This window comes from Ochotona princeps, chromosome 6, assembly GCF_030435755.1.
Source record: "Ochotona princeps isolate mOchPri1 chromosome 6, mOchPri1.hap1, whole genome shotgun sequence".
In the NCBI taxonomy this organism is placed as follows: domain Eukaryota; kingdom Metazoa; phylum Chordata; class Mammalia; order Lagomorpha; family Ochotonidae; genus Ochotona; species Ochotona princeps.
In genome coordinates this window covers 1,965,491-2,210,446 of record NC_080837.1, presented here as the reverse complement: position 1 = coordinate 2,210,446, position 244,956 = coordinate 1,965,491, and the positions used below count along the sequence as shown (strand labels likewise).

Genomic DNA, 244,956 nt, shown 5'->3' with positions numbered 1-244,956 from the left:
CACGCCCGGCGCTCCGTCACGGGCACGCCGTGCCGCTCTGCGCACGCGCGTGTGGCGCCGCCGCGGCCACGTGGTCGGCTGCCGACCAATCGCCCTGCGGCCTGTGCCTGCGGCGCCTGCGCCTGTCCTCGCTGGTGAGGAGGGGTGATGAGCTGGGGCGACGCCTGCGCTGTGGGGACCATCCGAGGGAGAATATTGGCATTTGGCGCCCCGCGTGGCGGGGAGGAGTGAGCAGGAATGGCCCAGCCCTGCGTACTTTTAGGAGTGGAAGTCAGACACACCAACCAGAGCGTCTTGTTTCTCCCGTTTACTTGAGAGGAGGTGAGGCAGACAGCTCTCCCTTCCGTGGATTCACTCAACGGACCCGTAATAGATGGGGCTCGCTCAAGCCAAAGCCAGGAGCTACGAACAAAGTCCAGGTCTTGCACGTGGGTGCCTAGCACCCAAGTGCTTGTGCCTCTCAGAGTGCAGGTGGGCAGGGAGCTGGACAGTCGAACCCGGGCACTACCGTAATGAAAGCAAGGATCTTATCTTGTGGCCAAATGCCTGCTCTTCCGGGGCTTAGAATCCCACAGGTTGCTGCCTAGCACCCAGGTACTTGTGCCTGCTGGACAGCACCTTGGGCTCCAGTTCAGGCTTAGCAATTAACTGATGGCTCAGCCTTAAAGGAGCACTTTCCCGATCTTAATCTCTCTCTGGGAGACCATAAACTCTTTTTCTTGGAACTGATGTGATGAGGATAAAGTGGCACCTTTCTTTTCCTAGTCTCATGAGCAAAAACAAATGGCCGAGGCTGTGACTGAGTTCAGACATGCTGGCTGTGAATTCTGACTGGCTTTGAAAAGAGCCAGCTGAAGTTGCCAGGTAATCTGGCCCGAGCCAGCGCAGTCAGTCTAACTTGAGGTTTGAATGTGTTGGAACAGGTAAGTTGTTTTTTTTTTTTAAAGATTTATTTTTATTTTTTTATTACAAAGTCAGATATACTGAGAGGAGGAGAGATAGAGAGGAAGTGGAGCTGCTGGGATTAGAACCAGCGGCCATATGGGATGAAGACGAGGACTTTAGCCACTAGGCCACACTGCTGAGCACGGAATAGGTAAGTTCTAGGCTCTAGACTGAGTGGGCTTGCTCCTGATGAACAACACGTGCAATCTTAAGGCACTGCTTTACCTCTTGCAAATACCAGCCGATAGCTACTTAGTTGTATCGTGTCTTGTTTTATTTACCTCAGCCACCCAGCAAGCTTCCCAGAGAACTCATTTATTCTTTCCTTTCCTTTGTCTTCAAATTTTGTCCTTGTTCTTCTGACTCAGCACTGAGGGCTGGAGCCAAGCTTTCAGGAATGGTAGCAATGGCTTGAAACTTGAGAAAAAGTGGCTTTTTTGGTAAGATATATTTACTTTTTTATTGGAAAGGCAGATATACAGAGAGAAGGTAATATATAGAGAAAGATATTATGTCCGCTGGTTCACTCCCCAAGTGACCACAACAGCCACAACTAAGCTGATGAGAAGCCAGGAGCTTCTTCTGGGTCTCCCACACAGGTGCAGGGTCCCAAGGCTTGGGCCGTCCTTGACTGCTTTCCCAGGCCACAAGCAGGGAGCTGGAAGGGAAGCAGGGCCACTAGGATTAGAACTGGCGACCACATGGGATCCCAGTGTGTGGAAGGCAAGGACTTTAACCACTACGCTATTGCGCTGGGACCCAGCCCTGAGTTTTTAAAATCCAGGTTTAGTATCTTATGCTCCTGGTTTATCTTGCCTTTGAGAATTAGTCCACACCCTCCCTCTCTACCGCTCATCTTCAGTGTGTTCCTTGAATCTGAAGCCATCCAGTTTCTCTCTGGAAGTGCTACAGAAAACCCCCCCTCACTAGAATGACAAGTATATTGCAGATTTGCAGGCCCACTGGAAGTCTTCCCTTGTGACTCAGGTGATGGCTTAATGGTGTCAGGTACCCCTGTGACACTTCCCTCTGCTTGGGCTGCTCTTCCTGCTGCACCCTCATGGCATCCTTAACAGACTTCTTTTTTTTTTTAATTTTTACTTTTGATGATTTTTACGTAGATGATTAGAGGACAAATGGTCAAGGGTTACGGGAAAGTGGGTTAGATCACAATTTTCACATTTTCTTTTTTATTCCCTCCTGCACCTGGAGGGAAGGGGAATACAAGGGGAGAAGCCACACCCAGCCTCCCAAACACCTCTGCACCCTGGAATGGAGGGAAGCCACCCGACACCATCCCAGGGTCACTGATGTCAGGCGAACTCCAAGGGTCCTGCTCAAGGGGTGTTGATAGTTCATTGGTTCTGAGTTACTACTGGTCTTGCCACTCCACGCACAACGACATTTTCCAGACTCTGTTGGTTGACATTGTTCACCTTAGAGTCTCCGTTTACCCAGATTTTCACTGCCAACACTTGGCTGGGGTAGTTGAGCAATTTGTTCTGTCCTCCATCCTCTGTTGTGGTACCCTGTGACCTCTACAGGATCCGTATCCTCCATGTGCACCTGAATTTACTGTCCACTGCTCCATCTAAGCCACTGAGGAGGCCCAGCTCTGACACATGCACTCCACGGTCAGACCATGGAACCTGCAATTCTCTCCATGGTTGGGGTTCTGAGTCCAGTGATTCAGTTGGGGGAATTCCCAAAGAAACTTCATCTGAGGTGTTCCCAGACCTGACTCTTGTGTGTGCTTGCCAGTGTTGGTTCTGGCATAGTCTGTCGCACACACTGGTAGTTGCAATTGCTGGGCTCATTCTTTTTTTTTTTTTTAAGATTTTTTTTTTTTATTGGAAAGTCAGATATACAAAGAGGAGGAGAGACAGAGAGAAAGATCTTCCATCCATTGATTCACTCCCCAAGCAGCTGCAATGGCTGGAGCTGTGCCTATTCAAAGCCAGGTGCCCAGAGTCTCTTCTGGGTTTCCCACATGGGTACAGGGACCCAAAGCTTTGGGCCATCCTGGACAGCTTTCCCAGGCAACAAGCAGGGAGCTGAATGGGAAGCAGAGCTGCTGGGATTAGAACTGGTGACTGTGTCAGTTCTGTCTCTAGCCCTGTCTTCTATGCACACCAATGAGTGTTGGGGCTCAGCCTGATCCTGCCCACTGCATATTTAGCCCCCACACAAATCAGTGGGAGCTGCAGCCTAGTTGGAGCAACCAGCAATAACCCCCACCAGGCCCGTGCCCTGCCCTGGTTCCTGTACTTACCAGTATGTACAGCAGACAGGTCCAGTCTGTCCCACATCCCATTCAACTCACATACATGTCAATAGGCACTGAAGCCCAGTTCAACCCAACCAACCCCACTATCCAACCCACACATGTGCTGGTAGGTGCCATTCTCTGTCTAGCCATGCCTGTCCCAGTCCTGATTCTCATGCTCACCAGTGGGAGTGGCAACCCAAGAGGGAGGTGCCCACTGTTTCCCTAATGGGCCCACTCCCACTCCTGGACCTTGCACTCTCCAGGGGTTTCTGCAGTTTAGCTTGACAGAATTAGGCCCCTGTGCCAGCCTCTGTCTGCTGCTGCTGCAGCAAAGCCCAACCTACCCACACCCACTCTGGCTTAAGCATGCACCAGTAGGAACAGTCAACTCAGCCTGGCCAACAGGTGTTGTAGCCCTGCCCGGCCTGGTCTGCCCCTGTCCCAGCACTCACACTCTCCAGTGGGAGTGGTGGTCCAGCAGGGGAGCCCCACACAGCCCTCCTGTCAGGTTCACTCACTTCTCCCCACGTCTCACATGTGCTGGTTGGATGCTATGGTCCAGTCTAGCATGGCCTGCCTCACTTCAGCATGCCAGTGGGTTCTGTAGCCTGGCCAGACCCAGCCCACCCTAATTCCAGCTCATGCTGGTGGGGGCTACAGCCCAGCCGGTCCTCATGTGAACTGGCTTGTGTTGCGGCCCGACCCTGCTCGACCATTCTGATGCTCAGATTCACCAGTGGGTGATATGAACTGGCCCAGCCTGGTTCGCCCCCTATCTGAGCCAAATGTATATCAGTGGGTATCATTCCATGGCCTGGTTTCAGCTGCTCCTTATTGTGGTTCTTGCCTGCAGGGACTGTGTCTTGACAGAGGAGTTCCCCAAGTTTCCCCATCAGAACCTCTCCCAGTGCCAGATATCGCGCACACCAGTGGCTCCAAGGGCCAGCCCTACTTATTCTACCTCCTGTCCTACCAGGAATAGTGGCCTTTTCTGAATGGCCCTCACCCATTCTGGTTTTTACTGTTGGGTGTTACAGCCCAGCCTAGCCTGGCCCACACTTAGACACAGCTCACACATGGCTCAGCAGGGGCAGAGACCTAGTCTAGGCTGTCCTACACCCAGCCTGGTTCTCACGGGTACCAGTGGGTGCTGTAGTCTGACCCAGTCTGGCGTACCCAAGACCCAGTCCACACTTATGCCAAGGGACACTGCAGCCATGTCCAGACTCAATATCATCCCCCATTCCGGCTCTCGCACTCACCCAGTGGGAACCACAACCCAGCCAGGGTGTCCCTTTAATTCCCCAACCAGACCTGTTCCCAGACACAGATCTCGTGCATGCCAATGGTTGCTCTGACCCAGCTTGGCATAGTTCCTTACCTGTCTTGGCCTTTGCCTTTGGATGCTATAGCCTGACCTGACCTGGCCTGCCTTCAGTGCCAACTCTCACTGGCAGGTGCTGGCACCTGGCCCTACTCAGTCTACTCCCACCCATGGCTTATGCAAACTGGTAAGCTCAGGTTAGGCTCATGTCTAGCCTGGCATGACCTGCACTCCAGCCTGGTTTCTGCACTTGCTGGTGAGCTAAGGTTTGCTTGGCTCTGCCCGGCTCGCCCCCTTCCAAAAACCAACCCACACATTGTCCAACATTTGGAGCTACCTTGCCCCACTTGCCCAATCCCCAGGTCTGGACCACGTGCTCACCAGTGGGAGTTATGATCCCATAGAGGAGTTTCCCAGGTTCCCCACTCAGCCCACTCCCAGACCCAAATCTCATGCATTGCTGTAGGTGCTAGACCCTTGCCCGGAATAACCTGCCCCTCCATCCTGGCCTTTGTATGAGCTGGTGAATGTTGCAGCCCGGCCCACCCTACACCCTGTTTAGGATGCACATGCAGGTGGTGCAGCCTGGACCTGTCCAAACTTTTTTCAGTCCCTGTACCTGTGAGTATGGCAGGTTCCCTGTTCACACATAGCTCAGCCCATCACCACTCAAACTCTTAAGCTAACTAGTGGGACTTGTATTTCCACAGGGTTTGGCCCATTTATCCCCCACATAATCTACCCGTGGACCTAGTTCTCTCATATGCTGGTTAGTGTCATGACCCAGCATAATGTGACCTGTCCTCTGTTACAACACTCAGTCAGGTACTGGGATCTAGCTCTGCTAGACATGCCCTCACTCCTAGCCTTCATGTGGAGTGGCATGTGGCAGTCAGTAATATTCTGTACTAACAATCCCATCTCAGGACTCCCATGTGGGCTGATGAATCAGTCTGACCCATACAGGTCTTCCAGTCTCTCCCCTCCAAACCACCAGGTCTCAGTCCCCTTGCTTAACTGCAAGTACAGTGGCCCTGTTGTTGGGAGTTCTTCAGGATTCATTCCTCACCTACACGTAAGGTGGCCTTATCTCTGAATGTCCCTAGGCAGTAATTCCTCATCCTCGAGTCCCCAAAGCTCGTCAGCAGGTGGCCAGTGGGCAAAGCCCAGTACTGATAGGCGCTCTGGCTACCTGAGCCAAGATGGTGCCAGCTGCCTTTTCCTGCTTTGTTCAAATATGTATATTTGAGAAGCAGAAGGACAAAGAGAGGGAGAAACAGAAACGGAAAGAGATCTCCCATCTGCCACCACAACCAGATCTGGGTCTGGCCAAAACCTGGAACAGGGCCCCAAGTACTAAGCCATCATCTGCTGCCTCCCAGGCCTATTAGCAGGAAGTTGGATGGGAAGCAGAAACAACATTCAAACTCAGGCAATTTGATGTGCAACACAGGCACCCCAGACCGTAACTCCTCTCTTAAAAACCCTCCTATAGTTCCTTTATGCCCCAAAAGAAGGCTTACACCCTTACGGTGTGATAGGATGAATTGTCCTCATGTGTCTCCACGCCACAGAGATGGGTGCATGACTCCATCACCCTGATCCATGTGATCGGTTCAAACGAGGCTGTGGGAGGCAGCCCAAGTCTACCGCTGCCTTCCCCTCAGTGCTCCGAAGCTGCTGCCTCCGCCCCCGCCATCTGAAGTGTATGTGATGAATAAAAGTGGAGCAAGGTAGCAGCGGTGGAGACGATGCAAAGGCAATTACGTGAGGCCCTGAAGTGCCCTGGCCCCTGGGCTCAGTGTCATTATTCCTTTCTCAGTGCCCCTTCTTGCTGTCACTGGCTTGCATTGGGCCCTTCCCTTGCAAGTGCCCCGGAACTGCTGCAGCCCAGGAGCAGAGTGAGCTCACAGCAGAGGCCCCAGGATCTGGAACTCATGAAATGGTGCGAAATGAAGGCTGTGATTCCTTCATGACCTGATCACCCTGGGCCAGGAAATGGAAATTTCCTGTTCTGCGATATCGAGTCAGCAGGCTAAAGGATTGCCTGTTTTACCCTAAGGTTTAGCTCGTGCACCCCACAAAAGCTGCTGCTGGCCGGGGTGCACTGCAGAAAATGCCTAGCTTTTCAGTAAGGCCCGGGGTCAGCCTCACTCTCTGGTGGCAGAATCAGAACCAGACACATCCTTGTTCCAGACTGCTTTTGCCAGAGATCCAGACGGCCACAGGTCAGGCAGTCCTGCATGTTGTAGATGATGAAAAGGCCCGCAGACCACACCAGAATGCCTGAGTTCCATGCCTGACTCCAGCTGCCTGCTCAGGCAGATTCTGGGAGGCAGCAGGCAACGGCTCAAGCACTTGTACCTCTGCCCACTTGCATGGGAGACCCAGATGGAGTTCCTGCTTTCTGAGTTCAATCTGACACAGTTCTGGCTGTTCCAGGGGATGGAATCAGCAGATGAGAGCTCTTTCTGTCTCAAATAATTGATAGATGTTAAATATAAATTTTTTTTCCTTAGTAAGAATAAAAGCCAAAATCATTCCCGTCAAGCTAGAAGGTCAAGTGAAAGGCAGAGGTAGCAGATACTGGTTCTAGAAAGTTCAAGAAGGAATGGGGTCTCCTAAACTTTTTTTTAAAGATTTATTTATGTTTATTGGAAAGGCGAATATACAGAGAAGAGGAGAGACAGAGGGAAGATCTTCTGTCCTATGGTTCCCTCCCCAAGCAGCTGCAGTGGCAGGAGCTGAGCCAATCCGAAGACAGGAACCAGGAGCTTCTTCTGGATCTCCCACATGGGTGCAGGGTCCCAAAGCCTTGGGCTCTCCTCGACTGCTTTCCCAGGCCACAAGTAGGGAGAGGGATGGGAAGCTGGGCCACTGGGATTAGAACCAGCGCCCGTATGGGATCCTGGCACATTCAAGGAGAGGAATTTAACTATTAGGCCACCTAATCTTTCAAGTTAAAACGGGTGCTTCTTTCTACTAGCAGACTGAGAGATTTAGGGGTTGGCATTGTGGTACATGGGGCTAAGCTGCCACTTGCAACACAGGCATCCAATGTGCGTGCAATTTTGTGTTCCAGCTGTTCCTCCTGTACAACTCCCTGCAAATCCACCTATGGAAACAGTGGAAGATGGCCCAGGTGCTTGGGGTTCTGGTAACCATGTGACAGACCTGGATGGAGTTCCTTGCTCCTGGCTTCCACCTGAACCAATTGTGGTCAGTTATTTGGGGGGAGTGGAATCGAAGAGTGGAATGTCTCCCTTTCTTTCTTTCTTTCTTTCTTTTTTTTAAGATTTATTTTTATTACAAAGTCAGATATACAGAGAGGAGGAGAGACAGAGAGGAAGATCTTCCATCCGATGATTCACTCCCCAAGTGAGCCGCAACAGGCCAATGCGCGCCGATCTGAAGCCAGGAACCTGGAACCTCTTCTGGGTCTCCCACGCGGGTGCAGTGTCCCAATGTATTGGTCCTTCCTCTCCTGCTTTCCCAGGCCACAAGCAGGGAGCTGGATGGGAAGTGGAGCTGCTGGGACTAGACCGGCGCCCATATAGGATCCCGGTGCGTTCAAGGCGAGGACTTTAGCCGCTAGGCCACGCCGCCGGGCCCTCCCTTTCTTTTTTTTACACTTGATCTTAGCCAAAAGGCCGAGAAGCAATCCTCCTCTCCCTCTCTCTTTTTTTGTAATGCTGCCTTTCAAATAAATAAATATATATATATTTTAAAAGATTTTATTATTATTGGAAAGCCGGATATATAGAGAGGAGGAGAGACAGAGAGGAAGATCTTCCATCCGATGTTTCACTCCCCAAGTGAGCCGCAACAGGCCGGTACGCGCCGATCTGATGCCGGGACCTGGAACCTCTTCCGGGTCTCCCACATGGGTGCAGGGTCCCAAAGCTTTGGGCCGTCCTTGACTGCTTTCCCAGGCCACAAGCAGGGAGCTGGATGGGAAGTGGAGCTGCTGGGATTAGAACCGGCGTCCATATGGGATCCCGGTGCGTTCAAGGAGAGGACTTTAGCCGCTAGGCCACGCCGCCGGGTCCAGGATCAGCTCTCTAAGAGATGCTCTTTAGCCAATGGAAACACCAGAGAGGGGACAAAGCTGTGGGTGGGTTCCCTCTCAGCCTCCCACTCCACCCAACTATGCTCTGAGATGTGTTGTTGCTTGTACTCAGCCAAGCCAGCGTGTGGCTTGTCCACGGCTCTTTAGATACCTTCTGCTCAGTGTGTGACCTGAGGATGCGTCTTTGCTATCTCCATGTCTCCTCCCTTCAGGTCCTGAGCCCCCACCTCCAACAAAGTGCCAGCAGCTTACCCTGTGTCTCTGAAGTTGCCTTCAGGAGTGCCTGGCTTTGGACTCAAAGAAACAGTCAAGCCCCAATCCTGACCCTCATTTTTAGTGGATAGAAAAGTGTCTTGGGCCCAGCACAATGGCTCAATTGGCTAATCTTTCCTCTGCAAGCACCAACATCCCACATGGCCGCCGGTTCCATGTGTTCCAGCTGTTTCACTTCACCTGCAGTTCCCTGCTTATGGCCTGAACAAGCAGCAGAGGATGGCCCAAAGCCTTGGGGCCCTGCAAACCACATGGGAGACCTGAAGAAACTCCTGGTTCCTGGCTTTGGATCAGCTCAGACCTCACTGTTGTGGCCATCTGGGGAGTGAATGAGAAGATGGATGATATCTGTCTTTGTTTCTCTTCTCTATAAATCTATTTTTCCAATAAAAATGAATAAATCATTTTTTTAAGATTTATTATTTTTACTTGAAAGATTTACAGAGCAGGAGAGACAGAAAGATCTCCTGTCTGCTGGTTCACTCCCCAAGTGGCCACAATGACCAGAGCTGAGCTAATCTGAAGGCAGGAACCAGGAGCTTCTTTCAGATCTCCCACGTGGGTGCGGCATCACAAGGCTTTGGACCATCCTTGACTGCTTTCCCAGGTCAAAAGCAGGGAGCCAGAAAGGAAACGGAGCAGCCAGGATAGAAACCGGTGCTGATAAGGGATCCCAGCACATGCAAGGTGAGGAATTCAGCCACTAGGCTACCATGCCAAGCCCAAATGAATAAATCTTTAAAAAAAAAATAAAAGAGAAAGGTTTTGAGGACAGATGGTTTTTCTCATCCAAATGTACAGAATTTGACCCCGCTCACTGCTTTCCAGTTCCAGTGCCAAGGCTAAGCTATTTCTGGACCCCTCTCCAAGAGGCAGAAGCTCACTCTACAACACTTATCCACCATACCCCACATTTTCTACTGAGTCCCTAAGATGAACCCTTGCAGCCTGGCTGCCTTTATGGTATCTAGGCTCTTAGGCAGCTACAGCGTAGAAGGCCAGAGCATGGGAGTGCCAAGTCCCTTGTCCAGTTGGCCAAAGGCTTTGGCCAGCCTTGGCTGCTGATGGGCAGCAGATGCTGCAATAGATGTGTCCCAAGCTAGGACACAGAGACTGGGAAAGAGAGGGTATGGCCCTTGACTTCTGCATGGCCACCCCTTTGGGCAGGCTGCAGCCTGGACTGGCTGTGAGCTCCCTGATTCCTAGGGGCAGAGGGTGGGGAGTGGTTCTGGCTTCCTGGTCTCTCCCAGAGAGCATAGGGCTGTGCAACAAGAGTGAGTACATCTGGCAGTGGGGTCCAGGGACAGCCTCGGAGTTTCTGCTGAGTGTGGCTATCTTGTGACAGAGGTGTGGTCAGTGCGAGTGTGGTTGTGGCAAAGGATGCTGAGAGATCGCAGCTGAAGCAGGGGAGGGGGAGGAGCCTACAGTCTGCACCTCCATAGCAGTTCCTTTTGCAGGGGACCAGCAGGGTCAAGGTTACTTCCAAGGCCAGAAATCATCAGGACCATCCCAGACCAGAGGTTTTTCCTCCTTGCATCCAGGGAAACTCAGGTTGTATTCTGGAAAGTTTATCCCAGGGGCCCTGCTGGAGACTGAAGAGTCTGACAATAGTCCCTAGGCCTCAGGTGTTTTCAGAGGGCTATCTCACTCTGTTCTGGGAAGGACAGACACAACCGTGGGGCTCCTTTGGTGATGTAGCCTAACTGTTAGGAGGGGCCGTGGCCGGAGGGGCAGGAGTGGAACAAGCTGCCCCAGGTTTGTCCTAAGCACCTCCCGGGGTTGAGGTCTAACAGCTGGTATGCCCAGGGATTCTGACCACCTCTTCCCCTCCCCCACCCGCCCCAGTGTGGCCAAGGGCATTGGAGCAGGAGCCAGCTGAGCTTGGAGCAGATGGAGGTTGGCTCTGGACAAAGATCTTGCCCAGTGGAAAGAACCAATAACCAAGGAGTCACTTCTGCTAACCAGGACATGTTGTGTTCTGTGGAAAAGCATGTGCTGCACTTGTCCATTTGGCAGCCACTGACGTCTGCCCTTCTCTGGTCTAAATGGAATTTTATAAATTTACCCTGTTTCATATTGGTTTCAATCACACACTGCAAAAAAAAAATTTTCTTAAGTCAGAATCTGACATGATTGGAAGGCGCATGTCCCCAAGGAATCTTTGGTAGTGTGTGTGTTTTGTCTCCCATTTGAGATAGGTGTTTTGGGTTGGGTCTAGGATTAAGGAAAATATAGACACAAGCAACAAAGGGTACATTCAAGGGTAATGTGGTGCAATGGCTTAAGCTACTGCTTGTGATGCCACAGGCGTCCCTTCTGGAAGCGCTAGTTTAACTCCTGGTTATTCCACTACGATCTGGCTCCCTGCTAATGTGTCTGGGTAGGTAGCCAAGATGAAGCCAAGTACTTGGGCCCCTTCCACTCATGTGGGAGACCTGGATAGAGTCTCTGGCTCCTGACTTCAGCCTGGTCGTCTTAGCTGATACAGCCTCTTAGAGAGTGAACTAGCAGGTGGAGGCTCTCTGCTTTTCTCTCTGTCACTTTTTCAAATAAGTTTTTTTTTTCCCTCAGGGTATAATCTGAGGATGCATATTGATAATCTGCCCATCATTCCCCAGTGGAGAGCCCTTTTCTCTCCTTCCTGCCCCCAGTTTGTTGGTGTTACTATGGTGGCCCACTCTCTGACCTGTAAGCCCATGTCCAAAGCTGACTGATGCTCTCTGTGGCATGTTAGGGCTGACTAGTACAGCCAACACAGGGAGGCAAGCAGAGCCTCAAGGTGGCAACATCACTCCTTTAACCCCTACTAGGGAACCAGCTGTGCCTGATTCACCAATGATGTTAAATTTCCTATTGACTCAAACATGTTTTGAGTTGGGATTCTGGTACCTGCAGCTAGAAAATTCCATATGACTACACAAACATACAGACACACAAAACACCACGTTGTAGGAGCTCATCAGATATCTCCCATATTCTGAGAGCTCACTGTGGGTCAGTCAACACTTTGTTTAAAGGGTGGGCTTAGTGACTTCCGTAGGGCCTCTGTCTCATTCCCTTTTTTTGCTTCAAACACCATTTAAAGATAAAAAAGCACACGGAAAAAAATTAAAAAGCTATTCTTGCTGCGTTTTGTTTTGTTTGTAGGTCAGACACACGCAGGCCCTCAGTCCTGATCCTGACCTCACCAAACCCAGCCCTGCACAGTCTTTGCAGTCCCACGGGGTGCTGGAGAGTTCCCATCCAAAACCCTAAAGAATGAAGCAAACCAAAAACAAAAAACCCCACAACACTATGAGTGCCATTTTAGGCCTTGACAAGCAGAGGTTCAGAAGGTAGGAAGGAATGAATGGAAAAAGAATCACGCCCATTGTCTATCCCAGAGTAAATGGCAATGATAACTTGTTGGTGATTAAGGTAATTTCTTCGAGTGACTGAATGCGCAGATGTCCTGGTGCATCCTAGCAGACCCTTCCCCTCTTCATGTTCCTTCAAGAAACCTTTCTCTGCCTTCCCCCACCAGGGAGGTCTGAGCCAGAGCCTTCTCTTGCTGCCAGCACAGAGCTGTGCGCCCCTCTGTGTTCATGCAACACTGGCTAGCCTTTGCCCTCAAGACATGCCCAGCGCCCCAGCCCCCAGTGCGGTGGAGTGGCAGCCTCCAGGGGAGTATCTGGTGCAAGGTCTCTCTTTGGTGTCCGGGCAGTGAGTCTCTGGGACAGTGCTGGGGTTCCGGCTCTCAGCTGGAAATGACTTGAGTTGGATGCTGCACCCTACCTGGTCATGGTGTTGCCATGAGCTATGGTTTCACAGTACCCATTCCAGCCAAAAATGAGTCAAAGACAGAGCAGGTGGCAACAGATTTTCTTAAGAAACTGTCATGAGGGAGAGCCCCCTTCTGCCCCCCACCCCTGCCCCGTCTGACACAGGGTCAGATCAGAGGCTGCTAGCCTTAGCTGGGGTTCATGCTAAGTTGACTCCATGTCTTTTGGGGAGGGGAAAGTATGCATGAGGCTCCTCAGGCCCAGGACAGGGTGACCAAGGCAGGGTGGGTGACGGCGCTCTGAGCTGAGTCTCCAGCCCATCTCACAGAAGCAGGGAGCAAGCACCACCACTGACCAGCTTTATATGGCACCCACTGTATACAGCAGACAAAGACGGACAGACAGCACACACCACTTCTAAGCTGAACACGGCTCACCGTCTAGAAGCACCTTGGAGGAGCACATGAGACACTCTTGCATAGGAAAGGCGTATTTTCTAAAGGAATGAAGAAGTATTTTGGCAATCGTCTACTTCCCTCCAGGTCCCAGGGAAAGAAGACCTCCAGTTTTGCAGCTCCTGCACCAGGACTCGCCCCTGCTAGCAGCGGCAGAACTTCCACATCTGCAGCAGCCGCCTGAACCCACTTCACAGGGTGAGCAAACTGAGATGAAGAGACAGAAGGTGGCCTGGGGCAAGGGGACACTGGAGCTGGCTGGAGGTTGAGGGGACAAGAGGTGTCTCAGCTCAGCCAAAGGCTGCGCCTCTTGTCCATCCACACTGGGCAGCAGGGGTGGGAGCTTGTGGGGATCCCAGCTCTCCCTTCCTTTGCCTGGGCCAGCAGTGGCTGCAAGGGAGAAGCCACCAGGAGGGCAAGGCAGGTTCCTGCAGGCCAGGCCTCAGTGCCTTCTGAGACGGCCTCGGAGTTTGGGGTCACTGCCTCCCAAACTCTATCCTGATGTGCATCTGAGCCCAGCCCCCAAGTCCTCAGTTAACATGAAAGGACAGGATGGGGAGCAGCTTAAGAGGGAACGGAGTGCCCTCCCCACAGCCTCCCCCTCTGCCTGGCCAGGCTCCTGGGGGTCGTTCACCCTGTCTCCTAGAGATACTTAAAGGCAGCTTTTACCAGACGCTATAATGTCTTTGTTTCTCTTGTGTTTTTTTTCTTTGTTTTAATTTATATAGATATACTTTTTTTTCTTAAAAAAAAAAAAGAAAAAAAGATAGTCCTTTGGTCCCTAAACTCTAAGGAATGATATGGTTTTGAGAGAAGTAAAGTGTGGGCTTCCTTTGCAGAGAAGCCCTTGGCACCCCCATGGCCTCCACTGGTCCCAGTGCCCTGCCAGCCTGGGTGCCAACACCCTGTGTAGAGCAACCCACTGATGCCAACGGGGCCCAAGCCCTCAGGATGGCCCGGGGTCCCAGCCTCCTCAGTCGACCCGCTTCCACCCACAGCTGCTTCTCCGGGAAGCGCGGCTTCAGCATTTCTTGTTTTTCCTTCTTTTTCTCTCATTCTTCGTTTCTGTATTAATCAATAAAGATGGAGGGAGGGAGAAAAGCAAATATCATCTTGGAGGTATGACAGGCAAGGGCTGCTTGCCCCTTGGGCATATTCTGAGGGTGTATGAACCTCTCTCCAAGCAGCAGCAGGGCCAAAGCAGTGGCCCTGTCGCCCTATCCTGCAAGGTCAGAGGGTTCCAGCCCGGTGCTCTTCCACAGGGCTCCTGGGCAGCTCCCCATGAGCTGCAGCAGCTCCTTGGACCTGTGATCCTTTCCAAAGCCTACAAATTGTCATCTCTCTGAGCACCAGCCACAACCCATGTCCCAGCAAAGTTCTAGAGACTGCTTGCTTCTCTCCCAGTCTACAGGTGTGGCCATCGTCTCAGGCCCTAGAGTTCCAGTTCTCTGCCACCCTCAGCCTCTCCGGCCCTAACGGGTGGACCCCATTTTCCAGTCCCCCAGCTCCAGCACAGAGGGGCTCTGTCTCCCGTGATCCCCAGATGATCTCTAGTGCAGGACTGGCTGTGCTGGGCTGTGCCAGGCCCTTCTATACCACAGAGGCCAGGCCAGGCCAGGCTGCCTGGGTCTTCTCAGGCCTGAGGCTGAAGGGGAAATTGCAAGTTGTCTTCCAGGGATTCCTTCCACTCCTGGCTCCCTGCCATCCCTTCCTTCTCAGCAGAGCCTATAGGGCCGAGGAAGCCCAGAAGACCACCACTTGGGGCCTTACCTCTCTGTGCTGGTCAGTGAGGTCAGTAAGGCCGGCTGGCATCCTTGGGCCTCTTCAACTGCACCTTGAGCCTCTTCATGCCAATCTGGAAGCCATTCATGGCTTGGATGGCGGTCTGGGCGCTGGCTGGGTTGTCGAAACTCACAAAGCCTGGGGAGGCCAACAGAGAAGTGAGCTGGGAACCCTGCCTGGCAGACCTGTCTCTCTCTGACAAGCCTGTCTTTTCCCAAGCCACAGACACAATCACACACAAATGGACATTCACTCAGACCCATTCTCACACACACACACACACACACACACACACACAGTACTACTTGGGTAAATGGCCCAAGTATCCTACAGGTATGATTCTGGAAGGCAGTAGGGTAGGGGATGGTGGCTCCCATTTGGTCCCTGGCACTGCACCAGCAGCTGGAAGGGTCTCTGGTCCAACGCCCTGCCCGAGCCAATGTCTTATATGCATGTGACCTTTCCAGGTGAGCCTACAGCAATGCTTGCTCTTGATCTAGGAGCAGCTCCATTGCCAGTGCAGCTGGGAACACCAGCGCCTCAAGGGGGGCAGCCTGAGGATCCACGGGGAGAGCCCTGGTGCAGGGCGGGCTCACCGAAACACTTGCTCTGGTTGGTGGCTCGGTCCACAAAAACTTTGGCAGAGACCACGGCTCCGAAGGGCAGGAAGGTCTGGATGAGCTCTGCATCACCAAACTCCTGAGGCAGGTGATAGATGAAGAGGTTACAGCCTTCGGGGCCTGCAGGGACAGTCGCAGGCTGGTTCAGGGTGGACCCTGAGTCCAGCCCCAGCGGGCCCTGGTCTTTGGCCCCAGCCCCTCACCTTCTCTTTGCTGCTGGGGCAGGGCTGCAGGCTGCTGGAAGGCCGTGCTCACTGCTGCAGCGTACGATGCCGGATAAGCTGCTGGAGACAGAATCCACCCTAGCTGGGCCCCAGCGGCTGGGCTGGCCACTTCATACTGGTCCAACCCTGTCAGCCCTAACCCTTGCCCCTGGGGTGGGAAAGAAAGGCTTCTCCACAAACAAGAATCCACTCCTCCCCCCTCCAAATTCCCCAGCACTGCCCCCTAGTCACCCCTGCGGCCCCTCAGTGGAACCTGCGTAGTGGTGCATTCCTGCGTAGGCCTGCTGCACCGGGTCTGTGCCTGGGCTCGGGGCTGGGGAGAAAGCGCGAGAGGCCTGGTGAGGCAGGCACGGGTGAGGCGGGCCCTGGGAGTGCAGGGCCGTGGGACAGTGGGGGGAAGGCATTGGAGGTGTGAACCCTTCCCCGGGGAAGTAGTGCTCCGGCTCCCCACCCCATAGCAGTTGGATATGGGTGGAGCCAGGGCGAGAGGCGCCCACCTGGGTAAGGGGAGAGCCCGTTATTGTAGAGCGTGTCGGAGCCTGGCTGCCCGTTCGTCGGGGGGCTCAGGGGGCCGAATCCATTGACCCCGATGGGTGCTGGAAGACCAGCCAGCGTGCCAGGACCACCACCTGGTGGGGAGCTGGCGGCTGGCGGCAGGGGGTGCCAGAGGATCAGGCCACCGCTCTGGCCTGCCCCAGTCCTGTCCCACCCAGTCCACCCTACCCGGTTCCATCTCACCCAATCCACCCCTTCCACTCCTCTGCGGGCCCAGTCCCTGGTCAGTCTCACTAGCCTCACCCTTGCCCCCTACCTGCCGCAGGCAAGAGTGGTGCGGCCACCAGGCTGAAGGCTGCCACGTGCTGCATCTGGGCCGCCACTGCAGCCACTGGGCCCAGGCCTGGTCCCTGGGCTGCCGCCAGCAGGGCTGCCTGGTGCTGCAGGATCTTTGGGAGAGAAAAAGGATGGGCGTGCAGGGCCCAGAAGCGGGCCCCAGCCAGCCTCCCGCCCCCCACCGGTGGGCAGCACCCACCGCTGTGGTGTAGGCGCCGCAGGCCCCGAGCGGCAGGGGTGCAGTGTGGAGGGCGCCCAGCTGCCCGGCCATCTGCTGCATGCGCCGTAGCGCGCGCTCGCGGTCCGTGTCTGCCAGCTTCACCACAAGGCTGGATGATGCACCCTGGGCAGGTGCAGGGGCAACGGGTGGTGAGCACTGACCCCATGGGTCCCACCCAGGCACCATGTGGTGTACCCCTGGCCCCGCCCTCACCGCCATGGTCCGACTGCCGTGCAGGCCCTGGATGGCTGCCTGTGCTTCCCCTTGACTCCCGAACTTGACAAAGGCACAGCCTGGGGAGGAACAAAAGGGGTCGGGTTGGTGGCTCAGGACACAGCGGCCAAAGGTTCCAGGGGCCCAGAGTAGCTAGGAAGTCTCAGTGGGGTGCAAGTCACCTTTACTGGTACCGTCGGGGCTCCGCAGGACTGTGCACTCCTCAATGTGGCCGAAGGGCTGGAACAGGCGCCTGACGTCCTCCTCGCCCTGCTGCTTGCCCAGCATCCCCACAAACAGCTTTCGATCCTCTGGGGACAAAGCTAGGAATGATGCCTCCCCACCCACAAGTCTTCTTCCCAGATGAACCAGAGGAAAACTTAAAAAGACCCAAAGGGCCACCAATGCTCTGGTCGGGAGTAGCAGGGTGGCTATTTGTGGAAATAGTTTTCTCATCCTCCTGCCTCACCCCCAGCACCAAATCCAACCTGCATGCCTTTCCCAAAGGTACACTGGGGTCAGGAAGTGCGGGTTCCAGAGCCTGCAATAAGATGAGCATTGCCACAGGACACTGGCCTTGCCTCTGGCTCCTAAGTCTCGCTTACACCAGCTCATCCCCACACCCACCTTTCCAGGCCCTCACTGCCTCCTTGCTGACCTGCCCCACTCCTTACCCTGATCCCTCCCCAAGGATTCTTGCTGGGGGAAGGAGGACAAATTTTGCCCATAGCCTTGCATGGACCATTAACCCCAAGCAAGGGGCTGTGAGCTGGGCCTGCGGTCCCTGCAGAAAGGAGGGGTGCTGGGGAAGGGAGGCAGGGCTCAGCAAGCAGCTCAGCAAAGCAAGCCTTGGGAGCCCGACCCTGGCAGAGAGGGGTCCAGCCCCCTGTGGCTGCTGTGAGACTGCTGATGTCTGTGCTGAGGTAACCTTGGAACTTGGGCTGGGACTTGATCATGAAAAAAGAGACTAAATCCTCTATTTCAAACTTGTTACAAAAATACAGTAACTGCCACAACTTGGAACTGGCATAAAGACTCACGTACAGAAACAGGGACAGAAGTGGGAGCCGGACACCTTGTAATGGGGTTAAACACTTTTTGACAAATGAGCCAAAAACCTCTGCTGGAGAAAGGACAATCTTTCCACTAAATGGGGTTGGAAAAACTGAATATCAACATGCGAATGAATGAAGCTACATGCACTTTACCCTGAAATGAGCGGAAAGTGGCTAAATCCTAAATGTAAAAGCTCCCAGAGATCTAAGAAGAGAATAAACATTGAATTTGGCAATGATTTCCTGGATACAATCAGAAAGTACAGGTAGCAAAAGTAAGAACGGATAAAAATCAAACTACAATGAACTGAAAGGCTTCAGTACATCAAAGGACTCTATTAATAATAAAAAGATATGGGCATTGGGGAGGGGATAAGGGAATATGGAGCTATATCATAAAATGATATCAATAATAATAAAATGTAAAATAAAAATAAAAATAAATTAAAAAAACAAACAAAAAAAAACATCCTAAAAAAAAAAGATACCATGGGCTCAGCATGGTAGCCTAGTGGCTAAAGTCCTCGCCTTGTATGTGCTGGGATCCCAGATGGGTGCCGGTTCTAATTCCAGCAGCCCCACTTCCCATCCAGCTCCCTGCTTGTGGCCTGGGAAAGCAGTTGAGGATGGCTTAAAGACTTGGGACCCTGCACCTGTGTGGGAGACCTGGAAAAAGCTCCAGGCTCCTGGCTTCAGATCAGTGCAGCTCCAGCCATTGTGGCCACTTGGGGAGTGAATCATTGGATGAAAGATCTTCCCCTGTCTCTCCTCCTCTCTGTATATCTGACTTTCTAATAAAAATAAAATAAATCTTTAAAAAAAAATAAGAGAAAGATATCAATAGGATGACAGAAAGCATTTGCAAATAGCATAACTGATAAGGGATATTAACCAGAATAAGTAAAATTCTCCTACAATTCAACAATAAAAACTAACAATTGGGCAAATGATTGGAACAGATGGTTCTGTAAGCAATAAGAAAATGAGAAGATCCTTTCAGAGGAACACCAATCACTTGAGGAGGTGTTGCCCCAGCTTCTTCACAGGAGTGGCTGCTGGGGGGAATGCAAAATGGTTCAGCTACTACAGCAAACAGCATGGTGCCCACAAACAATAACAGTAGAGGACACAGTGTTAAGATTATAGCATAGCGAGTGAAGCTGCCACCTATGATTGTAGCACCTCACACGGATGTCAGCTTGAGTCTTGGATGCTCCACTTTATTTTTAAAGATTTATTTATTTTTATTGAAAAGGCATATTTATAGAGAGAAGGTGAGACAGATTTTCCATCTGCTGTTTCAATCCCCAAGTGGCCGCAACAGCTAGAGCTGAACCAATCCAAAGCCAGGAGCCTCTTCTGGGTCTCCCACGTAGGTACAGGGACCCAAGGCTTTGGGCCTTCCCTCTGCTGCTTTCTCAGGCCACAAGCAGGGAGCTGGAAAGGAAGTGTAGCAGGCAGGCCATGAACTGGTGCCCATGAAGGATGCTGGTGCGTGAAGGGGAGGATTTGTGGACTGAGATATTATTCTTTTTTTTTTTTTTTTTAAAGATTTTTATTATTATTGGAAAGCCAGATATACAGAGAGGAGGAGAGACAGAGAGGAAGATCTTCCATCCGATGATTCACTCCCCAAGTGAGCCGCAACGGGCCGGTGCACGCCAATCCGAAGCCGGGAACCAGGAACCTCTTTCGGGTCTCCCACACGGGTGCAGGGTCCCAATGCACTGGGCCGTCCTCAACTGCTTTCCCAGGCCACAAGCAGAGAGCTGGATGGGAAGTGGAGCTGCCGGGATTAGAACCGGCGCCCATATGGGATCCCGGGGCTTTCAAGGCGAGGACTTTAGCCGCTAGGCCACGCCGCCGGGCCCGAGATATTATTCTTTTTTTTTTTTTTTTTTTTTTTTTAAGATTTATTTTATTTTTATTACAAAGTCGGATATACTGAGAGGAGGAGAGATAGAGAGGAAGTGGAGCTGCTGGGATTAGAACCAGCAGCCATATGGGATCAAGGCGAGGACCTTAGCCACTAGGCCACGCTGCCAAGCCCCCGAGATATTATTCTTAACCCTGATGCTTCACTTCTGGTCCAGCTTCTTGCTAATATGCCTAGGAAGCAGTGGAAGATGACCAAGTACTTGGGTCCCTGTACCCTCGTCACAGACCTGGGAGAAGCTCCAGGCTTCACCCTGGCCCAGTCTCGGCCATTGTGGCCATCTGGTGAGTGAACCAACAGGAGGATCTCTTTTTGTCTCCCCTTCTCTGGTCAGAAGTGGAGTTGCTGGGACTTGAATCGGCATTTACATGAGCTGGCAGCCACAGGCAGAAGCTTAAAATACCTTGATGCCAGCCCCACAAGTCAACATTTTGAAGTACATGAAGGGGTATTTTCACACCAAATATTTAATGTTCATAACCAAGCACAGCCAAGTGCTTAGGAAAAGGTTCTGGCCTTAAGTAAGCTTAATGCAGAAGCAAGTGCCTTGAGTGTGGCAGGAGACAGCCTCAACTTGGAAAATGAGATGCATTTTGTCTCCTAGGAACTGTGTCATAGCCACAGATGCAGAATGTGGGTGTGGCCTGTGGAGCTGTAAACAGCCTGCAACTGGCTGGGAAATGTGAAAATGTTGTTCTGGGAGTCCAGGCAGGCCCCCGGTGCACAGCTGGGGTTGTGTGGCTGCAAGGAAGAAGAGGGTCCTGGCTTCTGGTCTGGAGGCAGGGCCAAGAGAGGGGTGAGGCTGTCCTGTTGCAGTGTCCTTAGGGCAGACCAGGGGACACTGACCTCATGCTCAGTGCTGTGACAGACACAGTGTGTGTACTGGCTACCCACCCACAAGCCACGGGTTTACTGATGAAAAGCAGGAAGGCTATCCTACTCTGATATGCTGGCCTCCAACTTCAAGATCCAGAACAGGAAGTCACTCTTTGTATTAAGGAGCTTGTGTGTGCGTGATGGACAGGTACTCAGTGGCAGGTGGCAAAACATGGCAGTCTCTGAGGGAGTTGATCGGGCCTTCACGGGGCTGGTCTGCTTTAAACAACTGGGGGCTGGAGTTGTGGCATAAAGGGTTAAATCACCACCTATAATATCAGCATCCCACAGGAGCACCAAGTCCTGGCTGCTCCATTTCCTATCCAGCTCCCTGCTAATGAGACTGAGAGGGCTGCAGAAGATGGACCACATACTTGGGTCCCTGACACCCAAATGGGAGTCGTGGATAGAGTTCTTGGCTCTCTTCTGGCTTCAGCTTGGATCAACTCTGGCTGTTGCAGCCAGCTGAGGAAATGAGCCAGGGAATGTAAGGTCCTTCTTTCTCTTACTCTGCTTTTCAAATAAATAAATAAACTATTAAGTCTCCCAAAAAGTTAACGGAATGATATTTAATAAAATCAATGTTTTACTTTTCATACTAAATCAAGGCAGTCTTGGTCATTTAGGGCTGCATGCCTGGACTTATACCACTTACTTATACTATTTGAATTGGTAATTACTGTGTTGTAGTGAAAGAGCAGACCACAAGTCCTGCCAGAGAAAACAGCAGAGTTCTGGGGCTAGCATGATGGCTCAATTAGTTGATCCTCCACCTCCAAGCACTGGCATTCCATGTGGGTGCCAGTTCCTGTCCTGGCTGTTCCATTTCCCATCCAGCTCCCTGCTTGTGGCCTGGAAAAGCAGCAGTGGACGGCCCAAAACCTTGGGACCCTGTACCTATGTGGGAAACCCAGAAGAGGCTCCTGGCTTTGGACTGGCTCAACTTTGGCCATTGTGGCCATGTGGAAAGCAAACCAGCGGATGAAAGAGCTTTCTCTCTGTAAGTCTACCTTTCCAATAAAAATAAATAAATCTTTTTTTTTTTTTAAATCAACAGAGGGTTGGGCCCGGCAGCGTGGCCTAGCGGCTAAAGTCCTCGCCTTGAACGCCCCGGGATCCCATATGGGCGCCAGTTCTAATCCCGGCAGCTCCACTTCCCATCCAGCTCCCTGCTTGTGGCCTGGGAAAGCAGTCGAGGATGGCCCAAGGCTTTGGGACCCTGCACCTGTATGGGAGACCCGAAAGAGGTTCCTGGTTCCCGGCTTCGGATCGGCACACTGGCCCGTTGCAGCTCACTTGGGGAGTGAAACAACGGATGGAAGATCTTCCTCTCTGTCTCTCCTCCTCTCTGTGTATCCGGCTTTCCAATAATAATAAAATCTTAAAAAAAAAAAATCAACAGAGGGTTGAACTCACCTTAGAAGAGATATGCGTTAGCGCTGATTAGCAATAAGATTGTTTAACAGATCAACAAGAATTAAAATACTGGTACACTTTCAGGAGGAAAGTGTAAGCCTTCCTTCCCCTGCAAGCCTTCCTTCCCCCCATTTGGCTCTTCTCTCCCAAAAACACAGACAGCAGGGAGAACAGAAAAAATCTCCTCACCCAAACCTGCAGGGATTCTTTGCAGCACATTCAGAGGCTCCACTCAATCATTCCACCAAGAAATTCCTTTGCACCCTCGGGCTTTTAAACTTGGGAATTCAGGGGCCCACGTGGTGACTCAGTGGATAGAGCCTCACCTGACACACACCAGAATCCTATCCGAGTGCTGGTCTGTGTTTCAGCTGCTCCACTTCCCATCCAGCTCCCTGTTTGTGGCCTGGGAAAGCAGTGGAGGATGGCCCAGAGCATTGGGACCCTGCACCTGCATGACCCAGAAGCAGCTCCTGACTCCTGCATTCGAATCTGCTCAGCTTGGCCACTGAGGCCATTCTGGGGTTGAACCAGCGGATGGAGGATCTTTGTCTCTCCTTCTCTCTGTAAGTATGCCTTTCCAATAAGAATAAATGAATCTTTTTTCAAGAAACACAACAATCTGGGAATTCAGGTGTTAGGCTTGTCCAGAGTTGAGTTGCTTTTCATTCTCTAGTGAATTTTCCTGCTCTGAACCTGGACAGGTGTACAGGTGGGATGCCCCAGATGGTATCTGCCAACTTGTACAGGAGAGAGGAGAAAAGTTGGAAAACTCATACTGAAGCCAGGAAGCCAGGGAGAAGCCTGGTGGACACCCAGGCATCCTTCGTGTAGCTACCTAAAGACTGACTAGGTGTGCTGGACTCCACATCACGGGAGCACGCCAGCACTGTGGAGTTTGCTTTTTCATTTTTCATTTAGTTTTTTTTTTGGAAAGATCTGTTCGCTTATTTGAAAGGTGGAATGGCACAGACAAAGGGAGAGGGAGAGATCTTCTACCTTCGGGTTTACTCCCTACAGTGGCTGCAACAGCCAGGCCGAAGCCATGTACCAGCAGCTTTATCAGGTCTCCCATGTGAGTGCAGAGACCAAGTATTTCAGCAATCTTCTGCCTTCCCAGGCACATTAGCAGGGAGCTGGATTGAAAATAGAGTATCTGGGACTCGAACCAGCACACATATGAGATGATGGCATTGCAGGGGGTGACTTGATCTGCTATGCCACAATGCTGGCCCCTGTGGGGTGAGTTTGTGAGCTAAGACCTTCAGCTGTATGCTGCTGTGCTGAGCTCTGGAGCTGTGGAACACTCTGTCCCCTCTGCCTGAGAAACCTGCTCCTGCTTTCTCCCATTCTTGATCTGACTACTTCCTATTTACCCTTGAGATCGCAGCTTGAATATTATTCCCCCTGGGAGCTCATCTGCAGTTTCCAGACTAAGTTGGGTGTACTTTGCTGGTGTCTGCTCAGTGTCCCTGGGTTTTTCCCTTTGAAAGTGCTGACCATACTGAATTGTGACTCCCTCCCTGCCCCTGTTTACTTGTCCAGGTCTGTCAAGTTCATATTTGTGCAGTAAGTTTTCCAAAAACGTTGGCTGAATGGCTGAAGAGATAATAGCTGTGTGTGGGAGGGTCCCGTGTTTGTGTGCAAGGCCTGGAAGAAAGCTAGCAATGGCCCTGGTGTCCAGCAGAGTTTCCCAAGAAGCACAAGTTCTTGGGACATGTGGACCCGGGGTTTTGCACGTGGCCTGGACCATCTCAAAACCATGCCTGCACAGAATGAGATCGTAAAGGAGGATGTGGGTGTGTAGAGGAGGGGGAACCTGGAAATTTCTTTCCCAGACAAGGAGGGGATGATGGCATGTTGATTGCAGAGCAAGAACCAGCATCCAACAGGATGCCAAGAGTGTTTCTCAGAAGAATCAGCAGCATGACAGAACCAGGAGCCCTCCTGTCCACTTGGGCACTGAACAGGACCTCCGAGATGTAGAATCAGGTAGGACCGGGGTATGTGCACACCAACCAGGTATCATTTTCTCTCTGACCTTCAACACCTGCTTTTGCTTAACAAAACCCCTGGGGTGATCCTGGGTGAGCCAAGGAGGTGACTGACCAGAGAGAGTGAGTTAGCAGCAACATGGAGGCCTGCACACAAGTATCGTGCAGTAGTGAAGACCCACATGTGAGATGGGCAGCAAAAGCCGACACTGGCAGCCAGCACTGCCTTTCCAGCATGGAGTCAGCCGGCACTCAGCTGGCTGTCAGGATGGTCAGGTTCCCTCTCTGTTCTCCCACTACTAGGATGATGATGGGGCTCGAACATTTTTAAAGCCTTCTCATGGTCCCCAGAGCTCTGTTCCTCAGGCTGGCTTATCAAGCCTGCTGTGTCTGCCTTATCTCGTACCATGAGTAACCAGGCAATGAATGGATCAACCCAGAACAAAAGGAAAACACACACAGACAAACACACACACACAAATGAAAGAACCCAGCCTGATTCTTTCAACAAATCTACAAGCTTCACCTGGAAACACAGCAGCTGCCACTGTCCAGGGAGAGGTGGCACAGTTCCTGTCCCCTGTTCCCTCCTCTGAGTCTGGGCCACAGGACCCTGGCCTCTCCTTGGCATGAGCTGTGCCTGTGGCAGCTCTGGACCCTCTGTGTCCCCTCCCTCTGACCCAAGAGGACTTTAGAGGGTCCACATGGTCCCAGGTTGGAGACAGCCATAGATTTGTAGGACAAGGATGTTACCTCCTCGGCCTTCGCTGGCAGCCGGCTTCACTTGGATTGGACGGTTCATCTGAAAGACATCAGATCAATACTTTGGTCAACACCAAAGCCTGACCCTGACCCCACCTGCTACCCTCAGCCAGCTCCTGGGATCTAAGCTCCTACACTAATTTCCTTTAAGATTCCTTCTTTCGCCCCAGGCATACAGAAGCTGCTGGCGTCTAAAGAGATGGACAACAGGACACTCACTGGCAAGGCAGGGTGGGGTGGGGTGAGGCAACCCAAGGGGTCCCCTTGCCTGCACTCTGGGCAGGGATCCCTTGAGGCCTGTTTCCTCTAGCCTCTGGGCTGACTCAAAAGCTTTCGGGGAAAAGAGTTTAGACAGGAGGGCAGCCTCGAAATTAGTGTATTGAGGGCAAGCTAGTGTTTGTTGTCTGAAACTGAAGACAGAGCTCTGGGGTGTGGATGAAAAACCTGGGGATGAGGCTCAGGGCCGTCACCATCCCTGCTGCCACTTGCCAGGTGTGTGACTGCAACCCAGCCCATACCCAGGCTTCTGGTCCTGCCCAGGCTCTCCCACATGAGGATGCTCTGCCCACTTGGCCTGGATGGCAGCACCCACATGCACAGCCCCAGCCGTGTCGGCACAGGGATGACTCAGCGCTGTGTCTCCGGCCATGTCCTCTCCCTCCTGGCCTTCACACTCAGGTGCTCAGCTCCCTGCTGAACATCTTGGCTGGAAACCCTAGTCAACATATCCAACACACAACACAACACACTAGAACCACAGCTCAATCTTCTACCTGACTCCGGTCCTTCTGGTCACCCCAGCCGGCCCTGGGCAGCAACTCCACTTCTTTCTGCTCCATTCCCAACCCGATTCACCCTTTAGTTCAGGGTTTCCCCGCTCAAAACTGGTGAGAACCGCCTGGGTATGACGGGGAAACTGTATCAGCCACATACAGTAGGGCTATCTTGACTTGGGGACAATCCTAGGTGACTGGCACAGACCCCAACTGCCACACCCCCAACCCTGGGAAAATTCAGGATGAATCCCATCTCACCTTCCAATCATGGGTGTGGTGTGGCTCACATGAGGTTATGGGGAAGGCAAAAGTCTTTGTGAACTGCCGGGAGCTGAGTGCGTGGGGAGTGAAGAGCTACTGTTGGGGGCAGACAGTGGAGTGCTGGGAGGGCAGCCTGCTGGACCACAGAGGAAGGGGCACTGGTGCTCACCTGGCCTGAGCAGCTGACAAGGTGATCCCCGCCCCTCAATAAACGTACAGCTACTGCACCAATCAGGGGCCACTCCATCCCTGAACAGTGTGCTCGTTGCCGGGACAACAGGCAGCTTTGTGTTACCATAGCCACAAGTGCTACCCAGTAACCATGGTAACACACTGGCAGTCACAATTGAGCAGTTTCCTCTGGATCAGATTTGGGGGTAGGAGGGTGGGGAGGAAATATTAACAAAAAAAAAAAAAAGAGAGAGAGAGAGAGAGAGAAGCAGAAGGGGGAGGAAAACAAGCCAAGCTTGAACCAGCACAACGCCACTCCCACCCAGGCTTGGACAGCCACTGGTGAGGGTGGGGGCTGTGGTGTGACGGCTATGGGTCGGGCCCAGGGCACTATAGGAGTCTGGAGAGGAGAGGTCACTGATGATCAGAGTGAGCTGGACAGGTCTGGGACAGCCAGGGTTGGGGACCAGGACAGATCCTGTTCCTGGGCATGGCTACCTGTGACCAAGGAACAAAGCTGCAGGAAGTGGAGACTTGGGGAGTGGTGGAGAAACACAGAGAGGCAGGAGTGATGGGAGAACACAAGAAACAGAAAGGTGCTGAAAAGAGGGCAGGGATGGAGGGCAGTCGGTACAGGAGAGGCCAGGGGGCAAGGCTGGGTGAGTGCCAGGCAGGGAGCAGCGAGGTGAGCGAGACCATCATTATTTTATTAATTCTTAAATAGATCCTGAGAATGTCTCTCTGGAGCCTGGACAGGCACATCTGACAGTAGCTGTTTCCATGGCAGCGGCCTCCTGCTGGGTCTCCTGGAAGCCTGTGCTCCTGGTGTGGACGACCCCTCCCACCTCCCACCCAATTTACCAATGTCCTTTGATGGACAGAGGCACCAGAGAGTCCACACAGTGCCCTGGGCCAGACAGAATCTGAGCCTCCTGGACTCTAACAATCCTGGGAAGCTGGACAGGCCCCAGCCTCCCCTCTAGTGGGCCCATGATGAGAGCCCTTCGCATCACGGGTGTATTCGGTCACTTGACATTCAGCGTCTCTATGTCCTTTTAATAACAAGATCATTCTTTTGGGCCATTTTATAGAAGGAGAAGTAGCAGCTGAGGTCAGTGGCGTTTGAACACAGATAAAGAGGCAGGAATGGGTCAGAGCCTCAGGGTGGTGGACAGGTGGATGGGTTGACTCAGGAAGCTTCATGAAGGGGGGTGCTGTTGCGCCTGCACCTGAGGTGGGGCTGTGGGCTGTGGGCAGGGAGCTGCAATCCCGACCCTACCCCAGGGAACTCCTGGTAAGGTCTTGGAGTCTCAGCACCTATATCACTAAAAGAAGCATTCATAATCCTAACTTTCAGGGTTGTGGGGAAAACAACAATGGCTCGTTCTGAACAGGTGCACCAGAGAGAAATGGCATTGCTGTTTTGTTGTTGTTTTGTTTTATGGAAGGATGCAAACTTTAAAAAGGTTGCAGGCTGTGCAAGCCGTAGCACAGAGTATCAGCTTTGTTTTGTTTGCAGTGGGGAAACGAACCCAGTCAGTCCTATTGGATGAGAGATCCCATAAGCCATGGAGAAAAGATTGAAGAGCCCAACACAGGCCAAGTGGTGAGCGCAGCGTGGTCTAGGACAGAAGGGAGTGGAAATGAACTGCAGAGCAGAGTCCCCAGCACTTAGGCCCTCGGGTCACCGAGAAGGACTTCCAGGATTGGAGAATGCCTGTGCGTGGCTGCCCACATAAGCCACTGAGGTACTGCCCTGTTACAGCTGTGGGACGGATGCGAGTATGCAAGGGGTCTGAGATCCAGGCCTGTCGGTACTTTAGGTGAGTTTGCTCTCTGGATGAGTACCTGATTCTCTTGAGTTTCTCAGGTAGAGTCCAGCTCCAGAGGACAGGCAAGGACCACTTGCTCCAGGTCATGTGGAGGGAAACGGGTACGTCTGGAAGCAGTCCCGGACCATCCAACCCAGCTGGCAGAAGGGCAAGCAGACGCCCATACAAACTTCTGTTTGGCTCATCTAAAACACTCATCATCAGGCCTAACATTGCTTTCGTCACTACTCTGTCCTGATACCAACTGGTCCTCCATGGGAGGAAACTTCACCATAATATCCTCAAAGAAGGAAATGTTGGGCCCAACATGGTAGCCTAGTCGCTAAAGTCCTTGCCTCGCATGCACCCGGATCCCATACGGGTACCGGTTTATGTCCTAGCTGCTCCACTTTCCATCCAGCTCCCTGCTTTTGGCCTGGGAAAGCCATAGAAGACGGCCCAAAGCTTTGGGATCCTGCACCTACATGGGAGACCCGGAAAAGGCTCCTAGCTTCAGATTAGCTCAGTTCTAGATGCTGTGGCCACTTGGGGAGTGCACCAGTGGACAGATCTTGTTCTCTGTCTCTCTTCTCTGTAAATCTGCCTTTCCAATAAAAATAAATCCTTAAAAAAACCACAAGGGGCCTGACGTGGTGGCCTAGTAGCTAAAGTCCTTGCCTTGCAAGCCCCGGGATCCCATATGGGCGCCAGTTCTAATCCCGGCAGCTCCACTTCCCATCCAGCTCCCTGCTTGTGGCCTGGGAAAGCAGTTGAGGATGGCCCAGAGCATTGGGTTCCTGAACCTGTGTGGGAGACCTGGAAGAGGTTTCTGGCTCCTGGCTTCAGATCGGCGCAGCACCGGCCATTGTGGCCGTTTGGGGAGTGAATCATCAGGCGGAAGATCTTCCTTTCTGTTTCTCCTCCTCTCTGTATATCTGACTTTGCAATAAAAATAAAATAAATCTTTAAAAAATAATAAGAGACTGTGGGAAAGGAGGCATGAGGGGTTAGAAAGACGACAGCATTATCAGAAGCTGGCACTGTGACACAGTGGGTTAACCCACTGCCTGTGACACTGGCATGCCATACAAGCATTGATTTGAACTCTGGCTGCTCCACTTCCAATCCAGCTTCCTAGTAATGCATTTGAGAAAACAGTGAAGTGTTATCCAAGTGCCTGGGCCCCTCCCATCCATTATGGGAGACCTGATGGAACCTCCAGACTCCCGGCTTCGGTTTGGTCCAGCTTGGGTCATGCGGCCACTGGGAGAATGAACCAATGGATAGGCAATGTATCTTTATTTTTCTGTAACTCCGCCTTTCAAATAAATGAAGGAGGAAGAGGAGGAGGAAAGGGAGAGGAATGAGGAAGCGGAGGAAGCAGCACCATCATCCTGTATCTGTTGTTATAATTCAATCCAATACCAAGTTCAGTGGCTTCTGGGATCTGCACAGACATCCCAAGTATACCACTCTCATCCTCCCTGTCCTGGCCAGCTCTGGCCAGCACTATCATTGGTCTGTATGCAAGCAGCACAGTCTTGAGGGGTCACTCTTCTGACCCTGACCCTACACAGGGTCATCTCTTAAAGGCATTTGATGGATCCTTCTGCTTACTTGTGCCCCTGCCTCCCCTACTATAAGCTGCCAACATGGTAGGAACTCCTGGGCTCTCACCACCTAAGCTGCCTAGCACACATGACCCATTCCCCCCAGAAGCCCCAGTCTTGTGTGCACATGCCTTTCCTGTGCTCTCCCACACCCAGAATGTCACCAATGGTCTCAGACCCTCCGGTGTCCTGCTCCCCGTGCTCTTTCAAGTCCCCCCACGTAAACCCCAACAAGGTGGCGGTGTGGTAAGCGACTTCTAGGATCGGGCTCTTGCTGATCAGAATGCACAGTGCCTCCACTGCAGCATGCCCTTTTTCTGGACTGCCTCCACCCCACCGCAGTGTCCTCGGGTGAGTCCGGAGAGCAACTCGATGTCAGTGGCCGTTTGCACTCTGCCCGTATGCTGTATGAGCAAGTGCCGCCTGTCCCTCAGAACTGTCTGACTGGATGGGCTTCTCAAGGAATTAGGGTTGTGAGCAGGGAGACAAGCTCAAGGCATTGTGCCTCACCCTCTCCAGGTAGATTCTAGAACCTGCAGCGGAGATGAAAGAAGATGCCATAGCTTCACGGGACAGAGACTGGAGGGAGTGGCATACAGGTTCATGGGAGCCGGGTGTGTGTGTGTGTGTGTGTATGTGTTGGGAGGACAGAAGCTGAGGCTAGGAGAAGTCCCTGATAGCGACCCAAATGTTGAAGTGTGATGGGGGGACAACATGAGGACCCCAGGAAATGTCCCCTGATTTCCTGACTGTGCCTTTGGGGCCTAAGCTTGCCTTTCTTGGTCGGCACAGTGACAATTTTGGCAGCCTCAAGGGGTTGAAATCTTGTCTCTGCTTCTCCAGCAGGGGGCAGCTGTGCCCAGTGTCCAGGGTATTCTGGGTTAGGTGTGGGTGGGTGGGGTCTCGCCCATGCTGAGGGCTGGGGAAGGGCTTTGAGGTCAGCTACCACGCAGGAGGGGAGGGAAGTCTATGGGCACACACACTGCTGGAGCTGGACAACATGGCCATCGATTTTTCATTTAGGAGAATAATTAAATATTAATTCTTCACTTGGTTAAGTTGGAGACAAGACAAAGATAGTCATGGTCATGCCACACCAAGGAAGCCAGGTCTCACTGGGGCCTGCAGAGGAAGGGTGGGAGGGAGTGAGGTCCTCTTTGGAATTGAAGATCCCTGGACGCCCCCAGGTTGGTTTGGGCAATGGAGCAGTATGTGCATGGAGGGCTCTGTGGTCAGGCCAACAGGGCCCAGAGTTGTGGGGCTCAGTTTTCTTGTCTGAGAAGTGGACGCCTGCTTTGCAGCCTGGAATGGCTCAGCATCAGTGGTGCTGGGGCCACAGGGACAAGCATTGCTTAGTTGTGACCTTGTCCTCCTGGAGGAATTTCTCCAAGTACTCCAGGTCTGCTCAGGCCTCGTCTCCGGTACCCTCATGTCGGCGAGCCCCCAAGAAACCCGCATCTGGGTGGTCCTGTGGCTTGTGGAGGGAAGTTTTTCCTTGGTAGTGTTGAGTGTCTCCCCAGGATAAGGCACGCCCCTCTCTCAGCCTTGCATTCCAAGTCCCCTCTATGGACCCTCTCCTTGGAGCCTCCAGTCCTGCCCCATCTCACCTGTCGTGCCTCTCCCATGCTGTTCCCTGCCTCTGTGTTCTGGTTCCCTGGGACACTGACCCAGCAATCCCGCCACCCTGCCTGAGCTTTCCACCATCACTGGCACCACCACTGAGCACGTGCGTTCTGCCAGAAATGTGTGCTACGCACCTGGCATGATCCTCAGGCCACAGAGCTGGGAACTGGAAGGGCCTGAATGCTCACTCTCAGCTGTGTGACTCCACGGCCGTGCATTCATGGCACTTGGCACTGAGCCTCTGGTCAGGGGCAGGAGGAAAGCCCAAGCTTCTTTAGTTTCTAGGACTGAATCTAGGATTGGATCCACTCAATCAGCTCCCAGCTGTCTGCTCCATTGCTGGCCAGCTCCAGTTCAGAGGCGTTAGTTGAGTGCCTTTTACCAAGTGGAATGGGTATCTCCTTCCAAACCTGCCTTGCAGGGACACCCAGGGGAAACCAAGCCCCTCTCCGGGATACAGAGGTGGCAGTTCAGCCAGCAGTGATATTTACTGAGGTCTTACTCTGCACCAAATCCCTCCTCCCACCCACACCCCCAGCTTAGGGAACTGGGTGCTGGCTTAGCCCATCATTTAGGGACAAGACACAGAGCTGGCAGATGGTGGAGCTGGGGTTCAAATTCAAGTCTGAGGGTCCAACACCAGAATCCATGAACAATCACGTTCTGATGCCTCCTGGTGAATTCTCACTAAAACCATCTTCTCCAGCCAGATACCCCCAATCCACGTAAATCACAACCCCCAACATATTCTGCCTCCAGTCCATCCTGGAGTCTTTCCTGCAAGCTAACGATCCCCTCACCTCTGAGGCTTACAACTGCACACAGCCCTATACTTGGTCTGTCTCCCCCATTCCCACTAAAGGGCATTTGAATAGCACCCTTGTTCTAAGATACATTCTTCCTTGGACAAGAAAAGGAGGCTGTGTAGCTCAACTCTCTTGATCAGCTCGTGCCGGCTCTAGCAACTGCCTCTTTTCACTTCATTGTCAGGAAACAGAGGTCACCTGTCAGCCAAAACCAAACCTAGCCCGCTAGCACCTCCAAGCCCACAGAATCGGGTCTCCTGAGCTTCAGCCGGGTTTCTGGAGTTCAAGGGCAGACCATTTTGGTGAGTCACACCCTCCCACCTCCCCTCCCCTCATCAAGGAAAACCACCGCAGGAAGTGAACAGAAGGAAGCATGCCACCCAGGACCCTTGGGCTGGGAAGGCAGGATAGCTGAGCAGCAGGGCCCCAGCCAAGGTGAGCAACAGTATGCTCAGCCCACAGCACTGCCATCTCTCCTCCAGGATGGTTTGGCTCCTTGAGCCAGGAGACAGAGGGTAACAAAGAGCTTGCAGCTGCTCTTGGTGTCAATGGCTCCTGTCCTACGGGGACGGCTTTGCTTCTCATTCTGGGTCCACCCAGCCCCTTGCTGCCGTGGCATGCATTCAGGGCCCCAGCCTTATACACTTACCCCTGGTAGGGTCTTCTGTTCGTGCAGTGCACTCTGGGCTTTGAGAGCAGAGTCCCGGGCGCAGTACGTGAGGAAGGCACAGCCTGAGGAGGAAGAGGCTTGTTCAGAGACAGGGGTTCTGGAAACCCCCCAAACACTCTTCTAGGTGAGACTTGATTCAAGTTGATAAATTACGGGCTACTGCCTCCAAGGAACCTTCTCTGCTGGCCATGCACTCTGTGGGAAGATCTACATGTGCCTGGAGACCTGTCCCTGGCTCCTGGGGCCTCCTGCCCGGGGGATACATGTGGCCATGCCCAGGCAAACACTCCTACAATCCCACACCTACCTTCCCACACCAGCCATTGGTTCTGCTGTGGTTCAACCTGTTTGAAGGGCTTTGCCTCGCTTGTTGACACAGACCACCCCCACCCCTCAGCCTTTCTCACAGTCTCCCAGGATCAGCCTTGATTCTTCCTCAACTCAGTTTCAGAGAAGAGGGTTGGGGAGCCATGATCAGGATGTCACACACAGCTCCCTCCTTCCACTTCCCTGCCCTGAATCTCAAACTGGGGAGTAGCCTGATGACAGGCTTACTGGAGGACACTGGTTTAAGAGCTTCCTGTTGGTGCCACCTCTAGGGCCCCCCAATCCCATCAGCTCTCTCAGGGCTTCACTATAGGACCTCAAATATTAATGACTGGGCTGTTGAGTCCCCCCAGAACAGGCCAGCAGACATACAGCAGAGACAGGGTCTGTGGTAAGCCAAAGGGCTCGGGCCCAACTCTGTTCAGCTCCAAGGCAGGGCCCTCTGCCTTTCTGGGTGTTCACTCACACCAAAAATGCTTGAATACTCAATAGGACAGGCATTTGTGATCCTGGGAGGGCTGGATCCCAGGGACTGACCTGAGTGGAAAGGATTGGGGAATGACCAAGAAGAAACCACAGCCTCTAGAACAAGACCAGGCTGACAAGAAAGATGGTAACCGTGTTAGGCAAGGTGACTGCATATGGGAAAACTGTGTCAAGGCAGGGGGCTGGCACGGCTGCAGCCTGGTGGGCAGCCAGAGAGACTGAAAGGATGCAGGACTCTGGGCATTAGTTGCCACGATGGTCCTGGCTGGATTCGAACCTCTTCCTACGGAATTCGGAGAACCACTGGAGGATTTGGAGCAGGACAGTCGCTCCGTCAGAGCAGGCAGGGTGGAGAAGGCTCTGAGGTGGAGAGAGCAGCTGTGGGTGTCCAGCGGGCACAGCCTCAATGAGCCCGCTGCAGACCAGAAAGGCTGTGGCAGGCGCTTCTGGTGTCTTCATTGCGTCTGTCCTCTGAAGATGAGGGTTGGGGGGAAGGAGTCTGCTCTCTGTTGAGCTTTGGGGGCGAAATTCTCCTCACATCCATGGGGAAAGGGACACTGGATAGTGAGCCGTGGATGGTGCTGTAGGACTCCTCACCCCTAGTCAGGGTGGTTTTCAGAGCAAGACAGCTGCCTCCTCCTGTGCCAGCCGTCACAAGGAAAACACATCATCCGAGCTTCGGACGTCACTGCCACCAGGGAGGGGTTGTGGAATGGGAGACCCTCCGTGGCTGGCTGGCAAGGCAACCTGGCCTTGGTGAACGGCTGGCTCATCTGGACACCAACCAGCAAACACCTGACTGCTCACGTCCTGGCTTACCAAGTCATCTCGTCTGACGTCAGAACCGGGTGGGGGCCTGTCTCCCCTAGCCTACCCCAGGGGGCCACTGGCCCCCTCCTCCTGCACTCCCTAAAGGAGCCCTTTGCTGACCTTCCAGGACAGACAGACGGCTTGAGGGAGAGGTGGATGTGAAAACAGGAGGAGGACAGGGGTGGAGAATGAGAGAACAGTTAAAGTGTTCCAGCTAGAGGGTTTCTAACACTTCTCCACCTAGACTTAGCTGTGTAATCCTGACTGCGTGTGCACACAGGGAGAAAGTAAGCTATTACAGATGGAAAGATGAGAGGCTGAACAGAGAGCCTGAAGGAGCCTCCCTCCTGCCCTTTGAAGTCCACTTTAACAACAGCCCCACCCCGGAAGGTCCCAGTCCCTTGCAAATGGGGTGGGGGTCAGTGAGGTTCCTTGTGCCAGTCCCCAAGAATACACCTTGGGGGAGATCATGGAGGATGCGTGAGCATGGTCCACGCCAAAGAAACCCCCAAGCACAGCGCGGCAGGGGGTCAGATCAGGGTCCTCACCCTTCCCTGCCCACACTGCACACGTGACCCCAGCTTACTCCAGCCCAGCGCTCCTGTAAACAAGCCCCTGCCGGCTCCGTCCACAGCAGGAAAGGGGTGTGGCCCGCGCCCGCCCCACCCCGGGGGGCTCCTCTCCCTGCAAGCCTGCCACGGGCCTGGGGAGGGGGAGGCACAGGAGGCGCGGAGGGGGTCAGGAAGAAGGAGGTGGGTGGAAGGGGGCACGGGGGACGGCAGCCGGAGGTCGGGGCCCGCTGAGGAGACAGCCGAGTGGGGAGATGCCGGGGGGCCGAGACTCCTGGGAGAGGGCAAAGTGGGGCGGCTCAGGCGGGCCTGGGTCCCGGAGGGGGTGGGCAGCCGGCACGTGGGGCGGGGAAGGCGGGGAAAGGCGAGGGGCGCACCTTTGTGGAGGCCAGTGAGTCGGTCCTTGAGCACCGTGAGCTCGTAGATGCGGCCGAACTCCTCGAACAGCGGCTTCAGGTCCTGCTCGTCCAGGCCGCGGGGGATCTGCCCCACGAACAGCTTGATGGCGTCGTGGTCCTTCATGGGCACGGCGGGAGCCGGGCTCCGCGAGCCCGCGCCGCTGTCCGCGGTGCTGAAGCCCAAGCGCGGGCCGGGGCCGGCGGACGGCGCAGAGCCCCCTGGCGCCGCGGCCATGTCCCCGTCCCGCCCGCCGCCCGCGCCCCGCGCCCCGCCCTGGACCCGTGTGAGGCCGGGCCAGGGGGCGGGGCCGCGGCGCGACCGGGGCTGCAGGGGGCGGGGCCGCGCCGCGGAGGGGGCGGGGCCTGCAGGGGCGGCGGCCGGCACGCCGGGGTGCCGCCCTGCCCGAGGAGCCCGCGCCGCCGAGCCGCTGCCCGGGGCGGCCGCCCGAGTGCTGCCCCTGCCCGCGCCCCTGGATCCCCGGCCGCCCGGAGCCCCGTGCTCGGTGACGTCAGGCAGCCGACCGCGAGTCTACGCAAGCGATTTGCATAATGAGAGAGCAGTGACCAATCAGAGGGGGTGTTGCCCGGGCTCGGCCGCGGAGGGAGGGGCGGCGAGGCTCACGCGCTCCCGGTCGCCATGGCAACCGCTGGGTTGCCCGCGTCGGGTGTGAGGCGCGGGATGCTGCGGGGAGAGACGCGTGTGAGGCGTCCTGGCTCCGGGCGTGGCGGAGTCTGAGGGGCCGAGCGGGCCCGACACACCGGCGCCCGCAGCTCCGCCCGTCCGTCGGCGCGGACCTTGTCCGCCTGGTTTCCTCAGGCGTTTGCTCACCCTCAGCGCCCTGAGAAAGAGGCGCCCCTTCCGCCCTCTGGCCATCGACCGCACCTCAGAAAGCGAGGATTTCTTTGCATTGGTTTTCACGCTGCAAATGGTTGCCGCGCCCTGGACATCGCACGTGCGGGCGTCGGGGTCTGGGGTCCGTAGCGCCTCTGGGTGCGGGGCTGGCGGGAGGGACCGGCTAGCGGCCCCCCGTGTGACTGGGGTCAGGAACTTCATCCATACCCGTGTTCGCCTCATGTGCTGTCCACGCACGCTCGTAACGGCCAACGTGAAAAGCACATGCAAGGGTGTGTTTTGAATATGCTTGGAACTTGGCAGATGTCAGATCTGTTTCTCTTGGCACTTGTCCCTGAGCTTTTAGGAGGGCCCAGTGATGTCTGGACACAGTAGTAGTAAAGAGAATTTATAAATTACGTAGTACGTATAGGTTGGCTATTGTTTATAATTGGAGATTCTAGCACGACCCGTGACCATTGGCTGGCTGTTCCAACAAACTCCTCAGTAATATATATATATATATATATATATATATATATATATATATATATATATATATATATATATATTTTTTTTTTTTTTTTTTTGGTTTTGTACCTGACAAAGCCTTTTTTTTTTTTTAAAGATTTATTTATTTCCACTGGAAAGTCAGATATACACAGAGGAGGAGAGACAGAGAGAAAGATCTTCCTTCCGATGTTTCACTCCCCAAGTGAGCTGCAATGGGCCGGTGCGCGCCGATCCGAAGCCGGGAACCAGGAACCTCTTCCAGGTCTCCCACACGGGTGCAGGGTCCCAAAGCTTTGGGCCATCCAAAGCTTTTGGGCCACAAGCAGGGAGCTGGATGGGAAGTGGAGCTGCCGGGACTAGAACCGGCGCCCATATGGGATCCGGGGCGTTCAAGGGGAGAACTTTAGCCGCTAGGCCACGCCGCCGGGCTCTCCTCAGTAATATTTAAGTTTAAAAGCAAGTCTTTTTCTCTTAAAAAAAAAAAAAAAAAAACTTCCTTAGTGAAAAGTTATTCCTTGAGATTAGTTAATTGCTTACTTAATGGTTTGGGAAGATTTCACTTTGTATGGGTGCTCTGTGTGTGTGTGTGTTTCCTCCAGCTTCCTCTTTGACCCATACCGGTTTACTCACAACCATATTGAGCTGTCCTTCCTGGCTCTGTGTTACTTGGAGGCCACTGTAGTCAGAACACACTACACAACTCAGTTCTTTTATATTCCTTGAAGTTCTGGCAACCTCAAACCTTGGTCTATCTGTCTTGATTAATGCTTTGGAAGATTTTTTAAAAGATGTATTTATTTGGGGACCCAGCACGGTAGCCTAGTGGCTAAAGTCCTCACCTTGCAGGCACTGGAATCTCATGGGCACCGGTTTTTATCCAGTAGGTCCCGCTTTCCATCCTGCTCCCTGTTTGTGGCCTGGGAAAGCAGTTGAGGACAGCCCAAAGCCTTGGGACCCTGCACCCACGTGGGAAATCAGGAAGAAACTCCTGGCTCTTGACTTTGGGGCGGCTCAGCATTGACACAACTCGGGGAGTGAACCAGCAGATGGAAGATCTTTTCTCTGTATCTCCTCTCTGTATATCTGACTTTCCAATAAAAGATAAGTCTTTTTTTAAAAAAAAAAAAAAAAGATTTATTTATTTGAAAGGTGGAGTGACAATGAAGCCAGTGAGTAGGGGAGAGGGAGCGACGGTTCACTCCTGAGATGCGCACAGCAGCCAGGGCTGGGTGAGGCTGAAGCGAGGAGCTAGAAACCCCACCTGGGTCTCCCTTCCTGGCCGCAAGGAACCAAGCACTGGAGCTTGTTTTCCAGGATGTTAGCAGCTAGGTGGCTTCTGCCAAGTAGCTGGCACTCTGACAGGCTCTCTGATGTGCAATGGGGCCATTCTGAACAGCAGGGTAACACACTGCCTCTCTGCCAGCCTGGGAAATGCCTCGTTTTTGTAGTTTTGGTAGCGTCTGTGTTCTACTGTGGTTGAATGGAGCGTTCTGTCAGCATCACGTGCCTGCTGTTGGCTGTTGATGATGTGGGGTTCTTCTTTGTTTCATCAGTTGCTGAGGGAGGAGTGTTGAAGTTTTCAACTGCTATTGTAAATTTGTTTCTCTTTCCAGCCGTAGTACATTTTTGTAGCTCTGCTGTTGGAGGCATGTACACTTACCACTGTAAAACTTTCTGCATGGATTCCTTCTGGACGGGCATACCATTATTTATGCAATGCCAATCTCTTTTCTTGGTAAGCTTTTTGGATGATTTCACCCGATACTCACATAGCCCCTTATTGCAGGTTGCATCTTTTTGTACCCTTTTGTTTTCAACCTGCCTGGTCATATTGAAAGTGCATTTCTCTTAGCCAGTATATGGTTGGCCTTAAAAAAAAAAATCCACTCTAGGGGTACCTGTTGTGGTATGGTGGGTAGAGCCAACACTTGTGGTGCTAGCATCACATGTGGATGTTGGTTTGTATAATGGCTGGCCCACTTCCAATCCAGTTCCCTGCTCATGAGCCTGGGAAAAGTAGCAGAAGTTGGTCCAAGTGTTAGAGCATCTGTGATGCATTTGGGAAACCTAGATGAAGCTACTGGCTCTTGGCTTCAGCCTGGCCCAGCACTGTCCAATGTGGCCTTATGGAGATTGATTCAGATGAAATAGCTCTTTCTAAGTGTGTGTATATGTATGTGTTCACTTCCAATGTAATTTGGACTTTCAAAGTAATATTTTTAAAAAAAGTTCACAGGGCGCGGCAGCGTGGCCTAGTGGCTAAAGTCCTCGCCTTGAATGCCCCGGGATCCCATATGGGCGCCGGTTCTAATCCTGGCAGCTCCACTTCCCATCCAGCTCCCTGCTTGTGGCCTGGGAAAGCAGTTGAGGATGACCCAATACTTTGGGACCCTGCACCCGTGTGGGAGACCCGGAAGAGGTTTGGATCGGCACAGAACTAGCTGTTGCACTCACTTGGGGAGTGAATCATCGGACGGAAGATCTTCCTCTCTGTCTCTCCTCCTCTCTGTATATCTGACTTTGTAATAAAAATAAATAAATCTTAAAAAAAAAGTTCACAAATTGTACCAACATTTGTCTTGGTTGGTGTAATTATTGATATACTGATCACTTAAGCTTTTTTGTTGTTCTTTTGTTCAGTTCTGTTTTCATTTTTCTGCCTTCCTGTGGATAACTCGGTCCTTACTCTAGGTATATTATACATATGTGACACAGTCTGTTGGTATCAGCATCATCAATTACATGGAGGTGTAGAAACTTTATCTGCCTATAAATCTCTTTTGTCCGCACCACCTAGAATATAATTGCATTAAGTATTAATCTATACTTTGCAAATATATTAGGCAATGCTATTCAAACACTATTTAGAAAGCTGCAGAACAACAGGAAAGTCTATTGTATTTATCTGTATATTTTTCTTTCCATTGTTCTTTCCTACTTCCTGGTAGTTTAGGATACCTTTTGTCATTTCTTTTAGGTTTGAAGAACTCCCTTTGGAAGGTTCCCCTCCACACACACTAGGCTCATCCTTTTTTTTTTTCTTTAAAAAAAGAATTATTTTAATTGGAAAATCTGACATACAGACAGAAGGAGAGACAGAGAGGAAGATCTTCTGCCCACTGATTCACTCCCCAAGTGGCTTGCAATGGCTGGAACTGAACTGATCTGAAGCCAGGAACCCAGAGCTTCTTCTGGGTCTCCCATGCGGGTAGAGGGTCCCAAGGCTTTGGGCCATCCTCTACTGCCTTCCCAGGCCACAAACAAGGAACTGAAAGGGAAGCAGGGCAGCTGGGACACGAACCGGTGCCCATATGGGATCCCAGCATATCCAAGGTGAGGTCTTTAGCCACGAGGCTACCGCACTGGGCTCTCCCCTAGGCTTATTCTATTCTTGACAGGTTTGTTTTTAAGTTTTCCTTCATCTGAAAATATTGTAATTTTCCTCAATTCTTAAAGGATTATTTGGCTGGATACTGAGCTTTGGCGTGGCAATTAAGTTTCTTTCTGCACCTGAAAATTTTTTCACTGCTGCCTCTGGAGTATGCATGAGAAGTTGTGGAATTGGGAGAACTGAGTCAAACTCAGGCACTCAGATTCTGACACACGCACCCAAACGCTGGTGACACATTTCAGGGTTGCCAACCAGAAGATACAAGGGCACACAATAGATTTTGCCTGGGTGGCTCAGGGAGATTTGTCTGAAGGCAGAGAAGAGTCGGTTCACAGCAGAAACCTTCCCAGGAGGAAGGCAGTGGAGGTGCCGGTAGTGGAGGTGATGGGGAGCTGTGATCCAGGTGACATGGCTGAGCATTGTGATGGAGGTTTTGGGGCTGGAAAAGCCCAGGGCAGTAGAGACCTGGACGATCTCTCTCCCTGAGGTTCATCTTGTCCATGGTTCGGTCTCGTGGATCGCACCAAGCAGGCAGGCTGTGAGTGCTCAAAATCTATTTGGGCTACATTGAAAATGGGTCAAAATTTGAATCGGGTACAAGTGAACGTTTGTGCTCCCAGGCTCCAGCCTGCTCTGATGAAGCGAAGAAGAGGGGGGCACTCCGAGGCTGGCTGGCAGCTGAGGCACCGTCTGCTGTTGGGCTGATCTCCCCCTGGTACGCGTGGGTCTTACTTCGCAACAGGATCTTGGTGAAGGTTCAGTGTCCTGACGGTTGCTTTGGTTTTGCTCTGCTTACACGCACATTACCTCTTCTTCACCTGCTTTCCTCGCTACTTTATCTTTTTGAGAACATCCTTAAAAATAACTCCCATTTACTTTTGTTTAAAATGTTAGCCATTATTGTTTTTGTCCTGTTCCTCTCACATGTCATGTCCAACATAATCTTTTTATTTCTTCTAATTCCTTTCTGAGTTTATTTTTGATTTTTTAAGATTTAATTACTGGAAAGGCAGCACTACAAAAAGACAAGAATAGAGAGCTCTTTCATCTGTGGTACACTCCCCAAATTGCCACAATGATCAGGACTGTGGCAGACGAAAGCCAAGACCCAGGAACTTCACCCCGGTCTCCCACATGGGTAGCAGGGGCCCAAATACCTGGGGACTCTCATGCTGCTTTCCCAGGTGTGTGAGCAAGGAGCTGGATCAGAAGTGGGAAAGCATCACTGGCGGCAGCTTAACTGGTTGCAATATGTCAACCAGTTTACTTTCTTCTTTAAAAAATATTTCTTTTTATTGGAAAGTCAGATATAGATAGGAGACAGAGAGGAAGATCTTCCATCCGTTGATTCACTGCAATGGCCGGAGCTGCGCTGATCTGAAGCCAGGATCCTAGAGTCTCTTCTGGGTCTCCCACGTGGGTGCAGGTCCCCAAGGTCTTGGGCCGTCCTCGATTGCCTTTCCAGCCCACAAGCAGGGGGCTGGATGGGAAGCAGGGCCACTGGGATTAGAACCAGTGCCCATATTGGATCCCAGCACATTCAAGTAGAGGACTTTAGTTACTAGGCTACTGTGCTGGGCCCAACCAGCTTATTTTTTTATTTGAAAGCGAAAGCAACAGGGAGATCATTCATCTGCTGGTTCATTTCCTAAAATACCTGGAACTCAATCTCCTGCATGGGTGGCAGAAAATTCAAGTATGGGCCAGAACTGTGGAATAGTTAAATTTCCATACGGGCGCTGATTTGAAGTCTCACTGTTCTATCTCCAACCCAGCTCCCTGGTAATGGCCTGAAAAAGCAATGCAGGATGGCCCAAGTGCATGGGTACCCACAGGAGAGACCTGGAAGAAGTTCCTGGCTCTAGATCAGCTCAGCTCTGGCCACTGCGGTCATTTGGGGAGTGAACCAGTGGATGAAGATCTTTCCCTTTCTTTCTCCTCTCTAAACGCTTTCAAATAAAGATACATAAACTTCTTTTTTTTTTTTTTTAAATCCCGAGTACTTGGGCCATCACCAGCTGCCTCCCAGCAGTATTAATAGAAATTGAATGGAAAGCATAATACGGCTCTCTTGCAGCGGGATGCAGGTGTCCCAAGCCGTGGGTTAACCTGCCTCAACACCTGACAACACCACTAGCCTCCCCCAAACTGAAGTCTTCTACATCTGCTTCTCTATTGATATTGATACCCGCTACACTAGAGGGGAGGAGAACTAACCAGGATGACACTACAGCCTTATCTGTTCCTCGGCATACACATTTCCACTGTCATCTCTGGCTTCGGAGTCCAGAAAAACCACGGCCAGCACTCTTGCGTTTTCTTCCTTCAGGTCTCCCCCTCACTTTGAATGCACAATCTAGACGCCCACTCTGTCAGGTCTGCTGGCGGCTCTGCTTCCTCTCACCCACATTCCGTGCCTGCTAAAAACGTGAGCCATGAAGAACTTCACAATGTGCAGAAGTTAACAGCCACGCATCAGATTCCAGAAGAAATGAGATTGCGGATGGATTCTAAAAAGAAGCTATTGTGGCAGGAGGGACGGAGGGAGGGGTCAGGACTTGGGGGAGGGCCATGTACAGGCTTCGCGTCTTCCACTCCACAGAACAGAAGCAGGAAAGCTACTGCCCATGAGCTCATTCTCTGCATTTATCTGTGGGTTTGAAACATTTGAAATTGCATTGAGAGCATTTATGGAGGTGAGGAGGACATAACATGGATGCCATCCGAGTGCGGTAATTACTCTGAAAAAACAAAAAAGCCAAGTTCATGGACATTTTAAACATCTAACTCAAGAAACAGACTGCTTCAAAGGTTCCCCGCCCCCCACAACATCAGCGAGTGAACAGAGATGGAAACTTTAGCAAATAAACATTCCAAAGTGTCATCTGAAAGAGAGAGACCATCTTCAGTCCACTGGTTCACTCACCAAATGCCCACAAGAGCTGAGACAGGGACAGGCCATGTGGGTGGCAGAGACCCTGTACTCCCCATAGTCCCAGCTCCATCACTGGCATCATGGTAGCACTCCAACCTCTCAGTACCCAGGGGGCTCCGAAGACAGCAGAGGGCCCCTGGCATGAATGGTTTCCCAGCCTCCATCTGCTCTCCTGTGCCCATTGGGCTTGCTGTGCACCCAGGTGAATAGGTGATAGCAGAGGTGGGCAGGGTTTTTCCCCCTTCCTTGTGGTATAGAGAACACAGGCCTAGGCTAAGCACAGTAGCTGCCCAAGGGGACGGCAGGGGCATGACAGGTGCCAGCTGCTGCCTCTGCCTGTCAGCAGCCCAGGGTCTGAAGCTGGTGTGCAGGTGAACGCCCTCAGATCAACGATGCCGCCAGATACAGCACATCCTGACATGGAAGGTCTTGAGGTGGTTAACTTTTTTTTTTTTTTTAAGATTTGTTTATTTTATTGGAAAGGCAGGTGCACAGAGAGGAGGAGAGACAGAGAGGAAGATCCGTCCGATGATTCACTCCCCATGTGGCTGCAATGGCTGGTGCTGTGCCGATCCGAAGCCAGGAGCCAGGAGTCAGGAACTTCCTCCAGGTCTCCCACACGGGTGCAGGGTCTCTAGGCTTTGGGCCATCCTTGACTGCTTTCCCAGGCCACAAGCAGGGAGCTGGATGGGAAGTGGAGCTGCTGGGATTAGAACTGGCACCCATATGGGATCCCAGTGCGTTCAAGGCGAGGACCTTAACCATTACACTCTTGGGCCGGGTCTGAGGTGGCTAACTTAAAAAAAAAAAAAAAAAAAAAAACGTTTTCAACAGTAACAAGAAATCACAGATTTGCTATTAATGCAAGTGTTTTCCTGGATTTTTCAACTTAGTGTCTGCTTTTAGTTTAACTGCAAAGAGCAACCAAGGTCTAAGACTCAATCAGGAGAAGCCCTTCAGTAGGCTACCCCCACCGCACCCCAGGATTCTGATAGAGGGCACTCTCCTTGGTGGGTTCAATTTAGGGGTCCTTAGCTCCTCTGTTGACTGGTCAGAGCCCTGGGCTAACCTGAGAAGAAACCCGAAAAGAATTCTGCTGGAGGAGAAATCCACCCCACCCCGGGAGGCAGCCAGGCTGCAGAGCATGACCAGCCCCTCAAGGGCACCAGCCGCATGCTGAAGGACCATGTCTGGGGATCCTTCTCAGCTTTGCCTCCCTTGCACCGGGGACTTCTCTGGGGGGGTCTTCCTACTTAGAGCCAGGCAAGAAGGTGTCAAACTGAACTGAAGGACTGTGCCTACTGCACAGTCACTCCCACAAAGGACCCACTGTGAGATGTTTCTTCTCCGACAAAACTTGTCCCCTATTTCAGGGCCATAGCTGCAGTCCTTCCTTGTCCCCAAGGGTTCTGCTGTCCTTGAAAATGGTGTTGGGGTGGGCTGGGTGGAGAAGGAGGATGAGCATGGCTTTCTAGGAACGTGGTCTTCAGTTCAACACGGCATCCACCGTCTGGTGTCCAAGACGGATGGAGCCAGCATTGGTGTGAGACACAGGCAGCCAGACCGAAACTTGGCAGATCCCTACTAACCCTTTGGTCTCCAGGCTGTCTCCTTCTTAGATGGACCTTGAATGTGCACATGGGAGTGCAGGGAGCAGGCAGAGCATGGGTGTGGTCCCCCAAGGAGCCAGATTACTCAGCCCTCAAGTCATGATATGCACCCCCGACTCCCAGGGGACAGATCTCAACCTCATTGACCCACAGGACTCTGGTCAGCCAAAGTCACAGCTTTGACAACACAGGTGATACAGGTGCATGACAGAAAAATGCCATGTCCCTCTTTATTAAACGCCAGCATAAAGACTGGCCCCCTTCTTTCCAGGCACTGGGACTCGTGGGCAGGGGGCTCCATGCCCGGCCGGGGTGCAGTGGAAGCTCCTAAGGCCAGCACCCTCCTTGGTGCCGGTGCTGCTGGCTCAGGTCAGCTCAAATTCTTGTTCACAGTAGCCTACGTTGAGGGGCTGGGCCTGGACTCCTCGCCTGCAAGAGGACATGAAGAGACGGCAGATAAGCCTCGAGGGAGCAGCGAGTCATGGGCCCCAGCTGCTAGTGGCTGCGCATCAGTTTACCTGGGGAGTTCACCTCCAGCCTACCTGGGGCTGGCACAGGGAGACCCAGGGACTTGGGGGAAGGCCTCCCTGTTTCTCTCCTGCAGGCCTGTGCCCCTGCCAGCTGGGTGCCACTGCTCTTGGCTCTAGAGGGCTGCATACTGGTGAGTGGTAGGGGTTATGTTGCAGGCCAGTGTGTGGGCTGGGCACGGAACAATCTTGTCTTGCATCTCAAAACCCCAAGTTCTTAGACCTAGTCAGTTTCCTAGTGGGGGCCTCCAGGTATCCTTCCTTTGTTATGAAACAAGCAATATGCATTTTTCAAGTATAGAGGGGACTGTGCCCGCCAGGTGGGCTAAGCTGTATACCCAATAGGTCAGGCCCACCGTGTCTACTCCAAAGCTGGCCTCTTGTAACCTAGGTTGTCACTGTGACTCCCTCCCCAGGGGCATACCTGGGCCTGATCTCTACCCTGAGGGCCCTCCAGCCTGCTTACCTCAGCAGCTCACAGCGGAAGTGTGACAACCGGTCAAAGGCAAATTCTGTGTCTGTCGTCCACTCATTGCTCCACAGCCTCTCGGCAACAGCCCCAGCTCTGGGCCTGGAGGAACGCACGGGAGGGCCAGCCTGTAAGGCCCTGTGTTGCCAAGCAGCTGCCCACACACAGATCACTGCCTCCTTGGGTTCTACCCATGCCCAGAGCTGAGGCAGGTAACCAACGCCTTGCTCAGGGCCACAGCCTGGAGAGGGGCTTGTATGGAGTCCAGCACTTGGCTTTGTCTTCATTCAAAGGTGGCATGGGACATCCCCCTCCACCCCTTCCTGTCACATGGGAGCAAGAATAACTGTGACCACTGATTACTCCAGCTGTGGGACCCAGGCTGAGAGGGGCTGCTGCAGGACACTGCATGGGAACTGCCAATTCCCAGGAGCAGATCTGCAGCCAGGCAGTCACAATGCCCAGGCCTCATTGTGTCCGCTGTGGTACCAGGCCCAGAGATCCCTGCCCTAAACACCTATTGGCTGTGGAGAGTCACGTGGGAAGTGTGCATTTCTGGCAGAGCTCCTTTTCCCAGGCAGCAGAGGATGGGGACGTTATGAAGAAAGGAGCCCTGTTCTCAGCCCAGCCCCTCTTACCAGAGCCTGGGGACAAGGTTTGTGCTGTCCACGTACTCTCCCCACATGCAGGCCTCTCCGCCGATCACCAGGGCCTTCTGCTCGGGCGTACCTGTGGGCTCAGGTAACGTGGGCTCCCCTTCAGCCCTCCTCCCAATACGGTCCCCACTCCTCAGTGTCTGACCCCGACCCCCACTGCCCACCAGCCCAGTCAGGAACTTCCTCCTTTACCTGCGAAGGCCAGGGGCTCCACCGTGTAGAAGTCCTTCCAGTCGGGGCCGTACGCGATGCGGTTCAGATACCAGGGGGCGGAGAGCAGGGCCCGGAAGCCGGCCTTGGTGATCAACTCTAACTCTTTCATGTAGCCCACAGGGTTCTCTTCCCGCCATACCTGGACGATGGTGTCTGGCCGAATCTGCCGCCAGAGCACAGAGCAAGGGGACTGTTGGGCCCGGTTCTTACGCAGCAGTCCCGAGGGCTGTGTCTCCTATCTCCCCAGCTGCTGAGTGTGTCTGTGATACCTCATGATGAGCTCACGCCCCAGCGCAGAGGCCACAGGCCCTGGTCCTCCCACACTTCCCTGTTTCCTGGCTGGGAGCCATGCTTTAGACCTGGATCCTGCAGGAACCCAGCATGTGACAGGAGGCAGAGATCTGACTGGCACCACTACAAGAGAAGGGGCGCTACTCTCACGCAGCTGCAAGGCCCTTGACGGTGATCCAGGAAGGAAAACACAGCCTACGTGAGTCTGAGGAACCCCCAGATACCCTGGCAGTGTACTAACTCTAGATAGGTTTGTAGCGAGAGAAGACAGAAGCTGTGACCCCACACCCAGGGCTCAGTCTCCGCAGCCTTTCCGGAGGAGATGGCAGACTGCTCCAAGTACTCTGACTGGGAAAGCCTGGCCCTAACCAGAGGCTCTGCTCCTGAGGAGGTGTGGAAGGGCCAGGGAGGGCGCAGGGGGTCCCGGGTGAAGCTCACCTTCACTTTGTTGTCAAACACTTCCTGCCACACCACGTAGCCTCTGCCGTAATCAGAGATGATGTCCAGAAGGCTGCCAGGAGGGGTGCAAAGGGAGTGTGCTGGGCTCAGCCTGGCCGGGGTTGCAAATGGATACCCTGCAAGCCCAAGAGGGCGTGAGGAACCCCACAATCCCTGCCCTTTTCCTCACGTCTGGATGTAGAAGGACTCAAGCTGCTTGAAGTCACTGCCGAAGCCCTTCTTCTGCATGAAGTCCTGGATATCCGGGTTGGACTTCCTGCATTGTAGCAGAAGGCACTGTCACCCTTGCAGGGTCCTGTGTGTTAGTCACCTGCCTCTCTACCCCTACCTATCTTTTCCAATGGAAACATTGATGAGAAGGTGTGGTATGGGGGTGGTGAGATGGGGGAAAAGCCACGTGCAGGAGCTGTAGGTGTAAGCTGGACCACAGTGTGTGGCCTCTCCCTGCATAGCTCCAGCAGGTGAGCAGCCTGACTGCCCACCACTGCTGATGACCCCACCCCACCATGTCTGTCTTCTTTCCTCCTTGTGCCTCCAGAAAGCAAAACTGGCATCTACCTTAGGCAGCCCCTTGCCCCTCTGTGCTCATGAGAGCTGAGTTTGGGCTTTCTGGTGGACGCCAGGGAAACCTGGCATGAAGGAGTCTCTGGTACTTGTGTCGCTCTTCACACGGAGGACTATCCTTTCTCTACAACCGCGTGCCCAGAGCTTGTTTCTCTATAAACAGCCGGAGAATGCCAAGGAGGAGGAAGGGAGAGGTCACCAAGTGAAAATCACAAGGGCGTCTCTCAGAGCAGACACAAGAAAGCCAAGGTGTGAGACCATGGTCCCAGGTGAGCATCCGGGGCGCCTGTCCCTGCTGTGCTGGCGGTGGGTGGGTCAAAGAGCTCGTACCAGCAGGTGAAGTCAACTTCATCTCCACCAAGGTGCAGATAGAAATCTGGGAAGACAGAGCTGACTTCCAGGAAGAACATGCTCATGAACTCATACGTATTGTTGAGGATGGGATTCACTGGCCCGAAGGTGCCTGAGGGCTGGGAGCCCGAGTAGCAGGGAGTCAGCAATCCAGGGATACCTAGGTCAACAGAGAACCACATGAGGCCAAATGTGTGCGCATGCAGGCAGGCACACATACAAGAGTGATGCAATCTTGTTCACCAATATTACAGGAATACAGGGCTCACACATGCTGTGTCCATCACAGCCATTTATCCACAATGGCCTGGGCTTCCAGCAGGGGCCGCCCTTGCTTCCAAAGCTGCTCTCCCCATGCTGCCTGGAGGCAGAAAAGCAGAGGGGGAGCCCCATCTGTGTTCCGTGACTCCTCCTGTGTGCCAGGGTCCACAGTTCCCAAGGGACCACTCCCTCGGCCCAGGATCTGCTAAAGCTCATGTCACACGAAAGGCCTGAACGTTCCCCCCCTCCCAAGGCCTACTGCCTGTTTTGACTCTCCGAACCAGCCTGTGCAGGTTCTGTGTGTGGGGTGGGCATATCTCAGATCCCTGAGCTTGCACAGGCGCCCTTGAGGAGCACACTGAGCTGAGTGCAGAGGGCGTCTTCCCAACCTCGTTCTGCTAGCTGGGGGAAGCTGATGGCAGAGCAGATCCTCTTCAGGACCACACCTAAGAGCCACCGACTGGAAGCCCATGCGTCAGTGGAGGGGCCCTCACCCTACCCCACCTGGTCAGCTGCCTCACCTGGTCCCCAGGACTGGGTGTGGCCAGGAGTGTCAAACTCTGCCAACACACGGATACCCCGGAGACGTGCGTACTCGATGACCACCTTCACGTCCTGTGCTGTGTAGATGTGAGTGACAGGATTGTAGGACCCCTGCAAGGAACGAGACACCCACCTTCAGGCTCTCTTCTCCCTAAGACTTGGCAGGAAGACACCCAAAACACCACAGTCCCATGGTGGCCTCTAAGACTTCACCACAACGGCTGTTCTATCTGAGCGTCCCAAGCCTCAGTGAGGTACATGAGGTGGGCACTGCGCCCACTGAACAGAACATAAGTACTGAGGAAGGCAGGCCTGGGGGAGATGGGTCACACAGCAGACTAATGACAAAGTCTGCACTGAAGGGCAGGTGTCAGTTCCAAGCCCTCATTTCCAAGCCCACTATCTGACCCCTGGATCAGTACATCTGCCCAGATCTGACTGGCCGGGTGATGGCCACTGTCCTTGCTGGCCAATGTCAGGCTCACACAGGGACCCACCAATGTGGACAAGAATGCATACCAACCTTTCTTGTGAGTTCGGGGAAAGTGGCGCTCTCGTACGGGAAGGACGAGTCATCTACCAAGTGCCAGTGGAAGACATTGAATTTGTTGTACGCCATGACATCCTGTGGGCCAGAGTAAACAGAATCTTTGGGAATCCACGCCTCAACATAGGAGCGTGGCGGCCACGACAGTGTCCTGCAGTCTCTTCATCCACGCAAATAACCTGAGAGCAACACTGCCCTATGCACCACTTCCTGTGTCGCTTGTCTGACCCTGCTGGTCCAGGCTGTGAGGCCTGCTGGGAGCGCAAGGCACTGTGAGGCGCAGAGCTGAAGCCCAGGCTCATGGATGCCAAGTTCCAGGCTCCGCTGCAACTGGACACTAAATTCAGCTGAACCTCTAAAGGCTCTCCCTTCTGATCTGGTCCTAACTAACCAGGGCACCCTGGTTCACCACAGCCACACAGACTTGTTACTTCCCTCTTGTTACTTCCTGTGTCCTGCAGGAGGCAACCTATAATTCCCCAGGAGCCCCCCAAGAGTTGCATGTTTATTTCTCACTCTTTGGGAACAGGGATCCCATTCTTCCACCACCCAGAACTCCCTGCTGGCCTAAGGGTCTGGGTACCAGAGTGTCCAGGATGCTAGAGAGCGGCAGGTAGTGGCGAGATGTGTCCAACAGCAAGCCCCGGTGTGGGAAGCGGGGGAAGTCGTCAATCTCCGTCTTGTTGATGTAGAACTGTGTGTAGCAAACACGACAGCCTGTGACTGTCCTACAAGGGTGCTGAGCTCCTAAGAAAACACAGCCTCATGCCCATGGCCACCAGCAGTCACCTGCCAGCAGCTGCCCCGTGCATTTGTGCCCTTCAAAGTAGTGGGGTCTCTGCATAGAAATGCATCTCCCAAACCGTTTTCCATCCTTTTTTTGCCCCTTACATGCTGGGACTATTGTAAGCCCCTGGGACCCCATCCAAGGGTTTCGGGTCGGGGGGGGGGAACCCAGAGATGACACAGGGAAGGTCCCTCCTGACTCACTGTGCCCTCAGCAGATCTCCAAACAAGCTGGCTGAAGGTCTCCAGGCCTGGGGAGAAGCAGAGAGAAGACAGAGTGGAAGGCTGTGGGTGGGCAGGTGCCAGGAAGCGGCAGCCACTGTCTACTTGAGAAGGTGGTGATGTCTCAGTGCCTACCGATAAGTGTTGAAGCCCATGCACCTCTCTGTATTCCCTAAGTCTTGAACCCTTCTAGGTCTATGTTATGAGGACGGGGCAGGGACGAGGTGGCTTAGGGGAGTTGTGGCTCCACAGACTAACTCGTCAGGGGCTACGAAGCCACACAAAGCAGTTCCCCTGGCTCATGGACCCTCTACCACCTCTCCGACTTGGCCGTGACAAGGCAACCGGAAGCTTGAATTTCCAAGGATCCTGGTTTGAAGGAGGCAGCTCAATAATGAGTCACAATCATGCTCTTCTGAGCTGGAGGAGGGACTGGGCTGTGGTGAGCTGAGGTGAGGGTGTGGGCAGAGGTGGCCAGAGGGCCCATGCGGGAGCTCCCGTGGACAAGCAGGCCAAGTTTAGAGCACAGCGTGTTTCCAGCAGATGAGCTCTGCCTGTGGAATCCCTGAATACCGAGGGGGGAATGGCAGGGTCACGGGGATATACCCGGGTGCCAGTGGCCCGAAGGACTCCAGTGGCCTACCTGTCCAACTCTGACTCAGCCAGCCAGTCTCTCTAAGGCCTGGCTGGTTCCGGGCCCATCAGAGACAGAGGCGGTCAGCCGTTGGAGACAGGTAAGGGCAAGCAGAGGCCTTGTCCCAACGGCAGGGTCTCGCCCCAGCTTCAGGGCCTCCAGTTCTTTTGCTTTTAAGACCCTTTCTCCCACCCAAGTATTAACCAGACCCGATCCTGCTTAGCTTCCGAGATCACACGAGATCGGGCGTGTTCAGGGTGGTATGGCCATAGACTTAAGACCTTTTCTAATGACATGCTTCTCCCTGCTGGCTCCCAGGAGCATCAGCTGAGTCGGGGGGTGGAGGAATGGAGGTGGAGGAAATGTTCATCTGGTCTCAGGAAGCTTTCCCTAGGTTGGTCTCGCAGCCGCCTGCCCCGTTCGGTACCTCGGAGAGCTCCCCAGATGCTCTCAGAGATGAGTAAACACTGGTCGTCGTTGATTGTCAGGGTGTCTGAAACGGCAGAAACGACCCAGGGAGGTGAAGCTTCTCCATCCTCAGCCAACAGACCCAATGCTCTATCTAAATCCCGGGACTAAAACCAAAACACAGCAAGAGTGCAACTTTGAAGAAATCTCTCCAGGAGGAGACATGCGCAGTGCAGGACAGCTTGGGGAGGGGGTAGGGGAAGAGGCCTGTGGCCCAGGAAGAACCTGCCTGAGGGAGTTGGGCAACATCAGCAACTTTGCACAACAGTAGACTTCCCCTGCGCAAACACGAGACCCCTGCAGCATTGGGCTCAAAGTGCCAGGCCTGCCATCAGACAAGGGCTCAGTGCACCCGGAGGGGTGAGGCCAGGGGCACAAGCAACTGCACACCCCCACCCACTTCATCCACAAGTGGGGAGAAGCCGCCAAGGCTGAACGCCCCTGCTGGGAACTGAGAGGCCCTGAGCATGGCTGCTCAGGGTGGCAGAAAGCAGCCTTAGGACTCAGGATTCAGCACACAAGCTCAGCGTCCAGTCCCTAAGCACAGGCTCTTAAAACCAGTGATGAGCACATGTGGCTGGGATATATAGATGCACCAGTTGCCCCAGTGAGATGCACTGGTTAGTGTCCTGCAAACACTTCTCTGTGGCTGCCAGGTCCCCGCAGGCATGAGGGACGCGGGTGCAGCTCTATGCAAGTACTGGCTCCCAGGGAAGACAGGGCACGGTGGTACTTACAGTTCTCCACTGACTCCAAGGTAGGAAACTGCTCACATCCTGGGTTGACCACAGAGACAATCAAGACGTTCTTCTCGGACACGAGCCATTCTTCTGCAAGGACAGGGGAAGCTCACTGTGGCTGAGATGCCACCACCTGGTCCCTCGACTCATGCCTGTGGTAAAAGGGTACAAAGTGGGCCCAGCACGGTAGCCTAGCGGGTAGAGTCCTCACCTTGCATGCACCAGGATCCTATATGGGTGCCAGTTCTTATCCTGGAGACCCCATTTCCCATCCTGCTCCCCGTTTGTGGCCTGGGGAAGCAATTGAGGACAGCCCAAAGCCTTCGGACCCTGTGCCTGCGTGGGAGACCCAGAAGAGGCTCTGGGTTCCTGGCTTCAGATCAGTGTAGCTCCAGCCATTGCAGCTGCTTGGGGAGTGCATTAATGGATGGAAGATCTTCCTCTGTCTCTCCTCCTCTCTGTATATCTGACTTTCCAATAAAAAAAAATTTAAAGTTTTTTTAAATGATGCGAACAATACAGTGTCCACCCTGTGCTCAGGCCAGCAGCACGTGGCCCTGTCCTGCCCCACCCAGGCAGGAGCCCTCTGGGCAGTGGCTTGTCTTCATCATGGCACTGTTTCCGTTCACTGCAGAGCCCAGCCAGTTTTAACATCTCTTCTTGAATGAGGCTTCTTGGTGAAGCAATAGTTCTGCACTCCGGGGACTGCACAGGGAGCTGTTTGCCAGGGCTCTGGGTACAGGCCTTCCACAGGTCAAAGAGCTGTGACAGGAGACAGAGCTGGCATAGCTGTGGCCTCAGCAAAGGCACTGAGCCCCAGCCCAACCCACTTCCTTCCCTCATCTTCCCTCGCAGGCCCTTCACACAGGCACCAAAATGTGTCTGACACCGTCTGGAGACCCCAGCTGATTGCTGCTTTCCGGCCAGCTCTGCTCTACGGCCACCTGAGTGGTGCTCTACTGCCCATGTTTCTGCTCTTCTCTGGAGCCATGACGCAGCCCGCAGACCGGGGTAAGAGGCTTCCCATGGAACCATAAGGCTGGGAATGGGACAGAAGGCATGGCCAGGAGAGAGAATTCAGAGTCAACTGGAATTGCAATGCCTCTCGGCCACAGGAGTACCCCATGCTGTGTGCTTTCATCCTCCCCACCATGAACAGGCCTCTTGGTCCATCCAGGGAACACCTGCACCCACAGCACACCCATTGAAACCTGCAGGGAATGGGAGGCCCACCCCCAGGCAGGTCAACTCAAAATGTGGCCTCACAACACAAAGGACCCACCCCCCCAGACTGCAGGGGCTAGGGCCACCATCAAGGCACACTCCGTAGGGCTATCTCGAGTTTCTCAAGCAGGCAAGTGCACAGGGGCAGATTGAAAGCTATGTCCACCCCGCCTTGCTGGTCCCACCCTCAGGTTATGCCATGGAGCCTCTGAGCACTTCCCCACACTGTCCCTGGGAGGGAACGAGTCCCGAGTGTCTGCAAAACAAGGAGAGATCACACAATAGCCTCGCCCCAGTCCTGGTCCTAATGGCAATGTGGCAGAGGCGGGACCAACATCAGGCAAAGCTGAACCACAAATGGAGCTGGGAAAATACCAGGCTGCTCTTCTGCAGTTTCATTATCATCATTATGTGTGCCTGCCACTCCCCAAGTATGCGGCCTTGGTAGGGCAGGGCAGGCACAGACTCCCCTGAAGAGCCAAGAGCACTCTTCCAGAACAGTGCCCCTAACAATGCCCCTGACATAAGGGCTTGCCATTCCCACCCTGCCACCTCCGATCCAGTGCTCTATGGGACGTGCTGGGGTACGCTGCCATGTCCTCGAGTGCCGAGAGGCAGGACTGGGAGATACCGAAATAGGAGGAAGGTCAGCCATCCCTGCATTCATTTACTTTCAAATGTATTCGAGAGGATGGCGTGATGACACAGCAAACTAGTTCTCGGCTTGTGGTGTCTGCGTTCCATAAAGGCACCAGTTTGCGTCCCGCTTGCTCCACTTTTGACCTAGTTCCCTACTGGTGTCCTGGGAAAGCAGCAGAGGATGTCCCAGTCCTTGGGCTCCTGCACCCATGTGGGAGACCTGGAAGACGCTCCTGACTCCCTGCGTTGTTCTAGCCTAGCTCTTGTTGTGGCAGCCATTTAAGGAGTGAATCAGAGCATGGAAGATCTCTGTCGCTCTGGCTTATCCTCTCCCTCAGTAATTACAGTTTATAAGTAAAAGAAATAAATCATTTTTTTTAAAGAAACTTATCTGAAAGGCAGAAACAGAGATAGAAAGATCTTCCATCTGCTGACTCACTTGCCAAACGCCTGCAGCAGCTGCACTTGTCAGTGTGAGTCTCCCCTGTGGGCAGCAGGGACCCAGCTGCTGGCACCCACACCAACTGTCTTCCAGGGTGTTCACTGGCAGGAAGCTGGAACTGAGACCTGAGACTCAAACCCAAGTGTTTTCTTCCATTGAGGGATGCCAGTGTTCCAAGTAGCCCCTGCTGTTGCCCAAACCTCTACCCCTGGGTTATTTCACAACTGTTCAGAGTGTGGCCTCTGAGATACTCTGTGCAGGTGGATCCAGCACAGCTGCCTTGAGCCACAGAATGCCCACACACCCCCCCACTCCAGGCTCCGGAAACCGGGTGTGTTCTGGGTGCCTGCTGGCTGGCAGCAAATTCCAAATCCTCAGGTCCTGGGTGGCATCAGTGGGCTGGAAAGCAGAAAAGGCAAGTTTTGCTGCTGCTGACATCGTTTCCACATAGCATGATCTTGGCTGTCTCACACACCCAGGCCTTCCTGACCTGTAGATGGAAGCCAAGCCCCACATGATCTTGGCTGTCTCACACACCCAGGCCTTCCTGACCTGTAGATGGAAGCCAAGCCCCAGGGACCCTTCTGTGACCCCCGCCTCCTGCCGACGCTCACCTCCCTGCTCTCATACAAACCTGTGTACTGTATCTTTAAATTTTTTTTTTTTTTTTTTTTTAATTTCGGCACAGTCAGGGAAGCTCTCTTCACCAAGTGCCATGGCTACACTTCCTCCATGCTCCCATCCTCTGTCTCCAGGCCTCTCACCCTGGCCTGGGAGCCTCACGGGGAAGCATCACCTGCACAGCTTGTCTCTTTTCCCCCTCCTCACTAGAGCCATTGTCCCTGACCCCGGCTGGATGCAGGAGCCTCAGTGTGTAGCGCTTCCCTCTGGAAAGGGGGACTCACTGCTGCCCGGGAGGAACCTGGAAACTGCGAGTCCTTCCTCGGGGCCACTAACTGCTCTCTTCACTGTCCTGCTGCCTCCTGACCCAAGACATTCCCATCACACCAAGGTGCTCCACTCACAGTAGTGGTCCCAGAGTGGAGCAAACAAATGGCTTCTGGCTAAGGCTATGGACTGAAGATCAGGAAGGTCAGGCTGTCTCTGCTGCCCTCCGCAGCCCTGGGCAGTGAGTTCCCATACCCACAGTGCTCCGCCTTCTACCTCCATACCTGGGAGCACGATTACACCTCTTCTCCTCAGATCCAGCCTAATGAAGCCCTTGAATGTATTTCTGCACTCTAGTCAAGATGTGCTGAGCACTTACGGGACATAAGGAGCTGTGCTAGGGAATGGCAGAGTGACACAGAAAACAAGGGGCCAGCATTGTGTTGAAGAGGGTTCAGCCATACATCTTCAGGCTGGCATCCAATACTAGAGCACTGGTTTAAGTCTTGGCTGCTGCAAATCTGATCCAGCTCCCTGCTTATACTACATCTGGCAAAATAGCATGAGATGACCCAAGATGAGTTCCTGGCTCTTAACTTCAGCCTGGGTGAGCCTTGGCTGTTGTGGCAGACAGCCTCTCTCCACCACCACTTTGCCTTTCAAATAACTAACTAAGCTCTTTAGAAAAAAACAGAATCATGAGACTGGCGTAATGGCACAGCAGGCTGATCTGCTGAGGTGCAGCTATCCCATATGGGCACCAGTTTTTGTCCTGGCTCCTTCACTTCTAATTCAGCTCCCTATTTATGGCCTGGGAAAGCAGTAGAGGAAGGCTGAAGTCCTTGGGCCTCTGTTCCCACACAGGAGTCTCCGAAGAAGCTCCTGGATCCCAGCTTCACACCAGCCCACCTCTAGCTGTGGAGGCTATCTGGGAAGTGAAACAGAATATGGAAGATATCTCTGTCTCTTCCACGCTGCAAAACTCTCTTTCAAATAAAAATAAATAAATAAATAAAAATCGGCCTTGCTCCCTGCCCTGGTAGTACTGCCTTTCATTTAAAAAACTATTTTTAAAAAAACATTTATTTTTATTGAAAAGACAGATCTACAGAGAGGAGGAGAAACAGAGAGAACGATCTTCCATCCACTGATTCACTCCCCAAGTATCCACAATGGCTGGAGCTAAGCCGATCAGAAACCAAGTGCTAGGATTTTTCCAGGTCTCCCATGCAGGTGCAGGATTCCAACGCTTTCCCAGGTCACAAGCAGGGAACTAGATGGAAAGTGGAGCAGCCAGGGCACAAACCAGCACCCATATGGGATACCAGCACATGCAAGGTGAGGAGTTCAGCCACTAGACTACTGCTCTGGGCCCCCCAAATTACTTATTTTTATAAAGGCCGTGTGTATGTTTGTGTGTGTTAGAGAGAAAACATATATGATACAGAGACAGAGATACTCTATCTGCTGTTTCATTCCCAAATGCCCATAACAGCCAGAACTGCATCAGCAGAAGCCAAGACTCAAGAATTCCATCTGGGAGGGATCCGGAGAGACTCAGGTCACCTAGCCTGGGGTCCTGGGGCCAGCCTGGGACGTGGGTCCAGGGTTCGTTAGCCCCAGAGGTGGGTGATCCAGGAAGGCTTGGGACGCCTGGCCCACGTCCTTGGGCTCACCTGCAAGAACACGCCCTACTTTATGAAAAAGGGAGAGCGGTTGACACAGGCCCTGTTATAAAGGAGAATATGGCAGCTCATTTGACACCATAGTGGAAGAAGGAGAACAGAACAAACTGGACAACTACCCCAGTCAAACGATGACAGCAAAAACTTTTTGTCAGGACCCGGCGCCGTGGCCTAGCGGCTAAAGTCCTCGCCTTGAAAGCCCCGGGATCCCATATGGGCGCCAGTTCTAATCCCGGCAGCTCCACTTTCCATCCAGCTCCCAGCTTGTGGCCTGGGAAAGCAGTCAAGGACAACCCAAGGATTTGGGACCCTGCACCCGCGTGGGAGACCTGGAAGAGGTTCCTGGTTTCCGGCATCGGATTGGTGCAGCACCGGCGACTGCGCTCACTTGGGGAGTGAATCATCGGATGGAAGATCTTCCTCTCTGTCTCTCCTCCTCTCTGTGTATCTGACTTTGTAATAAAATACATAAATCTTTAAAAATGTTGTCAGCCAATGGACATTGGGAGGTTGACATCATCCTTGAATTGGTAAAATCGACAGCATTTTAGAACTATCCAAATCACTTGAGTAAAACCCTCGGAGTATGTACACATTGAGACTCTGGGTTGATATGAGGTGGCAGTTCGTCATCCCTGGGACGTTTGGAGTCATGAGTGGCTTCCCCCTTTGTTTCTCCCCTTACCCCCAAAACAACAAGAAGAAACAGCAAATTTGGAAACAATGAGTTCACCCACTTTTCCCTAAATCTCAATTCTTCCCACCCTGATCAACCATGTAATCATTATAAAAGATAAAATTAAATAAAAAAAAAAATCCATCCAGGTAATCAACACGGGCAGCAGGGACTCAAGCACTTGGGCCATCACCTGTTGCCTCCCAGGGTGTGCACCAGCAGGAAGCTGGGATGCACCTGTGAGGTAGCAGTCTGAAGTGGCCATGTAACCGTCTGTACCAGAATACCTACAACTATAAACTATAAATCTACTCGGGTGGCTCAACACGCTAGTCCTGCACCCGTAAGTGACGGCATTCGATATGGGCACTGGTTTGTGTCCCTGTTGCTCTACTTCCCATCCAGCTCCCTAACGGCCTGGGAAGGCAGTGGAGAATGGCCCGAGGTTTTGGGCCCCTGCATCCACTTGGGAGGCCTGGAAGAAGCTCCTGGTTCCCAGCTTCGGATCAGCTTAGCCCTAGTTGTTGCAGTCACTTGTGGAATGAACCAGCAGATAGAAGAGTTATCTCTGTAAAACAAAAGAAAACAAAACAACAACAAAAATCTGCCTTTCAAATAAAAATATGTAAAGCAAGGGCTTGGCGAGGTGGCCTAGCGGCTAAAGTCCTCACTTTGCACATGCTGGGATCCCATATGGGCGCCGGTTCATATCCCAGTGGTCCTGCTTCCCATCCAGCTCCCTGCTCATGGCCTGGGAAAGCAGTTGAGGACGGCCCAAGTCCTTGGAACCCTGCACCTGTGTGGGAGACCCAGAAGAAGCTCCTGACTCCTGGCTTCAGATTGGCTTAGCTCCAGCTGCTCTGGCCACTTGGGGAGTAAATCAACAGATTGTAGATCTTTCTCTCTGCATCTCCTTCTCTCTGTATATCTGACTCTCCAATAAAAATAAATACACCTTTTAAAAAATCTTTTAAGTATATACATATGAATATATTAAAACATTTTATTCGGGAATTCAAAAGAGTGAGAGAGAGGAGAGAACACTTTCCCCTTCACCGGTTCATTTTCCAAAAGTCCAGGAGACAGGAATTTAACCTAGGTTTCCCAGGTGGTTGGCCGGGGTTTCAGCCATTGCCTGATGCCTAGCAGAGTATGAATTACCTGGAAGCTGGAACTGAGAACGAAGCACGAGCCCGGGTAGCTCTATATGGGATGCAGGGGTCACAGGCAGCATCTTCACCACTGTACAAATGCTGGCTTCACTGCAGCCAGTTATACCCAAGCCACGAACATAAACCTCTCTAATACTATACCCTCTCAGCTGGTTTTTTTTTTTTTGCCAGCCTATTAGAACATAAAGTTTTAATTTGTATTTTTTAAGGATTATTTTTACTTGAAAGGCAGATTTATAGAGAAAGGAGGAGAGATAGAATTGTGTATCTACTACTTCACTCCCCAAGTAGTCACAATGGCTGGAGCTGGAGAGGTCAGAAGCCAGGAGCTCAGAGCTTCCTCCAGGTCTCCCCAGGTTGGACGAGGAGCCTAAGCACCTGACCCATCTGTTTTCCCAGGCACATTAGTAGGGAGCTAGGAACACAAGCAGAGCATCTGGGACTTGAACTGGCACCCCCATGGTAATCTGCAACTACAGGCAGAGGCATTACTTAACACCACTCCTCTGATGCCCACATCTGTATTTATTTATTTATGAAATGTATTTAAAAAGCAGAGTTACAGAGAGAGGAGGCACTTTGGCCATCTTTGCCAACCTTCCCACGCCATTAGCAGATTGCCGAATGGGAGGTGGGCCAGCTGGGTCTCCAACTGACTTACACATGTGTCATTAACGTTGAATTCCACAATGTTGCCCCCTTAATTTGCATGGTTTTTAAAAAAGATTTACTTTTATTACAAAGTCAGATATACAGAGAGGAGGAGAGACAGAGAGGAAGATCTTCCGTCCGATGATTCACTCCCCAAGTGAGCCGCAACGGGCCGGTGCGCGCCGATCCGATGCCGGGAACCAGGAACCTCTCCCAGGTCTCCCACGCGGGTGCAGGGTCCCAAAGCATTGGGCCATCCTCGACTGCTTTCCCAGGCCACAAGCAGGGAGCTGGATGGGAAGTGGAGCTGCCGGGATTAGAACCGGCGCCCATATGGGATCCCGGGGTGTTCAAGGCGAGGACTTTAGCCACTAGGCCACGCCGCCGGGCCCCTTAATTTGCATGTTTTCAATAATGACTTTAAGCATTTATATTTACTAGCCATAACTTATGTTTGTTTTGTTTGTTTATGTATTCAAAAGGCAGAGTGACAAAGATCTTTCATCTTCTGGTTCACTCCACAAATGTTTGCAGCAGCTGGGGCTTGGCCAGGCAAAGGCTGGAGCCAGGCTCTCCGTCTGGAGTACTCATGCAGATGGCAGGGGCCCAGGTACCCAAGTCACCTTGTACTGCCTCCCAGGCACGGCTCCTCAGGAAGCTGGCTAGTAGACCTGCAGTAGCCAAGACTTGAATGAGACATTTTGACCTGAGATGCAGGAGTCTTAAGCAGTGGTTTAACATGTGGTGCCATAAAGCCCACCCCTTAATTTTCTTTTCTTTTTTTTTTTTTTTAAAGATTTTATTATTACTGAAAAGCCGGATATACAGAGAGGAGGAGAGACAGAGAGGAAGATCTTCCATCCGATGTTTCACTCCCCAAGTGAGCCGCAACGGGCCGGTACGCGCCAAACCGATGCCGGGACCAGGAACCTCTTCCAGGTCTCCCACGCGGGTGCAGGGTCCCAAAGCTTTGGGTCGTCCTCTCCTGCTTTCCCAGGCCACAAGCAGGGAGCTGGATGGGAAGTGGAGCTGCCGGGATTAGAACTGGCGCCCATATGGGATCCCGGGGCTTTCAAGGCGAGGACTTTAGCCGCTAGACCACGCCGCCGGGCCCAATTTTCAATCTTTATACTCATCATATTCATCTCTCTGTTGAAATTCTCCTCCGAGAAGATGATGAGACTTCATCCCCATTTCCTTGTTCCCCACAGAAATGCCCGAAATGCACGACACTGCAAAACAAGCAGCAGCAACGCTCGGAAATCAGGCCAACTGTGAGAGCACATGGATAAAGCAAGGACAAACATTCTCTGGCTCACTCTCCAACAGTCACATTGGAGCCTCTGACTCCTCCAGGGCATATGACCTTGCAAGGGAAATATTCAAGGCAAGGGCGCAACAGTAGCTCAAGGAAGTAAGGTTTGAATTTTCCACAAACCACACCCAGACTCCAATATGCAGAAGCTTCCTGGGTTAGGTGCTACTCTGGGCTCCTAGAAAAGGATGGCGCTGCAGGTAAACAAAGGAAGAAAAATAGCAGCGATGAGAAGAGAAGCTGGCCGAGAACTGCAGGCTAAGCTGAACGAGGCGCTAAAGTGCCCCAGTTATTTTGCCCCCAGCCAAGAACTCTGCTCCTTGGGTCCGGCGGCGTGGCCTAGAGGCTAAAGTCTGCCTTGAATGCGCCGGGATCCCATATGGGCACGTTTTTTTTATGATTTATTTATTTCTATTGGAAAGTCAGATATACAGAGAGGAGGAGAGACAGAGAGGAAGATCTTCCATCTGATGATTCACTCCCCATGTGAGCGCAACGGCCGATGCTATGCCGATCCAAAGCCAGGAGCCAGGAGCCTCCTCCAGGTCTCCCACGCGAGTACAGAGTCCCAAGGCTTTGGGCCTTCCTTGACTGCTTTCCCAGGCCACAAGCAGAGAGCTGGATGGGAAGTGGAGCTGCCGGGATCAGAACCGGCACCCATATGGGATCCCAGCGTGTTCAAGGCGAGGACTTAAGCCACTAGGCCACACCACCGGGCCCCGGCACCAGTTTTAATGCCGGCAGCTCCACTTCCCATCCAGTTCCCTGCTTGTGGCCTGGGAAAGCAGTCGAAGATGGTTCAATGCTTTGGGATCCTGCACCCGTGTGGGAGACCTGGAGGAGGTTCCTGGCTTCCCTGGTCACTTGGGGAGTGAATCATCAGATGTAAGATCTTCCTCTCCATCTCTCCTCCTCTCTGTATATCTAACTTTGTAATAAAAAATAATCTTAAAAAAAAAAAAACTCTGCTCCTTATCACATGTTGCAGAAACAAAGTATTCTCCTCTATTTCCTCTTTCCATTCCCCAGCTACTTATTCACAAGAAAAATAACACAACCACAAAGCCATCTTGCTGAATTTTCTTCCTCTTTGCTTTTAAAACCACACATCTGCTAGCAACCAAGTCTTGCACAGAGCATGCCTTAGTGGCCAGAGGAAAGGCTCAGTGGACTCAGCCAGAGCAGAAAGTTAACCGGTGCTGACCCCTCCTCCCCAGCCAGCTACCCGCCTCACATCTCGTTCTCATGGGCCCTGCTTGCAGTCTTACACTACAAAGAGTTAAGAGTCACATGATTGTGGTCTTACTGGAGACTACAAAGTCCTCCTTCCCCTGGGATCATGTGTATCTTCCAAACGTAAAACTTACAAAATAACTAAAACCAATGATCTGCAAATCATTCATTGTGTCTTAGATGGTGTCAGAAATAAACGAAATCCAGCAAGCCGTCTTACAAACTTAACACAAAGCAGTCCTTTAATCTTAACACATGCAACAAGTAATTGCTGAATATTTACTATGTTCCAGTCACACTCACAGTAACAGTGGCCAATGGAGGCATGTTCAGCAGACTGACAAACTTGGCCACCTATTAACCTAGTCACCTGTTTCATATTGGAAGGTAAGCAAATACAGTATGGGTCAGGGTTGCATGTTGATATTCACATAATAATCTTCCACTGTTCAACAGAACAACTGGGGGAAAAGTTGGTGGCAGTAGTACTGGTTTGAGGTAACTCAGAGGGCAGACCACGGCAATGGTGTTAACTTGGCCGGCACCATCAGAACATACCTGGAAAGCCCTCCTTCCAAGGCTGGCCAACCAAACACCACCTCATTTTAACTTAGGGACTGGAAAGTCATTTCTTCATGGAGCTGACTTATGACTTCTCACACGAATCCCGAATTGACTGCCCATCCTGCGTGCCAGCTCTGGTTATGTAGCTTTGCACAGGTCCCTGTGTCTCAACAACCGTGAGGGTCACCTATATATCCAGCCTTGGTCCCGTTTTCAAAAGGACCTGGTCAGCATCAAGCGTCTTGGCTGTTGGCTAAGGCCACACAACGGGTCAATAAGCTTTCATCCTGACCCCCCACCCCCGCCCTCCCTGAGCCCTGTAGCAGCAGGCATTTGGGGATGAATGCCTAATACAGCCCAAGATCCCAGGTTAGTGCGACCCCACTGTGGGTTCAGGGAAGTAGTGAGCGGTGGAGGGGATTGGACCCTGGGAAGGTTGAGTCGGCAGTTGGAGAGAAAGGCGGGAGGCGGCAGAGTGTGTGGGACCTGACGTCCGGCGGATGCCCGGGTGGGTGTCAAGGTGTCTGCGGGTGGGGAGACGGGCAGTGCTGCAGGGCCGTCCAGCTCTCGGAGAAACGACTCACCAGAGAGGTTGGGATGCGGCCAGGACCCGGCCCCGAAGAGCAGTTCCCGGTAACGCTGGAAAGCCTGGTCCAGGACGGAGCAGCCCGGCTGCACGGCCGAGCTCGCATGGTAGCTGAACTGGAAGCTGTTCGGGTACAGGGTGTAGTGTCGGCTGGAGGTGTGGATGTACTGCGGCCAGGGCCACAGGGCCGCCGCCCGGCCAGCGAATGCTGCCGCCAGCAGCAGCCACAGCCACCGCCCGGAGCCGGCCATGGCCCGCCGGTGACCGCCCCAGCGGGCCGAGCTGCGCGAGCCCAGGTCAGGTGGACGGCGCCCACGTGAGGGACCAGCGCAGGGTCACGTGGCCGGGACACATCACGTGACTGGGCTCGCGTGTCGAGGGCCGCCGGCCACACTTCCGTGATCAGTTTGCTGCATTTTCGCTTCCTCGCTAGGCGCCAAGCGGGGGAACACTGGGTCCTAGCACCTCACGACCCTTCCCCGCGGGAGCCTGCCCTGCGTCCGGGTTAGCAGACATCGCCCTCTTGGGGATGCGTGAGGGGTGTCGAGCGGAGGGGAAGTTGCCCCGCTGAGGACACCTGGCAAGTCCCAGGACAAAGGTGCAAGCAGCGTGTCACTTTGACCACAGATGCCGTAGGGCAAGGAGGGAGGGCAGTGGACCCCGAGGCTGAACTGTAGGCTTGGAGAGGGGTCGTTGGGTCACAGTCCCGGGACCCGTCTGTGCCTAGGAAACGTGTCTTCCCAGGGCCAGCCTCAGATGTCAGCTCTTCCCTCCCAACGGTTGGCTGCAGGTGGTCCTCTGATTTCCGAGGTGCCAGGTGGAGGATGAAAGTGGGGTTGCCCCTCAGGAGCTTCGTTCTCTGGGCTACAGAAATTTGATGGGTCAGAAGCTACTTGGCTAGGGGGTGAGAGTTAAACATGGAAGGTGAAAGATAATGAACTGCAAATCTGTAAGTCTTGATCATGCCTACGAGGTTAGCAGCCCCAGAACCTGTCTGTTAATGGCCAGGCTATGAGAGCGTGCATAGTTAAGTCCTGGCCTGCAAAAGGAGATAAAATCAGTACTGATGCACAATTTGCTTGGCTAGTAGGTATTTTTCTAAAATTGTGACCTTGCATTTCAGTATGAAAACAACTGTGAGGATCAGGAAAAGAGCCTTGAGAATAAAAGGGCTTTTAAACGCACAATCTTATGTATTTAGGTTTTAGGTCCCTGAGTTAGTAAGGTAGGTCCATAAACGTAGAATGTAGTAGAGGAAGCAGAATTTCCATCTGAGTCACAAGTTCATTTCTCCAGTGCTTATATCTCAACTTTTATTGTGTGTGTTTGTGCGCGTCTGGGTCTCTGTTGGCCATTGGAGAATTTAGCCAGGTTCCCAAGGCAGAGGCTGCTCTGGGAATTATTACAGAGGAGCTGAGTTCATGGTCAATAGTTCGAAGGTGAGAGTCCAAAATGAAGTGGAGTTTCAGGCACCCTCTCCTGGGAGTGGCAGCAGGGGAAAGGTGGACCCATATAAAAAGGATCACCTGGAAATGTTGGTAGAGGCACTCTTCCAAGCGTGCTATTCCAGGCCTCCTCTCTTGCCCGTGTATCAGATAACCAGCAAGTTAATGAGTGACAGTTTGCATAATCCAAATCCAAATATTCAGAGCCTGGAATTAAAAAAAAAAAAAAGGTAATGGTGATTTAAATGAATAAAGGGTTATTGAGCCATATAAATTCTTTGGATGTCTATAACCTTGGCACCAACGTTGGCGGAAGATGACACAAATGACGAGTGGTAATTGCTTGCTTGCTCACTTATTCCATTCAGCTTGATAAATGAATAAAAGCATTCTATTCTCCAAACTTTTACTAAAAAGGAACTTAGCTATCTGAAAGAGAGTTCGCTGTTGGACTGTGTTTCAAGTTTTCATCTGATAAAGGAGTCATCACTACAGGAGCAGAGAGTCGGGGTGACTCAGTTCCCCTACTCCCTGAGGGAAGTCCTCAACACCATGTGTTCCAACAGTGACCTTTGACATGGCTCCGCCAATAAGAAACGGCCGAGGCTAGTAGGAGACGCATGAGCAAAGCACCAAAATGTGAGAGAAGATGGCAGAGAGCTGGGATTTATGAGGACAGTAAAAGAGCAGGTGCCCCGGGCCCCTCACGGTCTGATCCTCTACAAGGCTCCTTTCTTCCCTGAAATGCCTTTTCCTGCCTCCCAGTTCCACCACCTACGGAAAGGTCTAAATTCATAATTTGCCATCCAGGATGTCTCTGGAGTTGTCAGAGCTGGGTAATCACATAGTTGTCAAAACTTATCTCCATTCAGTGGCCTATCTCAAGGGTATTGTAATTGCTTGTTTGCTTGCCTGCCTTCAGTTGCTAGAGGCAAATCCCCTAAAGTCAGGGGCAGTGGCCACTCTTGTGTCTGGCACAACAGTGAATGCCTGATAAAACTAAATGACTGTGAAGGGTTCCAAATACCTTTTCTTCTATTGAACTGTGGACTTTAGCCGTTAGAGCTAAGCCTAGGCCAGACCAACAGGAATCTTATGAGTGGAGTCCAAGTTGCTGAGTCAGCTTCAGTGGAGAGCAGCAATCTGTGCCGTGATTGGAGAGACTAAGCTCTTGTGAAGGACACCCTCCCAAGTGAGCCTCCCTGTTAGTCCTTGCTCCCTGCGGGGCAACATGATGAAATGAGTGCCATCTTGCTTTACCACTGTGCCTGACTGCCTAGCCCAGACCCCTCTGCACACAGTGTCATCGGCCAAGTCTTTGTTTAATGAATACCTGGCATGAGGATGTATTTGTGCTGAATTTTTAAGAGGGGATTGTGACGTGTGGAGGAAAAGCAGAGCGATATAGAGAAGGACTACAGTCTGGGTGGAGAGCCCCGACTTCTCCATGGCAGAGTGCCACGTTCTGAAAGAGTGCCTGGCACATGGCAGCCCTGGAGCCTATGTTCCAGCGAAGCTTTCTGGATGAAGAGAATGAAATGGCAAGTGAACCAAGACAGAGCTCTCTGTAGAAACTAGGAAGAGAACACCGATGCAAGCAGTAGCAGAAAGTGGGTTGAGCTAAGCTATCAAAGAGAAGAGAATGTTCGGAGGGAGGCACTGGCAAGCATAGGTCATTGCATTTTTCTCCCTAACAATGGATTTCACAGCTGAGGAAACTGGCTTGAGAATGAAAAATTTCTTGGGGTGGGCCATTTGTGATATTATCATCCATATCTTTTTTTTTTTTTTTTTTAAGATTTAGTGGCTGCTATTGTGTTGCATTTGGTTTTGGTCCCAGCTGGTCTATTTCTTTCTTTTTTTTTTTTTTTTAAGATTTATTTACTTTATTACAAAGTCAGATATACAGAGAGGAGGAGAGACAGAGAGGAAGATCTTCCGTCCGATGATTCACTCCCCAAGTAAGCCGCAACGGGCCGGTGCGCGCCGATCCGAAGCCAGGATCCAGGAGCCTCTTCCAGGTCTCCCACGCGGGTGCAGGGTCCCAAGGCTTTGGGCCGTCCTCGACTGCTTTCCCAGGCCACAAGCAGGGAGCTGGATGGGAAGTGGAGCTGCCGGGATTAGAGCCGGTGCCAATATGCGATCCCGGGGCTTTCAAGGCGAGGACTTTAGCTGCTATGCTACCACGCCGGGCCCCAGCTGGTCTTATTTCCAACTCAGCTCCCTGCCGATATACCTGATGAAAACATTGGAAGGTGGTCCAACTGCTTGGAACCCTACCACCTGTGTGTGGAATAGTCAGCTCCAGCCTGGACCAGCCCCAAAGCTTGAGGAGTAAACCAGCAGATGGAAGATCTCTCTCTCTCTCTCTCTGTTTCTTTTTGTTTCTGTAACTGCTTTTCCAATAATTTTTTCACAAGATCTACTTGTCTTGGGTTCACAAATTTTAGCTTCAGTCTGTCACAGCTCCAACTGTTGCAGGCACTTGAGGAGTGAACAACTAGATGGGAACGCCCCTCTCGTGAATCTATCTCCGTCTCATCCTCTCTCTTTCTACCTTTCAAACAGAGGGAAAAATTAATCAGATCGTCATAATTGACCAAGGCTCCCCCGACACTTGCAGGGAACGATGTATGGACCCAGATCTTCTGCTTCCTTGAGCACGGGCTGCTCACAGGAAGCCAGTGAGATTCCTCTAGTTAGACAATGACAAGGCCACAGTTGAGATTTCCCAAGACACATATGTTAATAAAACACAGACAAGATCCATGGACCCAGCCACATGTATGGAGAATGAACTCTGAGGCTGCTGACTCAGAGCTCTCTGGTTTTTCTTCATGTAAAAAATGATCTATTTGGGGGCCCGGCGGCGTGGCCTAGCGGCTAAAGTCCTCGCCTTGAAAGCCCCGGGATCCCATATGGGCGCCGGTTCTAACCCCGGCAGCTCCACTTCCCATCCAGCTCCCTGCTTGTGGCCTGGGAAAGCAGGAGAGGACGGCCCAATGCATTGGGACCCTGCACCCGCGTGGGAGACCTAGAAGAGGTTCCTGGCTCCTGGCTTAGGATTGGCGCACCAGCTGTTGTGGTTACTTGGGGAGTGAATCATCAGACGGAAGATCTTCCTCTCTGTCTCTCCTTCTCTGTGTATATCTGGCTGTAATAAAATGAATAAATCATTAAAAAAAAATGATCTATTTGGGGGCCCAGCGCAACAGCGTAGTGGTTAAGGTCCTCACCTTGCACACGCCTGGGATCCCATATGGTTGCCGGTTCTAATCCTGGCAGCCCTACTTCCCATCCAGCTCGCTGCTTGTGGCCTGGGAAAGCAGTCGAGGACGGCCCAAAGCCATGGGATCCTGCACCCACGTGGGAGACCTGGAGGAGGCTCCTGGCTCCTGGCTTTGGATTGGCTCAGCTTCAGCTGTTGCGGCTCACTTGGGGAGTGAACCATCGGATGGAAGATCTTCCACTCTGTCGCTTCTCTGTATATCTGGCTTTCCAATAAAAATAAATAAATCTTAAAAAATGATCTATTTGGGCCCAGCGGCGTGGCCTAGCAGCTAAAATCCTCGCCTTGAAAGCCCCGGGATCCCATATGGGTGCCGGTTCTAATCCCGACAGCTCCACTTTCCATCCAGCTCCCTGCTTGTGGCCTGGGAAAGCAGTCGAGGACTGCCCAAAGCCTTGGGACCCTGCATCCATGTGGGAGACCCGGAAGAGGCTCTTGGCTCCTGGCTTCGGATCGGCGTAGCACTGGCCGTTGTGCTCACTTGGGGAGTGAATCATCGGACGGAAGAGCATCTTCTCTGTCTCTCCTCCTCTCTGTATATCTGACCTTGTAATAAAAATAAATAAATATTTTTTTTAAAATGATCTATTTGAAAGAGATCATTTCTCAGCCTTTTGGCTAAGATCAAGAGTAAGAGTTGAGAGTAGAGAGAGAAGCAGAAGACTTCCATCCACTGGTTCATTCCTCAGACGGCCTTAGTGGCCAGCACTGTGCCAGGCCAGAACTAAGAGCTTTTTCCAAACCTCCCATGTGGGGAGCAGGAACACAAACACTCAAACCCTACATTTCCCAAGTGGATTAGTAGGGACCTGAATTGGAAGAGGAGCAGCCAGTGTTCAAACCCTTGCTGAAATGCTGGTATTGTGGGTGGTAGTTTAACAAACTGTGACACAGTAGCAGTTTCAACCTGGCCTTCATTTGATCCACCCAGAGTAATTAAGCTGCTTCTAGTACCCTGAGAACATCACACTATCCACTGCTTCCTGTTTTGGGACACTCTCCTTCACCCAGGCTATCGGAGAAAGTGCTTTTAAAAGTCCATCAATGGGCCCGGCGGCATGGCCTAGCAGCTGAAGTCCTCGCCTTGAACGCCCCGGGATCCCATATGGGCGCCGGTTCTAATCCCAGCAGCTCCACTTCCCATCCAGCTCCCTCCCTGCTTGTGGCCTGGGAAAGCAGTTGAGGATGACCCAAAGCCTTGGGACCCCGCACCCGCGTGGGAGACCCGGAAGAGGTTCCAGGTTCCCGGCTTCGGATCGGCGCGCATTGGCCCATTGCGGCTCACTTGGGGAGTGAATCATCGGAAGGAAGATCTTCCTCTCTGTCTCTCCTCCTCTCTGTATATCCGACTTTCCAATAAAAATGAATAAATCTTTTAAAAAAAGTCCATCAAGCCACCTTTGTCATCAATTCTTCCTCCCTAATTTTCTTCTGATAATATTAAACATTCTGTCCTCTCTACCTTGGCGTGAAAATGAGTGATCAGTCAATTATTCCAGATCAAACACTGTGTTCTTGGCATGGGGGCTAAAGCTAGGAGGCAAAGTCAACTGCCACCCTCTAGGGCAGGGCTAGTTCCCTCTCAGCAAGTTACATGTTTGGGAAGAGCAGAGTGTCAGGGTGCCTAGAGTCAGCTTGCACTTTGGAATCCGGGTTTCTTTCTGGATGGTAATGTGGCAGAATGGACGTGAGAGCCAGTTCTCAAGCAGAACAGGATGACACCTGGATTGCATCTTGCATTGATTATGGGCCACATGGAGAGAGCACTTAGGTTATGCTGGCTGTAGGACACAGCCCTGGAATGTCAGCTTTCAGATCACTTAGCTTCCCAGGTTGGGTATCCCCAGTACTAGGAATCCTGACATTCCCACAGCAACCAGTCGGTAGCAGCTTCATCTGTGATGTCATTTCCTTTGATTGGCTCCATGAGCCTAAGACATTGAGGGAGCTAAAACAGGAAGTGAAGGGCAGGGATGGGTGCTGTGAATAGGAAAGACTAGCAATCTGGTCCATTAGGCTGTGGAAACGCTCCTGGGCCTTCAACCAAAAGCAGGGACAAGAGTAGGATCTGGGCCCAGCGGCGTGGCCTAGCGGCTGAAGTCCTCACCTTGAATGCACCCGGGATCCCATATGAGCGCTGGTTCTAATCTTGGCAGCTCCACTTCCCATCCAGCTCCCTCCCTGCTTGTGGCCTGGGAAAGCAGTCAAGGATGGCCCAAAACCTTGGGACCCTGCACCCGTGTGGGAGACCTGGAGGAAGTTCCTATTTCCTGGCTTCGGATCGGCACAGCACCAGCTGTTGTGGCCCACTTGGAGAGTGAATCATCGGACAGAAGATTTTGCTTTCTGTCTCTTCTCCTCTCTGTATATCTGACTTTGTAATAAAATAAATAAATCTTAAAAAAAAAAAGAGTAGAATCTGCAGTCTGCCAATAAGGATCTCCTAGAGACGTCTGAGTTACACCCGTCTTGGGACACACTTTTTTTTTTGTTTGTTTGTTTTTGGTCCCAGTACTTGCCTCAAAGCCTCATAGTAACTGCTCACAAAATACTGTGAGAAAAAAAATCTATGGTGCATTTTCAGTTAAGAACAAAAGAGAAACTTCACCGGAATGCACCCATGATACTAGGCGTTAGTGGTGCCATGTAGGGTAAAGGATTGCAAATAAATCCAAAGTAGGTCAGCTGCCGAGTCTGCACGGTAAACCCCGGGCCAACTGTTCATCTTTGTAACCTTCAGCACTTTTACAATCTGTAAGTATCAGATGCCTGATACACAGCATCATCAGGTCCTGGAATCCTTACTGTTATCCCAGCACCATCCCCCTCCTGCCCTGTCCTAGATCCACCCAACAACTCTCTTCTCCATTCTCCCATTTTAGACAATGATGCTGAGTTTAGATCATACCTCCCAAGTTTCTCAGCCAAAGAGGAGCTTGGAGAAAGGGACCTTGGCATGGCAGGGATCAAAAGGAACCAAGTGTCTGTGAGAGATGCCTGTCTCCACCTGCTGGCCACTACTCTTGAGTCCAGATAGCAATAAATGCCTCTTCATGCTTCCAAGTCTATCCTTTGGCAGGTAGGTGGTCTCAAGTGGGCATATTTCCAACAATATCATGGAAGTCAGTAGAGGTGTCAAGGCAATAGCACTTATATGTGCACATGCTTCACATGGGTTAATCTCTTTCTAGTATGGCAGAGGAACCACAAAGGGGTACTATGTTGTGTAGTACCCCGAACCCTCAGGTTCCAGCAGTATGTACAAGGAAGCACCCAGACAAATTCCGTGGCAGTTAGGACAGTGAACTGGCCACCAAGATGGAGAGCAATGAGAATTTAGTCCTGACTTTTTATAACCCTAAGGTTCCCAAAGTCAAGGGGAACAGGAAGTACCAAAGGGTGAGCAGGCTCCTAAGTGGAGGCCAGGTGGGAGGATGAGGACTTAGACAAAGGCAGGGCTGGACAGAGCATCCTAAAGGCAGAGAAAGTTGCACCCCCTCCCCCTGACACTCTGTAGGAAAAGATGTGCACAGATGAACCCCACACGGGGACACTTGAGGTGGAGAAGAGGAGAAGGCCCTGGGATTTAGGGGCTATCTTCCCAAGTGGGCAACATCTCCCTCCTCCTTGTAGCCTACTCTCCCCACCAACAAACACCCGAGTGCCTCAATGCCTCTCCGGAGGCGACAGCAGCACGTGAGTCAGACACACACCTACATCCGGATGTTCTGTGGCAGCCTCTCGGGCTTTGGCCTCTTCATGACCCTCTGCATGAGCCCCCTGAGCTGGGTGCAGTTGCTGGTGACCAAAGATGGTACGGAGCTCTACGCGGGACTCTGGACCCTGTGCAGCCACGAGTTGTGCTGGACTCACACACCCAAGCCGCCCTGTGAGTGCCACAAAATGACATGCTGACACATGCACCAGTCTCCTTTCTTCCTCCGGGGTCTCTCGGCCTTCACCTCTGCAGGTCCAGGAATGGGGCTCAGCTGAGGGTGAACAGAGCCGTGTTGTCTTTAGTATTCTCTTGCTCCATCCTGTCCCAGGGTATTTCGTGGTACAGCCCGTGGTTTGATAGCTATTTTTGTGCTACGTGTCAAAGGAGGTATTACTGTGCAGTTGGGGTGTTAAGATGCTTTGTAGAAAAGCCAGGTGTCCAGCCCTTCACCAGATCTGTTCTTCTGGGTTCACGTGTTCTAGCAGTAGTTGGGGATCTGGTGTTCCATGGCCTCAGCCCTACTGAGTCAATTGTGTCAAGTTTCGTGTGACTTTAAATAAGTCTGTGGGTACAATGCAAAACATTTTAGAAAATGTTTTGACATTTTTAAGAAGATTTATTTATTTTTATTGCAAAGGCAGATTTACATGCAGAAGGACAGAGAGAAAGATCTTCTATCCCCTGGTTCACTTCCCAAATGGCCACAATGGTCAGAGCTGAACCAAAGCTGGGAACCAGGAGCTTCCTCCAGGTCTCACATGCAGGTGCAGGCACCCAAGGCTTTGGGCCGTCCTCAACTGCTTTCCCAGGCCACAAGCAGGGGGCTGGAAGGGAAGCGGAGAAAATGGGACATGAACCGGTGCCCATATGGGATCTTGGCGCATGCAAGGCAAGGACTTTAGCCAATAGGCTAGCATGCTTGGCCCCCACATTTTTATCTTTGAACATTTGTTTATATTTGAAAGACACATACACGGAGAGTGAGAGAGAGAGAGAGAGAGAGAGAGAGAGAGAGAGAGAGAGAGAGAGAGAGAAAGAGAAAGAGGAGAGATCTTTCCATCAATTGATTGATTCCTCAAATGGCCTCAATGGTCAGGGCTGGGCCAGGCTGAAGCTAGGAGCTTGGACCTCCATTTGGATTTTCCACGTGGACAGTTGGGAACCTAAGCACTTTTTCCATGTTCTGTTGCCTTCCCAGGTGTGTTAGCAGGGAGCAGGCTTGGAAGTGGAACAGCAGGATGAAAATGGGCACTCATGCAGAATGCTGGCAGCACAGGTGGTAACTGTATCACATCACTGAACCCAGAATACTTTCTGGGGGCCAGAAGATTTCCTAGTAAAGACTTGGAAGACATATCTGTACCAATAGTATTCCAATCACCTGCAAGATAAACAGGTGTAGTGGAAGAAAACTTCAGGAGCAAAGCATTTTCTGCCTTTCTCAGAAGAGCAGGAATCAGCTTTCCAGGTCCCATAGTAACACATTGCTGTTGCATTTACCATTAAAGCAGGATCTTTTGAAGCAGCCTGCTGGGGGAGAGCCCAGACCAAAGGCAGGCAGATGGTCCAAATGCATTGTCAAGCACCCAGAAAAAGCAGGGCTTGTGTTTGTACCAGTTATAAAAGATAAAGACTGATAAAGATAAAGGCTGATAAAATTTCAGCTATCAAACAGATTTCAAAATGGTAGGTTTTGTTTATACAAGCATCCTGGGGGCTACCACAATGACTCATTGGCTAATTTTCTGACTGCAAGTACTGGCATCCCATCCAGTTAATGTCCCACATGTTCCACTTCTCAACCAGCAGGAAAAGCAGTAGAGAATGGCTCAAAGTCCTTGGGCACCCGTGTGGAAGACCTGAAAGAAGCCCCTGCTCCCAGCTCCGGATACACTCTGCTCTAGGCATTGTGGCCATTTGATGAACAAATTAACAGACGGAAGATCTTTCTCTCTGTTTCTGCTCTCTCTAAAAATCTGCCTTTATAAACAAAAATAAACAAATCTTTTTTTTAAAAGAGTAGTCTTATTATACAGGACCAGAAATTTAAGAATGTTCATCTCTACTTTTTGTAACAAAATACTAATTTATTTATGAAAGGTAAAATTACAAAGAGTAAGAGATCCCCCATCCATTGGTTCACTCTCAAATGACTGCAATGATCAGGGTTGGGCCAGGCTAAAGCCAGGAGGTTCAAATCCATCTGGATTTCCTGCATGGCTGGCAAGAGTCCAAGCACTTGGGTCATCTTTTGCTGTCTTCTTATCCACATTAACAAGGGACTTGGTCACAAGCAGAACACCTGTGGGTTGACCATGTCACGAGTAGCAGCTAAGCCCACTGTGCCACAGTGCCAGCCCCTTTTCAGATCTTTGGACTCAGTATTTCTACATGTAGAAATTAATGTTAAGGAAATAACTACAGATGGCATCCACAGATTATGCTGCAGTTACATTTAAACAACTGGGTTTCCAGACTAAAACTCAAGCTTTAAGATTATTGTTTAATAGATTCACATCTTGAAATGTTGTCACAGATCTAAACATTGATTTCTTAAAGGCCTGAATTTATTTTTAAACTGGATTGCTCATCGTTAACAGAATGGTCACTAAGCATCCCTTCAGGTACACAGTTATAAGAACCTGTTCTGGGGCCCGGCGCGATAGTGTAGCAGTTAAAGTCCTTGCCTTGAATGCGCCGAGATTCCATATGCTCGCCAGTTGGGATTAGAATAATCCCGGTGGCCCCATTTCCCATCCAGCTCCCTCTTGTGGCCTGGGAAAGCCATAGAGATCAGCCCAAAGCCTTGGAACCCTGCACCTGCGTGGGAGACCTGGAAGAGGCTCCAGGCTCCTGGCTTTGGATTGGCTCAGCTCCAGATGTGGCGGCCACTTGGGGAGTAAATCTTCCATCGGATGGAAGATCTTTCTCACTGTCTCTCCTCCTCTCTGGCTAATCGGTAGTTAAGATAGCAATGAAGCCACTGGTTGTGACACTTGCAACCTCTACCAAGGTGGCTGGGGGGATGTATCAGCTCTGCTTCCATTTCCAGCATCCTGTTAATTCATTTCCTGGGGGCAGGGGTATCAAGGGATGGCTCAAGTAGTTGAGAACCTGTGCCACTCACATGGGAGACCCAGATGGAGGTCCAGGCTCCTTAGCTTCAGCCTGGCTCAGTTTTGGCCATTGCAGGTATTTGGGGACATGAAAAAGGTAATGAGTACTTTGTTTCTCTTCCTGTGAAATTAAATAAATAAATAGATAGATAAATAGATAAATAAATAAACAATAAATAAAATGGGTAGATTCCATGTATTTTTGTTTTTAAATTTTTTTGATGATGATTATGTAGTTGAGAAGGGTGCGTGGCCATGCGGACCACTGATTAGGGTTGGCAAGGATTGAGGAATAGGGGAAGGTGGATGAGAATTTTGTTTTCGATTTTCTTTGTTATTTTTTTAAAAAGATTTTTTTTCCCTAGAAAGTCAGACTTACAGAGAGAAAGATTTTCCATCCACTGGTTCACTCCCCAAGTGGTCACAATGGCAGGAGCTAAGCTGATCTGAAGCCAGGAGCTAGGAGCTTCTTCTGGGTCTCCCATGCAGATGCAGGGTCCCAAGGCTTTGGGCTGACCTCTATGGCTTTCCCAAGCCAAAAGCAGGGAGCTGGATGGGAAATGGGAACACTGGGATTAGAACCAGCACCCATATGGAAACCTGGCACAAGGCGAGGACTTTGGCCACTAGGCTACCATGCAGGGCCCTCCAATTTTCTTTTTCTTCTTCCTGTATTTGGGAGATGGGGGAAGAAAAAGGAAGAAGTCACACCCAGTCTCCCACCTGCATCAGTACCCAGGAATGGGGGATGGCCACCTAATGCCAAACCAGGGTCTCCGATGTGGAGCATGCTCCCAGGGTACTGCTCTCAAGTGGTTTCAATAGATCTGAAATGCTGTCCATGTCGCCGATCCAAGGATTAGGAAATCCTTCCAAGGTCCATTGGCTGGGACATAGTCCACCTTAGAGTCTCCATTTGCCCAGATACTTACTGTCAATGCTTGGCTGAGGGAGTTGTCCAAATTGTCTACCCTCCATCCCCTGCTATGTTACCAGATGCCCTCTTCGATTCATTTTGATCCTATAGGAAACTGTACTACTCAGATTCTGATTTGGGAACGTTTGTATTTGGCTTCCTTTTAGTTGCATGAAAAAAAAACTCTGAAATTAACCAAATACGAGGTGTTTTTAGAGTCTGAAGTTAGGTGTCTCATTTGGTGAGGTAATTTGTTGTGTGTGGTTATACGGGTCTGTGCCTCTGTCTTAATTTGTGGCTGTGCACCTGTGAACCTCTTGCCCAGGTAGTTCTCAGGAGGTGCAGAGTGAAGAAAAAGAAGATTCAGGGAGTGCCAACACGAGGGTCTCCTGCTCAGAAGGAAGAAGAGAGGGGACTTGATGTTGTAGACCAGAGTTGGGCAGACAGTGTCTTAGCTAGGGCTCCTTCAGCTTTCAAATACTAGAACTGTTTCAGGATTTGGGGTAATCCCTTCAGCTCCTGACGATGAGCAGTCTCCACCGGGCTCCCAGATGGGCACAATCAGGTCCACAACCTCAGCCGTGGAGCAGCTCTCTCTCTCTCTCTCTCTCTCTCTCTCTCTCTCTCAACCGCTCAGAGTTCCCTGTGGATGAGCGTATGGGCTCCCCCATGGTGGAATCTGTCTAGCTTTCCATTGTCTCAGTTCCAGCAGGCATTAAAGGAAAGCCGGATTTCCAAGTGTATGAACCACATTGGTGCAACCAGGGTCACGCTCCCTTTCAGGAGATGGGCTGCCCTGGCTTTCTTCTGTTCTGACACTGTTCGCCTGTTGGGGCCACAGGGCATCTTATCCCTTAGTGCAGCTGTGCAGGTTCCCTGGACAGGGATTACTATTACTGATCGTATTGGTATTTGGCAGGTCATGGAGAATGACATGGAATGAAGGAGGCTGATCTTGGATTGGAATCAGCTAGATGCCTGGTGTCTTCTCTCTGGGTCTCCTAGAAACTGGATTTGGATTCTTAGGCTCTGCTGTGCTTAAGGCGCTTACAGAGGTGGAAATGAGCTGATCCGTGTTAACACTGAGAGGGATGGAATGTGAGACAGAGAGGAACCCCACAAGGGATGCTGAAGACCCTGCTGGGTCTGTGGTATCTCAGACAAGCTACATCCACTTGCAATTTTAAGCTCCTGTCCATTCCTTTAATCATCAGTAAAATATTTTTAAAGATTTCTTTATTTATTTGAAAGACGGTGTTACAGAGACATGAGAGAGAGAGCACAAGAGAGGTCTTCCATTTTCTGGTTTATTCCCCACATGACCACAAGAGCTAAAGCTGGGTCCCATGGGAGCCTGGGACTCCATCTGATCCTTCCACATGGGCAGCAGGGGCCTAAACCCCTCGGTCCTCTTTCCACTGCCTGCCAAAGCAACTTAAGCAGGGAACTGGATCTGTAGGGGAGCAGACAGGAACTCAAACTTGCACTTCAGTGTGGATTGCCAGCATCACAACTTGGGAAGCTTAAACAATGGTGCCACAACAGCAGCCCTAACTTCAGTAAAATATTGAAGGGAGGTTAAGGGAAGGACCCATTCTATGACAGGAATGTAGCAGCAAGAATTATGCCACCATTGCTTCCCCCACTGCTTCATCACCACTCAGCAGCAGCTGAGCCAAAGAAAACAGAGTCCTGGCGTCAAGAAGCAAGGGTGGACCGAGCAATGCAGAACTCCAGTGAGAGTTGGGGAGCTAGAATTGGGGATGTTTTAAACACAAATGTGAGCTGGACCTGGGCGACTCTCTGGAGGGCAGGGAGGGAGAGAGATGGAGGGGGAGGTAATGAGAGATCTTTTTGGAGCGTTCTGTTACTACAATGTGGCCAACAGGGGCTGGAAACCAGTGCACTGTAGCAGCTGAAGTAAAGATGATATCATTTGTTCGGTCACAGTGATTGAATCCTGTGCATGCGAGATACTTCTCTGCAAGGCAAAACACAAATAGAAACAAGTCCAAGTGCAACCATGAGTAAATGATTAAGGAAAATAATTAATATGAGAGACTATGATTTTTTTTACAAGTGTCTGAGGAATTTCAAGGGGCAAAAAAATCCACATGCCATCTAGCATTATGTTCACTATGTTTAGAAGGGTAAAAAATTATGAGAAATAAACAAGAGAATGCCAGTGATACGCGCCTTGAAGTAGTGGGGTTGTAGCTAGTGTCTTTCCACCTCTTTGTATGTTTTACTTCTAGAATTAGAAGCAATAGTTAAAAAAAAGAAAAAAAGAAAAGATTGACAGGGGTCAGTGCAGTGACTCAACAGGCTAATCTCCCCTTGCAAATGCCAACACCCCCATATGGGTGTCGTTTCATGCCCTGGCCACTCCACTTTTGATCCAGCTCCCTGCTTATGGCCTTGGAAAGCAGTAGAGGATGGCCCAAAGTCTAGGGAGCCTGCAACCATGTGGGAGATCCGGAAGAAGCTCCTGGCTCCTGGCTTTGGATCAGCTCAGCTCCAGACACTGCGGCTGCTTGGCAAGTGAGCCAGCGGATGAAAGATCTTCCTCTTTGTCTCTTCTTCTCTCTGTAAATCTACCTTTCCAATAAAAATAAAATAAATCTCAAATCAAAATATAAATAAATATTTAAAAATCTATACATTTATTTGAAAGTCAGAGTTACAGAGAGAGGGAGAAAGTGAAAGATAAATCTTTTTTTAAAGATTTATTTATTTTTATTGGAAAGTTAGATATACAGAGAGGAGGAGAGACAGAGAGGAAGAACTTCGGTCCAATGATTCACTCCTTAACAGCTGAAATGCCTGGAGCTGAGCCAATCCGAACCCAGGAGCCTGGAGCCTCTTCTGGGTCTCCCACATGGTTGCAGGGTCCCAAAGCTTTGGGCCGACCTCGACTGCTTTCCCAGGCCACAAGCAGGGAGCTGAATGGGAAGTCAGGCCGCCAGGATTAGAATTTCGGTGCTCATATGGGATCCCAGTGCATGCAAGGCTAGGACTTTAGCCGTAAAGCTACCATACCAGCCCCAAGAGAGATAAATCTTATAAACCCTGGTTCACCTCCAGATGATCGCAACAGCTGGAACTACATTCCTCCAAAGCCAGGAACCAGGAGCTTCTTCCAGGTCTCCCATGTGGGTACGAGGATCCAAGGATTTGGTCCATCTTTGTTATTTCCCAGGATCATTATCGTGGAACTGGACTGGAAGTAGAGCAGCCGGAATACAAACCAATGCCCATACAGGATGCTGGCATTCCAGGTGGTGGCTTACTTGTCCCCTCAAATAGTTTTATGTTGGCCATTCCTCTGATAAGCTGGTTCACACCTAAGTTAGAGGCCAGGAATATGTTTTGAGGGCCTTGAGTTTAACAATGAAGAATTTGCCGGGTTCTTGTTTGTGCCCGGATGCTGTGTGGCCAGCTGGGCTTTCTCCTTCTCTGACACCGTGTAACTTCGTTAAGGGAGGCTCCTGCCTGAGTGAAAGGAGCCTCTGCTTTCCTCCTTCTGCAGATTTCCTCCAGTTTTCCAGGGCTGCCTTCATCCTCTCCATCCTCACCATACTTGTTGGCCTTGGTTGGCTCTTATTCTCTTGCCTGCCCAGAAGAGGAAGTGTGGTCGCCAACTTGGATCTGAAGGTATCCATGCTCAGCTTCACCTCAGGTACAGATCTAGACCGGCGGGATGACACCAGGTAAAATAGCCAAGGTGATGGGGCTTCCTCTGAGGAGCTTCCAAGATCTCCTCCTTGCCTCTGCTTTTTCACCCCCGACTCACATTGTCAGCTGTGACTGTATACAACACACCTTAGCTGAATCACATAGTACCGGAGCCCCCGACACACATGCTTCCTGTCCTTCATCTGGATGAATCCCCAAATTCTCCTTTTATTCCGGCCGCATTCATGGGTTCTGTGGGTTTCCTCAGAGCTAGGGGCAGTGGTCAAGCCAGACCTGAGCCATGAATGGTTACTGACTGCTTTCCCTCTCATCCCAGCTTCCTGCTTGCTCATATGCCTCAGCCTGTTTCTGGAACATGTGAACTGGCATTGCAAGGATGTCATGGAGCCAGATCTCCTGTGGACTTATTATCTGAACTGGTGGAGTGACTTCTTATACACATTTGCTGGTGAGTTGGTCCCTTGCCCTATGCTAGGAGGATGGGAGGGAAAATGGCTTCTGAAAAGGGAGATGGAATCCGGGAGACTTGGAAGTTCTGGCTGCCCCTTAAGAACATTTGTACCTGGAGAAATGCTATGGCATGGACGAGGAGACATGGGTTTTATGTCCTAGAGTTAGTAACCTGTTTTACCACCCAAATGAGGTGTGAGAAGATCGAATAACAGAGAAAATAGTAGTACCTTGCTTGAATGCAGTAGGTCCAAATGTTATTTTTAAAAATATTTATTTTATTTTACTTGAAAATTGGAGTTACAGAGAGGGAGTTACAGAGAGCAATATCTTCCATCTGCTGGTTCACTCCTCAGTTGGTCACAACAGCCAGAGCTGGGCCAGTACAAAGAGGGGAACCAGAAACATCTTCTTGGTTTCCCACAGGAATTCAGAAGCCCAGGCACGTGGCCTATGCTCTGCTGCTTTCCTAGGCCATAAACAGGGAGCTGGATCGGAAATGAAGCAGCTGTGACTAGAACCAGAACCTGTATGGGTTGTTGGTGCTGCAGGCTGAGGATTAACTATGCCACTGCACCAGCTCCTCAAATGTTATTCTAAACAGCCAGGGAAATTTGAAGACTCAAGAAGAACACTGTAAGTTAACTTGGCTCTGCTGGTGTGAAAGTACATTCATTGGTACGAGGCCTTCGGCCTTGGTATGAAATGATGACAAAGCTGGTGTGGCATAGGGGTTATACCACTGCCTGTGACACTGGCCTGCCATATGAGCACTGGTTTGGTTTGAGTCCTGGCTGCCCCTCTTCCCATCCAGCTCCCTGCTAAAGCGCCTGAGAAAGCAGCAGGAGATGGCCCAAGAGCTTGAAGCACTGCCACCCAGAAAGAGTTCTAGGACCTGGGTCTTGATTTATCCCAGCTGCAGCCACTGGGGCCATTGGGAGAGAAAACCAACAGAACTCTCTGTTTATCCCTCTCCCATCCCTGTAACTGCCTTGAAAATGACTTTTTTTTAATCCTAAAATAAGGGGGGGGGAGGGGAATGAGTAAGAATGGAAAAAGCCAGACAATCATCTGTATGTTGGTATTTCTCCTCTCCTAGGCATCATCAGTTTCCTCAACTACATATCTGTCATGTCTATTCCCTCGGACGAAAAGGCTTCCATGCCTCACCCAATGGAGAAGTCTCGCCTGGGGATTGGTCCCGCAATGACAGAGGTGCCTGATGATGCCAAGGAGTCAGGATCTTCCACAGAAGCTACACATGAAACTTAAGCCAGTGACGAAGCACAGGATGGTGGGCAACCACAGCAACACCTCTCTGCTGACCGTCTCACAAAAAGCAGGAGTCGCAGACTCCAGTATGGTGCAAGTTCTGGAAAACCTTCCCAACATCATGTCCACATCATTAAAGCTGGTGAAATGTCTTTTGTGGTGTGTTCAAACCTAAAATGTGTATGATGGTCATCAGGAAACTTGTGAACACTCACTGAAGAAAAACATTCCTGGAAGAAGTTAAGGTCGCGAGTAAGACTGTAGGAATAGAAGCAGTGATGTATGGAGCTGAGGGGTGCCAGGGGCGACAGGGGGTAGAAAGTCATTGATGTGGTTAGGATGCAAGGCACGAGGACTCTCTGCTGAATCTGTATGGGAGAAATTCCCAGAAATAAGATAAATGGCAATGGACATAATCTCTCCTGCCCACAGAGAGTTGTGGACTCTAGGGTATCCATGAGACCCTGTTTCCTGGAAACACTTATAGTCTATTAGTCTCCCTGTATGCCATTCTTTTTTTTTTTTAAGACTTATTTATTTTTATTTGAATGGCAGATTTTACAAAGAAAGAGCAAGATCTTCCATCCTTTGGTTCACTTCCCAAATGGCCACAATGGCTAGAGCTGAGATGATCCTAAGCTGGCAGTTGGGAGCTTCTTCCCAGTTTTCTACATGGGTGCAGGGGTCCGAGGAGTTGGGCCATCCTCTGTCGCTTTTCCAGGCCCTAAGTAGGGAGCTGGATCAGAAGTGGAGCAGCCAGGACCCAAACTGGCATCCATACAGGATGCTGGCACTACAGGCGGAAGACCAGCTTTCTCTACCACTGAGTCAGCACCCCCTCCACCCTTCAGATGCCATATTTAAATATTCATTTTTGGGGCTTAGCGTAATAGCTCAGTAGCTAAATCCTCATCTTGCATTTTCAGGATACTATGTGGATACTCATTCATGTCCTAGCTGCTTCACTTCCCATTCAGCTCCCTGCTTGTGGCCTGGGATATCACTGGAAGATGACCCAAAGCCTTGGAACCCTGTACCCACATGGGGGATCCAGGGGAGGCTCCTGGCTCCTGGCTTTGGATTGGCTCAGTTCCGGCCATGGCAGCCACTTGGGGAGTGAACCAGTGAACATAAGATCTTTCTGTCTCTGCTTCTCTCTGTAAATCTGACTTTCTAAGAAAAATTAAATCTTCATAAAATACATATTTTTTTTTAGCGACTGAGAAATGGAAAGGCAGTGCCCACAGCAGCCTGAGCTGGATGCAGACTGAACTCCATCTGAGTCTCCCACGTGGATGGCAGGGGCCCTGCCACTCAAGACTTCCCTGCTGAGTCTCCCACGTGGATGGCAGGGGCCCTGCCACTCAAGGCTTCCCTGCTGAGTCTCCCACATGGACGGCAGGGGCCCCGTCACTCAAGGTTTCCCTGCTTTCTGCCAGGAAGTGCATTAGAGGGAAGCTGGGGTCAGGAGCTGGAGTGGAGACTGGAACATTGTCTTTTGATGAGGGATGCCAGCATCCCTACTATCAGGCCAAACTCGTATTGTGACTCTTGATTCCTTAAGCATTAGTTATGTTTTACTGAGCCAGAGGGGACGAAAGGCCTTCTTAAGCATATGTAAGAACTTGAGAAATATCATCAACTTTTTGGTGTGTGCAGGTGTGTGCACCTGTTTGTGAATACACACACACACACACTCACACTTGCATCTTGTTTTGTCCTGCCTTAGAAAATTCATCTCTTGGGGCAGGCATTCGGCACAGCTGATAAGGTATCACTTGGATATGCCCACAGTCCGTATCCAGCATATCCTGGGTTTGGTTCCCATCTCTGATTCTGATCCAACTTACCTTGGAGGAGTGGGGCAGCAAGTGCTGGCTGCGGTACTGGAATCCCGGCCATCCCCGTTGGAGATTCAGATTGACTTCCAGGGTACAGATTTTGTGCATTTTGGGGATAAACCAGCAGGTGGGAGTTCTCTCTCTCCTTATTTCCCTGCTTCTCTTTCAAGTAATATAAAAATCAATCAAGAAAAAAAGGAGAAAAAGCCATCTTTTATGCACTGGCAGGTGATTTGCAAAGTCTTGCTTCACCTCCTTGCAGATGTTGCTCTGCCACTAATAGGCCTGTCTCCAGGGCCCACTGCCCCTCGTTGAGGCCTCTCTGCACCAAACTCCATTCTAGACGTTGGCTAGCAAAGCACTTACTGGTTTCACAATCAGGACACTTTGGTTTGCACACTTCAATCACATGACTCAAGTGATAAGTTGCCAAACACTGGTGACCTAAGAGGGATCTTTTTTTTTTTTTAATTTATTTTTATTGGAAAGTCAGATATACAAAGAGGAGAAGAGACAGAAAGGAAGCTCTTCCGTCCAATGGTTCACTCCCCAGGTGACTGCAACGGCTGGTGCTACGCCGATCCAAAGCCAGAAGCCAGGAACTTCTTCCACGTCTTCTGCATGGGTGCAGGGTCCCAAGGCTTTGGGCCATACTCAACTGCTTTCCCAGGCCACAAGCAAGGAGCTGGATGGGAAGTGGGGTCACTGGGATTAGAACTGGTGCCCATATGGGATCCTGGGGCACGTTCAAGGTGAGGACTTTAACTGTTAGGCCACCGTGCCGGGGCCCTACCTAAGAGGGATCTTAAGTGCAGGGAGAAGGTAGCAGGTCTGAGGTCCAGAAGCTGGAAAACATGAAGGCAGGAGATGCTATTGGGGCAGAAGAGGCTGCAGTGTTACAGATGTAGCTGTACACAGAGACAACCTCTTTTAACCCTCTGCATGTAGCCACCCCCATGAACATGAAATGGTACTGCAGGATGGATTTAATTTACATTTCTTTGATGACTAATGCTCTGAAACCCCCTTTTCACAACCCTTTGCATATCTTCCATTGTAAGTGTCTCATTTTGATCATGATGTCATCTTCTTATTATTAGTTGTAGCAGTTCTTTTTATATTTTGCAGACAAGTTGTTAGGCATGTTTTGCATTTATGGTTTGTGTATTCATGTTCTTTATGGTGCCTCTTGATGACCAGGAATATTAAACATTAACCACTTAAGTTTCTAGTTGTATTATTCACTACTGTAGATCTGCCTGGTGGGGCCAGTTCATCCTGGAAAATTTGTCATAGCTCTGGTCACAGGAATCTACTGGGAGCCATTGGCAGCTTCGCTCTCTTTCATGAACTCTGGGGTCTGGGGACGCACACTGGGGGTTGTCAGAGTGCACCTGAGATTGTGCATGTGTTCAGTCCCAAGGGCAGGTGGGGAGCAGGAAGGGAAAGGCCCCAGGCTCGTGTGGTGTGCCCGTGGGCCATGCTTGGGGTCTGGTGCATGCACTTGTGTCCCAGGCAAGCAGCGAGCTAAGGTCCCAGACCTGCACTCATGCCAGAGGACCAGGTTTGGGAACCCGTCTATGATGTTGGATCTCTGGTGGGCAGGCAGAGCTTCAGCCCAGCGTGCCACCCCACCAGAAGGCTGAGCTTGGGAAGACTGGCCTGGGAACCATAGATGGATCACAGGGATTATATATTGAACAGGGTAGAGGGTATGGGGATGTGTGGGAGGACCAGTGAGGAAGTATGTTGCAGGTGAGGAATGACTTCTGGGGAATTTCCACCAATAAGGCCATTATACTTGCAGGTAAGTGAGGGGGCTGAGACCAAGTGGTTTAGAAGGGGAAAGCTGGAAGATCTTTCTGGACCAAACTAATGTACCTGCCCTAGTGGGAGACCTGAGTTGGGCTCCTTAGCATCAACCACCGCTGACCACCAACCACCAGTGCACACAAAAGCTAGGGCTGGGAGCCTACCTGGCAGAGCCGGATCACAGTACCCACAGTGAGTATTGGAACAGGGTACTGGTCACGTTAGGCTGGGTCATGACGCTAAGCATCACATGAGAGAATCAGGTCTGGAGGTGAATTCTGTGGGGGGAGGAATGTGTGGTCCAACTACTATGGAATTTAAGAGCTGGCAATATTGACAGACTGAACAAGGCATGACCATGGAACCCTCTGGTGCTCATGAGAGCCAGGGAGGATGTAGGACGGGCTGGGCTAGGTCTCAGTTCCCGCCGATTCATGTGAAAGCTGTGTCTGAGCATGGACCACGTGTGACTGGGCTGTATCACTCAACAGAAAGAACTGGAATGGGCGCGGGTCACAACACCAGCCAATTTACATTAGGGCTGGGACTGGGGGTTGGCTGGGCTGGGCTAGGTTGCAGCACCCACCAGCATGAACTGGAACTAGGGGCAGACCTGGCTGGATCAGTCTACAGCACTTGCCAGCAAGCGCTGAGGTGAGACAGGCCATGCAACATTGGGCTGCAGACTGGGACTGGGGGCAGACCAGGCATGGCAGGGATACAATACCTGTTGGACTGCATATAATCTGGGTTAGGGGGAGAGCCAGGCTGGGCTAACCGACTATACCCATTATTGCATGCATAAATCAGAGTAAGAGCAGGCTGATTGGGTTTTGCTGCAGCATCAGCTGGAAAGTGCTAGGACTGCGGGCAAATCCAATGAAGCTAGACTGCAGAACCACCTGGAGAGTGTAAGATCTGAGACTGAGAGTGGGTCCAGTATGGAAACTGTGGGCACCTCTCTGATGGATTGCAACTCACACTTATGAGCATGACAACCAGAGCTGGAGGCAGGCCTGGCTAGTTAGGTGGTGGCACCTGCCGGCGTGAGTATGGGCTGGATAGTGGGGTTGGTTGGGTTGAGCTAGGTTTCAACGCCCACTGGCTTATACGAGAGCTGAATGGGATCTGGGATAGACTGGATTGGTCTTCTGCGCACACTGTCAAGCACAGGAACTAAAGCTGGGACTGAGCCTAGTGGAGGTTATTGGGTGTTTCTCTGGTTAGGCTGCAGCTCCCACTGGTGTACGTGAAGGTTGAGTGTGTGGCGGGAAGGGTTGGGCAGGGCTGCAGCACCCTTTGGTTTGCATAGGAGACAGGGCTGGAAAAAGAACTGACCTAGCAACCGCCACTACCAGTGTATGCGCAGCCTGATCTGGTTGATGGACCGAGCCGTACCCTGTACTGGCAAACACATACAAGAATCAGATCTGGGCCTGGCGGCGTGGCCTAGCAGCTAAAGTCCTCTCCTTGAATGTGCCAGGATCCCTAATGGGCACCGGTTCTAATCCCAGCAGCTCCACTTCCCATCCAGCTCCCTGCCTGTGGCCTGGGAAAGCAGTCAAGGACAGCCCAAGGATTTGGGACCCTGCACCCGTGTGGGAGACCCGGAAGAGGTTCCTGGTTCCCGACTTCGGACACACTGGCAGTTGCGCTCACTTGGGGAGTGAATCATCGGACGGAAGATCTTCCTCTCTGTCTCTCCTCCTCTCTGCATATCTGACTTTGTAATAACAATAAATAAATCTTTAAAAAAAAAAAAAAAAAGAATCAGATCTATTATCACTTCAGACAAGGGTTCTTAAGGAATCTCCCTAGCTGAACCATGATGAAAATCACAGGACTGTGGAGTGTATGTGTCAGGACTGTGGAGTGTATGTGTCAGAACCAGGTCTCCTCAGTGACTTATATGGAACAGTGGACAGCATGTCCAAATGCACATGGAGGATATGATTATCCTTTGGAGCCTACAGAGGACATCTGGTACAGTAACAGAAGGAGGGCAGAACAGATTGATCAACTACCCCAGCCAAGCATTGACAGCAAATATCTGGGTGAATGGAGACTCTAAGGTGGACTATCTCAGCCAATGTACCTTGGAAGGATTTCCTTATCCTTGGATCAGTGAGATCAACAGCACTGAATTATCGAAACCAACTTAAGCAAAACCCTTGGAGCATGCTCCTCATTGGGGACCCTGGGATGACACCAGGTGGCTGTTCCCCATCCCTGGGAGGCTGGGTGTGGCTTCTCTTCTCTTTCCCCTTCCCCTACTTGCAGGGAGAAGAAAAATAAAATTTGGTAACAATGATCTCACCTAATTTCCCCTAATCCTCAACCTTCTCACCCTATTCAACTATGTAAACATCATTAAAAATAACATTTTAAAATGCTCCTCTTTAACTTTGTGTTTAGCAGCTTTCTTTTAATATGTTTGTATTCATCCTGCTATTGATTCTTTGAAATATTTGGCTCTAGATGTCCATGTCTCATGTTGAATTTGCTAAGTGTAAAAAAAAAACACTAAATGTTTAAAGATTAAGTACTCTTTATGTCTCAGTTCCACTCATTCTGGGAGTCTTGCTTTCTTGAATCTATTTTTTAAAGATTTATTTAATTTTATTGGGTTTTTTTCGCAAATTTTTTTTATTACATTGCATTATGTGACACAGTTTTTTTTTTAAAGATTTATTTTTTTTTTTATTGCGAAGTCAGATATACAGAGAGGAGGAGAGACAGAGAAGAAGCTCTTCTGTCCGTTGATTCAATCCCCAAGCAGTCACAACAGTTGGAGCCGTGCTGATCTGAAGCCAGGAGCCAGGAGCTTCTTCTGTGTCTCCCACACAGGTGCAGGGTCCCAAGGCTTTGGGTCGTCCTTGACTGCTTTCCCAGGCCACAAGCAGGGAGCTGGATAGGAAGTGGAGCTGCCGGGATTAGAACCGGCACCCATATGGGATCCCAGGGCGTTCAAGGTGAGGACTTTAGCCACTAGGCCACGCCGCCGGGCCCGTGACACAGCTTTATAGATACTGGGATTCCCCCCACCCCTCCCCAAACCCGCCCCCCCCATGGTGGATTCCTCCACCTATTTAATTTTATTGTAAAGTCAGATATACAGAGAGAGGAGGAGAGACATAGAGGAAGATCTTCCATCTGATGATTCACTCCCCAAGTGGCTTCAGTGGCTGAAGCTGAGTCAATCTGAAGCCAGGAGTCCAGAGTCTCTTCCAGGTCTCCCATGCGGGTGCAGGGCCATCCTCAACTGCTTTCCCAGGCCACAAGCAGGGAGCTGGATGAAAAGTGGGGCTGCTGCAATTAAAACCGGTGCCCATATGGGATCCCGCAGCATTCAAGGCGAGAACTTTAGCTGCTAAGCTACCACACCAGGCCCATCAAATCTATTTTCAGTTTCTTTCTCTGGAAATTTGCTTTTCCATAAAAATATATAAATCTTTGTTACGGTTTGAGTGTTGTGAATGTGAATAAGGGACTGGTTATGAGACACGAGGGTCACACCTTCTGGACCAAACGCCAGCTCTGAACACTCTATCCTTTCTGTTGAAGTGCTCCATAGTGTGGTCAGGGAGAGCTGGGAAGACTAGGTGACCAGGCACCCCCACATTCAAGACACAAAACATGGGGAATAAAGCAATCAGAATAAAGGGTGGCATACAAGTTTGAGTAAAGTGATGCTTGAAATAGAAAGCAAATCCAGATCTGGCAAAGGACTAAGAAAAAGCTGCTTCACATTGGTAAACACACAAGAGATTACTTTTGGACAAGTAGCTACATCAAAGCTTCGTAGGAAAACAAAGTCACCCAACAAATCTTTAGAATAGGAGCCTGCGTGGCACAGTGAGCTAAGCTACAGTCTACAACACCTGCGTCCCATATAGACAACTTGAATTTCCTGAAATTGAGTGGCTGCTCCACTTCAAATCCAGCTTCCTGATAATGTTCCTGGTAAAGCAACAGAGAATGGTTCAAACTCTTAGGCCCCTGCCAACCATGTGGAAGATCCAGGTGGAGTTTGAGGTTCCTAGCTTTAGCTCATTACAGCCAGATGGAAGGTCTCTGTCTCTCTGGCTCTCTGCCTTTCAGATATATCTTTTTAAAAATGTGATTCTTAAATAAACCCGTTCTTAAAAAGGAAAAATAGGGGAGGATTTTTTGGTGTAACAGATGAGACGCTGCTTGGGGACGCCAGCATCCTCTATTGGACTCCTTGAGTTTGAGTTTGAGTCCCAGTTCAATCGAGTGTCCTGCCTTGGAAGGCAGCAGGCGATGATTCAAAGACTTGAGTCCCTGCCACCCATGTGGGAAATCCGGATGGAGTTCCCAGGTCCTGGCTTTGGCCTGGCTGAGCCCTGGCTCTTCCAGGCCTGTGGGAGTGACTCAGTAGATGGGAATTCTCTCTTTCTCATTCTCTGGCCCTCTCCTTCTCCCTTTCAAATGAACAAAACAAACAAACAAACAAACAAAAATAGTTATCCTTACTCTTTAGACTCATATTGTGAAAAATAATTGCACATAGTTTTGTTTTTATGGTATGTGTTGTTTATGACTGTGATGTCCTAGATTTATCACCAACAGAAAGAGAAACAGATGTGCATATTAACATATCCATGGAGAAGAATGGTTGTAGCAATCTCAGTCATAATAGCCCTAAACCAAAACCAACCCAAAGGTCCATAAAGAGGAGAATGAATGTTTATATCATGGTGTATTCAAATCGAATAACACAATGAAAAGTACCACTGGAGCATGCAGTAACTTGGATGAGTGGCACAGGCATTATACTGGACACACCTGGGGTAATCGCAGCGTATGAAGTTAAAGAACAAGCAGAATGAACTCATGGTGCTAGAACTAGGTTGGACACAGGGTGGTAGTGAAAATCATATATCCTGTTATCTCATCGACAATTACATGGGTATATTTCTATGTAAAATATATCACACTGATGAGTTCAATGAAGTTGATGTATCTAATATCAATACACAAAAATCTATTGTATTTACATACTCTAGCAATGACTCTGAAATGAAATTTAAAAACTTCACTTACAAGTGGCGCCACGAAGAATAAAATGCTCAGACATAAAACTGAAGTGCAACAAATGTATACCAAAAAAAAAAAAAACAAAAGAAAAAGCTGAGAAATTAAAAATCTCAACAAATGGAAAGACATCTATTACCTATGGATTAAAAGACTAAATATAGCTTAAGACAATTGTTCTTGTTCAGTTGATCTACAGATGGAATGTAATATCTATCAAAATTTCAGGTTCACTTTTTGTGGGTATTTACAGATTGATTCTAACATTTGTGGAAATGGAAGGTGCATAGGACAATCAAAATAAATTTTAGAACAAAATTAGAGGACCTGAGCTCTGAATTTCAAAACTTACTATAAAGCTATAATTCCCAAGGCAGTGTGGAACTGACATAATGACAGGTATGTGGAAGAACAGAATAAAAATGGTAACTCAGAAATAAACACACCAGACAAACTCATCTACTCAAAACATAAACATATAAAAGATTAATTTTTTTAAAGATTTATTTATTTTTTATTACAAAGTCAGATATACAGAGAGGAGGAGAGACAGAGAGGAAGATCTTCCATCCGATGATTCACTCCCCAAGTGAGCCACAACGGACCGGTGCTGAACCGATCCGAAGCCGGGAACCAGGAACCTCTTCCGGGTCTCCCACGCGGGTGGAGGGTCCCAATGCTTTGGGCCATCCTCCTCTGCTTTCCCAGGCCACAAGCAGGGAGCTGGATGGGAAGTGGAGCTGCCGGGATTAGAACCGGTGCCCATATGGGATCCTGGGGTGTTCAAGGCGAGGACTTTAGCTGCTAGGCCATGCCGCCGGGCCCATAAAAGATTAAATTTAAAAAAAAATACTCCTGGCCTGGCACAGTAGTCTGGTGGCTAAGTCCTATGGGTGCCAGTTCTAATTCTGGCAGCCCGACTTGCCATCCAGCTCCCTGCTTGTGGCCTGGGAAAGCAGTGGAGGAAGGCTCAAACAATCATCTTTAATTTTTTATAGATTATTTTAAAATTTTTAATTATGATTAGTTTTACCTGTGATCTGAGGTTTCAGAGCTGGTCACATTATATTAACCTAAAAACACAGTATCTATTTGTATAAATCTCATAATATATATAATTTTTTCTTCAAATATTTTATTTATTTCAAAGGCAGTGTGACACAGAAGACAGAGAGAGACAGATACAGAAAGATCTGATCTTCCTTCTGCTGGAGCACTCCCCAAATAGCTACAATCACCAGGGCTGGGCCAGCATCAGGCTAGGAGCTTGCAACTGTACCCCTTTGGTAGCAGAGGTCCAAGAACTTGGGCCATCTTCCATTATCTTCCAGGTACGCTTGTAGGGAGCTGGATGGGAAGTGGTGTAGCCAGGACTCAAACTAGTGCTATTGTCTGTTTTTGTTTTTTTTTTTTAAGTTTTGTTTTTACTGGAAAGGCAGATTTTCAGAGAGAAGGAGAGACAGAAAGATCTTTCATTCACTGGTTTACTACCTAAGTGGCCACAATAGCCAGCCAAAGCTGAGCCAATCCATAGCCAGGAGCCTCTTCCAGGTCTCCCATGCAGGGACAGGGTCCTAAGGAATTGAGCCATCCTCTGCTGCTTTCCCAGGCCACAGTGGGGAGCTGGATGGGGAGTGGAGCAGCTGGGACCATGAACTGGTGCTCATATGGGATGCCAGTGCTTGCGGGTGAAAGATTAATGAGTTAAGCCATTGCACCAGGCCCACAAACTGTTGTTCTGATATTGAACACCAGAATTGCAAATGAGACTTTAACCCCCTGTGTCAACTCATTGATTCCGCAATATGGGTTTGTAAAGATTGTTTTTTGTTTTTATTTCTTTAAAGAGCTTTTGAAAGTCAGATTTACAGAGAGAAGGACATGCAGGGAGTAAGATTTCCTGTCTGCTGGTTCATTCCCCAAATGGTCAGCAGTGGCAGAAGAGGTGACAGCCTAACCCACTGCAGCATAAAGATTGTTGTTAGAGAACAAAAATTGCCCACACCACTCCTGCTCAAATTCTCCGCACCCAGTCTCCATGTCCCCATTGTATAGTTAGGACATTTTCAGCTCCATACACTGATATCTCACTGACATCATATGGAATGTTGCCCGGCGCAATAGCGTAGCGGTTAAAGTCCTCACCTTGAACATGTCAGGATCCCACATGGGCGCCGGTTCTAATCCCGGCAGCCTGCTTCCCATCCAGTTCCCTGCTTGTGGCCTGGGAAAGCAGAGGAGGATGGCCCAAAGCCTGGGGACCCTGCACCCGCGTGGGAGACCAAAAGAAGTTTCTGGCTCCTGGATCGGCTCAGCTTTAGTCATTGTGGCCGCTTGGGGAGTGAATCATTGGACGGAAGATCTTCCTCTCTTTCTCTTCTCCTCTCTGTATATCCGCCTTTCGAACAAAAATAAATAAATCTTAAAAAAATCATATGGAATGTTAATTTTTTAATGATCTCACAAACCAGAGTTCGTGGTTAGAGCATCTACATCCAGTCACTGCCTCCATTTCTGTGCAGCTGTCTCAGCTCTGCCCTCCTGGGCTTGTTGGTCATCCTTGAGGATGGTTGTGTCTTTACTCACTTCCGGGGGGGGGGGAGGGGAGGGCTGGCAGAAGGACAAGTGTTACCTACTAAGGAATCTAAGTTCTTTTGCTTCAGTTTGATTGGTCAATTTAGGTTCTCACCAAACCAGTAACTGTTACCATGAGAATGCTATGAGCTCACTTCCTTCAGTTTGGTTCTCTTGGAGCAAACATCACAGACCTGATATTTGATGCCTGGAGTAGGAGTGTCATACTTGCACTGGTCAAAAAAAAGAGAAAAAAAGTAAGTAGGATTAAGGATTAGGAGAGTTTGAAATAATCATAGGAGTTTCAATAGACTTTATGAAACTGAGGGGAATAGTCAGAAAAAAAAAACCAAGTTTCTTTGGGAAGGAAAGGGGTGAACTGAATTTTGAAATCAAATTGTTATTATGCTGAATATAATAATACATTTTTTATTTTTTTTTATTATTTTTTTAAAGATTTATTTTTATTACAAAGTCAGATATACGGAGAGGAGGAGAGACAGAGAAGAAGATCTTCCGTCCAATGATTCACTCCCCAAGTGAGTGCAATGGCCGGTGCTGTGCTGATCCAAAGCCGGGAGCCAGGAACCTCTTCCGGGTCTCCCACACGGGTGCAGGGTCCCAAGGCTTTGGGCTGTCCTCAACTGCTTTCCCAGGCCACAAGCAGGGAGCTGGATGGGAAGTGGAGCTGCCGGGATTAGAACCAGCGCCCATATGAGATCCTGGGGTGTTCAAGGCGAGGACTTAAGCCGGTAGGCCACCGTGGTAGGCCCCAATTTTTTTTAAAAAAGTATGCATTCGAAAGCCAGAGTTACAGAAAAGGAATAGTGGGGGCGATGCAGGGGAGAGAAAGGGATAGAGAGAAGAAATATTACACCCCCAAATCCTTTTCCCAATGTCTGCAATGGCCAGAGCCATGTCAGGCTGAAGCCAGGCGCCAGGAACTTCACTCAAGTCCCTCATGTGGGTTCAGGAAACCCAAGCAATTTGGTGTATCTTCTGCTACTTAATCAGACACATTTTCAGAGAGCTGGATTAGAAAGCGGAACAGTGGGGACATGAATGGGTACTTACATTATAGAATGCTGGCATTGCAGGTGCAGATGGTAGCTTGATTTACTGTGCCTCAATGCCAGCCCCCAAGTAAAGTTTTCCAAATCTTAAAACAATCTAACCTCAGACCCGAAAAGATGGTTCAATTGACTAATCCTCTGCCTCCAGGAGTTGGGATCCCATATAGGTGCCAGTTTGTGTCTCAGCTGCTTCACTTCCCATCCAGCTAACTGTGTATGGCCTGGAAAAGCAGAGGAGAATGGCCCAAAGTCTAGGGAGCCTGCACCTGGATGGCAGAGCTGGAAAAGTTCCTGGCTCCTGGCTTTGAAATGGCTCAGCTCCAGCCGTTGTAAGCATTTGGGGAGTAAATCAGTGGATGGAAGATTTAATTGCCTCTCCTTGTTTCTGTTAATCTGATCTGCCTTCCCAATTAAAATAAATTATATCTTTTAAAAAACAATAATGTAATCTCAGTTCTCACCACCTGATTAGGTGCCACATGATTTAGGGTTTTCTCATTGAACAGATATGAACGGGAAGCCTTTTGGCAGAGGTCAGGCGGTTGCAATTGACAGACCCATAGATGGACCCAGAGGATGCATTCTCTGCCTTTACTGATCACCTTAATTAACTGGGTCTGCCTCCTGACCATACTTAATCAGAATCTGTAGAAATGCATCCAAGATATGTACTGCTAAAAAGCACAACTCAGAATCTTTAATTGAAAGGCAGAGCAATATGGGGAGAGCTAGAGAGATCTTCCATCTATCGGTTCATTCCTATGTTGTTGCAACAACCAGTCTGAAGCTAAAAGCTAAGAATTCTGGCCTGGCACAATGGCTTGATTGGCTCATCTTCCACCTCCAAACTCCAGGATCCCATTTGGGTACCAGTTTGTGTCCAACTGCTCCACTTCCCATCCAGCTCCCTGTGGCCTGTGGCCTGGGAAAGCAGTCGAGGGTGGCCCAAAGCCTTGGGACCCTGCATCCACGTTGGAGATCTGCTAGAAGTTCCTGGCTCCTCGTTTCAGCTCAGCTCAGCTCCAGGTGTTGTGACCATCTGGAGATGAAGCAATGGATGGACCATCCTCAGAGAGAGGAAATCTCCCATTCACTGGTTTACTTCCCAAATGGCCACAATGAATGGAGCTGAGGCACTCCTCCCAGTCTCCCATGTGGATGCAAGTTCCCAAGGCCTTGAGCCATCCTCTGCTGCTTTTCCAGAACAAAGTAGGGAGTTGGATCAGAAGTGAAGCCTCAGGGACACAAACTGGAGCCCGTATGGGATGCCAATGTTGCGGGTGGAGGATTAGCCTGAAAGGCCCTAGGCTCTAATTTTATAAAGCAAAATGTGTTAGATGGCACATGGCTTCCAGAACATATCTCACCCTGCTTTTTCTGGCATGTTCCGATCTTAATTTCTTAGTGATGGTGGATAATGGTTGAAACTGGAAATGATTGTGCTTTTGCTTCTCACAGAAAGTTTTTTATGTTGAGTTTACTACATACCACTTATTATTACATGTTCATGTTTGGAAGAGCAATCTATTCATAATTTTTTTTTCTGATAGTCTTTCTTTTCAAAGATTTATTCACTTGAAAGGCAGAGTTACAGAGACAAAAATACAGAGAGGAATCTTTTTTTTCTGCTGGTTCATGCGCCAAATGGTTACGATGGCCAGTGGCCTGTAACTCCATCCAAGTCTTCCATGTAGGTAACAGGGGTTCAAGCACTTGGGCCATCTGCTGTCACTTGCTCAGGCATAACAGCAGGGGGCTAATGGATTGGAAAATAATTTCCCTAGGTCAGGTTACTAAAAGAATTGTGTGTCTTCCATGTGGGTGGTAAAGTCCAAGTACTTGAGCCATCACCTGCTCCCTCCCTAGGTGCACATTTGTAGGAAGCTGGAATCCGAAGCAGAGGTGTAACTAGAGCCCAGGCACTCCCCTGTGGGACGCAGCTGTCCAAGAAGGTTTTAATTGCAGCACCAAATGCCTGCCCCTGTTCCTGTTTTGAAATTCTTGTGAGAAAACAGGCTCAGAACAGATGAAGTAATTGGTTCAGGTCACATCCTTAGTTAGTGGGATTTCTCATTGTGGAACGTGTGGCGCCTTTGAGAGTGGGCTGAATGAGAATGTTTCTTTTGCACAACATCCGGGTCCCACCCTCTCCACCTGTAACCTCCCACATATGCTCAAGAAGAAGAAAACAAAGTCTCTGTCACTCCCAGATACAGGCTGTCACAGGGTAAAATAAAAACCTGTGCCTGGCCTAGGAAACAAATATTCCAGTTGGTACCTATGACATCATTCCGTGGGATTACTCCATTTTGATACCATTTGGATGTAGCATAGTGATTGTAATTTTTTTAAAGATTTATTTATTTTATTACAAAGTCAGATATACAGAGAGGAGGAGAGACAGAGAGGAAGATCTTCCATCCGATGATTCACTCCCCAAGTGAGCCGCAATGGCCGGTGCTGAGCTGATCCGAAGCTGGGAACCTGGCACCTCTTCCAGGTCTCCCACCCGGGTGCAGTGTCCCAAAGCATTGGGCTGTCCTCAACTGCTTTCCCAGGCCACAGGCAGGGAGCTGGATGGGAAGTGGAGCTGCCGGGATTAGAACTGGCGCCCATATGAGATCCTGGGGCATTCAAGGCGAGGACTTTAGCCGCTAGCCCACGCCACCGGGCCCAGTGATTGTAATTTTTACCACCCTTGCAAACTCTCTAAATGGGTCCTCCACTCACTGCTTCAGCATTTGAGTGCCTCAAATCACACCCCTAACATGTCTTCTCATGAGAACAGAACATGAGTTAGTGCTGTAAGAATTTTATACCAGTGGCTGGCGTTGAGACTCAGCACGCCAAGCTGCTGCCTGCAATGTTGGCATTACAGATGAGTGCTGTTTGCTGTTCTGGCTGTTCTACTTCCCATTTAGCTCCCTGCTAATGCACTTGGGAAAGCAGCAGAAGGTGGCCCAAGACCTTAGCCCCTGCCACCCCCAGTGGAGCCCCTCCTGGAGTCTCTGGCTCCTGGCTTCTGCCTAGCCCACTACAGCTGTTGTGTTTGCTCATTTAGGGGATAAGTTATGGGATACAACATCTCTCTCCCTCTCTCTGTAACTCTTTCAAATCAATCAATACATCTTGAAGAAAGAAAGAAAAGAAAATAATAGTTCTGGGACCTGGTGCAGTAGCCTAGTGTCCTTGCATTGCACATGCCAGGGTCCCACATGGACTCCGGTTCTAATCCCGGCGGCCTCTCCTCCTCCTACACATTGTCCCTGGAGGAGTGATTAGTAGAGAATTGCTATGATTGTGGCAAAATTTAACAAACTCATACCTTGAGGCAAGAAAACCACAAATATCTACCAGTTCATAGCCTTGGGTTTATTTTAGTTCATTCCAACATTATTGAAAACTTGAAGGTGTGTTGGGAATGGGAGACATGGACATGACTCAGGTTGTAGGCATCAAGGAGCAGGTTTGGAATTCTAATGGAGTTCTCTCCCTCAGCCACCTTCCTCCCCCTTCCTCAAAGATTCATTTATTTTTATTAGAAAGGCAGAATTTACATCGAAGGAGAGACAGAAAGATCTTCCATCTGGTTCGCTTTCCACATGGCCACAAAGGCCGGAGCTGAGCTGAACCAAAGCCAGGAGTCAGGATCCTCCTCTGGGTCTCCTATGCAGGTACAGTCCCAAGCTTTGGGCCGTCCTCTACGCCTTCCCAGGTCACAAGCAGGGAATTGGAAGGGAAGTGGAGCAGCCACAACCTATAATTCCTGGCACTTTGCAAGGGGAAGATTAGCCAATTGACCCATTTCCTATTTTCAAACTTAAATAAATAAATAAATAAATAAATAAATAAATAAATAAATAAAAGATGGGGGCAACATAATGTGTATCAGGCTATTCCTCTGCTTGTAGCACCTGTATCCCATATAGACACTGGTTTGAATCCCAGCTGCTCCACTTCTGTACCAGCCCAGCTCTAGCCATTGTAGTTATTTGGGGATTGAACCAGTGGATGAAAGATCTCTGTTTCTCTCTGTAACTGACTTGAAGTGAAATAAATAAATTTTTAAAACTAACATTTATTTAGTTGAAAGGCAGAGTTACAGAGTGAGACAGATCTTCCATCCAGTGCTTCATTCCCCAAATGGATACAAAGACCAGGTTTGGGCCAGGCTGATGCTGGGAGACAGGAGCTTTATCTTGGTTTCTCACAGTTGTGGCAGGAGCCAAGCAATTGGGCCACCTTCTGCTGTTCTCCTGGGCATATCTGCAGGGAGCTCTCTCAGAAATGGAGCAGCTCAGACTTAGGCTGGTACCCATGATGGATGCTGGCTAACCTGCTGCCCATTTCTCACCCCATGACAACTCAACTGCACAGCTATATTTTCCTATCTAATCTTTCAATTTACTATCTCTTATCTCAAAATAAATCATGCTCTCCCAGAGGGCATCACATTTCATCTCTTCATAGTTCTTAGATCAGTGTTGGTGCTTTGCACTGAGGAAGCACCAATAATAATTATTCATCAGTTGACACCCCCCCCCCAAACCACAGGTTTTCTAAAGTTTTCACTTAACGTGTTTAGATTGGGGCCTGGCACAATGGGCTCAATGGCTCAATCCCCACCTTGTAAGTGTTGGGATCCCGTATTTGTGCTAAGTTGTGTTTCATCTGCTCTACTTCCCATGCAGTTCCCTACTTGTGGCCTGGGAAAGCAGTAGAGGACGGCCCAAAGATTTGTGACCCTGCACCTGTGTGGGAGACCTAGAAGTTGTTCCTGGCTTCTGGCTTTAGATCAGGTCAGCTCCAGTCATTGTTGTCATTTGGGGTGTGAGATATTGGATGGGAGACCTTTTTGTCTCTCCTCTCCATGAATACGATGTGCCTCTCTAATAATAATTTTAAAAAAAGATTAATTTGTTTGCAAAGTTCTTATAGGGGTGGGCTTTTGGTCTCGTGGTTAAGATGGTACTTGGGATTCTTGCCTTCGGTATGATATGACTCAGGTGATTGGATTCCTGGCACGCATATGGGGAACCTGTATTACATCCTTGACTCCTGGCTGCTTTCGGTTGCATTTTAGGGGGGAACCAGAGGGTAGGAGTTGTCTCTGAAATCAAGTGGGTCTCTGTGAGTAGAGGCAGCACCTCCCTTTAACCACTGTTTTTTTGGGGATGGTATCTATTTCTGGGAGTTACAAATATTGTATACAGTCAATGCAGTGGGTTAGGTATTGCTCACCTGGACAGCAGTAGGCTTGGGATCGATTACTTCATTAGGAAACAGATACCTTTTAGAACAGAAGTGAGACTGCACTACAATTACTGAGAATTGTACAGAAAAATCAGTGTACTTTCACTCTGAAATCCCAGATTTGTGTCATGGTTCTGCCACTTGTGTAGTCTGGCAAGGCACCCTTTTGTCTTTAAAAAGAACTCTTCATGAGATCATAAGAAATCAATTAAAAATCTATATGAGGGCCTGGTGGCATGGCCTAGTGGCTAAGGTCCTCGCCTTGAACGCACCAGGATCCCATATGGGCGCTGGTTCTAATCCCGGCTGCTCCACTTCCTCTCTGTCTCTTCTCCTCTCTGTACAGAGAGGAGGAGAGACAGAGAGGAAGATTTTCCATCCAATGATTCACTTCCCAAGTGAGCCGCAACGGGCCGATGTGTGCCGATCCGAAGCCGGGAACCAGGAACCTCTTCCGGGTCTCCCACACGCGGGTGCAGGGTCCCAATGCATTGGGCTGTCCTCGACTGCTTTCCCAGGCCACAAACAGGGAGCTGGATGGGAAGTGGAGCCGCCAGGATTAGAACCGGCGCCCATATGGGATCCCGGGGCTTTCAAGGCGAGGACTTTAGCCGCTAGGCCACGCCGCCGGGCCCTAAAATAAATCTTTAAAAAAAAAAAATCTATATGAACTTAGTCTAGCATACAGTGCAACTCAATAACGTATTTGCTTACCTTTTTGCCCACTATCTGTTCAAATACATCTCTAACGCAATCGAATAAACTAGACAGGTGTTTATTTGCAAAATTTTGTTACACAAGAACTCTCTTAGGTGATCATTAGGATAAGTATCTGCTCTGTTTCGTTTTTTTGGGGGAGGTGATAATTTCTATACATTTCAGGTCAGATATGCCTGACAATCCATGTAGGATGCTGCTACCGCGTGAGGAGGACTAGGCAAGCACCACGCTGTCCCTATTATATGTCCCACCTCTAATGGCAGCAGCATGTCCTTACACACTGTAAACAATTACTTGCATAAGCCCTCAGGTCTAATAGTAAAGTCAACAGACCTGGTGTTCTAGTAGAAAGATAAGGCAGAGATGATCTTATGGCTTCAGTGGAAGCTAAGGTTCTACTGTGGGCTGCTATGATCTTATCAGACTTCTAACCAAGCAGATAACTTCAGTCTGTGTGCTCTTAGCGTTATTTACCGCCCAGGATGGGTGTGGAAACATCTACCTTTCAACAGTGATGTAATTCTTAATTGGTGTTTGTTACAAAGTCTCATGTATGCAGATAATTTTAAATAAATGTAAAGTACTCTCCGTGTACTTTTGCTGAAATATTAAATTTTTTATTTCCTGATTAAAAAAAAATGCATTAGAACACATTTTGCAATTAAAATGGCAAAAACCAATTTCTTCCTATTTGGTTGTGGAGACTACTACATGCATATGGGAATTCTGGTGAGCCACCTAAGCCATCCTACTACCTACTATGCCAGGGAATTTCATGTCCCAGGAAAGCTTTGTCTTGAATGGAGCCCCCTGAGACTGTGGTGTGTCATTCCTAATCCTTTTCAAAGCTCACGGCTGTAAACACCTGTGCTTAGAAGAGCCCCCGGTGCTCTCCTGATTCTATTAATCTGAAAGGCATCTGCACATGCTTATTTACTTAGCTGGTATTTAGTTCATGACCATTGGAGAGTTTGTCCTGCTTTATGAGTCCAGCTTTCATGACTGTATACAAACGTGTTTTTCCTTACTAGGAAATGGGGACACTGGCGGCACATAATTGACAGCCATGAGTCTTTTGACACCAAGGTAGTATTAACCCTGTGCATTTGCATTTTCAATGACCTCCTCTTGTTTACAGTCCTTCAACTTGGTCATCAGCAGGGCTGTGTGAGCAGTAACACAGACAACACCTTACAGAGCAAGTGACTTACAAAAACAAACTATGTGGGTCATCTTCAGCCAATGTGGGGCCAGAGAGAGGCTGTTCTGGCTTTCCTGAAATAGCACCATGACCTAACCTGAATCTAAGGTAGTTTCCAAAACATGAATGGAATGAATATTGTGAAGGGTCTGGTTATGAAGGCTTCTCTGAGAACTAGAAAAAGAGAATTCAGAAATACTATGACACTGCTGACGATATCCATTGAAAAAAAAAATCACAAGAAACCTAAGGTTTCTGGCCCCAAAGTCATTTTCTTCCCCTCAGAAAACAAGGATAATACGGTGTGTGAACGCAGAAACATAGCTAAAACTGACCAGAAACAGAACCCACTGGCTTTAGTTTTCCAACAACGTGAACCTCCTGACACTTCTGAAATAAGTTCCAATTTTGTGAGCATGTGACTACGTATGGGGTGCTGTCAGATGCTTTAGAGGCGTCACTCCACTGGCTACTAAGAACCCTAAGAGAACAGGAGCCCAGTCCTCCCAGTGGTAGCTCGGAGAGGCCCTGCCATGGCTTCAGGAGGTCACACATCAGCTGGCACAAAGAAGGAGAGGCTGGTCTGCTTCTCAACCTTGCCGACATTCACAGCTCTAAAGCTTCTTCAACTTTCAGACCTGGACCTTAGCATGCAGACTGTCTATTCAATATTTCCTTGCCCAGAAAGCCCCTCCAGCTTGGCAGCTTTCAGTAACGTCATCACTGTCACCTTGTGGTTCAAATCCCAACTGCACGGGACTTTCCTGGAGCCCTCTTAAGAAACCCGGAGCCAAATAAGCAGCAACCGTGCCGGCCCTACTTTCAAATGACAGCAGAATATGGCCTCTTGGGATCACCTGCTCTGTCCACTGCCCTTGAGTCAAGCCATCCTGGTTGCTCACCTGGCCTCCTGAAACAGCCTAGCAGAGCATCCTCCCGCACAGAGGAACTAGAGTTCTTTTTCTAAAAATACAGGATCTGAATCTCATTCTTGTGCCTAACACCTCTGTAAAGCTGCCCATTCTAACAACGTGGAGCCTCAGAGAGCTTCGTTGGCTTTTTCTCTGTCTGCTCAGTTTGTGCCTGCCACACTGGTCCTGTTTAGGGCACGTTTAAGGTGATGGTGGTGGGGGGGCGAGGGACGGGGACGGGACGTCCCAGGAGTGACAATTCAGAAATGCCGCACAGCGTTGCACCGGGGTGGGGGTGGGGTGATAATCAGGGCTCGGCGCAGCCTGGCCTTTGAAACGGGAGTTCACAGAATGTTCTCGGCTGTGCATGCTTCCCTGGCTCTCCCGCCCTGTTTACAAAGACCTGAGTCCACTCTCGGGATGACATCAGCACAGTGACCCCTGACGAGCTCGCCCTTCACCAGCCGGCGCTCGGGGACTCACTCACTCTGCACCCCGCCTCCCCTGGGGCGCACGCGGCGGCGGCGCAGGTGCCAGCCCGGGTAGTGGGGCGGTGCCCTGGGGGGGTACTGCACGGCGTCGTCGTTACAAAGCCTTCCGACGGCTCTGAAACACCCCGCCCCTTCCGCTTCGGCCCCTCGGGCTCCCCCACAGGTGTAACCTCGCCGCTGCCCTCCATCCAGCCCCGACTTCCCGGTGCGCAGGCCTCCTCCTCCTCCTCCGAAGCTCCGGGCCCCACACGGCGCCGGGCGCCCCGAGTCCCGGAGACGCCCCCATGGTGACGTCACCGCCGGGGACGCCGGCGCGCGCTGCACCTGCCGCACAGCGCGCAGGCCCGGGAGCGCCCCCCGGGCTGGAGGAGGCCGGAGGGCGGATCCCCGGGGGTCCAGCCGCCGCAGCCCGCGGGGTGAGCCCCGCTTCCCCCTCGGCCGACCTGGGGGGAAGCGCCGGGCCGGGCCGGGCGCACGCCTGCGCGCGGGGTTTCCCGCCCAGCGTGCAAGGGGCGCCGGGGCGGGGGGCGCCGTGACGCGCGCCGTGACGCGCGACGCGGCGCGACGCGGTGACGCACGCCCCTTTGTTGGCTCAGTAGCGGCAGCGGCGGCCGTGGAGGTGGCGCTCGGGGCTGTTTTCTCTGAGCGGCCGGAGCGGAGCGGCGTCTGACTGAGGCGGGCGGCCGCAGGCCCTGGCCCCGTCCCGCCTCCTGCTGCTCCTGCTGCCGCCGCGCGCCCGTCCGCCCGCCGCCGCCGCCGCCCCGCGCCGGGGACGAGTCGCGGTTCGCGCGGCCGCCGCCGAGGCCTGCGCCCCGGACAGCCGCCGGAGCCGGAGCCGAGAAGCCGGGGCCTCGCTCGCGGTGTCCCCGCCCTCCCTCGTCTCCCCTCCTCCTCCCTCCCCGGGCCTCGGGCCCCGCCGTCGCGCCATGGACTCGGACGAAGGCTACAACTACGAGTTCGACGAAGACGAGGAGTGCAGCGAGGAGGACAGCGGCGCCGAAGAGGAGGACGAGGACGACGACGAGCCGGACGATGATAACCTGGACCTGGGCGAGGTGGAGCTGGTGGAACCCGGGCTGGGCGTCGGCGGGGAACGGGACGGACTGCTGTGCGGGGAGACGGGCGGCGGCGGCGGCGGCAGCGCCTTGGGGCCGGGCGGCGGAGGTGGCGGAGGCGGCGGCGGCGGGCCGGGGCACGAGCAGGAGGAGGACTACCGCTACGAGGTGCTCACGGCCGAGCAGATCCTGCAGCACATGGTGGAGTGCATCCGGGAGGTCAACGAGGTCATCCAGGTGAGCGCCGGCCGGACTCGGGGGGCCGCGCGCGGTGGGGTTGGGGCGGCGCTTCCCCGGGTCCCTGCCATGGCGGAGGCTCCGGGCCCTCCGGCGGGGCGGGACGAGGCGGACGCGTGCCGCACCGTCCCCCCGGCCGGCTGGCTGGCTTTGGGGGGTGCTCTCTCCTTTCCGAACCTTGGGGTACGGAGGCTCCGGGCCCTCGGGCCAGGCGGACGCGTGCCTTCTCCCTCCCCCTGGCTGGCTGGCTGGCTTTGGGGGGTGCTCTCCCCCTTCCAGACCGCTGGGTGCGGAGGCTCCCGGGCTCTCCGGCGGGGCGGGGAGAGGCGGACTCGTGCCCCCTCGCTCCCTCCTGGCTGGCTGGCTGACTTTGGGAGGTGTTCTCCCCTTTGCAAACCTTGCTGTGCCAGAGCTCGGAGGGAATAGGGCAGAGCCGAGAATCGCTGCCGGGTGCTCGGTCGCCCCAAGCTGGCAGCAGAGAAGGAGGAAGCAGATCTGCTGGGCCGTTCCGGTGCCGACCGGCGGGGAGGGGAAGAGGAGCTGCTGCTGCTGCTGCTGCTGCGCCCCATCTGGGCTTCGGGATCCCTGCCCGCCCCGCTGGGCTGCAGTCACCGTTCTCCCCCCGGAGCTCCGGCCCGGCCGCACCCGGCGTTCTCGCGGCTGAAACGACAGCAACAGAACGCTGGGTTCCATTGTGAGGTAGAGCCGCTCGTTTGCTGCTTCCAGGCTTAGAAAGTGAGGTTGGGTTGAAATGGAGGGTCGCGGCTTTTTTTGCACATTGCGCATCATTTTTCTTAAAAAAAAATTTTTTTTTCAGTTTCTGAGCTTTTGAGTTTTCGTGGCGGGGGGTTGGGGTACATTGGGAGTCTTCAGGGATATGGTTCAAGAATGGAAATGGTCTTGATTCAGTGCAGGTCTTGGAAAACCCAAGTTCGGCGGTGAGTTCCTGCATGCCCCTAGTCCCTTTTAAACACTGTCCCTTAAATGGGCTGGAAGGATGCCCGTGGAGAAGTCAGCAGCTGTTATTGCCTGCTTCCATTTCCTACAGATTGTTATGGTTTGTTTCGTGATCAGCAGTTCGAAAGAGAACTGTCTTTGAAGGCACCACTTCCTGTTTGGATGGCAGAGCTCATGCTCGGCTAGTAACAGGCACTTAGACGTTTTACCGTCCATGACAGGGGCTCAGGAGGCGCTTCAAGGGTTGTAGATGTAAGTTGACTGTCCTGTTTCTGGCTACAAGGAATATGCTTGAATTAATCAGGCCACTGAATTGGGCTTTTTCTTTTTTGCCTAAAGAACTTTATTAAAGAATTGAAGGAAAGCTTTTTGTAGCTGAATAACATCTCTTTTCAGGCTATTGCCTAGCTTTCTGTGATTTTAACTAGGTTTTTTAAATTGTGGGTATTTATTGCTTAAATGTAAACTTGGTAGACTTGGTTCTACTTTGTTCTATAATTAAATCTCATCCAGTTATCTCCATTCTTAGGCTTATTTTAATGCCTAAAGGTCCCAAACAAGTTCTTTATATCATTTCTGGAACAGAAATGTCATGTGACATCTTTCTTTTCTTTGTTTGGGTGAGAGAATAAATGCTGATGGAGTGAATTAGCAAGTCCTACAAAAGACTAAAAACATTATTTGTTTAAATGTGTTCTACTTTTATCTTGTTTCTATGCCTGATTTTTGAAAAAAAGTTCTAGTCTCTGTAAGGATGTTCTTAAATATAATTCCTGTGTATATCTGGTATTGTATACTTATTAAGTATCTGTCCCCTTTTAAAACTTCATACTTGGAGCAGTATAATCAGATATATCTGAGATTTTTGTTTTCAAGTGGTATATACTTATTAGGTCTAACAGGGGCTTTGGTTATGCAGTTTCACTGTATTACTAGATTTAGGCTTGAGTTACGCAAGTAATACATCCACAATATGAGGGAAGAAAGTTCCTAGGTGAGAAAAAGGACAATCAGAATAAGCCTGTGGTCCTGAAAGGTGACCCTAAACTGAACTGCAGTTACCTTTGGGTGCTCTGGATAGCTGCTTAGTAGTAGTAGTAACGGTGGGCTCATAGTTTGTAGTAACGGTGGACTCATGCAGCACATTTGCTTGAGTGGACAACAGGTGGCAAAAACCAGCGTTGTTTGGGAACTCTCATGTCTGTATGTGACTTTTTTCAGGATCGTAGTGGTGATTGGTTTCCGTTTAACCAGTGCATTTATGTATTAGCTTTCCTTTTTATTTCTGGTTTCTGGCTTTTGTAAACATTGCTGACAATTTTCATAGACCAATCTTTGCACAGTCCCATGTCTTCGTGGTGTGGCTGGCAGGGCACCTGAGCTGACACCCGCTGTCTCCCAGGGGTGTGGTAGCAGTAAGCTGATCAGTGTTAACTGGACTCGCCTGGACCCTAGAGCTAGCCTGTGGGTGTCCTGTCCTGTGGAATGCTTACTCCACTTTTGAGTGTGTTCATGGAATAGGCTTAATTATCCCTCAGAAAAAGAGCTTGCCCATTTTCAAGTATATATCCTTGTTATTTTGAAGGAGATTTGACTAGTTCTCCCAGCCAGTCAGTGCATGATTTGTATGATACGATGATTTAAAAAGTTTGCCCTTCTGGGGGCTAGTGCTTCAGTTCAGTTGGTTGACCTCTGCCTGCAAGCACTGACATCCTATATGGGTTCCGATTCTTGTTCCGGCTGTTCCTGTTCCCATCAGCTCCCTGCCTGTGGCCTGGGAAAGCAGTCGAGGACGGCCCAAAGCCTTGGGACCCTGCATCTGCATGGGATACCTGGAAGAAGCTCCTGGCTCCTGGCTTTGGATCAGTTCAGCTTCAGCTGTTGCAACCACTTGGGGAGTGAACCAGCGAATGGAAGGTTTTTCTATATCTCCTTCTCTCTGCAAATCTGCCTAATAAAAACTAAGTAAATCTTTTTTTTTCTTAAGATTTATTTATTTTTATTGAAAAGTTAGATTTATAGAGAAGAAGAGAATGATGTTCCATCCGCTGGTTTTCGCCTTAGGAACCTGCGACAGCCAGTCCCAGATCAGGCAGAGTTAGCACTCCACATCCACATCTCCCTCTAGGTGTCAGGAACCCAGTGCATGGGCCATCATTACCCACCACTTCCCCAGCACTGACTTGCCAGTGTAGGAAGCTGGGATATAGACATCTTAGATGACGGCTCAACCCACTGTACCACAATGCCTGCCCCAAGTCTAAGCTTTTCAATGAAAAAATAGTTTGTAAAAAAAGAGATTATTGGAGTCCAGTGTGGTAGCTAAAGTCCTTCCTTGTAATCACCGGGATCTCATATGGGTGCAGATTCGTGTCCTGGTTGCTCCACTTCCCATCTAGACCTTGTGCCTGCTTGAGAGACCTGGAAGAAACTCCTGGCCTCAGATTGGTGTAGTTCTGGCTGTTGTGGTCACTTGAGTGAACGGTGGACAGAAGATCTTTTTCTCATCTTCTCTGTAAATCTGTCTTTTCAATAAAGATAAGTAAATCTTTTTAAAAAGAGACAGATTGTTTGGACACAAAGAGAGATGTCTGCTGGTTCACCCTCCAGCTGACTGCAGTGGCAGGGCTTCCCCATTGTGAAGCCAGCTCTGCTTTTGGGTCTCCCACATGGGTCACAGAAGCGCAAATACGTGGATTATCTTTGGCTAATTGCTTTAATCTTATTTCACTGGTTAAATGAAAAGATGGAGTTAAAGAACCTCCAAAGTAAAGTTCCAGGCCCTCAGTTCTAGCCCTCAGTTTACCTTGGAATTAAATCTTGGCACCTTCAGATTTTGTTTTGTTTTAGTCTGGCAGATGGAAACTAGAGAGTTGTGATGCTGGTGCACATGTAGGAGGAGTCAGTTCTGAGGTCACTTTTGGTGAGGGGTAAGGTTTCTTTGGGGATAGATACCCTCACCCCGCCCCCACTTTCCACAGCTGGACCTCTGGACTCAGAACTCCAACTATGGTGAAAAGCACAGGACCATGGAGTGTATGTGTCAGATCTGGGTCTCCACAGTTGCTGAAGCCTGTGCAGTGCACAGCATGCCCAGATGCATATGGGGGACGTGACAACAGTTCATTGATGCCTGCGCAGGACTTCTAATATCTCATGGAGAGTAGAGCAAATTGGACAGCTCTCCTGGCCAAGCTTTAACTGCGAATATTTGGGTAAATGGAGACTAAGGTGGATTATATAGCCAGTGAACCTTGGAAGGATTTCCACATCCTTGGATTGGGGAGATCGACAGCATTTCAGAACTATCAAAACCACTTGAGCCATACCCTAGGAGCATGCTCCACATCGGAGGCCCTGGGATGGCAACAGGTGGCTGTTCTGCATTTATTGGGAAGGCAGATTTTTCAGAGAGCAGAGATAAAGTTTTCCATCCCCTGGCTTCCCAGATGGTCACAGTGGGCAAAGTTGAGCTGTTACAAGCTGGAAGGCTGCAGATTCTTCCAGATTTCCCACATAGGTCTTGTTCCCAAGGACTTGGGCTATAAACAGATTGAAAGTAAAGCAGCCAAGATTGAACTGGCACCCACATGGGATGGCAGCATTGCATGACTGAGGATTAGCTTACTAAGCCACCATTCCAGGCACCAACAACTAAAGTCCTCATCTTGCATGTGCCGGGGTCCCATATAGGCACCTGTTTGTGTCTAAGTGGCGCTCTTCCCATCTAACTCCCTTTTTGTGGCTTGGGAGGGCAGTGGAGAACGACTCAAAGACTCAAAGACCCTGCACCTGTGTGGGAGACCTGGAAGAAACTACAGGCTCCTGGCTTCAAAGTGTCTTAGCTCCAGCCATTGCAGCCACTTGGGGATTGAATCAGTGGATCGAAGATCTTTGTGTCTCTTCTCTGTGTATATCTGACTTTCCAATAAAAATTAACCTTTAAAACACCTCAGTTAGAGCTGGCGTGATAGCCTAGCGGCTGAAGTCCTTGCCTTGAACACGCCGGGATCCCATATGGGCACTGGTTCTAATCCCGGCAGCCCAGCTTTCCATCTAGCTCCCTGCCTGTTGCCTGGGAAAGCAGGGGAGGACGGCACAAAGCCTTGGGATCCTGTACCCGCATGGGAGACCCGGAAGAGCTCCTGACTCCTGGCTTTGGATTGGCTCAACTCCAGCCGTGTGGCCACTTGGGGAGTGAGTCAACAGATGGAAGATCCTTCTCTCTGTCTCTCCTCCTCTCTGTATATCTGACTTTGCAATAAAAATGAATAAATCTTTAAAAATAAAAAAAAACCCTCAGTTAATGGTGATATTGTTTCCAAGAAATTGAATTTAGATCTGCATGTAAAGATAAGCAGATTAGCTAATTTGGGTGTGTGAGGGATGGAAGGCAGGTTGTGAGTTTTTATAAGCTGTTTAGTGTGGTTTAGATTTTACTCTTGAACTTTTATCTTTTCCCGGCTGATCTTCTTGACCTGTGTGTTTAACTGTACGGCTTGTTGATTTGCTTATGGCACTTGTCCTCTGACCTCAAACTGATTTTTTTTCAAGATTTATTTATTTTTATTACAAAGTCAGATATACAGAGAGGAGGAGAGACAGAGAGGAAGATCTTCCGTCGGATGATTCACTCCCCAAGTGAGCCGCAATGGCCAAAGCTGAGCCAGTCTGAAGTCAGGAGCCTCTTCTGGGTCTCCCACGGGTGTAGGGTCCCAAGGCTTTGGGTTGTCCTCAGCTGCTTTCCCAGGCCACAAGCAGGGAGCCGGATGGGAACTGGAGCTTCTGGGATTAGAATCAGCACCCATATGGGATCCCGGGGCGTTCAAGGCGAGGACTTTAGCCACTAGGCCACATTGCCGGGTCCCAAACTGTTTTTTTGAGTTTTAAGAAGCCTTCAGTGAGGTGGTGTTGAGGGTTAGAGTTGCAGAACTATCAGGAGTATAGAAATTCAGCAGAGGTATTTGTCCACGTGTGTTTTGAAGGTGTGATGATGTATAGTGAACCCTTTCAGAAAAGTCTGACAGTGCTGAGGCTGAGAATAGAGCTGGGAGGGATTTGAATTTTTGAAGTAGTTCACGATTTCTAGACTGAAACACTGAAAAATTATTTGGTTGGTAAGTATTTTATATTTTGTGAAGGTTTATTTGAAAGGCAGAGTTATAGAGAAGGAGACACACAGAGTTGTCTAGTTCATTTCCCAAATGACTGCGAAGACCTGGGCCTGGCCAGGCTGAAGGCATGAGTTTCAGGTCTCCCACCTGGGTGCAGGGGCGCAGGAACCCAGGCCGTCCTCTGTTTACTCGGGCATTAACAGGATGCCAGGTTGGAGAGGAAACAGCCAGCCTGTGCTGCATGTGGAGGCAGAACTTGTTATGGCACAGTTCTGGCGCCTTGAATGTGTTTTACTTGCTTTATCTTGGGTGGTACGTGCTCTGTTAGTGTTTAAATTAAATTGATGAACAATATAGTGTTGCAAATAGCAGCTTAAAAAAGTTTTTTGGGGGTGGGTCTGGTGCGATGGCTTGGTGGCTAAATCCTTGCCTTGCATATGCCGGGATATAATGTGGGCGCCAGTTTGTGTCCCAGATGCTCCACTTCCCATCCAGCTCCCTGCTTGTGGCCTGGGAAAGCAGCTGAGGACAGCTCAAAGCCTTGGGACCCTGCCCCCGTGTGGGAGACCTGGAGTGGAGGCTCCTGGCTCCTAGCTTCAGATCGTCCCAGCTCTGGCTGTTGGAGCCACTTGGAGAGTGAACCAGCAGATGGAAGATATTTGTCTCTTCTGTGTAAATCTGCATTTCCAATAAAAATAAAATAGATCAATCTTTAAAAATGTTTTTGTTGAGGTAGCATCTGTTCTAGCTTTTCTGTCACATTTAAAGTTTTTAGGGTTGAGAAATATGAATTTGATGAGAAATACCAAATACTGTTCTGAGACTTCCTTCTTTGTGTGTGCGTTTGTACACAGTACAACGCATGTGTGTGCAATCATCTCATTACTACCCTTCTTTTGAATATCTCACTTAAAAGAAGTGTTGGGAGGCCCACACCATGGGATGCTGGGCTATGCCTCCAACTGTGGCATCTGCATCCTGTATGAGGGCTGGATTGAGTCCTGGTTGTTCCACTTCTAATCGCCTGGGGAAAGCAGTGGAGGATGGCTCCACCTTGGGTCCTTGCCTCCACATGGGAGACCTGGTAAAGCAGCTCCTGGCTCCTGGTTTTTGATGTCTTCCCTCTGTGTTACTCTGCATTTCAAATAAATAAGTAAGTGTCAGAATTGACATTCAATATTTCTTGACTGAGTACAATAGGTAAAGTATTGGGTAGCATTTTTTTTGGTTACCGAGACATTTATTTACAAAATGCCAAGAAGACTTAATAATTCTTAGGCTTACTTTGCTATCCTCTTTGAAGCTGTCATGCTTCTAATTCAAACATTGACTCCCAACTGCTTGGTTACATATTCTTTCAATCACAGTTGTCCAATTCTTAGACATTGAGTATAAACTAGAGACAGGTATTTTTCTGATTCTTAGCAAATCATTGTAATTAAAAACTTTTAACATGGACATTTTTGTTTGTGACATTTTGGCCAGATATTTCTTCTAAATATATAGCAAACCCAGATTTAATGCTTTGCATTTTCTGGGTTTGTGTTGACTTCTCCATTAGTCATTCTTAAAATTTGAGCATCATCCTTTTTTTGTTTTCTTAAAAGATTGATTTATTTACTTTTTTAGTGGAAAGCCAGACAGAGAAACATTCCTTTGCTCCCAAATGGCTTCTCCCAGGTCTCCCACATGTGTGCAAGGTCCCTACTGCTTTTCCAGGCCACAGGCAGTGAGCTGGATGGGAAATGGAGCAACTAGGGAGCAAACTTGGTCCCGTAAGAGATTCCAGCACTTGCAGAGGGAGGATTGAGCCATTGACCTCCTGCTGGGCCTTTTTTTTTTCCTCCTGTATTTTCTACCTATGAGTAGTTCTAATCATATTTCTATTGAAAATCTGTGTCATGTTATTTTCCTTTTTTCACTTACTAGTCTAGGGCATTTTAATTTTTTCTCCTTGTCCCTTTGTCCTGCTAGGCAAACAGTTTTTCTTAGTTTCATTTTATTTATTTGAAAGGCAGAGAGAGAGAAAATTGAGCAAGTTTCTGTTTACTGCTTGGCTCCCTAAATGCCTGCAACACTAGAGCTGGGCCAGGTTGAAGCCAGGACCCAGTTATTCATGGTCTTTCATGTGGGTAGTAGGACTCTAACTGCTTGAGAATGCACGGCTGCTCTTGAGGGTCTGTGTTGGTAAGCAGGAAGTGGAGCCTGGAGCTGAGCCATGATGTAAAGTACCATGATCAGAGGTGAGGTATCCATGTAGCGTCGTAAAGGTCATGCCAAGTTCCCAGACCTGTTGCTCAGTTTCTGGCAATAACAACTCAGTGTTTGCTGAGTTTATCCTTTCCTGGCAAATGCTTGCCAACTTCATTTCCTTAATATGTAAACCAGTGAATTATTTTAAGTTTTCTAGGTAATGGCAAACTCTCTCTCTCTCTCTCTCTCTCTATATATATATATATATATATTTTTTTTTTTTTTTTAAAGATTTATTCATTTTTACTGTAAAGTCAGCTATACAGAGGAGGAGAGACAGAGTGGAAGATCTTCAATCCACTGATTTAATCCTCAAGTGGCTGCAATGGCCAGTGCTGCGCCAATCCGGTGCCAGGAGCCAGGAACTTCCTCCAGGTCTCCCACGCAGGAACAGGGTCCCACGGCTTTGGGCCGTCCTCGACTGCTTTCCCAGGCCACAAGCAGGGAGCTGGATGGGAAGTGGAGCAGCCGGGATTAGAACCAGCGCCCATATGGGATCCCAGAGTGTATTCAAGGCGAGGACTTTAGCCACTAGGCCACGCCGCTGGGCCCAGCAAACTGTATTGTAAGAATATGACAGGAAGAAAAGTGCTTAAATTCCAAGGAAACATGGATTTTTCAAAGCCTATGTGAAAAAATTTAGTTGAGAGGAGGGTATCTTACATCCATGGGTTCACTCCCAAAGTGACCTCAATGGCTGGGGGTATTGGAGTCATCTCCTGTACTCTCAGACAGGAGTTAGCAAGGAGTTGGATTGGAACTGGAGCAGCGGGGGCTTGATGACTGCCACACACATGGCATGCTTTTGTGGCAGACAGTGGCTTTATTTGAGGCTGTGCTTCAGGCTCCTGAAGGGTTTTTATATGCATGTAGGTGCTTAGTGCTTTTTATGAACTTGCACAATGATTTTAAAAACAGTTGAATGAGTGTAATACAAGTGTCCTCAAGGTATGGCCTTTAAGAGCAAAATTGTCTGACAACAATACTGACACCGTTTGCCATTTTAAGTGTGTTGTCGTTTTTCCTCATGCTGCCAAAGTGATAGGTGGGTCAGCAGTCTTCAGCACAGATTAGATCGGAGGCTTCCTACTGTGCTGGGTGAGAGGGCCAGTCTTGTGGTCTCCAGGAAAGGGTAAACATGATTGGTTTTATTACGATTTCTTCCCTTTAATTGATGCCATCCTAATAGTCTATTAACAGAATAGGAGTTACGCAGAAAGTGCTGCTGCATTCTGAGGTAACGTGGTTGTCACACATATTTATGCGCAGAGAGTTTCGACTTTTGAGCTAAACAGTAATGGAATATCATTTTTACTTGAAAGAGATCAAGAACAAATCATGTTTATTTAGGCATATGACACGTATAAGGTGTTTCATTAGGGAAAGCACTGGTGGTATTTGTTGCCAATGACAAGCTCAAGTTATCTGGTGAAAATGAGGACTTTTGAAAACTGTATGACTGATAGCTTTCTAGTACTTTCTGAGGGTTTGCATTGTGATACAATGGATTAAATTGCTGTGTGCACTGCCCACATCCCATTTGGCTGCTTCAGTTCTGATCTAGCTCCCTACTACGGTACCTGGAAAACCAGTGGAAAATGGCCCTAGTGCTTGGACCCCTGCCATGCTCATGGGAGACTCAGAGAGTGCTAGGCTCTTAGCTTAGGTCTGGCTCAGCCCTGGCTGTTGTGACCATTTAGGGGATGTGAACCAGTAGATACAAGATCTCTCTGTGTGTCTCCCTCGCTGTAACTCTGTTAATATAATAAAGGCATTAAGCACCACATCTGTGTTCAAGTCCCAGTGTGCTCCCTGGTTCTGGTTTCCAGCTGATGTGCGCCCTGAGAGATAGCAGTGATGATCCAAGTGCTTGTTTCCTGTCACCTGCGTGGGAGACCCAAATGGAGTTTCAGGGTCCTGGATATTTTGGGAGTGAACCAGTCTGCCTTTCAAATAAAGTGGCAAAAAATTGGTTTCTAAAGATTTATTTTATAGGAAAGGCAATTTACAGAGAGGAGAGGTAGAAAGATCTTCCATCCACTAGTTCACTCCCCAAATGGCTACAATGGCAGAGCTGAGCTGATCCTAAGCCTTGAGCCAGGCACTTGTGGGTTCTCACGCAGGTGCAGGTCTATCCTCTGTAGCTTTCCCAGGCCACAGGCTGTGTTCAGGACACAAGCCAACGCCTGTATGGGAACCTGGGAAGGGGATTAGCCAGTTGAGTCACTGCACCAGGCCCAAGTGAAAACATTTCAGAGCAGCTTGTATGATGACATACTGTATAATAAAATATATGAACATTGAGAAGATCTGCATAGATGAAGTATTTCAGAAGATGGTAGGGTTTGGAATGTATGCTTTTTTTTGTCCCCCAGGAATGAGCTGATCAAGTTGCTGTTTGCATATTGCATTAGTTTGTATTTGGCTTTACACAGTTAAGATGAAAGCTGTAGGAGAGCAGGGACTTCATTTATTCATTGTGGTAGTCTTGTACCTAGCACATTGTGGCTGCTTTTTTTTTTTTTTTTTTTTTTTTTTAAGATTTATTTATTTTTATTGTGAAGGCAGATATACAGAGAGGAGGAGAGACAGGAAGATCTTTGGTCCGATGGTTCACTTCCCAAGCTGAGCCAATCCGGAGCCAGGAGGAGCCTCTTCCGGGTCTCCCACATAGGTGCAGGGTCCCAAGGCTTTGGGCTGTCCTCGATTGCTTTCCCAGGCCACAAGCAGGGAGCTGGGATTAAAACTGGTGCGCATATGTGATCCAGGAACATTCAAGGCAAGGACTTTAACTGCTAGGCTATTGTACCGGGCCCGTGGCTACTTTTTTAATATAAGTATTATTTCACTTACATTTTGAAGAATATATTTGCATGTGTATTTTCATTTTCTTCCTGGCTGGAACAATTCTGTTTCACTTTGGGAAGGCATTTTGTTATTTAAATTTGAGTGTTTTTGGTAGTTTTAGCTTTGTTTTTAGAAGACTGAAAAAGAAGCCATTAGCTGCAGCTTTGTTTATGTTTGGGCTTAATTCTTGGGTTTTCAGGTGCTTTTGCCTTGGCCGCTCCCCTGTGGTCCCTGGGGCTTTGGGCTGGTTCTGTTCATGTCCAGTGCGCTAATGTGTCTTCTGTTTCTTTTGTGCTTCATTGGGGATAATTTCTTTTGGTTTATGTTTCAGGTCTCAAATCTGTTTTTTTCCTGTGTCTCATTTGCTATTAAACACATCTTCATTGGCATAATTTCAGTTCCTTTTTTTTTTGTTTTGTTTTGTTTTGTTTCTTTTTTCAGTTCCATAATCTCAATTCTTTTCTGATGACTAGATTTTAGTTTTTTGGTGATCCCTTTTGCTCCAAGTTCTCAATATTAATCATTCTGTTATTATTATTATTTTTTTAAGATTTATTATTATTGGAAAGCCGGAGAGACAGAGAGGAAGATCTTCCATCCAATGATTCACTCCCCAAGTGAGCCGCAACGGGCTGGTACGCGCCGATCCGATGCCGGGAACCAGGAACCTCTTCCGGGTCTCCCACGCGGGTGCAGGGTCCCAAAGGATTGGGCCGTCCTCGACTGTTGTCCCAGGCCACAAGCAGGGAGCTGGATGGGAAGTGGAGCTGCCGGAATTAGAACCGGCGCCCATATGGGATCCCGGGGCGTTCAAGGCGAGGACTTTAGCCGCTAGGCCACGTTGCTGGGCCCCATTCTGTTATTATTAAGGTTTTATTAGCTGAATGTGTCTGAATCATCTGTTCCAGTGTTTTCTGTCTATTTTTGATCACGTGTTGCAGTCCTTTGACAACTTGTTTTTCCTCAGAGGCAGAGAGAGATTCTGCATCCCAGTACCTTCCATGATGGACTGGGAATAACGCAGAACTCCTAGCTGGGTGCTGCCTTTCAGGAGGCTGGAGTCGGGAGCCAGTGACAGCAGTCCAATCCAGATGCTATGTGGTGGCACAGAATAAGCAACACCTACAACCAAAGAACAGGAAAAACTATTAGCAACAGGGGAGTAGGTCGGCCATGACCCCTCTACTGAGCAAGCTGAGACGCTTATAGCCATTCAGTTTAATGCCATTCTTCAGGATTACACACCCACCCACGCACCCGCCCGCTTTTCTAAGTATTCCAGGAATCACGGAGATGGGCTGACAGCATTTTTATCAGGAAAAAATTTTAAAGATTATTTTTTTGGAAAGGCATATCATAATTATGGAAGGAAGGAGTGATAGAAAGATCTTTCACTTGCTGGTTCACTCTCTAACTAATCTCAATGACCAGAGCTGAGCCAATGCAAAGCCATGAACCTCTTGGTGGTCTTGCACGTGGGTGCAGGGTCCCAAGACTGGATCATCCCCTGCTGATTTCCCAGGACATAAGCAGGGAGCTGGATGGGAACTTACTGCAACGGACTCTTAAAAAGTTAATTCTTTTTTTTTTTTTTTAACTTAATTCTTTAAAAAAAAAAAAAGGTTTATGTTTACCTGAAAGAATTTCAGAGAAAGGGAGAGAAAGAATATCTTCCATCCACTAGTTCACCCCCAAATGAGTGCATGGGCCCTGGTATCTGTGTCTTTTACTGTGTTTCCAGGTACATTAGGGAGCTGAATGTGAAGTGGAGCCACTGGATCTCTCAATTAGTGCCCATATGAGATCCTGGCCTGGTAGGTAGTAGCTTAGCTTGCTGCCACAGTGCTGCCCTCTTAACCGTAACTAACTATTCTTCTCTCCTCTCCTCTCCCCTCCCCTCCCTCCTCCTTTCCTCCTTTCCTCCTTCCTTCCTTCCTTTCTTCACAATTTATTTCTTATTTTGACAGGCAGTTTTACAGAGAGAAGAGAGAGTAAGTCTTCCATCTGTTTGTTCAGTTTCCATTGTGGCTGCAACTGCTGCAGCCAAGGCTGGAGCTTCTTCTGTGTCTCCCAAATGGTGGAGGATTAGTCATGTGAATGACACTGCCCCTGTGAATCACTTGATGAGTGCTGGTGCCCCTGCAGCTGAGATAAGAAGAACCTTCCAGTGGCCACTGAGATTTTAGGAAACAAGGCATGAACTGACCCTTGTTAGTCTGGATCTGTGGCAGTGATGGGTTAGGAAGGACTCTGTAAGAGGGACTTACTGAGCGGAACCTGACATGAGTTGTACAGTCCTAATAAGTATGCAAATCACAAGGAAAGACTCCCTCTTGTGATAGATTGGACTTTTCATAATATGCCCCATCTCCTTTCATGCTTATCCTTGCATAGCAGATTAAGTTTTCTTGTCTCTTGTAATATTTTTTCCTTTGCCTCACAAGCTTTTCCCTTTACAGACTCATTAGTGCTTAAGACCTACCCTGGATATCATTTCTTCTTTCTGGATCTCACAACTTTCAGTGTACTTTCTTTTTTTTTTTTTTTTTTTTTTTAATTATTTATTATTTAACTTCAGTAATTACATTGTATTATGTGACACAGTTACATAGATACTTGGGTTCTCCCCACCCCTCCCCAAACCCTCCCACCATGGTGGATTCCTCCACCTTATTGCATAACCACAGCTCAAGTTCAGTTGAGATTTCCCCATTGCAAGCGTATACCAAACATAGAGTCCAGCATCTTATTGTCCCGTCAAGTTCAACGGCTTCTTAGGTATACCCTCTCTGGTCTGATGACAGAGCCAGCAGAGTATAATCCCAGTCAATTGAAAGCTCCAACATACCATCAGCAAAAATTTACATCATTATGGAATTAATTGACATAGTAATGAGTAACCAATATGTTAAAAGTAAATGCGGGTTCCCAGCCACCTTCTGTGACCACCTCACCTATACTTCAATTTAGTTTATACACAACATGTAACATTCAAAACATAACATGTTATACATAACATCATATCATCTTAAATTAAGGCAAACATGTGGTATTTAACCTTTTGGGATTGGCTCATTTCCCTTAGCATTATGGTTTCCAGTTTGGCCCATTTGGCCACAAAGAACTGCATTTTGTTTTTTTTAATAGCTGAGTAGTATTCCATGGAGTAGATGAACCATAGCTTTCAGTGTACTTTCACTATCTCTGTTATTGGTGCTATTTTTTAATAAGCTTTATGGATAAAGAAGTAGATGTTTACAGAAATTAAATAACATACTTGAGTTTTCATAACTGATGTGGAGTGTTACTGTCTTTGGGCACATGCACCACATTGCAGACCTGGAAGGAGCTCCTGTCTTTGATTCTGCTCAGTCTTGGCCGTTGTGGCTATTTGGGTAGTGAATCAGCAGATGGAAGATCTTTCTCTGTACCCTTCTCTTTGTAAATCTGCTTTTAAATAAAAATGAATAAACCTTAAAAAAATAATAAGACTGGAATAGACTCAGAAATCTGCTAGGTTTAAAATTTTCACATCTTAGAGGTAGCCATGTAGCACAGAGATGATAATGCCACTTGTAAAACCTGCATTCCACTGTAGAGTCCCTTAGTGCAAGGTCCTGCTGTGCTGCTGACTCTGGATGGCTCAGTTAGCAGTTAGCTGGGTCCCTGGTACCCAGTGAGCTCCAGGCTCCTGGATTTGCCCTGGCCCAGCTGTGACTGTTGAAGGCAGAAGGGGGTAAACCAGCAGTTAAGTGGAAGGTTGTGCTCGCTGTCTTTGAAATAAATAAAGTTTTAAGATTCTTGATGTCTTACATATGTACAGTTGTGAAGAAAATAGCAAGACAAGCTTATTGTTAAAAACACTTCCTGTTTTCAAGTCTAAACATTAAGAAAAAAATACACATTTCAGTATAAAATAATTCCACTACTTGACTAAGATTACAGAATATGTATAGTATGTAATTTGTCGGTGGCTTAAGGATAATGTTTCAGTGGAACACCAAGCTCAGTATTCTTATGGAAGAACAGAGAAGATTCTGTAAGAGAAGCATGTGGAATTGTCTTACATGTTGGACAGCAAGTGCTTGTGTTTTTTTTAAGATTTATTTATTTTATTGCAAAGTCAGATATACAGAGAGGAGGAGAGACAGAAAGGAAAATCTTCCATCCGATGATTCACTCCCCATGTGACTGCAGTGACTGGTGCTGTGCCGATCTGAAGCCAGGAGCCAGGAGCTTCCTCCAGGTCTCCCATATGAGTATAGGGTCCCAAGGCTTTGGGCCCTTCTCGACTGCTTTCCCAGCCACAAGCAGGAGCTGGATGGGAAGCAGGGCTGCTGGGTTTAGAACCGGCGACCATATGGGATCCCGGTGGGTGCAAGGCAAGACTTTAACCACTCCGCTATTATGTCAGGCCCTAGATTTAGAGTTTTTGAGGGGAGTGATGAAGTGTTCTAAAATTAATGGTTGATCTTACTCTGTGTATATAGCAAAAACGGTTGCACCTCAATGAGAGCTAATTTATGTAAATGAATGAGTATAGCAATCAAGTTGTTATTTTAAAATTTTGATGTATGCATGCCAAGTATTCAGATTTCCCTAATTGTTTGGTATGCCCTTTTTTTTTTTTTTTTAAGATTTATTTGTTTTTATTGGAAGGGCAGATACATCCAAAGAGGAGAGACAGAGAGAGGAAGCTCTTCCCTCTGGTGATTCACTTCCTAAGTAGCTGCATTGGCTGTAGCTATGCTGGTCCGAAGCCAGGAGCCAGCAACCCCCTCATGGACTCCCATGTGGGTACAGAGTTTCAAGGCTTGGGTCATTTCCTACTGCTTTCCTAGGCCATGCATAGGGAGCTGGAAGGGAATTTTAACAGTGTGGATACCAGTGTGCACCCATATAAGGATGCTGCAGTGTGCAGGTGGAGGATTAGCCTGATGAACCACTGTGTTGGCCCCCAAAATGTTTTGTATAGTTCGGTATTTGATCTAACTAGCACAAATTTAAAAAAAATTTTTTTTTTAAAGTTTTCTTATTTTTGGAAAGTCGGATATACAGAGAGGAAGATCCGTCTGCTGGTTCACTCCCCATGGGTTTGCAATGGCTGGAGCTGAGCTGATCAGGATCCAGGAGCTTCTGGGTCTCCCACTTGGGCAAAGGGCCCCAAGGTTTTGTTCTTAGCCTTGACTGGCTTCCCAAGCCACAAGCAGGGAGCTGGATGGGAAGTGGAGCAGCTGGGATATGAACTGGCACCCATATGGGATCCTAGTGGGTGCAAGGTACTAGGTTACTATGCTGGGCCCTTAATAAAATATTTTAAACACTCAAAGTTATTTTATCTAGAAATGGTGCTAGCAGTTATTTTTAATATATAGTGGTAGGAAAATGGAGCCTTGCATGGTAGCCTTTACCTTGCACACGCTGGGATCCCATATGTGTGCCGTTTTGTGTCTTGGTAGCCCTGCTTCCCATCCAGCTTCCTGCTTGTGGCCTGGGAAAGCAGTCGAGGACAGCCCAAAGCCTTGGGATGGGACCCTGCACCCACGTGGGAGACCTGGAAGAGGCTTGAGGCTCCTTGGCTTTGGATTGGCTCAGCTGTAGCTGTTGACGACCACTTGGAAGCCAACCAGCAGATGAAAGATTTTCTTCTCTCTTCCTCTCTTCTCTGTGTATCTGACTTTCAAATAAAAATAAATAAAAAATTTTTAAAAAGGGAAAATGGAGAATGACAAAATATTTAAGCTTTATAGACCTTTGTATTACAATAGGTAATTGGTATAATTGCATTGTTGTTTTTATTTTTAAAATTTGAGAGACAAGAAGAGAAAGACAGTTTCCACCTGTTGGTTTTTTTTCCCCTCAAATGGATCCCAGCCTCCTGGGCTGGGGCTGAAACTGGGTGACAGGAATTGAGTTACTCAGACACCACCTGTAACTCCTCCAGTTTGTGTAGCTGTGAGGTGGACTCAGGGTTCAGACCTGGGCATGGAGAGAAGACATTCCAGTGGTGAGGATGCAGGCCTCTAAACAGTAGCTCCATCCCTGAGCCAGATGCCTTCCCCAGCATTTCAATTTATGAACAATTTCTTGTGTACCAGAGAGCAGCTTGCCTTTGGAGAAACTGTGTGGCATGAGTACCAAGGTGCCTGCTGTGTCTGTTAACTGCTAATGGTACCATTAATACTGGCTCATTTATTTTTCCAGTTGCATTGTACTATTTCTACTGTATAATCAAAAAAAGTAGTGTATAAGAAAGGATAGTTTGTTTGGGTATGTGCGTAAGATGATTTGAGACATCAGGTTCATGTCTTTTAGTGTAGAATGCAGGTAGTATATTTTCTTCCTGTTTTCTATACTCATTTATCTACTTTGATTTTTATTTAGTCTGTCTCTGGCCTTTGCCGCTGTGGCCCATTGACCTGTCCATCTGTCTGTTACAGTGCATTTTGGGTACTTCCAGAAGTATGAATTCAGTGATGCAAAGGACAGGCGGGCTGCGGCAGCAAAGGTAGGACAGCATCACTCCAAAGACAGTCATGCAAAGCATGCAAAGACCGTTCACACACATGTTCCCACACATCCACAGCACATCCTTTATGTTGTCAATCCTTTTTTTTCTTAAGATTTATTTTTATTGGGAAGTCAGATATACAGAGAAAAGGAGAGTCAGGAAAATCTTCGTCTGCTGATTGACTAAGTGCCTGCAGCAGCCGGAGCTAAGCTGATTTGAAACCAGGAGCTGGGAGCTTCTTCCTGGTCTCTCATGTGGGTGCAAGGTTCCAAGGCTTTGGGCAATCCTTTACTTCTTTTCCAGGCCACAAGCAAGGAGCTAGGTGGGAAGTAGGACCACTGGGATTAGAACCAGCACCCTAATGGGATCCCAGCACATGCAGGGTGAGGATTTAGTCACTAGGTAACTGCTGTGTCCTGTCCTATCAGTCTTAAAGTTTTCTGTGACATGACAGATTTGGTACATGAGTATTTTCAAGGACTTGGTTTTTATTAATTTTTAACGTATAAGCTTACTTGGCACCTAAACAATAAATCAGATTGGCATTTGCCACTATTTTTAAAATACTGTCTAAATTAACAGGTGATTAAGTAGAGAACACTGATACCAGCTCTAGCTTGATTCCATGGACCTTGTTGATCTCAGAAGCTGCTGGCAAAGGAGATCTGGTTTTGTAAAATGTGAGAGGATGAGCAGGAAAGATGGATTGATCTGTCCATGTGTTTGCATTTTTATGTTCCTTGTTCTGATGAAAGTAATTGGTTCCTTTAAATAATTGGTTCTATGCTAAATAAAGAAATAAAGTTGTGTTACTGTAAGTGACATTTCAGGATTTCTATTCAAATATTTGTGTGATTTACATATATATTTTATATTTGTATGTATTTGCTTGTTACATTATAGCCATTGTAATAGTGATTCCTGAACTTTTTTTTTTTCCTCTGTACTAGTTTAGAATAGGAGAGCATCTATACACCAGATTCTCAGACCTGTTCAGGCACATGTTAAAACTGCCACTGCCACTGGAGCCAGCACGATGGCTCAGTCAGCTAAACCTGCACCTGCAAGCACTGGAACCCCGTTTGGGCACTGGTTCCTGTCTCAGTGGCTCTGCTTTCCATCTGGTCCCTGCTTATGGCCTGGAAAAGCAGAGGAGAATGCCTCCAAGGCTTTGGGACTCTGCACCCATGTGGGAGACTGGATGAAGCTCCTGGAGGCTTTGAAGAGGGAACTGGCAAATGAAAGATCTCTGTTTCTCCTCTGCAAATCTGCCTTTCCAATAAAATAATAAAATTTTTAAAGGACTTAAGCCATTTAATGTAAACATTTGAAGAAAAGCATTTGGATGGATTACATTATAAGGTTGTGTTACCACATGGTCTTGTCACTATGGTTCCTGAGTTCCCTGTCTGCTTCCCCTGGACCCAGTTGTCGTCTCAGCTGCTCTTTCCTGGTTGCTTGCTTTTTATTAAGCTTGAGCATGTATGGGGAGGAAGGGTGTTACCTCCAGCCTTGGGTCCTAGTTGTCTTCACCTTGTTAACTCCAGGAAAACAAGCCAGTTAGGCCTGCTTCTATATTAAAGAAAGAGAGAAAGAAAGTTGTGTTACTACACATGGATACTTCAGGATGTTCATGGAAGGCACATACCGTATGTGGGTTTTCTAAATTTTTTCTACCAGAATGAACTTTCCTTTCAGTTCTGTGTTTGTATGCACTGTTTGATGTGCTCGCGTACCATTCTAGTGGTATTGGTTGTAGAGGGAAGACAGCTGATTAGCGCAGACTTGTATCATTTTCTTCATTACACATCTAAAGGAAGGAGCCATGGTTTTCATAAGTTGGTAATATGTTTTTGGACTTCCAAAGTGAAGAATCATATAACAGACTGTGTGTGGTCGTCAGTAAAAATTACTGGGTGTTCAGAATGCTTGTGCAACCAAAGAGCTTAAGTATCCTTCGCCTAAATTCTGGCTCCAAAGGTGGATACTAGTGTTTGTTAATATTCTAGTATGTTATGTACTCCGCATTGAGGAAATCTAGTCTTGAATGTGAAAATTCATTTTAAAGTAGGCTGTAGTGTCTGTATTTTTAAATTAATATTCATGGTATTAACCTATTTTGGTATCTTTTAAAAGATGGCTTTAAAAATCCTGGAAACTTTTTGTTATGTTTCCTTTCATGTTTGGTATATAGTACTTTTTTTTTTTAAAGATTTATTTATTTTTATTACAAAGTCAAATATACAGAGAGGAGGAGAGACAGAGAGGAAGATCTTCCGTCCGATTATTCACTCCCCAAGTGAGCCGCAGCGGCCAAAGCTGTGCTGAGCCGAAGCCAGGGACCTCTTCCAGGTCTCCCACACGGGTGCAGGGTCCCAAAGCCTTGGGCCATTCTTGACTGCCTTCCCAGGCCACAAGCAGGGAGCTGGATGGGAAGTGGAGCATCTGGGATTAGAACCAGCGCCCATATGGGATCCCGGGGCGTTCAAGGCAAGGACTTTAGCCACTAGACCACGCTGCTGGGCCCAAGATACAGATTTTAATCCTAACTTCTACTATCGATGGTTTAGAATTTCCTGTTTGATGTGCATTTTGTGGTGCTGGTGTGGTGGTTTCAGTGGCTTAAGTAGCCACCTGCAGCACAGGTATCCCACATAGACAACAGATTCAGTTGGCTGCATTGGGATTCACATCCTCGGTTATGTACTTGGGAAAGCAGCAGAAGATGGTCCACGTTCTTGGCCCTTGCCATCTACAACTGAGACCCAGATGGGGTTACAGGTTCCTTTTCTTTGGCCGGGTCCAGATGGGTTGTCATTGCCATTTCAGGAGTGAACTGGTAGCTTATTGGTTTTGTTTGTTTGTTGGTTCGTTTTGTTTTGTTGTTGCTGTTGTTGTTGTTGTTAAGATTTATTTGTTTTCATTACAAAGTCAGATATACAGAGAGGAGGAGAAACAGAGAGGAAGATCTTCCATCCGATGAGTCACTCCCCAAGTGAGTGCAACGGCCGGTGCTGTGCTGATCCGGAGCCAGGAACTTCCTCCAGGTCTCCCACACGGGTGCAGGGTCCCAAGGCTTTGGACCATCCTCGACTGCTTTCCCAGGCCACAAGCAGGGAGCTGAATGGGAAGTGGAGCTGCCGGGATTAGAACTAGCGCCCATATGGGATCCCTGGTGTGTTCAAGGCGAGGACTTTAGCCGCTAGGCCACGCTGCCGGGCCCGAATTATTGTTCTGCTCTGTCTGCCTGTTTCCTTGTAACTCTGCCTTTACAGTAGATAGACATTAAAAAAATAAATAACTAGGGTTAGCGTTGTAGCATAAAAGGATAAAGCTTCCAACAGTAGTGTGAGCATCGTACATGGGTGCCATTGCATGTCTCAGCTGCTTTCTATTTAGCTTCTGGATAATGGCCTGGAAAAAGCAGTAGAGGGTTGTCTAAATGTTAGGGCCCCTGAAACACATCTGGATGAACCTCTTGGCTTCTGGCTTCCTATGGCCTACCCCTGCTCATGGTGGACATATAGACTGGACCAGCAGATGGAAGAGCCCCTCGCCCCTTTCTATGTGCAGCTTTTTTTCTTTATGATAGATTTATTTTTGATAATGTTTACATAGTTAAGAAGAATGCATGCCCATATGGACCACCAGTTAGGATGGAGGGAGAGTTGGAGAATGGGAGAAAGTGGGGAAAGAAAGGGAGAGGGCCGCTCTCAGTGTCTGGGGGTGGGGGATAGCCACCTGATGTCATTCTGGGGTCTACGCTGTGACATAGTCTCTGAGGCAGTGGCTCAGGTGGTGTTGATAATTCTGAGATGTCTTTATTTTTGTTACTGCAAGGTTGAGGAAATCCTTCCAGGGTCCATTGGCTGACATTGTCTACCCTAGAGTTTTTATTTGCCTAGATACTTGCTGCTAAAGCTTGGCCAGGAGAGCTGTCCAATTTGTTCTGCCCTCCATGGTACTAGATGTCCTCTCCAGGCATCAGTAAGCTGTTGTCATGTCCCCCATGTGTTTCTGGGCATGCTGTCCACTTCAGCATCTGTGGGGACCCAGACCTGACATAACATTCCATGGTCAGACTGTAGATCCTGTGATTTTCACCATAGTTGGAGTTCTGAGTCCGGAGATCCAGTTGTGGGGCATGGATCCCCAAAGAGACCTTGCCAGAGGTGACCCCAGACCTGACTCCTTTATTTGCCAGCTAATGTGGGATCTGACTCAGTTTATCACTCACATCAGCCTACACACATGCAGTTGTTGAGTCAGTTGTGTTCCCAGCCCTGTCTTTTACCCAAAACAGCAGATACTGAGGCCCAGCCTATTCCTACCCACCACACACTTGGCCTTTAGGTACACCAGCAGGACCTGCAGCTTACGGAGATAACTCCTACCAGGCCTGTCCCCAGACCCCTTTCCTGTGCTTGACAGTGTGTGTAGCAGACTGGTCTGGTCTGTTCTGCATACCATTTGACTCTTGTACAAATCAGTGGATGTTAGGCCCTAGTTCAGCCTGAACGATCCCACTTATCCAGCCCACACTAACACTGCCATTAGTCATTGCCTGTCCAGCCAGGCCCATCCCCAATCCTGGTTCCCGTGCACACTGGTGGGAGCTGCAGCCCATCAGAGGGGTACCACAATTTCCTTACTAGACCCACTCCCAGCCCCGAGTCTTGTACTTCCCTGGTGTTCTGCAGTCTAGCCTAACATGACTTGCCCCAGTCCCAGCACCTGCTAGATGGTGTTGTGGCAAAAATTCTACCAGCCTGCACTTAACTCTGGCTCATACATGCATCAGCCTGACTCTCCCCCTAACCCAGCTTACATGTAGGCCAGCGGGTGTTTAAGCCTTGCCCAACCTGGTCTACCCCCAGTCCCAGTTCTCACTTTTCAGCAGGAGCAGTGGTCCAGCTTGGACTGCCCTAAATCCCAGCTCTAATGTGGACTGGTTGGTGTTGCTGTCCAGCTTGTTCTGTACCCTGTCTTGGTTCTTACATCTGCCAGTGGCTGCTGTGAACTGGCTGTGGTGGCTTGCTTTGGGCTGCTCCCAGTCTTGATTTTTGTGCTTGTAAACAGGAACTGTATCCTAAAAGAGGAGTTCCCACACTGCACAATCAGTTCACCTCTTAGTGGCAGATCTCATGCACACTGGAGGGTGCTTGGTCCAGCCTGATTTTGCCCACCTCCTGTCCTGGCAGGTACATTGGCCTTGCCTGACCATCCCACCCCCGTTCTGACTCTTACCATTGGGTGCTACAGTTCAGCCCTGTCTTGCCCACCCCAGACCCAACTCTTGTTCATTGGGTGCCAAGATGTAGCCCAACCTGTCCTACACCCAGCCTGGTTCTTGAGAGCACCAGCAGATGCTGCAGCCTAGCCCAGTCTGGCATATCCTAAACCCAGTCTACACCTATGCCGAGGCATGCTGCAGCCATGTCCAGCCCAGTTCATTGCTCACAGTCTGGCTGTTGTCCTCACTAGTGGGAACAACAGCACAGCAGGGGCATCTCCTTAGCTACCCAACCAGGCCTGCTCCCAGCCACAGATCTCGTGTGTAACAGTGGCTGTCTTTAACCAGCCAAGCATAATCCATCCCCCAGCTTGGCCTTAACCATCAGATGCTGCAGCTGGCCTGGCCCATCCTGTCCAGTCCCCAATCCCAACTTTTGCTGGTGGGTGCAGCAGTCTAGCCCTATCCACCCTGCCATGTTCCCTGGATCCCATGCATACCAGGAGGTGTAATAGTTGTGCCCAGTCCACGCCCCCAGAGCCAATCCACACATCTACCTACAAGTGAAACAGCCCTGCCCAGTCTAACACCCACCCCTGACTCACGTGGACCTATGACCCACTCCCAGACCCAGAGCTTACACATGCCAGTGGATAGTAGACCCTTACTCAGCACAGTCTACCCCCCAGTGTTGGCCTTTTTTGCGTGCCTGGTGGATGCTGTGGCCAGCCCACTCCACACCCAATTATTAGGTGCGCCTGTGGGTGCTATAGCCTGCACCAGCCAGGCCTGTTCCCAATCCTAGCACCCATGATTGTTAGTGAGTTCCATGGTCATGTCTAGCTCGCTGGTTACCATCCCCAGCCTTGGAGCAAAACCCACAGGGGTGAACCCAGGATTCCCTACAGAATCTGTTCCCAGACCTGATTGTCTCGCATGCTGGTTCGTGTCATGGCCCAGCCTAACATGGTCCATACTGTACTGTGATTGGGCCCTGCCAGACAGGTCTCCCACATGGGTGAGTGTTTTAGTTTGGCCCCAAAATGTCCTCCTGTAAACTACCCGGTGTCAGCCTCCTTGTTCACTTGCTAGTGCAGTAGTGTAGCTGGGAGGAGTCCACTAGAAGTCACTTCTTACCTGTCATGTTCTCCCTCAGCAGTTGTCCATCCCACACATCCCCAAAGTCCCTTCCCTGAGCAGTTCAGAGCCTCCCATGCCTGGAGCACACAGATTCCCAAAGCTGGTGCTCTGGAGGTGTGTGTTGGTACCCTGGGTCCTGCTTTGCTGATCCCTTATGTGTGTGGTGTAGTGTGGTGTTTTATGTTAATAAACTTACTGGTGTTGTGGAAGGTGTAGACATTGGTGTTAGTCCTGAAAGATAGAATAGCAAACTTTGGTTTTATTTCACAATGCTACCTTGTCCTAGAGATGAAGAAAGCTTGTCCTTCTGGAAATGAAGTAGCAGTCTAAGATCACACATTGTAAATTACATAGTAGAGATTTTTTCTTTTACCTTTTTGGTATTTCTGGAGTACTTTCTGAGTTAAACATGGCTTACACTTTGAGGTTTTTTTGTGCATTGGGTGCTAGAACTCCTATTAGCATTTGTTGTGGTCATCTTAATTACAAAACAGTTAATGTGTGACTTAATACAGTGAAATACTTTTTAGAATTTAATTTCTCTGGCTGTTTGCAGATTCTGCAGAAACCTGGCCTTGTAAGACACACTACCTTAAAGATAGTCTTGATCTTTATAATTAAAATTTTGTATTTCATTAAGAAATAAAGGAATGTTCCAGGGAAGAAAATATGGGTAGAATATTATGGAAATTTAAGTTTAACATGGAAGGTCATTAAATGAGATGCTATTGCCTTAAAATGTTTTGTTTGTTTTCACCCCTCAGAATCCCGCAACTATCACAAGAATACTCCTTAGCCACTTCAATTGGGATAAAGAGAAGCTAATGGAAAGGTAAGGAACGGTATTGTTTGCTTAGAAGTAAAACAGGAAATCTTAACTAAATTACAAATGCAAATAATAAAGTCATTTGTATACCAGTATGTGAACAAGCTACTCTACAAGTAGTGAATGCTTTCATTAACTGTATTTCTCATCTGTATATTTTGCAGTAAGCTTGTTAAGGAGTTCAGAATTCATTTTTGTTACTTTATTTTGGAAATGAGGGTGGGGACTGTGCTTCAGTTTTCTTTACATATATCCAGAGATACAGAACTGAAAATCGGTTGAAAACACTGTTCTATTCTTGAAACATATGAATTAAATGAATTGCTTAAAAAGTCGTTACTCTTTAAAATATTACGCATGTTAATGATGTTTGTTTAGTGAAAACCAAATTGGAAAGCTGTCCAGGTTTGCTGGCGATAAAGCTGGATGCTTGGACTGCTCTTCTGTATTCAGGGCAGGAGCCTGCTCCGTTGGTTTTGTATGTGTGTTTTTTGTTTTTGTTTTATATTTTATCTCTGAAATTTTTTATGATTCTAAAGGGAAAAAATTATTGGGGTTGGAGAATTGACATTACTAATTAGCCTTTCTTTGTCCCTTTACATTAGAAATTTGGGCACTTTTTAATTCTTAAAAAATTTATTTAATTGCAATAATAATAGCCGTCACTGATTAAGTCGTCTGTTGCCGTATTTCATTTGGTCTTCCTGACAGTTCTGTGGAGCTGGAAACTACTGTCCCCTTGTAACCGATGCGGAAACTAAAGTTTGGAGATTCCCGGGGTTCTTGAAGGACTGTAGGATAAAATGCTCCTTCACCAGCTTAATGTTTCTTTTTCTCATTGGAATGACTTTCTTTTCTGAAATCAGTTGTGTTTCTTAATTTTGGAAGCCTTTACTTTGAGGTTTGCTTATTTAAGACACCTGTGCTAGGAAAAGGAATTTTCGTTCTTTTTTAAATTTATTTTTATTGGGAAATCAGATATACAGAGAGGACGAGAGACAGAGGGGAAGATCTTCCACACAGTGATTTACTCCCCAAGTGGCCACAATGGTCACAGCTGAGCTGATCCAAAGCCAGGGAGCTTCTTTCAGGTCTCCCACGGGTGCAGGGTCCCAAGGCTTTGGGCCGTCCTTGACTGCTTTCCCAGGCCACAAGCTGGGAACTGGATGGGAAGTGGGGCTGCCAGGACTAGAACCAGTGCCCATATGGGATCCCAGCATGTGCAAGGCAAGGATTTTAGCCACTAAGCTACTGTGCTGGGCCCAGAATTATCGTTCTTAACAACTGAATCTCCTCTAGTGAACATACTTTCTCAGCATGTCTCACCTTAATGCACTTACCCAAGGACATGTTGCATTTTGTCTTGTAGCACTGCTAAGAGCCTTTTTCTGTTAGATGTTGTCCTGATACGTGGTAAATGTGAAATAAAAAGTAGGAGCCTTTTGGTAGATACCTCAGGGCTGTATCAGCTTTTTATGTTTCTCATAATTTTAATTTTTTGTTTTAAATACGGTGAAGATAATTGGGTATTTAAAGATTTTTTAATTTGTGTTTTTTTAAAGATTTATTTGCTTTATTTAGAAAAGCAGGCATGTAGAAAAGAAGAGACAGAGATTTTCCATCTGCTAGTTTACTCCCCAGATGGCAGCAATGGTCAAAGCTGGGAGCCAGGAGTGGGTGACAGAGGCTTCTGCTGCCTTCCCAGGCCACAAGCAGAGAACTAGATTGGGAAGTGAAGCTGCAGGGACTGGAAGCAGTGCCTGCATGGGATGCTGGTGCTCACAGGGGGGAAGATTAGCCAGTTGAGACATTGTGTGAGCCCCAGGTTGCTAAAGATTTTAAGATAGGATCTGTAAGTGCACAGTATCATTTTGTTCCACGTAATGTTTTTCAAGGCAGTATGCTGTGGTGTCTGTAGCATGAGGCATACACTGTCCCTCCTTCCTTAATCTCTCTCCATCTATATCCCCCTTCTTCATTCCTTTCTCTTTTTGTTTCTTTTGGTATTAGTCTGGAGTATCTGTTCCAGTTTTTAATATTCACCCTTTCTAGATTATTTGATTTCAGGTATTTCTTTAAACAGTATTTAGGTGATTTTTTTTTTAAATGTAAGTAAGAAAACCTTACCGTATTTTCCATAAATATATTTTTGTTTCTATTTTTGTTTTATTTCCAGCTACCTGAAAGGAAGGAGTGGTCAGTCAGTCTTATATCTGTAGGTCATTCCTCCCTCTGGTCACCCTTCCCCTCCCCCCCCCCCCAAAAAAAAAAAAGCCCACAGTCAGCCAGAGCTGGGCTGGAAGCCTGCACTCCATTTTGGTCTTCCACATGGATGGTAGAGACCAGTCACTGGTGTATATGTGCTTCATCCTTGCTGATGGATGGCCACATAAGGCGGCCCACACTGTTGGACCCAGGATCCTGGCTTTGGTCTGTCCTACCCTGGCCGATGTGGTCATGAGGGAAGTCAGCTAGTGAATACAGACTGCCAAGTTAGCCTGTCTCACTGGGAAGCGGAGTGGCTGTGCTGGCGTTTCAGTGTGGACTGTGAGTATCTTCAGCTCTGTGCCTACTCAATAGAATGTTTGGAGCTTCATTGTATGTACCCAGACCTGACTTGCTGCCTTGCCTGACTTACTGCATTTTTCCCAGTTGTCCTTCAAAACCCAGCATAAGGGATTTTTTATTTCTCAAGATAGTCACTATCTCCTTTGCACCTTAATGTATACTTGATTTAATGTTTCTTCACTTAAGCACCTGAGAATGAGAGATGTCTACCCAGTGTCTTCCTAGAAACCCTGATGTGGAGAATATTGCAGCAAGAGTTTTGCTTGAGTGGTTTTGATAGTTCTAAGATGATGTTGGTTTTGCTGCTGCAGGGTTCGGAAAATCCTTCTGAGGTCCATTGGTTGAGTCCACCCTATTTCATCTACCCACCTAACTGCTGGCAAAGCTTGGATAGCTAGAGTTGCCCGACCTGTTCTGCTCTCCATCTTCTTACATGGTACTCAGTGTCCTCTTTTTTCTTGTAGTGATTCGCAATGTCTTGGTAGGCATTTGAACCGGTCCTTTCACTTTCAGAATTTTTCCATTGCTCCTCTGATCAAGTCAATGCGTGTTTTCTCTACGGAATTGACATTGTGGTTGGTCAAGGTGATCCTAACCCAGTGAATGGCCGTTCTTCTGGTATCTTTAAAAGCCAAGAAGACTGTGGCTCAGCTTCCTGACCAGCTTGTTCCTGAGCAAGAGAACACGGAAGCCATTATCTTTGTTTTCTTGAACACATTAAAAAAAAAAAAAAACTTTTAGGGGCAGGTGTTTGGCTGTGTTTAAGCTCCATCTGGCATGCCTTTTTGCTTCATCACAGTGCCTGGTTTAATTCTGACCCTGTTTACATTTCCAGCTGTGCTCTGGGCGACAACAGTGATGACTCAAGTGATTTGGTCCCTACTGCTAACATAGGAGACCTGGATTGAGTTTTGGAGTTTGTCTTCAGTCTGGCCCAACCCTGATTGGGTGGGTGTTTAGGAAGTGAACCAGAGAATGTATGATCCCTCTCAGGTTTCTGCCTTTCATGTATGAGAAAAGTTTTGGACTTTCTCTAGGTTGAGGTGTTGCTGATGTTATTAGGATTTCAGCTTACGAACCTGTGTGTTACAAGAACTAAGTAAAATTGAATAGTCATAGTTAGTGACAATGAGCTTCTGTCTTCATTGTGGCTGGAACAGGTTCTGAGTCCAGTGACTGTGTCTTGTGAAGATTCTGAGTAGAGGTAGGTCTTTGTTTCAAACCTACCTGATAAGTCCAAAAAAAGCTTTTGGGGTGTGGATGTGTTATGGCATAGCAAATTAAGTTTTTCCTTGGGGTGCATCCCATTTGGCAGTCCTTGGCTATTGTGCTTTGAATGCAGTTCTGGGCTCAGGACTCAAACCTGTCCCAGCTGTTTTATGCATTTGTGGAGTGGAACTGGGTAGATGATGTCCTTCTCATGAAGACAAACTGTGTGTGTGTGTGTGTGTGTGTGTGTGTGTGTGTGTGTGTGTGTGTGTATGTGTGTGTGTGTGTGTGTTTGGATATATGGTTATATATGTGTTGATAATGCTTAAAGCTATTCTCTTGGATTTGCAAATTTTTCTTTTAAGCTTTGTATAATAAATGTTGGGAGCTCTCTTTAAGAATCTGTATTTCTGTTATGTTGTAAACACAAGCCTAGGAAGCATTATTTTACATATGTTTCACTATGGTTGGTTCCTTAATCTGCTGCCTTGAAAGTCATGATGGCTGAGGGAAAAAAAAAAAGGATAAGACCTTGAAGAAACCTTCTTAAAAAATAAACTATGAGATGCTGTACTGCAATAGGAAAGCAGTACTAAATACCACTTACATTAAAACATGGACTAGATTATATATGTCAAATATTTGTTTAAAAGAAATGGAAAACGTTGAGATTTATGTATTTTATTGGAAAGGTAAATTTGAAGAGAGAAGGAGAGACAGAAAGATCTTTGATCCACCGCTTCACTCCTCAAATGGCCACAATCGCTGGAACTGAACAAAAGTGAAGCCAGGAGCTTTTCTGGGTCTCCTATGCAGTTTCACAGTCTCAAGGCTTTGGGCTGTCCTGTACTGCTTTCCCAGGGCACAAGCAAGGAAATGGAGTAGCCGGTACACCAACCAGCACTCTTATGGGATTTCAGTGCTTGAAGGTGTAGGATTAACCCCGATTGAGTCATCACAATGAACCCTGAAGCCCCAAACCTTTTAAAACACGTTGCAATCATTCATATAATTCCTCAATTGGAGGTTTCCAGTTTCTGAGGGCTGGAAACCATAAAAAATGATTTTCTGTTGCTCAGTTCTTTGGAGTCCTGAACATTATACACCCAGCATTATCACTTCAGAAGAACTTTCAAAATCACAAAGTATACTTTTGTTTTTATTTATATAAAAATTTATAATTACCCCAGGAGCCCTTTAAAATTTTTTACTGAAGCAATAATTTTGAAAGTCTAACAGTTTTTGCAAATCTTAAATGGGCATCATTGAAGGTTAATTTGCCCCTTCTGAATTCCACTTCAGATCCTGCTCCCTGCTAATTTGCCTGGGAAAGCTGGAGAAGATGGAGTGAGTACTTGGTCTCGTGCCACCTGCATAGGAGACTGATACAGCTCTGGCTTCAACCTGGCCCAGCCCTGGCTATTGGAGCCATTGCAGGGGAAGGATTATTTTCCAGGTAATAGAAGATCCCTGGGACAATGTGCAATGGCTCAATCGGTGCCATTTAGTGTCCTGGCTGTTCCGATTCCCATCCAGATTCCTGCTTGTGGTCTGGAAAAGTAGCGAGGATGGCACAAAGCCTTGGGACCCTGCAACCATATGGGGAGACCTGGAAGGAGCTCCTGACTGGCTCCTGCCTTCGGATGGGCTCACATCTAGCTGTTCTGCCACTTGGGGAATGAACCAGCATAAGCAAAATCTTTGTCTCTGCTCCTTTCTGTAAATCTGCCTTTCCAGTAAAAATAAAGTCTTTAAAAAAAAGAAAAGAAGAACTCTCTGTGTCCCACTCTGTCTATAACTTTTTCCATTAAAAATTTTTTTTAAGTCAAAACACTCCAAGGCCCTGACTTTGAGTCTGTGCTGTACCATGTCAGCTTACTTCTTTGGTAGGTGAGGATTGCTGGGCAGCGTTGTTGTTCTCAGTGTCTGCTCTCTAATATTACTGTGTGAAGATTGTCATTTTTATGCCTTGTGTATTGTTTTTGTTTTATATAAGTTCAAGATAATTCTTGGTCACTCATAATATAAAATAATTTTTCCTGTTCCTTTGCTTGTTATTTTTTCCTAAATATCTTTATTAAGTAGAGAAGGGATAGAGAGACCAACTTTTAAAAAGTAGTTTCTTAGAATGCCTTTAAGGTATATTACAGTTGTGACTGTTGTTGAAGCTTGTTTAAATTGAACTCTGGCACCAGAGATTGTGAAATAAAAACGTTAAGGTAAACACAAATTTGTGGTGGATGAGCTGTGTTTGGCTCAGTGAACTAAGCCACCTGCAACAACAGGTCACAGGGTCAATGTGCTTGGGAAAGAGCTGACAACGCCCAAGTTATGGGCCGCTGATTAAGTACTGGTTTTCCTCAGCTGTATGTGTGAGCTGTATGTATTGTTCTGTGAACAATCTGAAGGAACAAAAAGAACACAAGAGAATATCATTTGCAACCTAGGAAAGTATTTAAGTCTAACAACCCTTTATTTAAATTGGCAAATGATGATTGCCTATATTAGCACACTTACTGTAGAGAACTCTAGCCTATTAAAGTGGGAATCCAGCTGCTCCTGAGGCAAGGTTGGTGCAAGAAGTCACATGCTGTCTTCCTTTGTGTCTATCTGATTTTCACAAAAAAGAGCGGTGCAGGAGAGGAACGGGGTTCCAGCAGCCCTTCTTCAGTATGCAGTATGTCTTCATCAGCGACTGGGTCACTTCTGATTGTGGCCCAGTGGCCATCAACAAAGATGTTCTCTAAAGCAGCAAACTGAAGGAACTTTGGTAAACCTGTTTAAGGAGATACAATTCCTGTATTCCTGAGTACTGTCGTAAATTAGAAGAAATAGTTGATTCTTTGAGGAACATGTTGTTGAGTGTGGAGAATATGACAGCGTTTCCAAAGATGAGCTGATAAAATAGAGAAGGAAATGGACAAAACTAAGGAAATTTGAAGGAATAAACCATAATCTTGTCAAACTTGAAACTACAGTAGCAACAGGAAAAGAAGGGTCTGAAACCTGGCATGGTGGCTGTGGCCCTAAATACTCACTGTGCACATGCCAGGATCTCATATGAGTGCCAGTTCATGCCCTGGCTGCTCCCTGCTTGTGGAGAGCAGTGGAGGATAACCCAAAGCCTTGGGACCCTGCACCCACATGGGAAACCTGAAAGAGGCTCCTGGCTCTTCCAGGCTTCAGATCAGCTCAGTTCCAGCCAGTGAGATCGCTTGGGGAGTGAACCAGTGGCTGAAAGATCTTTCTTTCTGTTTCTGCTTCTCTCTATAAATCTACCTTTCCAATAAAATAAAAAGAAATGTTAAAAAAAAAAAAGAGAGAGAAAGCTCTTCATGTCTGAGTGACTTTGGAGTCAGCTAAATGCTAAAAATTAACCGTACCACAACTCCTGGGGAACACATTTATAAAAACTCTCATTAACTCCAGGTAACTGGAAGAAAATGAAACACTCACATGAAAAATACTCACATGAGGACAGGGAAAGATTTTTTTTTGCCACTTTTAACATTTAAATTTTAGTAAACAAAACATAATTTTTATTTATTTTCTTTTTTATACATTTAAGGTATAGCAGTTGTGATGGTGGTTGAAGCTTTGGTCCTGGGGGAATATTTCCTGATGGCTCAAGTCCTCAGTTCCTGCCACTCACCTCAGAGACCCAGTTGCAATTCCTGGCTTCTGCCTGGCTCAGTATTAAGCTGTTGCAGCTCTTTGTGGAATGTGAACCAGCTGATAAAAGATTTCTCTCCCTCCACTCCTGCTTTTTTCTCTGTCATTCTGCCTTGTTCAGAAAGTTAATCTACCACTGATGAGCGCCAGCATTCCATACCAGAATGCCAGTTTGAGTCCTGACTGCTCCATCTCTGATACATCTCTCCTTCCTAATGTGCAAATAAAAGCCATAGAATGTGGCCCAGGTGCTTGGGGCCCTGCTGCTCTCATGGGAGAACTGGATGGAGTTGGACATCCTGGCCTAAAACTAGAGATTATCGTTATGTGGAGACTGAACCAGCAAATGCAGTATGTTTTTCTCTTGGCACTCTACCTTTCAAATCAACAGTAAGCTTTAAATAAAATACCTACGTGCTGCTGCATTGCTGACATTGCATGAGAGTCCTGGTGCTGCTCCTGATATAGCCTGATCAGATCAACTCAGTACTGATGGCCGGAGTATTTGGGTCTCTGTGCCTTCTGGGAGACTTGGATGGAGGTCTAGGTTCCTGGTTTCTCCCTGACCCAGCCTGGCCATTTTGGCCATTTGTGGGGTGAACAGGCAGTTAAAAGTTGCTCTTTGTAACACTGCATTTTAAATAAATAAATTTTCAAACAGTGTAGTTTTTATATATATAATGTATATATTATAGCAATAAAATTAAATTTTCAGTCCAAGAATATTTTCAGGAAATTCTAACCAACATTTGACCCTAAAGTGTGAAGCTGTATAATGTAGTAACAATTAATGTGTGATTTAAAGTAGAGGAATTCGTTTGTATTGTTAAATAAGCCACTGCTAGTAATATTGTATTGGATTTCAAAATCTTCCAAAAAATGTTTGTGGGTTCAGAGCTAGTTATGAAAGGAAATAGAAGATGGGGAAGGCATTTGTCTTAGCTGTTCAGATGCCCCAGTCCTATAAAGGAGAACCTGAATTCCATTGACTTCAGGCGCCTGGGAAGCAATGGTAATAGCTGAAGTGTTTGAGTTCCTTGCATGCACATAGGTGGTGTGGATTCAATTCAGGGCACCCAGGTGGGAGAAGCACAAGCAGCTCTTGGTTCCTGAGTTGATATAGGCTCAGTATTGTTCATTGTGACCGTTTGCAGAGTGAAAACAACAGAGGGAAGATCATTCTGTCTCTTCTTTCCATAAATTTAAAAAAAAAATTGATTCAGGAAGCTAAAACTCCAGTGTTTCGCTTAGTGGTTATATCACCTGCATCCAGCATTGGAATATATGGGTTCAAGTCCCAGCTCTGTCTCCAGCAATTATGTGTATTTGATGAGTGAACCAGCAAGTGGGAGCCCATCTCTTCATCTCTAGCAGTCCAAATTAGTGATTAACCTCAAAGCCAGTGCAGTGATTTAGCAGGCTAATCCTTTGCTTGAAGCATTAGTATCCCGTATGCGTGCTAGTTGTGGGCCCAACTGCTCCACTTGTGATCCAGCTACCTACTTATGGCCTGGGAATGCAGCAGAGAATGGCCCAAGTCCTTGGGACCTTCCATTCACATTCTGGGAAGTCCGAAAAGAAGCTCCTGACTTTGGATTAGATCTGCTCAACTCAAGCTATTGTGGCTATTTTGGGAGTGATCCAGCGGATGGAAAACAATCTTCCCCCATTCCCACTATACCTCCCTCCCCCTCCTCTTCTCTGTGTAAATCCGGCACAACAACCTAGTGGATAAAGTCTAGCCTTGCATGTGCCAGCATCATATAGGGGTTCCTTGCTTTGGGTCTTCTGCGCTTTGGCTGTTGTGGCCACTTGGGAAGTGAATCAGGAGACAAAAGATCTTTCTGTCTCTCCTTTGCAGATCTGACTTTCCAATACAAATGAATAAATCTTTTAAAGAAAGAATAAAATGATTAACTTCTTCTAAAATGCATATATGCTTAAAGTAAAAGTCAGTTTAGCATTAAAAGACCTTATTTTATAGGGCCTGCATTGTGATAATATAAAACTGTTGAGACGCAAAATTGCATTGCTGCTTTTTGGGAAGATCAATTATTCCTTCAATCACTGTAGTCTCAATATATGTAAATGTAATGAAGCTTCCAACATACTCCTTTTCTAACAAAAGGATTATACACTATCTTAAAAGAGAATGTGGAAACTTCTAAAGAGGAATGATAATCAAGGATTTCTTATTAAAATAACAGTGCAGAGAGGTAAATGAGTAGGCTGGAAAGATTATAGGACTGTGGATATCTATTCCATGACAAGGGGTGCCTGTGACCACCAGCTGAGAGAGTTGGGCTAGTTGGCCATCCTGTGGAAGAACTGAGCATCTATGAAAAGGTGCTGTGGACACGAGGGCTCCAGCAGCTGTGCACGTCCTCTGGGATTGACTCTAACAGGCTGGGGGACTGCCCGAGGAGGTAGTGAGGCTCACTGAGTTCTTGAAGTCCAAGCCAATGTGCAGTCCTGCAGTAAAGGATTACAGGGGGGTGGGTTGCTAGTTCAAAGGAAAGATCTAAATAACATTCATGAATTTTCAATCAAGTTTTAAAATATAGAGGTTATTTAAACTTCTTATGTTTTGACAGATAGTATTTATTCCCATCTACTGATTCACTCCCTGGTTGTCTCTGGTTCCCACGTGTCTTATGTGTATGCCAGGGTGGTAGCTACTGGATACCTGACAGCTACCTCCCAGGACAGCAACACTGGGTCTCCCCCATTCCCCCTTAGGGATTCTGGTGACTCTGGTGGTATTTGACCACTCATGTGCCTTTAGGGCTTGTAAAGCTATGTATGAAAATTAAGAACCACAGTGGGCTTTTGTAGATTTGCTGATTAAATAAATCACCTTTACGCAAGGTTGAAAAGCAAGTCGGAAACTAGGAAAGGAAGGCAGTTGGTGAGTCAGAAGGTCACTGTGTGTGTCCATACCGAGTCTGATAAAAGAGTAAGACTACCACAGAAAAACTTAGGAAGCCTCACGAGCCATGAGGAAAATGTAAGTTAAGTTTTGGTGTTGTTCTCCTGTGAAGTGAGGCAAGTTTTTGATCTAGTTTAGAATATCTAAAAATTCCTTCTTCTGATGTTGATGAAGTGTAAAAATAGTACTTAGGTTCGGTAAACTACAAGAAAATTAATAATAGTGTAGACTTCTGTTTCTTTTTAAAGATGTCTAGTGAGTATTGTGTCGTGAAAAAAGCAGGTTGTGAATCCGGGCGTGTGTTATTTCTGTGATTCTACAGACTCCAATCTTGTGACTGTACTCTGGATGTGAGGAGACCATTCCATGGGGTCATACTTCAGGTGATAGGTTTGTCCTTTCTTCCGAGCATGAAAATTTGGTGAGACTAGATGTTTGTTTGGTTTATGGATTCATGTTCAGTGTTATCTCTTACATTGTCACTTTTCCGATGAAACTTGGCAGTTTTTCTCAGTGATGAGATTTATAGGCAAACATTTGATTTTCTGAATCATTAGTGGTAGTGTCTACGTGAACTCCCTTTTTATGGTTTCATTGATAATTTGATTATTTCTCTGGAATACACCTCGGTCTATAGAATTTTTTAAAAGTACGTACATACTTGTCTGAGTGGAATAATTTGATTTGTTTTTTATCTGGTAGTCTGCAGACTGATGCTTTGACACACAGCCTTCATGGGAAATAATGGAAGTCTGAATATTGATTATGTTTTAAATGGAGAACTCTGTGTATTAAGAATATTGAATTTATTGAAACCTGAGTTTTACAGCTTATAAATAATTAGCCAGCTATATTAATTCACCTGTTTTAAAAATCAGATTTTTAAATCCTTTTGGGCCCAGGGATCTGGTCTCTTCTGGATTAATGCAAAACACTGTGCTAAGTGTTTACTTCTGTCAGTAAGTTTACAATTTAGTGAAGTCTCAAAGATAGCACTTGTCATACTATTCACTTCATGCTAAAAATATCTAACTACTTTTATGTATTCAGATGCATATTTTATGAAAAGCTGAATCCAGGAACTTCAGGGTCTTGGCAAGTGATTGGTAGGGTTCCAAGCACTTGGACTATATCCTCCCCTGCTGACACAAGTGCATTTAGCAGCCAGCTGATTTCAGAGGTGGAACAGCCAGGACAGGAACTGGTGCCTATGTCCCTATGTCCCTATGGATTAACCCACTGTGCCGCAGTGCCAGCCCCAACTATTCTTAATAGGTACCAATAATAATAGCTTTCTTCTATAGGTGCCAGTTGTGTCACTGTTAAAGTACCAATTGCTTAACTTCCCCGGACTCTTAATTAAAAATGCAGCATCAATTTCAGAAAGTTAAAACAGCTACCTTTACTTTCGCATACACACAGACACACACACAACCTGTGTTTGCTACTGTTTGTAGCCGTACCATTCTGATTGCCTCTGAACAAAAAGGTTTTGATCTTGTTTATTTTATTTCAGTTAATTGCTTTTCCCTATAGAAAATCAAATTTTGGAGAGCTCTAACAGTATGCTCTTGCTGGGCTCTCATCCTTTCTGTTTAAATAATGCAGGTACTTTGATGGAAACCTGGAGAAGCTCTTTGCTGAGTGTCATGTAATTAATCCAAGTAAAAAGTCTCGAACACGCCAGATGAATACAAGGTCATCAGCACAGGACATGCCTTGTCAGATCTGCTACTTGAACTACCCTAACTCGGTGAGTATCTGGTAGTGTAAGGCTAGCACCGACTGTATTTCATTATATTAATAAAAGAAATCTTGGGGGTTAGAGGTAGTAGTGTTCTGTCAACACTAAGCAGTATTCTGTCAGCAATGTATAAGGAAAGGAAGAGAAATAGGCAAAAGCTTGGTTCCCTGTATTCCTAACCCCCATTTCCTTTTTTTAAAAAATGACTTTTCCCAAGTTGTCATTATACATTTAAATATTTCTGGAGTTTATTTTCACAGTGAGTGAAATTTATTTTCCTCAAAATTAAAATCCACATAAATTGTTTTATTCTTTATTTGTGAGACAGAACTCCCATCTGCTGGTGCATTCCTGGTTCTGGGCTGGCACCAGGAACTGGGAACTCCATCCAGGTCTCCCTTATGCAGTGACAGGAACCCATGTGCTTGACCCAGTGCTGTTGAAGCTAGAAACACAAGCCAGAACTGAGAATGAGATGCAGGCACTTTGGTGTGGGATTCTCAACTGGTAGTCTATAATAGACATTTCTAGCTTGTTTTTTTAAATAGTCATCACCCCTACAAAATTATTTAAACACTGTTTGCTAAAGATTTTTATTTATAAAAGTCCATTTTAATAGAGATTTTGCGTATCACAAAGGGGAGCATAGAACACACAGTTGGTATTTCTGTTACAGCCCATTTTTTTTTTTAATTAAGATGATCTACTTTGGAGTATTTAGGAAAGAAATTTCTTATGCTTTAACAAACATAGTTTTCCTGTGAAGACCTTACTTTGTAGTATTTGTAGAATGAATGCAGTTACTTAGAATTCATTTTTTAAGATGGTTTGGGATGTCGAAGAAAAACTTCTGTTAAACATTGCAAGTATCTTTCATATCCCCTAGTTTAAATATTATGCAAATCTTTTTTTTAAAAGATTTATTTATCTTTATTGCACAGTCAGATGTATATAGAGAGGAGGATAGACAGAAGTATCTTCCGCCCGGTGACTCACTCCCCAAGTGAGTGCAATGGCCAGTGCTGCTCCAATCCAAAGCCAGGAGCCAGGAACCGCCTCTGCAGGTGCAGAGTCCCAAGGCTTTGGGCCATCCTTGACTGCTTTTCTAGGCCACAAGCAGGGAGCTGGATGGGAATGAGGGCTACTGGGATTAGAACCGGCGCCCATATGGGATCCCGGTGCTTTCAAGGCGAGGACTTTCGCTGCTAGACCACAGCGCCGAACCCAAATATTAAGCAAATCTTTATTAATTATTTCCTTCCAGGTCTTTCTGGTTTTAGATGTTGATATATTGAAGTTTTTTTCTTTCTTGATAAATGTTAACTCAATAGTTTCATATGTGTGCCTTTAAGAGAGCGCATTTGAAAGGAGCTAGTTCATACTTCTAGGTGATCAGGGATAAGTTCTGAAACATGAGTACATAGAATCAATGTAAATCAATAAAATGTAAATCATAGAATCAATGTAAATCAATAAAATAGAAGCAAAACATAGAATCAATGTAAATCAATAAAATGTAAATCAATAAAGTAGTACTAATAATTATTTCTCCTAAGATTCATGTTTTGACCATTTCTTTGCCAGTTGTATAGTTCTAAGGTTTATTAGACTTGTATAGTTCTAAGGTTTATTAATATTTCTGTAAAGTAATACTAAGGCCTAAATAATTTGTCCCAGACTAAACCTGATTTACTCCTTGGAAGTTTTTCTCCTGCTTCTGTATAGCTAGTTTCTGCTTAATTTAAATCTAATGTGAATAGTGAAGCTAAAGGTTTACAAATAGCCACTTTTCCAGTGTATTCTGTTATCATCCAGCAAAACTGGAACTGAAATCTGGAGTGGAGATTTACAGTAGAAGTTTTCCTTTGTGCGTGTAGCTGATGATGAATGTGCCATTCATTCAGCACACAAGGATTGTTTTGTGAATTAGAAACATACAGGAAAGTAAAGACATAATGTTTGTCTTCAAATAATTTACAGGTTAGCTAGGTAGATAAATAAGATGATATTCAGAACAAGAAGTACTATAAGGCCCCTAAAACACAAAGCAAGGCTATTATGGAAGTATGTTGGAGAGATTTTTAGGCTGTGTTTGTTTTCAGGCTGAATTCCACGTAGAAGCTGGCCTGTAGACTCACCAGAGTGCTAGCTAGGGAGGCGAGTTACACAGCAACGGAATGGCAGTGTCCTTTGGGCAATATGGAATGGCATGTGGTACTTGAGGACTTGAGAGAAAAGAAAAATTAATTTCAGATTAACAAGCAATTTACTGATGACCTTTGAAAGGATGAGAAATGGTGGGGATGGATCCCTGACTCTACAGAATTGTACCATAAAATTCAGAATTTAAAATAAAAATGAAAAAAAAATAAAGATGAGAGAGACTACACTGCATGAGCCAAAAAGGCACTGACCTGAAAGTGCGAGGGAAGAGGCAGTAATAATGTAACCAAATTATTCTTTTAATGGAAATTTATCTATGTACAGGAGAGAGCAAGATGGCAGGAGAAGCAACATGGTTGAAAGTAAGAAAAAAACAAGTGATAAATGAAGCATGGTGAAAAACAGAAGAGCAAAACTAGAGCTGCTTTTTTTAAAAAATTTGAATAATGTTTTGTTTCCTGCTTGAAAGCATGAGAGAGCAAGAGTAAAAGTGAAAGAGAAACAGAGAGGGATGTGCTGTCAGAAGTTGATGCTGGGCCATACCCAAATCAGGAGCCCAGAGCTCCAGGTCTTTCTTGTAGGTGATGGTAGCTCAAGCACTGGCATTATCTTTTGCCTCTCTAGATGTGTTTACAGGAAGCCGACAGGGAAACAGAGTAGTTAGAACTTGATCTGGGACATGGGCATACCAAGTGGCTGCTTCAGCTGCTGTACAACGACAATACCTATCCCTTCTCATAGTTTTTAGACTGGTGTACTGAAGGATAATTTTCTTAAAGGTTGATACTTTACAGAGAGGGTGGGTTTCATTTGCTGGTTCACCCCCAAATGGCTGCAATGGCTAGAAATGAGTTGATCTGAAGCCAGGAGCTGCTTCTGTGTCTCCTACATGGGTGCAGGGTCCCAAGAACTTGAGCCATCTGAGGCTTTCCCAGGTCATAAGCAGGAAACTGGATCAGAGTTTGTGGGGAGAGGGGATGCCGGTGACAAGGGCCTAGGCTGAGCCGGTTGCGTGCAGTCCCATGGAAGGGTAGTTCTAACATTCTCAGGTAGAGAACTGCTGAAGTCCCCATAAAGCTCTACTCATTTAGTGGAGTCACTGAGCAGCTTAGGGCTGAAGTTCCTCGTTTTAATTCTCTTCACACATTTGTACTTTTATTTGTATACTCCTTCCGTACTTTTGTCCTTTTGGAGATTGGTTTTAACGCCATGTAATGCCATGTGAAAATGGGTTTGTAATAAATACTTTTGGTCACTAAATTTATAATACTTTTGAAATTAACTGTTCTGTGTGATCTGTTCTTAATTTTCTGAACTGGTGGAGCACTCAGATGATTAGTCCCTACCCTGCTCATCTTTGTTATGGCTAATTATGTAGTTTCTTTTTGTTTTTGCTCTTGTTTTGTAAAGATTTGTTTGTTTATTTATTTGAAAACGAGTACTGAGAAAGAGGTCTTTCATCACCTTGTTCACCCTCATTTGATTACAACAACTAGGGCTGAACCAGGCCAGGATCCAGGAGTTTTCTCCAGGTCTGCCACTTGGGTTGCTTGGGCTGTTTGCTAATTTCCCATTTCATTGGCAGGGAGGTAGATTGAAAGTGGAGGAGCCAGGACTTGAACTTGCACTCATGGGAGCCCAGTGTCACAGGCAATAGTTTAGCCTTGCCTGCTAAACCTATTCAGAGCTTTCTTCAGTCTGACCAGTTAATCACTTTATAATAATTTTCTTAAAGATTTATTTTATTTTTATTGTAAAGTCAGATATACAGAGAGGAGAAGAGACAGAGGAAGGTCTTCCATCCAGTGAATCACTCCTGAAGTGACCGCAATGGTCGGTGTTGTACAGATCTGAAGCCAGGAGCCAGGAACTTCCTCCACGTCTCCCACATGGGTGCAATGTCCCAAGGCTTTGGGCCGTCCTCAACTGCTTTCCCAGGCCACAAGCAGGGAGCTGGACGAGAAGCGGGGCCACCAGGATTAGAACCAGTGACCATATGGGATCCTGGGCACGTTCAAGGCGAGGACTTTAGCTGCTAGGCCACTGCACCGGGTCCAGTCACTTTATAATATTTTTTGAGTCAAGGTTGTTTACTAACCCATTGCTACATTGTGGAATGTAACCTAGGCTATAAAATATCATTGTTAGGGAAAGTTTTAAAATGTAAGATTTTAAACAGATAAAGGCAGAGTTGAGGACTGTGAGGAAAGGTGGTGGCTATCCTCACATCAGAAACCCTGCATGGAAGTTGGTACTTGTTCCAGGACATGTTACTGGCAGAGTGATATAGTCCAGTGCTGTTCAGCTTCTCACCCATTGTGTCTTACACACCAGGCAGCTTCAGTCAGCCTTTATAAACAGTTTCTAGTGTAGTAAAGACTATTCTTGATATTCTTGTTGGTGGTTGGCATTTGTATCTGTGGGTAAAGTGGTAGGGGGGGGGGTAGCATGTTTTCTGTTACTCCCTTTTCTCAGTACCATTCACATCTGTTGCAGATAACATTCTGAAAAAGAACTTTTTGTGTTTTTTTTTTTCTTAATGAAGTTTTCTGACAATATGAACAGGAGTGAGTTGAAGGAATAAATAACCTGTTCTGTGAGCTAGGGAAAGCGTCTGGACCAAGTAGGTGAGCCTCACCTGTTGAGGCCATGTACTTCTCGGTTTTCCCAAGGAGTGTCAAGTCAGACAGGAAGACAGATAACCCAGGTCCTTCTGTTGTAATGGGCCCTTGAATAGAAACTGAATGGTCTTGACTTTGAGTGATTATTTATTAGCCACTTAACCATTAATCTGTTGACTTTCCAGGTATTTTTTTTGAAACAGTATAGCATGTATATATATTCACCTTTTTGAAATTTTACATTTGTTCTTGTCTTACTTTTCAAAAAGATTGTGCATTAAAGTTGTCGGAGCAAGTCAGAGCTGAGTCTCTTTACCGTCAGTAGTGAAATGAAACTCAGTTATGTTCAGTGCAATCTTACATGTTCTGTCCGGAAGGCACATCCCAAGACCCACCCACAGCCTCCCAAGACTCCCTCTGTATTTCACAGTGTAGTTGATATGCATGCCGTAAGTCATATCAGAAACATCACAAGTATATTTTAAGTAAAAGCTGATCAGAAAGTGTAGCTGAATAAACACTGAACCACATATAGGAACCAAAAAAGCAATTAAAAAAAAACTGAATAACTCTGGTGACAAGACAGTGTAGGAGTTCTTCATGAAGAAAACAAAGGGAAATAAAGAGACAGCTTTGGATTTGCAAAGAAGAAAGGAAAGTCAGAAAAATAACCAAAAACATAAGCTGGCAGAAGAGAGCAGGGTGGAATCATGCTGGCAGCCACGAGAGTGCAGCAGCGAAGCACGGCAGGCTTGGGTGAGTGTGGGAGGATTCAGTGTGGGACAGAGCAGGCATCTCCAGTAAGGCTGACTTTCAGTAGGTAAGGCGAGATGTCATAGCTATCCGGGCAGAAACTCGTATTCCTGCCTAGCTTCTGAAATCAAAGATAATTCAGAAATTCAAGACTGACATATCTCACTATACTAGAAATAAAGTGCTTTGTACATAGCTGCTCTACTTCTTATCCATCTTCATGTTAATGTACCTGGGAATGGCAGATAGATGACCCAAGTGCCTGGACCCCGCCACCCACTTGGGAGGAGACCCAGATGGAATTGTAGACTTTGGTTGTTTTTTTTTTTTTTTTTTTTTTTTTTTTAATCTGGCCTGGCCCTGGGCATTAGCGACTAAATCAGAATAACAAAGTTCCTTTCCAGCCTGCATTTAAAAGCTTATTTATTTATTTGTCTGAAAAGCATAGTGACAGGTCTTCCATCTCCCTGATGCCTGCAGCGGCCAGGGCTGGCCAGACTTAATACCCGAAGTCAGGAACTCCATCTGCTTACACCACCTGCATCCCCTCTTGGAGTGCCTATTCAAGTCCCACCTGCTCCACTTTGAGTACAACTCCCTGCTGCCCACACCGCAGACCTGAATGGAGTTGTGGGTTCCTAGCTTCGGCCTGAAGCAGCCTGGACTGTTGTGATCCTTTGGGAGTGAACCAGATTGATCCATCATTGATCAGTCTCTTTCTGATCAATGCATCCATTTTCAAATAAATAAATCTTAAAAAAAAAATATATAGTGTTAACTCTTTTTTCATTTATTAAAGTATTACAAAGGAAATCCGAGGGGCACGCTCAGTGTATCATGCTAATTTACCTTAGCTGGCAGTGATGGGCAGTTTGCGCATCAGTTCAAGTCCCAGCTGCTCCACTTCCAATCCAGTTCCCTGCTTATTGCTTAGGAAAGCAGCAGAGGATGACACAAATTCTTGGGCCCCTGCACCTACATGGAGACCTGGAAGAAGCTCTTGGTTCCTGGCTTGGGATCTCCCTAGCTCTGTTATAGTAAGTTGTAGCCATCCCAGAAGATAAAGGATCTCTCTGTAACTCTAACTTTCCAGTAAAAGTGGATAAATCTTTTTTAAAAATTCAGAATTTAATCTAATGAATTATTTCAGTTTTTTTTCTTAAAGTTTGTCCTAGAATACATTCATGTGAGAACAAAGATGTAGACGAAAATGCAAATGTCCACTGATAGGGAACTGTAGTAAGACATCTTCATGCACAGTAACCTAGTGCCTGGGGTCTCATATGAGCACCAGTTTGTATGACTGTGATTCCTTTCCTATGCCAACTCCCAGCCTGGCGCCTACACTCCCCTGGTGGAAGTGGAGTTTGTCCCCTCTAAACTGGGTCCCAGGTCCCTGCTCCAGTCTCCATGCCTGAGGACAAGGGATGAGGACGTGAAGTTGCCAGACTGGCACAGAAGGACCGGGGCCCAGCATTATGGCTCAGTGGCTAGAGCCTAACCCTCCATGTACCAGGACCCTATATGGGTGCTAGTTCATGCCCTGGCTGCTCCACTTCCCATCCAGCTCCCTGCCTGTGCCTGGGATGGCAGTCGAGGACCACCCAAAGCCTTGGGACCCTGTGTGCGAGACCTGGAAGAATCCCCTGGCTCTTGGCTTTGGATCGGCTCAGTTCTGGCTATTGTGGCTACTTGGAGAGTGAAGCAACAGACAGATCTTTCTGTCTGTTATCTGCTCTTCTTGTACATCTGTCTTTCCAATAAAAAAAGTAGATATATTTTTAAAAGATATACCCGAGTGTTCTGTTGTGTTACCACATTGGACAACTGTTAATTCAAAGCAAGGTACACAGGAGGATGTGGAGCTGTTCCCACATGTATATACATGTTAGTGCAGCTCTGGAAGAATGAGCAAGACTTAGAAGGAGCTTCTGTTTCTTGGTAGATGAGACAGACACCAGAAAGCAGGAGGAGGGATCCCCATTATTTAGCATAAATTCAGACTGCTAAATCATAATCAAAACCTGTATTACTTAATTTAAGATTAAGTATTATATTCTTACATTGTTTTAGACCTTTTGTAAGTATATTTTCTAGAACTTGTAACCTTACTTAAAATAGTGATTAAAACATTAAAACTTTTTTCTTTTGTGCCTGGTGCAATAGCCACATGTCTAAATCCTTGCCTGCCTGGTCCAGGATGCCATGTGGGCACTGTTTCTTGTGCTGGCTGCTCCACTTCCCATTCATCTCCCTGCTCGTGGTCTGATAAAGCAGTAGAGGACGGCCCAAAGCCTTGAGATCCTGATCGTGCATCAGAGACCTGGGAGAAGTTCCTACCTCCTGGCTCCTGGTCTCAAATTGGCTTAGCTGCATCTGTTGCTGCCAGTTGGGGATGAAGCACCAGACAGAAGATCTTTCTGTATATCTGACTTCCCAATAAAAATAAATGGGGAAATTTTTTTTCTTAAGGATTCTTTAATCTTTATTTGGAGGGCAGATTTTTGGAGAGAAGAGCTAGGTCTCCCACCCTCTGGTTCACTCCCCAAATGGTTGCAACGGCTGGAACTGAGCTGAGCTGATCTGAATCTTGGAGCCTGAAGTTTTCTGCTGCTTTTTCAGGAAGTGAAACAGTCAGAACATGAACTGGAGCTCATATGGGATGCCAGTGTCACAGGGTGGAGGGCTAGCCTGTTGGGCCATGGCACCAACCCCAGAAAGTTTTAATGATCTCCCAAAGAAACCTCGTGATATGTTGTTTTCAGTCTTCATTTTATTACAAGCCCCCTAGCTCTAGGTAACCTCTAAGGCACTTTCTTTCACTGTGGATCTGCCTATTCCAGTCCTTACTGAGGTAAAATGAACAATAGTTTGTTTTTGTGATTGGGTTCTTTCTTTTAGCATAGTATTTTTGAGGTCCCTCTGTGTTGTGGCCTGTGTCTATATTCGTTCTGTTTTTGTGTTGGGTTATGTTCCTTTCTGTGAATCGTCTATTTTTGTGTGTTTGCTAGTTGATAGACATCTGGGTTGCTTTTACTTTTTGACTGCTAAAACTAATGCAGCTACGAACACTTTCATATAGATTTTTATCTGGGTGCATTTTGTTTCTTTTGAGTATGTGTATACTGTGTCATATGTTAATTCTTTAATGTTTAGTTTTTTGAGGGGCTGTCTTATTTTTATCTTCCCCAAAGTTCCTGTGCCACTTTAAATTCCCTTCAGTAGTAATATTCTGTTTTCCCACGCCCTGACCAGCACTTGTTATTTTCTTTTTTATTACAGTTCTACTTGTGAGCTTGAAGTACATTTCTGTAGTAGCTAATGGTATCGAGTGCCTTTTCATATACGTATTGGCACATGATGTATTTAGTACAAAGCTGTTTCCTGCCTTTCCTGAAATTTGTAAATATTTACCATAGATAATGTTCATGTATTTGTGTGTCTATTGATTTTGCTTATTGAATGTTCATTTTAAGATCCCATTAGTTTTTGTGGAGTTGGACATGGCCATTGTGGGAAATGGGGCCTATGAGAGCCTCATATCACTGTATATAGTGATTCTTCTGATGTCTTTGTTGAATTTCATGGTTTTTCCCACCCTGTTATTTTGTTGTTGCAGTATTTCACTGGCCTTGAATGTGGACATAAGTTTTGTATGCAGTGCTGGAGTGAATATTTAACTACCAAAATAATGGAGGAAGGCATGGGACAGGTAAAGGTGCCGATCTGTTTCTGTTTTTGTTGGATTTCTTGTAATGTTTAGACCCCTGTATCAATTTAACGGTGAAGCTTTTTGTGTTAACAAATCTCAGAAGAAATGAGGTTTATAGATGAAATTTATAGATTTCTGGAATAAAATACTAAATTGTAACAGGGTTTTTGTGTTTACAATGGGCATTCCAGATACAGATGGAATCTAGGTAAAAAGTTTTTCTTTTGTAAACATCAATATTGGAGTATCTGTCAGGCTAAGCTGTTTGGGCAATTTATCTTTCAAGTTGAAAAGCCATTTACTCTTGTCAGCATTTTTAGTTACTATATGGTGATAAACAAATGTGCATTGTGTTTAAATAGAAAAGGGGTATAAAATCCCATAGACATTAAATATCCCAGATCCTAGCAAAGTGCCTGGCCATGGTAAGCATTCAGTAAATATTTGTTGAATGCATACATAGTTTAAATTTCAATCTTTTTCAGACTATTTCGTGTCCTGCTCATGGTTGTGATATCTTAGTGGATGACAACACAGTTATGTAAGTATTCTTGATAGATTTTGCATGTTGCATATCAGTAAGGGGGCTAAACCAAACTAGCTTTCATTCAGCTCCCCAGAAGAATGAAACATTTAGAAGCCTGGAAAGACTTTCTTTGTGGATTTTTAACTTGCTTAAATGTACAGTCACTGTTCTGGATCTGAGTAACTGTTGGAACTCTACAGGAGGAAGTGTGTCAGTTGAGGTGCTGAGATGTGGATAAGAGTTAAAAGCAGAGAGATTTATGTGATATAACTTGTGTACAGGATTAAAGGGAGACAAGGGTTAAGAGTAGGAGCAATCATGAGGCAGAGCTGAGAGACATCTGTTAAAAGAAGAAAGATTCATCAACAGGAGACTCGGCCTGTGTTGCAGCAGTGACAGTTTCTGGCCACTCTGGTGAACTTCGTGGTGAACCTCCAGGCAGAGATTCCCTGCTAAGCAGAAATGAGTTGGCCCCAGGTCGTCTTGCCAAGTTCTGTGATTGACAACATGCAGGGAGAGTGTTTTTGTGGAATACTGATATTGTTCCCAAAGGCCCTGCTGTTGTGAAAAGTTCTCCTTAGAAGGAGAAAGAATACTTTCTGAGCCCGGAAATCTCCCAGCCTCCTCTTTTCCCAGTTCAGTGTTGCTTATGCTCTAAGGGCACCTGACAGGTTTTGTACCAGGTTGCTGGTTTGAGGACTTGAAGGATCCTGTACAGGTTGCTTGATTAGTCCTCAGTAATTAACCATATTTAATTGTCTGTATACAAGCACTGTGGTTCCAGCATGATATAATTAAAGCAGCTATATGCTATTATGACTGACTTTAACTTCATAGGATCTGAGAAGCTAACCTGCCTAGCACAGTTTCTAAACTTACCAGGCTCTGTCTCTTAACGTTAGTCTGATCTATTTGGAGTATGTTTGCTACTGTTGCCAGCTTAGTAAATTGTGTTTCCATGATTGTTTTCGGCTAGTAAAAATGGTCTGTGTATCTTTTCAGCTGTGTTTATCTCATTCCCTGACACATTCTGACTTCCTTACCTCCTTTAAGCAGCGTATTCCTACGTAACACAGGTATCCTCTCATCCATTCCACAGACATTTACTAGGAACCCACCTGTTAGCACATATATACAAGGGAGCTAGAAAAAAAAACCGACAGTAGAGTGACTTTTCAGGAGTTTGTTTTGTTTGTTTGTTTTTTAAGATTTAAGTATTTTTTGGAAAGACAGATTTACAGAGAGGAGATACAGAGAGAAAGATGTTCCATCTGCTGGTTTACTCTAAGTGGCCACAACAGCAAGAGTTGAGCCAAGAGCATCTTCCAGGTCTTCTGTGTGGGTCAGGGTCCCAAGGCTTTGGGCCATTCTCTATGGCTTTCCAAGGCCATAAGCAAGGAGCAGGGTGGGAAGTGGAGCAGGTGGTAAAGGAATAGGTGTCCATATGGGAGGGCGATGCTGGAAGGCTGAGGATTAGCCATTGCACTGGCCCTGGTATTTACTTTTTAAAATTTACGTATTTGAAGGAGAGACAGAGGAGGGTGTCATCCCTTTCATCCCCTGGTTCATGCCCCAAATGACCACAGCAATTTCTACAGAGTCAAGCCGAAACCAGGTGCCAAGGACCTCTTCTGGGTCTTCCAATGGGTGGCAGAACCCAGTTGTTTGGGCCATCCTGTGCAGCATTTCCCAGATAATTAGCAGAGGGCTGGATCTGATGAGGCGCAGGGGAACTTAACCAGATGGCAGGTTTACCCACTGTACTGTAGTACTACCCCATATGTCCGTATTCCAAGTGGTTCATAACCTCAGGGCCATGAATTCTGTAGTTGCTAAAACAGAGTAGGAATTTATATATACTTATATTATTTATAACACTTAATAATAACTTATTATATGCATATATTATTTGCATATATAATTTATTACTTGTGCTTGATTCAGTAAAATACATAATTTTTTTTTCACACTAATATCATCCCCCCATCCCAGTATCTGGGGTCAAGGGAGAAACCCTACCCAGCCTTCCACCCATCCCAGGTCCTTGATATAGAACATGCTCTGAACGTTCTTCTCAAGCAGTTTTGATAGTTCAATAGTTCTAAATTGTTGCCAATCTTGCGTTCCAAGCACAATGTAATCTATTCAGAATTCTCTGGCTGATATAATCTCTTCATGGTTGGGCTTCTGAGATCAGTAATTCAATTGGAGGGATCTCCAAAGAAACTTCGTCTGAGGTGATCCCAGACCTGATTCTTGTGTGTTTGCTAGTACGTGGTCCAGCACTGTCCATCGCCCCAGTCAGCTTATGCACATGCTAGTGGTTGCAATTGCTGCGTCAGTTCTGTTTCCAGCCCTGTCTTCCACTTGAACCAAATGGTTGTTGCAGTCCAGCCTGATCCTGCCCACTTCATACTCAGCGCTCCTGCAAACCAATGGGAGCTGCAGCCTAGTCTCGGTGACTCCGCATAACCCCCACCAGGCCTTCTGCCTATCCTGGTTCCCATGCTTGCCTGTATGTACTGCAGACTTGTTCAGTCTGTCCCACATTCCATTCAGCTCTTGTACATGTCAATGGGCATGGAATCCTAGTTCAGCCCAACTAGCCCTACTATTCAGCTCACACATATGCTGGCAGGTGCCTTTCTGTCTAACCACCCCTGCCCCTGTCCTGGTTTTCATGCTCTCCAGTGGGAGTGGTAACCCAAGAGGGAAATGCCCACTGTTTCCCTACTGGGCCACTCCAACTCCCGGAGTATGCACTCCAGGTGATTCTGGAGTTTAACTTAACAGATTTAGTCCCTTGTGCCAGCCTCTGCCAGCTGATGCTGCAGCAAAGCCCAACCAACCCACACCCACTCTGCACCAGTTTTTGCTTGCACCAGTCAGAATAGTCACTCCAGCCTGGCTTTTCCCTGACCTAGTCTACATGAGGCCCACAGGTGTTGTAGCCCTGCCTGGTCTGATCTGCCTCCATCCCTACTCATGCTCTCCAGTGGGAGTGGTGGTCCAGCGTGGGGGAGCCTTCCAAATTCCCCTACTGGCTTTACTCCCTCCCTCCCTGGTTATCACATGTGCTCGTTGGGTGCTGTGGCCCAGTCCAGCATGGCCTGCCTCACATCAGCATGCCAGTGGGTTGTGTAGCCTGGCTGGGCCCGGCCCAGCCCGTCCCCAATTCTAGCTCAGGCTGATGGGGGCTACAGCCCAGCCCAGCCCAGCCCACCCGGCCCCCAGTCTTGGCCCTCATGTGAACTGGGTTTTGCTGCGACCCAACCCGGCCCAACCCACACTCTGTTCTGGTGCTCGCATTCGCCAGCGGGTGATATGAACTGGTTCAGCCTGGTTCGCCCCCGACCTATGCCAAATGTATACCTGTGGTTTCAGTTCCCTGGCCTGGTCTGGGTTGCTCCCTATCGTGGTTCTTGTGCTCACCTACCGGGACTGTGTCCCAACAGAGGAGTTTCCCAAGCTCCTGCATCAGAACCTCTCCCAGTGCCAGATCTTGCACATATTGTTGGGTCCATGGGCCAGCCTTACTAATTCTACCTACTGTCCTAGCAGGAACAGTGGCCTTTCCTTGCTGGCCTTCACCCATTTCCAGTTTGTACTATTGGGTGTTTCTGCCCAGCCTAGCCTGTCCTACACTTACCCTCATTCTCACTAGTGGTAGTGAGTGCTGGAGTCTAGCCCAGTTTGACACACCCCAGACCCAGCCCACACTTGTGCTGATGGACAGTGCAGCCATGCTCAGATTAAACAGCAGTTCCCGCTCTGGCTTTCTCATTCACCAGTGGGAACCACAATCCAACCAGACCATCCCCTTAGCTTCCTAACCAGACTTCTTCCCAGCTACAGATCATGCGCTTGCTAGTGGTTGCTCTGACCCAGCTTTGCATAATCCCTCACCTGTCTTGGCCTTTGCCTTAGATGCTATAGCCTGGTCTGATCGGGCCTGTCCCGAGACCCAACTCTCTCTGATGGGTGCTCAGACCTGGCCCTACTCAGTCTCTCCCATCCCTGGCTCATGCAAACTGGTAGGTGTAGTAACCTAGCCTGCCATGACTTGCGTTCCATCCTGGTTTCTGCACTTGCCAGTGAGCTAAGGTTTGCTCAGCCCTGCCTGGTCCACCCGCTTCCAAAACCAACGTATGATATAATCTGCTCCTCCATCTTAGCCTAGTGTGAGCTGGTGAATGTTTTGGCCTGGCCCGTCCTACACCTTGTGTTAGGATGCACATTGCGGGTACTGCATCCTGGATCTGCCCCATGGGTGTTGGCAGATTCAATGGTCACACCTAGCTTAGCCCCTCACCACCCCAGCTCTTAAGCTAAACAGTGTGAGTTGCATTTCCACAGAGTTTGGCAAACGTATCCCCCACAGACTCTACCCCCAGACCTGGTTCTCTGACATGCTGGTTACTGTCATGGTCCAGCATAACGTGACCTATCCCCTGTTCCAACATTTAGGTCAGGTACTGGGATCCAGTTCTGCTAGACAGGCCCTCAGCCTTGGTTTTCACGTGGACTGGCATGTGGTGGTCAGCAGTGTTCCAAGTTAACAAGCCCAACTCTTGAATTACCATGTGGGCCATACAGATCTTCCCATCTCTCCCCTCCAATCACCAGGTCTCAGTCCCCTTGCTTTTACCTGCAACTACAGTGGCCCTGTCGTTGAGTGTCTCTCCAGATTCATTCCTCAGCTACGTGTAAGGTGGCCTTGTCTGTGAATGTCCTTAGGCAGTAATTCCAGACCCCCCAAAACCCCAGAGCTCACCAGTGAAGCCCAGCTCCTTTGTCTTGCAACTTTGGACAAGGAGCTAGGAAGCCCTGCCCGGCATGAGTTCACAGCCACAGCCACATGACTGGGAGATTCAAACACCCTCACCTCTGAGTAGACTTACCTGGACTCCACCCTGAACTGTTTGTTTTAATTAATATTGTCTGATCATATCTTCATGATTTATGACATTATTAACTAATAATTTAAAGTTTGTAAATTGTTAGTGAATTGTCACTGTGAGCTTGAGATGAATGGGGATGGTGTGTGAAGCTGACTGGGTTAGCCTTATAGACCGTTACCCTGTCTTTAGCTTTTACTGTGAGGCAACAGCATGAGAGTTTTGGGCAAAGGACTGATAGGATCAGAGATGATTGCTCTGACTGCTGCTGTTTAAAGAGCAGACCCCTAATGTGGAACATTGCCATGCCAGACCAGAACAGAGATGACAGCAGTTTAGGTCCGGAAGGCGGCAAAGAAGATAGTGAGAAGGGTAAGAAGGGTTGGAGTTGAGTCAGGATTAAATATGAGGAGAAGAGATAAAGTAACAGGTCAGTAATGGCTGCAAGATTGTTTTGATCTTTGTGATTAAATAATTTCCAGTGACAGTAGGTGTTACGAAGATGTTAATTATAATACTGTAGGTCATGTGGTTCAGATGTCCATCAGTGGGGAGGTGGAGTGACATAGTTTCTAGATGATTTATGAGTCATGCTGATAAATCTGGTAATAATGTCCCTCCAGATTCATTCCTCACAAGGTACAACAGTGCATGTGATTAACTTTCTATTACATTCTCCTATATTGATTTATAAATGTTTAGATTCATAAAATGCTGCATTATTACTCTTCCTTCCTGATAGTCACAGATGATTTTTCTTTATGTTTGAATATAGTTTGTATACCAAAGGTGGAAAACTTTTTTGTAAAGGAAAATATGTTACTATTAGCTCTAAATTTAAATATTTTTTTAAAAGATTTTTAGTTATTTTTGTATTACAAAGATATATATAGAGGAGGAGAGATAGAGAGGAAGATCTTCCATCAGATGATTCACTCCCCAAATGAGTGCAACAGGCGATCCGAAGCCGGGAACCTGGAACCTCTTCCTGGTCTCCCACGCTGGTGCAGGGTCCCAGTGCATTGGGCCGTCCTCGACTGCTTTCCCAGGCCACAGGCAGGGAGCTGGATGGGAAGTGGAGCTGCCGGGATTAGAACCGGCGCCCATATGGGATCCCGGGTGCGTTCAAGGCAAGGACTTTAGCCACAAGGCCACACCACCGGGCCCCTCTAAATTTAAATCTAATGTTCACTTTTTCAAGGCATCATATAATCATGGATCATGGTTTAACATTAGCATTAGTAAAACAGTCCTTGTGTTTACTGTTATAGCTCTCTAGTTAGGTTGAGGTGAAAGCCAGGTATTCACTCATACTCGGGTGATTAGATGCAGTTTGACCCTGTGCTCAGCATATATAGTAGGTATTGAGAACAAGTCGTTTTGTTTATCTGCAGAGCTGCCATCTGCTAGGAGCGTGGATATCATAACCATTTTCAAAGGAAGGTGATAGCAGAAGGTTTTTGTTGAAAGAATTAGGTCGCAAATGACCAGAGTGAGTGACTTTTTCTCTATAGAGTGTGCTGAAGTTCTCCAGTTTCTCAATCACCAGATAAACTAAGAAATCTTGCCTTATAGTACTGTGTATGACTTTTGCTCTCACCAGTTTTAAGTAGCCTCTTGGGCTACATTTTGGATATTAGAAATGGTTAGGGTCTCATATCAGAAACAATGTAAGTAATAAAGTTTATGATTGGACCCGGCAGCATGGCCTAGTGACTAAAGTCCTTGCCTTGAACGCACCCGGGATCCCATATGGGCGCTGGTTCTAATCCTGGCAGCTCCACTTCCCATCCAGCTCCCTGCTTGTGGCCTGGGAAAGCAGTCGAGGATGGCCCAATGCTTTGGGACCCTGCACCCGCATGGGAGACCTGGAAGAGGTTCCTGGTTCCTGGCTTCGGATTGGCGCAGCACCAGCCATTGCACTCACTTGGGGAGTGAATCATCGGACAAAATATCTTCCTCTCTGTATATCTGACTTTGTAATAAAAATAAATAAATCTTTTTAAAAAAGTTTATGATTCACAGTATTGCATAACCATCATCATCATCATTTAATTTCAGATCGTTTGCATCTTCTCATTTTCCATTATGCGCTCAGTATTCACTTCCCGTCCCCTTCTTCCCTCATGGTAGCAATAGCACGTAGCTGTTTGCTGTCGGTGCATATGCCTGTTCTGGACATTTTATATTGATGATGTGATAAAATGTGACCTCATGTGACTGGTTTCTTTCTCTTTTAAGATTTATTTACTTGTATTGGAAAGGTTGATTTAGAGGGAAAAGGAGAGACAGATCTGCTTATTGGTTCACTCTTCATGTGGCTGAAAAGGCCGGAGCTGCGCTGAAGCCAGGAGCTGGGAGATTCCTCCATGTCTCCCACGTGAGTGCAGAGTGCCAGGCTTTGGTCCATCTTGTACTGCTCTTGCATGAATCATAATAACCAGTGCCCATATAGATCCTGGCACATGCAAGGCGAGAACTTCAGCCACTAGACTACCGCGCCAGACCCTGTGACTGGTGTCTTAGGCTCAGCGTCTTTTCAGCAGTTAACTTTTTTTAAATCACTATTTTTTTTTTTTTAGATTTATTTATTTTGTTACAAAGTCAGATATACACAGAGGAGGAGAGACAGAGAGGAAGATCTTCCGTCCAATGATTCACTCCCCAAGTGAGCCGCAACGGGCCGGTGCACGCCGATCTGATGCCGGGAACCAGCAACCTCTTCCGGGTCTCCCACGTGGGTGCAGGGTCCCAAAGCTTTGGGCCATCCTCGACTGCTTTCCCAGGCCACAAGCAGGGAGCTGGATGGGAAGTGGAGCTGCCGGGATTAGAACCGGCGCCCATATGGGATCCCGGTGTGTTCAAGGCGAGGACTTCAGCCGCTAGGCCATGCCGCTGAGCCCTTAAATCACTATTTAATTTTGTGTAACTGCAGGTACACAAATTGTTTCCAGGCCCTAGTTTGAACGTTTATGAGATGAGAAGGAGATATTTGTTTAACTCTTTCTATAGGCCAGGCACTGTGCTGGATGCAGGAATCCTTTCTAGGTGTCTAAAATGATAAAATCTGTGATGTGTTGGGTGCCATAGCAACTGAGAGGGAATCTACATCTAGCTGCTATGGGGAATTAGGAAAGGTGTTCTCGAGTGAGTTTGGCTGAAGTCGTACCAGGACACTGCTAGGTCTTCCATTTATTGAGTGCTTACTGTTATCCAGGCACCTTTCTCATAACTCTGTTTTTGCTGTGTATTTACAGATTAGTCATAATCCCTCAGTTTATAGCTAAGGAACTGGGAGGCTGCCCTGGCCTATTCTCTGCTGGAGTCTGCTACAGACACATTGGGAAGGGTGGTTGCTGTTTGCTGTTAGTGAATAAAATCAGAGGCTGTGGATGAGACAGGAGTGCATTAAACATGATAGGGTGGAGTTTTGTGGGAACAAAGTGGCAAGTAGACTGGAGCTCCAGAGTGAGGCCAGGAGATTTGGCTGCATGCATGTAAAGTTCTTCCTGGCGTTTTCAGTGGTTCTGTCTGCTTCCTTCCACATCTCCCACTCCCCGTACATTTTAATCTATTTTCCTAAACACACTCAGAGGTGTACTTACCATAAACTCATTAAACCTCAAACTTAGCTTCAGGGTTCCTCACTTTCGTGGTCTCATGTAAGTGTAAGTAAGCCTTGGAAATGACTGTGATTGTAGAGTTTTATGTGGACAGGAATGCCAGCCAGGTCACAGGCAGTAAGCATTTTTATTTTTTAACTGCCAGGAGTTCTCAGTAAAGGTCCTCAAAATTATACAAGCTTTAGATGTCTCAAAATGTGGATCTATTACTCAACATTCCTGTCAGTAGCATCTCATTTCATAGCACTGACTAGGGTGGAGTATAAAGGAAAGGGCCAAGAATTGCCATCTTAAAGCACAGCCTCAGCTTGGCAGTGCTTGGTAAGTTGTTAGAGTGTAATATGAGCTGCATGGAATAGAGTGTTTAGAGTGTTTAGAGTGTGAGGATCATGGGGAACAAGTCTACCAAAATAGAACTCTAGGAAGTTTGAAGCAATTTGTGACGTTGTGTTGTGTAAATGTTGGAAATAATCTCTGCGGAAAGCTTCTTGATAAATGTTTTGTTCTTGGTTTCAGGCGCCTGATCACAGATTCAAAAGTTAAATTAAAGTATCAGCATTTAATAACGAATAGCTTTGTAGAGGTAAGTGATTTTAAAATTCTCATGCAAAATTTTGCTTATTAATGTAAATTCTACAGAAGCATTTCGTCACGCTTTTTAAAAGATTTATTTACTTATTTTATTTGAAACGTAGCCAGAGCTGAAGTAATCAGAAGCCAGGAGCTTGCTCTGAATCTCCCATGACAGACCATTAAAACAAATCTCTTCATAGTTCTTGAGCTTTCTTCTTCTTTTTTTTTTTAAGATTTATTTATTTTTATTGGGAAGGCAGGTATCTAGAGAAAATGAAATGCAGAAAGATCTCCTATTTGCTGGCTCACTCCCCAAGTGGCTGAAACTACTGGAGTTGATCCTATCCAAAGTTAGGAGCTTCTTTTGGGTCTCAGACATGGGTGCTTTCTCAGGCCACAAGCAGGGAGTTGGATGGAAGTGGAGTAGCCAGGATGTGAACCAGTGCCTGTAGGGGATCCAAGCACGTGCAAGGCGAGGACTTTCAGCCACTATTGGCTACTGTGCCTGGCCCAATTCTTGACCTTTAAAAGCCAAATTTTTATAGCGTTCTTCCTTTCAATGATGTATCTTTCTGTGTTCATTCATGTTTAAGAGAATGCAAGGGGGTACAGGGAGAAAGGGCAGGAAAAGAAAGAGAGAAAGAGATTATCCATTCTGGTTCATTCTCAAAATGTTTGCTCCTGGGCCAGGCTAAAGTCGGGAGCTCCATCAGGGTCTCCCTTCTGAAAAGCAGGAGCCTAAGGAGTTGGACCATCCTGTGCTTCCTTCCCAGGCCATTAACAGGGAGCTAGATCAGAAGTGGAGTGCCCAGCACACAAACCAGCATCCATGTGGGATTCCAGCACCGTAGGTGGAAGATTAGTTTGCCAAGCTATTTATTTTGAGATTTTCAGTAGACTTTTGGATTTTAGGACAGAGTGTTACTCAAGTTGATTTTTCTTCCATGGTAAGAATACTTTCAAGGGCCTGCACGTTGGTTCAACTTGTTGATCCTCCACCTCCAAGCACCAAGATCTCATATGAACCAATGTTGCTGGCTGCTCTGGTTCCCATGCAACTCTCTGCTTATGACCTGGGAAAGCAGTCAAAGAAGGCCCATAAACATTGGGACACTGCACCTGTGTGGGAGACCCAGCAGAAGCTCCTGGCTCCTGGGTTTGGATCGGTTCAGCTCTGGCCATTGAGACCACTTTGGGAGAGTTGCACTCTGTCTCTCCTTCTGCCTGTAAATCTGCTTTTCAGAAAAAGCAAAAAAGTTTGTCATGGTATTTGCCTTTGAGGAGCTAAGATTATTTAGAACATCACACAGTATACCCATTAACTTAGATCATACTATTCTGTCATATCTGAACACTCTTGATAGCACCATATATAACATTCTTAGTATATGTGCTGCTTATGATTGATTGGTTGATTGGCTGACTGACTGACTTCCAAGTCAGTTTGAGCGAGAGGCATCCATATGTGGATTCACTCTCACAGTGGCTGAGGCTTGGTCAGGCTTGGAGCCTGGAGCATGAACTTCCATCCTGGTCTCCCACATGGGTGACAGAAGCCTAATTGTGTTATCTTCTCCTGCTTGCCCTAGCCAGTAATCTGGGAGTTTGATTGGAAATGGACCATAAGGACTTCAAACAGTGCTCATGGAGTTCTGACATCATAGGCAGTGGCTTTATCCACTACACCAGAACACTGGTGCCCACTGTAAATACATTGATGCTTGTTAATGATCACTTAAGGACGATCAGAGTTTTCCAGTGGGATTTTGAAGATAAAGTCAGAAGTTATTGCATGTGTTTTATTAAATTAGATGTTTAAGGGATTGATAACTTTGGGAAAACCGTGTATGCAGGAACATTACTCTGAATAAGATTTCAGGTTTTCTGTTGCTTGTGTACCAGGATGTCTTTCATCATGATTTAATTTGCTTTCATTTTTAAACGTACTAACTTGTGTTTTAGTGCAATCGACTGTTAAAGTGGTGTCCTGCACCAGATTGCCACCATGTTGTTAAAGTCCAATATCCTGATGCTAAACCAGTTCGCTGCAAATGTGGACGCCAGTTTTGGTAAGTAAGTGATTCCTTTCTATGTATTTTTGGCAGTGAAATCTTAAGAGCTTCAGCCTGAGGAAGAGAGGTGAGTGATGTTGTTTTAATATGTGTGGACTGCTGGGCCCTCGATTGTGTTTTTAATGTGAAATGATTCAAAGTGAGGAAAGTAATGGTGAATACCTGAATACATACTTCTAGCTTCATCAGACACATGCCTTTGGATTTCTTTGCTTCCATATTCCGTCTCATTTTCTCTTTTGCTTTTCCTGCCTTTATTTAAATCATGTTCCTTCCTTTTGGCTTTGTATTTTTCTTATTTGTGTTAATTCCTTATTTATACCCTTATTCATTGTATATGCCATGAGCGTATAAAAAAAATTGTCACTAATACATATTTGGAGAATATTTATTTAGCCCTTTTATTTCTTGGCTCATAATATATCTGCATGGCTGAGTTGTATGAATTGATTTACTATTTTCCTTTTTTAATGATTGTCCGTTCACTGGTTGTAAATCACATAATTAACCTACATAATCAAATTTTAACTGTTTTTCATTTGTGTTAAGTAAAAGATTGAGTGTGCATCAGTGAAGAAGTGTATACAACTTCTCATTACAATCCAAGACGCCCTAGTAACAATTTCAAGAAGTCACATCTTCAAGCTTGTAGTTGTCCTTTTTGTTAGGGTTTATTTTTCTTATTTGTTAGAGCGGCAGAGACAGACAGAGCTCCTATATTGCTTTTGCTTCCCATGTTCTTGCAAAGGCCAGTGCTGGGCCATGTCAAACCTGGGAGCAGGGAACTCAATCCAGGTATCCAGTGTGGTAGAAGGGCTTAATGACTTGGGTATCTACCTCCTTTCACAAAGCACCCCACCTCGCATCCCTTTCCTGGGAGGTGCTTTCCGCTTCCCTCTTCACCTGGTCACTTCACAAAAAAATTTCTCTATTTGCAACTGAATAAAAGAACTTGGGGGATGGGGAAGAAACAGCAACTTGAGTCATCACTGCTGCATTCCAGCACCCATGGTTAGATTTCTTTTCAGATGCCTTAAGTGCAGCCTCCTTGCCAGTCCTACCACATACTAGATCCAGGTAACTGATCTTGAAATAAAACTGACTTGGTTTCTCCTCATGTTTGCTGTCACTAGTCCCTGGTTCCTTTACTTATTTTAAGCAGGGAGGACTTAATTTTTTTAATTCTTTTTGTCACCAGCTTCAACTGTGGAGAAAACTGGCATGATCCTGTTAAATGCAAGGTGAGTATGCCTGGCTTTTATACTTCTAAGTAATATAGTGAAATCCTGGAAATAGTGCCCAACAGTTTTGTTATTTATCTGTAGACAGAAGGCACCTATTTTTCTGTGTATATTTCAGAGAGCATTCCTGAAAACAGATTAGTTGCTCCTGATCAGTTTGGCGAAAAATGATGAGGCACGTCCTTTGGCACGCTTTATTCCCCAGGGATGGTGCAATATCTTACCTGGGTTTCAGTCGGAGAAAATCCTGGTTTCATGAGATGGAATAGAAACAGGACGTTAAAGCTGGTTGAGGAGCAAGTCAACGTAGTGATGAAAGTCCATTGACTGTTATATTTAAGCTAACTATAGTGTGTACTAAGGCAAGTTGTTACTTTTTTTTAGTGTTTTGATGTACTCTTTAACAGTTGTTGTTTTTAACAGTGGTTAAAGAAGTGGATTAAAAAATGTGATGATGACAGTGAAACTTCAAATTGGATTGCGGCCAATACAAAGGTTGGTGTTTTGCTTTAGTGACTACTAGCAGTGACACTGATGAAACTGTTGTACGACTAATAGCACAAGCATTGAGTTTATCTGCTATGAGCCTTGCTCTAGTTATCAGTTATAAAGCTCTGGTTGACTGTGATTGGTTTTGGCTGCTGCGTTGTAACATTTATGTGCATAGCTTGGCTCTGCTAGGCTAATTTACCTTTTGACCTTAAATCCCCAGAGCTTTGCTTTTAGGAGTCACTCTTTAGGGAGGGTTGGAGCAGAGTGACTTAGCAGCTGTTTTTATTATGTTACTGAGCTGACCTTAAGAAAACAGTTGCTTCCTATCTACCTCTTTGTTAAACTTCTAAAATATGAATTATTAACAGATACAGCACTGATACAGTTTCAGTTACCAGTTTGTGGAAATAAAGTACTTTCACTAGAAGTGTGAGTGCTGTTGAACCACCCATCTTAGGTATCATGAAATAATGAGTATTTGCATCTCAAGTGTGTGGCCTTCTGGTGCATCATTAGTTCCCTTCCTTTGTTTAAATTCGTCTTCTTCTAACTATGTGTTTTATTTAAAGTTCTAGTCCAGCATTCTTTGGGTTGTTTTTCCTGTTGATTTGAAGTAGTAGTAGTAATGATAACAATAATTATTAAATACTATTATTATTATTATTTTAGATTGAATTGTCTCTGCTAGGTAACAGTGTCTTCCCAGCATTTTGAGGGCTTGTTTTTAATTAATTATCTCAGAAATGTAGAATTAAGCATTTTAAATTAGAAATGTGCTTTTTGGGGAAATTGTAAAATTTCTCATTTGGGTAATTTCAAAGTGTTTGAAATTATTGTGCTTTATGGCAGTGTAATGTAGTTTATTTCACAAAGGAGGCAAGGCTGTATAAATGATAATATTCTGGGTGATACTTCCTTCCTTCGGAGTTGTAGACATCAAGCAAATATAGCCCAAAATACAAGTTTACATCTTAGATACAGTATAATAATAAAAGACACATGGAGTTGTTTTATTTAATGTGGTCCCTGTAACATAAAAGGTGAAAATGAACTGAATTTAAAACATGAGTATTTTCCAGAGAAACAGAAATTCACTGACCACAAAGTGAATTTACAAATCAGGTCCCAGTTTCTTGGCTTGCCTCACTCTTGAGGAGGCTGTGTTTCTTGAGTTTGGGTTCCTGCTCTGCCATTTATTACCTGTATAATCTTGGACCGATTTCATGCTTTTTCTCTCATAATTCATCTTAATAAGGGACTGAGAATAGTGTCAGTACAGGAATTATAGTTGATGCATATAAAACACTGAGAAAAGTGTGTTGGTTATAGGAAATAGTAATTATTTCTAAATAGTACTAGATGTCATATATATTTAATGAATAAACTGTTTACTTCTTTAGGATTATTTTTAGGGTTTGAATAAAAGTTCTCAAGACTGTGTCCCTCTATCCCACTTAGGAAAAAAAAAAGTCAAATTTAACATTATAAATGCTGGTAATAATGGTAACAGCCTATTTTTAATAATGCTTAGTAAATATTTGATACTGTTCTAAGTGCTTTACATGTATCGGCCAAAATCGTCAGCTAGATCTAGAACTGACTTTTCCTCAATGGTAGTAATGCAACCTAGTGTAGCGTTGACACCAACTTTACAGTTTCTCTTCATAGGAATGTCCCAAATGCCATGTCACAATTGAGAAGGATGGCGGTTGTAATCACATGGTCTGTCGTAACCAGAACTGTAAAGCAGAGTTTTGCTGGGTGTGTCTTGGCCCTTGGGAACCACATGGATCTGCCTGGTAGGTGTGGAAATGGAAGAATGTGTTCACATGAGCATGTGATATGTGCCGCGTGTTGCAGAGCAAATCTCTGTGCAGAGATCTCCATCTACCTGGAGGACTGAAAGAGAGTAGATGTCATCTCTGGTCAGTGTTGAGAGATATGGACAAGATTTGCACAGAGAGGGATTAGTAAGGCATGTTCTTTAATGGACAAAAAAAATCAGATGGGCTTTAAGGAAGCCCAACAGTCCATTAGTTGAAATACATTTAGGGTTAAACGTCCAGCAGCATGGACAAAAGTGAGAAGAGCTGTGTGATTGATCTCTCTAAGCCAGAGCTGAGCATGAACAAGTTGTTGGCAAGACCTCTCCGGCCCCTGCCCCCATGCTACAAGTGTGATTCATCTTGTAAATCATTAGCAAAACGTTTGTCTCAAACTTTAACAATTGGAAAGTCGTCCAATAGAATCCCCGTTTTTAACTTCTCTTTAGAATTTAGAACCTATCCTGTATTCCTGTTTCACAGCAGTCACCTGAACCTAGGTAGCAGCTGTTCAGGTGGAGACTTTGTCTTACAGCTGAGGCCTAATATCATTTGCATGGACGTTCGTTGCTGGGCATCCGTGGAATTTTTTCTAGGACCTCCTCTGGTACCAAAATAACATACGCCTCAGTCTCTTTTATAAAATGGCATAGTGATTGTAACGTACATACTCCCTTCTGTGTGCTTGAGTCATCTCTAGCTTCCTCACGGTGCACACGGTGCAAGTGCTGATACGGTGTGACTGCTGTGTGAATAGTTGTCACATTGTGTTGTTTAGGGAATGAGGAGTGAAACAGTCTGTATATGTTGGTGCACATTTAAATTTTCTTACCCCAGTTACTTTGAATCCTCGGTTGGTCGAATCCAGAGAGGTGAAACCTGTAGAAGTGGAGGACTGACTTTATCACACAGCACCATATATTCCTTTATGCCATGAATGTTCATTAGTTTGAGAAAATACAAATGAGGGTGAGGATGCTTTCATACTTCCTGATAATACTGAAAACAGTCCTGTTACATATACTGGTGTCCTATTCCACTAATTGGTGTTGCCTAGCTGTTCCCTATTGACATTTGATTTTGTGGGCCCTGGCAAACTGTGTGGAATAGGAAACAGTTGGAAAATAAGCTGGCACTTAGAATAGTCTGAATATTGCACAAGTATTTAAAGAATGAGCATGAGCAAAGGTCTTAGCTGAGATAAGAAGCGTCTATGTTGTGTGATTTACATAAATTGTCTTGTAGAGGGTGAGTGGGAGAGTAGGGTGGGGTAGTATGAGACCAGATGAGGAAGGCCTGAACTTAGGATGGGACAGTGGCAACTCTTTTTTTTTTAATTGGATACTCCTTTGGCTCAATATTTCTCTGACTATAATTCTGAGCTGCTTGTTTTAGCAGAATTCAAGAAAATATGTTCTTGTCATACAAGAAAGAACGGGAGGGTTGAGAGTTTTTGCTTGGCCAGACATATTCTCAATTTTAAGAATATGGATTGGAGGGGTAGAGTGTTCTCCAAAACGAATTCTATCCTATACTTTTGTAATGAAACAAACCTGGTGAACTGTGGAGAATAAGAATTATTAAAAACTCCTGCTTGTGCAGTGACAGCTCCACCTTGGGGTGAGCTGTGCTGAAACCTGAATAGGACACACAGCAGATGATGGGCACAGAGCTTCGAGAATGGCCTACACTGGTATGTCTGAAGTGTTGCCTGTGCCTTGCTCACCCATGCTCACGTGCTGCTTTTTCCTATTTGGGTCATCAGCTACTTCAGAGTCTTCAAGTTAGCAATGCAAGTAGCGCTGTCAGTTATTGGAGTTACAAGTACAGACGAATCTGAAATATTTACTTTTCCATCCCTAAACCCTTCGGTAATGTTGGCAAAGTCTGTAATGTAATGAGGCTTGTAACTTTATTAAATATCAAAAGGAGAATTTCTAAGGATGTTATCTGATTCAAAGAAATGGTACTACTAGTTGATCAAGGGGAGTTATATACTGGTAGGTTGAGTGATTGCTGACAAGACAGAGTTATCATCTTGGCATAATAAAAATCAGCTAATATGTCTTCTAGAGTAAATCAACTCGTGACTTTAAAAGTTGAGAATAAGTTCGGTGAGGCATTAGTTATTTCTGTGAGCAAGTATGGATAATAGTTACTGGAAAGACTGAAATCAGGTAAAATGCCATCTGAAGTTTTACAAGCTACAAATAAACCAATGACTTTATTTTCCTCTTATGTAAAATCCTAGAATCAGTTGGTATTATTAGGATGATGGATAAGAAGATACTTTCTAGATTTCAGCAAGACTTTTCATGGTGGGCTCAGATTTTGGTGGCCAAGGCAGAGGTATTTGAGATCACTTGAAGTTTATTTCTTGGAGTCTAGGTAATGAAATAGTCTTCCTGGTGGAGCGCTTTAAAAGTTTGCTTGGCATGGCGTGTCTGGGGTACTCTCTACTGGATTCAGTATATACAGCCTTTTTGGCTGGTTTTATTGATGACTTGCTTGAACTAATACAAGAATCTTATATGCATTTGGGGGTAATATCAAGAGATGTTGAATGTATATTGATGTCTAAAATCCTGAAAAACTTTATAGACTGTAACAGTGGCTTCCATTCTACAAAATTTAATTTCAGAATTCTTTCTTTATTCCTGAAAACATCAGTTAAAAAGATTCCAGAAAGCATGTGGGCAGCATGAGCCTCAGTTGGCAAATAGGCTTAAGATTAATTCTGAACTTTCAGATACTGCAGCATGCTGGTTATCCTGTCTAAATACAGGTTTTCATGTTCAGTGGGAATAACAATACACATTTCATAAGGTGTACTGAATGGGATTGGAGATAAAAGTAGCGGTTTTAATTGTTTAGGTTTTCTGGTAAGCGCACTGGGGAGGCTCCCATGTAAGAGGTCTGACGACCAGGACAAGGAAGGTCTTGGTCTGAACTCATCTCCACTCTAACAGGGGCATCTTCCCACACTTTATTGCTTGGCTTTTGGTGATTTATAAATTACGTTAGCATGTAAAGCACATAGCACAGTGTCTGATACGTAATTTACCATCAGCAGCAAGTTATTCCATAGGTTTATAAAATAGCAGATGAGAAAGTAACTCTGGAAAACAGAGTATTTGTTTTAAATAAATAACAAGTGGCCCATGAGAGGATCCTTTTCTCCAACAAAAGTTCCAGGTTACTGTATATTCAAAGGATTATGGGTAACCTCATTTGGAATGGAGCACATTAGAGATAGGGCACTAATACTTAATAGAGAGTGAGTCTGCTATCTAAAGAGAAATTTTAAACATTAAGTGTGGGTTAAGTTCAACAACACTTTTGTTTTAATGGTAGAAATTTGGATATTTTAACACCTCAGTTTGTGATAATTTTGACTCTCTAAGTTAAAGCTCTGTGCTTTGTTAGCTTTTCATTGAATGATGGCTTTATGGAATTATGTTAATTTACTTTAAGGTACAACTGTAATCGCTATAATGAGGATGACGCAAAGGCAGCAAGAGATGCCCAGGAGGTAAGTACAGTTGTTAGAAGACACTTGATCAGAGGTGCTCATTGTGTGTCTATTAGAAAATAGCAGGTTTCAACTCAAGACTTCTAGGACGGCACTGTGGCCCCTTTACTGAGTATCTGTGTGGAAAAAGAATATTATTGAAAAAAGATTATTTCGGGGCTGGTGTTCAAATGCAGTAGGTTAAGTCACCACTTTTGATGACAGTATCCCAGTTCAGGGTGCTTGTTCAAGGTATGGCTTCTGATCCAGCCCCCTGCTGAGGCACCTAGGAATAAATCAGAAGGTGGCTCAGGTGCTTGGGCCCCTTCCCCTCCTGTGAGGAGCAGAATGGAATTCCTGGCTCCTGACTTCTTCCTAGGGAAGAGGTCCTTCCCTCTCCTCTGTCTGTCCAAACCCGTTATTCTCTGCCGTGTGTGTGTGTGTGTGTGTGTGTGTGTTATTTGTTTTGCTTTGTTTTAGTTAATTATATAGTCCAGTTAGGTTTTGGTGGGATCTTGCTGTCAAAATGTATCCTTAACCCCTTGTCCCTGGCAGGGTAGCATTTGTTAAATGGCCCTACTACCATATATCGGCAGTAGACTGTTTTCTGTTTTATCCCTATGGTGTTATTCATCAGGGTATTCTAATAAGTGAACAGATTTACAGTGAAATGTCTCATGAGCTCGTGGAAAAATGACCTGTTATTACTGAAGAGATTCAGACACAAAGTGTGGATCAAATTCTACAACTTTCAGTCTGGAAATTTCATTCATAATAGTAAAATCATGGAATTTAGTAGTCTATATGTTCATCCATTTTTTAAATGCTTCAGTTATCCCAAAAACATTTTTTCCCCAGCCTGAATGCCACCAGAAACATAGATTGTATTTCCTTGTCTTTTTTTTTTTTTGAAACTTATTTCAGAAAAAAATTAATAAATATACGTATTGTCAGAAATTAAAGTTCTGCACCTGATGAGATGGCTCAGTGGCTAAATCCTCACCTTGAACATGCTGGGATCCCATATGGGCACTAGCTAGTGTCCTAACTGCTCCACTTCCCATTGAGCTCCCTCCTAGTGGCCTGGAAAATCAGTAGAGGATAGCCAAAGCCTTGAGACCCTGCGCCCTCCCAGAAGACCTGGAAGAAGCTCCTGGTTCCTGGCTTCAAACCGGCTCAGCTCCGGCTTTTGTGGCCACTTGGGAAACTATCCAGTTGATTGAAGAGCTCTCCTTCTGTCTTATTCCCTAGTTCATTAGTTTCTACTTATTTCTTTTTTTGTTATTTTTTTTCTACTTATTTCTTTAAAAATATTTATTTTCTATTTAAAAGGCAGATAGAAAGGGCCTGGTGCGGTAGGCTAGCATCTAAAATCCTTGCCTTGAATGCATCGGGATCCCATGTGGTCATTGGTTCTGATCCTAGCGGCCCTGCTTCACATCCAGCTCTCTGCTTGTGGCTTGGGAAAGCACTGGAGGATGGCCCAAAGCCTTGGGACCCTGCACCCATGTGGGAGACGTGGAAGAAGTTCCTGGCTCGTGGCTTCAGATTGGCTCTGCTCTAGCTGTTGCGGCCTCTTGGGGAGTAAATCAGCAGATGGAAGATCTTCTTCTCTGTCTCTCCTTCCCTCTGTATATCTGACTTCGTAATTTAAAAATAAAAAGAGTGAAAGGTTAGATTTTATATTAAAATGATGTTTCCTGGACTTGAAATGTTTGGATTCTTTTATAAGGGTAAGAAAATAAATCTCTGTTACCAAAATCTGTATGAACATAAAATGACACATTAAAGTCTTACTCTGTTGACAACTAAATAAGCAATCCAGGAGAACTGTGGAATCAACGATACCCAACTTTATAGTAACAATTTGGGAGTTGTGTCATTCACTTGGAATGTGTGTACAGCCTGTCGTAGTTTGGCTGGCCATATCTTATAGCAGAATCCTAGATTTGGGTCCTGGCCTCGTTGCTGACTTTAGTTTTCTTCTGTTGCAACCTTGGGAGACCGTGGTGATGGTGGTGATGGCTCTAGTTGTTGTCTTCTGTCACCCCTGTTGGGAAACCTAGATTGGAGTCCCCAGCTCCTGACTTCAGCCTGTCTGTTCTGGCTATTTCTGGGCATGTCAGTGCGTGGAATTCTTCCACCCCTGCATCCCTATTTCTGTGTCTCAAATGTAAAACAAGCAAACATTGTTTAAGTTGAGTTTGCTACAGTGAATCATGATTTGATTTTTGTGAAATTTATTATCGTTTTATTTCCATCACTTTTACTTAGTTTTTATTGTGTGTTTTTGTTTGCTCTTTGATACAGGGAGCTCCCATCCATCCATTCACTCACTCTCTAGGTTCCTGCAATGGTCAGAGCTGAGCTAGGAAGGAAATCCAGGTCTTTCCATAGGGATAGAATGCAGGTATCCCACCTGGCAGTGTTAACCAAGGTGGCCCAATGCCTGCTCATGTGATTTTCTTGCTAGCCAGGTATAGTTGAATGAATACTCGTGGTTGCCAATTTTAGCCATTTCACAAATGCAAAAGGTAAAATTAAGATTTGGTTTTCAGTTGCAATAAATTCATTGAAATGATTGTATAGATGGTCAAATTTTGAAAATTGAAAAATTGTTTGCTATTTTAAAACTTTATGATTTTCTGAAACCAAATTACTTGTTATAACTACCCTATTGGCTAAGACAACAGAAGGTAAGATTGATTGCAAGCATGCTACACTTGACCAAAACTTAAAACATAGCTTTTCTAGGATAGAGAACCACCAAGGGAGTCTTTTAAAATAATTAAGTAAATAAAACTTAATTTTGCTTTATATGTAAATTTACAGAGATATCTCCCATACATTGGTTTGCTCCAAAAATGACTAGCTGTGTAAAGCTTGCAGCCAGGAGTTCCTTTCAGGTCACCCACGTGTGTGCAGGGAGCCAAGAACTTGAGCCATCCTCTGCTGCAGGGATTAGGTTGGTACATACACCATGGCCCCCGTCCATGTGGATCTTACAGGTGGTGTCAGCAATCATTGGTCTTGCAAGTTTCAGATCCCTCAAGACAAATTATGGGTAGTGGATATAGCAGGCAGTTTGACAATTTGTCTTGTTCGCACTTTGTTCCTTTAGCCATCAAGGGTACACAAGGGCCAGCACTTTCCTCTGACATCCTTTTTGGGTCTCAGTCTGCGTGTTTGCTTCTTCTTGCACTTGGTTTCCATGAGGATGGCACTAAAGCTGAGAGGAGACAGTCTCTAGCCTGTTTGTATGGGTTGTTTTTGTTTTCTTATGATCTCAATCTATTTTTATTGGAAATGCAAATCAGATTTATATAGAGGAGTGGCAGAAGTTCTTCCATCCTTTGGTTCATTCCCCAAATGGTCATTGTGGCCACAATGGAGTTGATCCAAAGCCAGGAGGCTCTTCTAGGTTTCAGCAGGGTCCTAGGGCTTTGGGCCATATTCTGCTTTCCCCGGACATAAGCAGGGAGCCGATAGGAAGTGAAGCAGCTGGGACTGGAACCAACATTCTTATGGGATCCTGGCACTCCTGTGAGATCCTGATGTTTGCAAGGTAAAGATTTAGCCATCGAATCATCAGGCCCAGCCCCAGCTTATTAATTAAAAGGCAGAGAGGTACAGAGACACACAGACCTTCAGTCAGCTGATTCACACCCCAGATGGCTGCAGTGCTGCAGAAGCCTGGTGCTTGGATTCCATTCTGGTCTCCCAAGTGGTTGTCAGGGGTCCATGTACCTGAGTCTTCTGTGCCATAATGCCTGCTGCTGCCAGAAGAATACCTGTGTTGTATCTTTTGGGCTGTGGCATTCACCAGCATGCTGAGTTCCCGAAATGTCACATGCACATTCAGCAGTATGTGGTGCAAGACAAGAACTCTCGTGTAGCTTCCAAGTCAGTTTTTCTAGTACTTAGATTCTGAATGAATGAATTTGTTTTCTAGTTAGTGTTGTTGTTGGAGTAAGCCAGAATCTTCAGATACTGTGGGAATATGGGCATGTTTCACATCACTGTATTTATTTAATTCTATGCTTAACAAATGCTACACTTGCTAAATTGGAACATATCACTGCATGCCTGTCTGGCCTTCTGTGTTTTCTCCCTTGCCCTACCCCTTTGTGCAGCTGGCATACTGTTTCCTGGGAGTTGTAGTCTTAGAAGGACTTTCACTGCCTTGGACAGATGCATCTGTCTCGTCTGAAGGAATTGATTTAATATTTCACTCCACGGTGTTGACAGTGGTGGATCTTCTTGCTCTTCTAGAACAGGAGGCAGCATGCTTTTTCTGAGACATCAACTTGGCAGACTGGATGATCCCATGTTGAGTCAGCTGTAGACTTAATAGTGAATGTATGTGACAGTGATGATCCAAGTAAACATTAGTTGCAAAAATGGGCAGCAGCTGAATTTGTGAGCACTGTTGGGGAAGGGTTTAAGCTTCAGATCACTTTTTGGTTTTCTGTTCCATTCTGTGGTATTTGATTGATGAAGTTTGTCTTGCAGTAATGATATGAGTTAGTTGTGAGTTGTTGGTCAAACTAAATCAAGTCCTCTTGCTTCATATATTTCAATATGGTAGTTTATATTTTTTTCCATTCTTGAGCATTTTACAGGCTTGCAAATATTAGTTGTGGCTGTAGTGATTATATTTAACAAGTACCTCTAAATCATTTTCTTCCAGTCAGATCCTGGAAAAACCAAGAGTACTTACAAGTTCATTGCCTGTAGAGATTTATGCAATGGGGGAATTAGTATGTGGATTACTTTCCTACTGTGATAATACTAAAGAAATCTAGACCAGGACTTGGATGGGCCCCCTAAGCTGACTGAAATGGTTTCTCTTTTTTTCTTTCTTTAAATTTATTTATTCAAATTTTAGTTTTCTTTGATTTGAAAGCAGCCAGATAGATGTTGCGTCTGCTGGTGTACTCCCAAAGTGCCTGCAGCAGCCAATACTAGACTAGGCTGTAGCCAGAAATCCGAGTTCTGCTGAGGGTGGGTGCCACAGGCCACAGGTCTAGTTCTAGCCGTTGCGGCCATTGCAGGAGTGAACCAGCAGATGAAAAATAGATATCTCTGCCTCTCCTCTCTGAAAATCTGCCCCACAAATTAAATAAATAAATCTTGTAAAAAGAAAAAAAAAGTTTGTGTTCTGGTGTGACAGATTAAACTGCTTCCTGCAACACACCAGATTCCATATATGTACTGTCCTGAGTCTCTGGTGCTCCATTTTGATCCACCTCCCTGCTAATACACCTGGGAAACCAGTAGAGGATGACTCTGTCGCTTGGGCCTCTGCGCCATTTTGGAGACCTGGATGAAACTCCTGGCTTTGGCCTGGCCCAGCCTCCTGTGTTGCCATTTGAGGAGTGAACCAGTGTATGGAGGACCGCTCTCTCCCCATCTCTCTTTTTCTCTGTAATTCCCCCTTTTTGAGTGAATAAAATAAATATTTTGAAAAGAAAGTCAGTCTCCATCTCTCACCTGGGTGGAAGGGGCTCAAACATTTGAACTGTCATCTGCTGTCATTGACAGGAATCTGGATCGGAAGCAGAGGAGCCAGGATTTGAATTAAGCAGTGTTATAAGGGGCAGGATGTCCCAAGCTATGATTTAGCCAGTTTTCCAAATGCATATTCCTATATGAATATGCATATGAAAGCAGTGCTTTATTAGTATCAACCACCAGCATTCAAATTACTCTAATAATCCCTTCAGTTTTGTTTTATCAAACTGTGACCCACACAGGTCTGTAAATTCATTGGGTTTAATTTCTGTCCCTTCTATTCCTCATACCCTTTTCCTTTTTCCCTGTGCCAATTTTAGAAAATACTGGGGCATTTTCAGTACCTATGAAATTGTGTCATGTAATGCAATGTAATTAATGAATAAATGAATATATATTTAAAAAAAAAAAAGATAATACTGGGGCATTTTGTCCTATAGAATTACCCATCTTCGGGATTTTTCATGATTGCAACTCTTTGGTGGCTTATTCCAGAAACCTGATCGAACAGTATAACAATTATTTGCTATTGCATTATACTAGCAGTTACATGATATGTTCTGACCTCTGTTCTACTTAAAAATATTTCTGCTTCTTGCCTGTTTTAGATTTATTGCACACTGTAAAACAAAGCTATGCTATCCAGCAGAACTTTCTTGTGATGATGGAAATGTTCTTTATCACCACTGTTCTATTTGGTAATTACTAAAAATTTAAATAGCCACATGTGGCTCATGGCTGCTGTATTGAAAGTACAGTTACAGGATGTTCAAAGCAGTATTAAACAACAAAGGTAGCAGTAGTTGTCTGTTCATTAAATAAGTATACTTTTATCAGTAAATATGTCAACTTGTTAATTGCTATTTTTAATCGACAAATTCTAATATTTAACATAAGGTGGTGTTTTAATGTATACATATATAATGTGGGATGATTAAAGAAAGATTAGTAGCGTATCCTTCCCCTCACCTAGTGAGATGCTTGAAATTTACTCTAGTTTTTGTGAAGTAATGTAAATATAGTGTTGATTATACTTGCCCTGCCATGTAGTAGATCTCAGAACTTAATGCTGTCATTATACTTTCATGAACAACTCCCTTGATTTCCTCGTTAACCTCCAGTAACCATCGTTCTCATCTCCACTTGTGTGAGGTCGACTTTTTTTTTCTTTTAACTTCCTGATACGTGAGAGTTTATATTATTTGTCATGGCTTAATGCAGTGTCCTCTAACTTCATTCTTGTTGTTACCTAAGACAAGATTTCCATTTTAAGCCCTGCTAATACTGCATTGTGATTATACCATTTGCTCTTCCCTTAGTGACCCTCCAGGATGCTGAGCTTTAGGTCTTTAGTCAACACAGAAACGTAGGTGTCCCTGAGAGTTCTTTTTTCATATACCTGGAAGAGGAATTACTGAATCATTTTGTGGTTTCGTTTAGGTTTTTGAAGCTGCTTGGGACAGTTTTCTGTAATGGCAGTATTAACACACATTCCTACCAGCAGTGTGCAGGCATTCCCTTTTGCGTACAGTCTTCACCCACACTTGTTTTATTTTGCCTGTTTAATAAAAAGTCATTGTGATTTATTTGATCAATTTTCCTATATACAGCATGTTGTAATTATGTGGTTATTCTCCTTCTTAATGGGATAGCGCTCGAGGGCAGCCCTGCAGAGGTATCTGTTCTACTGTAATCGCTATATGAACCACATGCAGAGTCTACGCTTCGAGCACAAACTGTATGCTCAGGTGAAGCAGAAGATGGAGGAGATGCAGCAGCACAACATGTCGTGGATTGAGGTGCAGTTCCTCAAGAAAGCTGTGGATGTCCTCTGCCAGTGCCGTGCCACACTCATGTACACTTACGTCTTCGCCTTCTACCTCAAAAAGAATAACCAGTCCATTATCTTTGAGGTAAGGAACTTCCTGGGTGGGGAAGCCCTATCTTGTGTGGAAGGACTGTCTGTAAAGCTCCTGCCTATTCATGAAATGTGTATGAGCATGGGGTTTTCTAGCAATCTGAATATCTGAATTGCCATGATTTCGCGAGCTGGTGATTGGATGTGCATGTTCTAGAGACAGTTCAAATAGGAATCTTGACCACTTTTAGCTGAGCTGGTTTGAAATAATTTACTTCACCTCTGCTGCATTTAAAAATGAAGATGTTGGGAAATTTAAGTAAAATGATCTAGGTACATTGCTTATATGATACCTGGTATAATATTGGCTGAAATCAACATGAAGTTCCTGGGTAACAGCCTTTATGTAAGGGTGGGAAAAGAGTATGAGTATTCAGAAACCCACATCCTATAAATAGAATAACTGAACTCAGTTCTCAGCTCCTATTACTGTTGTTGTTATTGTTGTTGTTACTGTTATTATGTGAAAGGCAGAGAAACAGAGGGAGAAGACAGGCAGGGAGAGAAAAGGTCCAGCCATTGGTTTGCTCCCCAAATGGCTATAATAGCTAGGGCTTAGCTAAGCCAAAGCTGGGAGCCCAGAGTTTCTCTCACATGGGTAACAAGGGGCCTGATATTTGGACCATTGTCTGCTACTTCCTCAGGCACATCAGCAGGGAACTGGATTGCAAGTAGAGCAGCCGAGAAAGGAACCAGCACCCTTGGAATACCATTACCACATTGCCAGCCCATTGTTCTTGACTTTTTAAAGATTTATTTATTTTCATTGCAAAATCAGATTTGCAGAGACAGAGAGAAAGATTTTCCATCCACTGCTTCATTCCCCAAGTGACTGCAATAGCTGGAGCTGAGCTGATCTGAAGCCAGAAACCCGGAACCTCTTCCGGGTCTCCCACACAGGTATAGGGTCTTAAGGCTTTGGGCCGTCCTCAACTGCTTTCCCAGGGCAGAAGCAGGGAGCTGGAAGGGAAGTGTAGCAGTTGGGATACAAGCCGGTGCCATATGGAATCCCGGCAGCTACGAGGCAAAGACTTTAGCCACTGGACTACCACGCCTGGACCCTGTTCTTGACTTGATATTGTCTCCTCCCCAGCTCGACTAATTATGAGCTTTGGGTCAGTGAACTCATCTGTTAGGAGAGCAACTTCTCTTTATTGAAACAATTATTATCTGGTATGGGAGGCTAATATTAGTGGATAAACAGTAACCAAAAGAAGGGTGTGTGTGTGTCTAAGATTCATTTTATTTTTATTAAAAAGGGATTTACAGAGAGAGATAAAGATCTTTTTTTCCATTGGCTCACTCTGCAAGTGACCGCAATTGCTGGAGCTGAGCCCATCCGAAACTAGGAACTCCAAGGCCTTGGGCCATCCCCTGTGGTTTCTCAAGCCATAAGAGGAAGCTGGATAGGAAGTGGAGTAGCTGGGATGCAAACCAGCGCCCATATGGGAAGTTGGTACTTGGAGGTGAAGTACCCAATTGAACCATCACACTAGAAGCATTTATTTTATAGCCAGCAGTTTTAAAAATAATTTTGTATTTTTTTTTAATGTATTTTTTAAAGATTTATTTATTTTTATTGCAAATTTGGATATATACAGAGGGGAGGAGAGAGAGAGAAAGATCCTCTCTGTCCAGTGATTCACTCCTCAAGTGATCGTAACGGCCGGACGTGTTGCTGATGCGAAGCCAGAAGCCAGGAGCTCACAGCTCCTTCCGGGTTTCGCATGCGAGTGCAGGGCCCAGAGGCCCTGGGCTGTCCTTGACCGCCCTCTCAGGCCACAAGCAGGGAACCAGACGGGTAAGCGGGGCCGCCTGGACCAGAACTGGCTGCCATATGGGATCCCGGCACGCCTAAGGCGAGGACTCCAGCCTCTAGGTCACCATGTCGGGCCCTCATTTTAATATTTTTTCCATAGTTGTTGAATGCATGACCATGTGAACCTCTGGTGAGGGTGGGCAGATTAAGTCTGGAGGAAGGTGGTTGGACAAATGTTTCAGGGATTTTTGGGGTTGAAGGGGAAGTGGACCGTCGACCCTTGCTGTCCAGACTGCATCAGCACCTGGGAATGAGGGACAGTCATTTGATTAGCCTTAGATACCCCAGTGCAGGAAGAATGCTCCGAGGGTGTTACTTGAGTGTTTTTGATAGTTCTGAGACATGGTTGGCTTTGTGCACCACAGCTAGGAAAATCTTTTCAAGGTCTAATGGTTGACAAAGTGCATCTTAGTGCAATCACCAACTCAGGAGCGTGCTGCAAAGCTTGGCTGGGAGAATTGTCCAACCTGTTGTGTGCTTTCCATCCTCTGACGAGGCAGTCCATGTCCATCCTCCGCTGGCCTAGATGAGCTGTCTGTCATGTCCCTCATGACACTGCACAGGCATCACCAACCGAGGAGGGCCCAAGCCTGATACATGCTGTCCAAGGCTGGCCACGCATCCTGTGATTTTGCGTGTGTCTGGGGTCCAATCCCAGCATTCTCGTTGGGGAGTTCCCCAAGAAACTTCACCTGGGATGACCTCTGACTTGACTCTTGTGTGCATCAGCCGGTGCAGGGTCAGGTTCAGTCTGTCCCCTGCACCAGCCAAGGCACATACAGGTTGATACAGCTGTCTAGTTAGTTGTGACCCAACCCCGTATCTCACATAAACCAGTAAGTGCTGCAGCCCAGTCTGCCCTCCACAGACATGGTCCTTTGCATGCCAGCAGTTATTCAGTAATCTTCACCAGGCCGCCACCAGCCCAATTGATTTCCATGCCAGCCTGTGCTGTAGCCTAGCCTAGCTGTACCTGTCACTTCATGCATACTGACAGGTGCTGCTGATCTGTCCAACCTTTTCCCCCCCAGTCCTGGTTCGTGTGTCACTATTGATTGGTACAGCCTAGGAGCAAAATGCCCATAGTTCCCCTCCCAGGCATGTTGCCAGACACAAATCTTGCACCTACCCAGGGGCACTGTAGTCTCTCCTGGCAAGACATGCACCCACCCTGTCCTGGCACTTGCAGGCTGGTGTTCTATATAGCCAGAATTTTTATGGTGCAATTCTTCTTGCAGAATAACCAAGCAGATCTAGAGAATGCCACAGAGGTGCTCTCGGGCTACCTCGAACGAGATATTTCCCAAGATTCTCTGCAGGATATAAAGCAGAAAGTACAAGATAAGTACAGGTATGATTTTCCTAAGTATCTGTTGAGCTTCGTCTAGAATGCATTAGAAATGAGATTGGGTGATACTGAATGTGGTTGTGACCTGGCCGGCAGTAGTGGAGAAAGTTCAGTCCTTAACTACTGGCTGACAGAAAGTGAACATTGGGGAAATGTTAGAGAACAGTGTATTTATCTCTGCTCGGAACTCGTTGGGTTATGACTGTAAAGTAAATTTCTTACTCTTGTTTCATCTGTAAGGGAAGATTTGTATTGACAGAAATACATGACACTTGAAATAATACCACCTGCTAAGCTCTAGATTCCTAATGTTTGATTTCTCAACTTGAAACTGCTTGCCCTGAAGTTTTCTTCCTTACAAATCCTAATGTTTTTTAATAGTTGGAGAGGTTTTGAAAATTTGCAAAACTTAAATGAGTAAATAGATGATGAAGTCACTTCTTTCTGTAGGTGGTTGCTTATATATGACCCTGTAAGATTGGATCGTGATTTCTCAAGACCAGTGTTCTAACGTATTAAGGCTCTTAAATGAATCATGGCTTGAAAGAGGTTCCCTCTTTGTTTCGGAAGCAGTTTGATAGATATCTGTTTTGACCTGGAAGTGTGCCTGTAGGGCATGCGTGCTGAGTTCCAGGTCTGGGTGAACTGTACTTTACCTTAGTTAAAAAGAAAAGGAAAATGCCATGTTCTCTCCCTGTCCATTTGTCTCATTCTCGTGTTTTCTCTCTTTGGTTCCAGATACTGCGAGAGTCGCCGGAGGGTTTTGCTGCAGCATGTGCATGAAGGCTATGAGAAAGATCTGTGGGAGTACATTGAGGACTGAGAGTGGCCCCGCATAAAATGAACTCTGAAAACTTTACCATCTAGAGTGCTCATGCAATTAAAACAAAACAAACACAAACAAGGAGGCACTAAGCCTATTCTGACACCACTGGTCTATAGCACCAGAATTCTGTTTTGTTAACGGAAAGTTTAAGTAAATTATATTGTAATAAAAAAAGGTAGATAAACCATTGTACAACAGTATTCTAGGCCGCCAACAAAGTGTGACACACACTAAAAGCCCTCCAACTTTAACTTGTAACGTAGCTTCATTCTCAAAGCTGACTCCTTGTTTATTTTTCTTTTTCCTGAGTGTAGTACACTTAAAAATTACCAACAGCTCCTTGACACTGCTTTTCATGCCCAAACCAGCCGTTTTGTTGTACTTTGGTAAAGGCCTTCTTCCCTCTCCTACCCTGCACCACACAGTGCGCCCACACACACAGACTGATTCTCTCATACTCCAGGTCGTGAGTGAATGATGTACTCCTTGTGAAGCAGATGCTTAGGACAGGAAAGAGGGTAGGCAGCACGAGGATTAAACAAACAAAAATACTTTGTATATGACTTTTAAAAACAAGAGGACAACACAGTATTTTTCAAAAATTGTATATAGCGCATATGCATGGACAAAGCAAGCGTGGCACGTGTTTGCATAATGTTCAATTACAAAAATATTTATTCTTTAAAAATCTTCAAGATTATGTCTATTTGCTGTGCATTTTCTTTTTCAGTTTGTTTATCTTCCTGGGATTGGGTTTGGGATGGAAAGTGTGTACTGATTGTCACTCTGAAGATTCAGAGTATTAGGCACCCCTTCCTGGTTGCTTGGCCCTTCTAGTTGCTGTTTCGGCCCCTGCCTTGAATTCCCAGCTCTTGATGGCAGGGATGGGGGTGCCGCTTCCGGACTCCGTGCTGTGGCCAACAAGGGCTGCCAGGAGGAGTTGCGATGCTGCAGTTCTCACGTGATCCTGTCCCCAGCCTAATCCCTGACGGCCTCCTGCCTCTCCCTTGTCCTGGTGCCCATGTCCTGCACATGGCCATGGGCTGCCCAGGCACCCTTTCACATCCAGAGGGAGCACTCAAAGCTTCTTTTTTCTTTTTGGTTTTCCCTTTGTTGCTGCTTTGAGCCTTTTAAGATTTCAGTTGTGGCTCTTCACTCACCCCTGTCCTACTTAAGGCACCAAACCGAATGTTTTTGCTTTAACTTTAATAAATACCCATTCACTTAGTTTCAGATTGTGAATTTAAAATGGCGAACTCTAAGATTGCTTGTGTGTGCTGCTGTGGGTTCTGTTTGAAGCAGATCCCCCTAGAAGATCATAAATTCCCATCTAGTGCATTTAGATAGAAATCACGGCATTTATGGGAGAGTTAATAATGCATTTTAGCTGTGATGTCCATTTTTATGCTATTTCTACTTCAGAGCTATGTTAAAAGTAAAGGATGGTGGTGGTTTTATTAGCTATATTACCTGTTTGGGCTATTCTGGCCTTGTATTTTTTCAACAGGTCAGCATCCCTCAATCTGTCAGTTTTGTACAGAAGTGCAGAGTGAACTAGGCAACCAGATCAAGAGGTCTGAAGAAGCCTCTTTGTCTTCCTTTAACTGTCTCGTGCCTAGGGAATGTTTCCCATTCGCGAGGCAGCTCTGTCTGCTCTTGCACTGTCCATCTAATTACTCCATTGGGAAGTAGCTTCACTTTCCTCTGGCCTTTTGCCTAAGTTAGGCTTTGCTGAGTCAACCCTACTTTTCCTTTTAGAAAAGGTTGTTACATGAGATGTACTTGCAACTGTTGTTTTCCCATCAACAATCAGTGAATGTTTGCTGAGTGTGTTATGCTGCTTCCTTAATCCACTTGTCGCCTGAGGCCCTGCTTCCCAAGCATCCTACCCCATTCCCCGGCCACCTCAGGTGCATATTGGATTTCAGTGTCTGCTTCTTCCTTTACTCAGCCCTTGCCACTCCCATCATCCAATTCACTTTATTTTTACTCTCATTGACTGCATCAATCTTAAGAGTCACCAAAACTAAGGAGGATTTTTATTTGTTCATTTGTTTGTTTGTTTCTTGAGTAAGTTGCTTTCCCCGGTGACTTTGAGAAGCAGCCAGTGTTGCTATAGGTAATATGTAACTCCCTCAATTGCTTTGTTGTATGTGTGGTGGTTTTTCAAAGTTAACTTTACAGTATCCAGGTTTGAGTGTCATTAAACCCTATTGACACACCCCTCCCCCAGAGTATCCAAAGACAGTGTGTGTGCTGCTTAGCCCGAGGAGGGGACTGCCTGGTGGGTGTGTCCGTCCCTGCGTTTACACAGATTGAGGTTAACTGACCCTTTCTGCTTCCAGGCGTCTGTGTTGGGACAGAATTCCCAGAGCTGGTTGATCTTGTTAGCTGTCCCAGGGCAAGACAACAGAAGGTGAGGGAAGGGGTGCTTCCTCCACTGCACAGTGAGCGCCAGAGTCTCCCGGTCTACTTGAGGTCAGTTAGGTTGTCTTTGGAAAGGTGCATGCTTCCTTGAACACTTCATTGAGCAGCAAATGGACCTGCAATGGTTAAAATTTTCATCCAAAGCTCAGGGCACAAACCACAGTGGCAAGAAGGAGTAGCTTTTATTATCTGAGTCTAAATTTATGTGTAATTTGCTGCAACTATGATCGTGTTTGCTGTATGTTTAAATAAATACCTTTAAATGCACATGTGTATATTTACACACATAGGCAGAAGACTGACTAATTTGTATTGAAATGGTGAAATTGGCAGTGTGCTGCATGGTTCAACCATGGTTAGGAATTGATACTTAGTTGGCAAGAGAAAAGAACTTAATGTAACAAATTCTTAATAGCTACAAATCTCAGTATAGAGCACTTGGGGGATGGGATGGGGTGGGTTGGTGAGACAATCAGATTGGTAAATTGATTAAATGCTCCTAACCCTGTAATTTTGTGCATAGAGCACCCTGTGCTGTGGAAATAACTGTTCTTAGATTTTCATTGTAACTGGACTGTTCAGGTTGCCCACAGGGAAAGAACATTCCTAATTCTAATAAAATAAACTTTTATTTTGTTATTCCATTAGTTATTTATGTTTATTTTTAGAGTTAAGAGAGAGATATGTGGGGGCTAGCAGCTGCTTGCATTATTACGTGCCTTAATCACCATTCCTGTTCACTAGCGAGTGTCAAGATGGGAATCTTCTCTACAGGGAACTGCGAACAAGATCATCCCTCCCCAGTACTTTATTGGTTAACAAACCCTTCAGAGCATCTTCTGGGAGCATCTCCATTTCCATGTCTTGAATATTGAATTTGGATCACTGTATTGCAACAGGGATATATGCTAGATACTCAGATACTTGATTACCAGGGTTTTAAGATAAAGTCATTCTTTTTTAAACTCTGTTAACCTAAAAACTACATGACAGTAGTATTTCCACCCAGCCCATTAGCAAGTCAGTGTTTCCCGATGAAACTTAAGGGAAGGTGCTATCTTAAAGGAGGTCCCAAAGTTGAAGATATTTGTTACTAATATTCTAGGCAGGTCTGTCTGGCATTTACAACAGTGTTTCGTCTTCAAGCACTTTTGACCTATTACCATCTGCAGTGAAGTAGGGATTTCTGTTTTACAAAGGAGGCAATCAAAGTTTGAAGTAGTTAAGTGCTGCAGCAAGTGGTCCACGATTTCTTTGGGTCGTCATCATGCTACCTCTGTGTCTTGTGTTCCTGTTCCAGTCTATGAGTGATGTAGCTTTGAGGACAGAAGCCAGGAGAGTTTATCATGGCTTAGTGCTGTACCTTGGACCACATCCCAGCTGGCCTGCTGCAGGTGGTTACTGTCTCTGATCTTTAATTATTGCAGACTTAGCTAAAAATGTGGTTCTGTTTCCTAGTTAGATCCAGCTGTGGGGGCTCATGTCAGGACTTGAGGGTAGATGGTGGAGCATGGTTGAGTCTGGTCAGTAATACCCAGGTACTTTGCAGTTGTTCCTGGGTATTCCCAGAGTAGGGACTCTGACTAATCTGGGGCTTTCTAGTGTTTGCTGCTTATGTAAAAGTTCAGTATTTATGTGTGGAGCTGTCTTACCTTGGGAGCTGTAAACACATAATAAATACTGGGAATTACGGGAAACCCCCTGGTTCTTTGAGAAACAAGGAAATTTGGACACCTTGGGTTTTTGTATTGTTTCCTTAGGTATGAAGTTGGTATGTATTGGTTTGGCTTTAAGAGATTTGCTGCTAATTACCTACGATGAAACTGCCAGATCAGACGTGCTGTTAGAAATCAGTCGCACGATGCTTACCATAGGAATAAACAAAAGGAGACTACTTAGGGGCTTTCTTGTTTTTAGTTCTTGCGGGTTTCAATTTTTTTAAGTCACCTGTTGAGTTTTTTCTGGTTGTTAGTATTTAAGATGGGAAAAGAGGTGGGGAGGGGTTGGGGGAATCCCACAGCCTATGAAACTGTGTCATAAAATGAAATTAAATAATAAAAAGATGGGAAAAAAGATTGTTGGGAAGAGCAGTTTTTAGACCGCAATACGTATGCTTTAGCATGAGACCATTTTTAGGAAATAGCCACTTGGTTTATAAAATTATTCAGATACTGGTGTGTTACCTCTCAGCTCAGCCTTACTAGTAATTTAGGAATCTCAAACTGTGTAATGACAGGATATGTATTTTAGTAATAAAACTATTCTGCGTTAGATGACCTGTGAGAGAAGCCTGTGAAATCCACTCTTTATGTGAATTCCCTTAATTTTGGAATGGTGGCAGTGCACAGTATTTTAAAACAAGCTGTTACATGCCATCTCCTTGTTAATCTTGCATTGCAGCTCCATGCTGAGGAAGTTATCCTGACTAGTGGTTCTCAACCTGGTCCTTGTGTGGGAAGCTTAGAGAAAATAGGGATGCTTGAGGGACACTGCTTGGAACTTGATTTGACTACTGGGGTTTGTGAGCTGGGTGTCAGTAGTGTTTAGGAGCTCCCCCCACACCTTAGATTTTATTTTTATTGGAAAGGAAAGTTTACAGAGGAGAGACAAACATCTTCGATCCACTGATTCACTCCCCAGTTGGCTGCAATGGCCAGAACTTAGCTGATCCAAAGCCAGTATCCTCCTCCAGGACTCCACATGGGTGCAGGGTCCCAAAACTTTGGGCCATCCTCAACTGCTTTTCCAGGCCACAAGCAGGGAGCTGGATGGGAAGTGGAGCAGCTGGCATCCTTATGGAATCCTGGGCATGCAAAGCAAGGTTTTACTAGGCTAGTGTGCTGAACTCTGAAAGGCAGACTTACACAGAATCTTTCATTCATTGGTTCACTTCCCAAACGAACACAACAGTCAGAGCAGAGCTGAGTCAATCCGGAGCCAGGAGCTGCTTTCAGCTGTCCTAATGTGTGTAGGCGTTCTAGGTCTTGGGCCATCCTCCACTGCTTTCCCAGGTGATAAGCAGGGAGCTAGATGGGAAGTGGAGCAACTGGGACTGGAGCTGACTTACAAATGGGATGATGATGCTATAGGTAGAGGCTTAGTTGAGACTGATTTCAACTGGCCTTTGTAGTGACAAGGAGGAAGTGTAACAGGAAGGCAAATATACAGGCCTCAGCTGTGTAGGTACTGTGGAATAGTGCCTTCCCAGGGTAGAGTGCAATGCGCCTTTATTTTTTTTTAAAAGATTGTTAGATCTCAATTCCACTGATAATCTCCTCAAATGTCTCTAATGGGCAGGGCTAGTCCAGAGCAAAGGCAGGAGCCAAGTCTCCCATCTTGATCTCCCAATTGGGTGACAGAGACCCAGGTATGTGGGCCGTATTCCACTGCCTTCCAAGGTTCATTAGCTTGGAGCTAGTTCAGATGCAAAGCACTTGGGACTTGGACTGGGTTCCAACATGGAACGCTTCACTTGCAGTACCACAATACTGCTTGTGCCAGTGTTTGGGTTTCGTTGTTACTTTTCTGTTAGGTGATCCATGCACCTAGGAAAAAATTCACAAAACCAAACAATAAGTAGTGGAACTGACAATATTTGCATCAAGTGGTATCCATTTTTTTTCCCAGGAGCAGACAAATTGGAAAAGTAAATTTAGAGTTTCAGCAAAAGTTATAAACTGTTCCACTTACAGTGAAGTTCATTCAGAACATTTTAGAGATTTTGCAAATTTTGCTTTCACTTGTCATTATTTTGATAATCTTGTTTGTGAAGACCAGATTGGCCTATTTTTGTTCTTAGTGTGACAAAATGGAAAGAATGTCTCAGCCATAGTTTTCTCTTTTGTGTAAAAGGAGGCTACAAGTAGAAATTGTCCTTTGCTGATAACATTTTTGCTAGATGCCTTCAATGTCTGTCTCTTATAAACAGCCATAAATCAAGTGATCAAAATGAAACAAAAACTTGACTTACACAGTGAGTTTATGACATAATCACATCTGTCTTGATTCCTTACGCTCCTTCTAGTGTGCTGTGTATTTTCTGTCATAGGTGTAATTGTGAGGATCAGATAAAACTAGTGGAACTTGGAGGAAAAGGAGGATAACACTCATTAGGTCCAGGGAGGCAGGGTGAGATTCCACCAAGGAACTAGAAAACCGTTCTGAATCTTAATCTGGCCCTGCCTGCCACTTCCTTCTATATAACGGATTCTGCTCTTCCTGCTAGCTGCCACTCTGCCCCACAGGTTCACATGAATGATCAAAGGTGTGTGCACACAGAACCCATGAGATCCTTGAAGCAGCAGTGTCCATACAAGGGTGGTTCTCGACATACCCCTGTGAATTGGGTGGCAAGTCTTGAGGAATGTGCTTAGCTGCATACACATCACAGTTGTCTTCCACAAAATCAAGATTCTTAGCTTGTTTTGTAAAATACATGTAAGAAATTGGTGTATGATAACTATGGCTAACTAGTACTTAACACAAAGTGCTTCCTTCATGTTTATTCTACTTAAGTTATTTCTGTGAAACAGTTGTCATCCCTGTTTTGTAAATAAAGAAGTAGATGCTCAAAGAAGGTAGGTAGTGTCTTTGCAGCCATCCAAAAGCTAATGGTGAAGTTTCAAACCCAGGTTGCTAGAGTATGGCAGCTACTATGCTGCAGCCGGGAGGAAATTTCTGATGGTTTACCTGGAGCCCCTAGTCATGATGTTAAACAGAGGCTTTGGAGCTGTCCACAGTCGCTGGACCTGTGGAGAAGTGCAGTCACGTTGAGCTCTGTTCTGTCTGAGTGTTCTCACCCCGCTGTAGCTAACTGCTTCTCAGCCTGGCTCAAACTATGTAAACAGATAGGAGGACTTGGAATCGTAGCTGTAGATTGCCCTGAAAACTCAATGACCAGTTCTTACCTCTGGCTGTGCTCTGTTGGGAACAGATGGCTTGCTGGTTACACTCCAACTTCTATGAAGCACCTGAGGATTCCTTCTCCCCCTCCCCCCTTGATACTTGGGAGCCATCCCCGCATTTTAATAGGGCTTAAGAAGCAATTCTGGCAGCCAGTCTACCTGGACACAATGGGGCCCATGTGCAAAGGAATATTTCCTAAAATCTGTTGTCTTCCAGGGGCCTCTATTACCACTTCCTCCCTGACTGACCATGGGAAGGTTGGCATTTATTCTTCAGACCTCATGCCATTTGTGAAAGTACTTGTTTTTCATGGTGAGAATTTGGAGGTCGACTTTAGAAACAAGACCAATTCCTGAATGCAGTATCTTCCTCCAGAAAGCTCTTGAGAATGAACACTATTGATTTTAGATTCTCCCTCCGCTGGCCAACAGCTGCTGCTGCATGCATGATTATGGAGCAGTGCCCTAGAAGCCGCTGCAATGCACATGAAGCAGCTCTTAGACTTTTGAACTTGGGGTTTAGGCGGTGAGCATCCAGTGTCTTGTGTGAATCTGGTAGCTAGCTGGGGACTACTGAAGACCGAGCACACATACAGCAGGAATTTTCTTGGAGATGCCCTCCAAAACAACTTCTGCCTGAATTTACCAGCTACCTTGTGCAGGGAAACTCCACACAGGTTCCTAAGGTTCCCTCAGAGGTAGCACAGCATTGGGGAATAACTACAGAGCACCTTTGGTTTGCCTACTTGGGCAGTGCCAATGGAATGCTCTAAAGTTGTTAAGTTCTTACATCTGCTCTTGAATAGTTTGTAACTTAGTCACTTCCTGGTGTGAACATACCTGTGTGTTTGTTAATAACCACATATCCTGGCTTGTGGTTCATTTCTGCCTAGTGAGGACAGATATTAAAGAGTTTTGTAACAACAGAGTGGGTAACTTGAATGGCTACCTGTTTTGAATAAGGAAGGATTTTTGAATTCCCAAAACTGTGGTACTAATTTGGGAATTATAAAAATCAGGATAGCAAAATGTGCCTATTGAAGGGTGGATGTGTACTGCATGCCTTGGGAGAGTTTTCACCCTATGGTGTTGACTGGCTTGCAATAAAGTAGATAGGTCAAACATTGTCCTTTTAAAGATTAAGACCTCCACCATGTGTTCCCATAAAAGTGGAATAAGTGTAAGTCAGTGCCTTACCATAGCCACATGGTCACTCACTCACCAGATTCTAAATGCTACGGATGAATCCCACAATCAAGGCACTGGTCCTGAACAGATTTGAAACCAAAAGCTAGAAGATCTGAGGTGAGCAGCTCAGACACTCCTGACACAGGACTCTCCCACTTGGCTTGACTGGGTAAATTGACAATTAATGTGCAGTAAAGTGCACACATCTTGGTGTTAACGGTTTGGCATCCTGACAGTTGTACACATCTGTGTAATAAACACCCCAAAACAGATCTAGAATGTTGCCATCATCCCAGAACATTCTCTCGTGTGCCTTTAAAACCATCCATGAGTCAAGTTGCTCCCCACTCGCTGGTTTCTATGACTAAAGATTTGTTTCGCCTGCTTTTGGATTTTATGAAAAAATGGAATCATGAAATATGTACTTTTCTGCTTCCGGCTTCTTTTACTTGCAACAATTTAAAGACTCATTTGTATTGTACAGGAGACTTTTCTTTGTTCCTGAATAGTGTTTCATTCTGCAAATATACCACCATTTGTTTATCCCTTCTCCTGCTGATGGAGTTTTGCTTTATTCTAGTCTGGGGGCATTTATGAAGAAGGCTGTCATGTATTTTCTTACACAAGTCTTTTTTTTCCCACTTGAAAAGTGAGTGAAAGGGGAAGTGATCTTGTCTGAGGTTCCCTCCAAAAATGCCAGGAAGGTGGCAGCAACCCAGTCACTTGAGTCCTCACTGCTGCCGCCTCCTGGGTTCTGCATTAGCTGGAAGCTGGGATGGGTGCCGGGGCCCAGACACAGACCCAAACATACGCCATGAGAATTTTTTTTTTTTTATATTTATTGTTATTAGGTAGATTTATGAAGGAGGGAGCGGCTGAGAGAGCTTCCATCTGCTGGTTCACTCCCAGAGTGGGCACAGTAGAGCTAAGCCAATCTGAAGCCAAAGGCCAGCAGCTTCCTCTGGGTTTCCCAGGCAGATGCAGGGTTCCAAGGACGTGAGCCATCCTCCACTGCTTCCCAAAGCCAGATGTAGGGAGCTGGATGTGAAATGGAGCAGCCGGGACATGATGAACCAGTGCCCATAACGATGGAGACATCTTAAGGAACACCTGAGCTGCTGGGCCAAATGCCTGCGACTTCTGTTTGTTTCATTTTACTTGAAAGCCAAGAGAAAGATAGTTTCTCTATAAAGGTTCACTCCCTAAATGCTTCTGACAGGCATGACCAGGCCAGCAAAACAGGGTGTCTCATGTGAATGACATGGAGGTCAATTCTTGAACTATCATCCAATGCATTCTCAGGAGACATGTTAACAGAAAGCTGCAGGACAAGCCAAAATGCCCAGACATAAACTGGTACTCTGATGTGGGAAGTCAGCATATCAAGTAACAAATTAACCACTATGCCCAACACTTGGTCCTTTTTGTTTTTTAAAAATAGGATGGTCTGGGCCCTGCACAATAGCTTTGTGGCTAAAGTCCTCGCCTCCTATGTGCTGGGATTCCATATGTGTACCAGTTTGTGTCCTGGCTGCTCCATTTCCCATCCAGCTCCCTGCTTGTGGCCAGGGAAAGTAGTAGAGGACGGCCCAAAACCTTGGGACCCTGCACCCACATGGGAGACCCAGAAGAAGCGCCTGGGTCCTGGCTTCGGATCGGCTCAGCTGTGGCCATTGTAGCCACTTTAGGAATGAACCAATGGACAGAAGATCTTTTGTTTCTCCTTCCTGTAAATCTGCCTTTCTAATAAAAAAAAAAATCTTTGAAACAAAAAGGATGTTAAAAACTTTTAAAATTTTTTTATTTATTTTTATTGGAAAGGCAGATATACAGAGAGGAAGAGAGACAGAGAGGAAGATCTTCCATCCAATGGTTCATCCCCAAGTGAGCCGCAACGGGCCGATGCGCGCCGATCCGAAGCCGGGAGACGGGAGTTCTTCTGGGTCTCCCACGCGTGTGCAGGGTCCCAATGCATTGGGCTGCCCTCGACTGCTTTCCCAGGCCACAGGCAGGGAGCTGGATGGGAAGTGAATCAGCTGGGATTAGAACCAGCTCCCATATGTGGATTCTGGTGTGTGCAAAGCTTCAAGGCAACACTGCTGGGCCCCCAAGTCTTCTGTGGTGAGGACCTAATTACCTGAGACATCTGTGCTGCCTCTAGAAGCTGGAGTCAGGAACCCAGAGCAAACCCAGGCATTCCTCAGTAGGCATTAACCACTAAGCCATATGCCTTTTCAGTCTGCCTTTCATGGGGGCCTTGTTTTACAAACTAGACTGTTGGCATGAGTGTTGCGGTGCACACATCCTGTATCTGATCCTGCGATCAGCTCTCGGCCCTCCTTTGTTTTTTATTTTTTATTTTTTTTTTTAAGATTTACTTATTTTTATTGGAAAGGCAGATGTACAGAGAGGAGGAGAGACAGAAAAATCTTTCGTCCGATGATTCATTCCCCAAGTGAGCGCAATGGCCGGTGCGCGCCGATCTGAAGTCAGGAGCCAGGAACTTCCTTCCAGGTCTCCCACATGGGTGCAGGGTCCCAAGGCTTTGGGCTGTCCTCAGCTGCTTTCCCAGGCCACAAGCAGGGAGCTGGATGGGAAGTGGAGCTGCCGGGATTAGAACCGATGCTCATATGGGGTCCCAGTGCGTTCAAGACAAGGACCATTGCCACTACGCTATTGTGCCGGGCCCTCGGCCCTCCTTTGTGATCCAGCTTCCTGATCATCTGTATCTGGGAGGCTGGAGTGATGGCTTAGATACTTGACTCTTGCCACCCTCATGGAAGATACGAACTGAGTTCTGGGCTTTGGCCTGGCCCATCCCCAAATGTTGCAGGCAGTTGGGGATTAAACCAGCAGATGAAATCTCGGTATTGTATAGCTATTTCCCTACTTCCTATCATTCAGTCTTTCTACTAAAAATAAACTTTAGGGCCCGATGCAATGACCTAGCAGGTAAAGTCCTCGCGTTGAATGCACCGGGATCCCATATGGGCGCCGGTTCTAATCCCAGCAGCTGCACTTCTCATCCAGCTCCCTGCTTGTAACCTGGGAAAGCAGTCAAGGACGGCCCAAAGCATTGAGACCCTGCACCCATGTGAGAGACCTGGAGGAAGTTCCTGGCTCCTGGCTCCGGATCAGCACAGCACTGGCCATTGTGGAAGAGCTCCTGGCTCCTGGCTTCAGATTGGCGCAGCACCAGCTGTTGCGACCGCTTGGGGGATGAACCATTGGACGGAAGATCTTTCTCTCTGTCTCTCCTCCTCTATGTATATCTGACTTTAAATTTTAAAAAATCCTTAAAAAAATAAATAAAAAAATTATTTTCAAAAAGTAGTTTTGTCTTTATTTCACTTTTTTTGTATTCTGGAGATGAAAAGCATATGCTGTGAAGTTCCCCTTTCACTTTTGCATTGGATTTTCTTGATGAGAATGATTTTATTTTTTTAAAGTCACAATGAGCATTATTTTCATTTTAGATAGTTTATGGTTTGAGTTTTAAAAATTATTTTAAAATTCAGAGTGACAGATGTAGCATTCACATGCATGCCACATTGGGATGCCTTGATTTCAGTCCCAGCTTTCTGCTAATGCACACCTTGGGAAGTGGCATTTCATGGCTTAAGGACTTGGGTCCTGCCTGCAGCCCATGCGGGAGGCCTGGATTGCACTCCCTATTTCAGCTGGATCCAGTTGTTGTATGCTTGGAAAAGCAGCCCTTCACAAACCGTCCTCTACTCAACGTCCTCTTCTCATTTCCTCTGAACTGTGCAGCTGTCACCTGCGCCTGCCGCCTCCTCCAAGGGCTGTCAGCCAGGAATCCCATTTCCGCTGCAGCCAATGTTACTACTGCCTTCACTCCTCAGTGACGGCTCACAGGAAGAAACGGACATTTCACTGACACCTCACTCTCTGAAGCCATCAGTTTAGGTACTGTTAACATATGCTATCTGGATACTACGTGTGCCCCTAATATGCACTTCCTCTACCCATACGATATGAAATGGCAAAGGAAGTATCTAAGTAACATTTTAGCTTTCAATGTCTGCAGCCTACTCTGACATGCAGAAGTTATTATTGAAGAAGGGGTAGAAAGGATGGTTTGCATGATTTTAAGTTATTAAATTAACTATTGCTACTACTATAATTTCATGGGGAATAAATGAGGGGAATTTAAAAAAAAAAATTGCAAGTGTGCCAAATATGTGCCCGTGTCAGAGAATGTATTTCCTGTTATATTGAGGGTTCTTTCAGTCGGACGTAAGAGTCTATGTGTGTGGACCCGGCGCCGTGGCCTAGCGGCTAAAGTCCTCACCTTGAAAGCCCCGGGATCCCATATGGGCGCCGGTTCTAATCCCGGCAGCTCTACTTCCCATCCAGCTCCCTGCCTGTGGCCTGGGAAAGCAGTCGAGGATGGCCCAATGCATTGGGACACTGCACTTGCGTGGGAGACCTGGAAGAAGTTCCTGGTTCCCGGTATTGGATCGGCGCGCACCGGCTGATGCGGCTCACGTGGGAGTGAATCATCGGATGGAAGATCTTCCTCTCTGTCGCTCCTTCTCTCTGTATATCTGACTTGGTAATAAAAATAAATAAATCTTTTAAAAAAATAATAATTTCATGAGCCAGATGCAGTAGCCTAGTGACTGAATTCCTTGCCTTGCAAGGGCCAGGATCCCATATATGGGACACCTGAATGTAGATAAAGCACAGTGAGACGATGTATAAATTACACACATAGACTATTTTTTTTAAAGATTTTTTTTTATTACAAAGTCAGATATACAGAGAGAGGAGGAAAGACAGAGAGGAAGATCTTCCGTCCGATGATTCATTCCCCAGGTGAGCTGCAATGGCCAGTGCTGTGCCAATCCGAAGCCAGGAGCCACGAACCTCTTCCAGGTCTCCCACACGGGTGCAGGGTCCCAATGCATTGGGCCATCCTCAACTGCTTTCCCAGGCCACAAGCAGGGAGCTGGATGGGAAGTGGAGCTGCCGGGATTAGAACCAGCGCCCATATGGGATCCTGGTGCGTTCAAAGGCGAGGACTTTAGCTGCTAGGCCATGCCGCCAAGCTCTCTACCTTTCAAACAAGTCAATATTTTAAAATGTATCTTTACATTACAATATCTATTCCCTTGCAATTGTCTCTAAGTTTTTTTATTATTTTTCTCACTGACTCTCATTTCTCTCTGAGCTTCCATTACCTCTCTAGCAGCTGACTGACATTGTTCAATAGATCTCAGGTGATTTCACCTTGCTTTTTTTTTTTCCTTAAAGGTTTATTTTATTATGATTTGTTTGAAAGTCAGATATATAGAGAGGACAAGAGACAGAGAAGAAGATCTTTCATCAGCTGGTTCACTTCCCAAGCTGTCACAATGGCCAGACCTGAGCCAATCTAAAGCCAGGAGCCCAGAGCCTCTTCCAGGTTTCCTGTGCAGGTGCAGGTGCAGGGTCCCAAGGGTTTGGGCCGTCCTCCACTGCTTTCCCAGGCCACAGGTAGCCAGACGGGAAGCAGAGCCACTGTGATACAAACTGGCACACATACGGGATCCTGGCATGTGCCAGGCGAGGACCATAGTCGCTAGGCTACTGTGTCAGGCTCCGTCTTGCTTTTTTTTTTTTTTATTAAGATTTATTTATATTTATTGGAAAGGTAGATATACAGAGAGGAGGGGAGACAGAAAGGAAGGTCTTCTGTCCAATGATTCACTCCACAAGCAGCTGCAGTGGTTGGAACTGAGCCAATATGAAGCAAGGAGCCCAGAATCTTTTCCGGGTCTCTCTCATGGGTGCAGGGTCCCAAGGCTTTGGCTGTCCTCAACTGCTTTCCCACAAGCAGGAAGCTGGATGGAGGCGGGCCTGCTTGGAGTAGAACCAGTGCCTATATGGGATGCCAGCATTCAAGGTGACGACTTAGCCACTATGCTACAGCACTGGGTCTGCTTTTTTTTTTTTTTAAGATACTGTTTAGTTATCTTTTATCTGATGCCTTCCAATGCTAACATTTTTTAATTTCATTTTTACTTCTTTGAAAGCTACAGTTACAAAGAGAGGGAGATATAGAGAAGTCATCATTCACTGATTCACTTCCCAAATGCAATGGCTAGGGCTGGGCCAGACTGAAGCCTGAAGCCAGGAGCTAAATTGGGGTCTTCCATGGGGATGCAGAGGCCCAAGGACTTGGATCATGTTCTTCTGGTTTCCCAGGGTGTGCAACAACATGGACCTGGATGGGAAGTGAAGCAATCCACTGTGAAATGCTGGCATTCCACGGTGCGGCTTTTCCTACTGTACCACAATGCCCACCCAGATGCTAACTGCTTAAACTCACCTACTGAATTCTTTGTGTCTAACATCGTATTCTGCATTTCTAACATTTCATTATGCTTGTCAAATTGCCATTTTCGGTTAACATTCCGTATTTCTTCACCCATGTTGCCCATGTTTTTCACTAGATTTTTTTTTTTAAAGATTTATTCATTTTATTACAGCCAGATATACAGAGAGGAGGAGAGATAGAGAGGAAGATCCTCCGTGCGATGATTCACTCCCCAAGTGAACCGCAACGGGCAAATGCGAGCCGATCCGATGCCGGGAACCTGGAACCTCTTCCAGGTCTCCCACGCGGGTGCAGTGTCCCAATGCATTGGGCCGTCCTCAACTGCTTTCCCAGGCCACAAGCAGGGAGCTGGATGGGAAGTGGAGCTGCCGGGCTTAGAACTCGCGCCCATATGGGATCCCGGGGCTTTCAAGGCGAGGACTTTGGCTGCTAGGCCACGCCGCCGGGCCCTTTTTAACATTTTAATTCAGTTAAAATGAAAGACTAGCAGAGAGGGAAGGATAGGTCTTCTTCCAATTGGTTCGTTTCCCAAATAACCTACATTCTATCACCGGGACAGGCTGAAGCCAGGCACTCCATACAGGCCTCCCTGGTGGGTGGTATTTGTACCATCTGCTGTTACTTTGTTCAATACATTAATAGGGAGCAGTCAAGCTGGCATAGGACCTGGCGTGCCAGTATGAGATACTGGCATCGCAGGCTCTACCGGCGTAAACGGCTGCACCAAGATGCTGACCCCTGGAATTATTTTAAAGATCTCTCAGCCTTCTTTTTTTATGATTTAGCAATTGATTTGCAGAGAGAAGCAGAGACAGAGATTTTGCACTCATTGGTATACTCCACAAACGGCCACAACAGGCAAAGCTGAGCCCGTATGAAGCTGAGAGCCAGGAGCCTCTTTTGGCTCCTCTATGTGGGTGCAGGGACCCAAGGACTTGGGCCATTCTCCTCTGCTTTTTCAGGCTTTAAGCAGAGTGTTGGATCAGAGCTGGAGCAACCAGGACACCAAGTGGCACCCATATGGGATGAACCCAATGCCTTTAGTTCCATTTCTAGTGAACTCTTTGTATTACTGTGGAGCTCATTTTCTCACTTTTGAACACATGTCACGTATGTGATGCTATATGGACATTTTATATTCAAAAAGAAGCCAATATTGTGACGCAGAGTTAATTGCCACGATGATGCTGGAATCCCATATGGGCACCAGCCTGAATCCTGACCGCTCCACTTCAGATCCAGAAACGTATTAACTTGCCCAGGAAACAGTAATAAAGGGCCCAAGTACTTGGACTCCTACCGCCCACTGGGTGACCTGGATGAACATCCTGGCTCTTGGCTTCTGGCTCCAGTCTGACACATCCCCACAAGCTATAGCCTTTTCAAGGGGAGGGTGTGAACTAGCGGATGAAAGGTCTGTCTCTAACTCTGCCTTACAAATAAATGAATCTTGGGCCCAGTGTGGTAATGGCTAAAGTCCTTGTCTTGCATATATCAGGATCTCATATGGATGCTGGTTCTAATCCCAGCAGCCCTACTTCCCATCCAACTCCCTGCTTGCGGCTTGGGAAAGCAGTCAAGGATGGCCCAAAAGGCCGTGGCACCCTGCACCCACGTGGAGAGATGGAAGAAGCTCCTGGCTCCTGGCTTTGGATTGGCCATTTGGAGTGAATCAGTGGATGGAAGATCTTCCTGTCTGGTTCTCTTCCTTTGTGTAAATCTGACTTTCCAATATAAATAACACAAAAAATTAAAAAAATTAAAAGTACTAGATAATCAAAGAAAAAAGATTAAAAAACAAATAAATGATTCTTGGATTGAAGTAAATATTTTGCTTTTAGGCTGCCTGACTTAATAAGGGCTCGGCCTTATTGTATTTGTGCTTTGATTTGGTCTCCGTTACCTTCAGATATTATTCACATAGGACCAGCATTTTCACTTCAGCAGGATCTTCCATCTGAACAGTCACAAAATTCCCCAGATACTCTGCTTTCTAGCCAAGGCAATGGGAGCAGATGGAGGGGAGAGGTGGGGTTGTCTCTTCCTGCTTGGCAGACTGGGACGTTTCTGACCTCTGGCTTTGGGGGTGGGACTGGGCAGGAGGGTTTTCTCTTAGCCCCGACCTACCCTTTGCCAGGCCCCCTGCCAGCCTTTCACAGCTGCTGGTAAGTTTCTCTCTGGCCTATCTCCTCCGTTCCAGGCATTTGTAAGAGCTGCCAGCACCCTTGCAGGTGGGCCTCTGCTGTGGCTGTTCCACTCCCCCATTTTTCAGTCCCCAGATGTAGAGGAGGGGCATGGGTGTAACTCTACTGTATGGCTTTGCACTCCCCAGTTCTGCTGCCATCCCAGCCTCTTGGCACTGTCCAAGAGTTTACCATATGGCTTCCCATCCCCTCACCCCTGCTTCTTCTTCTTGGTAAGATTCTACTAGGAAATGAGCAGTTAGAGGAGGGTCATCTCTGGTCTGTGACAAACTTGACATTTCCTGGAGCTTGGTTCACTTTAGATTTTTGTTTGTACTCTCCTCTTTCTTGTGATTAACACATATTTTTGATTTTCCAGGATGATGTGGCCTTGAATTGGTTGGTTGCTAGGGTGGAAGCTATGTTCTCCTGTTATTTTCTGTATACATGTCAGTAGAGTACCAGAAATAACAAATAAAAAGAAAAACAAAGGCTTTCCTTCCATATTTCACTGCTTTTCTTTTTTTACTTGACAATCATGGATAATAGTTTCATTTTGGGCCGGCATTTTGGCATAGCGGGTTAAACCACCACTTGTGAAGAGGGAATTTCACATGGATGTCCATTTCACTTTTGGCTGCTTTCACTTACCATCCAGCTCCGTGGTAATGCGCCCGGGGAAGCAGAAGATGGTCCAAGTGCCTGGGCTCCTGCACTCAGGTGGAAGACCTGGAGGAAGCTCTCGGCCTCTGGCTGTGGCCTGACTCAGCTGCAGCCACTGTGGTCACTGAGAGAATGAGCCAGTGAGTGCACGATGCTCTCAGAAGAGTTACACGTCCTCAGCGGTAGGGATCCCTTTGCCAGCGGCCTGGACCACCCCACCGCCTCCCGGGCTAACGGAGGACTGGGAACCCTCCTGCAATTAGCGGCGTCCGGGCTGGTCCTGTCCTCATAGACAACAACTTCCGCCGCTCCCGTCGCTATGACAACGCCGACTTCCGGCCACCGCGGAAGGGGCGGAGTCAAGATGGCTGAAGAGAAGCTCGCGCCGGTGAGCGACGGGGTTCTCGGTGGTGCTGCCCGGGTGGCGGGCGGCCTGGTGAGGAGGCGAGCCGAGCGCCGGGCGTGCGAGCGACGGGCCCGGCGGGCGCTGGCCGCGTGGCGTGCGGGCTGCGCGGGTGTGCTGGGCATCCGAGCTGGCCTGGAGGGCCCGGGGACGCCGGGAGCGGGCTCTGTGCTGTTGGAGGGTGGTAACAGTGGGGCAGGCGCGTTATCCCACAGGGCGCCGTTACTCCCGTGGGTGCCGAGAGGCGCGTTACCCCACGGGGGCGTGTTACCCCAAAGGGCATGTTACCCCACGGGGCGTGTTACCCCACGGGGCGCGTTACCCCACGGGGGCGTGTTACCCCAAAGGGCATGTTACCCCACGGGGCATGTTACCCCACGGGGGTGTGTTATCCTCACAGGACATGTTACCCCACCGGGGCGTGTTACTCCATGGACGTGTTACCCTCACAGGACATGTTACCCCACAAGACGTGTTACCCCACAGGACGTGTTACCCCCCGGGGCGTGTTACCCCACGGGGCGTGTTACTCCATGGACGTGTTACCCTCACAGGACATGTTACCCCACAGGACGTGTTACCCCACGGGGCGTGTTACCCTCACAGGACATGTTACCCCATGGGACGTGTTACCCCCCCGGGGCGTGTGACCCCACAGGACGTGTGACCCCACTGGACGTGTGACCCCACAGGACGTGTGACCCCCTCAGGCACTGAGCCTGTCCCGCTCCTTCGGGTTCCTTCTTTGGGGTCCTTCTAGTTCCTTTGCGCTCCTGCTCGGTTGAGGGAGTACTAAATGTTTTGGGGTGATTCCTGTGCACTCCTAATCACCTGAATTTACAGAGCCTGCTATTTTTGTGCCTTCGCTGATTACACTGCGCATAATCCCCCGCAGTAGCTGCAAGTGACAGGATTGTGTGTGTGGCTGAGTGTTGGCCTGATTGCGTGTCATCAGGTGTGTTGATCTCAGGATATGCCAGCTGTTAGGAGTGGTCCTAAAGAGCTTCCTTTCCTCTCCTTGGGCGGATCCACCGCGGGACAGTTCTGTGTTTGGTTTTTGGACAGCAGCAGTGATTCTTTGAGGCATATGTCTGCCAATTTGACAGTGTTTCCAACATAAAGCCTTGCCAATGGACCTTTTTTCTTTTATTTTTTACTTTTTTTTGAGATTCAGGTCCATTTGGCACTGCTATTAGAAATACTTTGATTTTTGGGGGAGGGATGGAATTTGTTGTCTTAAAAATATGCTCGAAAATGACCAAGAAAATAAGAGCTTTTGGCTGTTTTGTAAGTTGGTTTTAGCTGTAAAGGAACCCTGGCTTCTAGGTTTTCGTACTGAAGATAGTTTGTTGTTAATATACTTAACAATAATGCAAAGTAAATTTCTATTAAGGGTTAACTTGGAGCAGAAATTAGAAGTTACTGTTGTACATTAGCAGGTCTGACTCAGATGTAATGACTGGCACTTACCCAGTGCTCTGTGAACTTCGATTTCTGTATTCAGAAATCTTTTCTTGTGCTTGAATTTCATTTGTTTCTCCTTGAGGAAGTGTCTGCAAATTCTTTGTCCACTTTTAAATGAGATGTTTGTTTCTTTACTAAGTTTTGTGTATTTGCGATAGTCATAAAATAGCTAAAAACAAGTGATGTTTTTTTTTTTTAAATTTTGAGGGTGAATTTTTCATTGCTGTAAGCTACATCTTACCTCTAAAAGAATGAATAAAATGGTGTGTGTGTGCTCTAGAGAGTAATATGGAAGGAAGCTCAACTTCCCACCACAGAGGTTGAAGCATGGGTCATTTACAGTAACTTGGAAACTCCCAAATGCTGCTTCTGTGTGGCCTTTTATCTCTTTTCTCAGAAAAATGTTTTTTTTTTTTTTTTGTGAAAGAGAATTAAAAAAAAAAAGATTTATTTATTTGAAAGAGATTTTACAGAAAGAGGAAAAAGAGGTCTTCCAGATATCTACTTGCTGGTTTATTCCCCCAAGTGGTCGCAAAAGCCAGAACAGGGCTAATCTAAACCCAGGAGCAAGGAGCTTTCTTTCGGTCTCCCACATGGGTGCAAATGCCCAAAGACTTGGACTTTTCTTTGCTGCTTTCCCAGGTCATGAGTAGAGAGCTGGGCTGGAAGTGGAGCAGTCGGGACTTGAATTGGCGCCTGTATGGGACGCAGGCACCAACAGGTAGAGGATTGACATACTGAGCCAACCCAGCAGCCTTGAGAGATTCTGTTTTAGCCAATGATTTACTCTCCAAAATGCTTACAACAACTGGGGCTTAGCTTGGCCAAAGTCAGGAACTTGTAGCTCATTCCACATCTCCCATTTGGATGCTAGGAATCCAAGAGCTTAGCATGTTGGAATGAGGCGCCTCTCATTCTCACTTGTGTCTGTGTCCTGAACATAGCTCCCTTGTGACAGCAGAGGAGTGAGGTTCCTTCACGCTCCAGGTGAATTGTCCAGATTTGTACGAAACCTGTCGGGTTGGAGACTGCATCGGGGCGCAGTGGAGGACTAGCCAGCACCAGATTGATGGAGCTGTGCTTCTGACTGACCCGCAGCAACCTCTTGGGCTGCCGGACTTGACTTGAGTGGCTCTCAGAATTCGGGGTGGATGAGGAGATACTTAGTGTAGGGTGTGTGGCAGGACTAGTGTGCCATTCCTGTGCGCCACTGTCCTCCGGCGCCACACCTTGTCCTTTTAGGGAATTGTGGCAGGTGCAGAGGGGAAAACCAGCAAGGGGGTGTGCTCAGATTCTTGCTCTCCACGGCATTGAGTCCTCCCAGGTTTGGGGCAGAGTCCCTTTCAAGAAGGGGTTTTAGAATCTATTGAGATAGATTTACAGAGCGGAGAGATGAAGATCTTCCATCTGCCGGTTCACTCCCCAAAAGTTGAGTAATCCTTCCCTGTCTTATGCTTTTCTAAAATTATATTTTTTTTCTTGTTCTGCTTTAGTCTTTATTTTTATTTAGCTTATTCTCCTTGATAAAGCTTTCCCTTTTATAATCCATTTTATCTAATAATATTATTAGCAGTACTTTGGTTATTATTTTTTCCGTTTTTTCTGGTCTGTCTTTTCCTATCCTTTACTTTTTATTTGCCTTTGTATTTTATCTTTATAAAAATATCATACATCTAGATTAGAAAAAAAAGATTTATTTATTTTTATTGAAAAGGCAGATATACAGAGAGGAGGAGAAACAGAGAGGAAGATGTTCCGTCTGATGATTGACTCTCCAAGTGGCTGCAACAGCCAGAACTGAGTCGATCCAAAGCCAGGAGCCAGGAGCCTTTTCCAGGTCTCCTGTGCAGGTGCAGGGTCCCAAGGCTTTGGGCCGTCCTCCACTGCAGGCCACAAGCAGGGAGCTGGATGGGAAGTGGGGCAACTGGGATACAAACTGGCACCCTATGGGATCCTGGCATGCAAGGTGAGGACCTTAGCCACTAGGCTATCATGCCAGGCCCTAGATATTTAAGAAAGATTTATTATCTTTATTTGAAAGTCAGATTTTTAAAAAAGATTTATTTATTTTTATTGGAAAGTCAGATATAAAGAGAGAAGAAGAAACAGAGAGGAATACCTTCCATCTGCTGATTCATTCCCCAAAAGTGGCCACAATGGCCACAGATGAACTGATCCGAAGCCAGGAACCAGGAGCCTCTTCTGGATCACCCACACGGGTGCAAGCTCCCAAAGCTTTGGGCCGTCCTTGACTGCTTTCCCAGGCCACAAGCAGGGAGCTGGATGGGAAGCAGGGCCGCCAGGACATGAACATGCGTCTATAGGGATTCCAGGATGCGTAAGGTGAGGACTTCAGTCACTAGGCTATCACGCTGGGCCCTCTTTCCTTTTGTTACAGTTGAGAATACATTGAAAATGAAGAACTTATTTATTTGAAAGGCAGAATTACAGACAGAGAGATAGAGAAAAAAAATAAAATTTCACTCACTAGTTCAATTTCAAGATGCCACCACACTAACCAGGCTGAATTTAGGTTCCTAGAACTTCATCCAGGTCTCCTTTATGGGTGGCAAGGGCGCAGGTACTTAGACCATCTTCCGCTGCTTTCTTAGCTGCATTAATAGCAGGGAACTGGATCACAAATAGAGCAACTGGACTCCAGCTAGCCCTCCTGTGGGATGCACGTGTCTCAGGTGGAAGCTTAATGTACTGTGTCACAATGCTGGCTCCTAAATGGTATTTTAAGTCCAGAGTTAAATCTGACCCTTAGCGGGCCTGGTATGATGGCTCAATGGTTGAATCCTCACCTTGCAGGCGTTGGGATCCCTTGTGGGTGCCCGTTCATGTCCCAGTTGCTCCACTCCTATCCAGCTCGCTGCTTGTGACCTGAGAAAGCAGTAGATGACCCAAAGCCTTGGGACCCTGCACCTGCGTGGGAGACCTGGAAGAGGCTCCAGGCTCCTGGCTTAAGAGTAGCCCAGCTCTGGTCATTGCAGCCATTTGGGGAGTGGATAGAAGATGTTTTTCTGTCTTTCCCTCTCTCTCTGTAACTCCAACTTTCCAAGTAAAATAAAGGACCAGGAGCTCCAAATTTTGATGTAGCATTAAATATTTTGGGCTGTCCAAATTTTCAGCCACTCTATTGGAGCATAAACAGCAGCTTAATCTGTAAACCTATGAGTGTATGAAAATTGAAATTTGACTTTTCTATAATTTATGCTGAAAATACTAATTTCTAATTTTTTTTTCCCAACAAGTTAAAAATGTCTAAACCATCATTCACTTGTGGACTGCTTAAAAGTAGCCTGGGTTTGACCTATTGGCTGCTGTTTCTCACCTCTGGTCTAGATTAATGTTCATTTTATTTAGTATCTGACAGTTCAAGTGTTATGTCTGTTTTTGCAAATTTATTTATTTGAGAGACAGAGGTACAGAATCCTGTTTGCTAGTTCATCCCCCAATGCCTGCAGCACATGGAGCTTGGCCAGGAGCCAGGACGTCACCCTGCTGTCCTATGTAGTGGCCGGAACGCAGTGGTTTGAACATGGACTAAAAGGGAGGCCAGTATGCCCAGGACTTTCCACTGTGCCTGACACCTCTGCCTTTTAATTTTTATGGTTTATTTTCTTCTACTTGAAAGACAAAGTAAGAGAGAGAGATCAGGATCTTTTGTCTCTGGGTTCACTTCCCTAATGGCTTGAGGTTGGCAGGTGGAACCCAGGAGCCTGAGTTCAGGTCTCCCACACATGGCAGGGATCCAGGTTCTTGAGTCACCATGTGTTCTTCCCAGACTGCACATTAGCAGGAGGTTGGATCAAAAGCAGAGTGGCTGGACTCCAACTGGTGTACCAGAGTGGGATGCAAGTGGCTTAAACTACTGTGTCCTTTCTCTGTAGACAATTGGATGATATGTTTTTACTTTTGTCTCCTTGTAAGAATTCACTGTCTTTTGTGCAGTTCCTTGTGATATAACTGTGGATTTATTTTCTTTTAACCGTGTTGGGATTTGTGGCTTTTCAGAATGTAAAAATAAATGTCTCATTATTTCTGAAAGATTTTCAGCCATTATTTTTTCATATGTTGGCAAATAGCATAGGAAGTTGATACAGAGAGAACAAATTTAAGCATTTTCCTTCCTCAAATTGAATCTAGAGAACTCTGTAGGTACTCCTTTTTTTTTTTTTTAAGATTGATTTTGGGCCCGGCGGCGTGGCCTAGCAGCTTAAGTCCTTGCCTTGAACACCCCGGGATCCCATATGGGCGCCGGTTCTAATCCTGGCAGCTCCATTTCCCATCCAGCTCCCTACTTGTAGCCTGGGAAAGCAGTTGAGAATGGCCCAATGCTTTGGGACCCTGCACATGCGTGGGAGACCCGGAGGAGGTTCCAGGTTCCCGGCATTGGATCGGCACAGCACCGACTGTTGTGGCTCACTTGGGGAGTGAACCATTGGACGGAAGATCTTCCTCTCTGTCTCTCCTCTCTGTGTATCTGACTTTGTAATAAAAATAAATAAATCTTTAAAAAAAGTTTTATTTTTAAAAATATTTATTTGTTTTTATTGGAAAGTCAGATATACAGAGCAGAGGAGAAACAGAGAGGAAAATATGTCCGATGAGTCATTCCCCAAGTGGCCACGGTGGCTGGAGCTGAGCCGATCCAAAGCCAGGACCCAGGAGCTTCTTCCAGGTCTCCCATGCTGGTGCAGGATCCCAAGGCTTTGGGCCATCCTTGACTGCTTTCCCAGGCCACAAGCAGGGAGCTGGATGGGAAGTAGAGCTGCCAGGATTAGAACTGGTGTTTATATGGGATCCTGGCATGCAAGGCAAGGACTTTAGCCACTAGGCTATCATGCTAGGCCTGGGATTTTATTTGTTTTTATTTCAAAGTCAGATATAAAGAGTGGAGAAGAGACAGAGAGGAAGATCTTCCATCAGCTGGTTCACTCCCCATGCTGTTGTAACAGCTGGAGCTGTGTTGGTCTGAAGCCAGGAGCCTCTTCTGAGTCTCCCACATGGATGCAGGGTCCCAAGGCTTTGGGTCATCCTCCATTGCTTTCCCAGGCCACAAGCAGGGAGCTGGATGGGAAGTAGAGCAGCTGGCATATGAACTGGTGCCCATATGGGATCCTGCTGCATGCCGAGTGAGAACTTTAGCCACTAGGGTGCTATGCTGTGGCCTGTAGATAATCGTATAAGCTATTTTTAAAATCAAATATTGATTTTTTTTTATTTGGCTTCTGAGAAGTATAACCTTAGATACAATATTAATATGAAGCATCTGAGATCTCAGTACTTTTGTCAGTATATTTTACTATACAGTAATTATAAGTATATTCCATGTTATTTTATCTTTTTAAATTTTATTTTATTTTTGAGGATGTTTAGTTGAGAAGGATACATCCCCATGTGGGATCCCCACATGGGATCCCCATCACCACCCCCACTGATTAGGGCAGAAAGGGTCAAGGAATAGAGGAAAGTGGATGCGACCATTGCTTCCGTTTTTTTTTTTTTTTTCTTCCTGTATCTGGGGAGAGTGGGGAGAGAAGGAGAGATGGCTGCTCCCAGCAGTGTAACTGCATCAGTACCCAAGGAAGTGGGATGGCTTCTTGAAGTCATCCCAGGGTCCCTGATGGAGAGAGTGTTGTGAGGGTACTGCTTAAGTGGTTTCAATAGTTCTGATATGCTGTTAATTTCATTGATCCAAGGTTGAGGTAATCTCTTCAAGGTCCATTGGCTGACATACTCCACCTTAGTCTCCACTAGCCCAGATACTTGCTGTCAAAGCTTCGCTGGGAATTGTCCAATTTGTTCTGCCCACCATCCTCTGTCATGGTACTAGATTACCTCTACAGGCCTCAATGAGCTGTCATGTCCACAATGAGCATCTGAGCCTGCCGTCTACTGCACAGGCCGCTGCAACTATGGAGGTCCGGTTCTGACACAGAAATTCCACGGTCAAACCACAGATCCTATGACTTTCCCTCTCTGTGGTTGGAGTTTTGATTCCAGAGGTCCTGTTGTGGGTTGGGGGAAGTTTCTGAAGAAACCTCCCCACAGGTGACCCCAGACATGACTCCTGTGTGTGCTAGCCAGTGGGGAGTTTGGTTCAGTCCATCACCCACATCAGCATATACACACACTGGTAGTTGCAGTTGCTGGATCAGTTCTGTCCCCAGCCCCATCTCATGCAAATCAGTGGATGCTTTATCCCAGCTTAACCCTGGCCATCATACACTTGGCCTTCAGGCACACGAGTAGGAAGTACAGCTAGTCGGAGCAACCTGCAATAACCCCACCAGTTCTGCCCTCAGCCCCAGTTCCTGTGCATGCTTGTATGTGCAGCAGACTGGTCTAGTCTGTCCCACAATTTCCCTGCTAGGTCCATTCCCAGTCTTGGATCTGGCATTTTCCAGGTGGTTTTATAGTCTCGCCTGACAGGACTTGCCCCCAGTCCCTGCTAGCTGATGATGCAGCAAAGCCTGATGAGCCTGGACTTAGTCTGGTTCTTGCATGCACCAGTGGATACAGTTGCTTAGTTCATCCTGGCTCTCCCCCTAACCCAGCTCACATGTAGTCCAGCAGGTTTTGTAGCCCTGCCCAGCCTGGTCTGCCCCTGATCCCAGTTCTCAGGTTCACCAGCGGGAGCAGTGGCTCAATAGAGGAGTCCCTGCAGCTCCCCTACTGGGCTTACCCCCCATTCCAGGTCTTACATGTGCTGGTGGGAGCTGTGGCCCAGACTGGCATGGCTCACCTCTCCTTGGCATTTACCAGTGAGTGCTGCAGCCTGATTTAGCCTGATCTATTCCCAGTTCCAGTCCCTGTGTGTGCTAGTGAGTGTTGTGGCCCAGCTCATTCCACACCTAGTTCTTGGGTGTGTATATGGGTGCTACAACCTGGAGCAGCCTGGCTTGTTCCCAACCCCAGTATCCAGGAATATTGATGAGTTCCATGGTCATGCCTAGCTTAGCTCATTACCACCCCAAGCGCTCAAGAGAAACAGCTGGTATGGCAGTCCCACAGGGATGAGTCAAGGATTCCCTGTAGAATCTGCTCCCGGCCCCAGTTCTCTCTCATGCTGGTTCGTTTCATGGCCCAGGATGACATGGTTCACACCATTCCCCTACACTGGTGGGTATTGTGTGGTTGTGCCCTGCCAGGCAGGCTCCCCAGTTGTGGAAGTGTGTGCCAGTAGTTGGTGGTTAATACCAACAATCCCATCTCAGGTCTCAAAAATGGTGACCTGTATTGGTTTGGTCCCCAAAGGTCCTGCAGCTTCCCTCATCTAAACCACCCATCTCAGCCTCCTTGTTAACCTGCAAGTACAGTAGCATTGGTGGTAGAGTCGCCCAGAAGTCATTTCTCACCTGTCACGCTCTCCCTAGCAGTCTTTCTTCCCACACATCCAGAACCCCTTCCCTGAGCAGTTCACAGCCACCTATGCCAGGGAGCATGCGTATTCCCAAGCCTGGTCCTCCAGCCGTGTACCATGGCAGCCTGGGGCCCTGCCTGCCTAATGAAGGGTCCACGTATACTCATATGCGGGTCCCCAGATCCTGTCTGCTGGTGTGATGGCATCTGCCCCCTTCATATCTTAAAAAAAAATTAGAATAGGCAGCTATGTTCGTACACTGGTATAATTAACGCAAATTTACATTGACCAGGCCTAGGGTGCTCACCAGCTATTAGCGGCTTTACTCCCAGCAATGTAACATTTGCCTCGGTACGGTGCAGTCTAGGCAGTTGCTTATAGCTGGGACTAAAATAAATGGTTAAAAATAGAATGATACTGCATTTAGTGGGTTAATTTCATGGTTGGTGATGGACTGATTGCTGTTGTTACTTGAGTGATTTTCTAAGTTAGCAAGGTGTATGGTGATGCTTTAATGTACTCTTGCTTTCATTTCAGAGAACTCAGTTTCCTGCGTCTGTTGAATCCCAGAAACCTCGGCATAAAAAAGGTCAGTATGTAATTTCATCAGATGTGCATGTTTTCATATATTTCTCTGTCTCATTGATTGTTTTTTTTTTTTAAGATCTATTTGTTTTTATTGGAAAGGCGGATATACAGAGAGGAGGAGAGACAGAGAGGAAGATCTTCTGTCCAATGGTTCACTCTCCAAGTGACCGCAACAGGCAGGAGCTGAGCCAATCCGAACCCAGGAGCCTGGCGCTCTTCTGGGTCTCCCACGCGTGTGCAGGGTCCCAAGGCTTTAGGCTGTCCTCTACTGCTTTCCCAGGCCACAAGCAGGGAGCTGGATGGGAAGTGGAGCTGCCGGGATTAGAACCTGCACCCATATGGGATCCCGGGGCGTTCAAGGCGAGGACTTTAGCCACTAGGCCATCATGCCGGGCCCGGTCGCCAGTTCTAATACCGGCAGCCCTGCTTCACATCCAGCTCCCTGCTTGTGGCCTGGGAAAGCAGTTGAGGATGGCCCAAAGCTTTGGGACCCTGCACCTGCGTGGGAGACCCAGAGGAGGTTCCAGGTTCCCAGCATCGGATCGGCACGCACCGGCCGGTTGTGGTTCACTTGGGGAGTGAATCATTGGACGGAAGATCTTCCTCTCTGTCTCTCCTCCTCTTTGTATATCTGACTTTGTAATAAAAATAAATCTTTAAAAAACAAAAACAAAAATAAAAACAAAAACAAAGAACTGGCGACCATATGGATCCTGGCGCATGCAAGGCGAGGACCTTAACCACTACGCTGTCGTGCTGGGCCCTCATTGATTCTTTATTCTGTACACAATAGAGCTTTTTAAAATGGGAAGCAATGGGAAAGGCACTAGCAGACTACCACATTTAGTTTCTATTTTATGGAGTATTTAGGTATTAGGATGTTGACTTGAACTGTGTGTATAAATGGAGATTGATTGCTACATAAGTATATGTTCATTTTCTTTTTTTTTTTGCACATACCAGTGGGGCTGCAGCGGCACACCAATGTGTTCAGTTTCTATTTTGAGATAAACCAGTCTGAAGTTCTGTAATACGTGTCAGGCATTGAATAATCTCATGTGTACAAGTGAAATAAGTGCTTATGGTTATAATGAATCTAGATTGTAAGGATATGCTTTTTGTGATCTCATGGAAATGTGGTATATATTTTATTTAGAGGAATTTTTTGTAAAAGATTTATTTATTTTCATTTGAAAGGCAGAGTTACAGAGAAAGGAGAGATACTCCATTATTTGATTCATTTCCCAAATGGCTGCAGTGACTGGAACTAGGCTGGTTCAAAGCCATTTCTCTGAAGTGGGTGCAGGGGAGCTCAAGGACTTGGACTGTCCTCCACTGCTTTCCTGGTCCATTAGCAGGTAGCTGGATCGGCACCCATATGGGGTGCCAAAGTTCCTGGGGGAGGCTCAGCTGGCTGTGCCTTGTTGTCGACCCCCTAGGGGTTGTGGTTAGGTTGTAGTTGGCTGTACTGGTTGTCCTCCTGTGTCTGATGGGCTGTGTGTCCCTGCTACTTGACAGGCATTAGTTAATAAACAACTGAATTTCTTCTTCACCAGAAAAGACATTCATCCATGTTTTTATTTATTTTAGACTAGTTAGCTGGTGTTTTTTTTTTAAGATTTGTTTATTTTTATTGGAAAGGCAGATTTTACGGAGAGAAGGGGAGAAAGGGATAAATATCTTCCATACACCGATTTTACTCTCCAGGTTGCTGCAATAGCTACAGCTGAGTGGATCTGAAACCAGGAGCCAGGAGCTTCCTCCAGGTTTCCCATGTGGGTGCAGGGGCCCAAGGTCTTGGACCATTCTCCACTGCTTTCCCAAACCATAAACATGGAGCTGGGAGAGAATCAACATGGCCCAGGCAAAGGGTGCAGACATGTTTGAGATGATGGAAATTTATTAGACAGGGTAAAGAACAGAAAGCAGATTACAGAAAAAGATATGGGTCAGGAAGTCAACAAGGAGGTACCTGGAGAATTCCTGGACACAGGGAAGAGGCGACCATGGCGGAGTGGTGTTACAGGGAACAGAAAACCCATCAGCCACTGGTGAGCTGTGATGTGGACCCCAATGACAACCAGGTATCCAGAGGCAGCCATAGATCAACCCTTGTGACAGCCAGGTGGGAGCTTGGGTTCGCATGGGGATCTCGGGAGGTGAAGACAGGCTGGGACTGACCAAACCTGCCAAATACTTTGACCCAGCAATGAACGGAATGGGAGCTGCGCACTCCGTGGGGCTGATGGATGGTGGGTTGGAACTAACAGTACAGGGATCAAACACTGAATGGGCGGGCCCGGCGGCGTGGCCTAGCGGCTAAAGTCCTCGCCTTGAATGCCCCGGGATCCCATATGGGCGCCGGTTCTAATCCCGGCAGCTCCACTTCCCATCCAGCTCCCTGCTTGTGGCCTGGGAAAGCAGTTGAGGACGGCCCAATGCATTGGGACACTGCACCCGCGTGGGAGACCCGGAAGAGGTTCCTGGTTCCCGGCTTCGGATCGGCGCGCATCGGCCCGTTGCGGCTCACTTGGGGAGTGAATCATCGGACGGAAGATCTTCCTCTCTGTCTCTCCTCTGTGTATATCTGGCTGTAATAAAATGAATAAATCTTTAAAAAAAAAAAAAAAACAAACCACTGAATGGGCACGTTTCCAGCTAGTCACACCTGGCTGATCTCACAGGGAGGACAGCGTCAGCTCCACGTGCTGCAGGATCTGTGTGGTCCCTGGATGGGAAAGCTAAAAGCCCCGGCTCTCAGTGCTCCACTGGGCGCCATCTTGTGTGCTTATATAAGATCAGTGCTACTGGTAAACCAGTTATCTGCGACAGTTGGCGTCTTTCTAACCTAGGACACTGATTGAACATAAAAACTGACTTGTAGATCTGTAGGTAATACATCTTAGAAAACTGCACTAAGGAGAAAAATGCACCAAACAGGATTGCAATGTCAAAAGTTAAAAGAAGAGACAAAGGCACAATGAATGTTACCGAAGACTCCCCGCTAAAGAACAAAAGCCTCTAACACTCTTAGAGTTAACTGAGGAAGTCATTGAAAAAATGGGGGACACAGAATTCAGAAAACTTATTATAAAGCTTCTGACGAACCATGAGAAGCGCATAATAAAAGAGATCAAAGAATTTAAAGAATTTGTATATACAGGAAATGAATCAAATGAAAGCTGACATTTCCTATACAGTGGAGCAAATTCAAAGTACTGTGGAGAGTCTAAAAAATAGAATGAATGAAGCAGAAGAAAGAATGTCAGCATTGGAAGGTATTTCCTGTCATCGGGGGAAACAAAAAACTGGAAGCAGAGCTAGGCCAAGCTAAAAAAAGTATCCAGGAATTAAACGATACAATTAAAAGGCCCAACATAAGAATTATAGAAGTTCCAGAAGATGCAGAAAGAGGAACTGGGATTAAAGGTTTCAATGAAATAAGGTTTCATCAATGAAATAATACACGAAAACTTCCCTAATCTAGAGAAAGAATTGGGAAACAACATCCCGGGGCATAGGACTCCTAACAGGGTTGACAAAAAGTGACCTTCACCGGGCCTGGCAGCGTGGTCTAACGGCTAAAGCCCTCGCCTTGAAAGCCCCGGGATCCCATATGGGCGCCGGTTCTAATCCCGGCAGCTCCACTTCCCATCCAGCTCCCTGCTTGTGGCCTGGGAAGGCAGTCGAGGGCGGCCCAAGGCTTTGGGACCCTGCACCCATGTGAGAGACCCGGAAGAGGTTCCTGGTCCTGGCATCGGATCGGTGCGCACCGGCTGTTGCGGCTCACTTGGGGAGTGAAACATCGGACGGAAGATCTTCCTCTCTGTCTCTCCTCCTCTGTGTATATCTGACTGTAATAAAATAAATGAATCTTTAAAAAAAAAAATGACCTTCACCAAGACACATGATAATCACGCTCTCCTCAGTTGAACAAATGGAAAAAATTCTTACATGTGCACGTGACCAAAATCAGGTGACCTATAGAGGAACCCCAATCAGTCACAGCTGACCTCTCAGAGGAAACACTGCAGGCTAGGAGAGAATGGAGTGATGTATTTCAGACTTTATTTTTTTTTAAAATTTATTTATTCTATTACAAAGTCAGATATACAGAGAGGAGGAGAGACAGAAAGGAAGATCTTCCGTCCGATGATTCATTCCCCAAGTGAGCCGCAATGGCAGGTGCTGCTCCGATCCGATGCCAGGAACCAGGAACACAGGTGCAGGGTCCCAAAGCATTGGGCCATCCTTGACTGCCTTCCCAGGCCACAGGCAGGGAGCTGGATGGGAAGTGGAGCAGCCGGCGCCCATATGGGATTTCGGGGCGTTCAAGGCAAGGACTTTAGCTGCTAGGCCACGCCGCCGGGCCCATATTCCAGACTTTAAAAGGGAAAAATTTCAGCCCAGAAGAAAGTATCCTGCAAAGCTCTCCTTTGTCTTTGAAAATGAAATTAAATTCTTCCACAATAAACAAAAACTCCAAGAATTCATGTCCTCTAAACCGGCCCTACAGCTAATACTCAAAGATGTTCTAGTGAAAGAGAAAAGGAATAGCAGCTACCAAAGCCAAAGCCATATGTGGAGAACATTCCGGTAAAAGGCCAACAGAAGACAAAACCAAAGAACAACACATTACTAAGATGACAGAACCAAATTGCCACCTATCCATATTAACATTGAATGTAATGGTGTAAATTCATCAATCAAATGCCATAGATTAGTGGAATGGATTAAAAAATTCAACCCATATATCTGCTGCTTAGAGGAGACACATCTTAGTAACAAAGATCAGAAGAAACAAAGTGAAAGAATGGAAAAGATATTCCAAGCAAATGGTAAGGAAAAATGTGCAGGGGTAGCCATTCTTATATCAGATGATACAGACATCGATGTGAAAAACATTAGAAGAGATGAAGAAAGATACCATATAATCATCAAGGGATCCATTCAGCAAGATGAGATCACCACAATAAATATATATGCTCCAAATGCCAAGGTAGTTAGCTATGTGAAACAAACATTAATGGACTTAAAGGGAGAAATAGACTCAAATACAGTCATAGTGGGTGACCCTAATACCTCTTTAACATCAATGGACAGATCAAAAAACCAGAAACTCAGCAAAGAAATAACAGACCTCACCCAAACTCTAGAGCATATAGACTTAGTTGATATCTATTGAACCTTTCATCCTACAGAGAATACACTTTGTATTTCATCAGTGCATGGAAGCTTCTCCAGAATTGACCATGTTATAGGCCACAAAACAAACCTTAGCAAATTTAGAAAAATAGATATTATACCATGAATGTTCTCAGACCATCATGGAGTGAAGTTAGAGACCAAGAAGTCGAAACACCCAAGAAGACTTGCAAACACATGGAGACTGAATAATACGTTACTAAATGAGCAATGGGTTAGAGAGAAAGTCAAAGGGGAAATTAAAAAATTGCTTGAAACAAATGAAGGCATCAACACAACATATTAAAACTTATGGGACACAATCAAGGCAGTGTTGAGAGGAAAGTTCATCTCAATCAGTGTTTACGTTAAGAAATTAGAAAGGCATCAAGTAAATCAGCTAACCTTACAGTTGAAGGAATAGAAAAATGACAGCAAAGCAATCCCAAGACGAGTAGGAAAAAAGAAATCTTAAAGTAAGGGAGGAAATAAACCAAATAGAGACCAAGAGAATTATACACTAGATCAATGAATCAAAGAGCTGGTTCTCTGAGAAAATCAACAAAATAGATTCCCCACTAGCCCAACTAATTAAAAAAAGAAGGGAGGAAATGCACATCAATAGCATCAGAAATGAGGAAGGAGATATAACAAGAGATACCTCGGAAATACAAAGAATCATTAGGAACTATTACAAGCAACTATATGTGAACAAATCAGAAGACCTAGAAGAAATGAATAGATTCTTGGACACATACAGTCCACCAAAATTGAATCAAGAAGTAATTAACAATCTAACTAGACCAGTAACATGCATGGAGACTAAATCAGTAATCAAAGCCCTCCCAACCAAGAAAAGTCCTGGACCAGATGGCTTCACTGCTAAATTCTACCAAACATTTCAAGAGAAGCTTACCTCAATCCTGCACAACCTTTTCCAAAGAACAGAAAAAGAGGCAATCCTTCCAAACTCTGTGAAACCGATATCACCTTAATACCAAAGCCAGATAGAGAAACAACAGAAAAAGAGAACTACAGACTGATATCCTTGATGAACATAGATGCAAAGATCCTCAACAAAATATTAGCTAACAGGATCCAACAGCACATTAGGCAGTTCATTCACCCAGACCAGGTGGGTTTCATCTCAAGCATGCAGGGATGGTTCAACATCCGCAAATCAATAAATGTGATACATCACATCAACAAATTGAAAAAAAAAAACACATATGATCCTCTCAATAGATGCAGAGAAGGTATTTGATAAAATCCAACACCACTTCATGCTGAAAAATCTAAGCAAGATAGGCACAGAAGTAACATTCTACAACACAATCAAAGCAATTTATGAAGAAAAACCAATGCCAGCATCAAATTAAATGGACAAAGATTGGAAGCCTTCCCACTAAAATCTGGACTAGACAGGGATGTCCACAGTCACCACTACTCTACAATATAGTATTGGAAGTCCTTGCCAGAGCTACTGGGCAAGAAAAAGGAATTAAAGGAATCCAAATTTGAAAAGAGGAAATGAAGTTATCTCTATTTGCAGACGACATGATTCTCTACATAGGAGAACCAAAACTCAGTCAAGAGACTGTTGGAACTCATAAGAGACTTTGGCAGGGTAGCAGGATACAAAATTAATGAACACAAGTTGATGGCACTAGTGTACACAAATAATTCCATGGATAAGAAAAAAATTGTAAGTACAGTCCCCTTTAAAATAGAGGAGAGGAATCCCAAATACCTAGGAATTAAGCTACCTAAATATATGGAAGACCTCTATGATGAAAACTACAAAACATTAGGAAAGGAAATAGAAGAAGACCTTGAAAAATGGAGAACTATACCATGTTTCTGGATTGGCAGAATTAACATTATCAAAATGACCATATTACCAAAAGCAATATACAGATTCAACACAATCCCAATCAAAATCCCAACAACATTCTTTTGAGAAATAGAAAAGATGATACAAAAGTTCATTTGGAGTCGCAAAAGACCACGAATAGCCAAAGCTATCCTGAGAAATAGAAATCAAGCTGGAGAAATCACAATTCCAGACCTTAAGACATAACTACAGAGCAGTGGTTATCAAAACAGTCTGGTACTGGTACAGAAACAGAGAAGAAGATCAGTGGAACAGAATAGAAACACCAGAAGGGAGCCCACACATGTACAGTCAACTAATCTTTGACAAGAAAACTGAAAACAATCCAGGCAAAAATCCTGGTCTCTTCAACAAATGCTGTTGGGACAACTGGATAGCAGCTTGCAAAATAAACAAGCGAGACCCACACCTGTCACTTTATATGAAAATTAGCTCTAAATGGATTAATGACCTAAATCTATACCCAGAAACCATCCAACTACTAAAGGAAAACATAGGAAACACACTCCAAGATATAGGAACAGGGAAAAACTTGTTAGAAAAGACACCAAAAGCAAATACAATCAAATCCAAAATGAACAAATGGGACTACATCAAACTAAAAAGCTTCTGTACAGCAAAGGAAACAATTAACAAAAAGAAGCAACCAACAGAATGGGAGAAAATTCTTGCACACTACGCCAGTGACTGGGGACTAATATCAAGGATTTACAAAGAGCTTCAGAAACCCAGGGGCAGAAAAAAACAAAACAAAACAAAACAAAATAAAACAAACCCTGTAACAAAATGGGCAAAGGAAATGAATGGATATTTTTCAAAAGAACAGCTTCAAATCGCTAACAGACAGGAAAAGATGTTCAGGCTCCCTAGCCATCAGAGAGATACAAATGAAAACCACGTTGAGGTACCACCTAACTCCAGTGAAACTGGCCTACATTCAGAACTCCACTGACAACACCTGCTGTCGTGGATGTGGGGAGAAAGGCACCTCTCCTTCACTGCTGGTGGGAGTGTAGGCTAGTACAACCACTGTGCAAATCAATATGGAGAGTGCTTGGAGAATTGCAAATAAATCTGCCATATGACCCAGCTATCCTGCTCCTAGGAATATACCCAGTAGAAATGAAATCTGCATATGGGGAAGGGATATGTGATCCTATATGTGCGTCAGAACAATCCACAATAGCAAAGACACGGACACAATCCAGATGTGTGTCCAAAGAAGAGTGGTTAAAGAAGCTGTGGTACATTTACTCTATGGAATATTAATCAACTTTTAAGAAGAATGAGCTTATACTATTTACAACTAGGTGGTCCCAACTAGAGAGCATTATGCTCAGTGAAATGAGTCAGTCACAAAGGAATAAGTACCCGATGTTCTCTCTTATATAAGAAAACCAACGTGGAATGTGTAACTTCAATAATCCGATCCATACTGTTTTTTTGTTTGTTTCTTTGTTTTGCTGCAATATGTGTCTTGATTTTTTTTCAGTTTTATTTATTCCAAATACTTTTTTTTTTATCTTGTCGAACTCATTGTTGGCTCATGGATTACATGGTGGCATCGTTTTTCCCAAGAGATTTTTGTATTTTATTTTTGTCACCCATGTGTTGGTTACTCGGTCGCGCCTTTTTTCATGGTGCCGTAATTTGTTGTTGTCGTTGAGGCTGTTGTTCTAACTCATATCGGTTGTTGACCTTGTTTCATGGCTTCTCAATTATGGAAATGTATAATTATGAGTACTGGGTCTACCATATCCAGATGTCAGGGTATAATGCAACATGCATCCCTGCTTCTGGGTGAAAGATGGATTCCCAATGAAACTAATTAACACATGCCATGATGGCTCAACTGGGTACAGACGATGTCAGACAGTCCAGCAATGTCAGGGTACACTTAAATAAGAGACTGATAGAAGTATGATTCCTTATGAAGGACTATACCATTGTAGTAAAACGGGGAAAACGGTCTTAGGGTGGGAATTTGGGGGGCAATCCCAGTCTATACAAAAGAGTACCATATAATTCAAAAATTCAAAATAAAAATATATATATTAAAAAAATAAACATGTAGCTAGATAGGAAGTGGAGTATCCGGGACATGAACAGGCACCCCATGGGAAACTGGCACTTGGAGGTAGAGGGTTAGCCAGTTGAGCCATCATGGCATGTGTTAATTAGTTATTTTTAGGTAAGGAAATTAAGGCTGAATCAAAAGGGGTATGGCTGGCCCGTGGTCTTGTATTTGGTCCTTGTCTGTATATATAAACTGTAGCTGTCAGGCTCTTTATCCTTACTATTTGCTTTGAGTCCTTGAATTTGATTTTGCCAAAATAGGATATTTCTGTCACTCTCGGAAAGTATGACCAAGTTGTTTGGAGTTATGCCTTTTAGAAGAATATTTAATGGGCCTGGTGTGATAGCATAGTGGTTAAATCCTCGCCTGGAACTCCCCGGGATCCCATAAGGGCGCCGGTTCTAACCCTGGTGGCTCCACTTCCCATCCAGCTCCCTGCTTGTGGCCTGGGAAAGCAGCTGAGGACGACCCAAAGCTTTGGGACCCTGCACCCGCGTGGGAGACCTGGAAGAGGTTCCTGGGTTCGGATTGGCTCAGCTCCAGCTGTTGTGGCTGCTTGGGGAGTGAATCATCAGATGGAAGATCTTTCTCTCTGTCTCTCCTCCTCTCTGTATAGCTGACTTTGCAATAAAAATAAATACTTTTTTTAGAAAGAAAAATATTTAACAAATTTTTTTTCAGAATAGAAATATATATACAATATTTTAAAGATTTATCCATTTTTGTGCTTGCTTTGGCAGCACATATACCAAAATTGGAACGATACAGAGAAGACTAGCATGGCCCCTGCGCAAGGATGACACGCAAATTCGTGAAGCGTTCCATATTTTTAATAAATACAGGTTCCTGAAAAAAAAAGATTTATCCATTTTTATTACAAAATCAGATATATAGAGAAGTGGAGAGACAGAGAGGAAGATCTTTCATTCAGTGATTCACTCCCCAAGTAACTGCAATGGCTGGAGATGTGCCTGTGTGAAGCCAGAAGCCTGGAGCCTCATCCAGGCCTCCCACGTGGTGCAGGTTCCTAAAGCTTTGGGCCGTTCTCCACTGCTTTCCCAGGCCATAAGCAGGGAGCTGGATGGGAAGTGGAGCAACTGGGACCCGAACTGGTGCCCATATGGGATCCCCAGTGCATGCCGCGCGAGGATTTAGCCTCTAGGCTATTGAGCCAGCCTACGCAACGCCCCCACCCCGTTTCTTTTTGTAAAGACTTGTTTAGGTACAACAGCAGTTTAATAATGAAATTAGAAGGCAACTTGTAGTGAATCTCTTTGAATCAGCCCTCTTCACCCCTGTATCAGTTCTCTACTGTTTACATTCCTACATGGTGACAGTGTTCCGTTGCTGCTGGACTGTTTCTCCCCCAGGCCTATCCTCACCTCCTCTTATGGTCTTGCTGTTGTGAGGCCCTGGCTGTCGACAGCCCCGTTTCCTCCCAAGGCTACTTCCTAGCTGCTTCTGGCTGGGTTAGCAGGTGGGAGGAAGGAGGAGCCAGCCTGCCCTGCTCTGGGCCTCTGCTCAGCAGCAGCTGCCTGCTGGTGGCTGCAGCCCTGGCTGCTGGTAGCAGTTCCCGTCCTTCCTGTGTCCCTGAATGATGTCAGTGCTCAGAGTCCTCTCTGAGCTGTTCCTGCAGATTCTCGCCTCTTCCATTCTCCCGTCTCAGTCCCTTTTGTTAAATCCTGCAGTGGTCTCACCCTGTTTCCTTGTTGGAGTCTGATAGCTACAGAGTTCAAGTGTTAGTGATTAGACTGTTCTAGGTTTACATTCGACATTTGTCACATTTTCTGATGGCCCAGATATATTTTGAAGTAAAAATGTTACAATTTCTATTTGGCATGAGGAAATGAACGATTATTGAATGACCATATTTATTTTTCATATTTTCCCAGTGAAAATCAGAGGGACTAGAGGAGGACTAGTAAAGTTAAACCATTTGAGTTCCACAGAAGGCTGGGGCCCGAGTTGAGCTCTTAGTGCTGACCTGGGAGAACTGGAAGAGGTCCTTTACCAGGGAAGGACTTGTTTGCAGCATTCTTAAAAATGCCTTGGGTGTCTAAGGCAAATATGTGCCTAAGAATCGCAACTACAGCTATTTTCCTTCTTTTTTTTTTTTTTAAAGACTTATTATTATTGGAAAGCCGGATATACAGAGAGGAGGAGAGACAGAGAGGAAAATCTTCCATCCGATGACTCACTCCCCAAGTGAGCCACAACGGGCCGGTGCGCGCCGATCCGATGCCGGGAACCAGGAACCTCTTCCAGGTCTCCCACACAGGTGCAGGGTCCCAAAGCATTGAGCCGTCCTGGACTGCTTTCCCGGGCCGTCCTGGACTGCTTTCCCAGGCCACAAGCAGGGAGCTGGATGGGAAGTGGAGCTGCCGGGATTAGAACCGGCGCCCATATGGGATCCCGGGGCTTTCAAGGCGAGGACTTTAGCCACTAGGGCACGGTGCCGGGCCCAACTACAGCTATTTTCTTTAGCTCTGCTATAGCTGGGATGCAGCCATAACATGAATCAGAGTCAGTAATATCAGGTCTGCATATACCCTTCCTGGGAGAACTTAGCACCTGGATCAATAGTAGGAGAAGAGCCCTTGAGGTGACCTGTGTATTCAGGCCAGGAATTGTCTAAAATACATCAAGTGGGAGGAGGCGTGAGGATGTCACAGAAGAGTAGAATGGGGCAAGGAGTGCTGTTGCTGGGCTGCCAGCCTTCCACCTTAGCAGGTGCCTGTGGAGGTTTGAGGCCTGGCCTTCAGCTCAGTGGCTGGCCACCTGATCTCTGTGGTGACATAGCAGGCAAGGTGTCCTCTGTTTTCGTCGTAGAACAGGGGGAGCTGTGCTCTGTTGTTAAGTTTTTGAGGACATTCCAGAAGGTCATCTCATAATACTTGCAAAGGAGAGTGAGGACCTGGTTTATAGCAGGGAGTTGGAATGAGCAATGGTGTGGAATATACGAGATTCAGTACACACATTTAAAGGTAAAATTATAACTGTAAATTCAGAATTTGTACATGTAGGGATTTCCAAGTTATCCAGAATTCTCTCAGTTTTGAGAATAAGTAAAATGTAACAGCAACAAAAGCCAAAACTTCTGTAGGGTTTACTGTGTACCAGGCACTATTTTTATCCATTCTTTTATGGTATTATTAAAGAAAGAGACAGAGAGACAGAAAAACAATTCCCCAACTGGACACTATTTGGACTTCTGTCGTAAGTCACCTGGTCATTTTAACTCTCTGAAAATGAGTATGTTGTTGCCTCCCCTTCCAACGATAATGTCCTACCCAGTGCTCGTTCTGCCTTCCTTGCTTTGTTTTATTATCATCTTCTCATTCTGTGAGCACTTTCCTCCCCATCTTTGCTGTCTGCCCCAATTCTTGTGAGCCCCTTGAATTTGGGGTCGGTTTTGGTTGCTTCTGGATTTTCAGTGCCTGACACTGTTAGGCAGTTAGTAAATATTGGTTGGAATAATGAGATTTGATTTTTTTTTAAAGATTTTATTATTATTATTGGAAAGCCGGATATACAGAGAGGAGGAGAGACAGAGAGGAAGATCTTCCATCCGATGTTTCACTCCCCTTGTGAGCCGCAACGGGCCGGTATGCGCCGATCCGATGCCAGGACCAGGAACCTCTTCCAGGTCTCCCACGCGGGTGCAGGGTCCCAAAGCTTTGGGCCATCCTCGACTGCTTTCCCAGGCCACAAGCAGGAGCTGGATGGGAAGTGGAGCTGCTGGGATTAGAACCAGCGCCCATATGGGATCCCGGCGCGTTCAAGGCGAGGACTTTAGCCTCTAGGCCACGCTGCCGGGCCCTGAGACTTGATTTTACAGATGAGAAAATTATACATTTTTGAAGTTGAAGGAATAAATTAGAAATTATACATTTTTAAAATTCACTCATTTGGTAATGCTATGATTATGGGACAGTGAAGTGATCTCTCAGGTCTTTGGTGAAACGAAAGTTCTTTTAGTTTCCAGTGGAAGACAACAAGATTAAAACAACTTATGCATCCATCTGCTGGTTGACTCCCCCCCGTACGTGCAGTGGCTGAAGCCAGGAGCCTGCTACATCATTCACAGTTGCCATGTGGGAGGCAGGGTTGAGCCACGTGGGCCCTCACCTGCTGCCTCCCAGAACTGCATTAGAAGGAAGCAGGGTTGGAAGTGGAATTGCCAGAACTGGAGCCAGACATTCTCATAGGAAATGTGGGTGTCCCAAACTGGCTTCACCCACTGTGCCACAACTGCTCTTTCAGCTTTTAGACACGTACCTTCAGGAGTGTGATAGCACTTGGATTTGGTAGTGGCTTCCCTCTAACTCCCAGTGTCCCATTTCGTGAGTCTCTGGGTTCTTGAGGACATTTTGGCATTTTTTTTTTCATTTTCAAAAAGCTTGTCTTTTATTTCTTACTGAAAGAAAATTTTAAGATTCATTTACTTTTATTGGAAAGACAGACTTACAAAGAGGAGAGACAGAGAGGAAAGATCTGTCCACTGGTCCACTCCCCAAGTGGCTGAATGGCTGGAGCTGAACCAGTCTGAAGCCAGGAGCTTCTTCCATGTCCCTCAGGCGGGTGCAGGGTCCCAGAGTTTTGGACCATCCTTGACTGCTTTCTCAGGCCACAAGCAGAGAGCTAGATGGGAAGTGGAGCAGCCAGGATTAGAACCAGTGCCCGCATGGATCCCAGTGCATCCAAGGTGAGGCCTTTAACCACTAGGCTATTGTGTTGGGCCCAAAATTTTGTCTTTTATTGTAGGATTTTAAAAATTTATTTTATTTTTATTGGAAAGTCAGATATAACAGAGAGGAGGAGAGACAGAAAGATCTTCCATCTGATGATTCACAGTTTGGGGCTGTCTTACACTGTTTTCCCAGGCATATTAGAAAGGAGTTGGATCAGAAGTGGAGCAGCTCGGACTTGAACTAGTGCCTGCATGGGGCAGCTGCTTAGCCTGTTGTACCACAGAGTTAGCCTGAAGAAATGTTATGTTATTTAAATCAAATTATCATTTGAGAAACTGACATTATAAGTGGCAGGAGCTCAAGCACATATATGGGGTAAAATAGTAGGATACATATTCTCAGTTTAATGTTCTGTTTTGGATGTGCTATAGTACGTTCCTAGCAGCATGAAGGATTTAATATATTGTAGTATGTGTGTGGTCAATTCAGATGTGAAGACAATGCTAGGAAGAAAACCCAAGAATAACTGTCATTTGTTTTGTCAAAATCTGTTGTCCAGCTCCAGAGTTTCCTATTTTGGAGAAGCAGAACTGGTTGATTCATCTGCACTATATCCGGAAGGATTACGAAGCATGCAAGGTGAGAGACTGCAGTGGCAGGGAAAGCGAGACCCCTGGGAGGGTGACTGGCAGTGTCTGCTGTGGAGTGTGGCAGCTGCTGCCCAGCACGTAAGACAGTTCCTGTGGTCCCACACTCTGTGTACTGGTTAGCTTCCGCTTGGATACTGCCGTTTTTAAAAACTTGACTTTCACTGGCCCCACGCACAGACCAACTGACCTTGGTTGCTAATGGGGCTCCTGACTGGCTGGGCAGTCAGGTGTGTTCCATGGCCTCTTGAGTCAAGGGCATGGCGAAGGCGGGTCAGCTGGGGCTTCTTGGTTTCTGGGTGGAAGCAAGTGTTCTGCTCTTTCTCCTCCTTTTGGTTTTTTTTTTAAGATTTGTTTTTATTGGAAAGTCAGATATATAGAGAGAGGAGGAGAGACAGAGGGGATTTCCCTCTGTTGATTTACTACCCAAGTAGCTTCAATGGCTGGAGCCGAGTCATTCTGAATCAGGAGCCTGGAGCTTCTACTGGGTCTCCCACGCGGGTGCAGGGTCCCAAGGCTTTGGGCTGTCCTTGACTGCTTTCCCAGGCCACAAGCAGGGAGCTGGATGGGAAATGGAGCCACTGAGATAGGAACTGGTGCCCATATGGGATCCTGGCACATTCAAGGCGAGGATTTAAGCTGCTAGGCTTTCACACAAGGTCCTCTTTTTTAAAAAAAAAAATATTTAATGTTGTTTACATAGTTGCAGAATGTAACCATGTGGTCTTCTGGTTAGGGCGGGACAGGTTAGGCCTGGAGGAAGGTGGTTGGACAAATGTTTCAGGGATTTTTGGGGTTGAAGGGGAAGTGGACTGTCGATCGACCCTTGCTGTCCAAACTGCATCAGCACCTGGGAATGAGGGACAGTCATTTGATTAGCCTTAGATACCCCAGTGCAGGAAGAATGCTCCGAGGGTGTTACTTGAGTGTTTTTGATAGTTCTGAGACATGGTTGGCTTTGTGCACCCCAGCTAGGAAAATCTTTTCAAGGTCTAATGGTTGACAAAGTGCATCTTAGTGCATCCACCAACTCAGGAGCGTGCTGCAAAGCTTGGCTGGGAGAATTGTCCAACCTGTTGTGTGCTTTCCATCCTCTGACGAGGCAGTCCATGTCCATCCTCCGCTGGCCTAGATGAGCTGTCATGTCCCTCATGGCACTGCACAGGCATCACCAACCGAGGAGGGCCCAAGCCTGATACATGCTGTCCAAGGCTGGCCACGCATCCTGTGATTTTGCGTGTGTCTGGGGTCCGATCCCAGCATTCTCGTTGGGGAGTTCCCCAAGAAACTTCACCTGGGATGACCTCCGACTTGACTCTTGTGTGCATCAGCCGGTGCAGGGTCAGGTTCAGTCTGTCCCCTGCACCAGCCAAGGCACATATAGGTTGATGCAGCTGTCTAGTTAGTTTTGACCCAACCCCATATCTCACACATACTGATGGGTGCTGCAGCCCAGCCTGCCCTCCCATAGACGATCCTCACATATACAAGTGGGTGCCATGGCCTACTTGGGGCAACTTCCAGTAATCTCTACCAGGTCCTTCCCCAGCCCCACTTTTTCTGTGTGCTGACATGTGTTGTAGCCCAGCCCAGCCCAGCCCAGCCTACATCCTCTTTGTCTCTTGTGTACACCCTTGTCTGAGATGGCCTGCCCCCAGTCTTGGCATTTGCCAACACTTGTTACAGCCTGGCTTACTTACCGTGGCCCACTTCCAGTCCCAGTTTTTGCTGATGGATATAGCAGCCTAACCCAGCCTGGCCCATCCTCAGCCCTCATGTGAACTGATGGGTGTTGTAGTCCAACCAGCCTGGCCTGCATCCTGTCCTGGCTCTCACTTATGGCCAGTCAGTGCTAACTGCCAGCACACAGCCGGACTGGTCTCACTCGTATTCCAGTGGGTGCTGTGATCCAGTTTGTGCTGACCTCCTCCCTGCCGCTATATCATGCTCAACAGCAGGAACTGCAGCCTTGCAAGGGAGTTCCTCAAGTTTCCCTACCAGACTCATTCCCAGCACTGCATCTCACCCAACCCTCGGTGTCATATGTGCCAGTGGATGCAGTGGCTGTGCGTGGCTTGGTCTGCCCTAGTCTTGGCTTTTCCCTGTGCTGGTGGGTACTGTATCCTTGTCCAGCCCAGCTTCCTCCCAGCCCTAGCTCCTGTGAGTGTCAGATGGGTTTCTGTCAGGTGAGCTTGTGGTCCAGACTGACTTGGCTGTCACCACCACACAGTCTTTTTTTTTTTTTTTTTTTAAGATTTATTTATTTCATTTTTTATTACAAAGTCAGATATACAGAGAGGAGGAGAGACAGAGAGGAAGATCTTCCATCCGATGATTCACTCCCCAAGTGAGCCGCAATGGCTGGTGCTGTGCTGATCCGAAGTCAGGAGCCAGGAACCTCTTCTGGGTCTCCCACGTGGTGCAGGGTCCCAATACATTAGGCCGTCCTCAACTGCTTTCCCAGGCCACAAGCAGGGAGCTGGATGGGAAGTGGAGCTGCCGGGATTAGACCGGCGCCCATATGGGATCCCGGGGCATTCAAGGCGAGGACTTTAGCCACTAGGCCACGGTGCCGGGCCCACCACCACCCACTCTTTGCATCAGTGGGTGCTACAGTCCCACAGACGGGAGCCCACAATTCTCCTACAGTATCTGCTCCCAGATCCGGTTCTCTTGCGTTCTGGTAGGTGCTGCAACCCAGCCTGATATGGCCCACCCTTTGCTCCAGCACTTATGGGTGGGCACTGTGGCCTAACCCAGCAGGAATGCCCCTTCCCAGTTTTTGTGTGTGCCAGCAGGTGGCGGGTGATGCTATGTAGCCCAGCCCAGATCTCCTACTTGGGCTGGTGCCTTGGCCTGACCCAGACATTTTGCTGAAGCCACTCCACCTCAGCTCCCTCCCTTACATGTAAGTGCAATGACCCAGTCTGTGGAATACCACATAAGTCATTTCCTCAGCTGCTCCCACTCCAATACATCCCCATACATCCTTCTCTAGGCAGTCTGCAGCCCCTCTGCCTGGGTGCTAGGATGGCTTGTCCTGGCTCAGCGATCCCCTCCGTCTCTACTAATCAAAAGACAAAAACAAATAAAAAAAAAAACCAAAAAAGAAAAACCAAGCAGCTATGTTGGCATATTGATATAGTTAACGTAAGTTGGCATTAACCAGGTATAGAGTGCCCACCAGCCAATGGCTGCTTTTTACCCAGCAGTGGAACGCTTGCCTAGGTACAAGGCAACCTAGGCGATTGCCTGCAGCTGGGGTCTGTGCCTGCATCTTGAAAGTTGGAGGATGTTCCGTGGTTGGCCCCCTTTCTGCTCATTCTTGAGACTAGTCTAATACCTACTGAGTGCATCATCAACATTTCAAGCCAGATTTCTCTGTGGCTGAATTTATCTGCTGCTGCCACATTCCTCCTGCCACTCCTGTCTCAGAGATGGATCGCATTGTTCACCCAGCTGGCACTGTGTTATAGATAGGTATGGAGATCCTCCACTGACCATCTCTTGATTAGGCTGCTTCCCCCTCTCTGTGCTTTAATTCTCATTGTTGTAATTTAAATGACTGGGAGACTTCTGCTAACCTTACGCCTAATCTCATCTTTCGGCAGTGCCCCATAGTGATGTTCTGTGTACCACTGGCGTGGTCTGTGAAGTCCCATCTCTGACTTTCATGGCTGCTGTGGGTTCTGTTGAAGCCCCTGCCAGCAGTTTGTTTGCCCTCTCAGCTCCTGTTGTGCTGTGGGCTTAGTTGGTTCAGCACAATAGAAAGGTAGAACCTGTGTTTTCCTCAGAGCATTGCAAGCATTCGTAGTAGTGCTTGAAAATCATACACGCACACACACAGTCTAGTCAGATTTTAGGCAGGTCGGTAAACTTTCTGTGATGAGTATGTAGGAAATAGTTTAGACTTTCTTTACAGTCCATATTCCGTGTTCTTTAGCTCATATATGAGTTATATATTACACTTTAAAAATACAAAAAAATTCTTGAGAGCTGTATAGAACTGTTCTGTAGGGGCAAGGCATTTTGCTTAGCAGTTGGCTTAACTGGGATGTTATCCTAACTGAGCTGGGCTAACAGGTGAGATGCCTTCCTCCCACACCTAATACATGGGTTTGTTGCCCAGCTCTCGCTCCTAACTCCAGCTTCCTGTTAATGCAGACCCACAGAGGCTAAAGTAATGAATCCATTACTTTAGAGAAAGAGAAAGATGTATAGCTTGTGTTCCTAGCATCCGCCTTTGAGCTTGGCCCAGCTCTGGCTTTGTCATGGGGACATTTGGGGAGTGAGCTAGTGGATGGAGGTGTACACTCTTAAATTTCTCACATTTTTAAATTTTATCTTCTGAAGATTTATTTGAAAGGCAGAGATAAAGAAATTGATCTTCTGTGCACTGGGTTGCTCCCCAAATGACACCAAAGGTTGTGGCTGAGCCAAGACAAAGCCAAGAGCTTGGAACTCCTGGGCTTCTCCCACTGTTCTTCCAACTGCATTAGTATGGAGCCACATCAGAAGAGAACAGTGAGGACCATGCTTGCGTATGGGATGCTGGCATTGCAGGAGGCTCCTTCTGCAAGTTTTTTTAATGAGTGAAAATAATATCCTGTGAGCCTATAGTTTGCCAATCAGTGTTTGAAAATATTGAGTCATAAGCAAGAAATTGAGATTGAATTGTTTTGGAATGATTGCTTTATATCCTAGATTTCTTACATGTGCCCCTTGTCCATGTGTGCTTTAATTTTATTTTTTAATTTTTTTAAAAGATTTATTTATTTTATTACAAAGTCAGATATACAGAGAGGAGGAGAGACAGAGAGGAAGATCCTCCGTCCGATGATTCACTCCCCAAGTGAGCCGCAACAGACCGGTGCGAGCCGATCCGATGCCGGGAACCAGGAACCTCTTCCAGGTCTCCCACGCGGGTGCAGGGTCCCAGTGCATTGGGCTGTCCTCGACTGCTTTCCCAGGCCACAAGCAGGGAGCTGGATGGGAAGTGGAGCTGCGGGGATTAGAACCGGTGCCCATATGGGACCCCGGGGCATTCAAGGCGAGGACTTCAGCCGCTAGGCCATGCCATGCTTTAATTTTAAAGCGAAATTATGTATATATTTCATTTATTTGGAAGCCGAAGAGGCAGGCAGAGACCTGCCATCCACTGATTAATTCCCCAAATGCCCACGACAGCTGGGTCTGGACTGGGCAGGAGCTGTCTGGGTCTCCCATGTGGGTAGGAGGGCCATCACTTGCCTCCAGAGTGAACATCTGTAAGAACTAGGATTGGAAGCAGAGCCAAGACTCAAACCAAGGAGTTCTGGAAGAGGATCTGGACGTTCTGGTAAGGCTTTTAATCCACAGGCCAAATGCCTGCTTTTCTTGTCTGCCTTTTCTTAAAAGACATGTAGCTACCTCTTAGAAGTATTTTCCTTCCTCTTTTAGGCTGTTATCAAAGAGCAGCTTCAAGAAACTCACGGATTATGTGAATATGCAATCTATGTGCAAGGTAAGACAAGATCCTTTTCTGTTGCTGGAGAACTACAGTTCTAGATTCCTGAAAAAAGAAAATACCTCATGAAATATTGAAATTCAAGTAAATGTTCCACATTGATATCATTTACTTTGTATCTTTTTTTTTTAAATTGTTACATTTTTAAAAAAGTAAATGGTATGATTAAACAAGTTCATTTATTTGAAAGGCCAAGAGGAAGAGCTGCCGTGTGCTGGTTCATTGACCAGATGCCTGCACCAGCCAGGGCTGGGGTCACCTGAAGCTGGGGTCTGGGAAGTTACTAGGTCTGTCATGTGGATGGCAGATTCAGTTACTGGGCAAGACCACTTTCTCCCATGGTCTGTATTAGCAAAAAACTGGATTCGGAACCTGGCACTTGAACCCAGACCCTGTCATGTGGGATGTGGGGGTCTTAGTTGGCATCTTCACTGCCAGGTAAAATGCACTTGACAGAGTTGACTGCTTTCACCCTCTGAGCTTCTGGCTGGTGTTTTTCAAAATGGTCAGTTAGGACCCGGGCCTCATGCAGTGATGTCAGGGCCAGCAGGTGCTTTTGGAAAGGATCCTTGCAGTTGGGCCAAAACTGATGCCTAGAAGTATGCAGGATAAAGCAGAGAATAAATTAAACTCATCAGAAAGCAAATAAAGGTACTGCTAGTTTAAAATTTTCCCTGTAGTGTCCAAAGCAGTAACGTTGGTTTACCCAGGAACTTTCTTGACGACACTATGAAATAAATAAATGAATGATTTTGCTTAGCATTCATTGCATTTATATTCCTCAGCGTAATACATAATTTCTCTGACAAATTTGGTAAGATATTGACACCTGTAGTGTATTGTGGAAGAAAAAATGCTTTTATTTCCAGTATTACAAGTTTCAGTCGTCAGAGCCTGATAAGTTCTTTTATTTATTTATTTATTTATTTATTTATTTATTTATTTACTTATTTATTTTTATAATTACATGGTTGATCAGGGTGGGAAGGATCAAGGTTTGGAGAAAATTGGGTGAGCCCATTGTTTCCAATTTTGCTGTTTCTTCTTGTTGTTTCTGGGGGTAGGGGAGAGACAAAGGGGGAAGCCACCCTTGATTTTCCTAATGTCCAGTACCCAGGGATGAGCAACCACCACCTCATATCAATCTAGAGTCTCAATGTGTACATACTCTGAGGGTTCTTCCCCAAGTAGTTTGGGTAGTTCTGGAATGCTATCCAATCCAAGAATGATGTCACCCAGAGCCTGATAAATTCTTATGAAAACCTAGGTTTAGGAGAAATTGTTTGTTCTAATTGATTGCTCTACTGAAGACTAGGAAATGACATACTACCACTTAGTTCTTTGCTAGTAGTGGGCTTGGTTCTGCTGACCCCACTTGGGTGGTCTCTGAAAATTGTCAGGTGGTCTGAATGATCAAGCATCTGATGAGGAAAGCCAAAAATATTCTGATGTTTGCATCATAATCTGCAAAGGAACTGATTATCTTTATAGTGAATGCAAGGAAGGCTTGAACTACCTTCCTGAAGAGGTTTTAGTCCATCCGGGTTTTGGCTTATGGTTTCAACCCTTCTGAAGTCATATCTGATTGTATTGAAAACAGATACCTGGGTGAGTGTTTGGTGTGGCAATTAAGACTGCTTTGGATAACCACATCACATGTTGGAGTGCTGGAGTCTGAGTCCCCGTTTTGGTTCTGATTTAAAAAAAAAAAGTTTAGTTTTGGCAAGACAGAGTTAGAGAAGGGAAGATAGAGACAGAAAAATCCTCCATCCTTTGGTTTGCTCCCCAAGCTACCACAAAGGCTGGAGCTGACATGATCCGAAGCCAGAAGCCGGGAGCTTCTTCAGGTCCCCCAAGCAGGTGCAGGGTCCCAAGGCTCTGGGCTGTCCTCTACTACTTTCCCAGGCCACAAGCAGAGAGCAGGATGGGAAGCGAGGCCACGGGGACACAAACTGGTGACCATGTGTGATTCTGGTACATGCTAGGTGAGGGTTTAGCCACTAGGCTACTGTGCTGGGTCCTGTCCAAGAGATTTCTTTGGTGTGGTTTCCCACTTCCTTCTCCATTTTTTCTGACTCCAGGTTTCCAGCACGTGGTTTTATTTTCTATATTTTCTATTGCTTGGCAGCATTGATATTTCGTCTAGAAGGAAATATCCAAGAATCCCTGGAGCTCTTTGAGACGTGTGCTGTGCTCAGCCCTCAGAGTGTGGACAACCTCAAGCAGGTGGCCAGGTCCCTGTGAGTATGCCCTGGGACAGTGGTGGCTGTGTCTGCCAGAGCACTGCCTGAGGGGCAAGCTGCTTCATGGGAATTCTTTGGAAACTGGAGAAAAATGAGAGTAGCAGTATTAAGGAACTAGATTTTTTCAAACACTACATTCCATTTGGAAGGGAGAACTCTTTATCATGCATATGGTGATACGTTGTCCCTGGCAGCTCACAGGAGAGTTCCCATTGCTTCACTGTTTTTTTTTTAAGATTTATTTATTTTTATTGGAAAGGCCGATATACAGAGAGGAGAGACAGAGAGGAAGATCTTCCATCCGATGATTCACTCCCCAAGTGTCCACAATGGCCGGTGCTGCACTGATCCGGAGTCAGGAACCTGGAACCTCTTCCAGGTTTCCCGCACGGGTGCAGGGTCCCAAAGCCTTGGGCCATCCTCGACTGCTTTCCCAGGCCACAAGCAGGGAGCTGGATGGGAAGCGGAGCTGCCGGGATTAGAACCTGCACCCATATGGGATCCTGGCGCATTCAAGGCGAGGACTCTAACCACTATGCTATCTCACGCCAGGCCCCATTGTATCATTCTGTAGCTGACATGCCACTGGACACGTGGTACGGTTTGAGTGTCTGTTGGGAGAGTGTCCTGGATGGACGTGGCCTTCCAGTCCCCTTTGTTGAGCAGTGAGATCTCCCTGCTGTTTCCATGTCCGTTTTCTTGACCTGCTCTGCCTTTCTCACCTGCAGTTAGTTGTCCTGTAGAGCCTGGCTCTCCTGGTGCTCCCAGTCTCATGACCCAGTATCAAGGAAAGACCCTTGGCCTTGGGAGCAGAGGATAAGGACCGGTGAAGGCAGTTGTTGCTTAGTAAGCTGGTTCATTTGCTTTTTTCTTACGTGGTCCTCGTTTATGGTTCATTTTTCAACACAGACACGTTTTTTTGTTTTTTTTTTTTTTTTTTTTTTTTAAAGATTTATTTTATTTTTATTGGAAAGTCAGAAATACAGAGAGGAGGAGTGACAGAGATGATGATCTTCTGTCTGTTCATTCACTCCCCAAGCGGCCCCAATGGCTGGAGCTGCACTGATCTTAAGCTAGGAGCCAGGAGCCTCTTCTGGGTCTCCCACGGGGGTACAGGGTCCCAAGGCTTTGGGCTGTCCTCGACTGCTTTCCCAGGACACAAGCAGGGAGCTGGATGGGGAATTAGAGCCGTCAAGACGTTAACTGGCATTCATATAAGTTCCTGGCACGTGCAAGGCGAGGACTTTAGCCGCTCGGCTACAGCACCAGGCCCAGGGTTTGATTTTTTTTTTTTTTTTTTCAGCATTCTTTTTTTTTTTTTTTTTTTAAATATTCATTTATTCATTAATTACATTGCATTACATGACACAATTTCATAGGTACTGGGATTCCCCCCCTTCACCCCAAACCCTTCCCCCCTCACAGACACGTTTAACTAAAGCTGGCTAGGTGGGTACCAAGGCCCTGGAGCAATGCTAGTCCAGCCCTCCCAAGAGGGCACCCGCCCTTGCCCCTCGAAGGATTGGGTGACAGGGCCAGCTCACAGGGAGGTCAGTGTGGTGAGAATTTTAAGGAAGTACAGCTAATGGATCTTCCCCAGATTCCTCGTAGGAAGACATAAAGCTGCCGCTGAAGTGTATAATGAAGCAGCGAAACTGAACCAGAAAGATTGGGTGAGTAGGGAGATTTCATTTCTTTCTTATTGGTGAAGACACTTTACATTAGAAGGAAATGCCCAGGAGGTCTGCATTTACCCCCGTATGTGATACACGTGGGATCAGATCACGTTGCTCCTACCTTTGCGGTCCTCGCTGTCTGCGTTTGCGACACTCTGTTGCACAGTCTGACTCTGACTCTTACTCCTGGAGATTTTTAATTTGTAAAGATTTATTTATTTTTATTGGAAAAAGTAAATTTACAGAGAGAAGGAGAGCCAGAGAGAACGATCTTCCATTCGCTGGTTTACGTGCAAATGGCCGCAACAGCTGAAGTTGGGCCGTTCCAGAGCCAGGATGCAGGAGCTTCTTCTGGGTCTGTTACATGAGTGTGGGGTCCAAGGACTCAGGTCATCTTACACTGCTTTCCCCTGAGAGGGAGCTGGATGGAAGTGGAGCGGCTGGGGCCCGGGGCCCAGGTGGGATCTGGTGCTGTAGGAGAGGCTTAGCTCGCGGTGCAGCTGCCAGCACTGGAGACTGTCCTTCTACCTTTAGGGTTCCAGAATGCCAGGAGTGCGCACCCGCTGCGTTCTGTGCCTGCCTCCCGCTTCTGTTGGAAACCAGTTGGCTTTTTCTTTGGGTCAGGGAACGTTCTTTGAGAAGTTCTTTGATTCCCCAGTCTCTCCCCACCCCTCGGTTTGTGTGTAATTGCAATACAGAAGTATGGGTGTATGTTTTTCCTCACGGAACAAGTCCAGGTGAGAACTTGCCCGTGTTGATTCAGTGGACTCCGGATGTCGCAGCAGAGATTTCTCCTGATGAGAAGGTGCTGCTCTGGCAGCACGTGTGCACTCCCGGTGTGCAGAGACAAGAAGCCGTGCACAAGAGGACCCGCCAGTGCCAGGAAGAACAGCTCTCCCAGAATCCCTCAGCACACTTCCACTCACTTGCCTCTTCTGTGAGAGAGGTTGCAAATTGTAGTGTTTTTTTTTTCCCCTTAAAGATCTATTTTATTTTTATTGGAAAGTCAGATTTACAGAGAGAAAGAGAGACAGAGAGGAAGATCTGTCCAATGATTCACTCCCCAAGTGATTGCAATGGCTGGAGCTGCGCCGATTCAAAGACAGGAGCCAGGAGCTCTTCCAGGTCTCCCACGCAGGTGCAGGGTCCCAAGTTTTTGGGCTGCCCTCAACTGCTTTCCCAGGCCACAAGCAGGGATCTGGTTGGGAAGCAGGGCCATCAAGGTTAGGACTGACGCCCATGTGGGATCCTGTCATGTGGATGACGAGGACTTTAGCTGCTAGGCTACTGCGTCAGGAGTACTTCTTCATTTTTTTTTAAAGATTTATTTCATTTTTATTGGAAAGTCATGTACACAGAGAGGAAAATCCTCTGTCTTATGATTCACTCCCCAAGTGACCGCATCGGCCGGAGTTGTGCCAATCTGGAGCCTCTTCCGGGCTTCCCATGTGGGTGCAGGGTCCCAAGGATTTGGGCTGTCCTCAGCTGCTTTCCCAGGCCACAAAGCAGGGAGCTCGATGGGAAGAGGGGCTGCTGGGGTTAGAACCAGGACCTGTATGGGATTCTGGTTGTGCAAGGCGAGGACTTCAGCCACTAGGCTACCACGCCAGGCCTGCTTCATCAGTTTTTGTGTGTAAATCAGGTTGGCAAATTTGTAAAGGGCCAGCTAGCAAACATGTGAAGCATGGTACCTTTTTAGACTCTGTTGTGACTTTTTACGTCTGCAGCTTCAACAGTGAAGGAACTGCTGGAAAACAAGTTTTCATGTTTGCGTTCCAAGAGAATTTACAAAAAAGGGCAGGGTAGCCGATTTGGCCCACACCATAGAGTTCCTGATACGGAACTAGTTGTTTTGCCCATCTTCCTGTAGTGCCTGAACCTTTTTACCCTAATTATGTCAAGATTGTCAAAAGAAATAAATTAATTAAAAGAAAAAAAAAAAAGACTGGTTCTAATGACATGAATTACATCATTGTGGCCTCCAGGGGGCTCCATGGGTTTTCCAAGTCCACATCACCCAGCGTGTATTGCTTGTAACTACCTAACTTTGCTTTGGTTCCAGCTTCCCAGGGAAAACAGCTAGATGACTCAAGTGTCCAGACACAGGCAGGAGAGTGGGTGGGTTTATGAGGGTGGGGTTTGTGGCTTAGATGGTATTCTCTGCCGAGAAGGAAGGGAACACAAAAGATGTAGGCAGGATGCAACCACCAGAGAAAAAAGATATGGGGGTGGGCGGAGTACACGCTGCAAGTACCACACAGACCCGGAAAAGTGACCGGCTTAGTCTGTTTGTATCCCTCATAATCTGTACTTTTTTTGTATGAAGAAATTCTTTGCAGAAATATAGGAACTACAGCCTATGGTGCATACTTTAAAGTTTCTGCTTTGCTAAGTGGTCAGCAGTCTCTGGCTGCCTGTTTGCCGTGATCCTGCTATGGCATGATGCCTAAAGCTGCCTGCCTTCTGTTTTGTGTACAGGAGATCTGCCATAACTTGGGTGTTTGCTACATGTACCTGAAGCAGTTCAGCAAGGTAACTGACACAGGAATGGTGCACCTGGGGTTTCATGAGGTGCTCCTCTGTGATTCTGATTCTCCTGTTTCCAGCGCCACCAAAGCTGCAAATCTAAACTAACTTTAACCCTTCCTGCTCGATAATGTTTAGTTTGCTTCCATTTGCAAAGTAAGGTGGCCTAATCTGTCATGGGTATGAAAAACATAATCATTGTATGAATAGTGTGTTTTCTTTCTTTCCTGTGAGATAATACAATATATGAATTAAAAAGTATGTATTTAGTAGGTACCTTGGGTTTCTTGGATGGTCCTACAGCTTTGCATATTTGGTTCTGACATATTTTGGAGAATATTTTGAGTAGGGACATGTCTGTCCACTGAAATACTATGAGCTGGAGGAGAGAGTTAGAGAGGGAGACCCAGTGAGAGATCTTCCACCTGCTGGTTTCCCACATGGCTGTAATGGCCAGAACCGGGCTGGTCTGAAGCTGGGAGCCAGGAGTTTCTTCCAGGTCTCCACATGGGTGCAGGGACCCTAGCACTTGGACCATCCTCCTGTGCTTTCTCAGGTACATTAGCAGGGAGCTAGATTGGAAGTGGAGCAGCTAGGATTTGAACTGGTGCCCATGTGAGATGCCAGTGCTAGGGGGGAGGATTACCCTGCTCTGCCATTACACCAGTGTCAGGGCTTGGTCTTTGCTTGTACTGAGGTTTGGAGAATTAGATTTTACTTGAAGCCACAAGGGTGAATCAGTGAATAAGCACAGCCCTTTGCTTTACGCTCTGGTGGAGCAGAAACTACAGTTATCTGACTGTAGTACCGACGGCACCCAGAGTGGGCACTCGGTGCTTGTGTTGTTGCCTGTGACACTTGAGTGAATAACTGGGTCCCTTTTCATTTATTGTCACATTGCCTGGGGATGCCGGTCAGTGGTGCAGTGGGGGCTCTGGACTGAGAGCTGGTGACCTGTGTTAGGAGGGAGGAAGGTGTCTGGGCTGAGAGCTGGTGACCTGTGTTAGGAGGGAGGAAGGTGTCTGGGCTGAGAGCTGGTGACCTGTTAGGAGGGAGGAAGCTGGGCTGAGAGCTGGTGACCTGTATTAAGGAGGGAGGAAGGTGTTGTCCTTGCGTGTTAGTGATCCTGGTGCCTCTTCCTCCCTCGTCAGGCACAGGAGCAGCTGCACAGTGCCCTGCAACTTCACAGGCATGAGCTGACGTACATGATGCTGGGGAAGGTGCACCTGCTGGAGGGGGACCTGGACAAGGCTGTCGGAGTCTACAGGAAGGCCGTGGAGTAAGTGCGTCTGTTTTCTTCAATGTGTGAGTAACTAAAAGCCAAGAGGATGTATGACGCGCAATCCCGGGAGCGAGCGTGCGTGACCCCTGACTAGGTGTAGGAGTTTAAGGCCATGCTGAGGGTTGGTTAAGACTCTCCCAAGGGACTGTGAGTGGACTGTGTGTCCTCTTCATCCCAGAAGACAGCTGCTCTGGGCCAACAGGAATCTGGTCGCCTCCTTTGTGAACTCGTGACTGCGTGGGTTGTGGTCACCTCCTCAGAGGTTGAAGCTGTTACAGGGATGGAGCATCCATGAATCAGTTGTGGTGAGGTGCACATGGCTTCTGCTAGTATTTCACGGTTCAGAACCAGTCAGATGGCCATTGTGGCTGCAAGGAGAGTAGACAGGCTCAGGAGGAAGAGGGCAGATTGAGGAGTGGATGTCTGTCATTTTGGCTTTATTCTTTTTTTCAGATTTTGTTTCCAGAGATTGCATTTGGTATATAAACCTCATGGTTCAGCAGTAAAAATCTAGCCTCATTATCCCATTGTGGCTTTTTTCTTTTTTTTAAGATTTGTTTTCGGGGCAGCACAATGGCCCTACTGGCTAATTGTTCACCTCCGAGCTCTGGCATCCTATATGGGCTCCAGTTCATGTCTCAGCTGCTCCACTTCCCTTCCAGCTCCCTTATGGCCTGGGAAAGCAGTGGAGGTTGGTTCCAAGCCCTGGGACCCTGCACCCATGTGGGAGACCTAGAAGAAGCTCCTGGCTCCTGATTGGCTAAGCTCCAGCCATTGTGAATATTTGGGGACAGGAAGTGGAAAAGCTGGGACACGAACCAGAGCCCATATGGGATGCTGGTACCTCAAGTGGAGGCTTAGCTTACTGTGTCCAGCGCCAGCCCTTTGTTGTTTTGAGTATCATTATGGTAGGTCAAGACTCTGTGAATGGAACTGGGCGATACCTCTGAACTACACAAAGATTTCTGTTAAGGTATTGATCAGCTTTCCATTACTAGGGCTAGAATACATGAGAGGAGCCACATGTAAACGCAGAAAGGTGAATCTGGCTCACTGCAGCCCCAGCAGTGGGCTGAGACCAGTGATGGTAGGACACGTGTGGTGGGATGGCCACGTGGTGAGCAGGAAGCAGACACACGCCTGTGTGGTCTTGCTGTGTAGTGCCATCCCATGTCACTGGGATCCCACTTAGAGCCTAATGCAGTCTAACCACTTCCCAAGGCCCCAGCTTCAGACACCCTGTAGGTGCCACTGGTCGGTGACTTGGGACTCGCATGCCTTTGTGAGACAGGAGGCCGGTTGTTACCATGTGGGTAAGCTCTTAGGTTACAGAAGTCAGAAGCTGCTTTCTCAATTTCCTTTAACCTTACTTTAAACCCAAAACGTCAGAAAGGTTGTTTTTTTTACGAAGCAACAAAAGGTTTCTGTCATCCAGAGGCTGTTTATGTGGTAAATGTGAAGGAACCACATCATGTGTTAAAGAGCCTCTGTGGTATTGAGTCGTAGCACTTGTAAAGGTTGGCTCCTTTATTTAAAAAAAAAAAAAAAAGGTTTATTGACTTGAAAGGGAGACATTGTGAGAAAGATCTTCCATCTGTTGGGTCACTCCCCATATGGCTAGAATGAGCAGGGGTGGGTCAGGTTGAACTCAGGCACGACTTTCTTATCTCCCAGGTGGGTAGAGGGCCCCATTCTCCATGCTTTCCTGGATGCATTAGCTGGGAACTGGATTGGAAATGGAGCAGATGGGACTAGAACCAGTGCCCATTTGGGATGTAGTGCTTTATCTGCTAGGACAGTGATGGCCGTGCGGTGAGCCCAGGGAGTATATCCAAGGAACCAGTTCTCCCAGGTACTGGTCAAGTGCTGAAGTTAGTGTTTCCAAATCGAGAAAAAGTAAATGGTGTTTGGAGCCTCATTGAGAAAGTAGAAACCATCATTCGTGACTGGCAGCTCTGGTGACAACAGCCTAGTGATGAGGGCGTGGGTACTGCTAGTCACAGAGGTTTTATTCACATGAGGAGGGACTGAGTTGAGGAGATGTTGCTCCGGAAAGACGAAGGCAGATTCCCCAGCGAACTAGGAAACTAGCCTTCCCTGGCTGGGCTGTTTTATAGGCAGCTAGTGCTCGCCCTGGTCCTTAGGAACAGGTGACATCATTCCTTGCCCTTTGGTGTTGTAACCACTTGCTTCAGTTTTTATGACAAAGACCAGTGAAGACTGAGACTCTGATGGGTCTTACTTGGCCATTGTCTGCTCCCAAGTGCCAGCAGCTGCCTCTTGTTCTTTTTTTGTTTTTTTTAAAGATTTATTTATTTATTTTATATATATTTTTTAAAGATTTATTTTTATTACAAAGTCAGATATATAGAGAGGAGGAGAGACAGAGAGGAAGATCTTCCGTCCGATGATTCACTCCCCAAGTGAGCCGCAACGGGCCAGTGCTGAGCCGATCCGATGCCAGAAACCAGGAACCTCCTCCAGGTCTCCCACGCTGGTGCAGGGTCCCAAGTCCTTGGGCCATCCTTGACTGCTTTCCCAGGCCACAAGCAGGGAGCTGGATGGGAAGTGGAGCTGCTGGGATTAGAACCGGCGCCCATATGGGATCCCGGTGCGTTCAAGGCCAGGACTTTAGCCACTAGGCCACGCTGCCGGGCCCTTAAGATTTATTTTTATTGCAAAGTCAGAAATACAGAGAGGAGGGGAGACAGAGAGGAAGATCTTCTGTCCAATGATTCACTCCCCAAATGACTGCAACTGCGGGAGCTGAGCTGATCCAAAGCCAGGAGCCAGGAGCTTCTTCTGGGTCTCCCACGCAGGTACAGGGTCCCAAGGCTTTGGGTTGTCCTCCACAAGCAGGGGAGCTGGATGTTAAGCAGGGCTGCCAGGATTAGAACCAGTGGCCATATGGGATCCTGGCGAGTACAAGGCGAGGACTTTAGCTACTAGGCGACCATGCTGGGCCCTGTTTTTTGTTTAAGATTTATTTTTATTGGAAGGTAGAGCATATTTTTGGAGAGGAGAGACAATGATCTTTCATTACTTTAGAGGCAAAGGGGGTGCTCTCCTAGCTTTTTTTTTTTTCTCTAAGATTTTATTTTGATTGGAAAGGCGGATCAGATTTAGAGAAAAGGAGAAAGAAAGGTCTTCCATCCACTGGATCACTCCCCAAGTGTCCACAATGGCTGGAGGTGAGCTGAACCAAAGCCAGCAGCCAGGAGCTTTTTCCGGGTCTCCCATGTGGATGCAGGCTCCCAAGGTTTTGGGTCATCCTCTGCCACTTTCCTAGGCCATAAGCAGGGAACTGGATGGCAAGTGGAGCATCCAGGACATGAACTAGCCCCAGTATGGGATCCCGGTGCATGCAAGGTGAGGATTTAGCCACAGTAGTGCCCTATTGTGCCGTCTTACGTCCCCAGATGTTTGCAATGGCCCAGGTTAAAGCTGAGGTTAAAGCCAGAAATTGGAAATTCCATCTTGGTCTCTCACACAGCCGGCAGGGACCCATTAGCTATGGCCACTGCCATGGTCTGTATTGGCAAGAAGCTGGAGTTGGGAGGCAGAACCGGGACTTGAACCCAGACACTGTGGGATGTGGGTGCTCCATGTTGGTCAGGGGCGGCGTGAGGAGTGGCATTGCGTCTCGCTGCCTCTGATGTGCTTCCTGTTGCTCTCTGTTGCAAGGTTCTCACCAGAAAACACAGAACTTCTTACAACTCTAGGATTGCTCTACTTACAGGTGAGAGTGCTCTACTCCTTCACCCACTGATAGGACACCTGCTTTAGTTTCTGTCTGGTGCTTCCTTGCATTTTGGTACTTAGCACATTTTAATATGAGTCTTTGAGGCTGTTGCGCCTTGCTCTCTGTTTTCTTTAATAAAGGTTTTTTTTGTGTGTGTGCTCAGATAAAAAGCAGTTCTTTTTCAGGCTTCTGCAATGATTGGCTCTTTTGAGCCTGTCTGGGCTTGGGTTGCTGTGCCCGTTTCTGTTGCCCCTTCTTCCCAGCCAGGAGTTGCTGAGAAGGCAGGGTGGCCCTGCTTGGAGCAAGGTGGCGCTCCATGCAGCTGCCTGTGAGTGGGGTCCTGTTAGCCCTGTCTCTCCTGTCCCACCCTCTGCGGCCCCTGAGGAGATTCCCACAAGCCCCCAGTTCCTGCCTCTGTTGATTATGACTCCTCTTTTGTTTTATTTTACTTGAAATTCAGTGTTAAAGGGAAAAACAGATCTCGAACCTGCTGGTTCGTTCTGCAAGTGACTGGCTGCAGTGGCCAGGGTGGGGCCAGGATGCAGCCTCATGGGTGTCGGGGGCTGGAGAACTGGGCGGCCTTCTGCTGCTTTTCCTAGGCCATCAGCAGGGAGCTGGATTGGCAGTAGAGTTCCCCTGATCCGAACGGGCGACAGCCACAACACAGGGCTCTTCTCTTTTCTGTGTCTGATACCTGTGGTTCTTCTTCCCTCAAAAGAGAATTGTGTCTCCCTGCTGATATAAATGGTCTGGTACACTTTTTTTCCCCTCAGCTTGGCATTTACCAGAAGGCATTTGAACACCTTGGAAATGCACTGTCTTACGACCCTACCAACTACAAGGTACCGTAGGCTGGGAGACCCCAGAGCTTGTGTTCAGATAATGGACAGCAGGGTTTGCCAGCTCTGTCACCTTCTGGACAACATGATCAAGTGCTGCAGCTTGCTCCCTGCCTTCCCAGAGTGCATGTGTGAAGCTACAACTCAGAGCCTGCGAGCTGGCTGATGGTGTGACTGTGGGTTGAAGAAGCCGGTGTTCTAATACTGTCACACTTGGTCTCTGGAAAGCACTGTTTGATTCCTCATGAACCTGAGAGTCGAGTTTGCCGATGTGACGGTGGGTGGGAAGGAAGCCCATGAGGGAGCGCAGTGCCGGGGAAGGACACAGATCCAGCACAGCATTAGGTCATCAAGGTAGCTGCTCGATCGGCTTAACCTTCCCTTCAGTGAGAGAGGCAGACAGGACTGGCGTGTTGTGACGTCTAGGGATGGGTTTGCAGAGCAGTCTAAAAATCCTGGGTTCTCTGGCTAGAAGCTACAAGTGAGTGGGTTAAGCCACAGTGTGGGGTGCAGAGAGGTGCTTTGCGGCACTGTACCATAGCTTGGATAGATGAGCTGGGGGCAGCTTTCCTGTCTTCTCAGTCTCTGGGCGCGACAGGACTGATCCTGGTGTGCGGCATCTCCACAGGCCATCCTGGCAGCTGGCAGCATGATGCAGACCCATGGGGACTTTGATGTTGCTCTCACCAAGTACAGAGTTGTAGCTTGCGCTGTTCCAGAAAGTCCTCCACTCTGGAACAACATTGGAATGTGTTTCTTTGGCAAGAAGAAATACGTGGCAGTGAGTATCCCCGTCGGCTTCCTGTCTGTGTCACATGTGTGTTTACTGGGTCAGCTGAGCTCGCCCCTCCCTCATTAAGCGCCTCTCTCCTACAGGCTATCAGCTGCCTGAAACGTGCCAACTACTTGGCACCATTTGACTGGAAGATTCTATACAACCTGGGCCTTGTCCACCTGACCATGCAGCAGTACGCATCAGCTTTCCACTTCCTCAGTGCAGCCATCAACTTCCAGCCAAAGATGGGGGAGCTCTACATGCTCCTGGCCGGTAAGGAAACGCACGTGGACCCTCTGAGGGAGCTCAGGGAAGCCTTCCGAGAGGTCCCGCAGGAGCTGATGGACTCCACTGTGAGACCCAGGTCATCCATCATTCATCTTTGTTATTTTCTCTTGGCAAGTTTTAGATGAGGGCAATGAGCCTGGTCTTTACTGTCACTGTTCTCCGTGTTACTGAGAGTTCAATTTACTGTCCTTCAGTTTTTTTTCGCCAAATGGCCACAAGTACTAGGAGTGGGCCAGGCCAAAGCTGGGAGGCAGAAACTCAGTCAGAATCTCCCAAATGGGCAGCAAGGATGCAACTCCTGGAGCCATCACCTGCTGTCTCCAGGGCGTCAGTAGGAAGCTGGAACCAGGAGCCAAGCCAGTTCCACTGGAACCCAGTTCTGGCTTAGGTGGGATTCTACCTCCTTCATTTTATGTGCCCAGGGTTGATTGAACACTCAGTGACCATCAGCCCTTGGTTTTATTTATTTTTAAAAGTTGATTTATACAGAGTGATAGAGGTCTTTCATCCAAAATGGCCCAACAGCCAGGTCTGAGCCTAGAACTCCACTCTCAACTTCAGCCTGGTGCCACCCAGGCCGTTTTCCAGCAGGGCACTGTTGGAAGCAGGGCGGTAGGGACTTGATCCAGAGTCTGATATGGGACTAATCAAGTCCGTAAATGTCAGTTTTCATAATGATTGGCTTCTCCGTTAGTACAAAACAGGCTATACCATTGGAAATGTATTTGACACAGAATGAATTCCCATCCGATGGCTCATCTCCTGAATGCCCGGAATGTCTAGGGCTGGGCCCAGAATGAAGTTGGGACTTAATCCAAGTCTTGTGCATGTGGTCAGCAGCCACCTGACCACTTCAGCCTTCTTGCTGCCTCCAAGGGGTACATCAGAGGGAACCGGAGTGAGGAGTTGAGTTGAACCTAGGTGCTCCAAACACCTGCCCTGCTCAGCTGTCATGAGCGCTGTTATAGGGCCAGTGTTGTTGCATCCCATAGCACAGTGCTGGGTAGAGCCTCAGACTCCTGTAGGCTTGAGCCTGATGCGCCCCTGGCTGTTGTGGAGTAACCTCAGCCCTTCATCTTTTAACACCAGTCATTTTAAAGATGATGTGAAATGATGGAACACTAAACATCAACTCTGGAGGATATTTTCTTTATACACTGGACTTACTGAATATAAGCCCAAAGCACTGTCCACATCTTCATGGACAGTCTTCATGGCGTGAGCTCATCAGTCAGTGACCGCCAAATGGTGACTGGGAGCTGCCTGGCTCTGATGGGTACCTGGGGGTGGGAACACCCACACCGTAAGGCCCAATGGCGATGCTGAAGTGGACACAACTGTGAAGTCACAACGTCCCTGCTGTTGGGGGCAGTGGTGGTGGTGTGGGGAGGGACAGGAAGGCCGGAAGGGCAGCCTGAGAATTGTTGTATGTCCACCTGTATGCCTGGACTTCTTCCTTGGTACCTGTTAGGAGTGCACAGCCGGTGGAGTAGATGGGTCCTCTAGAAAATGCTGTTGCCCAACAGAACTTTAAAGATGGTGGGTGTCCTAGGCAAGGCTTCTGCTGAGGGCTGCACATACATGGTGCCAAGTTGAGCTGTCTGCTGCAGCGCTGCCTTGTTTTGTTGCAGTGGCCCTGACCAACCTGGAGGACCTGGAGAACGCCAGGAGAGCCTACGCAGAAGCTGTGCGCCTGGATCAGTGAGTTCTCGGCCGGGACGCTGTGGGCAAGGTTGAGCTTTCTGGAGTCATTGTGTCCTGGCCTGTGCACGCAGCAGGGACATCATGCAGGGCTCCAGGCTCAGTGTGTGATAGTAAACCCGATTTTTTTTTAAATTTATTTTTATTGGAAAGTCAGATAAACAGAGAGGAAAGAAATATATTCTGTCTGATTGTTCACTCTCCCAGTAATCACAATGGCCAGAGCTGAGCCAACCCGAAGCCAGGAGCCAGGAGCCTCCTCCAGGTCTCCCACGCGGGTACAGGGTCCCAAGGCTTTGGGCCATCCTTGACTGCTTTCCTAGGCCACAAGCAGGGAGCTGGATGGGGAGTGGGACTAATGGGATTAGAACCCAGTGCACATATGGAATCACGGTATGTGCAAGGTGAGGACTTTAGCTGCTAGGCTACTGTACTGGGCCTCTAAGCCTGATTAATTCTATTATAAAACCGCTGGCGTCCACTAGCCACAGGGGAGGCATCCGTTTCCAGCCTCTGTTGAAGGTGGGGGGATATCAGACTTGGCCCCAGCACCGGCTTGCCATGTGAGTGGGTTCATGCCTTCATTCTCCACGGTTCTACACACTTGTCCTGTTTGCTGTGTCATGGTTACTTTCCACTGAAATCACTTGTATTTGTGAGGAGGTCATGTAAGTGACCACTGTTGGCACGCTGTGAGCCACAGGAGCCGTCTTGTCTGCTGCAGGTGTAACCCTTTGGTAAACTTGAACTACGCTGTGCTGCTGTACAACCAGGGTGAGAAAAAGGCTGCCCTGGCCCAGTATCAGGAGCTGGAGAAGAAAGTCCGCCTGCTCAAGGACAGTGGCTCTGTGGAAACTGACTCAGAGGTAGGGAGACTTGGTCACACCCAAACCAGCCTGGCTGAAGGACTCCTGGGCTCATGGTTCTGGAGAAACACACCTGTAAGAAAATAATCATGGAGGAAGTCCTGGCTTGTTGGGTGTGTGTGTCTGAACCTCCCCAGGGTGGGCAGAGCCCAGGTCCCCTGCGCCCCAGCCTGGAGCTGTCACTGCTCACCAGGGGCATGCACGTCCTGTGTGCTGATCACCAGCCTCGCGTGGGCCTACAGGCTGCACTCCTGCTGGGAAGCGGGGCAGAGGGCTTAGCTCATCTCTGCCAGTGTCGTATCTGATTTTTTTCTATCCATCTTGGACACAAGATGGTGGAGATGGCTCAGAAGTTGGGAGCTGCTCTCCAAGTTGGGGAGGCACTCGTCTGGACCAAACCAGCTAAAGACCCCAAGTCCAAGCCCCGCGGCACCTCCAGCAGCAAGCCTGCCCTTCTCCAGCAGCCTCTGGGCTCCAGTCAAGCTCTAGGCCAGGCCATGTCCTCAGCGGCTGCATACAGAACGCTCCCCTCAGGTAGGCAGCTACCCAGAGCTCTAGGATGCCCCTTGAGCCAGGAGGGGACAGTGTTGGAGGGAGGCTGGCACCCTCACGGCCGGTGCCCTGACAGCTGGGGGTGGGGAGGAAAACAGGTTGGGCCAGTCCTGGCTTCCTCATGGCTTAGCTGGGTGTCAGCACACTGACCAGGCAGCCTGCCCAGGATCGCTGCTTCCTAGGCTGTCACAGACCTGGCACCGTTGGCCTGTTACTAACTATGGCCCTGCTAGTTCCAGGAAGGAGGACTTGCTCAACACTGCACTGGGTGGTGCCATCCCTTCTCTCCTAGGTGCTGGAGGCTCAGCCCCGCTCACCAAGCCACCGTCTCTTCCTCTGGAGCCAGAGCCTACTGTGGAAGCAAGTCCAGCCCAAACACTGGAACAGATGAGAGAGAAATAGCATAGGATAACCCCAGGATTAGGGCTTCTTAGATGAGGATGTATCAGGTTAGGAAAGGCCAAGCAGAGTCCAGCACCGTTCTGTGGGCAGGCACCACAGGGTAAGAATGTGGAAGGCAGGGAGGGTTGGCACGACCCGTTTGGAAAGGAGGCCAAGGCACAGCAGGGTAGCCTCCTGGGCCCCTCAGCCAGAAAACAGACGACCTACCTGGTCCCTTTCAAGAACCGGGAGCAAGGCTGCTGGTTCCAAGGCATATGACGTCATTTGCATCCCAGCTGGGGGAGCCTTCCCTGCTGTGGGGAAGGCTGAGACAGACCCTGCCGGAGCCCCTCAGGCCAAGGCCTGTGCAGTGGACCAGTCTGCAATGGATGCAGTTTGCATCCTCAGAATTCAAGAGGAGGTGGTGGGAGCTGCTGCAGGCGCACCAGGCGATGACCTGGGCCTGCTTGCCAGGGGACGCAGAGCAGAGCCCTGCCCTTGGCGGTGGGGAGGTGTCGGCAGCTGCAGCCTGATCATGTCGGGGTATGAGGTGGGAG

The 244,956-nt window shown here is 47.3% G+C and overlaps 5 protein-coding genes and 1 non-coding gene across 17 annotated transcripts; 4 read left to right on the top strand and 2 right to left on the bottom strand.

Annotated features, from left to right (window-relative positions):
• Nucleotides 1-13,566: 13,566 nt before the first annotated feature.
• Nucleotides 13,567-35,711, bottom strand: CELF6 (CUGBP Elav-like family member 6). 7 transcript variants are annotated; one of them, XM_058665438.1, is made up of 13 exons: nt 35,323-35,711; nt 32,733-32,815; nt 25,017-25,065; nt 17,169-17,297; nt 16,987-17,066; nt 16,753-16,896; nt 16,534-16,666; nt 16,220-16,369; nt 15,976-16,035; nt 15,702-15,782; nt 15,475-15,618; nt 14,867-15,016; nt 13,567-14,161 (listed from the first exon to the last, which is right to left on the bottom strand). In XM_058665438.1, exons 1-12 carry the CDS (start codon nt 35,576-35,578, stop codon nt 14,889-14,891), a joined length of 1,437 nt encoding a protein of 478 aa, XP_058521421.1. In that variant the 5' UTR covers nt 35,579-35,711; the 3' UTR covers nt 13,567-14,161; nt 14,867-14,888. The 7 variants fall into 7 exon arrangements, 5 of the variants coding, with proteins under 5 accessions (XP_058521421.1, XP_058521422.1, XP_058521423.1 ...); XM_058665439.1 differs by having other exon boundaries at nt 15,702-15,779; nt 35,323-35,622; XM_058665440.1 differs by lacking the exon at nt 16,220-16,369 and having other exon boundaries at nt 35,323-35,622.
• Nucleotides 35,712-44,811: 9,100 nt separating this feature from the next.
• On the bottom strand, nt 44,812-63,741 carry HEXA (hexosaminidase subunit alpha). Its single transcript, XM_058665437.1, has 14 exons — nt 63,429-63,741; nt 52,353-52,445; nt 51,575-51,640; nt 50,496-50,542; nt 50,089-50,199; nt 49,482-49,583; nt 48,937-49,069; nt 48,134-48,314; nt 47,409-47,495; nt 47,219-47,291; nt 46,469-46,652; nt 46,259-46,349; nt 45,618-45,722; nt 44,812-45,053 (listed from the first exon to the last, which is right to left on the bottom strand). Exons 1-14 carry the CDS (start codon nt 63,679-63,681, stop codon nt 44,990-44,992), a joined length of 1,590 nt encoding a protein of 529 aa, XP_058521420.1. The 5' UTR covers nt 63,682-63,741; the 3' UTR covers nt 44,812-44,989.
• A 7,710-nt stretch (nt 63,742-71,451) lies between these two features.
• TMEM202 (transmembrane protein 202) lies at nt 71,452-81,484 on the top strand. Its single transcript, XM_004594715.3, has 5 exons — nt 71,452-71,563; nt 71,798-72,053; nt 79,444-79,593; nt 79,927-80,058; nt 81,160-81,484. The coding sequence occupies exons 1-5, from the start codon at nt 71,483-71,485 to the stop codon at nt 81,330-81,332; spliced, it is 792 nt and encodes a 263-aa protein (XP_004594772.2). The 5' UTR covers nt 71,452-71,482; the 3' UTR covers nt 81,333-81,484.
• Nucleotides 81,485-102,779: 21,295 nt separating this feature from the next.
• ARIH1 (ariadne RBR E3 ubiquitin protein ligase 1) lies at nt 102,780-181,222 on the top strand. Its single transcript, XM_004594662.3, has 14 exons — nt 102,780-103,558; nt 128,378-128,445; nt 140,426-140,570; nt 149,718-149,810; nt 150,296-150,351; nt 159,374-159,440; nt 161,393-161,499; nt 162,701-162,743; nt 163,167-163,238; nt 164,904-165,034; nt 168,533-168,590; nt 175,736-175,996; nt 179,059-179,171; nt 179,907-181,222. The coding sequence occupies exons 1-14, from the start codon at nt 103,193-103,195 to the stop codon at nt 179,989-179,991; spliced, it is 1,665 nt and encodes a 554-aa protein (XP_004594719.1). The 5' UTR covers nt 102,780-103,192; the 3' UTR covers nt 179,992-181,222.
• Nucleotides 181,223-198,052: 16,830 nt separating this feature from the next.
• Nucleotides 198,053-244,684, top strand: BBS4 (Bardet-Biedl syndrome 4). 6 transcript variants are annotated; one of them, XM_012929669.2, is made up of 16 exons: nt 198,053-198,090; nt 207,479-207,530; nt 221,935-222,014; nt 227,462-227,525; nt 229,657-229,768; nt 231,372-231,444; nt 233,926-233,979; nt 235,125-235,252; nt 238,940-238,994; nt 239,771-239,839; nt 240,465-240,617; nt 240,713-240,884; nt 242,531-242,600; nt 243,325-243,466; nt 243,799-244,000; nt 244,311-244,684. In XM_012929669.2, exons 1-16 carry the CDS (start codon nt 198,067-198,069, stop codon nt 244,418-244,420), a joined length of 1,560 nt encoding a protein of 519 aa, XP_012785123.2. In that variant the 5' UTR covers nt 198,053-198,066; the 3' UTR covers nt 244,421-244,684. The 6 variants fall into 6 exon arrangements, with proteins under 6 accessions (XP_012785123.2, XP_058521414.1, XP_058521415.1 ...); XM_058665432.1 differs by lacking the exon at nt 198,053-198,090 and adding an exon at nt 205,409-205,583 and having other exon boundaries at nt 244,311-244,680; XM_058665430.1 differs by lacking the exon at nt 198,053-198,090 and adding an exon at nt 219,519-219,668 and having other exon boundaries at nt 207,479-207,534.
• On the top strand, nt 217,409-217,515 carry LOC118759262 (U6 spliceosomal RNA). Its single transcript, XR_004996066.2, has one exon. It is a non-coding gene; the product is annotated as a U6 spliceosomal RNA (small nuclear RNA).
• Nucleotides 244,685-244,956: the final 272 nt, after the last annotated feature.

Excerpts from the sequence above, each read along its gene's own strand:
- HEXA (XM_058665437.1), bottom strand. The coding sequence starts at position 63,681 with ATGGCCGGCTCCGGGCGGTGGCTGTGGCTGCTGCTGGCGGCAGCATTC. Across the intron at positions 52,446-63,428 it reads GCCGCATCCCAACCTCTCTG|AAGAATGGCTCGTGTCCGAG; the intron begins GTGAGTCGTTTC and ends CTGTCCTTGCAG. Across the intron at positions 49,584-50,088 it reads CTAGCATCCTGGACACTCTG|GATGTCATGGCGTACAACAA; the intron begins GTACCCAGACCC and ends TCTGGCCCACAG.
- CELF6 (XM_058665438.1), bottom strand. The coding sequence starts at position 35,578 with ATGGCCGCGGCGCCAGGGGGCTCTGCGCCGTCCGCCGGCCCCGGCCCG. Across the intron at positions 17,298-25,016 it reads TGCCAGCGAAGGCCGAGGAG|AGGATCGAAAGCTGTTTGTG; the intron begins GTAACATCCTTG and ends CTTTGTCCCCAG. Across the intron at positions 17,067-17,168 it reads CCCCGACGGTACCAGTAAAG|GCTGTGCCTTTGTCAAGTTC; the intron begins GTGACTTGCACC and ends GTTCCTCCCCAG.
- TMEM202 (XM_004594715.3), top strand. The coding sequence starts at position 71,483 with ATGGAGAGCAATGAGAATTTAGTCCTGACTTTTTATAACCCTAAGGTT. Across the intron at positions 72,054-79,443 it reads TCACACACCCAAGCCGCCCT|ATTTCCTCCAGTTTTCCAGG; the intron begins GTGAGTGCCACA and ends CTCCTTCTGCAG. Across the intron at positions 80,059-81,159 it reads CTTCTTATACACATTTGCTG|GCATCATCAGTTTCCTCAAC; the intron begins GTGAGTTGGTCC and ends CTCCTCTCCTAG.
- BBS4 (XM_012929669.2), top strand. The coding sequence starts at position 198,067 with ATGGCTGAAGAGAAGCTCGCGCCG. Across the intron at positions 198,091-207,478 it reads CTGAAGAGAAGCTCGCGCCG|AGAACTCAGTTTCCTGCGTC; the intron begins GTGAGCGACGGG and ends CTTTCATTTCAG. Across the intron at positions 238,995-239,770 it reads TAGGATTGCTCTACTTACAG|CTTGGCATTTACCAGAAGGC; the intron begins GTGAGAGTGCTC and ends TTTTCCCCTCAG.
- ARIH1 (XM_004594662.3), top strand. The coding sequence starts at position 103,193 with ATGGACTCGGACGAAGGCTACAACTACGAGTTCGACGAAGACGAGGAG. Across the intron at positions 149,811-150,295 it reads TGGAGGAAGGCATGGGACAG|ACTATTTCGTGTCCTGCTCA; the intron begins GTAAAGGTGCCG and ends AATCTTTTTCAG. Across the intron at positions 162,744-163,166 it reads ATGATCCTGTTAAATGCAAG|TGGTTAAAGAAGTGGATTAA; the intron begins GTGAGTATGCCT and ends TGTTTTTAACAG.